We start from the raw sequence: 247,772 nt of genomic DNA, 5'->3' as shown, positions 1-247,772 counted from the left end.
TGTTATTGTCATATTTTGACTTTTTACTTGAGGGAAATATTGGAACAGTTCTCTTTCCTTCCCCTTTGTCCAGCGGTGCTGCGAACCCAAACAGAGGACTGTGGGGCTTGGTGGGGAGGGTGTGAGTGTGCTCCCCGTGGAGGGGCGGGTGGGAGGTGAGGGGGGCACCACTCACCTCTTCAGTACCCCACCGCCCTGAACGACATATTAAACCTCAGTGTAAACACAAGGGCATTTCTCAAAATGAGTTCATTTCCAAAGCTCACCTTGTCGTGACTATGGTGCCTAAGCACAGTGTGCCCGAAGGGCTGGTGCAGCCCATGGAGTAGCTGTTTGTGACGGAGGGTGAAGCAGCCGGAAGCCGGTCCGGAGTCTGCAATGGCGCTCCCAGGTCCCTGTGTGCGCACGCGCATCAAGGCTAGCCATGCCTTGCAGTAGTCACGTGGTGTGCCGGGTTCTTTGGAACCTGTTTTAAAGTTTAAGCACAATGTTGACCCTTCTGTAATTTCCTAAAATTAGATTCTGTTTTCCTAAGACAGTTCAACTTTAGAGAAACACTGCTGTACAATAAATGTGGTTTTCTTTTGTACTAGAACAAACTGCTGTTGAGTTTTTGTATCGAGTGTTTACTGTGTGCTAGGAGAGAAGCTGTCTGTGCCCTTTGCCCATTTACACTCTATAAAACCTGATGAGACGCAGCTAAATATTCACATGTCCCTGCTTGCCACGTGTGTTCATTGCCAGAACTCTTTGGGAAAACTCTTGTGTTGACTCCATCAGGTTTATATGAAATAAAAATTGTATCACCCCAGAAATAATCTTTATTTCACACCAAGTTAGGCCCTTTCTCCCATTCATGAGTGCTGTATAAGACAGCTATATAAGACGGGGAGGATGAGGGAGGCTGCTTCCCCGTGAGACCTCAGGCTGACTCCATCACTAAGGCCCAGGTCAAGGTTCAGTGTGGCAAGCCCAGGAACTCCATTTGATTTTGCCTGCCAGCTTCTGGGTTTACTCCGTGGGACAGCCTCCCCGGGGACAGTAAACACACCATCGGTAGTGCGTTCACCGAGTTCCTGGTGCCGCCTCACTTCCTCTGTGGTCTTCATGGCACCCAGTGTCACAAATGAGGGCAGCTCAGAAAGTGTTACAGTGGCACCATTCATTAGTCAGGTTGGGACCCGAACCCAGAACCTTGGACCAGAAGTCCACTCTCACGGCCTTTTGTCTGTGTTACTCCATTGCTGTCTGTAACGGAGTGAGTGCTGCCTGAGTGGCTCACCACCCAGTGACCCAGACGGAGCTGGAGCGAGGCTGTGGTCCAGCCTCCCCTTTCTGCGTACTGATTGCCAGCTAGTGCACGTGTGTACGCGTGCCCTGTCACCTATAAGCTCAGCATTCAGACTGGTCCATCACGTCTGCCGTTTCAGTCACGTCCTGGCCTGCACGCCAGGCTGGCTCTCCTTCCAAAAGCGCCAGCTTGCCTTCTTAGGGGATTCCTGCTGACAGTGAGTCTCATCTGCATGTGTGGTTCGCTGATTTAACTTTGCATAATTGTGCTGTAACATTCTGGAAGGCATCTTCTTGTTTGTAGTCTTACAAGTGCTGACTGCCTACACTTCTGCAGTACACCAGGCTAGCCTCTTGTCCTCAGTACAACCTGGGAACTGTTCATGCTTTTAGCTCTCGGTGTCCAGCTCAGGGCCTGTCTCTTGGCACTTGGGTTTGAGGAGAGAGGGTCAGGTGGAGATTCTTTGAGCCAGGGAGACATGATGGAAGTGAATGAACAGGTGGGCGGGTGAGATGGCTCAGCGGTCAAGAGCACTGGTTGCTCTTCCAGAGGACCCAGGTTCAATTCCCAGTGCCCATATGGCAGCTTCTAACTGCCTGTAACTCCAGTCTCAGGAGATTCAACACCTTCACACAGACATACGTGCACACAAAACATGAATGCACATGAAATAAATATATAGATATATAAAGGAACAGGTAAAGATGCTGAGATACTCAGGCAGTTTTTGTTACTTTTTGGAGTTTTCTAAAATGAACCTGTATTTCCATGGCTGAAAATGGAAGTCCTATTGAGCAAAGGGTCCTCATTTCCTGGGATCGGTGGTGGAAGTGGGGTGTCCAGGCAGTGGCCACATTACTGTGTGTCTGTTGAGAGACCAGGGCATTTGCTGGGAGCCTGGAGCCAGCTGGAGTCCGCTGAAGAATAAGCCCATCCCAGGAGCTCCAAACATGGCTGGTGCTTGTGGGCACAGGGGCGTTTTCCTGTGTTCCCAGTCGGAGACTGCCTGTGAAATCTGGAGATGACGGATTAGAAAGCTTGGGTCTTGGGGAATGTCTGAGTCTCGTGGCATCTAGCCTGTCACCCGGTGTAAATCTCCAGACGATCTCTCCCAGCGCAGAGATCTGGTTCTCTGCAAGATGACGGCAAACGCTAGCACTGTAGACTCGTGGAGCACTGCAGGTTGTAGGCACATGAGGCTCACAAGCACCCCTCCCTCCACAGCAGCTTCTTCACTGTCCTTGAAAACTGTGTGTGTGCATGTGCGTGTGCCCGTGTGTTGGCTGAAGCAGTCAAGACTTAAGTCAGATGTGGAGTTCACACTGCAGGGAAATACTAGGGGCAGCCCCCACTGCTCTCCAGCCAGCAAACACCAACCATACAGCTTCCTATTCCTCGCCCAAGCCCAGCCCCTGACTGCTGTGGCCACACACCTGGGCTGCCCAAGAGACCAGCATGTGGGGTATATTGCAGGGAGCATGCTCAGCCTAACCTCACCCCTCCAGTCCCAGCTGTGCCCAGCCCTAACCAGCAGCTTTAAAGTGGGCCCTGCCAGGGTCAGCTACTCCCTGGCTGTGATGGGGGATGGGAGACTAATGACCGAGCCTTGCTCTTAGAGGTGAACTCAGGAAAGAAGTTTGGGGGTAGATGGTGTGTGAACTATTCCCATCAGTCCATGCGTCTGAAGCTGTAACTTCACGTAGACATTCAGAAAGTCACTAAGCATCCCTAGCTTACCCCTTGGCATTGTGAAATCATCCCCAAGGTCATAACCAATAAAAATAAATGCATATATGTTCACAAAAGTCAGGTGCAAGGATGGTAAGAGGCTAGCGCCTATAGCCACAGAGGCCGCCTTGCAATGGAATGAGTCCGTTTAGACACGATGGAATGTTGTTCAGGAGTCAGTGTTTGATTGGCAGAGCGGCACGCATGCACACACATAAATGAACACACACATACACACATGCACACATGCACACGCACGAGAACATGTGTGTAACAGCACTGAACATGTTCTTAGGAATCAGGATATTGATTGGCCTGGGGGTGGACAATCTGCCATGGAGGTCATCTCTATGTGGTTGACCTGATACACTCACGTTATACACGGCGTTTGTGAACGTTTCTGTCCACGCCTGGGAAAAATGGCGACTTTAGGAGACAGTAGTGACACTTGTTTGAAGCCAAGCATGGCACATGCTTGGCACTCAGAATCTGACTGTGCAAACAGAACGAAGAACACATACCCTCCTACCGCCCTGAGCAGAGGTAGAGGCAGGAAAGATTAGCAGGGCTCATGAGCAGTATTACGGGGCGTGCTCCCTGGAGCACAGACAAGGTGAGAGCCAAATGCTGCTTTCTGCTGTGTGTGTGTGTGTGTCTGAGAAGGGCTTCAAAAAGTATGTGCAGAGAAGCCTGGAGCCAAAAGAGGGAGCTGGGTGCCCTGGGGCGGAGGGGACATGCACTTCCATGCTGGGGCACTCCCAGGAGCTCATCTGTGCTCTGGCCTTCCCTGGAGTGGCACTGACCTACCCAGAAGGCCACACTGCAGGAGGTCTTGCTTGTACTCTGGGCACAGCTGCAGCTTTGGGAACCATTTTCCTGCAGACAGTGCTGAGTGGAAACACGGCTCTAAAAGGATCCCCATCACTCTGAATTATTTATCCGCTAAAGCATTCATCAAGGATGAGCTGGCTCTCCTCCTGCAGCGCTCCCTCCCCTCCCGGCAGCCATACTGGGTCACGCCTTTATAAAACATTTTCTCATACATTCCCGAGAGCTTTCTATGGCTGGAGTTCTCCAGAGGTCCCAACTGCCTTCCTTAGCTCTGGGTGTCTTTGGGGGGGGGGGGCAGCATGGGGCAGAGCCTGGAGCCCAGCTCCTGGCTGGCAGCCCATCGCGGTCCCTAATGGGGACATTTGCAGCAGCACTTCCTCTGGTTCTCTGCCCTCAAGGCTGGAGCCTCACAGTTGTCAGAAAATTCTGTAGAGGGGGCTCACCCGACCCAACGAAAGCTGTGTCCAACACTGGTGCTTCACGCCCTTGCCACCCCAGGTCCAGTGTGGCTGAAGTACAGACCAGGGCCTGCCCGTCTCAAGTGTTGGCTTTAGGGTCTCATGGCTAAAGGACAGCAATGGGACCTGGGTGTGTGGTTGGGAGGGGATAGGGAGGTAGTTCTGCGTTAATACTGCTTGCTAGTCAATCCCCAGAACCTACATAAAAGCTAGTCAGGGCTGCATATGCCTGGAACCCCACCATAGAGGGGCAGGGACAGATCATCCTGAGAGCTCTCTGGTCAGTGAGCATGTCCAGGCTCTTCTCTCCTTGACCACCCTGATCTGACCACAGGGGCACCTGGGTGTTGAGGCCCAAGTGGAGCCTATGACAGAGCTGCTTGTTTGAACAGTGTTAGGGTCCCTGACTTGACAGACTGACATCTGGGGACTGGCAGGCATGCAGAACCAGGACTTAAACACTGAGACATTTATTGTTTTGAAGCTTATGTCTCCTGCTCACATGGGTTTAATACAAACACCAACAGGCATGGCTGGTTCCCGACCGCTGCTCTTTCCAGGCCGAGCTTTGCTTTCCACAGTGATGTGCCCCTCCCTCCCCAGCTCCCATGTGATTCATACGGAATGCCACTGGGTAAAGGTTACTGTCCACAGCGCTGGGCAGCACTCCGAGCAAAATGGAACCGGCCTGTCTGCTGGACCGATGCTACAACAGGGAGACTGCACTGAGATGGGAGGGTGGCAGGGCGGGCACAAGGGTCTCCTCGGGGCCTCTGTGCAGGAGTTTGGAAGGCAGAGGCTGAGCTGGTCCAGGAGGCCCCTCCTGCCTCCTGCAGTGCTGGGGTCTTCCAGGGAGGCCTCAGTCTTCAGCCACAGGGGGAGGCGCGAGCTGCAGCTGGAAGTTCTCATTCTGGAAGATGCTGTTGAAAGCAGGGCCACTCTGGGAGCCCGCGAATGGCCTACAGCTGTCACCGCTGCGGTTCTGGGAGAGTTCCGTAAGGAGAGCCAGCTGCGAGGAAGAGGGCACACGTGAGGTGAGGGAGGGCACAGCCTGTGGGGGTCCTGCTCTCTGCCTACAAGGAGTGAAAAACACTCGGTTTGGATCACAAGGTGGTGTCTCCTGCAAGGGACGTCCCCCCATGAGCTCAAGAAGATGCTGCTCGGGTGGGAGTGCTCCAGACTCAGTTGCCTTCCTGTGCACAGCCTCCCTTAGACTCTCTCCTCCGCATCTCTCCCATGGGCTTCCTGTGCACAGCCTCCCTTAGACTCTCTACTCCGCATCTCTCCCATAGGCTTCCTGTGCACAGCCTCCCTTAGACTCTCTCCTCCACATCTCTCCCATAGGCTTCTTGTGGTCCAGAATTATCATCACTGGCTTTCGCCTCTCTTTATGGTAACCTATTTGGTTTGGCCACCAAGTGACGCTCATGGATCCCACCTCTCCACCAACACCCCCCCCCCCCTTGCATCTGTTTGTAGTCACCAGTGGCCTTGGTACTGCCCCTCATCTGCAAGTGGTTCAGTTCTGGAACACCTACCAGGAGAAACCCTTCCTGCCAGCCCCCTGGAAAGCCAGGCTATACACCTGGCTGCCTCCTCTCGCCTAGCTGGCTTTCTGCAAGTGAGAGTCTGGCAGCCTGGTGCTCAGATGTCCTTGCCGGTCAGAGGAAATGAGTCGGTAACCAGGAGCTGGGACTCCTGCCTGCTAAGCATCAGCACCTGGCTCTCCCACAGAGCTAACCTGAAGACTCACTCAAGGTCAGGACTTAAACCCGGAACCATGACTGGGCCTGGAGATGGAGCACGGTCCCCAAGGCTGCTCTCAGGAGCACTGCTGAGGCCTCACTGGAGGGCAATGGATGCCTTTCTGTAGGGACCGCCCCCAGGGGAGCAAGTAGCAAGTGAGCCTTCAAACGCCCCAGTGCGACTGTATGCATCTGTCTCCTGGCATCAGTCCTCTGGCATCTCTGCAAGCCACAGGACCAGACAGGCTGGGTGCTTTTCATGGGTGATGCTTCTAATCCTCCACAAAACCCCGAGGAGGGACTCTGAGCCACCCAGCTGTGAGTGACAGGGTAGGATTCAAACTCAGACGCGTGTGGCCATTTCTGCTCAGCCAAGCTGCCTGTGGTCTTGCCTTCTGGAGGTTACATTCCCGTCACGCGTGCCCTGCGTGCCCGCCCTGACTTCCGGTTGTTCTGTACATCTCTCACGGCACTTCCAACTCTGTAATCCAGACCTTGTGAAGGGTCTGTGAGGAGATTATGCCCCAGGTTTCCAAAAGAACAGCTATGGACACCGTGCTCAAGGGGTGTCTGCATTCTGACACCACGACAGAGACCAACCACGGACCAGGTTCCTGTTTCTTCAGAGTCTCACACTAGCTTCTCCTGTCTCAGTCACTAGGACATCACTGGCCCAGTGGAGCAGAATGGTCAGAGCTCGGTGGTAGGCAGGAAGGGCCGGACTGACACCAGCCAGTTCAGTCAAACTGCAGGGTCTCATTCGGGAGACCCTGGAGGTTTCCAGAAACACGAACCGCTGTCCAGACTAACAACTCAAGAGGGAATGCCACTTTATCCCCAGTCTCTGCTCAAGAATGGTGTAAGAGCAGGGCTACATGCTCAGAGGTAGCCGGCACTAGACAAGCTCAGAAAACCCCCGGACTGGGTGGGATGTGGGTGTGACCTGGAGTGGAGGAGTTGACCTGGTCCTCTTCCCTCTTTCCAGTGGCCGGGAGCCAGCCTGGGCTATGCAGAAGGGAAGGGACAAGAGGTTCTCACCAGTTGGATTTGCATGGCCCCGGGCTAACAGGAACCTTACCCAGAGCACAGAAGTCTGGAGGAAAATGTCTAAGAGTACAGAAAAGATGTCTCCAGGTTTCCTGGGGCAGGCTGAGCTCAGGGTGCTGCCAGGCCTGTGCTCTCGATGCCTGGATGGGACGTAGGCCATTCCTGAAGGAAGGCAGGCTGAGAGCCCAGGGACACACTTCCGCCTGCCATGGACACCTCTGCAGGACTGACTTCTCTCCTCCCACAGTTGTAAGAGACCAAGAGTTCAGCCATGTCCAGTTCCCCAGTCTTCACTGCAGCTAGCTAGGTGGTCACAAACCTACCTTGTAGACAAGGGAAGGAGTATGTACAACTTCTAGCTACTGTTCCTGAAGAGAGGGCTAGCCTCATCTTCCTTTTACTCTGCTTGCTAGCTGGTACGCAGAAGCAGTGGGCAGGGCTGGACTGACCACGCTGAACTAAGTGAGCAGAAGCCTCAAGCTGGGGGAGACCTGGAGGTTCAGGGTCCCGGCTTCCCGCATTTACGCTTCCACCAGGTGCAAGCCACTGTTGCCCGTGGCCCAGATACAACTAAAGCAGATGCTGAGGAGGGCATGGCTGTAGGGCAGGTTTGGCAGTCTCAGATATGAACTTCCTGAAGGAGGACACAGGCTTCTAGCTTGCTCTCTATGGAGACAGGCCATGCACAGCCCGCCTGTGTCCTCACAGCCCCCGTGAGGTAAGTAACAGATACCTATCTATTGCCTTTGCCTTTGCTGCAAATTCTGAGTGCCCTGGGGGCCAGGACTGGTGGGCCATGTGGTCAGAACAGGTATAACGGGCACCTTCCAAGCTAGAGCTGGAAGCAGGACTCGGAACAGTAAGTTACAAATCAGAAACAGAAACATCAACCATAACCATTACCCGAGAACTTCCTCGGTAGAGCCGGCAGAGCTGCTCGAAGGCTTGGATTTGCTGTGGATCCAGAGCAGGCTCTGAGTTTGCCTAGGGAATAAAGAATGGTCAGATCAGTCGTGACATGTCTATCCCTGGACAGCCTCTGGCCTTCCTCACATGGACGAAGCAAGACACAGTAGTTCCCTCATGTGTCTGAAGAAAATTAGTCCTGGCAGCTGGAAGGTTTGTTTGAGTATCCTTCTGAAGGCCGCTCTGATGCTCCTCCCAGCCGCATCCTCTATCTGTGAACCTAGCATCCTTCTGAAGGCCACTCTGATGCTCCTCCCAGCTGCATCCTCTATCTGTGAACCTAGCATCCTTCTGAAGTCCTCTCTGATGCTCTCCAGCTGCATCCTTTATGTGTGGACACTTTCCCCACCATGACCTCTGAATTCGCCCCACTCATGGCCTCCCTGAGGGCTTCTGAGCAGGTGCCTTTGGTCCATCCACTCTTGTGCACCCATAGCCATCACCTAATATGGCTCCCCCAGACAGTCTTTCTTTGCCATTTCCTTGTTCATTATAACTTCGGCTGCAAGACCAGTCTGCTGCATCTTGAAGAAGGGATGCTGGAGCACCTCTGTCATCTGTCTGTCTATTGTCCCCTGGCCCCAGGAGTCTGCCAGTGCTGCAGCAGACTTTGTCTGACTCCTACCTGGTGAGGGAAGAGGGATTCCCAGGAAGGAGCCCTGGAGGTCAGCAGCATTTCTGAACACTAGTGCTCATCCCACATGACCTCGGAGAGTCATTTCAATCCTCTGGCCCTGGAGGTGGCCCTTGGGAGGTCACTGACAGCCTGCCTCCCAACAGGCAAGGGCTCAGTCGTGCTAGATGTTATAACTACCTCAGAGGCACCCTTGGTTAGAAGTACATCTCTGAAGTGTTTGTATTTGTGCATTGGGCTAGTGAAAACTGTCTGTTGTTCCCTTCACTATGAACCTTTTAGGCAGAAAGGAAAAGGGTTTCTCAGACCCCCCCCACACGGGCGGGGCTTCAGAGATGAAGCATGCGGGGGTTGACTTAAGCGAGAGGGTAAGCACCGAGGCCTGGTGCAGACACAGCCATGAGGAACATCGCTGAGCGCATGCGGAGCCCTGGCTGCTGCGTGCCACCAGGGGCCATCCCACCAGGGTCTCAAAAGCGCTCTGAGAAAAGTCCTGGCAGATCTGTTTTCCCAGCAGGGAGGGTATTCACTTTAATTAATTAAGTTAGTAATCTAGGGCATGTATGCATGCCATGCTTCCTGAGTGGAGGCCACAGAACAACTTACAGAAGCCAGCCTTGTCCTGCTACTATGTGAGTCCTAGGGATGGACCCAGCTTTGTCAGGTTTGGTGGCAGCAGCCTTTACACTGAGGTGTCTCACTGAGCCAGATGTGAACTTAAGATAATATGAGATCTAGAAACTTTAAGGCATATGTAAATTGACTTTGTTCCCTTAACATTTGCACGCCCCGCCTCCCGGAGACAGCTGCCTAGGGCTTCCTGCCTTGCTGGCCCGGCCTGCAGGTACCACAGCTGTCTTCCCGCAGGAGGAAAGGAAATCAGAAGCTCCAGAAAGCAGCAGCTGAAGAGAAGAGTGCTCACATCTACCCAAACATAATGTCACAGCTGGTCTAGCACGTGGCTGCCTCCTTCTTGATGCGTGTGATAATATGGCCGGCTGAGGAGGTGCAGAGCACATGAGAATGAGGCTTGCTCATTTGGCCACACTCATTCCGGTGGATCACACAGACAGACGAAGGAGCCCCAACAACCTGAGAGTGCTGGAGCTGCCTTGACACTTGTTAAGACCCAGGTGGCCTCAGCACCATTTGGTAGAAAAAATTATACTGGAGAGAGTACGTATCACACGGCCGACAGATTTTATAAGATGTCCAAGGAGGTTCTAAGACCTGCAGGGCAGATAAATACACCAAGCGTGGCTCAAACCGAAGCCCAGCAGGGAATGCCACCACCGCTAAGGCACAACCACTGGTGAGCACAGCTCAGCACCTCTTTCAGACCCCTTAGCAGCAGTGCCCAGGCTGGGGCAGGGCACGTGCTCTGTACTGGCCGCTCTACACCACTGCCTCATCTCATATAAGGGGCCCTCCCTGGTTATCGTGCGGCCTGGTGCTCTAGCTTTCTTTCTTATTGTGGCAAAGAGCAGCTTTGGGAAGGGGCGTTATTAGGTTTACAGTCCAGGTTTCTGTTCATTATTTCAGTGACGTCAAGGCAGGGAACTAAAGCCTTGCGTCCACAGTCGGGGCAGATGGCACAAACATCGTCCTTGCCCCCTAGCAGCTTTCTCCTCTCTACATGGCTCAGGAGCCCCTTTGGGAGTGGGCGGATGGGTGGGGGTGGTAGAAGGGGATGTGGGTGGGGTGGGTATGAGTGAGGGGCGGGAGTGGAAGGGGTGCGTTGGGAAGCCCTGCTGGTCAGATGCTGCAGTCTACCATACTTCAGCAGCTCTCCCAGGGCTCGGCACAATATGGAGGGCTCCTTCTCTTGTCCTGGGAGAGAGGGCGCTTCCTGCTCTCTTCCTAACCTTATCTGGAAAATGTCTCTAGGCCTAGATGTCTGACACAGTTCCCTGCAAATGTTCTTCCCCTGCTGCCCACATGGTGATTAAGCAGCATATTCTAGCTATTTCCACAGGGCCATGTTGCCACTAACCCAGCTTATGATAGGAGCAGACCACTAATGCAAACTAGGGTTTGCCTCAGCTACCACTCCAACCCTATACTCCCTATACTCTGGAATAAAGCTGAACGGTCTCACTCAAGTCATATCCCAGAGGCTAGCTCCGCCATGTCCACAGGCGGGGTGCAAAGCTTTCTGTTGCCGCTTCTGCCCCTTTGTCCTTGTGGACTGGTAGCCAGTGAACTGCTAGAAGAAGGGGGACCCCACGGGTGTGTGGGTGACAGGTGTGGTGGGTGTGGGGGAGTGGTACGGTCCACAGTGGATTGGGCTCTTCTCCACCAAGTAACAATCAAGACAGTCCCCCACAGACACCCCCACAGGCTGACCTGGATTGAGATTAATTCTTCATTTACACTCAAGGTTACCAAGCTGAAACCAACTGGCACAGGAGGGTTTAATAAGAAGGGTCCAGCAAGAAGCAAACAGAGCAGGGTCCTGTGGAATATTAGCTTAAGATGTGTTACACTCTTTTATGTCGTGTTTGTTTAACTCTGTGAAGCTGTGCTACTTCGCCTGTCTGAAATACCCGATTGGTCTAGTAAGGCACTAAATGGCCAATAGCAAGGCAGGAGAGGGATAGGCTGGGCTGGCAAACAGAGAATAGACAAAAAAGAAGCAAGAGAACAAGAAGGGGAGGATACTAGGGGCCAGCCACCCAGCCACCCAGCCGCACAGCCGCACAGCTACACAGCCGCACAGCCACCCAGCCACCCAGCCGCACAGCCGCACAGCCACCCAGCCACCCAGCCGCACAGCCACCCAGCCGCACAGCCACACAGCCACCCAGCCGCACAGCCACCCAGCCGCACAGCCGCACAGCCACCCAGCCGCACAGCCACACAGCCGCACAGCCACCCAGCCGCACAGCCGCACAGTCACCCAGCCGCACAGCCACCCAGCCGCACAGCCACACAGCCACCCAGCCGCACAGCCGCACAGCCACCCAGCCGCACAGCCACACAGCCGCACAGCCACCCAGCCGCACAGCCGCACAGCCACACAGCCGCACAGCCACACAGCCACCCAGCCGCACAGCCGCACAGCCACACAGCCACCCAGCCGCACAGCCACCCAGCCGCACAGCCACCCAGCCGCACAGCCACCCAGCCGCACAGTCACCCAGCCACACAGCCGCACAGCCACCCAGCCGCACAGCCACCCAGTTGCACAACCACCCAGTCGCACAGCTGCACAACCACCCAGTCGCACAGCCACCCAGCTGCACAGCTAGTCACAGAGTAAAAGTGAGAGTAACACACAGAAGAAAAGGAAAAAGCCCAGAGGCAAAAGGTAGTGGGATAATTTAAGGAATGTTGGTTAGAAATAAGCCAACCAAGGCCAAGTAATAATAAGCCTCTGTGTGTGATTTATTTGGGAGCTGGGTGGCGGGCCCCCAAAAGGGTCAAACAGCAAAAACAACCAACACAGGAAAACACTAGGGAAGGGAGGCCATTTGAAAAAGACGCTGCAAAAGCCAAGTGACCACATGGCAGAGCAGCGACAGCAAGGAAAGGAGCCACCTTATGGAGATACTGTCTTTGGCCTGAAGAAATACTGGATCATGTATCAAATGTCATTAAACTACACTTCACATAGAATCACATCATGATGGAGAATGCAGAGGCCCTGCCACTTCTGAAGAGCTACGGAAAGTTCCATCAGACCCTGTAAAAGAAAACTTGTTTTGGACACTGTGATCTCTTAAGCTTTTGTTATTGTGTTTGTTTTCTCCCTCCCTCCCTCCCTCCCTCCCTCCCTCCCTCCCTCCCTCCTTCCCCCCTCCCTCCTTCCCCTCAATCAGGTCTCCCTGTGCCTCAAACACATATTAGGCCTCTCTCTGCCTCCTTAGCCGCTGGGCCCAGTACATGCCACCTTGTTTAGATCAAATGGTCTGCTGCCAGAGAAGCCATGACTGATGAGAGCTTGGTGGAAACTATTTCTGGGGGCTAGGATAAATACTGGTTTTATGATATCTCTCACAGGCATGCAGTTCTACAGCATCTAGACTGTTCTTACTCACTTTATTCCAGCAGATAACTTTGGACGCAATTACAATCTTCTTAGGACAGTGAAGGTCATGTCACAGGGTAGCAGAGTGTGACACTAAAAACAGAGCCATGCCATCAAGCCCCTGGGAGATACCGGATAGCTGTGGGGTCTATTCTGGGCATGAGATACACTAGTGCCTACCCTTGGGAGTTTGCTGGTTGAGTGGGAAATGGCTCAGGTAAGGTTCACTCCGCAGTGTCTGACCCAGTGTGTCTCAGACTTTAGTGTGGAGAAGTTCTCAGTGTGTTGTTAAATGCTGGCTCTGGACGGCAGTGTCCAGTGAAGACCCCACAATGTGGGAGACTGAGGCAGGAGGACAGTTTGTTCTAAACCAGCCTGGGGTACACGGTGAGATTCTCTTAAATGTCTGTGTAATAAAAGATTTGGGCTAGCAGGCATGGGGTGGGGGTCTGAAGATATGCACGTTAAGGGGTTGGTATCTGCACTGTTCTTACAGTGTCCTGATACTGACAGGCTATGTTTAGGTTATGGGTGTTTTAACTCCTGGTTCAGCTGTATCCAGCTAATTAATTAGCACCGCCCCCCCCCAGGTGACTCAATTATGTACGCTGCTTTCAACATTTGTTGGATTTACATGCACCCTGGCAATCCTTGCTAAGACTGCTTAATTAGACCATAGTGTCCTTGCTAAACAGTTTGTTCAAATCTTACTGGATTGAACTCTTTACATTTTTACCATGTACACAGGGTTATGCAAACTGAAGATAGCTGGGAGGTTTGCCCAATAAAACATGTAAAATACACATGCCCATGGGAGATATTTTTCAAGTTACATAGCATACTGGGTGAGCTCTGGCCTTGCCAAGGTGCCATTTCTCTATTAGGCCTTTAAATTTCTTGGAGCTGCCAGGTGAAGGGGGTTTTAATAATGTATCTGTGGTGGTCTGACAGAGAACGGCCCCCAAAGGCTCATGTATTTAATAACGTATCTGTGGTGGTCTGATTGAGAACGGCCCCCAAAGGCTCATGTATTTAATAACGTATCTGTGGTGGTCTGACTGAGAACGGCCCCCAAAGGCTCATGTATTTGAATGCTTGGACCCCAGTTAGTGGAACTGTTTGGGAAGGATTAGGAGGTGTGGCCTTGTTGGAGAAGGTGTACCACTGGGATGGGCTTGGAGGTTTCAGAAGCTCATACCAAGTCCATCCCCCTCTCCCTCTCTTTGCATGCATCTTTCGGATCAGATGTGAGCTCTCGGCTATGCTCCAGCACCATGCATACCTGCCACCACCATGCATCTGCCATGGACTAACCCTCTGCAACTACAAGCAACCTCCCAACTAAACACTTTATCTGTAAGTTGCCTTGGTCATGGCGTCTTCTCACAGCATTCAAAGGGTGACTAAGGTAACATCCTAGAACAGTGAAGAATGTATCACTGAAAGTGACAGGATCTTTCTTGTGACAAGAGCCTGTCACCCTAAGTACCAAGAAATTGCCTTCTAGGAGTTATTATGGGAGCCTTGAGACCATCCAAGAAGTAGAGCATGACTGTGCTAACCCATGAGCGGCCAGAGCCGCACACAGTAAGCGTCTGCAGACAAGTGACTCAAGGGGCAATGAAACAGCTGTCTGTTGAAGCGCTTAGGACCTCATAGGTGCTCGCTATCATCAAGCCCTTCCTGAGCTGAGAGCCAGGAGTTTTAGGCGGCAGCAACAGGTAGTACACATAACAGTTGAGGTGACGACCCGAACCCCATACCTCTAATGGGAGGACAGCAGGGGTGAACAAAACTCCTGCAAACAGATGTGTCCAGAAGGCTGGGCATTTGGCTGTGGCCATGAGTCTTCCGAGGTGCTGACTGGCTCCTGTTTACTCTCTCCAGGTTCACGAACTGGGATTCAGTTTTGTGACTCAACAGGGATTTCTAGTGATGCTAGTGTCAGTCCCTGGGTACAAGGATGGACAATGCCTTCTTCTGCAAGTTTCCTTGGTCATGGAATATCTTCACAGCAACAGAACAGTAACTAAGACATCTGTCAATAGCTCCCTGGGCACAAGTTTTCATTCTTAAACAATTCAGATCATTCTCTTCCAGTCACCCCCCTTGTCTCCCTCCCATCCCTACCACACTCTTCCCATCATTAGCAGTTCTTTGATGACTTTTGCTTTGGTTGGGTTTAGCCAGGGCCATCTGTGTACCCACTGGGTTAGAGGTGGAGCCTAGATGGGTCATTGATGGGTCCACCCCTGAAGGCAATGATTTCCTCTCCCCTGATCTATCAGTAACACACAGATGTGAGAGGGAGGGCCTGTCAGGGTCAACACTAGATCTTATTCGTTCTATCCTCAGCACTCTGTACCCCAAAACCTGTTCAGCAAACATTGCTAAAACCCACATCATGCCTCATCCCAAGCCAGCAGTTCTACAGCTGGGCTTTGTAAAGGTTCCTGTGATCTCTGGTATGTTTGTCCTACATGTCAGCCAAACCATTAATTTCATCTATTTAATCTGGTTTGGGAAAGGTATTTTTAAATGTCAGGAGAAAATGAACAAACAAGGCCTGTGCCACCACAGATGTTGGGGCTGGAGGTTTGCACTGTGCCTCTGTGCCTGAGCTGATGCTCCTTCAACAATCCCTACTGCACAATCTTAGGTGAGGCCCCTGTTCTCTATGAGCAGGGTGCTGTTGTTGACTTTTGGTAACCCAGGGATACTGATCAGAGCTTCCAATATGAAATGGCTAAGCAGCTGGAGAGAAAGCCATGTACGGGACTCGAAGAGTTCTCTCAGGGGTGGCACTCAGAAGACACAGAATAACCTGCAGGCCCTGCATACACAGCCAGTCTCTATCAGGGGCCCATGTGGGACATCATCCTAATAGACCAGAGACCCAGAAACAGAGCACTGAAGCACAGTGCAGAGGCCACAGTGATGGGGCCAGGAGACAAGAAGGGGCGTGCTGCAGGAGAGAGTAGGGGCAAAAGAGAATGGCATCCTGGAAACGGAAGCTATCCGAGGGCAGGACCACACACGGCAGCCTGATCGTTAGTACCAAGCTCAGGCTGAAGCAGCTCTGGAATGAAGATCTGCCCATCAGATGGCCAGAGACAGCATTCTCGCTTCTTCCTTACTCAACAGGAGAACCGCCTCCTCCTGGATTCTAGCTGAGTGGCTCTAGTCTGTTTTGTTGTCTACGAAGCTCAACCTTGCAAAGCTATCACGAGACTTACAGACTGTATGGACCTGGTGCCCATGTGATGTTTAATGACGGTAGCCGTAACTGTGAATGAGTGTCTTGTGTTGGAAGTGCCTGGGAGAAAGCACAGTGGGCTGGGGCGGACACCTGAGCTCTCACCTGCTCACGGTTTCCCGTGAGCACCACTGGGCCCAAGCTCAGTGTAATTCAGAGCATTGCTACTATGCACCAAAGTCTACCATCCAGGGGATGTGTATTTATGGCAGGGGAGCTTCAAGGCACACAGTGGTATTTACTGAAGCCAATCATGGCTTATAGTGCGAATCAAAAGCAAACTAGGGCAGCCAACTAGAGGCCCTGCCACACAACAGCCCTGCAGGGAAATGAGAGTCAGTGAAAAGATGCTGTACAGGGAAACTCGTCTGCCAAGTCAGTGTCATGCACAAGGGAAAGTGGGAGCCACAAGCATTCCACCCGAAACTTCTGGAAATGAGCAACACTTTCAGCGGAGCCAGGACACACAGCCAAGTTAAACGACAGCCTTCCTGCATGCCAATCACAAGCAATCTAAGGAAGAGATCGCGGGCGCCCTTCCATTCACAATAGCCTCAAAAATTAAAATATCTAGGAATGAGCATAACCAAGTAGGTAAAAACCTTGACAATTTTTGAAAATTTAAAAATTCTGATGAAAGAGTCTGAGAACACTAGAGGATGGATTAGCAGCATTAATACTGTGAAGATGACCTTCCTACCAAAGTCAAGGCAACCCCAACTAAAATCCCTACAGAAAAACAATAAAAAGACATTCTAAAATTCTGTACAACACAAAGGTGTGGGAAAAGTCTTCCTAAACAGGACTCCATTTGCTGAGGAATTGAGGCCAACAGCTGACAAATGAGACTCCAGAAAACTAAAATGCTCCTGCACAGCGAAGGAAACAAGCAGTGAAGAGGACGCCCACAGAGCAGGCGGGAACCTTTGTCATCTACACTGATAGAGGATTAATGTATAGACTACAAAGAACTCAAAAAACAGTAAGACAAACAAGCAAAATGACTCAAAACAAGCAAGCAAACAAACAAACAAACCAGGCTATAGATCTGAACAAAGAGGTCTCAAAAGACGAAATAAAACTGGTTAAGAAATACCCTCAAAAGTGTTCAGCTCAAGGCATGGTGGCATATGCCTTTAATCTCAGAAGGCAGAAGCAGGTGGATGTCTGTGAGTTAGAGCAGTTAGGGCTACATTGTGAGACCTTGTAGACACTGTTCCCACTCTGCCAAAATGCTTAACATCCTTAGCAATCAAGCAAATGCAAATTAGAGTCAGGGTACCCCTCACCCTCCCTAGAGTTCCATCTGCATGGTTTCTTTCTACTCTGCTGGCTTTTGTGGTCACTTTATGATATATACTCAGTTCTAAAGATTCAGGGCTAGGATCCATGTATGAGAGAGACTATACGGCATTCGTATTCACTCAGCACAATACTTTCCAGTTCTATAGATTTACCTGCAAAGTTTTATTTTTCTTGATAGCCGAATAGTATTCCATAGTGTGTGTGTGTGTGTGTGTGTGTGTGTATGTGTGTGTCTCACACTTCCATCATCTCAGTAGAAGGGACCATCTCCTGCTCTTGTGAACAGAGTGGAGATGAACATGGATGAGCAGCACCTGTGTAGCAGGGTGTCGAGTCCTTTGTATGCTGGGTCAAACTTACTTTTAGTTTATTTATTTATTGAAAGAATGTACCGCACTGACTTCCTCAGTGGCTACAGCAGTTTGTGACAGCATCAGTACTGAAGAAAGGCTGTCTTTCCCCTACAGTCTCACCAATATTTGTTTTTTTTTTTAAATTTATTTATTTATTAAGGATTTCTGCCTCCTCCCCGCAACCGCTTCCCATTTCCCTCCCCCTCCCCCGATCAAGTCCCCCTCCCTCATCTGCTCGAAGAGCAATCAGGGTTCCCTGACCTGTGGGAAGCCCAAGGACCGCCCACCTCTATCCAGGTCTCCTAAGGTGAGCATCCAAACTGCCTAGGCTCCCCCAAAGCCAGTACGTGCAGTAGGATCAAAAACCCATTGCCATTGTTCTTGAGTTCTCGGTAGTCCTCATTGTCCACTATGTTCAGCTAGTCCGGATTTATCCCATGCTTTTTCAGACCTAGGCCAGCTGGCCTTTCACCAATATTTGTTATCTGTTGTTCACTGACTGACTAACCATTCTGACTGTGTTATCAACAACTGTCCACCTGAACTTAAGGCCTACTTAAAGAGGGAGTTCACACCTGGTACCATAAGCCTAGCCAGCTACAACAACTGGAGAGGTCCTAGGCCTAGACCCTCTTATTGCCATTTTCCTAAACCAGTATAACTTCTAACTGTATTTTTCTGCAATAGCACCTAGTTGGACATCTACAATGCTACCTAAACAACTAAGGCTATTGGGAAAATTACAGAGAAGGGGGTGGAGACACTGTAAGATCCAAAGAATCATGATAATGTCTTGTAGAAATATCAAGATAGTATCTTCTAGACATTTTAGGGATGCTGTCCCCATGAAATCACAACAGTGTGGTCACCTAAACAAGACCTGTATAACGACAATACCAGTTGACGTGACAATGTGGATGGGGACAGTTCTAAAAGGCTCCACCCCAAGACGAAGAGCTACAGGCAATCAATGGCTGCTGAGGAAGGAAGAATCAGCTTTCTCCAGGGACAAGTCCCTCGATAGGCTTTCCAATCCTACAATCAACCCTAAATACGTATGCATACAAATGACACTAAATGGATTCAATAGGTTGTATGCATGTATGCATGTGTGTGTGTGTATATATATGCATGTTTTATATATATATATATATATATATATATATAACAACAATAATTAAAGAAGGTCATGGATTTGAGAGGGATTAGGAGCACAGGAGGAGTTAGAGAGAGAAAAAGATAGAAATAGTCACATATAGCCGGGCGGTGGTGGCGCACGCCTTTAATCCCAGCACTCGGGAGGCAGAGGCAGGCGGATCTCTGTGAGTTCGAGGCCAGCCTGGTCTACAAGAGCTAGTTCCAGGACAGGAACCAAAAGCTACGGAGAAACCCTGTCTCGAAAAATAAAAAAAAAATAAAAAAAAAAAGAAATAGTCACATATTTGCAAAAAAAATTCTTAAAAAATTACAGTTTAGATTAAAAAGAAAATGGGAGGAAAAAAAAAACCCAAATAAAACCCTGAGCAGTGTGGCAAGCCACAGCACAGAGCCCTTCCCCACGTCCCAAACCATCCCAGAGGAGAAGCGACTGGTGCTAACTCACAGCAAGTTTCTTTCCAGGTGATGAAGTCCACTGCTGAGGGCTGGAAGTTAAATTGGAGCTGAACATTTTAGGGGAAGAAACAGTGCCGCCCTGGAAATGACCTGCAATGCTCAGCATTAAAGTAAATCCGCTCGAAAATGAGGTCTTGGTGATCTGCAAGAGCCCTGGGGAGAGGCAAGTGAGGTGAGCACAGCATGCCGACGGGCGGGCTGCAAAGCGGGTGACTCACAGAGGTGCTGTGAGTGAGCTGTAATTACATCCGCCAGAGAAAACGAACCAGGGCATTCCGGACCCATAGCCCTCTGAGCCACAGAACCTGCTTCACTGCAGAAGCATCTGAGCCAGCTCCACCCTGTGCTCCCAGGAGGGATGTGAGGCTAGGGATTGCTGCACGCGATCCTTCCAAGCACACACAAGAGCACAAATGGGCACAGAAAGCTGCACTCTGCTTGTTCGTTTCTTGCTCATAATCCACATGGGAAAATTTCATTTCCTAATCGTCTTCCCACCTAACATGCTTCGGAGAGCCTCGGGCACTTGGTGTACTGAGCCAGCACAGCCTGTGTCTTCCATGGGCAGAACCATAATCTGTTGGGGTTCGAGTGCAACAAAAACTGCAATTCTGCTGTTCTCCTGCCTGACCTCAACTTCACTTTGAAACCTGTTAGCATCATAATCGGCTGCAGCCTTCAGCCGGACTTTTGCTACTGTCCGAGCTGTTCCAACCGAGAGCCCTAACCATTTAAAGCTCTCTGGCCTCAAAGGTAAGAGCAAACGGCAGCTCCTGCTCTGCAAACAGAAAGAGCCCTTCCTGAAGGTCCAACACCGCATGCTCTCACACCACGTACCCGACCCTCCAGGCCCTCCTATGTCCCAGTGACTCAACACTCCACAGGTCACAGCTAATAATGAGTTAGATAATGAGATAACACTCGGACTATTAAGCTGCCTGAGAAAGTGACGAACAGGGCGGGAAGGTTGAAGAGGCAGTCGGGGCTCTAGGGACGGACACACAAATGCTGGCAGTACTGGCTGAAGCTTCTGTGTCGGGCAAGGAGCAGCCAGCAGGACTGCCGCAGCCCAGTGTGGCTGCTGGGCGCCGGCCATCTCTGCAGCACTCTATGCACTGTCTCTTCAGGCCCCACTGCACCCTACAAGGGACTTCTGTTGCTGTCACTTAGCGATGTGCCAAAGGTCACACCTGTGGAGGAACACGGACCTGAATGGAGGCAATCAAGTTCCAGGGACTTCTTTACCTGTCATGGTCTCAGTATCAGTCTGACAAAAACAGTCACAAGGGACGCAAAGAACGGAAACAGGTCTGCCTGGTCACACAGTGGCCTCTGGCCTTCTAGGGAGTCTGTGATTCTGCTCTGCGATGACAAAGTTCATCTCGTCAGGCCTTCACGAGACAATGAGAGGGAAAGCTAGCTGGGCGGTAAGCGGGCCATGTGAAGAACCAAGCCTGCTGCCGGGAGGAGCCTCAAGCCTCACATAAACCAGCTGTGCCGTCCTGGCGCTAACCATGCCTTCTGCAGCCCCAGTGCAGACTCCGAGCCTGACTCTGCACATTAGCAACACGAATCAGTTGTGCTGCTGCCCTTGATAGTCACCACCTCATCTGTGAAGCAGGAGGAGGAGGGCAAGTGGGAGACGCAGGCTTCCTGCTGCCTGGAGGGCTCTTGGTGTCCTGTCAGATGCCTGTGTTGAAGCACACAGCAGCAACCCAAGGAGGACGGATTTACTGTCTGTACCCAGCAGGGCACTGAGGTTCTAATGTGCTAATGTACTGTTTGTACATGACAAGGTGAGCCATCAAACCACATCTGCGGCAGACAGAAGGTGACAAGAAGTTACAAGGCATTATGGGTGTCCCACAGGCAGATTCAGCTGCTTAATTTGCTAGGGTGCTGAGTCTGCACCTGCCAAGTGTCTTCCAGGTCACCCAAGAGGCAAGTATCACTAAATGTTGTTTCATTACCCAAAGAAGCACAAGTGTTTCTGTGTGAAATGGTGTGTGGCGGCCTGATGATCATGTGGGGTCGTCTGTCAGTCTCTTGTCTCTCTTTTTCCTTCCCCTTGGATATGGAGCCTCTTACTATACCTGGAGCTCATTAACTGGCTACACAGCCAGCTTCGGGGATCCAGCTGCCTCTGCCTCCCCAGACCAGGGCCCACAGATCTGCTCTGCTTCTCAAACTGAGTGGGTTTTCTGTGCTTTGATCTACCCATTCTGAGCTCTCTCTTTCACCACAGAATGTCCCTGAATTAGTAGGATTTTTCTGAAAGCCATATGCTACCCCTGCACACGCTTGGCTACCCGCTGTCTAGCCTGATGTGAGAGACAACACCTGGGGAACAGACGCTGATGATCCTGTCACACCAGAGTGGATTTTGAGAGCTGGTTTGACAACCTCAGAATGTACTTGGAAGCTTTAGACATGTAATGTAATGTTTTGGCCAAATTCATCAAAGCCTGCCTGCCTGCCATGCTGACATCAGGGAGGGCTGGTCACAACTGCCTCCTAGGTGGGGCTGTCACCTCACCATAATGTAGGCAGTACTCAGTCACCATTACCCAGAGGGCTCAGACTGGATCCACTGTAACAAAACCTGGTGAGGCTGGGGCCCCCAGTGCATGCTCCTATGCAGACTAGAAGTTCTACCACAAGGTATGTTATGACCTTCCCATCACTGCTTTCTGTTCTATTCAGAAAGGGAACAATTTAAAAGCCTATTAAGATGTCTTCTTATGGGAGCAGAGTTTCAAAGAAGGCATCCTAGATGGTGGCCTTGCTCCACTAGCAAAGAACCCTTCTCTTTTCATCACTGGCAAATGTTTGGTCTTACTTAAAAAAAAAATGACTGAAAACAGGGAAAGACTTCGCTTTCATATAAATAAAATCAAGGTCTGCTATCCTCTGGTCCCCACTGATTGTTTCTACTCAGGAAAAAGTTAATAATTATCTTCATGGGCTGCTCAGAGCAGTAATTCTCGCAGGCTCCTCTGAGGGGCTGAAGCCATCATGATTGTTCTATCAGAGTCCTGAGTTCTGGATTGCATTTGCTCAAACATTTCCGCCCATCAGAACCAAATATACCTGGAAATGATGGCCAGATAGCAAGAGGTACAGAGAAGAAACCAGAATCATGGGTTTACCTCTAAAATTAGTGTGCTTGTTTGACTAAGTATGGCCCCACTAGGCTCATCTATTTGAATGCTTAGTCATCAGGGAGTGGCATTACTTGAGAAGGATTAGGAGGTATGGTCTTGTTGGAGGAAGTATGGGGCTTTGAGGTTTCAAAAGGCCATGTCAGGCCCAGCCCTCCACCCACTTTGCCTATGGATTAGGTTGTAACTCTCAACTACTTCTCCAGCATCATGCCTACCATGCTGGCTACCATGGTTCTGCCCTGATGAAACTATAAGCAAGCTCCCAATTCTTTGTTTTCTCTTATAAGAGTTGTTGTGGTCATGGTATCTCTTCACACAGAACAGTGACTAAGACAGAAGTTGGTACCAGGGAATGGTGCAAGGCTGTGACAAGCCTGACCATGTTGCTTGCTGGAAGAATTTAGAAGACTTTGGGACTTTGAGAAAAGTAGTTGGATGCTTTGGGGTGGGTGGTGGTCAAGGGGCCATTCTAGCAGAAGCATGGAAGACAGTGTGAAGGCAAGTTGAACAGTGGGGGCCCAGCTCAAGATGTTTCAGAGAGGAGGAATATTATTAAGTAGTGTAGAGACCATTCTTGTGATATTTTGGCAAAGAATATGGCTGCTTTTTGCCCTTGTCTTAAAAATCTACCTGAGGCTAAATTGAAGACTTTTGAATTAATGGCCTAGGCAGAGGAGATTTCAAGACAGCCCAGTATTGACTCTGTCATGTGGTTATTAGTGACAACTCTTAAGCAGATCTATAATGAGAAAGATGCTGGACAAGGAGAAATACAAAGTGTTTACTTTGAGGAGAAAAGGAGCACCAGGAAGTGTAATGGGGATAAAAAGTTTAAAGAAAAGCCTGAGGCTGAATGGAATAAAGGGAATGGTGACCTCAGGGCAGGACCCCACCCTGCTAAGATTCCAACTTGTGAATTAAAGAAATGATTAACCAGTAAAGAAAACCACAGAAAACAAAAAGCTGATACAAATGTTACTGAAGATGAGGCCAAGTTCCAGCAACACAAAGCAGCAGAGGTTGGCAGCTTTGGCCATATAGTTCTAGCCTTGCAGTCAAGGATATAAGAAGCGGGTTATGGAATCTCCCTCTGTGGTTAAGGAATGTTTCCAAGGCCAGGCACATGTCAGGGATGTCCCTGCATGGAGCCCCAGAGAGGTCACTGTATGTAGCTGTGAGGGTGAAGCCTGGATTGTGTTGGAGACCCCAAGATTTTGAAGATGCCAAAGTTATGGGACACATACCAAGGAAAGCTGCTAACAGGGAGTGGAAGTAGCCCAGGAGAGAAACAAGTGTGTTGCAGGCAACAAAGCTGAAAGGAGTTGGAGATCTGAAGAGCGCCTTGACATCTGACGTGGAGTTTGCCCATTTGGGTTTTGGTCTTGTTTTGTTTGTTTGTTCAATATTTCCTAAGTTCTCTTCCCTCCCTTTTAGAACCATATAATGCATATTCTGTGCTATTACATGTTAGAAGTATGTAATTTGAATTTTTTTTTAATTTATTTATTTATTAAAGATTTCTGTCTCTTCCCCACCACCGCCTCCCATTTCCCTCCCCCTCTCCCAATTAAGTTCCCCCCCCCCCTCAGCCAGAAAAGCAATCAGGGTTCCCTGTCCTGTGGGAAGTCCAAGGAACCCCCACCTCCATCCAGGTCTAGTAAGTTGTAATCTGAATTTTTATTTTGATTTCACAAGGGGGTTTCAGGTTAAGAGATTGCCTAGAGTGTCAGAAGAGACTTTAAACTTTTAAGCAATCTTGAGGCTGTGAAAGACTAAGGGGACTTTTGAAGTTAGACTGGATGCACTTTTGCATTAGATATAGCTTCAAACCTATGGAGGCCAGGAAGTGAAATGTGGTGGTTTAAATAGGTCATTCTCTGAATGAATAAGTTTGAATACTTAGTCATCAAGGAGCGGCACTATTTGAAAAGATTAGAAAGTGTGGCCTTGTTGGAGGAGCTGTGCCACTGGGGTGGGCTTTAAGGTTTCAAAAGCCCATGCTAGGTCCTGGCACTCTCTCTGCCTGAAGATCAAAATGTAGCTCTCAACCACTTCTCTAGGACCAAGCCTGCCGCCATGCCTCCTGCCCTGATGATCATGGACTAAGCCTCTGAAACTGCAAACCAGCCTCCAATTAGATGTTTCTCTCATAAGAGTTGCTGAGGTCATGGTGTCTCTACACACCAATAGAACAGTGACTAAGATGATCAGCAAAACCAAGTTAACAATCTACAGGGCTGTGCTATAGTTACTCTCAACAAAAATTTGCTGCCTGAAAGAGACAAACATGTCTGAACTCTTGCAGAGAAGTAAAATTTAAAAAAAATTAAAAATGAATCAGGAGTTTCACACCAGCAGTGGGTAAAATTTGAAGAGGAGGAGCTGAGCTGAGCTCCAGAAGTCCATATAGGGCTTAATACATTACTCACTTGTGCAGGTTCAACTCCAGAGGCCTGGTGGAAAATGCTGTTTGGAACTCTGAAAGGCACATGGAAATCCCAGGCTTTGCAAAATAGCAGAAGACAAGAGAATACTAATGATCCAGACTGGAAAGAGTGTGGCTAAAGACTGAGGTGTCAGAGAAGCCCAGCCCCAAGCCAGGCATAGGATCTGGGATACTTCAAACCTATTCCTAAAATAGCCAAGAACGAATTCTCTGAAAAATTTATCAGCAACTGACAGCCAAACTCGCATGTCACTAAAAGACAGGAAAATGCAGATGCTCAACAACACTGCTGTGAATGCACAGCATCTAATCTGCAACTCCTCGACAGGAGCAGCAGGAAATGTGACCCACAGCAAAGGGAACAGCAGCAGCAATGCTTAGATGCTTGAACACACAAGAACTGGAAAAATAATTACGTGTGTGTGTGACGTGCATGTGTGTGTGTGTGTGCGTACATGTATAAGTGAACAGCCTCAGTATGGAAGTCAGCTGAGCCAACAACTATAATGTCGGATACATTCCAAGATGACAGACATGACGGTATAGTTTTGATAAGTACTCTTTCGTTGGAAGAGAGGGAACAAAGATGACCCAGAGAACTAGACTGGCACCCAAACGGTCTACAGACAGCCCCACACCAACAGCCCCTGAACCTAGCAGGAACAACAGTGAAATGCCCTGGGAAGCAGAAGAGTGGCATGGGGCTCTGCTCATGGCCTAGAGCTGCACTGCGGCTCCAGTGTTGATAAAGGTGGGAGCGGCCTGTGTGGATGGGTCATAATGACGCCACACAGTACCAACACAGGCCTGCCCTGGGCTCTGCGAGGCAGGAGTGTGCACATCGAATGCTGGTGTGAACGGAATCAGCAGCGTGATTGTGCCATGTTCACTTCAGAACAAGCACGCAAAATGGGTACTGAAAGGGACAATGTGCTTTTGGTTCCAAAAGAAAGCCTAAGATAATGACAGAGTACTGGGCTGGAGAGATGGCTCAGCGGTTAGGAGCACCGCCTGCTCTTCCAAAGGTCCTGAGTTCCATTCCCAGCAACCACATGGTGGCTCACAACCATATGTAATGGGATCTGGTGCCCTCTTGAGGAAGAGACCTGGTCAGCCGTCCTCAGCAACTCAGACCATGAAACCCAATATGGACAAGTTCATGAGAACCGCCATACATGGGCTACGCATGCATGCTTCAGCATTGCCAGGGCAAAATTTCATTTTTTCATTTATTGTTCATCAATGTTCTCACCTTTGTAGCATGTCAAAGGACAGAACAGAGTGTGTTCTCCAGAGAAGACCAGAGCTGGGGCAAACAGACTGCAAGCTGCCCAGAGAAAGGGGTTGAGTAGCCCTTGTGGCTTCCAGAGAGTAACAGCAGCAACGGGTTGGTGGTGTTATCCCACTGAGAGCAGGTTAAGCCCCATTCTAGGTTACTCTGTAGTGTACAAACCAGGAATTTTCAGGCTGAATGCCCTAGGAGACTCCATTTACAATCAGTTTTGACTTCACTTTGAGGGAGAAGGATGACATTGGACCCTAGGTGGGCCTAAAATTCTACCATCCTGTAGCCACCTCCTATCGAGAAGAGATGGACTAGAAAAAGGACCACCCTATAAATGCACTGGGGAGAACTGAAACAGTGGGGACACACGGTCATATAAAAATTCTCTTGAGGAGACTAGGTCCAAGAATTTATTGGAAATACTTAAAATGTGGTAGTATAGCCCCAACACAACGGATCATCTGAAACCAGGTGTGTATTAAGGACCGAGGGCCCCTGAACTCAGACTAGTCCCCCATTGTTAATGCGCCTACTCCACACTGCCTGCCCACCTATGTGCCCATCGGGTGTACCCTTTTCTCTTTGCAGTCACGTTCTGCAGCTTTGCTCTCAAGCCCGACTACAGCAACTCCCTCTGCGCTGGTCTAGTTTGTATCTGTTGCAGCCTCTTTATTTTGTATTCATTCTGTAATACACGCACATGCACAGACACACACACACATTCATACATACAGTGTGTGTGCTATGTGATTTGAGAATTAATATTAGTAATTATCAGTAATTAAGACTGACCAGTGTTATGTTTCAAACCCCAAACCTGGGACAAAAGGCTGAGGTGTCTATTTATATCAAAGTCGGACCTGGCCTCCAGGTTCTCCCAGCATCCCTCAGTCCCTACCTGTTACAGAGTATGGCTCACAAACCCCTCCTTCTACCCTGAACTCTCCAGCCCAGAGCTGGGCTGCCTTTCCCCCAGCTGCCCTTCCCTTATAATCTGACATTTTGGTTACCCACTCTTTTCTGGATCTTTTAACTCCTGGCTGCTGCCCCGACTACCCTCACCCCCCCCCCACACATGGCCCAGCTCAGCCTGATCATGCCCCCTCTGGACTCTCCCAGATGTCCCTGCGTCTGGCTATGCTCTCCTACATATCTGCAATAAACCTTCACCACCATCCTAGGAGCAATCATGACCTTTCTTCTCCCTTTTCTTTTTTTCATTTAACCAGGCTACCACGGTGGATGGATTTAATGACAAAAGCAGTCATTGAACCACAAAACCTTGTGAATTTGACTGTACTCAATAAATTCTGATACCGTGGAAAGACATGGCGTATTTGCATGTTTCTTGTATGGCCTGTTCAGGAGATGCCCACTATTGGGAAGACAGCTCTTAGTCAGGCTTCCCAAGGTGGAACAGGAGAGGCAAGAAGCTCACCCCCGGAATGGCCCAAGGGGCTCCACACATTCTGACCCTAACTGTGACTGGTGAAAAACACTAAAACCAAACCAAAAAACTGTGTGAAGATTCTAGAAGTAGTCCTGGTGAAAAATGGCAAATGAAAAACTGAAGAAAATCTGAAGAAAGAAGTAAGTCTATGACTCAGTGAGAATAGTGTCTGTGTCTGAACAAAGCCTCTTCCCCCAACATCCAGCTCAGCCAGGGGGACTCCAAGCCGACACTGCACCCAGGGGAGGCGTCAGTACTCCCGGCCTGCCTTCCATGATGCGTGTCTGGGCTAAGTCCTTGATGGATGCCCCTGTTGGTGGGGTTCTCTTTGGGAGGCTGTGTGTACCCTCCCACCCTTCCCCGGCTAGTGAGGTTGCTTCACAAGCCGAAAGCAAAAGAACTCAAAAGATGATCCTTCCGGTCAGACCCTCTAAAGCTTTCATTTATGACAAGGAATCCAAATCTTTTCATTTTTCTCCCACCCTGTCAAACCTTTAGGCAAATGTCTTAATCTCCCATATGTAACTATTGTGTACAAAAAGGCCCTTCGGCATTCTTGGAACTTCAGTGACATGAGTGACCAACCCCTTCCCCAATTTCTTTTCTTTTGGGTCAATTGCAGGGCTACAGCAATGGCTCAGCAGTAAGGAGCATGACCATTCTTGGAGGGCATTAGGATAGTTTTATAATTGCTGCTTTATGCCACGTGGTTGTATTAACATGGTGGCATCATATGACATGTACCCTTTAATCTTAGTATAGATGGCTGCCAGCCATGTGAAAACATCCATTTTGATTAGGTCATCAGTCAAGATGGAGGACAGCCATAGGGTTGCTGTTTAAAAACATCTATCTAAATAAGAGTCAAATCTAAGTTACATATACAGTACATTCTAGACAAGAGATGAATCACATATATACCCATGTAGATTTTTAATTGTAAACCTTTTGTTAGATGTTTAAAGCCAAATTTTGTTACAGATTTTATAGATTTTAAACCAACCCAATGAATTTATGCAGGGGACCTGGGTCTAGTTTCCAGCCACCACATGGTGGCTCACAATTGTCCAACTCCAGTTCCAGAGGACTCAATGCCCTCTTTTATCCTCTGAGGCCAGAGGCGTGCATGTGATACACAGACATACATGCAGACGAAACACCCATACACACAAATATCTCTATCTCTCTGAAACTAACCATCTGTTAAAGGCTGTGCAGTTGGACCCCAGCCAATGGGGAAAGGGCACAGTCACCACCTGTCTTAGAATGAAAACCTGTCTGGTTGAGCATGTCCTTCTGTCTCTGTGAACATGGTAACCTGCCTCATGGAGACACTTTAATTGGGGTGACGGGCTCTTATTTGTGACCCTCAGCTTATTTTTAACTGCTGGACCACAGCCGGCACCATTCTAATGGGGCGATACAGAACATTTCCACTGTCCCTGTCCAGAGCCCTAGATGCAGAAGGGAAGATTCTCCCCACAGGCTCATACACTGACAGCTCCTGCCCGCTCTCTTCTGAAAAGAACTGGTTTTATCAAAATCAGGCTCAGAGATGTTTAAACCCAGTTCTCAAGGACACGGGAGTTGTGAAAGGTAACGGAGCAAGATTTTCAGATGTGAAGCAGATACGGCCTAGACTATAGGGTGACTCTAGAGGAGAACTGAGGAAAACAATTGGGAGGAGCCCTTGGGCAGCAGGAAGATACAGACTTCAGGAATGACTACTTAGAAAGAATCAGAGTTGACACCCTGGGCTTGTACAACTATTTCTGTCCTGGTTCACTGTTGAAAACAAAACAGCTGGGTGTGTCCAAAGAGTAAAGCTAGAGCCTGCCAACACCACAACCCAGGGCTATCCCAGGGGGACGGCAGCATTCACGTAGGGAGCAGTATCAGAAGCTTAATTGTGGAGACCAGGCCGTGACTGCTGTTACTCCACAGTGTGCTCGGCTGTGCCTGACTTTGGGGAACTCCACAGTGTGTACAACAGTGTGCTCGGCTGTGCCTGGCTTTGGGGTACTCCACAGTGTGTACAACAGTGTGCTCGGCTGTGCCTGACTTTGGGGAACTCCACAGTGTGTACAACAGTGTGCTCGGCTGTGCCTGGCTTTGGGGTACTCCACAGTGTGTACAACAGTGTGCTCGGCTGTGCCTGGCTTTGGGGTACTCCACAGTGTGTACAACAGTGTGCTCGGCTGTGCCTGGCTTTGGGGAACTCCATTTTATAAAGAAGCATTTAGCTCCACAGAGGCAAGTGATTTAATCTCCTCCTTCCGCCCTTACAGTACCAACTCTCCAACACAGTCCAGGTGGTATGGCCTGATAAGAGCTTATTCCTAAAGTAAAAAAGCACTACCTAATAGCTTACCCAAGTATGCAGGGATATCTGGGCACATAGGCCTATGAAGAACATATCAAAAAGCCAGGACCAATAATGTACCGAACACACCAGGCTAACAAAGGGCATAGCATCTTCACCTGCACCCAATAGGTCCAAAGCAGGCCCTCTAAATGGCAATGCTCCTGTCCTAAATGACAGCATGGGCTCAGTTCAGGCTGAACACTTGACCAGGTAAACAGTATTGCTAGCTGTCTTAGTTAGAATTTCTATTGCTGTGGAGAAACACCATGACCAAGGCAACTCTTATAAAGGAAAACATTTAATCTGGGTTGGTTTACGGTTTCAGAGGTTTAGTCCAGTGGTGGGACATGGCAGTGTGTCATGGTACTGGAGGAGGAGTTGAGAGTTCTACATCTTGATCCTCAGGCAGCAGGAAGAAACAGTAAAATACTAGGATCGGCTTAAGCTTCTGAAACCTCAAAGCCCCACCTCCAGTGACACACTTCCTCCAACAAGGCCACACCTCCTAATAGTGCCACCCCCTATGACATTATGGGGCCAATCACACTCAAACCACCACAGCTTGGGAAAATTGCAGAGATGGGTCAGAGGGTGAAAGTGCTTGCCCTGCAAGCCTGACCACCTGGTTTGATCCCTGGAACCCAGGATGGAAGGAAAGAAGTGATTCCTGCAAGTTGTCCTCTGACCTCCACATGGTACTGAGGCATTCACATCCATGTCTATCTGACAGGAGCCACTATGAGGGTTCTTCAGAATGAAAATAATTCCAGCTATTTCAAATGCACATGGATAAACAAGGAGAACCAGAAAATGTTAACTGTGTAATCATAAAACACTATATAAATTTCGTTTTCACAGTTTCTCACAACTGATTTTTAAAAAGTAATTGTATAATATGCATGCAATGGAAACAAAGCCTGTAACAAATCAGACCTATACAATCGGAACTGGTTTAAAACAGAAACAGAACCACAAAGTAAAACTGTGCGGCTCCTCTAAGAAGGCTTCCTAGTTCGCCAGGACAAACAGCTTTGATTCTTTTGGGAGGTCTGGCTATGGAGCATTTAAATAGGGTCTGTGAGCAGAGTGCTACAGCTTGCTTCATGGCAACATAGACCCGCTGTGTGCCTAAAATTGGGACAATGTACATGGCTCTCAGAGGCAGCAAACATGCCTCCACCACAGAATGATGCGCCAATGTGGTTGACTACATCCACATAAAAAAGCCTGAGAGATCTCAAAAAGAAATTCTAACAAAACAGAGTTTAGGCAGCTTTTTGGTAGCAGCATTTTCTTGGGTGAGCTCTGTTTGATAGAAGGGAGCAGAGGCATGATTCCTTTAAGAGAGGTCTTCCTGATTCAGCAATAGCAACCCCCCAAAACAAACAAACAAACAAATGCATGGTTTCAAAATGCAGCTTCCTAGACCATGCTGCCAGCATGAACTGTCTCTTTCAGGAGGCAGAGCACTTGAATGGGGTTTGTAGGTAGCATGCTGCAAGTTACTTGATGGCAGCATGGGCCAACTGGTTACCAGAGTTGAGGTGGTGAGTCAAGCTCCCACCCGGCGGTCTCAGAGGCAATGAACAGATCTCCACCATGTTGGACTGGGTGTGGCCAAAGGGCAAAGCAGACTTAACCTAGTCAAGCTGCTTAGCATTTTAAGAAGCAGTCCTGGACAGAGAAGGATTCCAGATACACAATAGGACAGATTCAGACATAAAAGACCTCTAAATGAGACACAGTGTGTTTAAAAATGTATGTAGGGAGAGAGAAGAAAAAGAGTAAAGAGACAGCAAATGTAATATAAAAGAATACAGACAGTCATAGATTAAAGGAGTAAAGATAATAAAATAAATATTAAACTTGTAGAAAAAGTAATAGAGTAAGAAAAATAAGACATGAAAAGATGGACTATACACAGGCTGGATTATATATATATTATTATGTTTTCTTTGAAAATTTTGACTGTGAAGGGGCTAAGTACAGAGAGACATTTCATTGTATGGGCTATTAAGCTAAACCAACATATTTATTTTAAAGGTGTTTTGACTTCAAAATTTGGGTCTAAGGATATATCATTTTGGAAAAGAGGTTTTTCTTTTGTTTCCACAGAGGATGAGAACCTGTGGAATCCTTCCAGACTAATGTGGTTTGATGGACAAAGAACCCCCCTAAAAGGTTGCTGTGAACACCCCCAAAAATTACTGTGCCCAACAAAAAGCAGGAAGCAGTTTGGAGAGAACTACACCCAAATTCCCTAAATTATTGTTTATAATTGTTTGTTTACAATGAACATGAGGTTACACTGGACTGCTCAGCCACTTGAGAACAAAGCTCCATCTTGGTGCTGGCACAGCATCCTGCACTCTTTACTTGGCATTGTCACGTGGCATGGCAACTGTGAGATCAACTGTCTAATGCTGAGATTCATGAGACCAGAGACAGCACTTTCACCTCTAGTCCAATGCTTACCTCTGTAGCATTAAGAAATACTTGATGATTGGATGATAATATGTAAGTGACACGATTAACTGAAAAGGCACATGGGAGTCAGAAGGCCCATGTTAAACAGCAGTGTTCACCATGGTATTTGCCATGCATCAAACATAAGTGTTTCATTTAGTTTTTAGCACATGTCTAAGATCATCACTATCTTACCCAGGAAGAAAATTGATATGAGATGTCCTTGCATATGCTATTAATATTGGTTGATGAATAAAGCTGCTTTGGCCTATGGCAGGGCAGAATATAGCTAGGCGGGCAATCTAAGCAGAGATACAGGAAGAAGGAAGGGTCAAGAGAAGCACTAGCAGCTGTCAGAGGAGAAAGATGTCAGAGCATCACTGGTAAGCCATGGGCCATATGGTCATATGCAGATTAATAGAAATGGGCTAATAAAAAATAACAGCTGGCTAGTAATAAGTCTGAGCCATTGGTCAAAAAATTATGGTTAATATTAATTCTCTGAATAATTATTTTTTATAAGCAGCTGTAGGACTGGACAGGATTCAGAAAAGCCTCCAGCTACAGAAAATAAAAGCCGCCTTTTCAGAGCCTTTGAGTTTAGATGAAGCCTATGCTTTAAATTATCATGTTGGAAGTGTTCTACATGGATGGTGTTCAAGTGCTTCTACAAACCAACTTCCCTGTCTTCTAATTCATTCCTTTTTACTGAGTGAGACTAACGAGTCTCTACTGTGACTGGCTGCTGACTGTACCCAGAGGTTCATGAAGGTCTTCACAGCAGTTGCTATGGACATTTGGGAAGGGGCCTAATAGGAGACCTTGAGTCTTTGGGAACTGTGGGATGCTGGCTTCATCCTCTCTCTGCTGTCTGGCTCATAATATGAGCACCTGTTTCAAATGTGCTCCTTCCACAATGTATTACTGGCTCTTAAAGCCCACACCCACAAGGCTGCCAGGACACGAATCCAAACCCACACGGGAAACGATCTCCTCTTCTGTGTAACTGCATTTCACAGAAGTGACAGAAAACTGCCTGGCTGCTCAAGTGACAACGAGGTGGCTCTGAGAAGTCACACTCTCCCCTCAGTCTTGCCTGCCCGTGATGCCTTGAAAGAGCAGAGATATTCCTGTGAAACACGTTTCAGGACTTTGCAGACGTTGTGTCTAGCTTTTATCCTTTTCTGTTTGGAAACGTCAGGGCTCACAGGCAGAGAAGAGGGACGGGTGTGTGTCACACCGCTTTGAAGCTAAAACCAGCTGTGAGTAAACAGAGCCACAAGTTGCCGTTTTTGTTCCACAAATACTTTGCTGACATCACTGCTAGCTAAAATTTAAAAACAGGCTGGGAAGGGTACAAAATCAAAATAAAACACCAAAAACCAGCACTTCAACTATCAGAAAAAAATTGGTAAACAAAGGAGGCAGAAAGCCTGGCTACTGATATCCTTCAGCGCCAATGGTTCTCAGCCTTCCTAACACTGCAGCACTTTAATACCCCAACCATAAAATTATTTTGCTGTTACTTCATAACTGTAATTTTGCCACTGTTATGAATTGTAACGTAAACATCTGCTATTAAGGATATTTGATATGTGACCTCTGTGAAAGGGCTGTGACCACGGGCAGAGAAGAGCAGGATATAAAAAAAAGGCTGCAGTGGCTCTCTCAATGCCGTCTGAGCACTGCCCAGGTCAGAGACTCACAACCCATCAGGGCCTCAGAGTTTATCGGAAGGAACAGTGGCAGAAGATGCCTAGTCTAGCATCTACTGATGACCCTTTGTGCGGTGTGTGCTGAAAAGCAGTTTCTCTAGACAGTTTATTTGGGGCACAGCTCTCTGGAAGGAAAACGTGTCACTGAGAAAGCTAGACAGCTTTCCCCTCAGAATATTCTTCATCTGCCACTGCCTTGGACATGAGGATGCCAGCCCTGGCAGGCTGTGGGTGCTAACCCACGATGCATCAGTTCTTAGTTGCCAGGAGACTGATTGCTGGGCCCGAAATCCCACAGGGCTGGTCTAGAAGAAGTAGGGAATCCTAGCAACATACGGAAGCACCCAATCAGAAGCAGCCTGAGAACACTAATGTGAGTAAGGGGCATTGCTCCTTACAGAGGACTGACCACAGAGCAGAAGGTGCAGTGGTGGGGGAGGCGGTTCTCTGGGCAGCTTGCCTTTGAGACTCACCTTTCTGACAGAAGGGTCCCCTTTGGTCTGATGATACAATGGCGGCGCTTTTGCCTGGAAAAAAGGGAAACATTTCAGTAACTTTTTAGATCTGATTAGACTTTATTTGACCCACACTGCCAAAAATTCAACTAAAATGGGTATAGGCAAACTTAAAACAACAAAACAGAACCTGAAACTCAAGCTATTTTCAGAGGAACAATGAATTGAAGTTTATGGGAAAAAAATTCTGGAAGTCACAAAATCAATAACCAGGCAACACAGAAGTATGAAAAGGGTACCACAACTGAATGATGGTGTGTGTTCTTATGTGGACGTGTATGGAGGCCAAAGGGCATCAGGTGTCCTCAGCCACACCTCTACCCCATTTTAGGAGACAGGGTCTTTTCCTGCATCTGGACTGGCTAGACTGGCTGACCAGTGAATTCCATGGATCCACTTGTTCCTGCCTCCCCAGAGCTGGGTTACAGGTGGTGACCAGGCACTTGGCTTGCTATGTGACTGTTGGGAATCTGGAGAGGGCCCTATGCTTACACTAAGCACTTCACCAAGTGAGTCATATGGCACCTTTACCTTCAGATTGATCAAGTAGTGAGAAACTAAGCTGCCGTGGAGCCTCCCCGGGAATGTTGGTCAGTGGAGCACAGACAACGCTCGGCACTGCAGAGGCCAGGAGAGAAAGAACTCTTGCTACACTTGCTACAATGCGAGTGAACTGCAATCTGCGCTGCATAGAAGTCAGAGGAAAAGCACATAGAGCGTACAGTTCTATTTATCTAAAATTTGAGATAATGCAAACAAACTTGGTGTGTCAAAGAACTAGTGTGTGGCTGCCAGTGGCAAGAATAAGTTCCTGGTGGCACTGGGTGGAGGCAGAACATGATCGTGAGTGCGGGCGATAGTCACTTCAATTGTACATATCTCAAATTCATGCACATTATCTGGAGTCTATATCGATGAGCAAGTTAAAAACATTTAGGTAATTTATAGACTACAGCTACATCATTGTCTTAGAAACTTATAGCTTTATGTGCTGTGTTAGAAAATAAGAGAGGCTTAAGAGCAAGAATCTGCACTTCAAATTTGAGAAACTAAAAGAGGATTAAAATAAAATCAAACTAAGCAGAAGAAAGAAAAGCAGAGACACCAAGACAATCCAGGCCACTGCCACTCTGATCCCCACTAGAACCTACTGGCAAGAGCATCCTCTTGAACACCACATATACTGGTCACAGGAGAGATGAAGTTGGTCCTGACCAAGAAGCTCCTCCTGCTTCACAGTACCAAGTTATGCTATGTAGACCACTGGCATTGGGGAGAGTCATCAGCCGTCTTTCCAGTTGTGAGCCTTGTGAGCTATAATAATGACAGGACTGGCAAGACCTGTCACAGTGGCGCATGAGTGCTATAGGAGTAACCAACTGCTTTGTGACTGGATTTAAGGCCTGCTCTACAGGAGGAAACACATGTTTGATACTATACTCTAAGAACTTGTGGCCTGGGAGCTCACAGGTCCTAGGGAAGAATCTGCTATGATTATTTTTCTAGGTGGACACAGAATCAAACTGCCCTTGAAATTCCCATCTCCATACCCACACATTAGTGCGGCTCTCAGGCTTCATCACAGAAGTCTCCATGTGCAGTAGATGGCAGTTGGCACAGGAACTCACCACAGCCAATGAGACAGTTACATCATCACCCACCCAAGGCTCGGGGACCATGACAGAAGAGGAGACAGAAAAATTAAAAAGGCAGAGAACCAGAGCAAAACAGCGTCTTCTGGACACAACAGGACCATTGCACTCATGAGCTCAGAGCAGCTGTGGTTGCCCGCACAAGGTCAACCCAGCAGACATTCCAACATGGACTGGGAGAGACTCATGAGCCCAGCCCTTAACTGAGATGCCACCAACAGGCGGCAGCTTCTGGACGAGGAAGAGTCAGTTTTCTTTAAGGATGTGGCCTCTGGTAGGGAGACCACATTCCAGTGGGTGGCCCCATAACCAGGGGTATAGGGTAGCACAAACTGGACCTGGTGGCTTATTTAAAAGAGGAGATAAAGATGGGAGGGAGAGGAGAAGGGGGTGGTAAGAATTAGGGGTGAGGGATGAATATGACAAAAATTCATCATATGCATATATGAATTTCTCAAAAGAATAAAGATATTAAATATGTTCAAGAACCAGCAGAGCCGCGGCCAGCAAGACACTATCAAAGCACACATGAACAGCATCAGTCTGAACACAGCCGGCAGCAGATAAACAAAGGCTGCCGTTAGTGAGCTAAGTTAGGTTGAATGAGGAAACGGATTCAAACTTTACCCAAAATGAGCTAGAAATGGTCAAATAACATAAAGAAATAAGATACAAATCATAAATATGAAATAAGACACGATAAAGAACCAGATGAAGTGCGTAAGTTGTCGGAAGCGTGTGACTACAATGTCTCCCACAGGACTGTGACTACCAGCTTGCACTGCAATTTAATATTTGAAGTTAGGCTCCTAAAGCAATGAAACGCTAGCACACACAAGTTTTACATTATAACTTCTGAGATGTGGAGGAGTGAAACCATGATTCAGAATCTCATGTTTAAGATGTGCAAGCATAACCTCATTTTCCACAAAATACAGAATGAGGTGGCCGTATCTAAGCAACTTAGTTTCCCAGTGAGCATAAGCACCCGTCTTAGCGTTCTATTGCTGTGAAGAGTCACCATGACCACAGCAACTCTTATAAAGGAAAACATTTAAGGGGGTGGCTTACAGTTCAGAGATTTAGTCCATTAGTATCATGGTGGGAAACAAGGCAGCATGCAGGCAGACATGGTGTAGGAGCTGAGTCCTTACATGTTGATCCAAAGGCAACAGAAAGTATTCTGAGACACTGGCTGTGGCTTGAGCATATATGAGACCTCAAAGCCCACCCCCAGTGACACACTTCCTCCAACAAGGCCAACACCACTACTTTTGCGGTCATTTTCTTTCAAACCACCCTGGCCCCAAAGCCTTGTAGCCCATCATAATGCAAAAATGCATTAAGTCCAATTTCAAAAGTCCCCATAGTATATACCTTATTTAAAAGTTTAAAGTTCAAAGTCTCTTCTGAGATTCATGCAATCTCTTAACTATAATCCCCTATAAAATTAAAATAAAAAAGCAAAAAGTGCATACTTCCAACATATAATGGCACATGATATACATTACCATTCCAAAATGCAGGGAAAGAAAGCATAGTGAGGAAATACTGGACCAAAGCAAGACTGAAAATCAGTTGGGCAAACTTCAAACTCTGCATCTCTATTTCTGATGTCAAAATGTTCTTCAGATCTCCAAATCCTTTCAGCTTTGTTGACTGAAACATCTTTCTTTTGGGCTGGTTCTACTCCCTGTTATCAGCTTTCCTCAGTAGGTATCCCATGGCTCTGGCATCTTAAACATCTTGGGGTCTCCTAGGTAATCCAAGCCTAACCTTCCCAGCTTTACATAATGGCCTCCCTAGGCTTCCATTCAGGGACACCCCCGACACATGCCTGGCCTCAGTGGCTTTTCTTAGTCATGAAAGCAAGTTCCATAGCCCCCTTTTTCTATCCTCAACTCTAGAAACACATGACCAAAGTTGCCAAGTTCTGATGCTTACCAGGGCTGGAAAATGGCCCCTTCATTCAATTACATCTTCACTAACTTTCTGTTTTCAGTGGTTTCCTTCACTGCCTAAGCTTGGGTGTCCTGAAACCAGGATCTGTAGACCAGGCTGGCCTTGAACTCAAAGATCCACTAGCCTCTACCTTCCCAGTACTGGGTTAAAGGTGTATACCACCACACCTGGCTCTAAGCTTTCCTTTAATTCCTTTTCACTCCTTGGAAATTTACTGGGATGGGATCTTACCCTGAGGTCACTACTCCCTTTATTCCCTTTCCTAATCTGTTTCTCTCCTTGACTATAGGACTTAGCTCCACTCCACTTCTGCTTCTTTTCTCCTCAAATATTTTTCCATGTTCAACCTGCTCCTTTTCATTATGCATCTTCATTAGAGCTACCACTAATGACCACACTACAGAGTCTACACTAGGATGTTTAGTGATTTCCTCTGCTAAGGGAATTAATCCGAAACTCTTTACTTTAGCCTCAGCAAACTTTTAGAGCAAGGGCAAAAACCAGCCACAATCTTCACCAAAATATCACAAGAATGATTTCTAGGCAACATACTAAAATGCTTCTCCTCTGAAACCTCTTAAGCTATCCCCCCACAGTTCAAATCCCTCTTGGCGGCACTGTCTTCCATGCTCCTACTGGTATGGCCCATTAAGAGCAGCACTGAAAACATCCCACTGCTTTCCTAAATGCAAACTCCCAAAGTCCAAATTCCTTTAAATAAAAGCATAGTTGGGCCTTTCACACCAATACCCCAGTGTGGTGATTTGAAAAAAATTGGCCTCCAAAGGGAGTGGCACTTTTAGGATGTATGGCCTTGTTGGAGTAGGTGTGGTTTTGTTTGAAGAAGTGTGTCACTGTGGAGGTGGGCTTTGGGGTCTCATATATGCTAAGGCCATGCCAAGTGAGGCAGACCATTTCCTGTTGCCTGCCTATTAGGATGGAGTACTTTCAGCTCCAGCACCGTAACTGCCTGCACTCCGCTATGTCCCACTATGATAATAATGGACTAAACCTTTGAGCTGTACGCAAGTCAGCACAATTAAATGTTTTCCTTTGTAAGAGTTGCCATGGTCATGTATCTCTTCACAGTAATAAAAACTCAAAGACACCCAGTCCCTAGTACCAACCTCTGCCTTAGTTAGGGTTTCTAATGCTGTGAAGACACCATGATCATGGCAACTTATAAAGGAAAACTTTTAATTATGGTGGCTTGCTTACAGTTCAGAGGTTTAGACCATTGCCGTCATGGTGGAAAGCAAGGCATCATGCAGGCAGACGTGGTGCTGCAGCAGGGAGTCCTTATGTCTTGATCCAAAGGCAACAGGAAATGAACTGAGACATTGGGTGTGGGTTGAGCATATGTGAGACCTCAAAGTCCACCCCCACGGTGGCACATTTCCTCCAACAAGGCCATACCTACCCCTACAAAGCCACAGCTCCTGATAGTGCCATTCTCTTTGGGGGTCATTTTCCTTCCAACCACCACAGCATCCTTACGGATTCTAGAAGGTGAACACTAGTTTCAGAGCCTGCATTAAGAATAGTTACAGCACTGACTATTCAGCAAGTACCTGTAAGGAAGATGGGTTCTCTATCTGAGCATTTAGGAATTTTAAAGAAATGTAAGCTTTACTAGACATGTGGAAATGTATCTACAATTATGTCTTAATACTTACATATTCGTGCTAGTTGGGTGGTTTTTTTTTTTTTTTCGTCAAACACAAACTGAGACATATCTGGGAATCTCAATAGAGAAAATGCCTCCTAAGACTGGCCTGTAGACAAGTCTGTCAGGCATTTCCTCGATCAATGGTAGATGTGGGAAGGCCCAGATCGTGGTGGGTGGTGTCCCCCTTATCAGGTGATCCTGGGTTGTATAAGAAAGCCGGCTTGAGCGCGGCATAAGGAGAAAACCAGTAAGCAGCAGTACTCCTTCATTGCTGGGTTCCTGCCCGAGTTCCCGCCCCCACGCTGGACTGTGACCTCAGAGTTGTGAAAGGCGATGAACCCTGTCCCCCCCCCCCAAGCTGCTTTTGGTCATGGTGTTTGCCACAGCAACAGAAACCTAAGACAGTGTCTTACTACCCATATGGAGATGATTAAAAGAGAAATAATATAGTATATATTTTGAGATTTTATGTGCTCAGTACCACAGGAGGCTCATTGTGGGCACAATTTTATTTATTCTACACTACCTCTTCTAATGTGGCGTCTGCTACACATTTTAGGGCTAAGAAAACTAAGTATAGTGTTGGAAGAAGACCATGTGCTCTCAAGTGTTGTCTAAGAAAATTCAAGTTGCCTGTTTCTAGGATTTAGGCTTCTAACTGCTACATTATCTAACGTCTTGGCAGACAGAAAAGCACGAAGGCTCCCACAAAAATGAACTTCTTAAAGCATGTTGTTAAGTTTCTAGGAAGGAACAGGAAAAAGTCAGCACAAAAGAGCCCCTTCTGTTCTGCTTCGCTGACACCATGCGCCTGCCATCACAGGTACAACATCTGCCCTTTGAATCATATGGAGACGATTCTTCCACTAGTTTCTGTGCGGCCAAAGCTGTGAATACAGGCTCATGCCTACTAAGAATTATGAAGACACTATAATTTCTAGTACTGTTAGCTGCTTAGCAATCACAACCCTGCTGGTTTTATTCACGTTGTAATGTTGACCGATGCTCAGGATCACTTCCCAGCTGTGTCTGAGCGACGACCAAGAGACGCAGCGGTCTATCGTGTTTGCCGATACCAAAAGGGCCACAGTGGAGCAGCTTATGCCAGACAAAAGCACAAAATAAACAGTTCTGTCAGTTTCTTCGTGATTTTCATGAAAGCCCTCCCTCTGCATTTCTGGGGTTTCTTTATAATTCAACAAGGAAAACTTGAAAAAGACAATCAAACAATGCATACTGCCTTTGCTGGATTTGTGTTTTGTTTTCTTCTACCGTTCTTGTTTTCCCTGACAATTTCATACATGTATTTAATGTATTTTGATAATACATTTCTCCCCTTATAGATCTGACATACACAAAATCACTTCAAACCCTTAAAAGATAAAATATTCTTTAGGTCTGGACTGTTAAAATATTCAAAGTATAGTTGGTCTTTGCTGCTATATAGAAATAGTTATTTTTAATAATATTGGCTTTATATCCTAGAAGTCTGCCAACAATTATTTATAGATTTTTGTGATGAACTTTGAAAAACTCCAAAAAACAACATCAACAAAATTGATACAAATTCCAAAAAGGAAACATCAACAAAACTGATAATAAAGTAAAACTAAAGAGCATAGTTCTTTAAATACAGAACTTACAAGTACAGACCCAAGCACAATGAAACAGAAAATATGAACAGTTGTAGCTATTAAAGAAATTCAATTTCTTTAATATTTTATTTTGTCTGTATGTGTGTCTGTGCACAACAGAAGAGGGCGCCATATCCCATTACATATGGTTGTGAGCCACCATGTGGTTGCTGGGAATTGAACTCATGACCTTTGGAAGAGCAGGCAGTGCTCTTAACGTCTGAGCCATCTCTCTAGTCCCAAGAAACTCAATTTCTTATAGAACAAAATTCTAAATCTAGTAGTGAATTCCAGCACATATTAGTGTCCTACTTGTGAAGTCAAACATACATTTATCGATTATAAATAAAACATAACCATTACTGTAGGGTGGCTGATTGGTCCCAGGCTCTGCATCCAAATGATGTAGAAGAGGTCGAAACCAGTGCACCGAGCTCCAAGGCCCAGTGCAGTTCCTCCTGTCTCAGCAGAGGAGCCCGCAGCACACTCTAGCACAGTGACTGTGCGAGGAGAATACTGAGTGCTTGTGAGGACTCAAAGAAAGAGTCTAGAGACCTCAGTTTCTTTAAAACATGGAATTGTTCTTGGAATTTGCTTTGTGCTCCTCCCGGGTGTATCAGAGAGGAGTGAGTTTACTTCAGATTATTGATTATTGTTTACTATTGCTATTCAATTAAATGCTTAAATTATGCCTTATATGCCTCTGTGGAAAAACATGGTTTTGCCATGTGCAGCTTGTCCCTGTGACTGTACACAGCTTGAGAACATGAGAACTTTACTCATGTGACCTCTCTTAACCCTCAGGGTATAAACTGTCTGAGTCTCTGGGTAAAGTTGGTTATTGCAGAAGACTTTAGTCTCCTTCATTGATCAGCTCCATCCTCCCAGGTCCCACCACCTCTAGAGCAGTGACACCGTGTGACTTTCAGAAACTTCAGAAAGCATAACTCAGATTAAGGGTGAAACCTGGGGGCTGTCCAGACTGCCCTTTCCAAAGTCTGCAAGAGCAGGACTTGGCAGACCTTGGTGTGACATAGCCCGACATCAATCCTGTGGAAGTCACAGCAGATCGCTTGCAAAAAGCGATCCATTTTTAACTTCTGCTATGATCTTTTTGAAAAGGGAGAAAGGGAATTTCAAAGAAAAGTAGATATTTAAGCTTAAAAAATGACCTCATGAAAGGCTCTGCAGACATTTTAAAGCAGGCCTGGAACTGGACATGGTGGTGGTGACTCACCAGAGAAAGACTGTTCTCTTGAGGTTAAGTCTGGGAGCCTCTGGTGTGCAGCAGCAGAGATTCAGCAGCCCCCTAATCTTTTGTTTAAAAAGATTCCTCTGGAAATGCCTCAAGCAACTCGGCTATAAATCCAGGTGTGCAGATAGCAGATCTGGGATCATGGGTGACTCGCTGAGTGATGGCCTCACCAGTGATGCAGTCAAGCCTTTGTGAGCTTTGCTAACACAAAATGATTCCTGACCCAGGAAAGTTAAAGTGAAAGAGTAATATCACCATTATTTTCTCCTGAAAGTCTTATTTTTTCTGACTTTATTAGAAGGAATATATACACACTGACGGAAATCTAGAGCCCATGGCATACACTGCAAACAGAAGGCGGAGTCAGGTCCCACAGCAGGACACTGAGCACCGGCAGCCACACTCCTGCAATGTCTCCATACTGGACATTAAACAGCAGTTCACTGCATTAACATTTCCCTACAGTGTGGTATCTGTCATGGCTACAAAGCTCATTCACTGTACAGAAGTACCATAAATTAACCAACTGTGAGTATACGGCTATTTTTGTTCCTTTCAGTTTTTGAAGTATTAAAGACATTGCCATGAGCATCCAAATCTGTAACACTCGGCACTCAGGCTTGACTACCTACCTGTTGGAGTTCTGCAATGCCATAGCAAAAATCATTGGCAGATTGTCTCCAAGATGGGCCCATAAACTTTTTCTCTAAAACCCACAAGGCTCTGACACCAAAAGGATTGCTACCCAAATAATATGGTGCAGAAGAAAATAGCAAGGTTTGGTATCAAACCTCAACTGAGAGCAAAATTCGACCTGAGCCACAGCAAGCTTTAAATAGTTTTTATTTACCTGCACGTGGCATTTGGTTAGGGGAGGCAGCTGAGTTCACCTGGGACGACTGTGCAGCACACAGTCCATGGGCTAATGTCCTCATACTATCAATAGCATGCCAGCCTCTCTCCTCCCTGTTGCTATGCAATGCTGGTCACGAATCATCTCTCTGCAAATGTCCACTCAGCCAGAACCTCATCTTCGGTCTAGACACTGCCGTTCTCATCTCCAGATGCTCTGACATTTTCTTTCCTAGCTCTTGTCAATATAGTCAATCTTCCCTGTGGTTTCTCGAGCATATGGAATAAACTATGCCCTATCAGTTCTAACACCTGTACCATTTCTGGGTCAAAAACTGCAAATTTTGACATATTTTCCTGCCTATTTGCTCACCAGGGAGTGGGAATTCTACCTTGTTAGGTGTTATTTATGTTCTAAATTCTTAGTAGACTCTTGAGCTTTGTTCTAAATAGCTGTCTTTTTAGGCTTCCTTTTAAGCTTTGTTGGTGGGATCAAAACGGCCCTGCGCCCTAATCCTCTCATCTCCCATCACAGTGAGACTGTCTTTGGTCATCTAAATGCACTGTTGGCGATAAAGCTTTGCGCCGGATGCGCTGGGGAACGGACCAGCTCTACATCCGCCTGGTTCTCTTGATGTTTGGTTTTCCTCTTAAACTTCAAGTCGCTTTCTCACCTCTCTTGGAGCTGCGCCTGTCCTGATTCCTGCAAACCCTTGCCACCTCTGGGTTCCAGGGCTCTCTTCTTTGTTGAGACTGGGCTTCTGTCTCAGTTTCTCTTCTCAAACTGATGACTTAGCAAGTTTCGTCAAGTAGTTTATGGACAGTCCTATCTTTTATGTCCTTTGGCACTGTGATAGTTTGAATGCAATTGGCTCCCATAAGCTCATAGGGAGTGGCACTATTAGGAGGTGTGGCTTTGTTGGAGTGGGCATGGCCTTGTTAGAGGAAGTGCATCTGTTCGGGGATGGGCTTTAGGGTTTCCTATAGCCAGGGTACCGCCTAGAGTCTCAGTAGACTTCTTGTTGTCTGCAGGACGGAGGGCACTGAGCTGCTCCTCCAGCACCACCCCAGCATACATCGCTCTCCATGCAGCCATGCCCCCACCATGACTGATGGTAACGGAACGAACCTCTGAAACTGTGAGCAAGCCACACCTTAAATGTCTGTGCGAGCTGCAGTGGTCATGCTGTCTTTCCCAGCAATAGAAATTATTTTTTTAGGGATCATTGTATTCAACTGTCTGATATCCAATGTCCTCTGAACGATTATTTAATATATTTTACTTATTACCTCCCCACAAGAAACCCCAAAGATATTTTATACATAAGTGGAAATCTGTGATTTACCTAGGGAAAATATAAAAAAAAAATTGAAACACATTTGGCTAAAAGAATTTCCGTCAAGGATTCTGAACTACACACACACATGTGCACATTAACGAGGCATTACTGTATCTACTGCTTCACATCCTATTGTCCAATCCACCTTTGGCCACTATGACAAGCTTGCACAGGCTGTGTAGACTATAACAATAGAAGTTTGTTTGCATTGTGTTTCTGGAGGTTGGGAACAGTAAGAGTGAGAGATGCATTGATGAGAGCCTTCCTGCTACGCCAAACATGTCAGAAGTGAAAACTTGCCAGCTTGGGACCCTTTCTTTTCTTGGAAAGTTTTCTTAATGGCAACTGTGAGACTCCAATCTCGTGACCTTATATAACTCTAACCCCAGCATATGAACCTGGTCAAGCTTCCAATACACAACCTTTGAAAGACATACTCAAATCCTACCACTTACAATTATGAATACATACATAGTCTGGAAAGATGACTCAATAGGAAAAGTGCTTGCCATGCAAGCGTGAGGATGGGAGTTCAGATCCCCAGCTGGGCAGGCATGGAGGCTTGCCTGTAATCTCAGCAGTCAGGTGGCAGAGATGGGGTCCCAGGGCTGGCTAGCTAGAACAGCTAAACTCTGAGCTCTAGCTCAGGACATGATGCTGCCTTACTGAAAAACAGCAGACGAGAGACAGGACACCAACCTCTGACCTCCACACACAGATGCACTCACATCCTACAAACTCAGCCCACACACATGCAAACACACATACACACATGCAAACACAGATATACATATACAGACATTTATACATATATGCAAACACAGACACATTTTTGCAAACACACATACACATGCAAACCCATACATACATACATACATACATGTAAACCCATATATACATACATGAAAACATACATACATACATGCAAATAGAGATACACACATAGGAACAAAAAAGGGCATTTTTAAATGTGTGCCAGTTTAATAAGTCTTTCTAAGAGCCTGCTAGTTTAGTACGTTAAAGCAATGGTATACTACTACTTCAATGCACATTACTTCGAACATTGGTAAGATGAGTGTTTCCGCACTGTTGGGGAATAAAAATTTTAAGCCCTTACTTTATATTTCAATAAAAAATTTAATTATGTACAATGGCTGAAAATTCTTGCATTGTTATTCTCAGGCGTCTTGGACACAAGCCTTTGCTGATTGGTAGGAATGTTAGGCCATTCATTACAACAGATCTAGAAAAGAGGTGAAGACCAGGCCAGTGACAGCTATGGCTGTCTACACACAGCCCAGTCCCCAGCAAGTGACAGCTATGGCTGTCTACACACAGCCCAGTCCCCAGCAAGTGACAGTTATGGCTGTCTACACACAGCCCAGTCCCCAGCAAGTGACAGCTATGGCTGTCTACACACAGCCCAGTCCCAGGCCAGTGACAGTTATGGCTGTCTACACACAGCCCAGTCCCCAGCAAGTGACAGTTATGGCTGTCTACACACAGCCCAGTCCCTGGCAAGTGATAACTATGGTCGTCTACGTACAGCCCAGACCCCAGCAAGTGATAGCTATGGCCGTCTACACACAGCCCAGGCCCTGGCAAGTGACAGCTATGGCTGTATACACACAGCCCAGGCCCTGGGCCATTATTACCCACTTTGCTTTAAAACCACCAGTGTCTCCTAACAGCAAACATGTTGTCACTGCTCCTTCCTTACCAGTTTCCACATTTACACCACCCCACCATCTCACAGTGCTGCTCAGGTTGGTCTCAGCTTTCCCAGTAGCTGGGCCTACAAGCATGTGGCTGGCACTGTACCTGGTTCCCCCACTCCCCTCCTCAGACCCTTTCGGCATGCTCTTCTGTGGCTTCAAATGTTTTGCCAACATGGCTGCTATCTTTGGAGCCTTCCGAGAAGAGCTTAAGGGCTCTATGTGTAGGTATGTATATTCCCTGCTGCTCACACTGAGTTTCTCACCTTCTAACGTTCTATTCGCCTCTCACACCAACCCGGTGCCGAAGACAATTGAAAACACAGTGTCTGCTACACACTTCACGGGAGTGTCTTCCAGACTTCCTGCTGCCTAAGCTAAGCTGCTAGTGACAGCTATGGTCTCGCTGTTTGCCAGTATGAGTTACAGGTGAGTGCAGCGGCTCACCACACATGCATGAAGCTTTGGGTTTGTTCCCCAGCACCATATAGAACCTGTCGCGGTGGGTGACACGCGCCTGTAATCCCGGCACTTGGAAGGTAGGGGTGGGAACAAGGTTCAGGTCAATCTGGGCCAGATGAGACTTTGTCACAAGCAATAAAAACAAAATGAAACAAAGCTATAAACCAATGTATGCTATTGTGCTGGTTTAGAAGAAAAAGGCCCCCAAAGGAAGCAGCACTATTAGGAGGTATGGCCTTGGAGGAAGAAAGTCACTGTCGGGGTGGGCTTTGAGGTCTCTTTTGCTCAAGTTTCCCTCAGTGTAACTGTCAGTCAGCTTCCTGTTACCTGCAAGATGTAGCACTCTCAACTCCAGCACCACATCTGCCTGCCTGCTGCCATGCTCCTCATCATGATGATAATGGACTGGAATCTTTGAAACGGTAAGCAAGCCACCCCAATTAAATGCTTTCTTTATAAGAGCTGCCGAGGTCATGGTGTCTTTTCACAGCAATAGAAAACCTTAACTAAGACAGTTATAGTACCAAGAAAGACAACTGGCCCAAGGTAGGTGTATGTTAAATATTGGCTGGAGTAGTGGTTACTTAGTACCATCCATCCATCCATCCATCCATCATCCATCCACGCATGCATGCGCGCGCACACACACACACACACCCACACACACACACCCCACACACACCCATGCGATCATTGGAAAACGGACAACTCTGTTAACAAAGTTGCATTTATGTTAGAATCACTGATCATCTCTCTGTTTTCCAAGTCATATAAATGCTCATCTGATTTATACGTTTCATTTAGAAGACATTCTTGAGAAATGCCATTATTACTAAACACTGAGATCTCATTTTTAGTATACATACCTTCGATTTAATTTTTTTATAGTAGAGTTAATACTCTTTAAAAATGGACTTCTGACTTTAAAAAACGAGCTTCTGATTTTATTAAACAGCAAGGTGATTTATAGTTCCACAGTATTGTGGGAATTCAAAATACACAGCAATGTGCAAAGTACAGAGAACACAAATATCATTTACTGAATAATTATTTGGAGGTAACAAATTCTGCCCACTAACACTGCTTGTGAATTCATTCTCCAAGATAAGATGTGTTCTCAGATGTGTGCAGTGCTGAGGAACTGAGGCCACACTCAATTCCAAGGGGAAGCTCGTGTGTTCTCCCCTGTGGTGTACACAGTCATCTTCCTATCAGTAAATGGGAAACTTTTATTTAGATGCCTGCTGTCTCTACAGCGGAGGCTGATTTTGAACAACATATTATAAAACTCTTAAAGAATATCCAATTTTTTGAAATTTTAAAAGAATCAACAACTTGAATGTGTCTGGTATGTGACAACCTGCTGCTAATTTATTATCTGCTCAGGAGAACATCAAACCTGGGCTGTGGAGACAGTTCTGTGGGTATAAAAAGAAGAGTATGCCGCACAAGGACCTGAGTCTGAATCCCCTGAACCCACACAAAACTAGACACGAAGCATAAATGTCTGTAATCCTGGCAACCCTATGATGAGGGGGACGGCAGAGACAGGTGGATCCCTGCGAGTTAAGCAGCCAGCTGGCCTGTGTACACAGGGAATAAAGCACAGGAGCCAGCGCCCCAGAGGAAAAGGTGTAGGCCAATGCCCAGGTTGTTCTCAGCTTCCTGTGTGCACCATACTGACATAGACAAGTGGAACACACACGCCACAAATACGTTAGGAAAAACAGAGAAACACTGTGGGCCCTGGGAGAACAGGCGATGAAGAAATATGAGTGATGGAGGAGCTGAGGGTGCATGCGCTGTCAGAAGAGGTGGAGCTGGAGACGTGAACAGGCGATGAAGAAATATGAGTGATGGAGGAGCTGAGGGTGCATGCGCTGTCAGAAGAGGTGGAGCTGGAGACGTGACAGCAGTGGCAGGCATGAGAGGCAGACTGTGTACTCTTGCCCAGCAAGGTCAGTGGAGCATCCGGGAGCTTAAGCACCTGCAGATTCAGACACCAAACAAGCTGCCCAACCACAGGATCACTCGAGTTCAGGGAAACAATGGAGGCCTGAGGTGAAGAATGGTCTGCTTTTTGAGCTGGATCTCCTTGAAGGACCACCATGTTCCGTAATGCTGCTGGGGGCCGTGTGTGGGTCAACGGCTCTGGTGTGGCTAGGTTTGGATTGATGCCTAAGGACCGTGTTATTACCTAATGACATGCAGATGTTCACGGCCTGTCCCTTGGTGGTGTCTAGGTCTGGGCTGCCATCGAGGGCCATGTCTGGGTCCGAGGTCCTGCCACAACCAGGTTCTGAGTTGATGTCCATGGCCCACCGAACATTGAGCAGAGGTCCCTGGCCTGCACTGCTGCCTGAAGTCATGTTGATGCTGGTGGGCCATGCTGTCACAGGAGGCCATACTGATGTGAGTGTGGCCTGAGCTGCTAAGGTGATGTCAGGTCCGTGCTGCTACAGAGGGCCATGTCTGGGTCTGTGGTCTTACTGTGGCCTGAATCCACGCAGATCTCTACGGGTCCTGCTACATCAGAGTCTGGTCTGGGTCCATGGCTCCACTGTAACTGGGAGCACTGTTTGTGATCTGTGCTCACGCCAGAAACCATGCCCCCTCAGACAGTAAAGAGCAAAGAAGCTACTTGGCAGTGATACTGGTGATTGCAATTGCGCAGCTGAGCACGAGGAGCATGGAAGACTTCTGTGACAACCCCACCTCCACTCCAGCCCCTCCCCCAAATAGTAACAGCCTAAACAAGAAGCCATCGATGAGAATTCTTAAAAAACGGTGACAGGATGCTCAAGTGTCATTCTCCACCAAAGAGGCTTCCAGCAGGGATGGGGAGGGGAAGCACGCGGTTCTATTTTAAGGGGCAGGCCACTCAAGAGTATACAGATAACATGAATTGGACTTTTTCTTTTTGCTAGGAGGAGGTCAGTCACAAGGGTGGCGAGGGGGGGAATGGACAGGGATGGACTAGGAAGCGAATGTGACAGGGGTGTGATGTGAAATCCCTAAAGAATCAATAAAAATATTATTTTGGGGGGGGGAAGAAAGAAAAGCAGAAAAGAAATAAAAATTACAAAGAGACAAAAGATAAACAGAACTCTGAACTTCATTAATAATGTTTGAGAGCTAGCAAATCTTTTTTCTTTGAACTTATACTTAAAAATGAAGATAAATTCAAGAATCATTTTTTAAAATTTAAGAGTGAGTTCACCTCATCGAATGCTAAACCATGCCAATGGAAGTATTATTTGTTACTTTGACTCTAATAAATGAATAAATTAAGATGATACTAAAATTATTTGATATTAATATAGATGAATAAACGTAATGAGATGCTGAGTTCTTCAACTGAAATGTTTCTCTTGTGCATTCTATTTGTGCATGGAGAGAACAGGAGTGAGATAGGCCAGCTAGGACGACCTGGGCCCTGAGGTCTCCTGAGTGCCCACACACCCCTGAGACTAAGGGAAGAAACTCATTTGGATACTTCTCTTGGTTATACAGGATCAAATCCTTATTCCAGGAGAAAGGAGGCATCCTGTAGAAATAACTCCTGCCATGGTCATGTTAATTTGTTAGAAGACAACAAGTATGTAAACTGGATTGGCTGTATATGTTGGCTGATGTGAAGTTAGGTAAGATTGGCAGGAAACAACACTTGACCAGCTAGGACCACAGGTGTGGGGGGTAAGCGTTGTATGAAGCTGAGCTGGAGTTAGAAGCTGAAGAGTTAAATATCAGTTATCATGTTTCCTAAAATGATAAAACAAAAAGCTATTTGAAAGGATGGTGTTCCAAGGGCAATGGGATATTCCAAACTCTGTGTACAGAGAGAAGCCGGTGAAAGCCGAGTGGCCCCAGCATGCTCTCTAGACAGACTTAAGCAGGATGGACAGACCTTCAGAGGAAACCAAAGCATCAAAGTAAACCTCTCAAGCCGGGCGGTGGTGGCGCACGCCTTTAATCCCAGCACTTGGGAGGCAGAGGCAGGTGGATCTCTGTGAATTCAAGACCAGCCTGGTCTACAAGAGCTAGTTCCAGGACAGGCTCCAAAACCAAGGAGAAACACTGTCTCGAAAAACCAAAAAAAAAAAAAAAACCAAAAAACAAAAAACAAAGTAAACCTCTCAGAGAGTGAACTTTAATGAAAACCACCACACTATGGGATTGATAGTTATTACTTACAGATTCTTATGATTAAAAATGTGAGTCATACGATGTGGAGGACTAGCAATGTGTGTGCATCTGTTTTATCGACAAAATTACCAAGCAGTTTCCTGGCAGGATGGAGGGAGGTGGGTGTTCCTAAAAACACGAGTTCAAGCACTAGCTCTCCCCTCTGAGTTGCATCTAGTTCCTTCAGTTTTAAAATTACAGCTACCTTACCTCATGCAGCTGTGTGAAGCTAAACAATACAAGTATCTGTCAGAGTGCATATCAACCCTTTTCCGTGCGGACCACAGATTATTAGAAGGGCCCTCTCTGCCACACAGAACAGAACAGCCACAGGGAGAAATGCTGCCGACACGGATGTCTAGATTTGAAAGTAGATGCCTCTCTGACGTGCACTGAGGAGGTGAAGGCAAACCGAGTGTTTTTTCTCCCAATGTCTGAGGCATGGAGATGGAGACGTGGGTAATGAATGTATTGCAAATGGTTTCAGAACTATAAGATTTTTTTTCCTATAGAAAGTAATAAGCTGACTTTAAAATTTATAATGAGACTTTCAATGAAAATGAGGGGACAGGGAGGAAGAGTTTCATTTTTTCACTATTAAACTACAGAACGTGTTTCTATTGTGACTTTGAGTTTGGGGTCATGTAGCCAACCCAGGCCAACACAATTACAGGACAAGTCCATCACAACCTTCAGGACACTTCTTGCAGGTAACTGAGAGACATAATCAGGGTCCCCCAATTGTAAGCAGATAACTGAGAGACATAAGCAGGGTCCCCCAATTGTAAGCATGTAATTTTAAGATGTTTGCTTTGTTCCTTTTTAGTTTTGTAAGATTTGAAACTGGGATGCTGATGTAGACAGAGTAGCTGTTTTCACAGTATACACCACGTGATGCCCTGGAACGCCAGTTTCCCATGCAAGCAGCAAAATCCGGCACATTCTCCATCCTAAGCTCAAGAGCTACATCTGCCTCTGCAGCTCTTTACAAAGAGTGCTGAGAATCTGAACTTATACCAGATGGACCGGCGGTAACAAGGGCTTTTACTGTTCTTTTCAGTGGAATCTTTTTGGTCAAACTGTCATTAGCTAGTACTGTATTTACATACAGGGTCTCTTTTCCTGACAGATGTATTTTTCTACTCATAGACAACCAGTAAATTCATTACCAGTTTCAAAAAACTGCAGTGAGCCAAGTGGTGGTGGTGCACGCCTTTAATCTAACCCTTGGGAGATGGAGGCAGAGGCAGGAGGATCTCTATGAGCTTGTGGTCAGCCTGGTCTACAGAGAGAGTTCCACGCATCCAGGGCTACATAGAGAAATCCTGTCTTGAAAAACCAAACTAAAACCAGCGCATGTACACACACACACACACACACACACACACACACACACACTGAAAGGCAACAGTCAAATGTTAGAAATAAAAGCAAATCTGAAGGACTCACATAACTTTGCAGTCAAATTTCCTACAAAATGACAAAACTAGGAAACTGTTTAGAGTGTGAGCTAATCAACTTTTTACTAAGGTACAAAGACGATTCAATGACTAGGAACATGCAAAAGAGTAAGTCCCACTCCTGGTTCATGGCCTGTATGTAAAGCCAGTCAAAAATGCATCAGGGGCTTCTGGAGGTGGTGAGGAGAGGCTGGGTTCCAAGAGAGATGGCGACCTGTGAGGGAGGTGGCACTCATGAGGGAGCTCTTCACCTCTGGATACAGCCATGCTCATGTCCAATGCACGTCCTCTTCTGTTGAGAGCAGAGGTTTGTTCTCCACCGCGTCTGCCCCATTCTTCCTCTTATTTACCTTTGCATCCAAACTTGCCTATCTTATTCCCCTCCCCATTTCCCCTTGCAGGGGCAGCTAACATCATCTCCCATGATTCTTTACATCTGATTCAGGTACACTCATTTTCTGTTCTTCCAGCATGGTTCATCTGAAAGTGTCTGTCAAGCAGTAAGAATATAAACAATCGGCCTTTGTCCCTGGATCCTGGCAAAGAGCTCTTTAAAATCTGGAACTGGGGCTCCACAGTTAAGAGGACCCAGGTTCAATTCCCAGCACCCACAGGATGGTTCAAAACCTTCTGTAATTCCATTTGCAAGAAATCCAATGCCCTCTTTCTGGCCCCCTTGGACCCTGCATGTATGTGGCACACAGACATACAGATAGGCAAAACACACAAATACACAAAATAAAAGTTAATAAATCCAAACAACAAACAAAAAACCCAATCCTACTTTTAAAGAAGAGCGCTTTTTTGTTTTCTCTTTTCTTTTTGGTTTTTCGAGGCAGGGTTTCTCTGTGTAACAGTCCTGGCTCCTGGCTGTCCTGGAACTCACTCTGTAAATCAGGCTGGCCTGGAACTCATAGAGATCCGCCTGCCTCTGCCTCCCAAGTGCTAGGATAAAGGGGTGTGCTACCACCACCCAGCCAAGAAGATCACCTTTTGTACGCCAATGAGATGACTGGAGCTGGGGACCCCTGTATAGTCTGGGGATGAGGGCTTGTGGTCAGGAAGATTAAGTTACAGGTCGAGGTTTCAAACTTTCAGCTCTATCCCTCCACCTCCAGGGGCAGCGAGAAGTTTCTGAAACGAACACGATGCACAGAGCATACAAGCAGCACCTCGTCCATCACCAGCTCTGAGAGAGTAGTGATGCCACACTCCTGCCAGCACGCGCTCGTCAGTATTGACACATGTTCGCCTGACCTCGCTGACTTGCTGCTCTGTCAAAGGTCCCCGACAGGGCAGAAGACATTTCATCAGCTTGTCAGGGCAGAGCAGACAGGCTCTCCAAACACTCAACGCGACTGAACAGGAGACGTCACGCATTCCATTTCTATCAGGTAAACCGGAGATGTATGGGACCTGGCAATGTAGGCCAGGCCCAGCAGACTGACAAGAAAAGCAAAGGCCACGTGAGCAGTGAACCAGTCCTACCTGTGAGGTTACCCGGCCTTTCTTGTCTTCTGAAGAGTTTTCACTGAGCTTGCCCGCTTTACTGCTCGAGCTGCATTTGTAACAGATCCATCTCGTTTGGCCCTCAATTTCCAGGGTGCACTCCTTGCTTTGTAGACAGAATGAATGATACAAATGGCCGCAGCTACAAAAGGAAGACAAACAACTTGTTCTTTTCCTTAGCATAAAACCCATAAACACGAACAGTGACAGGGTTGGCGGTGCACTTGTATATGGTAAAGAAAAATCCCAAAGGAGCTAGTGGCTGGCTGCACAGGGACGAGAATCAGGACATGAATTCTTGAGCTGTGAGTGGGCACACCTCCACAGTTCTCTGCCTGCAGAAGCTGAGCTCAGTAGATGCTCAGTCCCAAACCGGAGCTTCCTAATAATTGTTTCCAGGTAGCTTTTAAAAAAGTAATTGGGGAAAAACATCACAATTACTTGAGTGGCTTGGTAAAAACATAAGTGCCCTCATCATGTTCAAGGCAGATTTGAAACAACGACACAAATGCCACGCTCTGAAGCTTTAACACTGCTCCTAAGAAGGCACCCGAGGCTGGCTGCTGACGATGCCTCTCCGTGCTCATTCCTGGATCCTTTTTCTAGCCAGAAACACAGGCTGAGTGTGGATCATCTACTTTCTCTTCTTGATGCTGTTTCTTTCCATACAGAACCTGCTTCTCATACACTTGCCTTTCCTTACCTAGCCCTGCTCCTTTAGTTAGCATCTCTGGTTCCAAACCTTTAAAACACCATGGGCTCATGACTCCCAGGTGTCACCAGACAGCTCCTTTAGCCCTATGCTCCTGTCTCCTTGAGACTCTACCCTGGGTGTCTGAGAGGGGTCTTAAGCCCCTAACTTCGATCAACTCCTCCTTACTGTTTTTGCCTTGCACACATGAGCGCATCTATCAGTAAACCCTGTTGTTCTGCCCCACATGACACCCCGAGTTCTCACTTCTTAGTTCTTTGCTACCTACTGCACTGGGCCATCTCTCAAGCAGGCTACTGAAGTTGCCTTACTGGTCATTTTCTGTTCTTCCTTGGCCCTCCTGAGTCTATTCTCAAAACAGCAACCACTGACACCTGATATATCACTCCATCCTCAAAACTACCCCGTCTGTGCCTTCTCAGAAAAAATATGTCCAACTTTGTACAAGAACCTAGTTCCTGTCCAGTTGGTCTCTGTTGTCCCTTGGGCATTCTCTCTTGTCAATTTCCTCTTCACTCTGTCCAGACCTCTGGTGCCACCCACTCACTGCCCCCGAGGCCTGACAGGAAGGGTGCTGCCCGACGGCCTCCCCATCCCTAACCCCTGGCTGAACACACGCCCCACAAACTAGATAGCCACTTCCTAATGCTTTAAAATCACTTAAACATAAATAGGGAGGCAGTCCCCTTCTGCTCTTTATAAATTTAGTAGCTACCAACATCCTTTTTCCTCTATGCTGTTTTATTTTATTAATATGATAAGCAGCTACATTTTAATTAGCTTTCAAAGCTGTCTGTTAACAAGTCATTTCGACAGTGAGGTCTTTCTAACCATGCTACACAAAACACCCAGTCCCCCAAACCTCTGCAAACCTCTCTGCATGTTTCATTCTTGTATTTCATAGTTATCACTGCTTCATATTCCACTCGTGTGCTCACGCTGATCCTCATCCTGATGAATAGATCTGGCACACAGCACTGTCTTTGTAGGGTTTCCACTGCTGTGCTAAAACACCATGACTGCGATGGTCTGAATGGAAATGACCCTCACAGGCTCATATAAACGGATGCTTGGTCCCCAGGTGGTAGAACTATTTGGAAAGGATTAGGAGGTGTGGCCTTGGAGGAGGCCTGCCACTGGGAGCAGGTTTTGAGGTTTCAAAAGCTCATAACATTCCCAGTTAGTTCTCTCTGCCTTGTGCTTATGGATGAAAATGTGGGCCTTCAGCTACTGCTCCAGAACCATGCCTGCCTTCCTGCTCCTGCCCTCCCAGGAGTCACCCTCTGAAACAATAAGCCCCCAATAAATTCTTCCTTCTATAAGGTGCCTTGGTTGTAGTGTCCTATCATAGCAATAAAAAAAAATAACTAGACAAAGACCAAAAGCAGCCTGGGGAGGAAGGGTTTATTTCAGCTCACAACTCTCAGGTCACATCTGTCTCTCAGGTGAGAAAAGGCAGGAACCCGAAGGCAAGAACTGAAGCAGACACCATGGAAAAATGCTACTGACTGGCTTGCTTCTCAAGGCTTGCTCATTTTTTAATGTGTATGGGTATTCTGCGTGGATGCCTGGTATTCATGGAGGCCAGAAGAGGATATCAGATCCCCAGAATTGGAGTTACTGATGGTTGTGAGCTGCCATGTGGCACAGAGAACTGAACCACTGAGCCATCTCTCCAGCCCAAGCCTGTTTCCTTACAGAACTCAGTTCACCTGCTCAAGGGTGGCACCAACTACACCAGTCTGGGCCCTCACAGCGATAATCATCAATTAAGGCCTGGAGGCCAGCCTTATGGAGGCATTTTCTCAACTGGATTCCTTCTAATTAGTTTGTGTTAAACTGACAAGACAGAACTAACGAACCAATCAGGATAACCGACTTTTGAAGGACTGGGTTCTTGGTCTCTGAGAACACTGTCTTCTCTCATCTCAGACCTGCCAGCTTTCCTGCACAGCTGGCACTGACAAAAACACTCATGCCAGGCACTCGGTGACTGATTACAAAACCTCAAGATGTAGTTACTGCTACTATCTCAATCTACAAATAAGGAAGCGAAGATATAAAAGGATAAAATCAACTTGTCCAAAGTCTGAACTAGCACATGGCAGGACTACATTTGAAATCAGCATGCTTGACTGGAATCTCCACGAGTATTTGGACTCTCTTTGGTCCTGAGACTAACCTCGCCATGTATCACTTGTGTATGAGTATCTCCTCTCCTGGTATTGCTGTGTTGCTGACCCCTAAGCATCTATTTCCAGAGTCAATGTGGCTCTAGATCTCTGATGGAAGTATGACTATTAGATAACCCTGCCCAGAATCCTGCAGCTACCCAAGCTTAAGGTCTGCAGACAACGTTATTGCTTTCCCAGATCCTCTTCAACAAGGGCACATGCTCATCCAGCTTCTCAAGTCAAAGGCCTAGTTTCCACTTCCACATCCAATGCACCAGCAAGCTGGCCACACCTTGCAGAGCCCACTCGGAATCCTAATGGCTTTCCACATATCCACCTGTCTCTCATTCTGCTCAAGGTCATCCCTGAGAGCTGCAGCCCCTTATCGTGCTTTCTTGATGTAGTACTGTTCTCTGGTACACACTTCATCCTCCCATTCTTCTGCCTTGTGTTTATTTTCCATCTTAACTCTGATTATACAGGATGTATATAATGTCTGGGACCCTTAATTACCCCCCCCCCCCCACACACACACTCCCATACAGACTGTAAGGGCCATGGGGCAGGAACTCTTGCCTATTTTCCCTGCTGCTTGAATGGCTGACTGAGTGGTCACGTGTACTGCTTCTTGGCTGCTTCTACCACACACGTACACAGGTCTAGGCTGTTACCTAAAGACGATGATGTCATCGGCCATTTCTTGGCGTCTTTTGTACTGCTGTAAACATATAGAACAGTAGTCCTGTTTGGGATTGAGTCCTCTGGAGACCGAAGCCCTCAGGTTACACAGTGACCAGTGGAGGTCTTGGTTCAGAAGGCTGGTCGTTGTTTCCAGCAAGGTCTACAGAAGGTCAAACCACAGAAAAGGTTAAAACGAAAAGCAGGGATTAATGAACAGCACAGCTGAAGCTGGAACACTCTATAGAGAAGATGAGATGACCCAAGATCTCAAGTGGGAATCGCTCATGCACAGTGATGATAAATGTACACATTAAAATGCTCAAATCTGTCACTAGCTCCTAAGAAAGGTGTGCCCTGCCCTTCTGTGGCTCAATTCAGCCCTGATGGCTTCCAGATGATTCGATATGCCCAAATCTATTTTGTGCGTTTTCAACTTCTCTCTGGACGGCCGCACAATGGCGATAAGAACAGCCCTGATCCCTGGCCTCTGCCGGAAACTGCTGCACAGCAGTGTTTCGAGTAACAATTCACTGAGAAGCTGATGGCCATTATTCAGTGCTCATTTCCCCTGAGCAGAGATCTCATTTTCTGATCGGCACTTAAAAGTCACTTGAAGCTGCTCAAGTTCCTGCCATCTGTCATTAAGACATTTTCACAGCTAACATGTCAGGTCCCTTTCAGGTTGCCTATGCTTGTGAGGTGCTTTCACCATATTAATCCTCAGCCCTCACACAGGTCACTGAGACACGCAGCCAGCTTCTTCCGTCAGGCCAAAGGGAAAGACAGACAGATCTGGGCACAGCCCACCTCCGTGCTATCCAGTTCGGCTCTTCAACTTCACCTGTTAGTGCCCACCTTGTGCTTCTCTGTCCTGGAGACATGCTAATCAGCCTCAGCCTCCTCTCCTCCTCTGGGATTCCCCCCGCTGTGCCCGGATCTGGGGGGCAATGAGCCTCCCCATACATCTGTGGCCAACATTTCAGAAGAACTCTGCCTCTCAGTTCTTCTTTGCTTCTCCTAAACTCTGAACAAAAAGCAGGCAGTGTATTTAACACACTAGCTGGCACTTCAGCCTGTTCATAAGGAGATGCGTGCAGTGGCTAACACACTAGCTGGCGCTTCATATTGTTGCTAAGGAGAGACGTATGCGCGGCTAACACACTAGCTGGCACTTCATATTGTTGCTAAGGAGAACGTGTGCATGGTTAACACACTAGCTGGCGCTTCATATTGTTGCTAAGGAGAGACGTGTGCGTAGCTAACACACTAGCTGGCACTTCATATTGTTGCTAAGGAGAGACGTGTGCGCGGCTAACACTAGCTGGCACTTCACACTGTTGCTAAGGAGAGACGTGTGCGCGGCTAACACACTAGCTGGCACTTCACACTGTTGCTAAGGAGAGACGTGTGCGCGGCTAACACACTAGCTGGCGCTTCATATTGTTGCTAAGGAGAGACATGTGCGCGGCTAACACACTAGCTGGCACTTCATATTGTTGCTAAGGAGAACGTGTGCATGGTTAACACACTAGCTGGCGCTTCATATTGTTGCTAAGGAGAGACGTGTGCGTAGCTAACACACTAGCTGGCACTTCATATTGTTGCTAAGGAGAGACGTGTGCGCGGCTAACACTAGCTGGCACTTCACACTGTTGCTAAGGAGAGACGTGTGCGCGGCTAACACACTAGCTGGCACTTCACACTGTTGCTAAGGAGAGACGTGTGCGCGGCTAACACACTAGCTGGCGCTTCATATTGTTGCTAAGGAGAGACGTGTGCGCGGCTAACACACTAGCTGGCACTTCATATTGTTGCTAAGGAGAACGTGTGCATGGTTAACACACTAGCTGGCGCTTCATATTGTTGCTAAGGAGAGACGTGTGCGTAGCTAACACACTAGCTGGCACTTCATATTGTTGCTAAGGAGAGACGTGTGCGCGGCTAACACTAGCTGGCACTTCACACTGTTGCTAAGGAGAGACGTGTGCGCGGCTAACACACTAGCTGGCACTTCACACTGTTGCTAAGGAGAGACGTGTGCGCGGCTAACACACTAGCTGGCGCTTCATATTGTTGCTAAGGAGAGACGTGTGCGCGGCTAACACACTAGCTGGCACTTCATACTGTTGCTAAGGAGAGACGTGTGCGCGGCTAACACACTAGCTGGCACTTCACACTGTTGCTAAGGAGAGACGTGTGCACGGCTAACACTAGCTGGCACTTCACACTGTTGCTAAGGAGAGACGTGTGCACGGCTAACACTAGCTGGCACTTCACACTGTTGCTAAGGAGAGACGTGTGTGCGGCTAACACACTAGCTGGCACTTCACACTGTTGCTAAGGAGAACGTGTGCATGGTTAACACACTAGCTGGCACTTCACACTGTTGCTAAGGAGAGACGTGTGCGCGGCTAACACACTAGCTGGCGCTTCATATTGTTGCTAAGGAGAGACGTGTGCGCGGCTAACACACTAGCTGGCACTTCACACTGTTGCTAAGGAGAGACGTGTGCGCGGCTAACACACTAGCTGGCGCTTCATATTGTTGCTAAGGAGAGACGTGTGCGCGGCTAACACACTAGCTGGCACTTCATACTGTTGCTAAGGAGAGACGTGTGTGCGGCTAACACACTAGCTGGCACTTCATACTGTTGCTAAGAGTTGCGCAGCACCAGGCCAGCTCTGCGTCTTAACAGCCACAGGCAATCTTGAGGTAAGAGAAGAATAATGGTGATCTCTAGCGAGCAGCACAATGTTTCAGAATACTTAAATGAACATTCAGTTAGTTTTACCTTGCTATTTTCTATATTTCTCTGACTCCTTTTATGAACTAAAGATTTTTTTAATTAATCATTTTCCCAGAGAGTTTATCATATAATAAAATACTGGTCTGATTGCCAATGAATCATAAAATAAGCTGCATTTCAATATTCCGTGTGTACAGAGGCACACACACAAGTGTATAAGTTAGTTTACAGGAAGCTTAAAAGTAGGGAAAGGAACATATGCATCTCAATATACGTTATTTTTACTAAGTTGCAATTTTCAAAGACAAAAATATTCGAGCAGAAGGAAAGAAAAGAATAGAAAAGAAAAGCATAAGTTTTTCCTATCTTTAGACAAACGGACGCAAGCAGCTCACTCACTTGCTCATAGTTAAAGGTGTCCAACATCCCCAGAATAAGGCCCTGGATTTCTCCAAGTTTTCCTTTTCCATAAATTGGGTCCTAATCGGAAAAAAAAATGTAATTGTTATGATTCTTGGGATTTTAACATCACATTAAGGGCTTGTTATGGCTGGTTGTTGTCATCCCCTGCAAAAGCATCTCACTCTGTAGCTCAGGCTTGGAGGAAGCCCAGGCTGGCACCACACTAGCAAGCCTCCCAAGTGCCAGACTTACAGGAACGGGCTGCCATGGCCAACCAAGGCACTAGCAGTCATGACATACTCCAGTCTTCCAGGAACCCTCCCCAGAAGGTGCTTCATGTGTTTCTCTTTGGACCTCTCAAATATTTTGGAAAATAAAATGGAGGTGACCCAAGTCCCTTCTATAAACAACTTTTTGCAAGTCCAAACATTTTATCACTACTTCTTCTCTCAGAAGCTTCTGGGTATCAAACACCAATGCTCCCTCTCTGAGTTATGTATCCACTGCATGAAGATCAGTGTTGTTTAAGAATACCAGAATAGGTACAACAATTTCTCGGTGTTCACAACTGCGGCCTCTTCGTTAAAACTAGCTAAATTCAGTTTTAGAGACAGACAACTACTTAGAAACCCATGTTCTCTCTATTTTCATAGTAGGTATGCCAAGCCACTTAGTGTAGGTGGACCAAAACCACTTCAAAACCTCCAAACTGCAATCCTCCTGGCCTGAGACTGCTGACTCTGGCAGCCACTCCTCCAGCCTTGCTTCTGGAGAGGATGAAAGAGGATGTATTTCTCGGCATATACAATTGGTCACTTCACATTTACTTTTTACTTAATGTCATACTGTGAATGCGCTCCAACATTATCAAATATTTCCGGAGACTACAGAATAGGAATCGTGTTAAAATACCATTGTTTACCTAATCATTCTAAGCCATTATGTCCAGAGTCTCCTCTTCCCCAGCCCCATTAACTAGTTAGTACCACGGCTGATGACTCTAATCTTGGTCTCAATCTTCGATTCCTTCTTAGGAGAACATCTCCAGAAAGGGAATTACAGACTGGAGGACAGTGTTATGGCTGCAGGTATATGCTATGTTGACAAACTGCTCTATCGAAAACATATCACGTGATTTTCATCTTCAGCATATTCTGTGCCCCTTTAATCTTTGTCTAGATTGATAATTACAATTTTAGGAATTGCTCACAAATGAGGTGTGTCAAGCCTATCACTCTGCTCTAATATGAGCAATATGTGCAACACAAATGACTTTTGTCAAATAGAGAAATCCGGGCACACAACCATGATCCAAGTAGATAGTACTTGTCAAATGGGTAGAATATGATAAAGGCAGGCTGAAAACCCTTTAGACTGTCTGCCCCACTACCATGACCAGGCGCTTGCATGTGATTCGACAGTGCACACAGACTGTGTCTGTGTATATCCAGACCTTCTGCATTGTACATGTTTCCTAGACAACATGGTTTTACCACAACTATCTACGTATCATATGCACTGCACTGGGTATGGTAAGGGAGAGCCAGGCATGGTGATGCGTGTGTGATCATAGTTCTGGGGAGGCAGAGGCAGGAAGACAATGAGTTTGAGGCCAGTTAGGGCTACAGAGCCACAAAAATCAAACATGTGAAAAGTGAGTGGCCAGGCTTCACACAAACTCATTCTTATATAGGGTACGACCATGAGACATCTAGATCTTTATATAGTGGTATGACCACGAGACGTCTAGATCTTTATATAGTGGTACGACCCACAAGACATCTGTATCTTTTATATAGGGTGTGACCATGAGACGGCTGGATCTTTTATATAGGGGTGTGACCATGAGACAGCTGGATCTTTGGGAGGAGTTCTCAGAACCTGACAGGTGCTCCTGTGTCACTGAATACACGTCACTGGTGGCCTTCAACACCTTCAGTGAAGGAAGCTACGAGGATGGGAGAGCAAACTCTGCTAAAAGCTGTTAGGCCAAAAGATCACAATTTGCATCTAGAAACTTTAGAGAGCAAGTTTTTATGGTCTTCCATATTTATGCTGCTCTCCCAAGTACAGACACGTAAACACATAAATTTTGCTGGAAAATATATGTAACTAAACAGATAACCTAGCAACAGTCAGAAATGTCTCTGGCAACTTTGTGGTAAGTCTGTAAGACCTGGTGAAGATCTGAGAGAACTTGGAGAACTGGACTCCAGGGTTTGTCCATTTTCAACCACAGCTTCCGATGCTGGCTCTGCAGGGCTGGGCAGCGAGCGCTGCTTCAAGCAGAGACGAGCAGCAAGCTTGGGCTTTTCTAGAGCTTCCAGCTGTGAGACTGTGGTGAGGCCATGGAAACGACAAAACAGCTCGGTATTTCTGTACTAATTACAATACATTAGGGCTTGAGCAGGCCCTGTCAGCTCAAGAGTCTCGGTCTCACTGAAGGGCCCATTACTGAGCTAAAGATCCCCGTAACGGTGGCAGTCACTAACAAGTCCAGCTTCTATCTCAGACTTGTGCTCTGGAAAGACAACTTATACCACACATCCACCAGACAACTTCATCTTTTCATTTTCCTTCCTTAGAACTTGATCTATTTAATGTCTTTTGTCCTTATTTAATTATTTTGCCCTATTAATTATGTTTTAATTATATTTTATTATATTTATATTTAATTATATATTAATTATTTATTTTTTTGTCCTCATTAATTATGCTCTAGTAAAGTTCCAACTAGATACACTAATTTCTTAGCGACAGTGTCTATCGATAGCACAATACTATAAACATCTGATTTCTGTTCTAATCTGCCCATCGACATGCTAAGGAGTTTGAAGAGAGACTGAAGGATAAAGAGGGTCTTTTTCCTCCTCCTCCTCCTCCTCCTCCTCCTCCTCCTCCTCCTCCTCCTCCCCCTGCTCCTCCTGCTCCTCCTCCTCCTCCTCCTCGACAGGGTTTCTCTGTATAGCTCTGGCAGTCCTGGAATTCACTCTGTAGACCAGGCTGCCTTGAACCCACAGAGATCCACCCACCTCTGCCTCCCAAGTGCTGGGATTAAAGGCGTGCGCCACCATCGCCCAGCAGATAAAGATGTCTTAAAAGGTTAAGTTCATAGAAAAAGGAGACATCTTTATAGGTCATTTCTATATTTACTTCAACATACATAATTTAAAGGGAAGCCAGGAAACTATCCATGCTGGGGCAGCACATGAATTATAGAATTCGAGGTGAGCACAGGCTTCAAGGACAGTGCACAGCAGCCACCAGATCGCATAATTATTCTGTAACATCCAGCCAGTTCTCATAAGATAGCTCCTGATGGTTCTCTGTAAGCTGCCGTTAACTGTGCAGGAAGACACACTTGGTACCACATACAATTTAGTGTATCGTGTGTGTGTGTGTGTGTGTGTGTGTGTGTGTCTGTAAGAGAGAGAAGTGGGGGCACATGTGCAGAGGCCAGGAACAACTTTACGGAGCTGACTTTAATCCCTGTACATTTATACAGGTTCTAGAATTGTTGAGCTGGTTAAGTTTCTTTCCCCTTGCCCCACCCAGGATGTCTCTAACTTAAGAGTTCAAATAAGGGTTTCTTAAAAGCTTCCTTACTTATCAACCATTAGGTTCCTAGAGATGCTGTATAATTCAGGCCCCGAGAATCACTTTGAATAAATAAATATGCACCAGTCAAGACAATCTGAGATTTATCGGCATATGACCATCTCTTCTGAAAAAAAGTAACTTAGTTCAATTATATGTGGGCAATTATGTGCCTAAATAACTGTCCCTCCCAACTTTCTCCCTGGGGGTTGCTAGATTAATATGAACATCATATTATCAACTCATGCTAGATGGAGTAGGAAGCCGGAGATGTGAAGCTGGAAGACACAGGAGCAGTAACTGGGGCAAGCTCAGAAGGGGACCTTCCTCTCAGACACTGAGGCTGTGGATTTCTGCTGTTCAAGGATGGAGAAGACAAGGCAAGCTGTAGGCAGTGGGTGTGGTTTATCATCACAGGTCCATGTGCTGGACACTCAGTTAAGTCCTCAGTGTGGCAACACTAGGAGATGGGGGTATTCTGGGGGTGTAACACTCCCTCTTGCACAAGCCCTTGCCATATGATTACATACACCATGAGGTCTTCACCAGAGTGGACCTGACACAAGGCCTTAGCCTTGGTATCTAGACCTGGGAGCTACATAACAGCATTCTTTTATAAAGGTGTCTAAGAGGTCAAAAAAGAAAAATCACTGGAACCGATGAGGGATTACACAAAAGCTCCAATGTGATCCAATGTGATCATATGGACTTCAGCTTCTTTCTAATATGCCATCAGCACACAGTTCACAGTAGCACCTAGAAGAGAACTGTCTAGTTACATACCATCTACACATACATATATGGTGGATATGAGAAAATAGCCCCAGAGCACACACCTGATCAAGGACTCTATCAGGGACTAAATATAGAAAAACACTTCAAACCCACAGATAAGAGGGCAGATACCTCAAAAAGTGGGCAAAAGTTCTGGAACAGACATGTCACTAATAAAGACAAACAGCCCAAGGAATATACTTAATATGTTATGGGAAACTGCTAATTTAAAATGAAGACCTCCCTGTTCCAGGTCCAGGCCAGCCTGCACATCTTAAAATGGGGCCCAGCCTGGTGAGTCTCACCCGGCCCAACCCTCAGATCTACCAGGTCTCACAATCAGTGCCCAGCCTAATCTGGTGAGCCTTGCCTGCATCACCACAACCTCTGGGCTTGGATCAGGACGCACTTTTTGTTGCCAGTTCAGCCTCCCTGTGACCACCTGACCTCATCCAGCCTCCAGACCCGTCTGCCCTACGCCTGTGCTGCCACTCTCCTGCTCTTCTGTGTGGACTGAGGCTAAGCAGTGGAGACATGCTAGCTGCTCAGGACAGCGGCCAGCAGACAGCCCTTAAAATGGACCGTGTTTCCTGCATGAAACACCATGCAGAGAGGAACCCAAAGTCTGTCTCTCACGAAAGTTCTTGTGGTGATGGAGGAAGGTCATTGGTTAATTAAATAAAGAAACTGCTTGCCCTGATAGGTTAGAACATAGGTGGGTGGAGTAAACAGAACAGAATGCTGGGAGGAAGAGGAAGTGAGCTCAGAGATGCCATGCTCCCCTCTCCCGGGCAGACGCACGCGATGAAGCAAGCCGCCAGGTCAGACATGCTGAATCTTTCCCGGTAAGACCGGTGCTACACAGTTTATTAGAGATGGGTTGATCGGGATATCAGAATTAGCCACTAAGGGCTAGAGCTAATGGGCCAAGCAGTGTTTAAATGAATACAATTTGTGTGTTGTTATTTTGGGGCATAAGCTAGCCAGGCAGCCAAAGTGCTGGAGACACAGCCCTGCCGCTCCTATTACAACACTTGTGGGCAAACTCTCATGTCATTTACACCAGCAATCAGTTGAACAGGGTAAAACAGAACTAATACACAATAGCTGATTAGTTCCTCAAAAACACAAACTTAAACAGAGGAAAATTTAAATGACGTAATCGAAAAAGTGCATCAGGAAACAAGAAGTAGTTCATGTCTGTCACCCAGGACGGGGTGTGCATTTAACTTCTCTATCCTTTAGTTTTTCTCCTATGTCGGCAGACTTAGTACTTTTACTTTTTTGAGACAGGGTCTGATGTAACCCAGGTTGGTCTTGAACTTGCTATGTAGCCAAGGATTAATCAGAATTTCTCCTAATCCTCTTCCTCACCTCCAGGGTGACAGTTCTTCATACACACACCTGCACACAGGGTGACAGCTCTGCATACATGCATCTATACCCAGGGTGACAACTCTGCATGCATGCATCTATACCCAGGGTGACAGCTCTGCATGCATGCATCTATACCCAGGGTGACAGCTCTGCATGCATGCACCTGTATCCAGGGTGACGGCTCTGCATGAATTCAACTGTACCCAGGGTAACAACTCTGCATGCACGTATCTGCACCCAGGGTGATGACTCTGCATGCATGCACCTGTATCCAGGATGAGGGCTCTGCATGCATGCACCTGTATCCAGGGTGATGGCTCTGCATGCACATATCTGGACCCAGGATGATGGCTATACATGCACGCACCTGTACCCATGGGGATGGTTCTGCATGCATGCACCTGTATCCAGGGTGACGGCTCTGCATAAATGCAACTGTACCCAGGGTAACAGCTCTGCATGCATGCACCTGTATCCAGGGTGATGACTCTGCACACAGGGTTCTGATGTGGTGCTAGGTATTGGAACCAGGGTTTCCTGCATGCAAGGCAAACATGCTATCAACTGAGCTACACACCTGTTAGTCACAATCTATATAACTGCCTTCCCCACACTAAAAGATTATTATGAATAAAAGTACTTTTTAAAAAATCCTTGTTCATATACAGGGGCAAAATTATAGTAGACAAAAAAAAATAAAGAAGTAAATTTAAGAACAGAAAACCCTCCTGATTAGTGAGAAGTTACTTAATGCTAAAAGCAGCACAATTATAAGAATCCCAGTGTAAGTCAAAGCCAAGATTTTCAAATATTAAAGGTTTCAAAGAGGTCAGTTTTGAAATATGAAACGTTTCTAAGTTACACAATGCTTTGCAAAAGGAAAGGCAGACTTTTGTTATAATTTATACGGCTAAAGCTCACCATAAAGCACAATGTGCAGACAGGACAGAACCCACTGTGGGATCATTTCTTCTAGTCCTATACAGGTGCTTCTACATGTTTTCAAACTTTGGGATTAATATATTTACAACACATGGAAATAGTCTACCTTGAATTTCTCAGTCTCTGATAGTTACCAAGGACTGAATGTGGAAATGCACACCTGAGGGCTGGGTGTGGTGCACACCTTTAACCCCAGGACTGGGAGGCAGAGGTAGGAAGAGATCTGTGAGTTCAAGGCCAGCCTGGGCTACACAGCTAGACCTACAAATCACATATACAATACTCATGTTTTTTTTTCCTTCAGTACTGGGGATGAACCAGGACCTCACACTAGACAAAGCAAGGGCTCCAACACGAGCAACACCCTGGGTCCTAAGTTCCTGCGGACAAAGCACTCTGTGGTGAGGGAGACCACTGCAGGCAGCACCCTGAGTCAGATCGCTTGCCCAGAGGCCTCAGGAAGGAGCACTTGAGGAATCTTAGAAGGAGCTGTGGGGACATTCCAAAGGATAAGAGTCGAGACCAGTGGAGTCCTATCCCTCTTTGACTCCGTGTGTGTGTGCGTGTGTGTGTGTGTGTGTGTGTGTGTGTGTGTGTGCTGGCGCACGCGTGCACACGCGAGCATGTGTCACTACCACACATAAAGCGAGAGAAGAAAGACTGATCGGTCTAATTCCTGCTGTCTCCCCAAGCATGTTCACAGGTTTTTCTAAAAATACAGCTTAGGGTATTTTTAGTGTTCTCTTTCTTATGAAGCTGGGAAGTTTCAAGTCTTATTGCCAAAGAAAACAGGAGAAAATGTTTCTTACAATAACTCTGGACAAAAGGCTAGCTAGAATTTACAGCTGGGCTGAGTTTTCAACTTAGAAGTATTTTTAGAATGAGCTAGAAAACTGAAATAACAACCATTACTTAGAATGCCTACATTCACTTCATTTTTAGAGAACTTTCCTTTTTTAAAGTCTTAAAGTATGATAAGCTAGAAATAAGTGTCCATTGTCTCCCAGGGGCTATAAACAATAGGAAATGTGTACGCGAGCCCCAAAGAAGCAAGCAAGGCCTATATACCCATGGGGTGACACCATGCAAGACTGACTCAAGGTTAGTTAGCAGTTTAGGTAATGCCCAAATATAGGTGATATAAGCCTCAGCCTCATTTACTGGTAAAATAACTGGACTCCATCAATATTCAGCCTCCCCCGCCCCTCTGAGCTCACCTGCAAGATTCTTTGTAAGATGGATGGGAGGGCAATGAACGCTGCCATACTGTTTAGAACCTGCATAGTCAAAGATTTCAGTGCTGTTGAAACAAAATATTAAGATTAGCTTTGCTTTTCTTTTTATTTAGGGGAAAGCAGTCACCTTACCTAGAAACTTAGTTAGCTTGGGCCAGTTTGGTATCTTAAAATTGACACTATACGTTTTCTGGATAAATTCTACACGGGTCCCCAGAAAAAATGCACAAGGTGGAGTGGAGACTGCAGCAATGGCGTCACTGGGAAGACAACAACAGAAAGCTACCGGGGAAGGAGACTGCCACAGCAGGCTCTGCAGACAGAAGTGGGCTGGAGAGTGCCCATCAGGTTGATTCTGATGGGTTTACCTTCACAGTGCCGATGAGGAGCAGCTGAGCTGGACAGCTTCTGTGGTGCCATCATTGCCTCCAACAATGGAAACCATAGCGCCTGTGGCATCAGAGGAAACCAAACCATTAGCATAGTGTTGACGGTTGAAATGTATGCGTACTGGCAAAAACCAGACAAAGAGGAAATTTGAATGTGATTGAGAAAAGACAGTGGAAACCAGAGATCTCAGACAGAAGAGGGCACCTTCATCAGCTGTGGGAAGCACACGGAGGATGCGGGATTATAATTCTGTTTCTATCCGGAGAGTTTGTATGCAAACCAGCAATGAGCACATCCTACTAGGCTCTAACTAGTCACCAAAAAGGGATTACGGCCCCGCCCTGTGGCTCCTCGCCTCCACTCCGGTTCTTCGGTTATCGGAAGACTTTCCTATATCAAGCCTTAGGCTCTTTTCTAAATGCACACATCTGGAGTGGAGCTTAAGATGAACTCATTAACACTGCCAGCCTCGCCAAGAGATAATCAGATTCACCAGTTACTTATTTACTTCTACTAAGGACTGACTCCATTTAAAACCTTACACATATTTGTTTGTTCTCATAAACCTTATGTCATGGGCATCTTCACTTGGTTTAAAGAAATTAAGTAATTTGCTGAAGGTAACACAATAATAACACTGACTCCAAGTATAGTTCTTCCCATCTTCGCCACAAAAACCAAGCCAATCCATTTCAACAACTCAGTTAGGCAATCGTTAATAAGCGCCTCACAGTACCTTGACAGGAAGCCCCGAGGAAGGGTCAGTGGAACAGGGCAGGAGTGTGATGTCTTACAGGACACCACTGTCTACTGCCGATGAACACACACGAACAGGTGTAATGGGCTTTCAGGACCGCTAGCCCGCAAATAACAACACTTATTCATTATGGAAGTTTGGCCTTTAGCTTAGGTATGTCCCCAGTCAGCTCTCATAACTTAAACTATTTATATTAATCTATGTTCTATCACGTGGTGTTACCTCCCTTCCATCTTGTACCTCCTGTTTCCTCTCCCTGTCTCCTGGTTTCTCCTGCACTCCTAGACCCTCCTCCTCTTCCGGCGCTGCGCTGCGGTTCTCTGAACCGGATTCAGTCTTAGCGCTTTACTCTCTCTCAGGCACTCCGCCTGCAGTTCCCTAGCTCGCTTTCCCACCCAGCCACAGCATGTCTTTGTTTATTTTAGGGAAGTCTTATTTTACATGCTATACCTAACTTTTACTTTTAGTTTATCTATTTATTATGCTTAGAAATTTGATTTATAAAATTATTTAATCAAGATGGTTTTTAAAGACTTATCTTAAAAAGTTTTATTCTTGCTTTCCAAATGGTAGATGATATAAGTGAAGAGACAAAAGCCATGGGATCTATTCATATCTTAAATAGGAGAATTATTCTTCTACTAAATTTCTACATCAACCTTAAACATGGTAAACAAGCTTTGAAAGGGCTCTGGCAGGCCTTGTCCAACCCTTGGGATAGGATTTTCCTTGCTGAAAATCGTTAGATTACATTCCTAAAGCTAGTCACCAAGGTCTAGTCCCTTAGTTGGTCACTTCCTTCTTCTGAGGTGGACTACAAGGTCCAGCGATCTAAGAATTAAAGTACAGCAATCAAAAGTTCCCTTTGGCCACCCTAATTAACATGTTCAATCAAAATTAAACACCTCATCCTAACACAGGGCTTCCCCTTTTACCTTTATAAACTGCCATTTGCCTATAGGCCATGCCTGTCCCTTCTCTGTCCAGAGGCAGTCCTTTGTCCCTCTGGGGAAAATGCCCACCCTCCTTTGTTCCTTTTTCCTTCTCATTTGCCCTTTATTTCCTGTCTTTGTCTCTTATTCCCTGCTCTTTGTTCCCCTGGGGCAAATAAATCTCCTTCGTTTTGAGAACTTGAGTGTTTGGGTGTCCAAACCAGTTCTTTCAACCTTTACTTTTTATCTCTCTTATTCTACTATACTAATTTCTAAGATTTTTAGTTGGGTAAGTCTAAGAACCCACGTTAAAATAATGGCCCATAGTGTGATAATCCCATCACCTGAGAAGATACAACTTGAATTGCTGCCTTGAGATACACAGGAAATCAGCTAGGTTTTTAGGGACATGCATGATGCCATTATCCTTGTGAAGAGCAATCACAGGGCATGGGACAACAGCATACTAAACAGATATTCAGAGGTGGGGGTGTTCACACATAGGAGCAGATATGCAGAAGTGGGGACTGTTGCAGAATATTTGTTTACACTGTGTAAGAAAGTGTTACTATGATTTGCTTAATAAAGAGCTGAATGGCCAATAGCTAAGTAGAAGGTATAGGTGGGGATTTCCTGGGAGAGAGAGAACTCTGGGAAGAAGAGAGGCAGAGAGACATCAACAAGACATGGAACAAGTTGAACATATGGTACAGAGGAGAAGTAACTGAGCTACATGGCAAAACACAGATTAATGGAAGCAGGTTAATTTAAGTTATAAGAGCCAGCTGGGGACAAGATTAAACTAAAGGCCAAGCTTGCATAATTAGTAAGAAGTATGTTGGTGGCCCAAAAGAAAGTTTGCTACATTTAGCACCCAACATAGGGCACAACTATAGGGACAGAGAAGTTGCCATCTGGGTCTCTCTATGAACACTCAAAGCAGTTAGCTGACTGCTGCATACAGGACTCCAAAACTGGGCTCAGCAACTTCCCAGAGCTGGGGAGGTAAACACTATTCCCACTGGTAGGTGCCCACTGGCATGAGGCTAGGCTCTCAGAGAATGGGGTGGGGGTGGGGGGCGCAGAGCCAGCCACCAGGGCCACTCTGCAGCAGTAGCTTAGCAGCTTAAGTGGTCAGAGAACACTGCAAGTGTGTAGCTGCAGGCAATGCAAAAAGTCAGGTCCAGACCAAGAAAACCTCTGAACAGATATAATATACTTAAAAGGTGTTTAGGTGCTGAAGAAAAAGAAAGGGGAACAGATAATCATGAAAAATTACGTTAAAAATAATAGAAAAGTCTTTAAGAGAGAGTAAAGTAATATAAAAAAGAATAATCCACGTAAAGAAGGAAAATATACAAGATGTCTGGATCCTGTATGGTGGTACTTTGCTGACTTTGAACTTTTTAAACGTTAATGAACAAAAACCAATTGCTGCTGAGAAACATTGGATCATGGGAACTACTAAATTAAAACAACTTATATATATTTAAAATGTCTTAACCTCAGAATGGAAGTCAGAAAATATGTTATTGGGGGAAAGGTTATTTCTTTTTTCCCACAGGACAAAATCTATTAATTTCTTCAAAAATTAATAAAGCCCAGATTTGACTGGGGGAAACCTCCTGAAAATCTTGGCAGTAGACATAAAGAAAAACAAAAAACCTACAAGACAGGTGATGTATATTCAGATCCCTCGTCATTGGAACAACCCTGAAGACTGGATGAGACATGATAAATCTTGTTGGTTACAGAGTCCTCATGACTTATTATTGCATGCCATCCTTTCATGTCACGGATAAAGGTTTCATTATATAGTATAAACAGATTTAAAGTTAACAGATGCCTTTTACATTTTCAAAGAGAAAACAAAATCATCTTTAGCTGATTTGTGCATGTTGCATATTCCAGACAGATATGTATGTTACCTTTAAAAGTTTGTATGTTTCAGGGAAAAAAGAACCAGACACCAAGGAAGACAAGTAGCCCAGGTGACCCAGCTTCTCAGAATATTTGTTAACAATATCCTCAAAATTCTACATCCAAAACAACTCCAAAGCTGCTAGCTGAGATGGTTCAGCCTCAATGACTACTTCCAGGACTTTGGATAAGCCCTGCACTTTCCCATTACACAGAGAGTAAACAAAAATAATAAGACAGCTCTCACAGGACTTGACCATTGTCTCAATTTTCTCAGTCTCCCTCCCTCCCTCCCTCCCTCCCTCCCTCCCTCCCTGCTACCCTGGATCAGAAAGTTGCTCTCAACCACCTCTCCAGCACAACGCCTGCCTGGGTGCCACCAGGCTCCCTGACATGATGATAACGGACTAAGCCGTCCCCAAATTAAAAGCTTTGCTTTATAAGAGTGACTGTGGTCATGGTTTCTCCTCACAGCACTAAGGCAGAGGGAGAAACACTTTTCTCTAAGGACGTAGTCACTAGTCTTCTGACCACTCTCCAGTGAAAACCACACATCAAGGATATTTAAGCAGCAAAACTGGTCTGAGGGATTAAAAAAAAAAATGAGACACCAAGTTGGGTGGGAGAAAGAGGTAGATATGACAAGAGGGGGTGAGTATGACCAGCACACGTGCTATGAACTCTCAAAGAACTAATTTTAGGAACTGTAAGACACAGGATGGATTCACAACAAATCAATGACAGAGAGGAAAATTCAAGTATGTCCAAATAAAAGAGAAGGACCTTCATGTAAGAAGTAAAATCCAATGGTTCATTTTCAATTGGTATAAGGGCCAGAAGCTCTTTTTGTAACCTCCACTTGCTTTAAAAATAACACATGAAGGAGCCAATACAAACAGAATAACGGAGGGTGGGGCTCAGAACTCTGTGGTCTTAAAATTGCAAAACTAAAATATGAACAAACAAGATGGGGAAATCTAAGTAATGGGAGTGGTACTGGGTGGGCCAGGATGTTCGAGCACCTTGAGTGCTAAGCCAGAGGAAAAGAACGCTCGAGCACCAGGACTACAGAGTGACTACTCTGAGCTCTGTGTCAGGTCCACCGGTCCGCCTTGGCTGGAGCCCAACCTTCAGGTTCAAAATGAAAATTGCTTTGAGTTCAAAACCATGCCTCAAAACAACCAACCAACCAAAGGATGAAGAAAAAACAAACGGACTCAGGAATAGAAAAATTCTGGCATACATTTCTGTGGATTCTGCAATGGCACGCCATCATGGTGTAATAACACTGAACGTCAAGAATAAGCATAAAATCCTAACCTATTGCAGCTACTCAGACTTTATGTTATTGAAGGTTTATTAAGAGCTAATAAGTCAAAGAAACATTTATATGCAGTTTAGAGAGTCCATGGAGGAGATCAAACACAGTATTTTTTAGAGAAAGTATCCTCTGGTTAATGTTTTCCCAAAAGCGTATCAGCCTTGGCAGACAAAAACCACACAGGGGTATTCCCAAATGGCTATTTCTGAGTTACCATGTGACTGTACTGCAAGACTTTAAAATCCTTCTGTGCACTTTCTACAGTGTATGACTTTTTCTTATTTTCATGTATATGTGTGCACATGGAGACCTTCAGTCAAACCTGAAGCATGTAGAAGGCTAGTCCTCCAGACACCACATCCACCTGGACTTTACGTGGACTTTGAGGTCTGAACAGCCATTGCCCATGTCAAGTACTTTAACTGCTGCGACATGCCCCAGTCCCCACCACTGCATGATTTCTTTAAGGTATCTGTATTATTTCACCAAAAAAGTTTTAATAAGGAAAAGATAACATCTATATGTGAATATGCTTCATATGCGTACTTTTTACAATCTCTGACAAAACCTAAGAGAAATTATAAAATTATGAAGACAGAAAACATGCCAAGACATATTCTTTTTACTTTAATAACTATAGTACATACATATGAAAAATTAAGCTTAGCTCCCCATTTCAGAAACCCGGTACAATGCCAGATCAGGAGCCCTGAGCGGCAAGCACAGAAAGTGCGGCTGTGTGCTGTGCTGCAGCTGACACTATCAGCTGTCCCTGGGGACGGAGCCCAGGCCTCACACAGGTTAGGCCAGTGCCTGTCACTGAATTACCACCCCAATACCAAAACCAAAACCACTTTACTTCTAAAAGCACCAGAGGACTCGGCTCTCCATCCCACGCTGCCTGCAGTGTCTATTTCACTGTGCCAGATGCCCATCCACACCCCCTGGGTTTTACTTTGACTTCCTTCAGCCTGCTCAGTCAACAGCAGAGCTTCCTAAGCTTGGCTGCTCACTGGAGTCATGTACACTGCATTAGGACGCACTGACGACTGGGTCTTAGCTGCGGAGAACGTCAGTTAATTATACGGCACAACTAATGAAAAAGTTCAAAGCCCCCGGGCCACCCCCATGTGTGGCCAAGGCTGAGAATCACGGTGTTACAGCCTCCCTTTCCCCTCTGCTGCACTTTAGGTCCCCTTGAGGGCTCTGTCTTCTTCCTGCTCACTCGTACCCACTGTGAGCAGATGAGATGACAACCGACTACAAGTTCCACCACCTGGCACAAACATTAATTCCACTCCACAGGCCCCGCAGGGACCCAGCATTCCCACACCAGCACTTTGCAGCAGAATCCACGGGTGTGAGGCCTTTGCGCACGAGAGGAGCTGGATCCTCCAGATCCTCCCGATGATAACGTCAAGAGCCTTATGCTCCTGGGAACACTAAGAAGTGATTAAAGCCCAAACAAATTAAATTCAGGTTGCCAAGAGGGCAGTAGAAATAGAATTAACTGCGAGTTTCCACACAGAACACGTTTTTTCAACGCCTACGCAGGTATCAGCCTACCTCTCGTTGCTGCTGATTCAAATTCTGCGAATTTCTCTGGCAGAGAGCAATTGTCTCTACCATGGTATCTTCAACAGCCTTCAGTGGAAAAGCCTCTGTTGTATCTAGATTTGGAAAGAGGATGAATGTCACTTAAAAGATATCCTACTATGACCTCAGAGTTTCTGTGAATCATGCACTTTTCCCCCATCTCTGTGTGTAGCTTTAGTTGGTTAATCTTTATTGTCAACTCAACTGAATTCAGAATCACCATGGAAACATACCCCTATGTGTGCTGGGTGGGTGGGGGGGGGAAGGATCCAACGAGTTTTAACTGATAAGCTGGGGAGCCACATAAGTGTCACTCTCCTGAGGGCTAGAGTCCTGGGAGACCCCTGAACACGGGTGTGACGTCACTCTCCCGAGGGCTAGAGTCCTGGGAGACCCCTGAACATGGGTGTCACTACCCTGAGGACTAGAGTCCTGGGAGACCCCTGAACATGGGTGTCACTATCCCAAGGGCTAGAGCCCAGACTCAATAAAGCAAAACAAGCAGAATGCCTGTGCTTCTCTCTTCCTGACCCAAAGTCACATGACCAGCTGCCTCAGGCTCCTGCTGCCAGAGCCTGAGCCAGAGCCAGCTCTTGCCTCACACTCTCCCTGCTGTGAAGGACTGTACCCTCACCTCCTTCCTCAGTCACTCTGATCAAGGACCCTGTCCCAGCACTGAGAAAGGTAACTAATACAGAGCCAAGCCCAACCTACCTTACTCACCTCCGATCTGCTTCTCCCCGTCATTTATAGAGGAGTTAGAGCCATCATCTCCAAGTTCCCTGATCTGAGTCGTTCTCATCTTTGAGGCTTCCTTCTCTGTACCCCTTGTTCTACCTGTAAGCCTGCTGTGCCCTCCCAGTCTCCAGACGGAGCACTGGCTCTTCACTGCATTTCTGACCTAAGCCTTTCTTTCTGTTCTCTTTCATACAAGACCAATCAGATCACCTCTCTGTACAGAAGCCACCAAAGATCCCCAGTCCTTAAAAGCAGACTCTGCCTAAGGCTACTGGCTAGCCACATCCACACACTCCCGACCCAAGCCTCAAAGCCCCCTTCCATGCTCTGTATAGTACATCTCTGCACAACACAGACTGAGTCACAACTAGTCCCTGAACTCTCTCAACTCCTCTGCCATTCCCATGGCATCTCTGGCACACTCTGTTCCACTTATATTACAAGCTTTATCTCCCCGTGTCTCCTTCACAAAGGAGGGCGGGCTACCTATGGGAACTAAACACAAGGTCATGCACTCAGCAGATATCTGGATCTCTTAGCACACTGTCAACAGCAGATCTTAAGACAGAAGGCTGTTACTACATGGGTTATGAGACCATGAACTTTGGAAAACTGGCTTCCAGACAAGCAGCCTACAAATTACCAGAGCGATCAGGAAATGCCCTTTCTAGTTTCCGTTGACTATTCATAAATCTGTAAAATTAGTCTTTTAACACTAGATTTAAGAAAAATATCACACAATGCACCAAATATAACATAATCGAATTGATTGAGCATGTACTGACAGTTCAAAAGTAATAATGAGATTCTAGTTTGATCACCAATATGAAAATTTTCATAGGTTCCAAAAAGCTATAGTGTAATACAAGATGGCCAGGATTCAACACAAACTCTGTTACCTAGGACCTCAGCATCAAAAAGTATGGGTGAATTATCTACAGAGTTGCTGGATGAAAGAGAACTAGAAGAATGTATGGAAGAAGGGTTCAAGAAGAGGTGAGACAACCTACAACTCACCCATGAAGGATTCCCTCACCTTTTGCAAGAGAAGTTAGACTGTCAGCAAACAGCTGACTAAAAATGGATGGAAGAGCAGAACAGATATTTTTCCAGGGGAAAAACTGTGAGTGGTCAAAACAAGCACATGAGAAGATGCTCGGCCAATCAAAACATCTGATGCCACAGATGGAAATAAGGGATGAAGGGAGAGAGGAGTGGAGTGGAAGACAGCCCCCCGACACCCATCATGACTGAGGAGAGAGAAGGGGCAAGGATGAACGCGTCAGTGAGAATGCAGTGCGACTGATCTCACACACTGCAGAAGTTGTGAGCCATGGCCTGGCTATGGAGAACCCTAAAAACAGAGTGAAAGCACCCGTCTGGCAGGCATGAATGATGCTGTGGATCCAACTCCCAGCACAAAGGAACTTTTAAAGTTACTGCTTTATTCAGTGATCCCACTTTGGCTTTATACCCAAAAGAAATGAAAGTGAGAACCCCAAAATACCTGCATACCAAGGATGTTCATAGCAACTATCTAGCAGACCAAAGGTGGGCCAGCCCAAGTGTCTGCTAATGGGTAAATACACATGGTAGACACCCACACAGCGGGACACTGTGCAGCTTTAGAGGACCATTCTGGCATGTTTTCCAACATTTATGAACCTTAAAGACCTTACACCAAAGGAAATGAGCCAATCATAAACTCAAATGCACTAGGATTCCACTCTCATGAGTCAGGCAAATCAGAAAGCGAATGTTGGAACTGGAGAGCAGAACAGAAGACAGAATGGTGTTGGGGGAACTGCTGCCCATGGGAACAGAGGCTCTGCTGGGGTGATAGAAAACATTCAGCCAGATAGTGGGGATGTATGTACTGCAGTATGATAATATTTATTGTTGCTAAGTCTTTTGGTAGTTTTTTTCTTGTTTTATGATAATTTTTAAAAATTAAAAGAAATGTCAATGAACACAACAAAGCTTATATATCTGTGTCAGTCACTCCAGATTTACTGCTTGGGGGTATAGTAGACAAGAAGCTCTGATCTGCTGCTGTTTGGCATAGACACCAAGTTTAAGCCGTTAGTCATGGACCTACATGTAGTCAGACACCACAGTGAGCACCTTGGGGACCAGTGGCATGGCAAGATGCCATGTCGCCTCCGCTGGGGACAGATGAGCTGGGATTTTGCTGGCGATACACAGATTAATCGAAATGGGTTAAATTAATATGTAAGAATTAGCCAATAAGAAGCTAGAGATAATAGACCAAGCAGTGATCTAATTAATACAGTTTCTGTGTGGTTATTTCGAGTCTCAGCAGCCGGGAACGAATGAGCAGCCTCTCCCAACACCTACACACAGCCAAGGCACATGTATAGAGTGCAATGGGGGATGACCACAAGACAGTGAGAGGGGCCACAGTCCCTGCACAGCTAACCTCATCACGCCACAGTAGTGCATGACTCTCGGTCAAGTATCCTTGAAAACGACTAAAACTTCCATCTACTATGAAAATAAAGGGTATCTATGAAAATGGCTATGTGTAGTTATTACTAAATTAAGGCAGTATATTATATAAAAATTTTTACAACATATGGTTAGTGGAGGAAAAGCATTTACATCCAAGAACTTACTTCCACCCTGCCGAGTTATCTCTTGCAGTCTGCTCTGCAGTCTCTAGAAGGTAAAAACACAGAGGTGACCAAACAGTTCATATTTCTACCCTCTACATACTTGCAGAACAAATTCTAGAGGTGAACCCCAAAGAAACAGGTGATGAGATGGCTCAGGATCTGCCACCAAGCCTTAAAAGACCCGAGTTCCATCCCTGGGACCCACATGGTGGAAGACGAGAAATGACCTCCACATGAACACTGTGGCTTGTGTGTGCCCACAGAAATACAGGTGTAAGTAAGTAAACAGACACAATGTTCTTCTGCTGTCATTCAGCACTGACTTATCCACATAGTTTGCAGCGTAGGAATGGCCGCAAAAGATCAAGTGTCACCAGTCTGCCCATGTGCGCCCCTCTGTACCACTGAGCAGTCACACTGGTGTTCCTTAGAGCAGCACTGAGGGTAGCAACTTATTATGTTTTGGATGCAAGTACGAAATTCTTATCAGGTCATGAAACACATGGGTGAGTTGCATGAGGTGAGGACATGACAAATCCATGCTCACAGCACACGTCCCAGTCCTGCGTCTGACTTTCCCTAACATCCACAGTTGTACATATAACATTTGATAAAGTTTATTTTGACAAATGTACATATTTGTGCACGGTCTGCAAAGAAAATAGTGATCATCGCTACCTTTGCATTATACTAAGAGAAAACCACTCATGTACTTTCTCAATGTCCAATGTTTTCTTTTGTATAATTCTTTTATGTCACCATGATGCTTTTGAGATTTCTCTCCTATTACCTTTATAAGTGATGTTGTGCTGTGTAATATTTAGTTAAGAGCAAACTGTCATTGCGTCTCCCTCCAGTCTCTTGACACCTGGCATACTTCTAGATTTGGGATCTTCAGGAATGAGATTGTTTTATCACTCTTGCTCTGGTAATTTGTAGGTGGGTTGGCTATACCATTTTACACTGTAGATACTTTTCATGAATATAAATTATGACTTTAAAATGGTGCCATACATAAATATGGGGCTGTTCTCAATGAACTCCAAGATAAAACATATTTCTGTCTGTAGCTTACCTCGAAACACAAGAGACAAGGATAGACTGAGGCAATTCAGAGAGACAGAGTGTGACAATGAACACAGTCAAATGCTACCTCCAGCAGCAGGAGGAAGGCGCCGTGAACATCCCCTTTCTTCTCCAACAGATACGCAGTGACTTCGTGGAGCTGATACTTCTGTGTAATCTAGGAAAGAAAGAAAGAAAAAAAGCACGCACTTCTGTAAATCTTGTTTACAGAGTACAAAGAGTACAGCACACAAAACACATGTGACAGTCATCAACAAACCCGTGCCTTCGCAGTACGCTACTGCACAGTACAGAATGTGGAGCCTGTCCTATAGTGAACCATCTGGCAGCTCTACTTTGAGCAAACTCATTCCTTTGTCTATTTTCCAAATTTGTCACACATCTGAATGAGGTACATCCCCTGGAGAAAAGCCAACACACATAAACAAACAATATGCCATAAAGGAGACAGTGTCAGCTGTAACTCTACATAAGCATTCAGAACAAAACGACTGAAAAGGGGTAGATACTGGCGGACTTACGGGGTTTAGTAAAAGTTACTAAACTAGGAATATCTAAATCAGTGAAAGAAAACTAAGTGTGTTGAGAGACAAAAGGGGAAAGAAAGCACAGAGAACGGAAGCAAGCGAGTACTAGAGAAGGCTACGGTGGCACAGGGAAGGGCAGGTGCCCAGATCGTCCCGGCTTCTCCACTGCTGTGTGTGAGGATATACCCAGCGGACGACTTAAGGGAGAAGGGTCACTCTAGCTCACAGTTCAAAGCCACCGTCCCCCATGACGAAGAAGTTAAAACAGCAGCAGGTTGGTAGCGGCTGCTCATACCTCGTTCACAGTCAGGGAGCAGAGCAGTGTGAGGAACGGCTGCTGGAGCGCAGCTCACTCTCTACCTCAGATAGTTCTCTCCGTGCCAACCAGCCTACTCAAGATGGCCCCTCATTGGTACCCAGAGGCTAGAGCACCTCACTGGTCAACCTTTCATAGGTGTCCAGAGGCTTAGAGCACCCCTGTGGTGTCAACCCCTCCTAGGTGCCCAGAGGCTGGAGCACCCCTGTGGTCAACCCCTCCTAGCTGCCCAGAGGCTGGAACACCCCTGTGGTCAACCCCTCCTAGCTGCCCAGAGGCTGGAGCACCCCTGTGGTCAACCCCTCCTAGGTGTCCAGAGGCTGGAGCACCCCTGTGGTCAACCCCTCCTAGCTGCCCAGAGGCTGGAGCACCCCTGTGGTCAACCCCTCCTGGCTGCCCAGAGGCTGGAGCACCCCTGTGGTCAACCCCTCCTAGCTGCCCAGAGGCTGGAGCACCCCTGTGGTCAACCCCTCCTGGCTGCCCAGAGGCTGGAGCACCCCTGTGGTCAACCCCTCCTAGCTGCCCAGAGGCTGGAGCACCCCTGTGGTCAACCCCTCCTAGCTGCCCAGAGGCTGGAGCACCCCTGTGGTCAACCCCTCCTAGCTGCCCAGAGGCTGGAGCACTCACTTGTGCACCTAGTGGCTTCTTTCTCAGGTGACTTGATAACTGATCAAGCTGACAATTAACATTTTTGCACCATCACACAGATCAAAGGAGAAACATCTCAAGAAATGTAGAAAAATCATTTGGTAAAACATAACAGGCTTTCATAGCCACACAACCAACCTGAACAGAAATTTAAGAGATGCTATCTCTGATTATCCTCTAATAAATACCATAATCACTGCAAAGTATCTGCCAAGTTCCCTTTAAATCAGAAACAGGATGGAAGGCACACTGGTTCTATTCAGTTGTGCCCTAGGGTACACAGACACGTGAGAACAAGGCTGGGCTGTAGAACCCCAAACTATTACTATTCTTAGAAAGTGTCATTAAATACATACAAACAACTTGTATTGATCCCCTGCATTTAAATGCCACCGCAACAAACAATGAAAATGCCCTTGAGAGACAGGGCAGAGTGGCACAAACCTTTATAATGACAGCACTCTGGAGGCAGAGGCAGGATCCGAGTCCAAGGCCAGCCTGCTCTACATACTGAGTTCTAGGTTAGCCAGGAATACACAGTAAGACTCTGTCTTAAAAAATTAAAAAAGGTCATAAAACGTTACCAAAGACACAGAGGCATTTTAGAAAGGCAAATATTTCTGAACGTGAAGCACCAGGACCACAGAGCTGACGATGCCCTCTGCACCGGTGCAAATTGCACTTCACAGTCGAAGCTCCAGGTCTCTAAGGAAATCTGGTTTTGTGGTTCCTGAGTGATGCAGGCTGGGAAGAGGGAGGGAACTGCTGGAGTACTGTCAAGACAGGGAGGGAGCATGGCTGTCCCTGGACAGTAAGCCTTCCTGTAAGCTGCAGTGACTAACATGTGATGTAGGGAAAGACATCCGAGGGACAGAGGAGAACCACACATAGATCCCTACATGTGTAGAGTTTAATCTAATCAGTAAGGAGGTCCCCCAGTAGTCAGATTGATGACTGTCTTAAATGACATCATAGAGCCTTCATCCAGCATCTGATGGAAGCAGGTATCTACAGAGGAGCACTGGGCTGAGCTCCCAAAGCTGAAGAGAGGAAGGAGCGAGAATATAAGCAAAGGGTTCAAGACCATGATGAGGATACCCACTTAAACAGCTTACCTGAGCTAATGGGAGACACTGACTTCGGCCTGACAGCAGGGATACCAGCATAGGACCAAACTAGGCCCTCTAAATGTGGGTGACAGTTGTATGGCTGAGGCAGGCTGTGGGGCCACTATCGTGACCAGGATTTACCTCTACTGCTTGTACTGACTTTCTGGAACTCATTCTCTTTGGAGAATACCTTGCTCAGCCTAGATATAGTGGGGAGGGCCTTGGTCCTGCCTCAAAGCAACATACTAGACTTTGGTGACTTCCCATGGGAAACCTTACCCTCTCTGAGGAATGGATGGGGCTGGGGTGGGGGGAAGTTTAGGAAGCAGGAAGAGGGAAAGAAGTGGGAACTGGGACTGGAATGTAAAATAAGAAAAGATAGGTTTTTTAAATAAATAAATAAATCAGTAAGGAGGGTGTGTTGAGTAGTTTTATGTCAACTTGACACAGCTGGAGTCATCTGAGAGGAGGGAGCCTCCACTGAAGACTGGGTTATAGTCAAGCCTGTGGGGCATTTTCTTAATGAGTGACTGATATGGGAGGGCCCAGCCCTTTGTGGGTGGTGCCATTCCTGAGCTGGTGGTCCTGGGTTCTATAAGAAAGCAGGCTGAGCGAGCCATGAGGAGCAAGCCAATAAACAGCTCCCCTCCATGGTCTCTGCATCAGCTCCTGCTTCCATGTTCTTGCCCTGTTTGTGTTCCTGTCCTGACTTCCTTCAGTGATGAGGAAGGATAAGCCGAATCAACTCTTATCTCCCCAAGTTTCTTTGGTCATAGTGTCTCATCACAGCAGTAACCCTGACTCAGACAGAGGGCCAGCAAAATGGTTCAGTGGGGAACGGGGCTGCCTGATGATGTGGGAGTGTCATATATCAATCTGTTGATTTCATTGGTTAAGCAATAAAGAAACTGCTTGGCCCTCATAGGTTAAAACATAGGTGGGAGGAGTAAACAGAACAGAAGGCTGGGAGAAAGAAGCTGAGTCAGGAGTTGCCATGATTCTCCCACTCCAGACAGACACAGGTTAAGATCATTCCTGGTAAGCCAGCTCGTGGGCTACACAGATTATAAGAAATGGGCTAGTCCAGGTGCGAGAGCTAGCCGAGAAGAAGCTAGATAGAAATGGGCCAAGCAGTGTTTAAAAGAATACAGTTTCCGTGTAATTATTTCGGGTAAAGCTAGAGCTAGCCATGTGGGCAGCCGGTTGCTGGGGACGCAGCCCCGCCACTCCTTTACTACAGCCTGAAAACTGATGGCCTCAGTTCAGTCCCCAGATGCCATGGGGGAAGGACTCTTGAAAGTTGTCCGCACATGCACGTGTCTGTGTGTGCGTATCTCCATGTATATGTGTGTATATTATCATTGTATGTGCATATATATGCATACAACACACACATACAATGATAATAAATAATTTTTTAAAAAATTCAGTGAGGAAAGCTCATAAAATATAAGTAAGGTCATTTAGCATCATGTAAGGAAGAAGATATAACCCTTTCTCTTGATCAGCCTATAGATGGATTAAAGTCTAAAACCTAAGATGTTAAATTACAGAAATCAGAAGGGAAACCTTTTGTGTCAAGAGCGCACAAGCTTAACCCTTAGAAGAGTGAGCTGAAGCAGAAGTAGAAGCCATGCTAACGATGCACCAGACAGGATGAAGATACACTTCTTACGCACAGCTGGTGGAGAACAAGGGATGCAGAAATCAGACCAACTTCTACAAGTGAATGAGAAGGGCAAACACCTAGCAGGAAAAGGGAACCGATGTGAATGCCTACTAGGGACACCATCACACTGTCAAAATGAAACATACTAAATACATTAAGTGGAAATGTTTCCCAACTGGTTAAAAAATTAAGACTCATCAAGGCTGTGGGGAAATGACACACATCAAAAATACTGGTGAGAACAGAAACTGCTGGGAATACTGGAAATATCAGCACTCGGCTACCATAGCAGGCACAGCCCACCTGAGGTGCACAGGCCACCTATGAATGCATCCTCGCACATGTTTAGAAGTCACATGATGTCAAAGGATAGGTCACATCTGGGTCAAGTCCATTTCCAGTGGGAAGCCATGCAGGCACATGAATTTATGCACAAGAATACAGACTTGCAGCTCTGATAATAATAGCAAAGAACCCACAGGGTTGAAGGGTAAACACCACACCACGCATTTGGTTGATGGTAACCTCAGAGGAAAAGGGATGGGAGAAAGACAAAAAGGTGCTTTATCTGTAAAATAAGTAAGGCAAGGTTGGAACTGAAATTTACTTGGTTGGTCCTTGGAGTTGATACTGTGCACATCCTGCAATACCTGAGATATTTCATAACTCAATATTTTTAAAGTATGAAGACAGCAGGGAGTGGATGCAGAAAATACAGGTCGCTATTGGTTAGGAGAAAAAGGAAAGCAGACATAATGTTCTATCTAAATGTTAAATGGGGAACATATTAGTCTCATAATACACCCCCCCCCACACACACACACACGGTCTCTGTCTGTCTGCTTCTCTCTCTCACTCACTGAGAAGCAGAAGAAAGTAACTAAGAAGATTCAAGGTGCACGCCTTTAATTCCAGCACTCAGGAGGCAGAGATAGGCAGATTTCTATGAGTTTGAGACCAGCCTGGTCTACAGAGTGAGTTCCAGGACAACCAGGGCTACACAGAGAGACCTGGTCTCAAAAAGGAAAAAAGGAAATCGAGGCAAGGAAGGAGAGTGCTGAAGCTGCTGGGCTGTTTAGCCTGCTGCACTTCCTGGCTCGCCAGGACTGTTTAACCTTCACTGTCTGCAGACAGGTCCCTTTTCCAGGCTCACTTTGCTAGTTCGAATTTAAATAAAACCTGACTCATTGCAGGGACGGCTGAGTGTTGTCTCAAAGCAGCTGACTATTGCAGTGACGATGCCACCTTGGGTGCCAGCACTTAATACTTTCCAGCTTCTGCAAGAACCATACCCCTGAGTCTCTGTGCGCACCGGGGAAGGGGAGACCCTGCGGGGAACCTCGCACTTGTCGTGTGCACGCACGCGGCAGGCCTCACCTGAATGGTTTCCTCCAGACGGTAGCACTCGAGGACTTGCAGCGTCTCTATGACTTGGTCTGGACTGAACTGACACAGCAGCTCGATGAACTGCTCTGGAACAGAAGGCGGTATCTGCAGCAACTCCTGGTTGATGTGAACGCCCTCCCTGAAGGCAGAAGGCAAGAGGGCACATCTATAATCAAAAGGAGCAGCTTACCTCATTAAAGCAAGGCCACCCTCTATGAGCTAAAACTATGAACTCAATCTGCCTATTGGGTTGGACTACTCTGCTGCACTCTACCATACATAACAACAGCAGAGGTGTGGAATAGGTCTTGGCTCACATGGAACAATTAACAAAAGTCATACTTTGTCCCAAAAGAAATAAGACCCAATTCAGCTTAAACAATGAGAACTATGAGTTGCTGTACTTACCAAATAACCCCAGTCTGAGCTGCTGTTCCCACTGTACATCCCCTCCCAGCCACAATGACAGCACTGTGCTGGCTAGTTTCTGTAACTTGACACAGACTACAGTCCTCTGGGAAGTCCACTGAGAAAACGCCCCCACCAGACTGAGCCCACCCCATGGGGGCAGTGTCACCCTGGTGGTGGTCCTGGGTCATTGTAAGAAAGCAAGCTGACACTCCGCTCGAACAGATTGGCACCTACTACATTCTACATCTCATTCTTCGGAAAACAAAGTGCGGCTTCCACCCCCACCAAAGAAGCATCTCTTCACTGCGAATGAAGGCTTTGGGGCAAGGTTTCACAACCCCCCTCAGTACTTTAACAAACTGGGGTCACTAAGCTAAGCAAGTCTGTCTGCTTGAAAACTCTTTGTCCTTAGATGTGGTAGTAAACCACCGAGCACTTTTGATGCTTAGACTGAGAACTCAACTATACACCCCAATGCAGACTTTGACACGCAACCGTTAACTTGTTTTCTCCATTGCTTTCACTCGGGTCAACTTGCTTCACAAGACCTAAAGGCTGAAGTTTCAGCTTTTCACAAACATTCCATGTCAGAAAGGCCACAGTTAGTCCAGGCCATCAAAGCACGCAACCGTGTCAGACTGCCTGAACAAAGGCCTCGCCGCCAGATATTACCGGTAGCAAAGACCTATAAAATCAATGTGGAACTGTGAAATAATAAATACTACACTGTATAAAACTCCACGAGCAACTGGCTTAGGCAGTGTGATAATCAACACTGTCGGCTTGACAAGATCAAGAGCCACCTGGGGGACAAGTCTCTGGGAACCTGTGTGGAGGTCTCGATAAGGAGCTGTGGTGTGAAGACTCATCCAGATTGTGGGCGCACCATTCTGTGGGCTCAGGTCCTAAACTGAGCAGAAAGAAGAAAACAGCTGGGACACAGCATTCATCTGTCCATGCTTCCAGACTGAAGGTGCACTGTGATCCCACGGGATACCTTGTGCCCCACCTTCGCTGCCAGGGCTCACAGTCAACTGTGAGGCAGATAAGCCCTACCTGCTTTAATCTGCTTTTTAACAGCAACTGGAAGAGGAACTGATACAGATGGAGCCCTGTTCCCTGGCAAGGAGGAATCAGTGGCATTGATTCCTCCCCTGCTGTCCGTAATGACTCTTCACCTTGTGACTAGCTGTCTGGAGTCCCTCAGATAGGAACAGCTGCAATGCCGTGAGTTTTGTTTGTTTGTTTGGATGTGGCAGAGGCCAAAGAAAACAGGCATTTCATTCTGCGTGACAGCCCACCCTCTGCTACATCATACTGATGGAGCCGTGGACCTGGAATTTGGTCACTTTCTGCTTCCTTAGTTTAACTAATAAGTGTCAGATTTTCTAATTTCTTCTGCTTGTGTTATGTGTTGCATGCGTGCATGCATGCTTGTGTGTGAGCATGTGTGCGCGTGTGCATGTGCATAGAGGTCTGAAGTTGACATCAGATGTCTTCCACAATTCCACTCCACTCTGTGTATTGAGGCAAGGTCTCTCAGTGAATCTTGAACTCAACAATACCAACTATTCTTGTTAGCCAACTTGTCCTGCGGATTGCCCTGCCTCTGCCGCCTGAGTGCTGGGGTCACAGGTGGCCTTAATGCCTTGTTCAGCTTTTATAAGATCCTAAGATTCAAACTGTGGTCCTTACACTTCTGTGACAAGTGCCCTATTCCCTGTGCCATCTTGCCAACCCTCCAAGTCTTATTAAAAATTTGGATACTGTTATGATAGTCATGAAAAAGAATGTTTCATTCCTCTTGCTCTCCCACATGGACAGAGAGACAGCCTTTATAAGTCACCAGGAGAGACAGAAAGGATCAGCTCAAACGACATCAGGTACAGACACTATTTAGGCCAGCCCAATGCTGTACAGACTAGATTAAAAACTCATGGGAAAGGGAGGGCCAAATACACAAAATACCCATAGATAACTAAAACTATTCCAAAGTACTATTAATTACGATACAAGCTCTGCAACCATCCTCATCACGTATACAAGCGTCCTTATGCCCATCACTAGAATCGGTTAGCTGTCCCTAGCAAGGGCTGTCTGACCCAGTCTGAAGTCTGGAAAGAGGCATCTCAGCAGTCTCCACAGGCACACTTCCAGGTTCAGGTGAGGCAGACCAGAGGCAGTTCTGTGACACCACCACACAGACACTCTTTAAACATCTCCCAGCAAAGGTTCGGGAACTGATGTTGGGGCAGCTCCTAGGCAGTCGCCATGAGCACATGAACCAGCACAAGCAAACACCTGCTGACTTGCTCTTTAAGAAGACTGAAAACCACCTATGTCCCCAAATGAAGGTGAACAATCATTCATTTCATCCAAGACTTAAGGCAATGCCAGCAGCAGAGACAGGTGGGAACAATCACTAGAGCCGAAGCAGAGCAGACACTAGGCTTCTGGGTTCCTGCAGGAGACCCATTGGTCCCACTGTGAAGGGCACTGAAAACTCCCCTCCTGTCCACCAGGAAGAAGAGAGAAACAGACACCTCAAAATACACAGAGCAGTTCATTCTTCTCAACAGGCCCACCATGATGGACGGGACTACATCACGCTCAGTTGATTAATGACTTGTGAGTCCAAATACCTTAGCTGTGGCATTTGAAAACACAGTCTTTGCAGACACACTGAGTTGAATAAGGTCACAGGGGAGGTCACTGCACCTCTGACTGGACAAATTTCCTGTGATGGAGACATGCACAGGGAGAGTACTGGGTGAAAATGGAGTTCCTAAGCCTAGGAAAGCCAGACTGCCATGACCCACCAGAGATGGTGGAGGGGAGAAGGGCTCTCCCTTGTGGCCTTTGGAGGGAGCAACCCTGCCAGTCCAGCCTCCAGAGCTGTGAGGCAGCGAGCTTCTGCAGACCTGCTCCTGAGGAGCCCACAAACTGGGGTTCACAGCACTTAACTGACCTGGAGAAGACAAAGGCCCAACTCCAGCCTTTCTGCCTCAGAGAAAAGGTGACATTCTGTGAACACAAGGGACAGGGCCTCGATGGCTAAAATCCAGCTGAAGAACACTGGTGGAAACCAGTGTTCCAGACTTTCCTCAAGAAGCAACTTCTATGGGAACCCAAGGGAAGAAAGAAAAAGGGGGGGAGAGCAATTCCAGCCTGAGATATTACAGCTACAGCAAGCAATAAATACAGACTCGTAGGCAAATGAACATTAGAACTCCAAATCTGAGGGTCCATTTACTCCGGTTTCTTTTACATAGAGATGTCTAACTTTCACCCCCAAATTACAAGACATACGAGGAGACAAAACAATATGGCTTGAAAAGATGCAGCAAGCAACAGAAGCAGACTGAGCGGCGGTGCTGGGATGTGAAATAACGCCCTAAGAGTTTTGAAAGGAAAAGCAGGCAAGCAAGAAGAGAATACCATAAGCACACAGACGCACACAGACTCGAAGACAGGATGAAAACCTAGAAGAAAAAACAACACAGAAGTAAAGAGCGCCTCTGGCATATTCGCCGTGTTGCAGGAACAGCATTTAAAGTGCCGAGGGGAAAAGCAGCCAGGGACTGAAACAGCTGAAGGCAGAGTCTGGGAGCTTCTCTGGGTGTCCACAGACATGTCCAAAACTGGAAAGCAACAAAGAAAAGCAGAACAGAATATCCACGAACTACAGTAAGACCAGGAAAAATAAATACACAGTGGAACTGTGAGAGAGAAAAAGAAAGTGGGGAAGAAATAAACAGTAGCCAAATTTAAACCATAGGTCTGAGAAGAGTAAAGAACATCAAAAACTAAATGCTTAAAAAACAAAACAGAACAAGCAAACAAAACAAAGCATCCCACAGAGGAGCATCAGACTCCGATGGGTGGAGGGGAGCCAGAGGGAAGACCTTAAAGACGCAGGTGGAGAGAACAGGCGGGGAGTTCAACAGACCTCAGACACCATGAGAGCAGAGCAGGAACTGTGTTTAAGTGCTGAAGGGAAATGCAAAACAGCAACTTAAAATTCTGTAATTCAGCAAAATTAGCTCTGAAAAGCTGAAAGAGAAATACTTTCTCAGACAAAGAAAAATTGAGAGACTACGTTGTAACACATCTGCTTTACAAGGAATGCTGAAAGTAGCTCTTCGGGAAGTGGGAAGCGCAAGGGAGACACATGCTAGCAGATATCACCCGGCTCAGCAGAGCCACGGCACAGGCGGCACAGCTCACTGAGCACAGCACAGCCTGAAAGGAGCGGTGGACTGCTGATGCCCACAGCTCTCGGACTCGATTACTGTCAACAGATCTGGCCAAATACAGGGAAGCTGCTGGAAAGGAAGGGTTTTTCTCTTTCAAATAATTTTAAATATTTATTTACTTATTCCTCTGTTTTGTGTGTGTGTGCGCGTGCATACGCGCGTGTATTTGGGGATAAGGTGCACATACGGTGGCCAGAGGACAACCTGTGGGAATTGCTCCTTCTACCATGTTATTTCTAGGGACTGAACTTCAGTTGTCAGTCTTGGGTGCAAGTGCCTTATGAAACCATCACACACCCCTAGTATTTTGTTTGTTTGTTTTTGTTTGTTTTTTAATGAATGCACATAAATTGTCCAATTACAATCAGGGAAGGTGGAAAATAAGTGATAGACAGGCAGAAGAGGAACAGGTGAAGAAGAGCAATCTCTACTCAATTTTAATGACCCTTTTTGATTACAAAGTGGAGAAATGTGAGTATTTTTGCAAAGAGGGTTAAAAATAGCAAAATTTATGGAACTTCTGTTGTGGCACCAACATGCCAGCTGTCATTGTGTCAGAGGTGTGCACTGCAAAGGGCGAAACCTCCAAGGGCACCAAGCAAGCTTCTGCTTTTAACTTAACTGGCCAGGGCAAACAGCAGGTGGCTAGCCACGCCCACACTTCCCTCTGACCAGTGTGCACTGCTAATACCCATCCTTCTCGTCTCTGGTGTTCCTCATTCATGTTCTCATGCTTGCTGATTTAGATCCAGTTAGATTCCCAAGTGTTTAATTGGCCTTCTTCCCTATTTCCTTCTTAGAATAGCCTTTTCTATTATGAATGCTAAGATGGTAACTTTCCTATTAATCATTCTTTAAGTATTTTCTAAAACAGAATCAAATCAAGGCACATGTACGGCTTTACAGCCATGACCTACATGCAGGTGAGCTGTACTCAAGAAAGCAGTGTGGAAGAATGAGGACACAGACACACAAAGGGAGGGATGGGCAGACTCCAAGCTGCCCAGCTGTTGTGGAGTAATTCTTTTGTATGCTGTGAAGATGTATCACTCTGATTGGTTTAATAGAAAGCTAAATGGCCAATAGCTAGGCAGGATTTCCAGAGGATGCTGGGAAGAAGGAGGGCAGAGATGCCAGAAGATGCAGAGAAAGCAGCATGGGCAATACAGAGCAAAGGTAACCAAATCGCATAAAAGAACATAGATTAAAAGATATGGGCTAACTTAAGTTATAAGAGCTAGTTAGAAAGAAGCCTAAGCTATCAGCCGAGCTTTTGTAGTTAATGACAAGTCTCTGTGTCATTATTGGGGAGCCAATGGTCCCAATGAAAAGTCCAACTACACCCAGTACTATTAGGGGTGAAGAGACAGGAGGAACAAGAGGAAAAAAGCCCATGAAGCCAGGCAGATGGGCCAGGCCAGGTCAAGAAAAGCTGGGATTTTTGCTGTGGGTGACAGGAGCAGAAAGAAGTTTAAGGACAGGAAGGTGACAACTGCACGCTTTGCTCACTGAGGGTAGAGACAGCTGGATGGGAGAGATGAGGGTGTGGACATCAGAGAGTCTAATACTCAAGAGACATGGGAGACCGGAGTTTTAGATTTCAACTGCTTGTTTTGATATGTTCTCTTACCAGGTTTCCCAGGCTGGTCTCAAGTGAGCCTCCTGCCCTGGCCCCCAGAGTAGCCCACACTACACATAGGAACCATCGTGGCTGGTTTGTAGATCCTAAGGGCTGTCTGACTGTGTGCTATACCTAAGAAGATGGAACGGCAGTGGGTCAGAAAGTAAACCACACCATCTTTGAGGATTCTACCAGAGCACACGAGAACTGCCCCACATCAGCCTGTGCCTTCTATCGGGAGGAAGTGAGTTCTTTGACAGCAGACGCTGCTGCCATCTCCATTTGGTCTCCCACGCCAGTCACCATGTTCAGCAGGCTTCAGCTGAAACTATTCAATGATTTAATTAAGTCGATAAAGCCATTTGCTAAGAAATAAAGTGAAGGGAGAGGTTTGAGTTAGAAAAAGAGTAACTGTAGCAACCTCCCTGTAAGGGTTGAATAAAGGAATAAATGTGTATAGGCTGCACACACGGTGCAGGAAGAATGTGGAGAGAGAGGCAAGGAGGTGGTACTACAATTGAAAATATTGAATCTGGGCTTCTGGTAATATACTAGTCAAGGGAGACAAGGTTGACCACGCTGACAAACGTATTTCCCACTGGCACTCACTGAAGAGGGCTGTATTTCTGTACGGAAAAGTTCAAGAGCATCTATTATGTTCTAATTTTTAATTTTGAGGCGACCTATTTCAACATTGAGATTGGGTATCTTAAGATGTCCCTTCAAAGATATTCACAAAAATACTGACAAATCCAGAGACAACCCAGAACCATTTCCATAATCTGTATTTTGCTTCTTGGCAAAGTCACTCATGCTCAGTTTTTACTTTATCTTGACTGAAGACTTGAAATACAACACGCCATTTGATGTGAGAGTTTTAGAACAGCCCGATTATATACTTCAGAGCCCTCCAAGATATTGGGTTTTTTTTTTGTTTGTTTTTGTTTTTGTTTTTCGAGACAGGGTTTCTCTGTGGTTTTGGAGCCTGTCCTGGAACTAGCTCTTGTAGACCAGGCTAGTCTCGAACTCACAGAGATCCGCCTGCCTCTGCCTCCCAAGTGCTGGGATTAAAGGCGTCCTCCAAGATATTGTTAACAAAAGCCCCCACACTGGGGAAGAGCTTTGAGTATAAATTCACTTGCACATTCTCTAGAGTCTACACAGTTCATGTCCTAACAAAGGCCACAGTGTCCTTCGTGGTGTCCATCAAGCATGCCCTCTGCACAGATGCCAGTCTGTCAGGAGTCCTGCAGGGACTGGTGGTCAACAGGAGTCAGGCACAGGAGGTGGGGCAGGCCCTGGGTAGCAGCTGCCAGGGGAGAGAGATGGAAGAGGATGGAGGATCCCTTCTCTCCCAAGTGGATCTACCATGTTTCTGGAGGATTAACCCCCCTCCAACTATCGACTCTTTCTTCCAAGTACAGATACCATGTGACTCTATTATCTTTGTAGGTCATTTAAGTCTAGACAAAATTATCATATAATAAAGAAAACTTAAAAAATTTGGGTAAAGAAAGATCTAAAAATTCAGCTAGATAATGTGTTCCTTTAAAAAATGCTGTTGACGGCTGGGTGGTGGTGGCACACACCTTTAATCCCAGCACTTGGGAGGCAGAGGCAGGAAGATCTCTGTGAGTTCGAGGCCAGCCTGGTCTACAAGAGCTAGATCCAGGACAGCCAGGGCTGCACGGAGAAATTTGCCCCCTCAAAAACAAGCAGCTGTTTACAGACTGTGCCAATTAAAACAGCTCAAGGTAGTGGTCAGATATGTATAAGTTGTGTGTGTGTGTGTGTGTGTGTGTGTGTGTGTTTATCCCAGGGACCCTTCAGACAGCAGAGGGGAAAGTGCCTCCATACCAATACGAGGCATCTGAAAAGAATAACATAGAGTTGTAGACTCGTCACTGAAAATGATGAAACCATCCAAACTGTTGACTTCTCACTTTGAGGTCAAGAGGCAACTTGGAGAAATATCTGGAAACGCTATCAGTCTGCTGACTACTGCTACCACACACGTTGGTTACAGCGAGAAATCAAGCTGGTGCTGATCTGGAAGCTTCCCTGCTGGCTAGTTTTCCAAGTACAGAAGGTGCTATGCAGACCACTGGGAAATGAAGGCATCAGTGGTCTTACACAGAAGTGAGTTCTTTGAGCTACAATAAAATGCCTCTTGGTGCAATAGAGTGGTTACAGGGTGACCATCTGCTTTTTACAGTGGATTTAAGGCCTACTGCACAGAAGGGAACTCATGCCTGGCCAAATGCCTGTAGCTGAAGTCACAGATCCTCCTGGAGAAACTACTGCCTTCTAAATACTTAAGCTTATGCCCACAGATTAGTGCAGATCTTGGCCCTCAGCAGAGAAACATCTCTATTTGGATGGTAGTTAATAGAGACTCACAGCTGATCAAAGAGCGGAAAATGAATGGCTACTGAATGCATAGCCATAAACATCTACACTACACCCAAAGGCTCAGGGAAACTTACAGAAGAGCAGCAGAAAGATTGCAAAGCCAGAGGTCTTGGGGGACTGTTGCAAGACAATGTCTTCTGGACATGATAGAAAACCAGAGCAGCTCTGATTGCCTGAGCAAGATCTACACAAGATCAAGCCAAACCACATGTCAGCATGGATGGAGAAGGGCTTTTGAGGCCCCACCCCTAGCAAGGAGCTATTGGTAGTTGGTGGTTGATGGCAGAAGGAGAATCAGTTCTCGCCAACCATGTGCTCCAGTAGATGGCTAGCCTGACACTCATGTGTGTGGAGGCAGTATTAAATGGGACTACATATTTACAAAAGAAAAATTAAAAAGAAAAACAGGAAGGAGCATGAGGCAGGAAGGGGTGGAGAATGTCTGGGAGGATGTGAAGGGGGATAAATATGACAAAGACACATTGTATGTGTGTATGAAATTATCGAAGAATAATTTTAAAAAGAATGTATTACTTCTAAGGAAGTTCATAACAAGAGAGACCTCATATAACTTAATGATGTTCCTTAAAGCCTTATGTATTGTAAGTTGGGGGAAACACAAAGAATCAATGAAACAAAGAGTTGGTTACTAATATACCTTCTATCTTCCTGAACTGGCAGAACTAATGTTATAAAAATGGCTATATTATCAAAAGGACTGCAGATTTTCTGTAATTCCATCAAAACTTCACTGACCTCCTCCAGAACTAGAGGAAATCCTAAAATTCATATGGAAGCAGAAAAGACTAATGATACCCAAAGCAATCTTACACAGAAAGAGCACTGACTGCCTTGAACTGTGTTGCAGAGCTACAATGACGTGCCAAACAGACAAACAGACCAACAGAACATATTAGAGGACCCAGAAACAAACCTGCACAGGTATGCCCACTTCATTTTTGACAAAGGTGTCAAAAACCATATACTTGGGGGAAAAAAAGCCTTCCTATTTAACAAATGGTGCAAGCAAAAATGGATTTCCACCTGCAGAAAAATAAAATGGGATCCATATCTCTCACCCTGAAAACAATCAATTCAGAGTAGATCAAAGAACTTCATTTAAAAACCAAAACAACAACACTGCAAGAAGAGAATACAGTGAAAACATCTTGATACATAGTATAGTCAAGAATTTTTTTACATCAAATCAAAAGGGTTCTATGAACAGCAAAGGAAACCATTAGGGGAGTGAAAAAAACAGCCTACAGATGGGCGAAAACCTTTCCCAGCTACACATCAGACAGGAGTCATACTTGGAATGCATACTTTTAAAACTGTAAAAAAAATTAAATGCAAAAAAAAAAACGCTGCCAATCAATAAATGCACCAATGAACTAAATAGTTCTCAAAGAACGATATATGGGTAACAAATATTCTAAAGAGTGTTCAACACTCTTAGCCACCAGGGAAAGGCAGACTAAAACCACTTTGAGACCCACTTCACACAAGTCAGGAAGACAGACTCTGGGGGGAAAGGAACTAAGGTGGCGCTCTCACCATGTCCAGGATCAGAATGAAATCACCACTGCAGCAAAAACAGCATGGTGCTGCTGTAACGGGCAAAGAATAACAGACACACAAAGAAGGCACAGAATGGGGGGGTCTACATATAAACCCACACAGCTACAGCCCCAATTTTTGACAAAAACATCAAGAATACACATTGAAGAAAAGACACATTGTCAACAAATGATGCTGGAAAGCTGGATGCAGAAGGAGGACACAAGATCCCTCTCAGTCACCCTGAGTAAAAATCAACTCAGACGACCTTCATGTCAAACCTGACTCTAAGCCTGGCAGTGGAAGAAAGAAGAAAAACACTTAAGAAATAAGAAAAACAGGGTAAGTCAGGGCTTTCTAACTAGGACTCCAGTCACCTGGAGACAGCACCAACAACAGACACACAAACAAACCGAGTAGAGAGAGAGCCTCCAGGAAGGGAGATCTCCACTAGCTATACATCGGACAGATGGGTCATATGGAGACTATGCAGAGAATTCAAGATGAAGAATAAATAGCCAAAAGTAGATGGAAACAGAGAAATGCAAATAAAAATTAAATTGAGATTCTGCCTTGTCCTGGTTAGAAGGGCAATCATAGGGACAACGAGAAACAGCAAATGCGGTTAGGGATGCGGATCCAGGAGAAGCCTCATATACTGCTGGGGGAATATAAACTAGTCCTGTACTGTGGGCATTCCTTAACAATCAGCACTAAAAATACCCTGGGTGCTGGATAGCTTTATGTCAACCTGACACTAGCTAAAGTCATCTGAGAGGAGGGAACCTCAATTAAGAAAATGCTCTCATAAGATCAGGCAGTGGACAAGTCTGGGGGGCATTTTCCTAGTTAGCACTGATGGAGAAGAGCCCAGCTTACTGTGAGCAGTACCATCCCCGGGCAGGCAGTCCTGGGTCCCATAAGAAAGCAGGCTCAAAGTAAAATTTAAGGAAAAGAAAAGAAAAGGGCAGGCTCAGCAAGCCAAGAGGAGCAAACCAATAAACAGTGCCCCCCTGTGGCCATCAACTTCTGCCTCCAGGCTCCTGCCCTGCTTGAGTTCCAATCTTGACTTCCTTCAATGATAAACAGTGAGATGAAGTGTTCAGTCAAACGGACCCCTTTCTCTCCAACTTGCTTTTTGGTCAAAGTGTTTCGTCATACCAGTAGAACCATGTGACCCAGCTGGGTGTTTACGAAAAACACCGGAAATCAACACATCACAGAGACACTTCACACCAATGTTCACTGTAGGTATTCACAACCGCTATGTGATGAACCAATCCAGGTGTCCATCAACAGAAGAATCGACAAGAAAGCATTTTCAGCACAAAGAACAAGTCACGTCATTTGCAGGAAAATGGATGCAACCGGAGAGCATCATATTAAGCAAATTAAGTCTCAAAGAAAAGCACTGCACGTTTTCCTCTTTTCCTGGGTGCTAGACCAAGACAAACGCATAAGATCATGTACGTACAGACGAAAAGAGAGTAGAAGCAGAACTGTCCTGGGGCCAGAGGAGCTGATGAGAAGGGAAGGAAGCAAGGCATGGGGGCATGCTCACAGTACTTTATGTACTTGTAAATCCTTGATGTGATCCAGCACACAACTCAAGACAGCTGTTTAGGGGATGTTACCCGTCACTATGCTCGGCTCCTAACGTTAGCATTCCACCCGGTCACAGTCGAACTTCAGGGTCTCACATGTGGACCTGATTTGCTCACATATCCATTACTAATTCCATCATCTCCTGGGGTTTGCTTCACTGAGATTTGGTTATTTTTAGAGCAGTAAGTAAAAATTACATGTGAACTGCCTTTCCTACATTACTAGGAAGTTACACAAGCGAAACTGATTGGGTGAGGGTGAATAAATTGACAGATGGGCTGGGAACTAGCTGTTCACCCCATCCACACCGCAGAGTAAGACCTAGGCTGGGGGGACGGAGGGTAGAAAGGGTCCTTCCTGAATGGACAGCCTGCATGTAGAGCTTCGCTAGTAATTCAAGACAGTGGGAACTCATCGTGAATGCTTATGTTTGAAGTACGACTTCTCATCTTCTTTTAGAGCATAGATGATTTATCTGTGTATAATCACTCCTTGTTATATTAAAAATAAAGAGCTAATTTACTGTTTGAATGGCAAGAGCCAGTATCTTAACTCCACTTCTTTCTTCTCATCCTTCTACGTGTGTATTAGGAAAGCCAAAGTTTATTGACATACCTTGGGTCAAGAAGACTCCTCAAAAACTTGAAAAGCAAGACCTGGTTCTGAATAGAAAATAATAAAAGTACAATTAAATACAGAAGTTCCAAAATCGTGAGATGCTAAAGCACTCTAGACAGCTGCTTCAAAGTGCAGAGGCTGCACCATGGAGCCTGCTCCTACCATGGCGCTACAGACTCTCAGTGGCTCCAGTGACTGCCACTAGCATGTGGGAGGACACACAGAGCTTCCCCAGCACGAGGGGCTCTAGCGACCAGTGCTCGGGCCTTGCTGCTGACAGTGGACCTGGGCTGGAGAGACAGCCTCAGCCTGGCTCACCCGTCCTCTGCCTCTCACGGGGGCTGCTGCGAGACAGTTAACAGTGGGGGGTGACACTTGGGGGAAATTTAAGGTCCAAATTAACAATGACTCCAAGTCCCACTCATCTCTGCAACAGAATCAACTCAACTGTGAAGTGAGCTATCAGTACACCATAAAATCTGGGTCCTGGTTCCAGAATTCACTGGCAACATGACTGTGTGACTCAGTGTTCAGCTTCTTTACATGAAAATAAAACCAAACCGCTCCATGGCTACCATCACCTCCAAACCCCAGCTTATCTTCCTGCCTTTGTCACAGAGGAGCCACAGTTAAATGAAGTAAAACTCTTATGTCACATATATAGTTGCCAAGTTCTTAAGAAGCCTAAGCAAAAAGGAGAGTTTTTTTTTCTGTGTATTCAAATTTCTTCTGTAACAAGCAGGGAATATCTAAAGTAAAAATAATAATAAAAAGTAAAAATAATAGTATTATTTTAAATATGATTTTGAAATATATTTACAGTTAGGGATGTAGCTCAGAGATAGAATCTGTGCCTAGCATGCACAGAACCTAAGGCTTAATCTCATACTGGAAAAGGGCACGGGTGCATGTTCACATGAGTGTACACACCCACACATTTATTCGTGCGTATATACAAGTATAGGGATACACACTCGTTTTTTTTTTTACACACTCGTTTTTAAAAAAGACTCAGATATAGTCATCAGTCTTCATATCCTGTCTTCTCTATATTGGTTTATTCTATTTTATATTACTTCCTTTGGGTTATAACTTAATATTCTGGCTAATTTTTCATTCCAAGTATTCTGGGAACTATTCTTCAGAAGCAAATTGCACTAAAAATAAAGGAACTACCTAAGATCTGTATGCAGTTTATATGATCACTAAAACTTGGCAGTAAAATACAATTTCTTTAAAAGAACAGCGTAGGACTCAACAAACAAACCACAATCAAACAGTTGCCTTTTTCTTACACCCAGCTTTTACCAACTTGACTGACAAATGATATTCACATTTATTTATTATATATACAGTGTTCTGCCTGCAAGTATGCCCACATGCCAAAAGAGGGCACCAGATCTCATTACAGATGGTTGTGAGCCACCATATGGTTACTGGGAATTGAACTCAGGACCTCTGGAAGTGCAGCCAGGGCTTTTAACCTTTGAGCCATCTCTCCAGCCCTTGAGCTACTTTCTGAGAGGACAAATTCATCTGGAACCCATCTCCTCCACTGCCACTGACTTTGTTCAGGTCACCACCACTTTGCCTGGCCCTTTTGTTTTTCAAGACCTTACTGCTCCATTTGTGCTCTTTTCCAAAGTTAATTTTCTGTAAAGAAGGTCTAATGAGACCATCCTTTGCTTAAACCACTGGTCATTCTCCAACACAGAAATATAAGTTTCTTAATATTACAATAGGCTCAAGCCGCATCCATACTTTCTGGGCTCTATCATCATAACTCACCCCTTATAAAACACTGCTTCTCACTGCACTGAAGCCGATTCCCCCAGCACGCCTCATGTTTCCTACAGACTTGCCCAGCCTCTGAACACAAGAGCTGCAGCTTTACTTCCTTCCATACCAGAGCCCTATTAACCAAGAAAGCCTTTCCCAACTCTGTTTGCAAATCAGACGCCTGTCCTAGTCCTGGCAGCTCTGGGGCTGTCTTCTCGGCCCTCACCCACCCATCACTCTCCTTTGCCTTGTTTCCATGCCCCATTAGTGCATTTGTAGCACAGCTCGACAGCATCATGCTACAGTGACATCAGTGTTTCTGTGCTCCTCGGAGCCTAGCACTGAGTCCTGTGGTGCAGTGCAGCCACACAGGTTTAAGTGAATGAGTCCCACTTTCGTCTCCCGTTACTCCCTACTTACTCAACTTTTCGTTTTGCCATTATTCCCGACCACTGCTGCTGCATCGGAGGGCTGTGGATTGTACTTCAAGTCTCTCCTACTGTCCTATTACCTAGCTCTCTCTTCTGATCCTCAGAAGCCAGCTCTATACTGGTGCTGTCGTCGTAAACACTGAGCAACAGCAGGCACTCATCCAGTACATCTCGCAAGCTCCTCAGTGCTCACCATGCATGCAGCCACATCTAGAGAACCTGTCCTCTGAAAAAACTCTAAACGTTACCACTGGTTCAAGCTGATATGTGCATAAGCCACGTGAACCACCAATAGAATAGGATTGTGGGTCCTATAGCCAGAGAAAATGGGAGCATCTTCTATGGGCTAAGATTTCCAGACTAGTGTAGGTTAGAGCTTCAAAGATACTTCTTTAATATCAGCATGTGATATCCAAAATGAACTCAGAGGTTAATACACAGCTGCTCCCACCCCCACAACACATACACAAGACACACACGACATACTACACATACCACACACAGTACAGACACCACATACACAGGGCACGTGCATACACCACCACCTCCATAAACCTACTATTATCTGGCAACTATGAATTTAGGCAATAACAACCATTAAGCACCCTCAAACAAAGACGTCCCCTTTCATCATATGCTCACAGTCCCCACCTGTAGCTGTCCAATGACCACTTCAATCTGTCCAGAAAAGTGAGTAGCAACCAGCTCTGCAGCTTTACAGGGCTTCAGGGACACAAGTTCCTGCAGACAACAGAAAAGACAAGGGGGGTTTTAATGGTACACTTAATGGGCTACACATAGACAGGAGGGTTGGTATTGTCATGAGCTTCTGTAGTGTCCTTTAAGACAACCTGCTATGGCCTTAATTTAGGGGTCACATTACCAATTAGCAAAGTTAGAAAATCCCATATTGATCAACTTACCCCTGGACCCCGCAATACCACTCTTGGGAATATACCCAAGAGAGGCCTTATCATACAACAAAAGTATATGCTCTACTATGTTCATAGCAGCATTGTTTGTCATAGCCAGAACCTGGAAACAACCTAGATGCCCTTCAATGGAAGAATGGATGAAGAAAGTATGGAATATATACATATTAGAGTATTATTCAGCAGTAAGAAACAAGGACTTCTTGAATTTTGCATACAAATGGATGGAAATAGAAAACACTATCCTGAGTGAGGTAAGCCAGACCCAAAAAGAGGAACATGGGATGTACTCACTCATATTTGGTTTCTAGCCATAAACCAAGGACATTGAGCCTATAATTAGTGATCCTAGAGAAGCTAAATAAGGAGAACCCAAAGAAAAACATATAGGCATCCTCCTGAATATTAACCTTCAGCAAGCGATGAAAGGAGACAGAGACAGAGACCCACATTGGAGCACAGGACTGAATTCTCAAGGTCCAAATCAGGAGCAGAAGGAGAGAGAGCACGAGCAAGGAACTCAGGACCATGAGGGGTGCACCCACACACTGAGACAATGGGGATGTTCTACTGGGAACTCACCAAGACCAGCTGGCCTGGGTCTGGAAAAGCCTGGGATAAAACCGGACTCTCTGAACATAACGGACAATGAGGACTACTGAGAACTCAAGAACAATGGCACTGGGTTTCTGATCCTACTGCACGTACTGGCTTTGTGGGAGCCTAGGCAGTTTGGATGCTCAACTTACTAGACCTGGATGGAGGTGGGGGGTTCCTTGGACTTCCCACAGGACAGGGAACCCTGATTGCTTTTCGGGCTGGGGGGGGGGGACTTAATTAGGGGAGGGGGAGGGAAATGGGAGGCGGTGGCTGGGAAGAGACAGAAATCTTTAATAAATAAATAAATTTAAAAAAAAAAGAAAATCCCATATTGTAAATCAGAATTAGGGTTTTTGGTTTTATTTTATTGTTTTTTTTTTTTTGTTTGTTTGTTTTTTGCTACTCTAGGATTTCTGGAGAGTGACAGCTTTATGAAATTCTGGATTCTGGCCATGGGAGCTATGGGTAGACAGAAGAGAGAAAGATCCCCAAGCTCCCTGCAGAGCTTCACATTTTCTTTAGCTAAAATTCTAGCTCCGCCTCTGGTACAGGCTGCATCTCAAGCTGGAAGTCGAACTCAGCAATGTCAAAGAATCTTTCGCGTGGTGCTAGTTTTAAGGCATGAAGGGGTCATGGAGAGCAGCTGAGGTGTGGCACTATAAGAGGTGGGGAGATGTTGCTCGTAAAGGGCAGTCTCAGTTGCAAGAAAATGGTCCAGGACTGAAGGGGTCATGGAGAGCAGCAGAGGTTTGGTGCCACGTGGCAAGGTTAGTTCCTGAAGGGGAGGCCAGGAGGCCATTGCTGAAGGTGCAGCTTCAGCTGCAATGGAGACCCCCACGGACTGGAGATGCCTGGGCCATGAGATAACCATCAAGAGCAGTGGTAGTTGTGGAGTGGAGTTGGCCTGAGTCGAGGAGACAAACTGTGTGTACTGTGGATGGCAGAATTGGAGAAGTGGGGCGGGGCTACCCAAGCCCATTGGAGTTCAGAAGACCTCAAGTGAATCTCTCTCAGAGGTATCAGACATGAAGCATTTTACATTGTTGGATCTGAGTTTTGCTTTGCTCAGATTGTATTTGTGCCCTGGATCTTCCTTCTTGGATTAAGAAGTATATAACTTATTTTGAATTTTCCAGGTACCCACAGTTAGTAGATTTTGGATATTTTCAAAGAGAATTTAGACTTTTCAAACTGATAGGGTTGTGTTTTATATTATGATATCAATAATGATACCATGAGATCTCGAATATAAACCAAAAAAGGCAAGTTATTATTTAACCATGATATGTTTGTATGTCAAGTTGACAGGGAGTGAGTGGGCTCATGACAGCTAATCTTGCTTGTCAACTTGAGACGCCCAGGAAGAGAGGACTTGGCACTGTTCATGAGACGGTTCTCTGGGCATGTCTGTGAGGCATCTTCCTAATTGCTACCTGATGCAGAAGGGCCAAAACACTGTGTGTGGGGCTGGGGAGGCAGGCCTGTGCAGCAGAGGAAGAGAGTCAATAAGCAGCATTTCTCCATGTTTTCTGTTTGGGTCCCCGGTTCAGGCACCTGCCCAAGCTTCCCCCAGTGATGTACCTATCCTGAGAGCCAAATGAAACCTTTCCTTCCCAAGCTACTTCAGGTCAGTGTTCTATCAGAGCAATGGAGACCTAACCAGAACAAAGGACAAGGAAAAACTACCCATGCTAGATATAAACCAAATGAATTCATGACAACCAAGGTCACTACAGAAGATACTTGAAGGAATCCTTTATATTGAAGAGAAAAAGAAGAATCAATGAAGTCATTAAGAATAAAGTGCACTTAGAAAAGTGGGCAAGCAAAAAGTGTAGGAAAGTCCCAAACTACAAAAACAACAAAATAAAAGGAATTTGAAATAACTGTTAAACATTAATGACCTCAACTCTCCAATGAAAAGATGCAGACTACCATATTAGATTAAAACAGGATCCATCTATTTGTATTTCTTGTATTCTGTCTGATCACAAGGGACTAAAACAAGAACTCAATACCAAAGTGAACTCTAGGAAAAACAAAAACAAACAAACAAAACCATCATAGAGACTGAACAACACACCAATGAATAATGAATGGTTCATAGAGGTGATCAGAAATTTAAAATTCCTAGGATCGAATGATAATGAAAATACAACATACCAAATGTAACTGGATACAATGAAAGCAGTTCTAAAAGGAATGCCTACAGTCACAAATACCTATATTTAAACACCAGAGATCTCTCAAATAATGATGCATTTCAATGTACTAGAAAATAAGAATAAAACAAATCCCAAACCAGTAAGATTAGGACAGGGGAGCTGAAGAGATGGTTCAGTGGTTAGGACCACTTACTTCTCAATCATGAAGACCAGAGTTCGGATGCAAATGGGGCAGTTCATTTGTCTATACCTCCAGCTCCAAGGGATATGATGCCCTCTTTGGGTCTCTGTCCACACATGTGCACATACTATCACATACGTACATTAATAAAACAAAATTAAAATATTTTTTAAAACAATAGGGTGGAAGTCAATGGAATGGAAACAAGGAGAACAGATGAAGAATCAATGAAACACAATGTTGCTTCTTTACAAGATTAGCAAACCCAGAGTTAAAACTAACTGAAAGAAAAAGACTCAGATCAATAAAATTAAAGATGAAAATTGAGGGATTACAACACATCAATAAAATGAGGAAGATTGTAAGGGCATGTTCTGAAAACATATTTCAATAAACTGGGACGCTAGAAGAAATAGATAGATGTCTATACATCTAACCTATCAAATTAAACCACAAAGACAGAAACAAATAAAATAAATCTATTACCAACATGCAATCGAAGCAAAAATAAGTCTTCCAACTAAAAAAGTATAGGCCCGGAAGGGGTGGCTGGGAGGTTCTGCAATTCCTTCAAGGACTAACACCAATGCTCTCAAACTACCCCACAAAATAGGAGGAGGAAGGACACTGTTGCCCTTGTAGTGAAAGTCAATTCTACCCCAATGTTAGAACCAGATAAAGACACGATACAAACTAGTACTGTCATCAATATCCCAGATGAACATGAATGCAAAATTTCTCAAATAGTGGGAAATTAATTTCAACACCTGTCAACTTGATCTTAGGTGTGCTAGGGTGGTTCACAATGTGCAAATTCAGGAATGCAACGCGCATGAGTCGACTCAAGGAGAGAAAACACAGATCATGTAGATACATGCAGAAAGGCTCTACAAAATGCAACAGCATCTCTTCCCTTCATGATAAAAACCTTGGGGCAAGAAAGAATAGTAGGAACACATACCTCAGCATAATAAAGGCTTGCTGCAGCCACATTATACTAAACACGAGAAAAACTGGAAGCCATTTCCATTAAAACACGGAATGACACCAAAGTCGACTCACTCCTATTTGTGGACAGTATGACCTCATATGTAAAAGACTATAAGACTCTGCCAGAAAATTCTTAGAACTGATATTTTCCATAAACTAGCAGAATGCAAAATCAACGTGAGAAAAAAAATCAGTAGCTGTCCCTATATACAGCAATGAACAGGCCGAGAGAAATCAGGAATGCAACCCTATTCACTATAGCTAAAAACAAAACAAACATGAAAACTCTTGAAATAAATCCAAGGAAGTGAAAGACGTCCACAGTGAAAGATTTAGAGCACTGAAGAAATTGAAAAAGACGCTGGAAGAGGGACAGACGTTCCATCTTCAGATGACTATTATGGATATAAACATGAAAAAGTTTATATTACCAAATATTATTGTTGTGGCTAGTTTTATGTCAACTCAACACAAGCTAGATTCATCTGGGAAAAAAGAATCTTACTTGAGAAAATGCCTCCATCAGACTGGCCAGTAGACAGGTCTGTGGGGCATTCTCTTGATTGACAGCTCACTGTGTGTGGTGCCATCCCTGCCAGATGGTCTGGGTGCTCTAAGAAAGCAGGCTGAGCCCAGCTGCACAACATAGCAGAGCAGGTCCTGCACCCTGCCATGCTGGTATCTGAGAGCCATGCTGCCATGGGCATCAAGCCAATCTAATGGCCTGCGCTGCCACCTGGGGCCATGGTGACATCCAAGCACAGACTGCTACTGAGAACCATGTCTGGATCCATGGTCCTACCACAGCTGGGTTCTGTGTTGACATGCATGGCCCATATACTATCAAAGGCCATACACAGGATCCAGGGTCTGGGGGTGCGGCCTGTGGCCATACTGGTGTCTGAGGGCTTTGCTACCACCATGGCCATGACACTCTGGGTGGCCTGTACTGCCACACAGGGCCAAGGGGTCGGCCAGGCCCAGACTGCTATAGTGGGACACGTCTGGGTCTGTGGTCCAGCAACAGCCAGGGTCTGGGTTATGTCTGTGACTCCACTGGGGAGTGAGCAGATGTCCTGGATCTGGACAGCCACCTGAGACCAAGCTGGTGTTCAAGGGCCTTGCTGCCACCAGGGCCATACTGATCTATAGTGCTATTTTGTCTGTGTTTTAAAAAAATAAAACTTGCCTGAAGATTAGAGTGCAGAGTTAAGCCACTAAAGACCAGGGAGTGGTGGCACACACCTTTAATCCCAGGACTTGGGAGACAGAGGCAGAGGGATCTGTTAGTTCAAGGCCACGCTGGGCCACAGGAGATCTTGTACAAAGGAGATCCCAGTACTTGGAATCACTCGCCTTTAATCCCAGCACTAGGGAGGTGAAGACAGTAGTGATGTGGCTGGGCAGAAAGAGGAATGTAAGGCGGGAGGAGACAGGAGCTCAGTGCAGTCTGAGGACAGGATCGCCCTTTTGGTCTGAGCACTGGTAGAGAACTCTCCAGTGGTTAGCTACTCTGCTTCTCTGATCTCTCAGTTTTCACCACTTAATATCTGACTCTGAGTTTTTATTATTAAGACCAACTAGAATTCGTGCTACATTGATCTTGGGGACTTGTGCTGCCACTGGGGCCATGGTGACATCAGGGCCCGAGTTGCTGCCAAGTTGGAGCCATATATCCACTCCAGTGTCAGCCTGGACCACTTGCTCCAGCATAGCTGACTGCTGATTGGGAAAGCATGACTTTGCATCCCTCCTGCTAGTTTTCCCTTTCTATTTTCTCTGTGGGATGCCTATTGGTACAGGTGATGGTACAGGATCCATGTTCCTGCTGCAGCTGGCATCTCTGACGGTGTCCATGGCCTGTGTTAAAATCCAAGGGTCATGCTGAGCTGGCCCCGCCCCTCACTAGACACTGCAGCAGAAGAGCTGCCCCCACTCCCACACTTGGGAGAGATGGTCCCACCACTCACCACAGGTATGGGAAAGCTGGCCCTGATGGCATGAGCCCTTAGAGAATGGGTTCTGCCCCTCTCCTTAGAGTGGAAGGGGGGCAGTCACAGTGGCCCAGACCAACCAGCTCGGCTACCACCCACATCCCGGGCCTTGGGTCTGCCTCCCCTAGGATTTACTCCATCTATGACCTGCTGGAGTGCATGAAGGGATTGGTCCTGCAGAATGGTAACTGTGGGATATCTGAGAGGAGTTCCGGTGAGGGTCTGGTGATGACGGTGTGCGAGAGGCCTTGAGCCAGACCAGTGACTCATGGCAATGAACATTTTGTGGGTGGGGCCGACTGGACAAAGGGTATATATACTACATGACACACCACAGCTCCAGATGCCACTAGAATGAAGAGGAGTCGGAAAGATGGAAGAGCGAGGTTGTTTGTTTTGTTTTTACATTAATGCTGGGAGGACACATGCTGCAAGGGTAAGGGGCAGATATGGAGGGACTGGAAGGTGAGAGGGATTGGGGTGCATGATATGAAATTCCCAAAGAATCAATAAAGAATTATGTAAAAAAGAAAAACAGTTACAGTTACTGAGGAAAACTCCGTCATATCTGCCACTACTTAGCTAGCAAAAGTTAACTTGAAAAACACCCATTCAAATGGTACAATTTAGTAGATTTGGCAGCCCCAGCTCTGGTCACCATTTGAGGTAAGGCCCAGCTCCATCTGGTCAGTGGAGGTTAGTGTTGTGCCCAGCCCTAATGAGTAAATCTTTCAGTAGCAGACGGAGGTTAACACAGAAACCCATAACTGGCTACAGTGCCAAGAACACGTGGTGGAGGCGTGCTCGGTCCTGCATGCTCAGGCCTGCATGGGATGGCTACATTGCCCCCTCCACGGCTCAGGGAATATCTAAGAAGCAGGGGTGGGAAGAATTAAGAGCCGGAGGAAGGGGAGATATGCAGTAAAAAGACATCTTTTGGACATGACACAACGGATGCACTCATGAACTTTCTGCAGCTATGGTCATCTGTACAACAGAGCCCATCACCATTTCATCCTGGAGGAGGGCCCATGAGGACCCATCCCACCCTTAGAGAATATGGGCAATTAGTGGTAGTTGGGGGAGATGGATGTTGTTTTCTTTAGCAGCATAAACATTGCTCCAGCAAATAACCTCTCACCCACACCTGGGCACTCAGTGAGTCGCACACAAAAAGATGTGAAAACTGTGGTGGTTTGAAAGAAAAAGGCCCCCAAAGGCAATGCACTATTAGGAGGTGTGGCTTTATTGGAGTAGGTGTGCCTGTGTTAGTGTCACTGTGGAGTTGGGTTTTGAGGTCTCACATACGCTCAAGCTCGATGTGGGATTTCCCTCTGTGATTACCATTAATGAATAAAGAAACTGCTTTGGACCTATAGCAGGGCAGAACTTAGCTAGGCAGGGAAAACTAAACTGAATGCTGGGAGAAAGAAGGGTGGTGTCAGAGAGAAGCCATGTAGCTATGCTGGAGACAGACACTGGAACTTTAGTCGGTAAGCCACATGGCAATACACAGGTTAATAGAAATGGGTTAAATTAATATGTAAGAGTTAGCCAATAAGAAGCTAGAGCTAATGGGCCAAGCAGTGATTTAATTAATATAGTTTCTGTGTGATTATTTCAAGGCTAAGCGGCTGGGAACCAACAAGCGGCCTGTTGTCTCTTCACAACAACAGAAACCCTAACTAAAAGTATGAAGGAGACTTGAGAAGAAGGGTTTTAGTGAGAGGAGGAGGGGAATAAGGAGAAAGAGGCATGAAAATGCTAAAATTCATTATATAAACATGAAACTGTCAAAAAACAGTCCTTAAGGATTTGGAGTGGGTACCTCCATGTGATCCATTGCTTTCTGCCACACAGACCGCTTCTCCTCAGCACTGTGGCCAGGAATAGACAAGATGTTGTGGATATAATTGAAGACTTCTTCCTGTGAGCACAAAACAATGCATTCAGCCCTTCACTCAAGCAGAACTCAAAGACTGTTGCTATCGACAGCAGCCTCCACAAACATCTATTATTAGATGAAAAACCATTTGGGTGTGGAGATAGTTTATAGAAACTGGCATTAAAGAGGAAGAGTGAGTGCAAAAGCCATAGGGTAGCCTCTCTGAAGTTCTAGGTCTATTCCACCTACATCAGGTCTCAATTTGTTAACCTCACTGACAAACTGAACAGTACACTTTTGCTTTTGGTAATGCCCTTGTCAACTGCTCCATCTGTACTGGTTCCCATTTCACCCACTGATCTCCAGTCTCTGAAGATGTCCTTTTCACCCTGCTTTGGGACCTTCATGTCCACTCCTCCTTGAGCACTCCTCCCTATGCACTCCTCCCTATGCACTCCTCCCCGTGCACTCCTCCCCATGCACTCCTCCTTGAACACCCCTCCCTATGCACTCCTCCTTGAACACTCCTCCCCGTGCACTCCTCCCTATGCACTCCTCCTTGAACACTCCTCCCCGTGCACTCCTCCCTATGCACTCCTCCTTGAGCACTCCTCCCTGTGCACTCCTCCCTGTGCACTCCTCCCTGTGCACTCCTCCTTGAACACTCCTCCCTGTGCACTCCTCCTTAAACACTCCTCCCTGTGCACTCCTCCTTGAACACTCCTCCCTGTGCACTCCTCCTTGAACACCCCTCCCTGTACATTCCTCCTTGAACACTCCTCCCTGTGCACTCCTCCCTGTGCACTCCTCCTTGAACACTCCTCCCTGTGCACTCCTCCTTGAACACTCCTCCCTGTGCACTCCTCCTTGAACACTCCTCCCTGTGCACTCCTCCTTGAACACTCCTCCCTGTGCACTCCTCCTTGAACACTCCTCCCTGTGCACTCCTCCCTGAGCACTCCTCCCTGTGCACTCCTCCCTGTGCACTCCTCCTTGAACACTCCTCCTTGAACACTCCTCCCTGTGCACTCCTCCCTGTGCACTCCTCCCTGAGCACTCCTCCCTGTGCACTCCTCCCTGAGCACTCCTCCCTGTGCACTCCTCCCTGTGCACTCCTCCTTGAACACTCCTCCCTGTGCACTCCTCCTTGAACACTCCTCCCTGTGCACTCCTCCCTGAGCACTCCTCCCTGTGCACTCCTCCCTGAGCACTCCTCCCTGTGCACTCCTCCTTGAACACTCCTCCCTGTGCACTCCTCCCTGAGCACTCCTCCCTGTGCACTCCTCCCTGTGCACTCCTCCTTGAACACTCCTCCCTGTGCACTCCTCCTTGAACACTCCTCCCTGTGCACTCCTCCCTGAGCACTCCTCCCTGTGCACTCCTCCCTGAGCACTCCTCCCTGTGCACTCCTCCCTGTGCACTCCTCCTTGAACACTCCTCCCTGTGCACTCCTCCTTGAACACTCCTCCCTGTGCACTCCTCCCTGAGCACTCTTCCCTGTGCACTCCTCCCTGAGCACTCCTCCCTGAGCACTCCTCCCTGTGCACTCCTCCCTGAGCACTCCCCTGTACATTCCTCCCTATCTCAGAGCTCATCTTTGAGTGGCTTCTGTAATGCTAAAAGTCAGTTTACATGCTACTTTTCTAAGACTTCTCTGCACGCTAGGTGTAAGACAGTCCCCTGTTACCCTCCAGAACCACACACTACCCTCTTCCCTAGCACAATATTTAATTTTACAATTGCTTATGACCATCACAGAGTTATATACTCAAACTTCAGAAACTGCATATTTTAATTATAGCAGAAACTCAACAAAAACCAAGTGACTATGGCTAGGGGAGCAAGAATGTGGGGGAGGCTCAGACACAGGTGAAGCCGTCCTTAAACTCACCTCCCTCAACGGGTCATGCAGGTAGCAGTCAATGATTTTGTCATACTGGTGTGCTCGCTCATACATGAATTCACAGATCTGATAGCTGGAAGGAGAAAGGACAAACTTCAGTTGCCAAACAGGCAGGTGGCGATGTGCCTCTGACATTCAGAACTTTACTCAAGCGTGTGTGAAAGGGAATGATGTCATTTTCAGTGCCAAATAAAGGTCTAAGGATGTTAAATACAAGGGCGTCTCAGACTTGGAATTCACATCAGGGACACAATAAATCACATGAACATGTGAACACTGCAAACCTCTGGAATCTGGTCCTAAATATTTCAGACAAAGGTACGTGATGGGTATCAGGTATCTAAGAAAGAGGAGTGCCTGCCTCTCTCCTGCCTCCTGACTGAAGATGCTGCTGAACGCTGTTTACAAAGGCCTTAAAGAGACAGTGTGCCGTCTATTTTCTAAAGAAATAGCTGGTGCTAGGTATCAATAATTTGCAATATTGTTTCTTTGTTCAAAACTAAATACAATAAACTAGGTGAGTGTCAACACACTGCATCTTATTTATTATGCTAAACTGTACGTCATTTCTATTGCATATAACTGTCATAATCCAACAAATACCACAGGTATATTACTTTAAAAAAATCTAGAGCTGGGCATGTGTATGGTGCCAGCACTTGGGAGGCAGAGACAAGCAACAAGACAAACACACGTTATACGGTGCACATTCCAGGACAGCCTGGGGCTGCACAGTGAGAACCTGCCTCAAAATACCAGACATAAATAAATCGAGTATAAATAAGGTGAAACAGGGAGACTGCTTGTTCACCTTCACGTTAAAGAGAATACACATTTCTAATTCAGACTATACATTTCTCAAATTTTGCTAACTTTTAGAATTCATGTGAAAGGCAAAAAACAAACAAAAAAACCTCATGTTTATGTTTTTGTTACTGAGGCTGTTATTCCTACACCCTTTCTTAATAAAAATAAGCAGAAATGTAAAATAAACTAGGTTTCACATTAGAGAATTAATAGTACTATGGAAAATTAATATACAACTTCAAAACAGCTCACAATTCAGCCTTTTCTGCCATGCGGATGAGCCGGCCCTCTTCAAATTGAACTATGCCTCCAGCCTGCAGCAATTCTAAGAGGACCTGAAGATTTGAAACAAATGAGGAAACACTGTGAGGTTTATTTACTGTTCTCTGAGAGTCCATTCACCCATGCAAGCCCATGACCGTCTTTCCTTGTGTTTTATTACTGTGTTCACTACCACGTGCTGATTCTACTTTTCAAACATGGAAGGAATACCACAGCACCTTCAGGTACAGCCCGCACACTCACACTAACCTCTAAAAACCTGTATATACCATTCTAAGAAGTTTGGTTTTTATTTGTTTGTATTTTATATGTATGCGTGTTTTGCTGCATGTATGTGCACCATGTCTGCATGCTTGGAACCTGAGGATGCCAGAAGAGGGTGCTGCATCCCCACGGATGCTGGGAATCAAACATGGTTCCTTCTGTGGGGATCTAGCAGAGTCACTCTAGGGTAAACATTAAAACACACTATTTGTTTTCTAGAAGTACTCTGACTTTGAAGAACTCTTGGGAAAGCAGTGACTGTTTTCTGTGATTTACAGAGTTGTTTTTCTGAAGCAGTTTTATAGCCCACAATCCTCATACACAAAAAGATCAGGAATTCAAGGTCAGCTCAGCCACATAGTGAATTCAAGGCCAGCCTGGGCCACATGAAAGTTGCCTCAAAAAAAGGGGGGACATTTTAATCCAAGTGTCACAACACACACATATAATCCCAACACTCAGAATGCTGAGGAAGGAGGATCATAAATTCTAGACCAGCCTGGGCTTTACAACAAGACCTCATTTCGAAAACAAAGACAAAAAACAAAAACAATAAAAGCCAAAATACTGGCGCTCACATCACTTTCCCATAGTAGCCGGAGATAGAGTATGAGCAGAACAATGGTATGGTTAGGATTTTAGGCCTGCATGTCAGCTCAGGATACAGACACACATGACCCTTGCCAGGGTGGGTACGGTTAGGATTTTAGACCTGCACGCCAGCTCAGAATGTAGACGAACATGACCCTTGCCAGGGTGCCAGGAAACCTTCACCAAGAACTTTTTATTATTTTGATGTTAAACAAAACTGATCTGAATTTTATATTCAAGACCCAAATTTAATCTGTTTGGAGCACTGGAATGTAATGTCATACGCAATAAAAAAGGAAAGAAACCTATTCACTGTGTCAGTTTGGAATAAAATAATGCAATGAGTTGAAGACAATCTCACCAACTCATTAGAGTATCATCACAGATTTTGTGAGCAAGTTATTCAGTATTATTAAAAATTAAACTAATTTATAACTATGTATGTTAAAAAACAAAGGTAATGAAAATCAGAACTCATCGTTTCCCATTATTTCATCAAATTTTGCTGCTCCATCTGTTCTTGAGGCTGTTTATTCCCATGCAGCTGCATCTGAATGGGGCAGCAGCACACAGGTGTGCATGAATGGGGGTTCTGACACACAGGCGTGCATGAATGGGGGTGCTGACACACAGGTGTGCATGAATGGGGGTGCTGACACACAGGTGTGCATGAACGGGGGTTCTGACACACAGGCGTGCATGAATGGGGGTTCTGACACACAGGCGTGCATGAATGGGGTTTCTGACACACAGGCGTGCATGAATGGGGGTTCTGACACACAGGTGTGCATGAATGGGGGTTCTGACACACAGGTGTGCATGAATGGGGGTTCTAACACACAGGTGTGCATGAATGGGGGTTCTGACACACAGGCGTGCATGAATGGGGTTTCTGACACACAGGCGTGCATGAATGGGGGTTCTGACACACAGGCGTGCATGAATGGGGGTTCTGACACACAGGTGTGCATGAATGGGGGTGCTGACACACAGGCGTGCATGAATGGGGGTTCTGACACACAGGTGTGCATGAATGGGGGTACTGACACACAGGCGTGCATGAATGGGGGTACTGACACACAGGCGTGCATGAATGGGGTACTGACACACAGGTGTGCATGAATGGGGGTTCTGACACACAGGCGTGCATGAATGGGGGTTCTGACACACAGGCGTGCATGAATGGGGGTGCTGACACACAGGCGTGCATGAATGGGGGTACTGACACACAGGTGTGCATGAATGGGGGTGCTGACACACAGGCGTGCATGAATGTTGTACTGACACACAGGTGTGCATGAACGGGGGTTCTGACACACAGGTGTGCATGAATGGGGTTTCTGACACACAGGTGTGCATGAATGGGGGTTCTGACACACAGGTGTGCATGAATGGGGGTTCTGACACACAGGCGTGCATGGATGGGGGTGCTGACACACAGGCGTGCATGAATGGGGGTACTGACACACAGGCGTGCATGAATGGGGGTACTGACACACAGGTGTGCATGAATGGGGGTACTGACACACAGGTGTGCATGAATGGGGGTGCTGACACACAGGCGTGCATGAACGGGGGTACTGACACACAGGTGTGCATGAACGGGGGTTCTGACACACAGGTGTCATGAATGGGGTTTCTGACACACAGGTGTGCATGAATGGGGTTTCTGACACACAGGTGTGCATGAATGGGGGTTCTGACACACAGGTGTGCATGAATGGGGGTTCTGACACACAGGTGTGCATGAATGGGGGTGCTGACACACAGGCGTGCATGAATGGGGGTACTGACACACAGGCGTGCATGAATGGGGGTACTGACACACAGGCATGCATGAATGGGGGTACTGACACACAGGCGTGCATGAATGGGGGTTCTGACACACAGGTGTGCAGTTAGGCATCTTCCGGTTCCATAACTGTAACAACACACTGGAAGACTATATAAGCCATAGTGACATGCCTATAAATCATCAAAATGTTGTTTAAAAAAAATCTTACTTTTGAAGGGTTGTGAAAACAAGCAAGCAAACAAAAGAAGGCAGACCCATTGTGGTCAACACAAGCTAAAATGTTTATTCATTGGTTCCTTGACATAGATAGTTTGTCAGTCCCTGGTAAAGAACGTGAAAAAAATATTAGTTAAGCAGTTAAGCTAAAAAGTGTGACTGTCTGGCTGGCAGTAGGTGAAGGGGCTTGCCCCCTGGCCTGACAACTTGATCCACTCAATCCCAGGCCTCCATGGAGGAAGGAGAGACTTAATCCTCAAAGCTGCCTTGGACACATACACTGCGGCTCATGCTCGCACACACAAAGTAAATAAATGTAATTTTTTGAAGTATGTCTGTCTGTAGGCATTACATTGTAAAGGGGAAAAGGGCATTACTTATTTTTTATTCAAAACTGTTCCCTGTGAGGAGTAACAAGAGAGTAACGGGCAGGGTTGTGCAGGTGCCGGTGTGAGTGTGCAGGACTGCACGGAGAAGGAGGCAATGTCCAGGGGAAGCCCTCATCTTGACTGCTCACTGAACAAAGGTGATTTTAACAACAAATGCTGATTGGGCAGAGCCGTCATGTTCTGCTCTCACCTTATTCATTTACATAAATTTACATAAATGGCAACAATCATATCAGAACTACTTGGGGAGCTAATTATCGACTCTGGGCACACCGCTGGAAAACACTGAGACTACTGCATGAACCAAATCTGATGCGTGACAACCGGTGGGAGGAGTCCTGGGTTAGCAGGAAGGAAGTCGCCACGTCCTAATCTGAATTTTATCAATTTTCAGTATTTCAGAGACTGAGCGGGGAGAGCCACGTGAATGGGGCACCTCTAATTAGTGTGGCTAAGGCTGTTTCTCAAGGTTTGGCTTTAATGTTCAGACTTGACGCATAAGCACTAACGGCAAAGCTGAAAAGGAAACACACTGCATTAATTCACCTTCTGTCAACGAGGCCTGTTATTCTCAGCAGTTATATGCTCACACCAAGCACACCGCGATCCGCCCTCATGGTATAGACAAACAGGTATATACAAAATAAAAGTTCCCTCGCTGCTATTTGTACTCAGTGTAGTTAACAGGAAATCAAACACTGGCCTTGTTCTCAGGCAGTCTGCACGGGTGGCCGGGAAAGGCAGAGCGGCTAGAGTTCACGGCTGCCAGCCTACTTCGTGGAGTCCCCATGTCCGGGCTGTGCACTACACCCAGGAAAGCCACTCAACAGCCACGACTCTAAATCCCTGTGACTTATACTTACTATTTCAAGTGGGCTGGCTTAGCACCCACCGTTTCAGTGCACAGGCTATGAAGGACCTCTCGCGAAAGTGGCGTGAGAAGAAATGGTAGCCAGTACTGTCCCAGTGATTAACTGGGGTGTGTGTGAGTAGGGAAGTGGATTCTAGTCCCCAAATGGCCGTGCGGCAGCACCTTAGTGTACCCCCAGAACTGAACTCGCCAACACTCAGGGTCCTGTAGTTTGTGGTTCAGAACCTTAGGAAGAGTGGCAGAACAAACACTGACTGCGGCTACATAATGCGGACACGCTGGATGCAGGACGCTCTGTGGGGCTGGAGCTGCCTGGCCAAATCTGTACGTGTCTTCCTATCCACACTGACTGCCACCACCTGTGAGCTCGAGTCTGTCCGAACCATCTCCCTGTTGTGTAGCGGAGCTACTACAGCAGAGCCCTTTCTGGCTCTCTGTGAGAGTGCTGACTGACCTGAGACCATCCAGGAAGGCTCCAGGCGCACCTGGGGGTGTGTATCTTGACTAGGTTCGCCCTGGCCATGCTGTGATGGATTGTCTTAATGATGTTTGTGGAGTGGAAAGAGGAAAGAGTCACCCTACAGGGGACAGCACCATTCTCTGTGCTTGGGTCCTGAACTGCAGGAAAAGGGAACCGCTGGCTCAGTGCCAGCTTTTGTCCATCTCTGCTTCCAGAGTGTGCGTTAACATAGTCAGCTGCCTCAAGGCCCTACAGAGAAAACTGCTCAGCCACGATGAACTAAAAGAAATTCTGTCTCCCTTAAGAGCTTTGGTTAGAGCATTTTATCAATCAAGAGCAAAGGTAACTAAAACACACTTTTCCTCCCAGTCTCTAGCAAAGGGTACTAGCTAGCGCTCATACCTGCTGCCTTTCAGAGTGGCGGGAGTCATCGTCAGGGCTGCAGAGGAACTCGAGGACCTGGCCAAAGGTAACAGCAAAAATTATCCTTCCGTGTTGGCAATTCTCGCTCAGCTGTGACAAGCACCGCCCTGTGCAGTGCTGTCCCAGCTGATGGCGACTGTGCAGCGCAGCTTCAAGGAGGCCTACAATTTAGCATGTGTACCATACGCGGTTTTGTCTTTCATTAATTAATTTGTTTTTCAAGACAGGGTTTCTCTGTGTAGCCCTGGCTGTCCTGGAACTAACTTTGTAGACCAGGCTGGCCTCAAACTGAAGAGATAAAAACTGCCTTTGCCTGCCCATGCTGGGATTAAAGGTGTGTGCCACCACTGCCTGGCTGCGTACACACATTTCGTTACTGTTGAGGAGTATAATTGGAAGCACTGCACTTTGAGGAAGCATAGACTTCAGTCAGGGTGCTTGAATCTGAATCCTATCCTAACATATATAATAAGATTTCTGCTAGAAAAAAATAATAATCTGAGTCTGGCTTTAGACGAGTTGTTTAACCTTTCTGAGATTTCTCTGAAAAATGAGAATTTTTAGACTGATTTTAGACCATCTGGCAGACTTGGTAACACACAGCGCTCTCCTGGCTCTGAGAAGTGCTCCCCACAGCACAGTTATCACCGACTTCTGCAGACAACGGTAGTCTTCGTGCTCCCTGTGGACATGCGGGGAGGGATATTCACACTGTGACCGAGGAATGCCTGGAGACTCAAAGTCACGTAGAAAGAGACTAGGATTTTCCAAAGTAATCTCTTCTCCAAACCATCAATATGGTCTTACCATCAGTCAAAGTTAGCAAATTCAGAACAAGAAATTCTAGGCAACTTAAACAAATAACTGTTAAAAATAGAATACGGATAAGCCACCCTTCCATAATACTAGGCACCTGGCAGAATCATATTGCCCAGAACACAGCATTAAAACACACACCCCAAATTCAGACCCTGCACTTGAACACAGTCCCGAGAACAGAAGAAACCAGCCCCAGGTCTCACTGTAGACACTTACTTGGTCGAAGAGAGTTCTGTTCACAAACAAGGTGTTGTCAGGCTTTGCAAGCTGCCGAGCGAGGAACGTGAAGAGACACCCCACTTGTGATGGAGTAAAGTCTGAATTCTCCACCATAACCTGGTGAGCAAAACAAACCATTTAGGCAATACTCCATCTAGTTTGAATCAAAAGCATGTGCACACACAGGCACACACACTCACTGGTACACACACAGGCACACATGCATGCACACAAGCATACGCACACACACAGGAGCCTCATGAGTGAAGACTCACAAGAATATTCTTTTTTGTTTTGTTTTGTTTTTTGTTTTTTGAGACAGGGTTTTTCTGAAGCTTTGGGGCCTGTCCTGGAACTAGCTCTTGTAGTTGGTCTCAAATTCACAGAGATTCACCTGCCTCTGCCTCCCAAGTACTGGGATTAAAGGTGTGTAAGATCAACGCCAGCTAAGAATATTCTTTTATGAGTGGTACAGGAGCCGGGCTCAGTACCGTCTTGAGAAAGAACAGAGCTCCGTGCACATTCTCAGGGAAACACCAGGGTGGTCTTGTCATGTTTCTAGTGAACGAGAGCTGCATTCCTGAAGAATTCAAAGAAACAATGATCGCTTCTCTCTGGGATCCTTGGCGACGCCTACTAAAATAATTCTAATTTCATTTTGCTAACCTTACTACAGATCTGCCTATCAACAAGGTAGAAGAATGCTGCTTTGGGGGTTAAAAGTAAGATTACCTGCCACTATGAAACCCCAGAAGGAAGGCAGTTACTGCTGCCTTTGTGGGGTGACTGCTGTCTGCCGTGTCTGCAGACAGCCCTGAGGGGGCAGCTTGTGTTATCAATTGCAGTCATTCCTTTGGTTTAACTTTGCTCTCGTGTCCTATGTCCCCCAGTACACATGGCGCTATGACAGCGGCCTTTGACAGGGTGATGGGAAGCACAGATTGCCAGCTTGACAGAATCTGGAATCACCTGGGCCACAGACCTCCAGGCATCCTGTGTGTGTGTATGAGGGTTATCTTGATTGTGTTAAGTGAGGTGGGGGACCTGCCCACTGTGGGTACCACCACTCCCTGGCTGGGATCCTATCTTAAATGGAGAAGGGGACTGAGAAGCAGCATTTGCAGTTATGAACAAAAAAGAAAGATGAGTCAGATACACATCCTAACATGTATAGTCAGATTACATCATTATAAACATATAGTCAGATTACATCCTTATAAATGTATAGTCAGATTGCATCATTATAAATGTATAGTCAGATTACATCATTATAAATGTATAGTCAGATTACATCATTATACACGTATAGTCAGATTACATCATTATAAATGTATAGTCAGATTACATCACTATAAATGTATAGTCAGATTACATCATTATACACGTATAGTCAGATTACATCATTATAAATGTATAGTCAGATTACATCACTATAAACGTATAGTCAGATTACATCATTATAAACGTATAGTCAGATTACATCATTACAAATGTATAGTCAGATTACATCATTATAAACGTATGGTCAGATTACATCCTTATAAATGTATAGTCAGATTACATCATTGTAAATGCAAAAAAGAAAATGTGGAAGCCTAATGTTTAAAAAAAAAAAACCACAACACAACAGTACATTGGATTCACGGTTACAGAAGGAATCTCTGAGAAAATGAGACAGAAACAGCTCCTAAGCAAAGCTCTGAAATTTTAAGTAGAACCTTTGGAAATAACAACGGAGAGAGGCGAGAACAATGGTGTGGGTACTGGGGGCAGCTGTCTGCCAGGGAAACCCCATGTTCTTCTGGGACGCAGAAGCAGAGAGAGAGGAGAAATCAGATGACAGCCTCGCTAATCTGGAAGACATGACACAAACCATGGGACGAAGGGGTGGACTGAGATCAGGACTGTGCTGGGAACTGGTCCTATGTACAGAGGGGACACAATGTCAGGAGGCCAGTGTGTGAGGGCTGCATGGGCCCACGGGAGGAAGGGGTGGACTGAGATCAGGACTGGGCTGGGAACTGGTCCTATGTACAGAGGGGACACAATGTCAGGAGGCCAGTGTGTGAGGGCTGCATGGGCCCACGGGAGGAAGGGGTGGACTGAGATCAGGACTGTGCTGGGAATTGGTCCTGTGTACAGAGGGACACAATGTCAGGAGGCCAGTGTGTGAGGGCTGCACGGGCCCACGGGAGGAAGGGGTGGACTGAGATCAGGACTGTGCTGGGAACTGGTCCTATGTACAGAGGGACACAGTATCAGGAGGCCAGTGTGTGAGAGCTGCACGGGCCCATGGGAGGAAGGTCCCACACTGCAGCAGCAGTGATGGAACAGATGCTCAGTGCAGAGAGCAGCCAGGACAAGTGTTCCTGCATATGGAAAACATAAGAGCGACACACTTTGAGCATGATCAGTGGGCAGATAATCCTGCCATTAGCAAAGAAAGAATGCAGACATTTGTCACTGAAGATCCTGGATGTTGAGGGCTGTCAAGTTGGATTAACTGGGGTAAATTTACCACAAGTGAAGGTGTAGAACCCAGTATATCCACTGTAAGACTTCCAAGTTCCTTCTGCTACCCTCCACTCAGACAAAGAGACGTGAGATCTCGCTGCTCTGAAATGCTCCCCCAGGGCCTAGGTCTGACTTACCTTCTTACTTGGTGGAAAACACGCCCCTTCCTTTGCCCTCCTGCTTTAAGATGGCAGTCGACCTTGTTCAAGTATACTATCATCGCCAAGTAACAGTACCAAGACACACAGCCCTGAGCTACACCTCCAGTTATACACTCCCAGTACATCTATGGTGCCAGTCAGCTACGTCACCACATAACACAAGTTCCAGGCCACGATCTTTAGAGAGCCTTCCCAGGCTCAGACATCACCCTGCTTGGTGTCCAAGGCCCTTGTCTAGGACTCCAATCTCAGAGCCCAACTGGTGCTCCTCTCTGCCGTTAGCCCTTCTTCTGCTCTGTAAGGCTCCAAACTGCCTGACTTTACACAAACATTTTAAGAAAGCAGTTCAAACTCATAACAGATTCCTTTGCCAACTCAGTAAGTATCTAACTGATTCCATCTTATAATTTCATTTTTCCTCCAAAATACTTCAAAGGCCTTAAAAACCTTCCTAGGCATCCCTTGGTCTCTTGAGTTCTTTCCCTCTCTGCAACCACACAGCCCAAACCTCGGCTACCTGCACCCTGCCATTCATTTGTTCGTGTCCTCTCAAAACCTCCCTCAAAGCACACTTCAGCACACGTACAACACTGTCACCAGAATCCAGTGGCCTCTATGGTCATGCCATATTGATTCGAGGTGAATTGTATGAGGACAGCATGGAAGCACAGCCACCTGCTGGCCGTCACGGGGAGTTTCGGAGCCCCAGTCTGCATCAGGAACATCCTTCCAGACTACTGTAACTTCAAATTCAAATTCCAACTTGACCGACGTATAAATGTTTCCTAGACAGGTACCAGATTTCAGGCACTGGAGAGCACATGCTCTGGGCATCCTACAATGAGCTTCGGTGAATATAGTAAATACAGCACAACATAATAATACAATTAATATAACAAGTGCCACTACTAATAATCCTCAGTGCCTATCTTCAGGAAGCTCAAATCGAGACAGGAAAATCTGTAAACAATTCCAATGCAGTGAGCAAGTGCAGCACAAGATCTCCTGAGAACATGGAGGGGCCTAACCCACAGAGAAGGGTGTGCGAAGACGCAGAAGGCAGTCCAGAATCTAACAGAGAAAGGGCTGAACGGCGTTGAGTAGCTGAAAGAACATAAGCCGTGATGCTGACAGGGAAGCATGGGTGAAGAGCATGTAAAAGAGCGTGTGTGTGGAGGTGGAGGACAGAGAAGGAAAGGAACCAGCTAGAGAGTAGTCAGGGACTATAAAATATAGAGGATCTTGGGTGTCATAGTAAACCACTTGGATGGATATAGCAATTGCTATATACTAGGCAATAGTTTAAATAGAGTTTGTTCCCCAAGGCATACGAGCTGGAAGCTTGGTCTCACTTGTAAAAAACGTGAAATCTTTGATAGGCAGGGCCTAGTAGGCAGAACCTAGGTATGGCAGACATTGCTCTGGGACAAGATTAATGCTGAGCTGTCACAAAAGGAGTTCACCTGATCCCTACAATCTCTCTCTGACTGCTTGACTTCCTCTCACATTCCCTGGTACTTGATGCCATTCACCATGTTGTAACAAAGTCGAGGAGACCTTTACTAGAAGCCGGACAGGCAAGGCTACCCAATTTTATGCTTTTAGCTTCCAACACTGAGCTAAATAAACCCTTTTCTCAATAAAATCTCGAGTCTGTCTGATGGTAAAAGTGCACTACCACATTCTCTAGTATCTGTTCTTCCCTCCTAACCGATAAACACAAGTTCTCATCTTTAGCTGAGCATATGGTAACCCAGAATGCTTTGGTCTCTCTTAGTAGCTCTCAAAGATCTGGATAACGTGCTATAAGCAGATTTATAGTACGCAACTTCAAAGGTGTTTCCTTAAGGACACAGTTCCTTCTGGGTCTTGATGACATGAACTTGTTAGCTGCAGGGAACAGCTGGCCCGGAACAGCTACACTGAACCAGACAGAACCCATGTGCTAAGTGTAATAGAAACAGAGCGAACTCAATCCCTGGGGGTTCTGAAGCCACTCTATTGGATCAGATTGCCTATCTCTAGCTTAAAAAAGAATACAGCTCTGTAATAGACTACTGTCACTTTGAGTTATCTCTCAGGTACAATTTAACAGCAAATGATCTAACAGAGAGCCACAGAAAAATACCAGATAGACGAAAGGCAGGTCTACAAATAGGCAGACTATCTGGGAATGTAGACGAAAGTCTTTATATTAACCACCTGGATTTCACTGTAAATTCTGTTCTCATAGTCACCATTGCCTGTCTTACAAGGCTAATAGAAAGCTGAGGGCTGAGCTGATGTGTACACTGTGCGTATGCTCTGTATATCACCAAGAATACGACAGCTGCAGCGTGTTTATGCTACATATAACTAGAGGACATTTTAATTATGGCCTCTTGACCAAAGTAATCTAAAAGGAATAAACCTCTACTTTATGGGCAGATGAAGAGTGTTAACGCTAAGCTTTTAATGGACACTTTCCGAAGAGCTGAGCCAACACAGGACAAGAACCCGTCTGTCTCTGCACGCACGCATAGCAACAGCACGGAGCCTAAAATAGGTCTTTGCCGACTCTGAAGCTGGATTGAGATAATCCTCAAATCATTTTTAAGTGTCACCCATCATCTTAATGCCACAGCAGAACATGGTAATACCATAGTAACCAAAGCAGGCTGGAAAGAGACAGAGATTCTTGGCATTAATTATTTCTTAAAGCTGTCTCTATTATTACATACAATCATACTAATAAAGTGATTACCACAATAAGCATTTCTAGAGGCTCATACATTGTACCCCAGCATCCAGTCTAACAGTGTGACACAGTAAGCTTTTTCAATTAATCACTAATATTTCATTCACATCTTGAAGACTAAACACCATAATCTAATACTAGCACTGCAACAAATGGCTCCACTGAACAAACTGTTTCAAATCTTGCTATAAAAAGTTCAATTCGCTTAATACAGTGTCAATCAATAGAAAGACATGCAATCTTTGAATACTTGCTTTCAGTAAAATATCCACAATGCGTTGCTGGTATTCCACGGCTTGTTTGTCATTTTTGAAATCTTCAAAGGTCTAAAAGAAAGACAAAATTGAAAATAAGTGCTTTTTGCTAATTTTGGAAGGAAACAAATTGTTAAATCCCCCCTTTATTAAGAAACAAGAGAATTTATTTTCTTTTATAAAATGCCTTGATGATTATTAGAGCATTTGAGAAATAAAATGAGGATAATCTTTGTATTCTAATTTTAAGGAATATTATCCAATAATATCCAGTAATTTCTTTAATTCAGATACATTTTGTGGAGAAAATATGCATTCAGAATGTTATCCACCCCAGCATGGTCAAAAGTAACTGGAGTCTCGTATGGCGAGTCCAAATATTTCAAATACAAAGAATGGCCACTCATAGGTGATGCTTCTTATATTACAGCAGCCAAGCTAGGAACATGGACAGAGCAGCTGTCCTTCCACAGAAATGACATAGTGTAAAGCCCACACAAATTCACAAATACGGTTTGTTTTTGCTAAGTGGTAGTGGCACATATCTTTAATCCCAGCATTGATGAGGCAAAGATAGGTGAGTCTCTGAGTTCAAGGCCAGCCTGGTCCAGGATAGCCAGGGCTACACAGAGAAACACTGACTTGAAAAAAAAAAGATTTATTTTTAAATATTTGCTTTTACTATTTTTAATTACATGATTATATAACTTGCATAATTAATTACATGTAATTATATATACACGTGTATATATAAGTATATACACGGGGGAGATAGTGGAAGTTCTCTACAAGAGTACAGGTGCCTGCAGAGGCCAGAGGTGCTAGATGCCCCTGGAGCTACAGGTGGCTGTGAGCCACTGACAACGGTTCTGGGAATTGAACTCAGGTCCTCTAGAACAGCAATACATGCTCTTAACCACTGAGCTCTCTCCAGCCACTCTTTAAGATTCATTTTTATTTCCTGTGTATGAGTGCTTTGCCTACATGTATGTGCATCTACCACTTGCCTACCTAGGTCAGAAAAGGACATCAGATCTCCTGTAACTGGAGTTACAGACGGCTGTGAGGTACCACATGGGGGCTAGGAATCAAACCCAAGTCCTCCGCAAAAGCAGCAAGTGCTCTTAACCACTGAGCCCACTCCAGTCCCAGTTATGTCTTATATTTATGATAATGTATTTCTATTAAATTAAGCAGAAAACTACAGCATTTATTAATATGTCGTGACATTCTAAGGTCTTAAAATGAATATGATATATATAGTGTTGTTATACAACCGAAGTGATTGAGGAAGAAAGCAAGGCAGTGCTACAAAAGAGCAGTCACAGATAAACACCAGGGGAACCTGGGATGCTAAACACACAGGGTTGTCTGTTACGGGGAGAATGCCATGTTATCTGCCCAAAAAGCTGGGGGCAGACATGCTTTCTAGCCTGGTGACCACACCAGATCCTTCCCCAGACCATTATCTATCATAGACTTGTTTTTCTCAATCTATAGAACATGTCTTTATGGAAAAATGTTAAGTAATTGTTATTTGCTACTTTCAGAAGGAAACAAATTACTAAATTCTCCCTCATCTCAGTACTCTATGTACAGAACCTTTCTTTATAGAAGGCGACCCATGGAATCTCAATGCAGTCATGTCCGATCTTTATTTAACTTACTTTGTTCCTCAAGGAGATTTACGTCTGATTTGTTGTACACATGAGACTGAGTTAATTATCACCAGGAAAATTTTCACTGAGTTGTTCTGCACTTAAATATGCCTATGATAAACCACTTGGGGTCAGATTTTTAAAGTCTGAACCAACACCAGCTACTGAGCTGTGTAGAACTGAACCTTCTTGGCCTCCCTTTGACCATCACTCTGCAGGCCTGTGGAGGTCACAGAAACGCCTGCAAAACTGGGCACCCTGGAACCAAGTCCTTAGGACAGAAGGGTGCAAAGCCGCAGGCTTAGTCACTACTCAGATTAGTACTTGGAAATAACTGAAATGCCATTTACTGCCATGAAAAATTATTTTCATGATTTCTACAATTAAGAAAAAGGGTTTTCAGGGATAGGCACTTTAAAATAATCATGGTTTACAGCTGTGCAATTCACAATAGCCAGGAAATGGAGCCAGCTTTGGTGCCCATCAACAGATGAATGGATAGAGAAAATGTGGACCATACACATAACACAATTTTACACAACCATAAAGAAAAATGAAATTAGGAAATCTGCAGGAAAATGAATGTAATTGGAAATCATTATGTGAAGGAAATAAGCCAGACTCACAAAGATAAACATTACATGCTTTCTTCACATGCAGAACCTAGTTTACAGTGTCTGTGGATCTGCGTGTGTGTGTGTGTGTGAATTTACAAACCCATGTTGTGGGACGTGATCTAGAAAGAGGGTCATGGGAGATAGAAGAGACCAGAAGAGACCACCAAGGAAGGTGACAGGATACATGTGAGGGGACTTACTGGAGAAAGGAAAAGAATTGACTGGGAGGAGGACCACGGGGAGAGGAGCGGAAGAAAACAAAGTATAATGAATGCATGTATGAAGATGCCATGAGGAAACCAAGGACTTAATATGATAACCTAAAAATTTTTTAATGTATTTTAATAATAAGAAATGTAAAAAATAAAGAAAAATAATTATGGCACGGCTTCTGAAAGGCCAACATTTTTAAGCCTAATTACCAGAATGAGTTACCATATCCTCCAAACAGTGCCAAGCACAGCACTTAAAAACACTGGATTCTGGGTGGCAACAAGAAAGCAGTATGTTACAAAAGCACTAAGTCCATACAGGACTACACACAAAGGGATAGAACTGAGTTACATGGGGCACACTGAGCAGGAGGAGAAAAGACCCCAGAGCATCTTCTGCTGGTTTTCACTTAGCAGGCCTGGTTCTGAGGAATGCTAAATAACATAGAAACGATGGTTGCTATGTTCCTGACGAAGGAAACAGACTGCATATTGTCCTCGTGGACGGTTTAAAAGGATCCGCACAGCCATGGGCTTTCAAGACTCTTATCAGTTTTATTCAAGAACCTGCTAGCCTTTAAATGGACCACGGATTTTCTCTAACTTCTCTTTCCTCAGATTGGCATGCCTTCCCTTTCTATTTCTGCCTGGCACATGGCAGGCTTTAAAAACAACTACTGAGAACAAAACAGCTTTTCATCTACTCTCCTTTGGGCCTCCTGGCTGCTGCACCTGGTCCCCTTCCCCCTCCCCTCAGGGGAGAGTCCACTCTGGCCTCTCTCAGATGTCCCTGCCTCTGACTACATCTCCCTCTCATCAGTAATAAATTTTCTCCTCCACTACCAAAAAAAAGGAAGGAAGGGAGGGAGGGAGGGAGAGAAGGAGGGAGGGAGGGAGGGAGGGAGGGAGGGAGGGCAGAAGGACAGCCATTGAAGTATCTAGTTAATTATTCACACAGAAAAATAAAATATGAGGTCACAGGAACATTTATTAATCTGGAAAGTTCAACCAGAGATATTTCTTTACTTAAATATGTGAAGTATATCGTAAATATGACCCTGTCTGAGGACAAGAGAATGGGTAAGAAAATATCTCGGTTCCATCTTCTGACATTAAGCGCACACACACGTGCACACACACACACACACGAACAAACACACGAACATATTCTCCCTCTTCCTCCCCGCTTCCTCCCTCCCTCATCCCAGGCTGCTACAGCCAGATGTCACTCAAGATGCAGAGAGTCCCATTTGCTATGAAGTATTATTCAACTGCTAATCAAAGGCATGGAGATTTAGCAGGTGTTGTAACAGTCGTGAGAGAACCTCCACAGCACGTTCCTCTTGGCCGTCTCCAGCCACGACCCTGACTAAATGAAGGCGCCTTTCAGCCGGGACTCTACTCAACTGCAGCTAACTCTGCCACACTCATTACGTCTCCCTCAGAGCTCATCCATACTGTGGACACCAGTAACATAACATATGGAATCAAGGTCGTACCACCTAGCCAAAAGCTTTTTAAAAAACAAAAACGTGGCGCTGGAGAGATGGCTCAGCAGTTAAGAGCACTGACTGCTCTTCCACAGGACCCAGGTTCAATTCCCAGTACCCACATAGTAGCACACAGCTGTCTGTGACTCCAGGATCTGACACCCTCACACAGACACGCATGCAGGCAAAACACCAATGCACATAAAATAAAAGTAAATAAATTATGGGAAACAGTACTCTGATTTTTATAGCATTTTATAAATATAAAGAAACCCAACAAAAATGCAAGGAAGGAAAGAGCTGCATTTCAACTCCTTACTCGCCTGCTGGAGCATTACTACTAGTGGGTCTTCTCCTAATCCACACATCATTCACACACACACTACTAGTGGGTCTTCTCCTAATCCACACATCATTCACACACACTACTAGTGGGTCTTCTCCTAATCCACACATCATTCACACACACACTACTAGTGGGTCTTCTCCTAATCCACACATCATTCACACACACTACTAGATAGGGTCTTCTCCTAATCCACACATGCATTCACACACACACTACTAGTGGGTCTTCTCCTAATCCACACATCATTCACATACACTACTAGTGGGTCTTCTCCTAATCCACACATCATTCACACACACTACTAGTGGGTCTTCTCCTAATCCACACATCATTCACACACACACACGCATCTTTGGACCATCTGGAAATACTTTAAGAATCGCAGTGTCCCTTACCAGTGCCAACACGTTCAGAAACTCTCTTGTGTCGAAGTGTAGCAAAGTCCGAACATATGGATAGACTTCTTCCTCAGAGGACGCTTCTACGGAGTGCAGCCGAATCAGGAACTCAAACACCTGCGGGTCGGAAGCAACTGTCGGTTATCTCCTGGCAGCTGCCATCTCACCAGAGCAAGGGTCCATGTGAAGGGAACACAGGCGGGCTGAGCGTCACTTGAAACTGCCACCGCGTCCCACAGTGTTTCTTTTAAATCCTCTCTTAACCACTGCAGATTCTTGTCCTTAGAGTGGAATTCCTGAGTTATGTTTAATGTCTAATTGTAGTGTGGCTGCAGCCATTACACTGGCTAGCTTTATGTCAACTTGACATAAGCTAGAGCCAATTGAGAAAAATGCCTCTGTAAGATCAGGCTGTCGGTAAGCCTACAGGACGTTTTCTTAATTACTGATTGAAATAGCAGGTTCAGTTCATTGTAGTCTGCTTGGGCTGGTAGTTCTGGGTTCTAAGAGAAAGCAGGCTGAGCAAGCCAGTAAGCAGCTCCCCTCCATGGCCTCTGCTTCAGCTTCTGCCTCCAGGTCCCTGTCCTGTTTGAGTTCCTGTCTAGACTTCCCTCAGAGAGGGAGTGTGTTATGTAAGTTGAAACAAACCCTTTCCTCTCCAAGTTGGTTTTATTGATGGTGTTTAACACAAGAAAAGCCCTAACTGAGACAGTCATCTTACGAGGCTCAGACAGTAAAAACACTGTATAATAATACTCACCTGGTTTTTAACCAAAGGAACAAGATCTTCAGGGATGTCACCGAGCGGGTAGGCACGACCTGCCAGACAACAGCTGGAAAACAAGAAGAAGAGGTCTGATGGCCCATGAGGGGATAACGTCACGTGAGTAACAGCTTCAACCCTGAGAGGCTGCTTCCGTCTTGACGCAGACTCAGGTCAGGTCAGGGTCACAGCCAGGTCCCTGCTGCTCTGCAGAGCTGAGACCAGATAAGGGCAACATGTACTTCCAGAGGCCAGAAGAAAGTGTCAAAAGAGAAGAAGGCTGCAGTGATTGGTCCAGAAAGGAAGCTGACATATAAACTGCCCTCACAAGTCAGGCTTATTGTAATTAAAGTTCCTCAAGGCCATGATGGGGCCTCAAGGTGGGAAGAAAACATTAGACAGAAACAATAAAATATGGAAATCTGAACATGATGGGGCCTTAAAGGGAAGGAGAGACTTCCCTTTAAATTCTGGAGATGCCTTGCATTAAGAGAATGAGAGATGGGGCAGAAGGAGAGGGGGGAAGAGGAGGGGAGAGGGAGAGGAGGAGGGAGAGGGGGTGGGGGAGAAGGGAGAGAAAGAATAAAAATGAAAGAGCTGCCATGAGCAGGATGAGGAGGGGAGGCCAGAGGAACCGCTACAGCCAGCCAGCTTCATCTCTGGCTGTCTTCATCACTGGTCCCGAGGACTTTGGACCAATCCCCCAAACAACAGCAACGTCAGACTTGTCTTTTAGAGTGGGAGAAGCTTGTCACTTGAGTCAGCACCGCATGGGGGACCTGGCAGGGAGCACGGTAGAGCCAGGCGCCATAACCTGAGAGCTGTCAATCACAGTGCAGCCTCCTAACTCTCAATTCCAGGGAGCAATGGAGGGAGTCTGGCTTGACTCGGACTGTGGAGTCAGGTCTGAAGGTGCAGGCCCATGTTCTACAAAGGCTTCTGAACTGTTTCACAAGAAAGCTTCCAGAGAGAACCATACTAACACTTAAACACCACATGGTAGCACATAAATATGCGTAATTTTTATGTTTTCAAGTGCTAGTTCAAGGAAAAATATAAAGATGATACTCAGTTCAGAAAACATGGGTGATGGGGGGCAGCAATTTGTATCCTGTGTCTGAGCAGGGGCCTCCATTCCTGTACCTCACTCAAGGGCAGTAGCAATAGGAACCCTCCATCAAAGACTTGATATCGAGAAAGAACCTAATGGTACCATTCAACTACAGTTTGCCTGTTAGAGGCCTGATAGCCTCCAAGACTTTAAGACTAGAGGTTTCATGGTGGTGGGTAAAACGCAGAATGAGCTGTGGGGATGAGCTGGGGTAACCACTGCATTTTCAGGGGCATTTGCATCTGAGAAAGAACTTGCCCTGGAGCTTCACCTCTGAATCAGAATTTCTTTAAAAAAATTAATGATCTTAATTATTTATGGAGATCAGCATAAGTCTCTTAATTAACTCTTTTGGGGAGGGGTAGGGACAAACTTTACACCTCTAAGATTCCATCATCATTTTTAATAACAGAAACAACTTGGTACCATATATTCTAGAGTTTAGAATATGATAATAAATTGCCGGGTAACTGTTGCTGTGTCCTTACTAGTGAACCAATCTAAGAGGTGTGAAACTGGCCAACGTCTACTCCAATGCCACAGGAACTAAAATGATGCTGAGGGGATCGGCCGTCTCCCGCCTTCCTGCCAAGCAGTCGCATGGCCAGTTCCACCAGGACCGAGCCTTTATACTCTACTGGAATGAATCCTCTTCTACAGGTAGGGACATAAACAGTACAGTTTCACCTCTGTTACTAATGTCTCTGTGACTTAAGCAAACCTCTTGTCCTTATTTGTAAAACGGGGTAACATCACCCAGACCTTCTGGAGGAAAAAGGAGAATACATTAAGTGGCAGGTCTCTCGCCACCAACAGAGAATTCTTCCTGGGGACTAGCAGGCACTGTCAGGAGTTAGTGTCTATCAGGAATAACACAAAAAGCTTCGGATACTGCCAGACATGGAACCTGCTCTACGTAAAATAGCTTTGAAAGATTGGAAAACACTACACAGACAGGATATTGTCATACCACCTCAGACACGGGGAGTCGGGGGACAGTCGGACACATCAGAACTCTCACCTGATGTACACCAGGAGCTTGTTGCCCATAACAACTTGCTCATCTGAAACAGAAAGAAAAGCACTGAGCATGTCTCTCTCTTACCTTTTCAGAGCTTGATGTCTATGTGGGGGAAAACTCTCAAAGTTGGCCTTAGCAGGAAGTAAATATGTTTCCAAATAACATAAACGTGAGATGACGATTACTGTCACGCATTAAATATTCCATTAGACTGTATCTACAGACACAGGCAGAGTTAAGTAGACGCTTATGTATTACTGTCGACAGCCTGGGGACAGGGAAGGGGAGAAAAGCTGGCGATATGTAGACCATGGCCAGTTACCACTGAGATGCAGTCATGGTGTGTTCTAATTGGTCACATGAACACCTACCACCCACAGTGCACAGGGCGCAGGAGGCCATGTTTCCAAATGCTTAGAGAATAAGCCTTGACTAAAGAGCCTATTCTAAACTATGTTTAAGAGATTCTGTGATTTGGTGAGACTTTTAGAACACAAAAAATAATTCGATGAGTTTCTAGCCTAAGGGGTAAAGGATGCACGCGATGAACCACCATCAATAAGGTGAGGTGCCTGGGACACTATGGAGGGAAGGGTATAGGCAGCTGTTATTGGTAATGAAGAGCCGGAACTTCTGGTTCTGTAACACGAATCCTAGATATCATTTAAGGAAGAAAATCTCTTTATCAGTATCTTCAAAAATACGAAAACTCTGTGATGTTCCTACAAATAAAATTGAACTTCTCAAAACCAGATGAATAGTTATGTTTTGCTTTAATTGAAGGTGTTATTTGATCCACCCCAACTCATATGACACACGACAGCAATCACCTCATGATGCACCAAGTTCAGCTTCATTGACTGATTCAGCGCATGTGTGCATGCGTAAGTGCATGCCAGTAGGTTTGAAGAGAACTCTGGGAGCTGGAGTCAGTTCTCTCCTTCCACTGTGTGGGTCTAGGGTTTGAATTCAGCCTTGGCAGCAAGAGCCTTTACTCACTGAGTCATCTTGCTGGCACAAGATTTTGTAAATACTTTAGTTGTTTAGTTGTTAGAAATCTCAGGAAGAGTATATCTAGCTTGTAGTATATTCCTAGCGAGCTGAATCTATGAATTAGCATGCCCCTCTCTGCCATCCCCTTCCCAGGAGCTCCTCTGGAGAGGGAAGTCTGTGATCTGGCCTCTAAGCAGCCAGCATAGTGCCTGACACGCAAACAGGTGGTCAGTGGATGTGCAGAGACAGTAAACAAAATCTAATTCGCTCTCCACTGCTCAAGGCTTCCCAGTGTGCTCTAGAGTTTTGTCATAAAAACTCAATAACTCCATCTACATTCTTCAGTGCAATATTCCACATCCATTTATGGTAGATTTATGTGTAAAAGCCAACTTTCAAGCCTGTTTCAGTAATATAAGGTTTGGGCTATAATTAAATATAACAGATTAAGACTGAACGAAATGACTCCTGCCCCCATCATTGTAAACAAAAATCCCTGCAAGCTGGCACTTACTACACAAAGTAACTATGTGGATTTACAGAAGAGCAAGAAGATGCTAGCAACCTGAGGACACCCAGAGTTCTCTTCTCTTGAGGCCTTTCCCTTAGGATTAAGTACACTGTGACACCTGAGACAACACTCAGGAAGACTTCTAGTTTCTCTAGCTTAAGTGACAGACAGAAATCCCAAGAATGTGAGCCTAGTCTGCATGAGGCCCTAGGGTCAAGCACACCACCAACCTGGCAGCTCCCCTACAGCTGCCCGACAAAATGAACTAGGACCTACTCAGTGGGGAAACAGCAGAATCCAGAGTCTCCACACGACTGTTTTCACCCAGACCCAGCACCCCTCGAAAGGAGAGCACTGCTCTTAGGGCATTGTGAGAACAACCACTGCAGCTGCCTGAGGCACTGCTATCACTGAGGACTAAGAAGGATGAATCTGCCAAGGGTTTAAAAACCCAACGTACTCCTGGGATCCCAGTTGCACAGCACACTTGAGAGCTGCACGCCCCCAGGGAAGACCAGAGGCCGATGCTGAAGCTCTGCCCATGAAGGCCAAAGGAAAACTCTAACCTGTCAGGGAACTGAAAACCCCTAAACAAAAGAATCAAGTAGGTCTCCCTGACCACTATTAGGGGAGGAGCGTGGTCTGATATTCTTGGGTGCAGTCAGTCTCAGGGCCATGACCTTCTGCCATTGTAGACAGTTACCGTGAAGTGAGGTCCTCACAAGTCCCAGCAGAGTCAGCACCACACTATTGGATGTCCAGATCTGAAGACTCAGGAAGAACCAAGACAACTACTGAACCAATGCAGGAAGGCAGAAAGCAATCACCTTAAAATGCACTGTCTGCCATGACTGGGTCTGGACTCTGTGTCCCTGGTGAGAAAGTGGCAAGCGGATTGTAGGTGGCATTTTCAGAAGGAAAGGTGATGGGGACAATATGGTGAGGAGCTGACGGTGGCTGAGAAAAGAGACCATCAGACACCATCATCCTAGTCTGGGGACTGCCTCAGATGAACTCAGAAGAGGGCCATGCACCACAGGACCGTGTCGATGCCTAGGCTACAATGATCACTTTATCAGAGGTGTAAAATCCTGAGCTTGTCACCCATGATCGTACCAGCTTGTTAACTAGAAAAAACAACAGACAAACAAATGTCGCGTGAGACTCCTGGTCAAAGACTTAGGAGACAAGGATCCAGATAAAGATCAACAGGTTCTGATGGTCTTAGGGTTTCTATTGCTGTGAGGAGACACCATGACCACAGCAACTCTTAGAAAGGAAAACATTTCAATGAGGTGGCAGCTTACAGTTCAGAGGTTTAGTCCCTTATTAACATTGTGGGACATGGTGGTGTGCAGGCAGACATGGTGCTGGAGAGGGAGCTGAGAGCTCTACATCTTGTGTAATCAACGGGAAGTGGTCTAAGCCACAGCGCATGGCTTGAGCATGAGACCACAAAGCCCACCTCCACAGTGACACACTTCCTCCAACAAGGTCACACCTACTCTGCCAAAGCCGCACCTCCTAATAGTGCCACTCCCTTTGGGGGCCATCCTCTTTCAAATCACCACACTGACACTGTCAATCCCTGGAACTGTACCACTGGCTAGAGAGTGTAGATCCTGCACAGACTTAATGAGAGCAGCCACCAGAGGGCTGAAAGGGTGGGTAGGAGTGAAAGGGAAAGATTAGTATCTGTGTGGTTACTGATGGCAAGAGACAGAAAAGACCCACAGAGCAGCAAAGGAGCCCTAGCGGGAGATGTACTGACACTTCTCTCTGATTGCATGAAGACCACAGTTTAAAAACTGTGGAGAATGGGGCTTTTTGTGCACAGTTTGGTGGCCGCAGCTTATCTCTGGGTGGACTAAGCAGAAGCTGGTGTGCCTGCTCCTGATGGAGCAAGTGGCCTCTGAGTAAGCAAAGTCCTTCTCAGGTTTGTCTTCCGAGTTTCCCAGGTACAAATGCTTCTTCCTAATGCTTGCACTGTGTGACTTAGCAATTTTCATAAACAGCAACTTCCACATGGAGTCAAAACCTTCAATGCAGCTCACAAACTTTTGAAAAGCAATAAAAAATTAATTTATACTGTTGCTTCAGTTCAGCTAAATGGCAATTAGGAGAGTCTGGTGGGGATCTACTTTCCCACTTGAACTAAAGTAATTTTGATATATAATGCTACCAGGTTATTTACCATGAACAAAAGACATTCTGGTAACAGTTACCAAGTCTTTAAGAATTACTTCACAAAAGGAGTTAGGCTATATTAAATTTGAAACATAAAATATCATCACAGATATAAGCAATTTGAAGATGTCCCATGAAACTGCCATTCATCCAAATGATAAACATTTTCTGAATATTAGCTATAAAAACTGGAAGAACTGAGGCATGAGACAGAACAATGAAATAACAATAAAGATCTCTATACTTGTTTTCAATAAAGCAATTACAGAAGACAGGCAAGACCTGGAAGACTTGCACAAAACCATAAGCCAATACCAGAAAATCCCACCAAACAGAATACTTTCAACACGTTCCTGGGTGTAATTGAAACACCTCTAAAACAGACCAGACACTCAGCCATAAAACAAATCTCACTACAGTTCAAAAGGCAGACACATATTGATGCACCTTTCCTAATGAAATAGGAAATCCATATCAGAATAAAATGTAGGAGGGGCTGGCAGCATGGTTCAGAAGTGAAGCGCTCGCCGTGCAAGCATGAGAGCCTAAGCCTGGATCCCCAGCAACCATAGAAAAGCATACTGTAGCTTCAGCACTGCCAGGCACACCCCAGAACTGGCTCGCCAGCATTACCCAAGCAGACAACTCCGGGTTCAGACAGAAACCCTGTCTCTAGAAGAAAGGTGGGGGAGGGCCAGGGAGACAGCTGGGGGTGAAAACGCATGTTGTCTGAGCCTCATGGCCTGAGTCTGACCTGAAACCCAGGTGAATGTGGAAGGGGAGAAGCAGAGGACTCTGCAGTGCTGCCCACTGACCTCCGCATGTGCACTGTGGAGCATGTGTGCCCCCATCAAAAATGTCAGTCACAATGTAACAAAGAAAGTCATACCTGTAAGAGTTTTTCCTGCATTCAGAGGAGGGGCAATGACTTTGAACAGTTTCTAAATTCAAACAGAAAAATCATCATCATTTTAAAGCACAATATTTTAAAAAATAATCAATAACATTAAAGTTATCAATCCTTTCTTTTATGGAGTTATTTGCTGTTGTGCTTAGTACAAAACGCTATGAACAGAGCTATTCAGAAGAATCACCAGGGAAATGCTAAAGCCACACTCTAATTTAATAAACCCCAGCTACATGAAGGTCTTTGTGGAGATTGTGGTTTTTCATATAAAAAGCATCCCAGGTTCAGAAAGAGCTTTAGTGTTCAAAAGAATAGTAATCAGATGAAGGACACCATCCCAGTGAGTGGTAAAGACACTGCCCATGGGGGACATCTCAACAGCTGCAGCCCAACATTACCTACGCAACCTCAACCCACAGACCCAAAGAGATCATGGCCAGGGTCTTCCAAAGGAATTCTTGTCTGGTTTTGGAGATAAGGTCTTACTCTGCAGCTCAGGACGGCCTATAATTCATAGCAATCCTCCTGCCTCAGCTTTAAGTACAGGGATTCTAGGCGTAAGTCACCATGCCCAACATTCCTGACTAGAGAGAAACTGCCTTCTTAACAACGACATTTATGAATATTTATTATCTGAGATACACAGAGTCAGCCCCTCGAAGTGGTTTATCTTGCTCCCTTCGTCACACTAGGGTAACGACTAAGTTACAGAATCACCCTGGTGGCTCTGGACATTCAACTGCTTCAAGCCCCTTGCTGCACTTGTCATTGTAACCAAACACAAGAACTGCTTACCACGATTAAGGCAGGTTCACAAGTTTTATACACAACTTATTTTCATCCACCTTACTTTGTTTTTTAATTGAAAATAAAAACTTTTAATACAATATATTCTGATCACAATTTCCCTTCCCCAAACTCCTCTGAGAGCCTTCACACTCCATACCTTCTTTCTCTCTCTTTAGAAACAAAGAGAAAAGGCCCGGTAGTGGCACATGCCTTTAATCCCAGCACTAGGGAGGCAGAGGCAGGCGGATCTCTGTGAGTTCAAGGTCAGCCTGGTCTACAAGAGCTAGTTCCAAGACAGGCTTCAAAGATACATAGAAACCCTGTCTCCAAAACAAACAAACAAAACGGAAACAAAAAGGAAAATAAAAACAAATCAGATTTTTTAAAAAGTAGAAGAAAAAGCATTCTCCCCCCCGCCCCACTCACACACACACAGCCATTGAGAAACCATAATATACAAGCAAATTACCAGTAAGGTTGAAAAATACCCAAACAAAGCCATATGAAATAATAAATCTCAAAAGCTGCCACTGAGTTTGTTTAGTGTTGGCCATCCACTGATGGGCATGGGGTTTGTGTACCCAGTGAGACTCCACTGTACTGATTGTTAGCACCAAGAAGTACACATTCACCTGTCCATTAGCATCAAGAAGCACAAAAAACTGGAGCAGACACCTACAATCCCAGCTAATTCCACTACTCAGGTGGTAGAGACAGGAAAATCCCAGGATGAGAAGCTAGCCAATGTAGAGAGACTCACATGGTTTAAAGGGAAACAAAGCAAAAAGCTCTCCTCTGGAAGCCCTAACTCTGCCCCTTTCCCTTCCGGTTAAGGCCTTGATGTACCAGCCTTTACTCTGCCTACTCGTAGAACTAACCATTAGTGAGTGGTCAGCTCTAAGAACGAACCACTAGCTGATGCTGACACACACTGGATGGTCATGCTTTCTCCACTCTGCATACTGCAGTCCCTTCCCCACTGCCCCTTCACTCCCCTCCACATTTGATCTTAAATTAGTAGAGGAGAGGGCTTTCCTCCCGACACGAGGCACTGGGGAGATTTCAGTCTTTCATCCTGGAAAACCTAGCAATTTTCAAAAGATGCAAACTGTCTTTTAATGTAGACCTCTTCCGAACTAAGACAGCTAAGCCTTACACACTGAAAAAAGGAACCACGCCATGAACCCACTGCCTACTGCCCACGTCTCCAAACCACTCAGTAGCAAATACCAGGCTGCCCCGCCGAGACCCATTCAAGGCAGAAACTACTCTGAACAAGAGAGGCAAGCTCAAAGCCGTGTTCCACCTGACACGGCACGGCAAGCTAGAACCATAAACCAGACTGGAAATGAACAAAAGCAGATTAAATGAAACTGTCAAAAGCAACATAAAAATCCAGCAACCAGCGGGGCGGTGGTGGCGCATGCCTTTAATCCCAGCACTCGGGAGGCAGAGGCAGGTGGATCCCTGTGAGTTCGAGGCCAGCCTGGTCTACAAGAGCTGGTTCCAGGACAGGAACCAAAAGCTACGGAGAAACCCTGTCTCAAAAAAAAAAAAAAATCCAGCAATCAGTTCAATTTTTTTAATTAACGTATTTTCTAAGTGTGTAGGGGGGCGGGGGTGGGGGTGAACGGCAGCATGTCTGTGCGGGTCAAAAGAGAACCTGGGAAAACTGGATCTCTCCTTCTACCATGTAGGTTCCAGGGATCAAGGTCAGGTTGCCAAGAGCCTTTACCCACTGAGCCATCTTACCAACCCTACCTCAACAACCATTTTTTTATCAAAGTGGAATGAATGCCTCAAATTAGAACTTGCTTTAAGGAATTATTTTGAGAAAAACTGGACACCACATTGGTTCTTCCTAATGGCGGTCCTGAGGTGGCGTGAGAACATTCTGATGTGAGGAAGGGTGAGCCTTACTGAGGGGACAGTCAACACGATTAAAGCAAAGATCAGAGTCTCAGTATCACCGACAGTCGGGGTTAGAAACCGACCACGGGAAAACCACCGGCGTGACCAAAATCGAAGGTGGTGTACAAATGGTAACTGAACAATTGCTGGCCAAACAATGCTAAAGGGAGCGTCTGGCTCCTGGGGTACCTTTGCCGCTACGGCAATGAGCAGGGACTGAGAAAGCCACATGTATCTACGGTCACACCATCCAGAGACTAAAGCCTCTGTGCTCCTAGATCCTCCCAGGGAGGCAGGTGTCCTGGGAGACAGCAGCAGCACCAGGAAAGCCTCGGCATTCTGTAATCACAAAGTCACAGATAGCAGCTCACAGACTCTTGACGACTCTCAGGACCTCACAGACCACACTCAAGACAGCAGTGCCCACCAGCACTTCATTCCTTACCACAAGTACACGAATTTCTTAGACCTTTTGGGAAAGTTACATAAAACAGAACAGAACTTAAAGTTAACAGTAGGCACTGTTTCTGTTTACTGTTCCCTAATATTTAAATATTCACATATGCAACTAAAGACTCCTAAGGCTAAAGGTGTAGCTCTGTGGTAGAGAACACACAGCACACAGAGGTCCTGAGTTCAACCATCAGCAACAAGAAATTAAAAAAGCAAATACCACCTAAAAGTCCCAAGCTGAGGGCCAGTGAGAGAGATGGCTCAGTGCAGAAGGAGCCCTGGCAACCCGAGTTTAATCCCTAGGACCCATGTGGCAGAAGAATGAGAATCAACCGTCCCCGACACACACGCATGCCTAACCACACCACACATAAACACACAGGCGTGCATGCACACAAAAAAATAAATAAATGTAATTTTAAAAAATTAATTCTTCGGAGTGGGGCATGGAGGCACATGCCTTTAATCCTGGCGCTTGGGAGGCAGAGGCAGGAAGATTTCAGTGAGCTGAGATCAACCTGACCTACAAAGCAAGTTCCAGAACAGCTAGGGCTATTATACAGAGAAACCTTGTCTTGGAAAACAAAACAAAAAAAAATAATTTTTTAAAGTAATGAATTTAGTATTAAATTGTAAAATGATCAGATGAAACAACTATTCCAAGTTTACGGAAAGCAGGGGGCACAAGACAAGGTCAAATGCATTGCGTTAGAAAGCATCTTACCTCCATCGGGCTAATGAACTCGTTCATGCCTCTGTTGTAGACATAGATCATGGCGTCATACAGACGATTTTCCCAACACATGAGAACTACCTGTAAAAGAAGAGGCCCCTGAGCCATGTGACGCCACCACACCAACCATTTTCCTTCAGACTCTGAGAATGAAGATCTTTCTCTTCCCTAAGCTTTCTTACTCGTTCTTCTCTGGTGGAAACTGGAATTTAAACCCTCAAACCCAATGGAAGGATGTTACTGCAGGTTCAATAGTGGTTCAAACAGCACAACGGCTACTTTAATAGCCCTCACCTCTAACTTTGTTTCTTTGTAGCCTTCCCTTTTCAACATTCAATTTACTTTTAATAATTAAAACAGATCTTCAAAAATTTACAAACCATCTCTTCAGCACTAGAATAAAGTGACAGACAATTCCAGCCGGGAGCTCTACCTTCCTAGAGCACACACTCAGCTTGGACAATGAAATGGTGTGAGGTAAGACTCATGAAGAGGGATATATGAGAGGGTTTGGAGGGAAGAAAGGGAAGGGGAAAATGATAAAATTATAATCTCAAAAATAAAACAAATAATAAAAAGACTTGTGGAAGATATTCAGCTAAAGACACATACACACACACACACCATTGTTTACAATTACAATAAACATTCTAAAGGAACTTGGCTCAGTCTTCAGCATTCAAAGTCATTTGGAACAGCATACAAGCTAGGACCTCAAGGACACCTGGCACGTGAGCCATACAACAAAATGAACAGGACAGGTTGCATGGGCATTAGACGGTGAGGATGGGAAACTACATGGAAAAGGATGTGGTGTGGATGAACAGAGAGGAGAGAGAACGTTTAGGAAAAGGGCAGGTGGCTAGCAGAATGAGGTCCTTGTCTTCTCTTTGCTTGAGGGCTGTGTCGTAACCACTGACCAAAGGACTGGAGGAGAACAGCTTGGCAGAGGCAGAAGTAGAAAAACAAGAGGTATTGCTAGGATTTCCACCCTGTCTCCTGAGTTACAGTCTCCTTGCCATAACTGACACGTCTTCTACCCTAGCCCCCTCTGCTCCCACCCAGCTGCCTAGTATCTTCACAAGATGTCTAGAAGCTATCACAAGACAAACGGCAAACAAGACTCCTAACCCTGCCTCTCAGACTTGGGCCGTTTGTCCTCCAGCCACCTCCAGGTGACCACTGCTCACCCTGTCCATAACACAACATCGTCACAGACTCCCATTCCCTCAGTCACACATCCTCACGCCAACTTATGGTCTTACAAACATCAGAGCAAGCTGCTATCCTCCAGCACACTGCCATCCCTGACAGCACAGTGGTTCTGCTGAAACAGCCTCATGACTTCTGTACAGCACTCAGAACACGATGGGCAACTTTCCCTTGTGCTGCGAGCTCTGCTTCTTTTCACCAGGCTCCAGGCCTGCTTGCCTCTTCCCCTGTCATTTTAACACTCAAGGCAGAACCTCTTCTCCCTTTACAATGGTTTTTACCTAAAACGATCTTCTCCTCCAAAATGCATGTGTTATTGATTTCTTCTGTCTCTGTCTGAATGCCTTTTTTCTCTCTCTCTTTGAAAGAGAGTCTTACATATCCCAGACTGGCTATGGTCTTACTCTGTAGCCCATAACTTGAACCTCTATCCTCCTGGCTTTGCCTCCACAACCCCAAATCCTGGGATAACAGATATGCACCACCATCTCAGTTTTCCGATACCTTCCATCAGTCAGAAAGATTTTCTATAGTTAGCCAACCTCAGGCAGCCTATCTCTACTATACTGTCCTGTTTGATTTGTAATGTAGCATTTGTTTTCAAATAATCTCTGGTTTGTTTACTTATCTTTCTGCTCACTGCCAAACTTCTCTCCTTAAATTTAAGCTTTATGAAGAGACACTTGACAACCAGGATGCCTGAACTCTAGATAACACCCTCAGCCACAGCTGCCTGAACCCCACATACATCCTCAGCCACGGATGCCTGAACCCCACACATACCCTCAGCCACAGCTGCCTGAACCCCACATACATCCTCAGCCACAGCTGCCTGAACCCCCCCACACCCTCAGCCACAGCTGCCTGAACCCCCCCACACCCTCAGCCACAGCTGCCTGAACCCCACACATACCCTCAGCCACAGCTGCATGAACCCACATACACCCTCAGCCACAGTTGCCTGAACCCCACATACATCCTCAGCCACAGCTGCATGAACCCCACACATACCCTCAGCCACAGCTGCCTGAACCCCACACATACCCTTAGCCACAGCTGCCTGAACCCCACACATACCCTCAGCCACAGCTGCCTGAACCCCACACATACCCTCAGCCACAGCTGCCTGAACCCCACACATACCCTCAGCCACAGCTGCATGAACCCCACATACACCCTCAGCCACAGCTGCCTGAACCCCACACATACCCTCAGCCACAGCTGCCTGAACCCCACATACATCCTCAGCCACAGCTGCATGAACCCCACACATACCCTCAGCCACAGCTGCCTGAACCCCACATACATCCTCAGCCACAGCTGCCTGAACCCCACATACATCCTCAGCCACAGCTGCCTGAACCCCACACACCCTCAGCCACAGCTGCATGAACCCCACATACACCCTCAGCCACAGCTGTCTGAACCCCACACATACCCTCAGCTACAGCTGCCTGAACCCCACATACATCCTCAGCCACAGCTGCCTGAACCCCACATAACTGGGGTCTGTGGAAGGCAGATCGAGGCCTACTGATCAGGTAAACATGATCAATGAAGGAACAGTGCTTACTCAAGTGGGCAGACTGTCAACTCACCTGCTGAATGTCTAGGCTGGTGATGTCCATGTGTACAATGAGGGCTTCCACACTATCCATTAGTTTTTTGTCTTGGAAATGAACAATCAAGTCTTTCATGACCTGAGGTGTAATTCCCACCAATTTATCACTTAAAATATATGGCTCAAGGCACTCCAAAAACACTCCTTTTGCCACTGAGTTTTCACTTAATTTGTCGTACATTTGGCTAAATAAAAGATCCCTATAACAGAAAGAAAAAAATAGTAGTTTTAGGAACATTCCAAATTTTATTTATCTATTTATTCCAAATTTATTTGTTAAATTTAGTCTAAGTATGTCACATCTTTTCCAAACTTCAATTTACATCAGTTTAATAGAAACATTAACAATGTTTGCATCGAACTTTACATTGCAATACTGCACAAAGCAACCCTTCCCAACAATTCTTTTAGAAAAAAAAAATGTTGCCAAACACAGTGATGCATTCCAGTAATCCTAACACACAGAGAGCTGAGGCCAGGTGGTTATCAGTTCAAGGCCATCTTGGACTAAACACAAAACTGGCTCAAAACAAAGAGGGCCAGCAAGATGAGTCAGTGAGTAAGGGGGCTTGCCACCAAGACTGACAACCTGATCTCAGGCCCCATGGGGTAGAAGGAGAGAAATAATTCTGCAAGTTTTCCTCTCACCTACACACTCACACTGCAGCATGTTCTCCCCATAAATAAGTATAAAACAAATGAAGCTGACCAAGTTCAGCTGCCTGCTGAAGAACACGCTGGAGATACCAGTGAGGATCCGAGCCCGGCTCTCTGGCCTACAGCCTGTGTTCAATGGTGGGGCAACTGCTTCGGACAGCAGTAACACTGACAGTGGGTGGTTAAGCAGGAAGACTCGATGGAGGAAGAAAAGTGTCAAAGGACCATGTGTCCTGCTCCCGTTTCCGGCACCTAAACATTCCCAGGGAGGTACAGATGAGCTTCATCTCCACCTCTGATCCTTCACTTCCCCAGGAAAACCACAAGTTAAGCAAACAGCAGAGACACCTCTGTGTGAAGGCAGGGACAATGTTGACAAGACTGAGGCTAGGCCACCTGGGCTAGGACCAGAGGGCAAGAAAGACCAGGCTCAGGAACGCCTATCCACATCCCTACCTCAAATAAAAAGGAAACAGAATTCTACAACATGAAAATCTGTTCAGCATCGGGAAGGAGATGAAAGGCACACACAGTTTCTCATCAGGGAGGAGATGAGAGGAAGGTACACACAGTTTCTCATCAGGGAAGAGATGAGAGGAAGGTACACACAGTTTCTCATCAGGGAGGAGATGAGAGGAAGGTACACACAGTTTCTCATCGGGGAGGAGATGAGAGGAAGGTACACACAGTTTCTCATCGGGGAGGAGATGAGAGGAAGGTACACACAGTTTCTCATCGGGGAGGAGATGAGAGGAAGGTACACACAGTTTCTCATCGGGGAGGAGATGAGAGGAAGGTACACACAGTTTCTCATCAGGGAGGAGATGAGAGGAAGGTACACACAGTTTCTCATCAGGGAGGAGATGAGAGGAAGGTACACACAGTTTCTCATCAGGGAGGAGATGAGAGGAAGGTACACACAGTTTCTCATCAGGGAGGAGATGAGAGGAAGGTACACACAGTTTCTCATCAGGGAGGAGATGAGAGGAAGGTACACACAGTTTCTCATCAGGGAGGAGATGAGAGGAAGGTACACACAGTTTCTCATCAGGGAGGAGATGAGAGGAAGGTACACACAGTTTCTCATCGGGGAGGAGATGAGAGGAAGGTACACACAGTTTCTCATCGGGGAGGAGATGAGAGGAAGGTACACACAGTTTCTCATCGGGGAGGAGATGAGAGGAAGGTACACACAGTTTCTCATCGGGGAGGAGATGAGAGGAAGGTACACACAGTTTCTCATCGGGGAGGAGATGAGAGGAAGGTACACACAGTTTCTCATCAGGGAGGAGATGAGAGGAAGGTACACACAGTTTCTCATCAGGGAGGAGATGAGAGGAAGGTACACACAGTTTCTCATCAGGGAGGAGATGAGAGGAAGGTACAGTTTCTCATCAGGTGGGAGATGAGAGGAAGGTACACACAGTTTCTCATCAGGGAGGAGATGAGAGGAAGGTACACACAGTTTCTCATCAGGAAGGAGATGAGAGGAAGGTACACACAGTTTCTCATCAGGTGGGAGATGAGAGGAAGGTACACACAGTTTCTCATTAGGAAGGAGATGAGAGGAAGGTACACACAGTCTCTACACTTCGTCTTTATTCTCTGGGGTGCTGACGTATTTCCAACAGGGCTAACGTCAGCCTGCTGTGTGCTATTTTCAGCTTCACCTCCTACAACAGAGTCCATTATGAATAACAGATAAGGTTCTAGTGGCTTCACTTTTACTAACACTCACATTAACGGATATGCTTTAGAGAGCTTTTTTTCTTTTGCTGCAAACGAAAAAAATAGTTAAACTCATCTTACACATTACCAGTTTTATAACTTTTTTTTTTAACGTGAAGAACTTATTTGATAATACCTGCAAATTCTGAGAGGAAAGAGAAGTGGGCATCGTCAAAGAAACAGACTTGCCGATTATCCACACTAAGTACACCGAGCCAGAGCCGATATCCAAGGACTACTGTGTGTCCACTGGGCTTCCTGAAGCACTGCCGGCTCAGCTCCCATACGATCGAGTCATTGAGCTTAATCCCTTTGGATCCTACCCACAGTGATGAAAGCCTAGTGTGCCCAGCTTCATTACACTCTACTGAAATATAATCTAATACTGCACCCATCTTTACATGATTTTTACAATTATGATTACTTCACATGGGCGATAAAACTGACATTAAGTCTAATAAAATGATACTTGCATTGTACACAATTTGCTCCTAGGGGGAATCTCAATGGCATGAGTCCTTCTCAGAGAATACCAGTTTACCGAGATGGGAAGTGACACACTCTCCCTCTGCTCTAGCAAGCCTAAACTACCTACCACTGTGACTGATTATCTGTGGCATCTCTAAAATGTTACAAAACCTCCAGCATTTAGCACAGATTTAACACTACATAGTCACCTCTAATGCTAATACCTCTAATACTTGAGTATCTGTGGCATCTCCTCCAGCATGTAGTACAGATTGAACACTACATTGTCACCTCTAACGCTCTAATTACCATGTCTGAAATGGAAGGAACCTTCCAGATAGATGGCTTAGGAATAAAGAATCAATGCTGATCAAACAGCTTATTCTATCCTTCCCCTAAGCCCGGGACTAGACAGGATCGTAGTCCAACTGAAAAGAAAGCCAGATGGGAAGAAGCTAAATCTAGAACAGCTCAGCCTCAGGCCTTTGAGCCACAGTGGTGATGCTGCCCTGGCCCTCCTGCGGTTGCTGGACCTTAAAAAGCAGGCCAGGACCAGACCAGGAAAGAAAGGAAACAAAGACACGTGGGACCCTCACCCAGCAAAAGCTAGATGGAGAGAGTCTAGTTTTGAGACTCGGGAAACTAGCATTTCTATCAGACCAGACAACGAGGACCTGTGCACGTGAGCCAAGGAGGACGGAGGGAGGGCTGCGAAAGGACCAGACATTCCTCTGTATACCAGATTATACCATGACTTGGGTATTCCTCTGTGAGACTCCCAGTGACAAACACTGTATTTACCCTGGCACAGCCCAGAGGAAAACATGCTGAGGTATCAGAAAGAAAGCTGCTGGAGAGGGGTTGGTGGGAACCAGGGGTAATAATGGGATTCTAACGTGAGAAGGGGAATGGCTTTTCTTAACATGTTCTGGTTTAATGGGAAATCCCTGATCTCAGGCTAGCTGACAGATTGGAGAATATTTTCTTTTCAAATCATACATATAAGAAATGTTTATCTACAAAACACTTTTGGGAGTAACACGAAATGTTTCTGGCAAACTTTTTACCCCATCTTGTCCTTCATTTTACATCTGTTGGGGTCATTTTAACTTCGTGTCTCTATGAGAGCACTCAGAATTCCAGACAGTGAGCACAAGTCACCTCTGTCATTCAATCGTCAAGTATTAAAGAGCCACTGTGCACTAGGCCATGCTTATTTATATGAGATGCATGTCCTTCTATGATCAGAACACTCTCAATGTGAAGAGTCAGGCCGACCGCAGTATCTAACACCATTAGGAAGCCTCTTTACCTACGCTTCCTGCTCCGGAAATGAGGCTAGCATTGCCTCTCTGAAGTATGAGAGTTAAAGGAATCAAAATATATAAACCTAAAACTACTAAGGTTGTTTAAAAATTAGAAACATAACTAGCAAGAAACTGAGTGTGAAAATGGGGTAAAAATAACACTAAGTCAGGAAAGGAGGACGTAGAGGGCCCAAAGAGCGTCATGGCACTGAGACTCCTCAGGTCTTCACACCTGAAGAAACTTCTCACTCAACACTGACTCATAAGGAGGAAAATGTACAATACAACACTGTCAACAATATCTCTGCTGCGGGCACAGTATGTGTCACTGACGACAGCTAAAACACTGGGGTCAATTTAAGCCATGAGGGCACAGGAGCTAGGGTTTTCTACAACTCAGTCAAAATCAGACACAGCAAACAACTGTCTCAAAATAGCCTTCACTTCCACTTCCACAGGAATCTGGTTCCCAACAGATGTGTATATTCATAAGTCACATGAATGCTGGTAGGGTTATAGCTGTGCATGAATTATATACTCACACATGACCTTTAGCCTTAGCAAGTGGTCTTAGCTACCAGCTAAGACAAAGAGCACAGGAGCTAGACTCCTGCGCTGAGAACCCCATCTTTGCCCCAACAGTGCCTGTGTGAAGCGGACAAGTCTCTTAGTCACTTGCTACCGTGGAACAACGTCTATAAAATAGAAGAGATAAGCTCAGCCCATTGCCGTACACCTTCACAAGGTGCTACAGTTAGAGACACTGATGCGAAGGACCTAGGAGCGTGGCCATTACAATGAGTGTTGAAGACTATGAACTGGCTCATGGTGGAAATTAATAAAGTTAATTCTTAAACCTAAAAAAAAAAATCTAATCCAGAGTTTTACTCTGACTTTGTTGTTAAATAAAAAGGCTCTGAAAAAAAAAGTAAATTAGCAAAATGAACCTAGCCTCTTTTGAAAGACATGAAATACTGCGGTGAGTGACAGACAGCCCTTAAGGATTGTATCACCCTGCAGAGATCCACAGCTAAGCGCTGGGCTGAGCTTCCAGTCCAAGAGAGGGAGGAGTGATAATATGAGCAAAGGGGGAAAGACCATGATGGTGATACCCACCGAGACAGCTGACCCTGGACAGATAGCAGGAGAACCTGCATAGGACCAAACTAGGCCCACTGGATGTGGGCATCAGTTGGACGGCTTGGGCAGTCTATAGGGGCACTGGCAATGGGGCCAGGATCTATCCCTAGAGTTTGAGCTGGCATCTAGGAGCCCATTCTCTTTGGAGGGATTCCTTGCTCAGCCTAGATAAGGGGGGAGGGCCTCGATTCTGCCTCAAAGTGATTCTGCCTCAAAGACTTTGTTGACTCCCCTTGGGAAGCCTTACCCTCTCTGAAAAGTGGATGGGGGGCTGGGGTGGGGGCAAAGTGGGGGGAGTGGAGTGGGAATGGGAACCTAATTAGCTATGTAAAATGAGAAAAAGATTGTTTTAAAAAAATTAAATAAGTTGCATCACCCCATGTGATGCCTTCCCTTCTGTTTCGGCCGCACACGAGCACAGATGATAAACCACAAGCTTCTGCTTGGGAAAAGTTCATCGTATGAAGGGTCTGAAAATGAGAGAATGAAGTTGTGCAAATTAAGAAAAATTCTAGTTAAATCTATAGAATTCCTAAGCAAGACACTACCTGGGTCGGGAAAGACTCAAGCTGATGGGCAATGGGTACTCACTTTCGTTGAAGCAGAAGGCAGTAGTCCACTATGACGGGCACTGTGTCCTGGAAGATAACATAAAACGGCATCAGCTCCCCGACCCACAGCCACTGGAGAAGCAAAGGTCGGTGTTAGGTGCTGGGAGACTCCTGGGATGATACAACTTTGGACCGGAAGTCCACAAGCAAACCTGCACCCAAAATTCGAGGGTAGGAGGTTTTGTTTCTTTTTTTAAAGACTTTATTTTTGTTTTATATTCATGGAAGTTTTGCCTGTGTGCCTATCTGTTCACAACAGGCATGCAGCCCACAGAGGCCAGAAGAAAGCATCGGATCCACTGAAGTTACAGACGCGTGTGAACGGCCATGTGGGTTTGGGGAATCAAAACCAGGTCCTCTGGAAGAGCAGCCAGTGCCCTTTAACTACTGAGTCATCTCCAGCCCCCTGGCCAAAAAATGTTTAAATCCATTTTGGGGTATTTACTGTAGCTATGTAACAGAAGGAGAGGGCAGCAGTGGGCAAGAGGGGAAAGCAGCAAGAAGTTGAATTAAATTTGATATAAACATGAGAAAATAGTAAAAGTTTCTATTTATAGCATTATTAAGTACAAGCTTATAGTTTACAATGACATTAAAATAAATAACAGACATCAAATTGAAAATATATTTAGTATTGATGGTGCTTCAAGTGACTTAAATTTACCTATGTTTTTGCTTATATTCTAAACTAACTTTATAGTTGATTTAACTTCTCAGTTTTATATTTCAGAGTTCATCATGTATGGCCTCATATAAAGTGGGTGGCGACTCATAATTGTGGCATTTTTCAAATAGCAGCTCATTACGGCTGGAAACTAACAGTCTGGGCTTGCTGTCGTCTCTCATCCTCAGTACAGGACACCTACATCCAAGAGACCTAGAACCAGGCAGAAAAGCAGTCCCATCAGAGCTAGCAGACCGCACAGAACACAGTACACACTGGACACAGGTCACAGCGGGGGTGGGAGGGAGCCTTCTTGCCAGAGGGAAGATTTGAAAAGAGCCTGCAATCCTGATGTGATCACAGGGCTGTCCTTGGCCTATCCCCATTCCTTGTCAATATCCCTCAGGACCAGATTTATAACTTTATTTAGACTCTTCACAAATAGGACCTGTGGGCTGGTCAGATGGCTCGTCAGTAAAAGCACTTGTCACCCAGCCTACCGTCCTGGCTCAAACCCACATACATGGTGGAATGAGGGGCCTGACTCCTTCAGGTTGTCGTCTGATGTCCAGACTTGTGCCACAGTACCTAAATGCCCACACATACACCTATGTGAGGTTTAAAACCAGGAATTAAACTCCCAGAATCACTAAGCATTAGAGCTACATAGGATCTCAATGTTCTGGAAGAGAATACTGCAGGCTAGATAACTGGGTGGGACTACTTAGGAATGCTGGGGGTGGGGAGGTATTTTAAATATACTGATAAGGAGGCTGGTGAGATGGCTCAGTGGTTAAGAGCACTGACTGCTCCTCCAGAGGACCAGGGTTCAATTCCCAGCACCCACATGGCAGCTGGCAGCTGTCTGTAACTCCAGTTTAAGAGAATCTGACATCGTTATACCAATGTGCATGAAATAAAGTTGTTGGGTTTAAAAAAAAAATACCCTTCTAAGGGTTAGAAATCTCTCAGCAGTTAAGGACCCAAGTTGGGCCCTAGTACACACATTAGCTGGCCTGAAAACTTCCTGTAATAGTTCCAAAGGATCCAACACTTCCACTTCCATGTGCACCTACACTCACTCACAGACACACACACACACACACACACACACACACACACACATCCATGTATTTGTGTCTGGGTGTGTGTAATACATAAGTCATAATACATCTTTTAAAATTACATAAATAAGTAAAATACATAGCCGGGCTCTCACAAAAGAAAAAACAAATGGGTCTGAAGTGGACGGATGTGGGAGCCCACGAGGGTTATACAGTCAATGTGCAGCTGACAGATGTACTGGACTAATCCGCAGGAAGTAAAGACACACACTCCACCTGGAGAACCCTTTTGTGCAGCGCTGCGGACGCACCTGCCCTTTGGATAAGTCACTGTCCATTCTGTAGAAATCCTGTGAAATCATGGCATTTCTCCCTTCTATAGTGTCCCAACCTGACTTTTCCTGTAGGACAACTGGATACCTCCCCCACACCATGAAGCCATGGTATAAAAAGGATTCAGTCAAGTCCTTGCTCTCGTAGCCAAAATCTACACACACACTTTCTTTATTGACAGTAGTCACTGATAAGAAAGAAGCCTTGTACAGAGGTAATAAGGTGTAATCTACTGGTCTTCTGCTCTGACTTAACAGGTACTAATATTCTGTCTTTACCCTTTATCTTGGTTTTAACTAACATAGGATCATAACCCAGGAAATTAACTGTTTATACAGGAAAAAGCTAGCTTCATAGAGAAAAATTCTCACCTGGGCACCCTGCTGGAGCAAGGTCCCCAGAAGAGATTCCTTTTAACTCAACCAGCTGGATGCTAATGCAAGTCAAGCCCACAGGTAAGTGTAGCTACCACTGTAGCTGTGTTCCCGCCACAGGGGAACTTCACAGCCACGCCTGCTCTGAACTGTAAAGCACCTCCTTGCCAGGTCTGTGAAAATGCACACTTGATACTACTGTTGCCGCCTATGGGATTGTTAGCTTGTCTGTGTGCCTATGTAACCCGAAAGCTTTGTGGAGACAGATTACCTCCTTCTTTTTACCCTTGTGCTTCATGCTTTGCCCTAATCCCTTTTTTACCCCGATGCCCTATGCCTGAAGCCTTTACCCTTATGCTCTGCCCTTATGTCTAAGGCCTTATGCCCTATGCCCTATGCCCTTGTGCCCTATGCCCTATACCCTTATGCCTTATACCCTATGCCCTTATGTCCTATGCCCTTGTGCCCTATGCCCTTGTGCCCTATGCCCTATGACCTTATTCCCTATGCCCTTATGCCCTATGCCCTTATGCTCATCTCCCCCAAGGAATACAGAAGCATGTAGGTAAACATGCCTGAGTCGGTCAGCTAGTTCTACCCCTCAGATCCCGTTCCCAAGCCAGTCTTCACTGGTGGTAGAAGTCCTGTTCTGAACCCTGAGGGAGTGCTGAGACTGGCACTTAGTAGCTTTCGACAGAGGACTGAGAAGCAAAGCGAGGCACCAGAAGTCAACCAGGTGGCACTGTAGGTCTGCTGGTCACAGAGGAGCCTGTGTTCCAATGCCATGAAGAAGCTTAGAGTGAGCAGAGGAACCTAAAACTGGGATTCTTAACTACCCTGCATCCTCAATAGAAGGAAATTTGAAGGTGAAAACCTAGCTCCTGGCCCAGGGAGATGAGCAGGGAGGTGTGCCTCAAGGTTGAAATGATGAAATCTATGCCCTGGCAATGCTGCAGCAGGCATGGCAGCCCATGTATGGCGGTTCTGTTGAACTTGTCCAGTTGGGTTTCACGGTCTAAGTTGATGAGCACGACTGACCAGGTCTCTTCCTCAAGAGGGCACCAGATCTCATCACAGATGGCTGTGAGCCACCATGTGGCTGCTGGGAATTAAACTCAGGATCTTTGGAAGAGCAGGCAGCGCTCTTAGCCACTGAGTTATCGCCAGGTGGGATAAACTGTACTCTGAGACTGTCACTAAGACCCTGGTAACAGACTGTCACTCCCTCCTTAGAATGGGAATGCCCAGGCTGAGAAATTAGCGTAGTGGTTTTGGGAAAAGGTGCGTGTAGGCCACGTGAAAGAACTGGGCTCCCAAGCTCCCCCAGGAAAGAGTAAGCATTGCCCATAAAGCCCCCTTAAAGATGTACTGAAAATAAAACATCTGAACACCTCATGAGATAATATGCCAAGAATGAGTGCCACTGGGGGCTGCCAATGCCTGCAGTGAAACCCTAAAACTTTCCAGTTTCTGGAATCTATTTTAAAAACTATTAGAGGCAAAGAAGAAAAGGAGAACTCCATTTAAAGTGTTCTTAGAAAGTAACATTGGTGCATTTTCCTTCCCTCCTCAGTTCTACTCCACCAATACAGATTTAAAAACAAAAGGGGGGCACACACTTCTGTTTATCAGCACTGGGAATTACTAAGACACCCCATGCATGATTCCACGGCTGGGAAGTCGCTGGTGTGTCTACTGAGGACTTTGTCTTCCTAGTGTCAGAGAGAGCCAGCTGCAGTGTTTGGGACAGAGGACATAAAAGAGGCAGGAAGAGGGGGAAAAGAGCAAGAGGAAGCAGAAAGTAAAAAGAAGGAGTACCAGTATGTGCGTGACCGGAATCCCAAATAAGAAAGAAAGCAAAAGTGCTGGGATGCAGCCAGTAGCTCAACAGGGAATTCAATAATGTTTCCTGAAATAAAAACACTTGCATCTCCATCCTGAAAGAGCACACCACACACAAGAGGGAAATGGCCCGAAATGACACTTGGAGATGCAGTGGTTCTAAAAATAAAAGGCCAGGAAGTAAACCTGCCATCTGGGAGAGCACAAACTCCTCAGGCTAACCCTGATTTACCCAGTGACAGCCAATGCCAGAGGTAACAATGTTTGCTACATCCTTAATGAAATGACCTCTCAATATAAAACCCAGAGATCAGCAATTTGAAGACACAGCTCTAGAATGCTGATCTCACAGACCTTCTTGAAAATGCTCCTAAGTACAGTGTTCTCTAACGTCCTTCTCATCACACTTTCCCATTCCTTCCTTACACTATTACATGAACACTGGTACCTTCGTCCTAAAAGAACTGCATTCTCCCCAACCAGTACCCTAATGCTGCTGTCTTGAACTTCATAGGGTACACAAGTGACAAGTGTGTTCTCCTGCGATAACACTGCAACCGAGCCAGGGCGTGTGTTATTGCACCTGGATTTTCCCCGAACAAAAATCCAAGAGGACAATTCACCAGGATGACTTATGTTAAAAAAAAAAAAAAGACAGTAGGAAAAGAGAGAAATTATAAATCAGAAGATACATACATCCAACAGATACTCAAAAAAGAACACACACAAAAATAAAAAATAGACAAACAAACAAATAAATGGGGCACATCCATAGGCTGACAATTTCGCAGAACTAAAAGATAATGAGATGACTGAAAAGCTAAAAATAGGAGGCTACTAAGCAGACGAATAAAACAGTATCAATTCATACTAAGAAAGTAAGTTATAAAATTAATTTAGAATCAAGACAAGAATGATACCAATATAAATAAAAGCATGGGTAACGAGACTGGAGAGATGGCTTTGCAGCTGAGAGCACTGGCTGCTCTTGCAGAGGACCTGGGTCCAATTCTAAGCACCCACATGGTGGCTCAAAATCATCTGTAACCCCAGCTCTAAGGGATCTGACACCCTCTTTTGGCTTCTTTGGGTACTTCGTGCACGTGGTACACAGACATCCATGCAGGCAAAACACCCATGCACATAAAATATTAAAAAAAAAAAAAAAGGAAGAAACTTTGAAGAAAAAATTTGAAACAATGAAATTTCATCAGGAAAAGTGAGATGCTTAAAAAGAACCAAAGAGAAATTTGGGAAATCAAAGAATAAAACACACAGAAGAACCTGCATTAAAAACTTTATATACAAATTGGAACATTTCTGTATGGATGGGGAGGACTATTAGGTCCCACCCTTATCTCAGGCCCTGTTGGCAGCTTATGGCTGTGGGCTGTAGTACATCCCCACAATCCAGTAAATGCCCTACACCCAGGCCTGTGCAAACAGCCCTGATTAAACTCAGTGGGCTATTCAAAATCAAACAAGCAAGGGTATAGTAGGAAGAAACGGGGTTGCAGAAGGAGACAGGAGAGGGATGGGGTAAGTATCATCAAAATAAATTATATGTATAAAACAGTAAAAAATTGGGGCTGGAGAGATGGCTCAGTGGTTAAGAGCATTGCCTGCTCTTCCAAAGGTCCTGAGTTCAATTCCCAGCAACCACATGGTGGCTCACAACCATCTGTAATGAGATCTGGTGCCCTCTTCTGGTCTGTAGGCATACAGACAGAACATTGGATACTAAATAAATAAATATTAAAAAAAACAGTAAAAAATTAAAATTTACTGTTAAAAAACTCAAGGTGGTGGTACACACCTTTAACCCTAGCACTCAGGAGGCAGAGGCAGATGGAACTCTATGAATTCAAGCCATCCTGGTTCATAGAGCAAGTTTCAGGACAGCCAGAACTACATAGTGAGATCATGTCTCAAAACCAACAAAACCAAACTCAACTAAACAGCAGAAAATATTACCAGAGACATGATCAAGCAGAAAATGAATTCCAGGTATGGGGGCAACGTCAAGAAAACAACACATAGAGATGTATAAAAAGAAAAGGCAATTAATAATCACAACCCAGGCTTCCAAGAACTCTGCAAAATGTTCAAGACCCACTGAGGCAGAAGGTGATGAGATGAAGTCTTAAGGCATATACAAACACAACGTGAAAAAGTAGTAAAGACTTCCCAGACCTAGGGGAAAACATCCAAACCCAAAGACATTTAGATGTGACCACAGAAGAACCTAGTCACGGCATGTCATAGCAACATGTCAAAAATGCAAAGCTGAGAAATAATACTAAAAGTTATAAACGAAAAACTTCCAACCACACACAAAGGCAGCAACACTATCAGATCTGTCACCGACACCAAAAGCCAGGAAAACATGGATCCTGTCGATTCTAAGCACTGAAAAGTAACTGCCAACCAAGTTCATTCCATAAAGCCAAGCTCTCTCTTAAAACCGATGGAGAAATGAGTGTTTCCAGAACAAACTGAGGCAGTTCATGACAACAGAGCCAACAACGTAGAAAATTCTTAAGGGATACTCTATGCAGAAGAAGATTATTCTGCCCACAAGGACCCAGGAGAGAGTGTATTTCCCAAGAAAACAGGTAACAGAACACGACAAGGCTGGAGTCAATTCACCAGCAAACCAGTGAGATCTGCCATTGGTTCACCCAAACAGAACCACCAACAAAACCTTAGGACATCGCAAAATCTACATCAACAATTGTAGGCGGAGACTGCTCATTCATTTCCTGGCTGCCCAGACCCGAAATAATCACATAGAAACTATATTAATTGCAATACTGTTTGGTCGATAGCTTAAGCATATTTCTAGCTAGCTCTTACATCTTAAATTAATCCAATTCTATTATTTTATATTTTATCACGAGGTTCGTGGTTTACCAGTACTGCCTCGCAAGCATCTTTCTCCTCAGGCAGCTACATGGGGTCTCCCTGACTCCGCCCACTCTCTCCTCCTCTATCTACTTGGAATTCCCACCTTGCCCTATTCTGTGCTGCAATAGGCCCAAAGTAGCTTCTTTATTAACCAATGGTATTCTAAGAAAAACATCATCCTAAGAAGCAGGTATTTCCAATAGCAAAACAAGACAAGAACATACAGGTCATACACACAAACACAACAAAACACAATAGACAATCTCCCTGATGAACACACATGTGAAAGGGAAAAGTCAGACTGTCCTTGTTTGGATGTACCTGAAGGATCTCATGAACTCCACCAGAAAAACTGCTAGATCAGATGATATTTTCAACAAAGTTTCAGGAGACAAAATCAAAGCACAAGACCAGTTTTTACTCATACCAATAACAAATTTGCTGAGAAAGATAATAAAATAATAAAATTGCTTCATCTACCATTGAAGAAGAGAGGAAGAAACACAGCCACAGAGGTAAGCGCATGCACAATGTAACTGAACGAGACACCAGGCACTGAAGAAGTCTGCCATGATCCAGAGCTGGCAGGATTAATATTATGGAGATGGCTATATTACAATACTAAAAGTGTCTGCAGGTTCAATAGAACCCCTTCAAAATTCCAATGGCAGGCAGAGGAAGGTAGAAACCTGAACATTGTATACTGACTCTGAAAGAAAAGTGAGGTTGCTGACAGCAGGCATGAAGCGCCACCTGCTGGCAGAACGCAATTAGCACTACTGACATTTTAACTCGTTGGGTTAGTTTTTCTGTTTTCAATAATAGCTTTATCTTTAAAATTTGTTTTTCTTGAGGCAAGGTCTCACTCAGTAACGCAGGCTGGTCTTACACCTATGATTTTTCTGCCTCGTATTGCTAAGCAGTGGGATTAAAGACTAAAGTATAGCAAACCTAGACTAGACACTAACTCAAATGATCACCCAGCAAAGGAAGTCTTTTTTAAAAGACTAAGTCCCGTGAACAGAGGGAGAAAGCCAGTCTCAGAACATAAAGCTATCATATAAAAATCCCAGGGGTCTGGAGAGATGGCTAAACTGGCAAAATGTTTGCCATGCAAGCATGAGAACTGAGTCCAATGCCCAGCACCCACGTAAAAGCTGGGCAGGGCAACATATGTGTAACCCAGCACACCAGAGAGATGACATGAGAAACCCCGGGGACTGCTACCCAGTCGGTCTCCTCTGGGCTCAGCGAGAGGCCCTGTCTCCTCTCCACTAAGGTGGAGAACAACTGAGGAGGACCCCCAGTATCCGTCTCTAGCTTCCACATGCACACACTCACACATGTGCACACGCACAAGACAAAGCAGAAGCAGACATAGACGACACAGTCACAGACAGGAAGCAAGGAAGGAAGGAATGAAGAATCTCAATGCTAGGGGCAAGCTTCCTCTTATGGGTCATTGGCCAGAATGGCCTGGTGGGTCCCCCAAAACAACAGAGACTATGGCTACTGCTGTCGATTGCCCTTGGGAACTAGAAGGAAGACCTTACTGTACAAAACTCCCAGGTGCTTTGGTCCAGGACAACACAACAAACAAAGCTGAAACTGAGCTGGAAGCTCCCTCCTTGTTGGCATTTCATGGTGCTAGAACGTGCTATGGCAGGCTGCTGGGGAGAACTGTCATCAATGGTCTCACTAGGTCATCAATGGTTATCAATGGTCATCAATGGTTACACTAGGGCCAGCCAGTCACGGTGTGCCCACTGGTGCGATTACGGGGAAAAGCAGCTTTTTTCTAGTGGAGTTGAGGCCTGCTCTAGAAGAGGGAATTCATATCTGGCAGGAGTCTGCTCCTAGTGAGGAAGTCACTTCTGCTGTTCGGCTAACTGGGCATGGTGTGCCCACCTGTCAACTTCCTTCTACATAGTCACACTGATGCCAAAGCTCCTGCTGCTCTTGGGCCTGGTAAGAGATAGGTGGTGGTTACTGCAGATACTCTTAGTTTACCTAAGTGATGTCACTCAGTCCTGAATGGAGTATCTACACCACCTGCTCCCAAGCTCATCACAGAAGAGGCTCAGGAAGAATGTGAGGGCCAGAGGAAAGCGGGGGTGTCATGGGCCATTATCTTCTAAGCATGGCATGGCCACTGTTCTCGTGAGCTCTCCACGGCTGCTACTACCTACACAAGACCTACACAAGATTGGCCCATCGACATTCTGTCCAAGCATAGGAGAGGGTCTTCCTCTTCCTGCAGGTTTATGGGCAGTTTACTCTCTGATGCGGGGAGGGGTTTACAGGCTCTACTCCTCTTCGAAGATCTAAAGTTAAAGAAAGAAAAGACAAGAGACAGGGCATGCAAGTAGAAGGGGATGGGGAGAAAGAAGGGATGAGCAGAAGAAAGAGGAAACAAGATATGGCAGTAGGGTGAACAGAATGAAAACATAATACATACAGGTACATGTATGAAAATGTAATATGAAATAAAAATTAAAAAGACAATGTCCCTCCTAGTCAGAAGTCATCCTCCCTTTATTTGAATACATCTAACAATCGAAAGGCATTCATCCAAGACCTATTTCACCAGCAGGGCTTCATCTCACACTAAAATGTGCGAGCTCCTACTTTTCCCCCTCTCATCTTCTAGACACCAGACTGGCCTCAAAAATCACGAAGCAATAAGAGATAGCCTTGAACTGAATATCCTTGGGGCTCAGTCAGGCTCTTGCAACTCAAGAGTTACATGAAATCTTTCACCACATTCCACACCTTCTCCTGATCTCGCCCCACTCAGTCCTCTAGGACGCTGTGTGCTGCAGACAAGTCCACAAGGCCACATGTGACAGCCCTATAGGACACTGTGTATACAGACAAGTCCAAAGGTCATCCATACATGCACAGTGGTCCTCTTACACGTGCTGCTCTCACCTCAGCCGTGGCAGAGAAGCTTGCCCATGCAGCAGACCGTAGTTAACACAGAGACTCCTAACTGACCAATGCTGAGAGCAAGTGAGTACCCAGCCCAAGGTGAGGCATCTCCATCATCACCTTCGAGGCTCAGTGGGCACCATGAAGAAGAGACAGGAAGAACTTGGGAGCCAGAAGACAGAAAAGGGTGTTTTGGTCTTATCGGTGTGCACCCTGTGTGCTGTGACTGGAAGGGATTACCCAGTTGCTTTCTCATTAGATGCCAGGCTTGCTCAGAGGAGGAAAGTCACTTCCGATGCTGTAAACCTGGTCAGGAGCCCACGGCTCAGGAGGTCATGGGCCCTACCGGGGACTGAACAGACTGAACCCTTCTGAACTTCTTCACAGACAAGGACACACACATTGCTGAGGGCTATCAGCAGTTTATGTTGCTAAGAGAGGGGGAGGCATTCCCTCCAGTAACTGACCCCCCACCTATGCAGATGAGAGCAACCCTTACTCTGTGGGTCACATGAAAACAGAGTGAGAACTGGCTAGGAGAAGAAACTCAACAGGAGGGGCAGGGTAGTTAGGAGGGTACTGGGGTGAATATATATTAATTTTAAAAAAATAGTTTTAAATGCCTATCTAGCTAGATCTTCGGAATCTAGGTCGCTTTCAGTATTGATTCTTGGTGCCATCTCTGACAGGCTCATCACTAAATCTTTACCTACAACTACTAATAAACACGGGGTATGAAGTATGTACACACGTGTACACTACATACACTTATACATACATGTGGAGATTATTTACGGGAGTGACAACAAACTGGTAGAAAAGGAGCATAGGATCTACACAAAGCTGTCTGGTGTCTGGTTTTGGACTCTGAAGTCTGTAGCTGGGCAACTGAGGATCAATGCTCTTTCAGAGGAAACGAGGAGATCAGATGCTGGATACCAAATGCTGTGGTAAGATATTCACTGAAAACTCCCAGTTTCACCCGGGCAATAAAATGATGGTACAGAAAAAAAAAAAAACTTATATACAAAGGACAGAATTAATAGCAGGTCAAACTATCTCCTTTGTGTACGGGTGTTTAAGCCTCCACACTGATCCAAAGCTACTCACAGATGATTAATCGTGACTCCAGAGTGTTCCTGTGAGCTAGAATACCTGGGGTTCTAATACTGGGTCTTAAGATGTGAGCAATTACATTGTAGTTGTACATGTCACACATGCTGGGCTCCCGGTGGTATACCTGTCACAAGCGCTGGGCTCCAGGTCTAGCTTCTCTAACACATGACATCTGGACTTTTCCAATTACGTTCTGTGCTCATGAGAACTGTCTTGTTCCACTGTGCAATGAAGCGCTCCAGATGTAAATCCCGAAGTCCAAATGTTTACACTCGAGTGCTGACTTCACTGTTTCCTAGCTCTGGGATCTGAATGGCTCACCTCGCCTCTCTGTGCCCCAACGCCGGCTACAGGGGTGAGCAGCAACGGCACCTGCCCTGGACAGTTCTGCCCAGAATCTCATGGCTCATGTGCATTAACGATGCACTGCTTTAATGCGGTCTGCAAAGTGCTTGCTCAAGCCTGGACCCTGGTGGAGGCCTGCTGAACGATGGTCGAACCGTTAGGAGATACAGCCTGGTGCGAGCTTAATTAGGTCTCTAAGAGAAAGAATTTTTTTCCTCACAGGAGCCCACGAGAGCAAATTGCTTAAATGAATCCAGAATCTTTGGAGCACTGTTCTAAGAGCACAGCTCAGCAATCAATCACACACACTCTACTGCTTACAACGCCATTTACCACAAAGCCCTCCCTGAAGTCAATCAGATACCAGTGCTATGTGCTCAAACTGCAAAAGAAAAAAAAAAGTAACTAGCTTTAGATTTTTTTCATAACACTAAATAGATTAAGACAAAGGCTTTGTGATGTGATAAGAGTCTGTCATACGATGTCCATTAGCTGTTTAAAAACCAGAAGATTAGATGTCTACTAGAATTATTTTGTGCTGGTTTGAAAGAAAATGGCCCCCAAAGGAAGTGACACTATTAGAAGGCATGGTCTTGTTGCCGTGGGGGTGGGCTCTGAGGTCTCCCTTGCTCAAGCTTCCCCGGTGTGACTTTCAGTCACCTTCCTGCTGCCTACAAGATGTAGCACTCACAGCTCCAGCACCACATCTGCCTACACACTGCCATGCTCCGTCATGATGACAATGGACTGAACCTCTGAAACTGTAAGCGAGCCCCTCAATTAAATGTTTTCTTTGTAAGAGTTGCTGTGGTCATGGTCTCTTTTCACAGCAATAAAAACCCAAACTAAGTTATATTTTTATTTTAAATTTTGAGATGGCCCCATGGAGCCTGTTGCACTGAACTTGCTACACAGCCAAAGATGATCTTGAATTTCTGATTCATCATTGCCTCCCCCTCCTGTGTGCTGTGTTTATAGGTGTGGGCTACCTCACCCAGTTTATGTAACACTACGGCTCAAACCCAGGACCTGGTACTTGCTAGACCAGCACTCTACTGGGCATAAAGCCAGCCATACTTAATTCATTCCTGCTCCTTGTGTTTTCTTTTATTTGCTCTGAACACTGCACTACAATGGCTGCTAAGTACCGGGCTCTGAAGTCAGGGACTGATACAGACCTGAGTTCAGGCTCTACCTCAGTGGCAGTACTGTGTCGGGAAGTAACTTAACCTCTAAGCTTCCTTGGATAAAAAGAGGACAAAAATGATACCTATACTTCATGGAATTGTGAGACCTCAATGAAATCAGAGTCATACACTTTGCATGCTGTCTGGCTCATGCAGTATTTGCTCAGTGGATCTTTGTCGATGATCACTGTTTTGTTTGTTTGGATGGCTGGATGGCTGGTTAAACTCTTTAGTACTTTTAGAAGACAAAATCTGATCTGTATTGCTCTTCTCTGAAGTCTTGGCAGTCTTCTAGCATCTAATTTTGGGTAAATACCTCTCTCCATGTCTGTAGATACTGTCATTTACAAACTATTATAGTTTGAATACAAAATGTCACCCACCGGTTCATGTGTTGAACACTTGGTCCCCAGCACTGTGTTATGTGTGAATACATATGTCTGTCTCTGCCCACTTCTCAATTAATTTCTTCCATATTTCCCTAACGGATGATTCTTTTTAACAAAACACACTTTCAGTGAATATCATCTCACTACCTCTTGGTGAAATATGCTCTTATAAAAACATTAAAACTGCCAGGCGGTGGTGGCGCACACCTTTAATCCCAGCACTTGGGAGGCAGAGGCAGGCGGATCTCTGTGAGTTTGAGACCAGCCTGGTCTACAAGAGCTAGTTCCAGGACAGGCTCCAAAACCACAGAGAAACCCTGTCTCGAAAAAAAAAAAAAAAAAAAAAACATTAAAACTGTCTTTTCAATCTACACCCCATGGCATATTTTTTATTACTGTGTGTGTACATATGTATACAAGATATAGGGGGCACAGCATGTGCCATGGCTTACAAGTGGATGTCAGATGAGAACTTTTTGGAGTCGGAACCCGTGGGATCTAGAGACCAAACTCAGGTTGTCAGGCTTCCACTCAAGTGCTTGTACTCACCGAGCCACCTCGACTGCCCATAAAACACCAGTGAATACAAGCTCTTCTTGCTAAGCCATTCTCTCTCTTTTTTTGCTATGTGGTTTCCTCATCACAGTTATTTCAATAAGACGACTGACAGAAACCACTTGTGACTTAAAATGCCAAAAATTTACCACCTAGGTCTTTTTAGGAAAATCTGCTATTCCTGATACTCAAATATTTACTTAAGGAAGACTTGAGATTGGATAGGGAATGTGATTCAGTGCTAAAGGATTTGCCCTGTGGGGCTGGAGAGGTGGCTCAGTGATTAAGACCGCTGGTTGTTCTCGCAGAGGACCTGAGTTCAATTCCCTGAACACACATGGTGGCTGGCAACCACTTGTAACTCTGGTTCCCTCTTGAGTCAACACCTTCTTCTGACTTCCATGGGCTCATTGTACACATACATACATGCAGGCAAAACATTCATACTCATAAATAAATCATTAAAAAATAACGAAGTATTTGCCCATAGGTGAAAGGCCCTAGATTTGATACACACACACACACACACACACACACACACACACACACCACAAAATACAGAGAGCTGCCACTATAGGGGTTTGTTGTAAACAGACTTAGAACAAATATAACTGAGATCACTGGAAACAGGAAAACCAACATAATGCATATGCAAGTCTTTAAGCTGTTCCTCAGCTTGCATTTTCATTAAGTTCTAAGATAATCTAAACATCTTTCATTAGCATATTTTATAGACTAGAATATACATGGATATTTTTATTTTATATGTATATCTTGAGTCACAGGTGTTTGGGAACTAAATTTAAACCTTAGCAGCCCACTCCCTCCGTAACAACCCTAGTTAATATAAATAGGAGCCGTCAGCAATGGCAGCCACAGTAAGGTGTCAAGTCACAGGTGTGTCCCTTCACACAGCAGCGAGCAGCAGTTCACTTGTCTCTTCCCATCTACCAGACACTTCTTCAAAATTTAGTCTTGTACGATTTCCCTGCAAACGCTGAAACTAGGCTCTCATCTCTAAAGGATGCTTAAGGGCCAAACCTGGAAGCCAGGTCTGCTAGGCAGAGGGGATGCGTGAGAGCAGCTGCAGCTGGCCGGCGGGCATACCTGAAAGTGCTGCTCCATCACCTGGATTTTCCCCTGGTCTGGGCATTTTTTCAGAGCCCGATCTGCATAATGGAACAGGATCTCTACCATCTGTAGGAAAAATAGCTTTGTGTCAGAATCAAAGAGTACGGCTACATTTGTTCAATATTTAACATGCATGGTTAAGACTGAATTATGCTTTATCATTGTATTAGAAACACAGTTGGGATTTCGGTGGCTTTATTCCCTAATGCTCTCAGATGAAGGGCTAGCATTAATTTGCTAATCTTTCCTAAGAAATGTATGTTCCAGACCTCGGTGGTATTATATTGCTCAGGAAATGAAAACCTGGAGTTGGGCGCCTCGGTAATCCTCCCTGCAGAGAACGAACAAACCATTTGTGAGTCTGGATTCCCCCAGTGTGCCTTCTCCTTGCTGCTCTCCCGACTGCTGTGCTGATTTACCAGCTTGGGGGAGGGCAGCGTATTCCTTCTCCTTGGTGCTCTCCCGACCGTTGTGCTGATTTACCAGCTTGGGGAGGGCAGTGGTAAGACCTGACACAGCACTGCAGATCACACGTGGAACTGAGAGCCTGGCCCACTTCTCTCCTCGAGTACAGCCATTTGCTTGATCATCCCCAAAGATATATGCAAATATGAAAAGCAAATCTGCACTGCGCCCTGTTGAAGACAGCGCTGAGATGCTTACCCGATCTGCGACGACAGCCTTCCTCTTACTGACATCCCCTGAGAGTCCTTCAGAGAAACAAAGTACAACAGGAAACAAAAATTAGGGCTCAGCTCCAGAAGGGAACCCGGGTTCTGGTCTTCCCTCCAGAAACCACACTAACAACACATTCAATTACACAGCCTTAATACCAAAGATAATGGAACTATCTGAGATCCACTAGACTAATACCGTATCAGTGGGCTCCCCGTTTGTCTCGTAGTAAGACTCTTTACAATGACACTTCAAGCCCACAGCATTTATTTACTTACTTACCCACGACTGCTTTTGCCTTTCCTTCATGAAAAGACCACGCAAGAGCCAAGGCTTCTGTAAGACAATCCTGCTTCAGGAGATGATCCATTCTCTAAAATGAGTAAAGGAGACAAGCCGGACCCTTTTAGTGGACCGACGGCCCATTGGAATTCCAGTGCTACCCTAACAGAACGGCTGCTTGAGAATGAACAGGACTTTAGCATAGCATTCCACACGTCAGCGAAAGACTCTGGCGAAGCAAAGCTCTTCGTAAAGCACTGGGCACTGTGCGGGTTTGCATGACGGATGACAGGAGAGCCACACAGAAATGGAACAATGGGACTACCTCGGAGAGACGGCTGGTTGCTTAGCACAGTAGGCACCTGTCCCCTACTTAATAACAAGCTCTGAGTTCACTAGAGACAGCAATACACCTGAACGTAATTTCTAAGATTCCCTTGTATATTTTGGGGGCAATGCAACTAAACTTTGGTCAACAAGTGGAAGTGTTGTCTGGTGTTTCTAAATGGATATTATCTTTAAAAGATGTGGCTGGCCTTTATTTTCTCTGTCCTCCTTCACGGACCTTAGACATAATAGTTGGAGCCTCTAGAGACTATCGTGGATGATAAAGTGAGCTTGAGACCAGAGTTCCAATGCAAGGATGCTTTCGTGGGACAGCATTTTCTGACAAAGGAGCTCCCATTTTTGCCACAGCCTGCCTGTCTCTAGACTATTTCAAATGGGAGTAAACTCTTGATGAAGACACTGTTATCTTGGATAAACTCAAATTCAATTATTTTTTTACACTTCTTCATTTTTAACAACTTAAGACAACAGATTATCGCTTGTAAATGAGGACTCACTACACAGACAGAGCTATGCCCGTCTAGCTCAGCGGTGAATAAAGCATTCTTCCGAGTGCTGGGTTCTGACCGCAGAGCAGTCACAGCTGTGAAGAACCCAATTCTGACAGCATCAGTTTTAGCATATCAATGCCTAACAGTAAAAACAGCTTCTATGTATTCATCTGATATTAAAAGGTCCAAATTATCATCTACAAAGTCAACAGGATCAGGAACATGAAGCTGCCGCACAGAGACCCCTGTGAACTCACCTCCCTCCAGCTCCTCAGCATCATCACGTACACAGACTAGAAACAGGAAATGAAGACGACCGTTAGCAGATTCGCTCGCAGACACATCTGGTGCAGCCGCACATCTCATTTCCCATCTCAGATGGAAACACACCCTGGAATTTACTAGTGGGTCCTCGAGTACCCGCACTGCAGAGTTAAGAAACAAACACTCGAGGGAAACACAAACCATCTAGGCTTACTTCTTGCACCAACTTGGCTATATTCTGCTTGAATTTTAACAATGAAGAAACTGTCCATTTTATGTTGAAAAATAAACTGCCCTAACATCAATTATTCTAAGTCAAACACCTCAATGCACTTCAATGTATCTTAAATTGATGTACGTTAAGGACCATTTTAATTATCAACAAATAACATAATTAGGTCCCGCCTGCCCGTGGTATCTAGTATCAACAGTCACCATGAGAGATGGTCCTCTAAACAGGCCGATAAGAGATTCTCTTGATTACATTAACTGATGTGGGAAGGCCCATCCTAACTGCATGTGGGATCCTTGCCCAGGGGATCCTGGACTATATAAAAGAGAAAAGGAACTGAGCCACAGTGTGCAGTCACTGCCCACTCCCTCTGATTGTGAACACAGCATGGCCAGTTGCTGCAAGCTCCAGCTGCCCTGACCCCACGCCATGATAAGTACCATGAACTGTGAGCCAAATCAGCCCTTTCTCCCTTACACTGCTCTTGTCCTCACAGCAACAGGAAAAGGAACTAGATACCACTACCTTAAGTTGACTAAGTAAGATGAACTTAAGATCCCCATCCCCCACACAAATGATAACCAAACAAGGTGATGAATATGAATTCTCTTATTATGATAATCGCTTTGCAATGAATATATTGATCAATGTAAGACATAAAAATTCTATTTAAAAAAAAAAAAGAAACTAGATATGGACACTAAAACAAACGTTAAGGAAGTCTATAAAAGCATATCCCCAAAGCAAGAAAATAAGTGTTCTCTTAGCACCTACACAAAAGTACAACTAGATCTGAAATCAAAAGGAAAATGTTAAATAACTAAGTCTTTGGCGATATAACTATCATAGGATTTGGACTGACGCTGGTCAGAATTCACTTTGCAATGCACTGTCCTTCCGAGCCACCTCCTTCCTCAGCTATCCTGATGACACACAGAGCAGCATAAGAAGATCTTACCTTTGTCCCCAGATAGAAGATCTGACCACCATAGCTGCTGATGGATTGATAGCAAGCCTTCTCCCCAACCAAAGCCTGTCAAACACAGAAACAAGGTCAAATTACATACCGGAAATTTCACTGAGAACGTCACTCACAGGGCCTGTGAGAGGCCCAGCAGGGTAACACGCCTGCACAGGCCTGATGGCATGGGTTCCAGCCCCAGCACCCATGAAGGGGAGGAAGATGCAGCCTGACTCCACAGAGCTGCCCTCCGATCTCCACACACACTGTGGTGCATACACACAAATAATACATTTTAAAAAATGTTCAACCATGCTGAATGCAGAGACACTTTAGGTCAATACAGTTTTAACCTATAATAAGAAAAAAACTGCTGCTTGATTGCAAGTGGAAGTTACTGAGGATACGGAGTTCGCGAAGTCATTCCCCACGTCTGTAAAGAGCCTTTTCCTTTCTCAGAAGATGTGTGAAAGGAAGGAAACAAGCTAACTTGTAACTGCACCACAAACTATTGCGACCTGCTACTTCCCGGTGACAGCTACACCTCTATGGGCATCAGGACAGGTGGAACGTGGCGTAGGAAGTGGCAGTGGCAGGCTCTCCTCTGTGATGTGTGCTTCACGAGCCACAGGTGGAGATTACATTTTCAGTACCAGGAATGATTCCCTTTTGCTGAATGGGTCTTGGGTCAGACAGCTGTTGGTTGTCACCCAGATGAGGGCCACAGCTGTATTCTTAGGGGTATCTTGTCCTGCTGGCCACTGTTGTATTCAGGGGTCACAGCGGGGAGGGTCACTTTCTTCCTTTAGCAGTTTGGATGGCACCTTCCGGTACTATGGAAGCCAGTCCTCGGGGAGAGTGACGGACAGCGGACTTCTGAAACGGGGACAGTTCCTAGCTCCCTCATGCATACTATGTTCCATGGGGAGCAGGAGGGCAGCTGCTCATGGCGTTGATGTCCAGTGATCTGCATGACTGGCCTGCTCTGGCCAAAGCCAGCACCGTGTCCTCACTGTTCTGCGTGCCCTAGTCCTGGCCTCAGGTTTCTCCAGCTCTCCCTTGGTTTCTCTCACCACATCAGGGTCGTCGTCTTTCACTCTACAGTCCCGACCCTGTCATCAATCTCCTCCAGCAGCTCCACCTTCATCTCCAGCACTGGAGTGCTCACCACTGGGAATCTGATTCGCACTTTTTTTAAAGTGTCTTGTCTTCACTCAACTTTATGAAGACATGAATTATGACTATACTAATACATACACAACACTGAGACCTGCACATCCATGCTTGCTGTCACAATGCTGACAAGAGGCAGGAACGCAACCCACCTAGGTGTCCTCCAAAAGACGGGTGGGGAAAGCACGGTTCAGACACGAGATTTTATGTTGTGATAAAGGAAAATGAAACCGTGGCATCTGCAGAAAACGGGTGCAAATGAAAATCATACATTAAGTCAGCTAAGCCAGACTCAATGGGATCAGAACTGTGTGGTTTCTCTCATACGCAGAACCTAAATTTAAAATGTGTGCGTGTGTGTGTGTTCGTGCTCCTAAGTCACAAAACTAAAAAGGAGATTCTGAGAGGACAGGTGGAGAACAGAGGACAACATATAACATGAAAGCAAGGAAAACAGCTGGAGACGGGGGAGGAGGTGGAAACTGAGAGGAATGAGGACAGGGTATAATGGCATCTATGTACGGGACACCATGATGAAACCATTATTGCCATGTTAACTTTAAAAATTAATACAATAGAAAAGGACAAAAATGGTTGCACCCTTGTCTGCTCACCCTCAGCTGGGTCAGAGCTGGGCCGGTCTTGACTGGTTCCCCCTTCCCAGTCTGTGCTTTTTTCGCTCTTTGGATACAGAGTGATCTCTAATCAAGGGGCACACACTGTGAGCTTTACTTTGGTGCTCAGGAATTTCCATATTGATATTCTTGTGTTTTGTTTGTTCTGCTCCCTGGCCTCTGGGTACTGGGCCCAGGGCCTCAGAGGTGCTGGGGAAACGCCCTGCCACTGAGTTGTTGCTCCCACCCCGTCTGATCCCACCTCATGGGCTTTTAGCATTTGTTAGTGTTTACTAGTCCAGCAAGTTCTCTGCTTCGAGGGCAACTACTGAGGTGCAATGGCCCTGAGGACCCTGGCCAGTGCCCATTCCAGCTGGTTTAAATCAGCAGAAGTACAATCTGTGGGTGCCCTGCATATAATTCCCTCTCAGCCTCTCTAGGGCTCCTCCCCTATCCTCTGGCAGTTTCCATACACATGCTGAACAGCTGTCCATTGGAGCACTCCAGGCGGAGCACTCCAGGCGAGTCCCAGCACCGTCCACAGACACGAACCACCTTGTTTTTCCTGTACCCTCAGCTCTGTTTCCTCAGTGAGTGTCCACCAAGTCTACTATGTTCCTCTCCCGTAAGCCACAAGCCAGAAAGTCAGAGGACTAACAAGCTCATGTCATTTGTTTCCTGCTAGGTCTAGGATTTGCCAGCCATCATTACTGCTGCCCTGAGTCCAGAGAACTGTCTGTTTTGTTCCTAATTAGTAGTAGTGGCAGGTTTTGTTTGAGGTATTTTAAGTTGGAAAGTAAGTCTAATTCCCCATTCTCTATCCTGGCTAACAGTGCAAGTTTAAAATCTAATAGTATCCTTAGATCCATTTACTTTTGTGTGTGCGAACATCTTGCCTGCATGAAATTAAGTGCACTGTTGTGCATGCCTATTGCCCAAGGAGGCCAGATGAGCACACTGGATCCTCTGGAACTGGAGTTGTGTTGTGTTTGGGGGCCACCATGTGGGTCCTGGGACTCAAACCCCAGGTGCCCTATAAGATCATCCAGTGCTCTTAGCCACTGAGCCATCTCTCCAGCCCCTAACTGCCACCCTACCCCAAGCAATGCCTACGTTTGAGACACTGGCTGCTGCTGTCTTAGTGCACTCGCTGCATGACCTGTTTTGTACGTTGTGTGGCTGGAACACCCTTCACGCATAGTGCATGCTCTGAAGTCACAAAGCAGGAGAAAGACTGGAGCAAACCTACAGACTGTCTGCCGACACCACTGAAGATGACCACTACTACCCTTTGTATAAGACGTTTCCCACAGCAGTCCTTGTTCCTGGCTTAAAGATGAATGGCTTAGGATGAATGGCTTAGGAAATCATATGATCACAGTTTACAGTGCTTAACTACACACTGCCAACATGAGTAGCTTAAGGCGTTACCATAGCTGCCTTCCTACAGTAACGCTAATACCAATATGAGCCGGGTCCTCCTCCTCTATGCTCCTGCTCGGCTCCTAAAGTGTCTTCTTCCTTCCTCTCCAAGCCATCTCTGTCTCCTAATGTCCCAAGCTACCACACCTGGACAACCTGTTGGCATATCTCCCAAATACTTCTGCGGTATTTGACTAGGAATGACCCCCAGTGACTCATGTGTTTGAATGCTTGGCTGGTGTAAGGAGGTCCTTCTGTCTATGTGTTGCTTTCATTGGTTAATAAAGCAATTGGGCCTATAGCAGAGCTATAGGGGAACAGAGCTAGGCAGGGAAAACTAAACAGAATGCTGGGAGGAAGAGGCAGAGAGAGAGACACCATGGAGCTGCCAGAGTCAGACATGCTGAATCTTTGCCAGTAAGCCACTGCCACATGGTGATACACAGATTACTAGAAATGGGTTAAATTAATGTAAGAGTAAGCCAACAAGATGCTAGAGCTAATGGGCCAATCAGTGATTTAATGAATAAAGTTTCTGTGTGGTTATTTCAGGGCTAAGCTAGCAGGGTGGCTGGGAACTGGGCAGCAGGACGAACAAGCGGGCCTTCCTCCTACACTTGGCCCAAAGAGAGTGGCACTATTAGGAGGCGGGCCTTGTAGGAGGAAGTGTGTCACTGTGGAAGAGGGCTTTGAGATCTTATATGCCCATGTTATACCCAGCACACAGTCTCCTTCTGCTGCCTCTGGGTCAAGATATAGAACTCTCAGTTCCTTCTCCAGCACCATAGCTGCCTGCACACTGCCACGCTTCCTGCCACAACAATACTGGATTAAACCTCTGAAACTGTAAGCCACCCTAATGAAAAGTTTTCCTTTATAAAAATTTATTGCCATGGTCATGGAGTCTCTTCACAGCAACAGAAACCCTGAGACAGCTACCAAAGCCCTGCAGGCTACCTGTCTCCAGTTATTTTCCCCTTCAATCTCCTAGACTTATTGTCACCAGCTCAATTCCTAAACACTTTGACTTTACAAATTCTGTCTCAAAAGAATTTTTTTCCCTGAAGTATAAAAGCTAAAACTCCTGGGTTTGTTTTGGGTTTCTTTTTTTCAGATTTATTTTTATCTTATGTGTCATGGGTGTTCAGGCATGTGCATGCAGTACCTGTCGTGGTCAGAAGAGGGCGTCAGATCCCTTTGGAACTGGAGTTACAGACATGCTGTTGGCTGAAAAATGGGAGTTGGGAATTGAACCCAGGTCCCCTGAAAGTGCTCTTAATCCCTGGTCTATCTCTCCAGCCTAACCCTTGATATTAAGTAAGGTATTACTGTTTGGGGTCATAATCCTGAACCCTTACAAACACATCCATACCCACTTCAACATACCAAGGCAGAAAAACCTTAGTACTCCTATTTTCAAACAAAATAGAAGTTTAAAACAACAACAGAGCCACCACAGTGAGCAGAGCAATGCTGGGTAAGAGCGGCACTCACCAGAGCCTGGCTAACATTTCCTCCAGTGGCCAGGGACTTGAAGTGGCTGCTGTTATAGACCAGCTGGACTTCTGAGATCTCCATTGTCTCCAGTTCCTCCTGCGTCTGTCGATCGATCACGTGCAACTTCTCCACGCTGTCTAAAAGCACAACTGTGCGTGAGTTTATCCACTGCAATTCAAGCACATAACAAAGCGAAAGTAAGGACCGGGCTAGACCTTTCATGACAAGAAGGGGGCTTGGCCACTCAGAACATGACGTCGAGGACCTTGTGCATGTAACTTTAACAGCAACGGAGTTGGCGCAGGAGCAGCTCTGGTGGCCCAGAGAGAACAGCACTAGGTCACCATGTCGGATGACGCCCTGCTGGTATAGGGAGGGCTGACTGGGAAATGTATTGCAGAATGTTGTAATTTTTTTGAAAGGCATATTGGCACAAATGACCTTAGTACAATAACAATTTTATTTCAAATTTTCTTACTAGTGAAGCAAAACAGCAACCTAAGTCTCACAAACCTAGATGATCAGAGGACAATTCTTGGCACAGAAATAATGCACATTTTTTTAAAAGGAGAAGCTAAGACATCAGCATCGTGGACTAAACAGGTCCTGGACTCTTGGGCTCTCTGCTGGTAGACACCATTATTGGACTAGCTGGACCATGGCCTGTATACCGTTCTAATAAATCCCCTTTATTACTCTATCATATTCATTCTATCCGTTCTGTTCCTCAAGAGCAGTGGCTCTCAACCTTCCTGTTACTGTGACCCCTTAATCTAGTTCTTCGTGATGTGGTGACCCCAACTATAAAATTATTTCACTGTTGCTTCATAACTGTGATTTTGCTACTGTCAGGAATCATAATGTAAATATCTACTGTGAAGAATATCCGATATGCAACCCCCAAAGGAGTCGTGAACATCGAGTTGAGACTCGAGCTCTAGGGAGCCCTGACTTACTCACATGGCATGACTGTATTTCAATTACAACCCCATGATGCCAAGTGTGGAGTTCCCATGTTGATCCTCAGAGCTTTAGATCTGGAGGGCTTAGGCATTTTTATTTCCGGGTTAGGGATGTGTGGCGGTGAGAAAAAGAATAGTCCCATAGGTTCATAGGTTTGAATGCTTGGTCCCCAATTGGTGGGACTGTTTGGGAAAGATTAGGAGGTGTGGCCTTGCAGGAGGAGGTGTGTCACTGGGGGTGGGCTTTGAGGTTTCAAAATTCCACACCATTCCCAGTTAGCTCTCTCTCTGCCTCGATTATAGATCAGATGTAAGTCTGCAGTGACTGCGCCAGCACCCTTCCTGCCTGCCTGCTGCTCCCCCCATGGTGGCCAGGACTCTGAAACTGGAAGCTTTCTTCTGGAAGTCGCCCTGCTAGTGGTGCTTTGTTGCAGTAGTAGGAAGATAACTGCAGCAGCATGTTCAACCTGTATTTCTAGAGGAAGAGTGAGCTTACAGAAGCAGTGTGGGCCAGGCACGGCAGGACGCTCTTAAAGCCCTAGCCTGTGTGACGTTGAAGCAGGACGGATATTTCAGCCCAAAAGATCGAGGCCAAATGAAGCAACGTAGGAAGACTTGGCTGAAAAATGCAACTGAGTTTGTGCATCAATCTTAAGATCTGACTTTCTAACTATATTCTTAAAAAAGTATAGTGTTGTAACAGGAGCGGCGGGGCTGCATCCCCAGCACCCCGGCTGCCCGCACAGCTAGCTTTACCCGAAATAATGACACGGACACTGTATTCTTTTAAACACTGCTTGGCCCTTTAGCTCTAGCCCTTACTGGCTAATTCTGATACCCCAATCAACCCATTTCTAATAATCTGTGAGCACCGGTCTTACCGGGAAGATTCTAGCCTACGTCCACCTGGGTCAGAGCTTCATCGCGTGTGTCTGCGTGTGTCTGCCCGGGAACGGGGCATGGCGTCTCTCTCAGGAGAGCTGTCAAGTCTGAGCTCAATTCCTCTTCCTCCCAGCATTCTGTTCTGTTTACTCCACCCACCTGTGTTCTAACCTATGAGGGCCAGCCAAGCAGTTTCTTTATTTTTTTAACCAATGACCTTCCTCCATCAGTATAGGTTAATGAATCAAAAGGAAAATTTCCTCAGTCTTTTTTACTGGATAAATGAGCCATTGCATTATAATTAAAGCCAGCTATATTCATGATAAAATACCATGTTTCACCAGACATCGGCTATTAGATGCTAAAACGAGTAACGGTAAATGCTGAAACATAAAACACACTATTTTCAAAATTAACCCACTACTGAAAAAGAAAACATAAAATCTGACACAGAAAAAAGTCGCATTTTTTAAACCAATGCACCCTGATGACTGAGAAGTAAAGTTAAAATTTGGCAAAGTTTTAAGACACAGGAAAAGAACGGGTAACACAAGCGAAGTCCTTTAAGAGAAGCTCACAGGTGCAAATGTATCCACACACAAAGCATTGTAACCACAACTCTGCAGAGACCTGGGCTCTTCTGAACCCAGATCCCCTCTGAGGTATTAAAGCACTGGAGAAAATGCTACCTTCCCCTGCCAATGCTCAGCAGGACTTAGAGCAAAAGGCAACAAGGACCTGGCATCGCACCAAAGTAAACTTCATGCACATCACAGCACTTCATACTGGGTGTGTGTTAGCATGTGCCTGCTGGGCCTGGCCAACGGCAGAAACCCTGCAAGCTTTATTGCTCCTGGGATGGAACAACAGCACGAAATAAACGGGACGTGGTTTAAATAATACTCACGGTAAAGTTGATCAGATCGTAGTACAGGTGAAGGTGCTTCTGCTTGGTGACGTGGATTGCACCTGACTCGTCTCTCTTAACCTGAGGAGAGCGAAGACAGTCTAGATGTCAAGTATTACGTGAAAGAATTTTCTTTAAATTTATACTCCATCGAGAGTATGATTTCCATTCAGTACAGAGATTCCAAAAATACTGAGAATTTTTATAAAAATGAAGACACCTCAGTCGGTGCATGGTCTCCACCTGAAGAGAATGTTGGCATCCAGGCCCGCCTGGCACCTGAGTACTAGCTACCCTCCCCCCCCCCCCCCCCCCCCGCGGTTTCCCCGCGCATCCACGGTAGTGAGACAGACGTCTTTCTTCCAGTCTCCCTTCCTCCCCTCCAGTCCCACCTCTTGACATGCTGACCTCAAGTGTGTCACCCGCCGGTGAGAGCATGAGCTCTGGCCACATGTCACTCACTCCCATTTCACACCTGCAGCACCACACAGCTATGTGCCACAGGTACCAAGTGTCCAGAACTGGGAAGATCCGTCCCACACCGCCTACCGCCTACTCCGGAGGGCTCTCTCCAGCCCTCCCCACAGAACTCTACCCCGCTCCCACCCCACCCGCTTAGCGCCTTCCTCCCTTTCTAGCAGACTCAGTTGCTCTTCTTACAGATCTGCTTCCCTCTTTTGCGCCCCTATTTCCCCCGACTTACTTCTCATAGACGTCACTTAACCACACTATTCCCCGCATGGCCGAGCACTGTGGTGGCGCGACTTGGCTCTCCTAGAAACTCACTTCCTCACCAAATTCTGCCATGGAGGTCCCACCCCGTCCCACTACCAATCAGACGTCTAACAAGGACCCAGCAAACCACTGTGTCCTGAGCTCATCTCTCCAGCCTGCCTTCCCTGGTCATTCTCTAGCACTGTCTTACCTCAGAACTGACACTGCCGCAGAGGCTTTGTCCCTCCTGTCTGATGTCCCTGGGCTCTCCTCCCCTTCTACATGTCTTTACAAGAAACGCCTTTCCTTTTGCCTTCCCTTTCTCCTTTGCCTTTCATGAGCATCCAGCAAAATCACACGCTGTGGTTTAACTACTTCTCCACCAATGGTCCCTGTGCTAAGGACTTGGTTACTGGCCTGTGACACCACTGGGGGGGCGGGGGGGGGGGAGGAGGTAGCGTCTTCCATACACAGTGCTTTCTGGATGAAAGTCAGGTGGCTATAGATGTGCCCTTTCTCTCTTTCTCTCTCTCTCTCTCTCTCTCCACCATGAACTGGGCACCTTTGCCCTACTGTGTGCACCACTATAACAGAGCACCTTCCCCATGTTAGGGTCCTGGAGGAGTCCCACACCACCATCCACACATACAATCAGCAAGAGCGTTTATTATTCCAGCATGCTGGGGACGACCACCCCACACAAAGGCAAGATGTAGAAGACCCTGAGAGGGACGTGTGGACTGAAGACTCCTCAGAATGGGAGTTCCTAGGGCAGTTAGCTCATCTTACCTACAACTGGCTTAAGCAAGTGGCAATCATACTAGTATGTTTTATTTGGGCAGGGATGACTGAGGCGGATCAGAGTTACAGTTTTCCATTTTTGGGCAGGCCTGGACAAGCCCCAGGCTTTGTCCTTATTGGATTATCATCTTGAGCTGTTTATGGCTTAGGACCCCAGACCTCCTCATTCTTGCTGGTGGGGGGTTGGAGATTGATTGTCCTTTGTTCGTGGCTCTTCCCCAGAAACAGCTTGTTTAGTCTCAGGGAGCTGAGATTGAGGCCTGATCTCTGAGAGATAGAGCAGGCTTATGGCATCTGCTTGGTCAACAGACCCAAGGACCAAAGCCTCTGAATGTGAGCCCAGACAAACTCTTCCCCTTGCACTGGGAATCACAGGTATTGGGCTGCACAGGCACGGCAGCTGACACACAAGTGCCCCTTTGGTTTTTATCCTCTGCCTTCTCTGTCCTGAAATGCTCATCTGCTCCTCGCCCCGCTGTCTGCTCACTGGGCACCCAGGGTATCGCCCGGGTCCCTGTCACTCCCAACTCAGTGTGCTGAGATCTGAAGCCACACAGAGTTTGCCTGACTATTCCCTGACTCTACCACGTAGAGATGTAAGGCCTCCAATGCAAGACTCTCGGTTCCTTTCTTTTAAAATGTATTTGCTTACGCACAACACACCAGCTTCAGTGCAAGCTCACGACCTCCTACCTTTGAGAATCTATTATTTGTGCTACTTCCAGACTGATCCTACAGCTGCATTTCAACTACATCTTTACCATCTTATTGACCCAGAATCTATAACAGCTCCCCATTACCACCCCAAGCCAATCCTACTAGATCAGGGGTGCCCCATCAACGACTGTCAAACTTTTCTGTGAAGGGGTGGACGGTAAATACTTTAACATTTGTAGACTGGATAGTCTGTCAGACCTACTTAACTCTAGCACTGCAGTGAGAAGGCAGTAAGAGACAACGTGTGAGCTGGGTATGGTGGTGCATGGCAATAACCCCAGCACTTGAGAAGGCAGGAGAATCAGGAGTCTGAGGTCAACCTTAGCTATAGCGTGAGTTTGAGACCAGCCTGGGCTACATGAGAGTTTGTCTCAAAAAAACAAAGAAATGAAATGAATAAATAAATCAATATGAATATGACTATGTTCCACTAAAAATTTACTTACCCAAACAGGTAACTAGTCATATTTGGTACATAAGTTTCCCCTACTCTGGTCTAAACCCACCCCATATATTGAATTTCACGCCTGCCCTCACGTTGGTTCTACAAGCATTTACCAGCCATCCTTCACACACAGGTGCCATCCCAATGCCAGCTGAACAGGAAAGCCAGCTTCTCAACTCGGCTGTCAGCTTAGTGAGAGAGAAAGCTAGGCAAGGGTTTGCGTGTGCTCACTGTTGTGACAGGGAAGGTCTGGAGTGCAGAGCAGGGTCGGGGAGGCAGAGAAGGCAGCACTGATCGTGAGCTAGGGCAAGCGGCAGATAGCAGAGCTTTACTGACAGAGGTGTCGGCGTGAGTGAGGAGACCAGCTGGGAAGTCCCGCCCTGCAGAGTTTAGGACAAACACGCGTGTGGTTTACACTGGGAAGTGATCAGCCATGACGGGGTCAAAAGGAAGAAAAGTCAAGACAATAGAGAGAGAGTCAACAGGACACTGTGACAGAGCACACCGAAGGGGGCAGGGACCTGAAAGGTTTCTGGCCCGAGAAATGAAGTGCACAGTGGTGCACCTGTCTCACTGAGGAAGACGACCAGTGTCTGACTGCAGGCACATGCTTAGCTCTGGGACTGAAGTCCACACTCACAGGCCACCACAGGCATCCTATGTGCTCTGATCAACAACTTGAACTCTCATAAACAGCTCAGCACTTCACCTGCCCTCTGGTAAGCTGTGGGAAAGAGTGTTCTATGCTTCCTTTGTCAGCTTCCTGTGTAAACGGCACTTGCTCTCTAACAAATAAACACACAGACTTCATTTCTACAGACATGCTCGCAGTCAAACATGTGCGATTCACACATACAGACAGACCATTAATCACTTGTTAGCTGAAAGAGAAGGAATCAAGGAATAAACTATAAAGATTAAGGAACCAAGAGAGTTTTTCCATTTTTAACATGAAAGCCTAAATACAAACCAAACAGGCTTCACACACTCTCTCTCCAAAGACTTATGACAGTGGCATAGTTTTGTTTTGTTTTGTTTTTGACACAACTTTAAATTGCCAGAAAATCTGGGAACAGCAGACACCATCACACTGCAGCTTACCAAGAGAAAATGAACCACATCTCCTCTGCAGAAGGCAAGCATGGGGTTCACACAGTTATTCACAGCCACAAAGTGCCAGGCCAGCAGCGGAACACTGGACGGATCCATCTAAGTCAAAAGAGAGACAGGAAATATTCATCACAGTGGACAAAGTAAGAAATCTGTTTGAGAAACAGCATCTGAATAATTGCTTTGCTAAAGCCCTCCCCAGTTTCCCACAAGGCTTCCAGAGAGCAGGGGCTGGGTGGGAAGTGTCACAGGAAGCCTCTGGTTGATAGTCACATTGGTTGCCTTCATCAGGAAACTTCAACAAATGTACACTCGAGATTTGTATATTTATTGGATATGAATTCACACTAGCAAAACCTAAACAAATACGAAATGCTAGCTAATTATATACATGCTGAATACCTAAAGCAGAAAATGTTGGTTTCCATATTTTACTCTGAAACCTATATAAAAAAACTAAAATATCTCGGTGGGTAGAAAGATGGATAAATGAACATATATGTAATACAACCATACAGTAAGACAGTAAGATAGTAAAAGTAGAATTTAGATGAAAAGAGTACTGATATTTCATTAAAATTCCTTAAACATCTTTTTGAAAATGTTCATAAATGAAAACATCAATAAAACATTCAAAAAGATGCAAACATTGTGACAAAAACCTCCACAAGTCAATAAAGCTAACCTAAGAAATGTTAGTGATGTTCTCCACCAGCTTGCCATCTGGAAGGACAACAGGACACCCACAAGGAAACAGGAGCCGTCTCCGCCATGTCTGCACTGCTGCTGTCTAGCCATGCTCTGTATCCTCCCTCTCCATGGCTGTGGTGTTTAGATGAGAACTGCACCCCACCCAGGCTCACATACTCAAATGCTTGGACTCTATCTGGTGGAACTGTTTGGGAAGGATCGGGAGGTGTGGCCTTGTTGAGGAAGGTGTGCTGCTAGACAGGGCTTAGAAAGCCCACACCAGACCTTGTGTCTCTCTCTCTCCCCCTCTCCCTCCATTCCTCCCTCTCTCCCTCTTCCTCTGCTTCTCTCTTGGGGATCAGATGCAAAGCTTTCAGCTATAGCTTCAGCACTATGCCTGCCTATCTGCCACACTCCCCCATGACAGTCACTCTCTAAAACTGTAAGCAAGGCCCCAATTAAATGCTTTCTTTTATAAGTTTTCTTGGTATTGGTGTCTCTTCACAGCAACAGAACAGTGATTAATACAACAGCATCTCATCAATGTCCTTCCAAAGAAGACCCCAAATCTCTTACAAACAATAGCAAAACAAAAGGAAAGGGAAAAGGGATATCTACATGGAATTTACTCTAGGTTACCCCATGTTTACATATAACCTATGAACATTCTCCCCTCTCTAGACCACTTTACAAGTCAACACAAACGCTATGTAAACGGGCTACACTGCATCATTTAGAAAATAACGACAAGGAAGCATGTCTGTCTGTGCTCAGTATGGACCTGAACTTTTCTGATAATGATGTGTGGCTACTTAAACCCACATATGCAAAACCCATAAAATCATCTATACTTCCTGAAAAATAACAACTTCTAAAGTAACACATATCAGAGATGGAATCCATGGAAAGCATGCGTCCTGCTAATTCATACTGGCTTTGCAGGGGGGTACACTCACTCACCGTGTCAGAGACGCAGACAGGGAGCATAATCCTGCCTCAGCACGGCTGTCACTCGGCATGGCTGTCACACAGCACAGCTGTCACACAGCACAGCTGTCACTCGGCACAGTCACACAGCACAGCTGTCACACAGTCACACAGCACAGCTGTCACACAGTCACACAGCACAGCTGTCACACAGTCACACAGCACAGCTGTCACACAGTCACACAGCACAGTCACTCAGGACAGTCACACAGCACAGCTGTCACACAGTCACACAGCACAGCTGTCACACAGTCACACAGCACAGCTGTCACACAGTCACACAGCACAGTCACTCAGCACAGTCACACAGCACAGCTGTCACAGTCACACAGCACAGTCACACAGTCACACAGCACAGCTGTCACACAGTCACACAGCACAGCTGTCACACAGCACAGTCACTCAGCACAGCTGTCACACAGCACAGCTGTCACAGACAGTCACACAGCACAGCTGTCACACAGTCACACAGCACAGCTGTCACACAGTCACACAGCACAGTCACTCAGCACAGCTGTCACAGACAGTCACACAGCACAGCTGTCACAGACAGTCACACAGCACAGCTGTCACACAGTCACACAGCACAGCTGTCACACAGTCACACAGCACAGTCACTCAGCACAGTCACACAGCACAGCTGTCACACAGTCACACAGCACAGTCACACAGCACAGTCACTCAGCACAGTCACACAGCACAGCTGTCACACAATCACTCAGCACAGTCACTCAGCACAGTCACACAGCACAGCTGTCACACAGCACAGCTGTCACACAGTCACACAGCACAGCTGTCACACAGTCACACAGCACAGCTGTCACACAGTCACACAGCACAGCTGTCACACAGTCACACAGCACAGCTGTCACACAGTCACAAAGCACAGTCACTCAGCACAGTCACACAGCACAGCTGTCACACAGTCACACAGCACAGTCACTCAGCACAGTCACACAGCACAGCTGTCACACAGTCACACAGCACAGCTGTCACACAGCACAGTCACACAGCACAGCTGTCACACAGTCACACAGCACAGTCACACAGTCACACAGCACAGTCACACAGTCACACAGCACAGTCACTCAGCACAGTCACACAGCACAGTCACTCAGCACAGTCACACAGCACAGCTGTCACACAGTCACACAGCACAGTCACACAGCACAGTCACTCAGCACAGTTACACAGCACAGCTGTCACACAGTCACACAGCACAGTCACACAGCACAGCTGTCACACAGTCACACAGCACAGCTGTCACACAGTCACACAGCACAGCTGTCACACAGTCACACAGCACAGCTGTCACACAGTCACACAGCACAGCTGTCACACAGTCACACAGCACAGCTGTCACACAGTCACACAGCACCGCTGTCACACAGTCACACAGCACCGCTGTCACACAGTCACACAGCACAGCTGTCACACAGCACAGCTGTCACACAGCACAGCTGTCACACAATCACACAGCACAGCTGTCACACAGACAGTCACACAGCACAGCTGTCACACAGACAGTCACACAGCACAGCTGTCACACAGACAGTCACACAGCACAGCTGTCACTCAGCATGGCCGTCACTCGGCACAGCTGTCACTCGGCATAGCTATCACACAGTCACACAGCACAGCCGTCACACAGTGTTCTTGGGCACTGAGGCAAGGCATTCAATATACCACCTTCCCCATCAGTATCACATCCAGTGCCCGTCTTACTGACTCAAAAGAGCAGTGAATGAAACTAAGAAACCCATGCATGAGAGCAGGCATAACTACAAAGAACAAGGACAGCAATATACAGAGACTGTTGGACAAGGTTAGAAACAAGCTGATACGTTGCTCATGAAAGAAAAGCATAAAAATTAAAGACACAAAGTATAACCTAGCACGACTCCTAAATGCCACCTTACCCTGCTTGGTTTTCTTAAGCTGTTGCCCTTGGGAGCTCACTTCCCTTCTACAGCTGGATTTTTGGATAACTGCACAGAATTCCCCCTGTATATCGCTCCCTCCATCCTCCTGACTCGCCCTTCCTTTCGCCAACAGAACAGAGCCGTGCTTACCCGTCCATACGGAAAAGTCATCCATACTTTCAGGGATGGTTTCAACCCAATGACCAATATCTACAGGAGAAAATATATATGTTATTTTCAATGTTTACCTTGCAATTCTCAAACTGTGCTCAGCATCTCTAAAAGCTAGAGTTCTGTCTTCTAACTGCACCTACCTTTGTTAAAGATGCCATGGCCAATAGTGAAAACTGTGTGATGGGGTGATCCTTCAACTCGGGCTTAGAATGCAGGGGCTCGATGCAGCAAACTTCACCCTTGGAGCCGCTGAACAGACACCTTGATTCACATGTCCTCACTCCCATCACTCTCCTGAAAACGTTAAGACATCACAACCTCCAGCCTGACCAGCAGCCACTCCTAGCTCCCGTCCTCACAACAGCATCTCCTCACTGCACAGGTCAGATCTGCCACTCTCTCCCCACGTCTCAACCCTCTCAGAACTGGCTCTTGCCTCCATTCCTCTCCTGCTCCCGTCGTCCCTGGCAGGCATACTCCAGCCACGCTGGCTCCTCTGCACCCCCATGTGTGCCTTGTGTTGGGAGGTCTATCCACTTCCACTGATTTTCATTTGCTGACTCTGATCACTCAGCTCTTTCTTACCATGTGTCACCTTCTACCCAAGACTCCCTACGTTACAGCAGGTGCAAGCCAGCGCAATGGTCTATCTCCTCACGCCATTCAAATCTACCCAAGTTAGAGCATTTATTTTGTGACTGTACCTGTCTCCCCATGCTCACCAACTATTCTGTAAAGAGTCGGGACTCTGACTGGTTCTGAACTAACTCTGGTGTCTAGACGAATGTCTGTATACAGGAGATGCTCAATAAACACTAGCTGGACAAATGACTCATACTGTTTCAGCAATTACTTTGTGCCTAGTATCTAAGATGCTACGAAAAACCTAAGAAACAGACATCAACCTTGAGAATTTATGGAAACAAAATATACATGATATGTTGTATTTGGCACTTCTTAAACCTCAGCCTCACAAGTATTCTTCCAGATAGATAGACAATTTTTACTCCTATTTAACAAGTAAAACAGGACAATTCTAAGGCAAGAAGGCCTTTTTGTACCTGGCTACTACAGGTATGAATAACCCAATGGGCTTGGAGCCCAAACTAAAATGAGTGGACTACACTAACCTGGGAGCATGGAGAAGTCTCCCGAGAAGTCTGAGTCTAGAATCCCAATTCACACCTGAGATAGAATCACGGAGACCAGGCCTAGCCTCCCACATGTCTTGTAAGGTCCCCAGGTAACTATAGCACAGCCAGAACCTTTCTGCAAACACCTGGACTTTCCAGGCCTCTCCATGTTCACTCTCAAACCACTAAACAGCTAATCTTTCCATTTCCCAACCAAGGTCCATTAGTCTCTTACTTAAATGTTAGCTCAAAAACAGAGCCTCCACTGTCATTGCAGATCGCAAGAGTTGGGTCGTCTGTAAACTAAACAGAGAAGGAGTTTAGCTGAGTTTATTTTCTTGTAAAGAACCAGACAAGTGTTAAGAAGATCATGGGGACAAAATTTTTAAAACAAAATACATACTTAGTATATGAAATAACCCTGGCTTGGTTCATCTCTTTAAAAGTACAAAATTTGTTCTTATTTCCAATAATACTAGCTCAGTACTTTTAAGACAACTGAATCTTTCAAAAAGCAAAGCAGGTTGCTGAGTGTCTCAGAGGTCACCAAGTCCGACCTCTCATGTATTCTATCCCTGGAACTCACAGCAGAGACCTGACTCCTACAAGACATCCTCAGAGTTCCACACGCTCAGAATCCCATATGCCCCTCCCACAACAAACACACACAATAAATAATGTTTTTAAAAAAGAAAAAAAAACTAACTTCAGTCGATAAAAACCTGATTTCCTGGCTTGGTGATTACACTGAGGTTTTATAACTTGGTATTAAGTAAGCAGGACCATGCGGATACACTGACGTTGCCGGCTTTTTATAAAGACATATACAATAAGATCCTTAAGATCGTTGGGAAATAAACTTGTTTGAGTAAGAGACTCTTCCTGATTTTTTGTTGTTGTTTGAGACAGGCTGGGATTAAAGGCATGCACTACCACTGCCCTACACTCCCCGACCATTTTGAAAGGCGGAGTAGAGTGACTGTAACCTAACTTGGCAGACTCAGAGCAATGCCTTTCACAGTGATGCAGTCCTGAGTTCAGGTGTGTTATGGCAAATGCTACTGGGTGCAAAGGGAATAGTGCATTTATAACATTTCCAGGGACTTGCCTCACAAAGCCTGATGGTTAGTGAATCATTCTGCAAGAGCCGCTTTTGTTGAGAGAGAGTTGCGCTACAAGAGGCAATTACTGTACAATACTCCCTCAAACCTCCCCTCACACAACAGAAGTCCCCACCCTTTCTCTCCAAGCCTAGGTGAGCAGCTGCCATGGGGGAGAACATGAGATGTCCATTCCCACGCAGGAGAAGAGCACTCATGTTTCTGTTTCATCGTTCCTTTTTGTGTATGGACTTTTTAAAACTGGTCCAGAACATTTGGAGAATTATATACATGCACTAGTACACAGGATCCGAGCCTGGACGCCTGCTGATGACATCAGAGATCGATGAGTTAGATACTCAAAGACCAATAGATGTTAGTCCACGACCCCAGTTACACTGAAGCCTGCACCTCCTTTCTCTCATGCCCGTGACTGCAAACCCCAAATCATCCCCAAACAACACAGCTCCTGGAGCTGCGTCTTAATCTCATCTGTGTTCTTCTTTTTCCTCTGCCTTTAATTCCTCTGTTTCTTATTGTCTCACCCAATAACTTCTTCTTTTTCCCCACTATTACTACTTCAAGCAAACATTTACTGAGCAGTTACTATGGGCAGAACACAAAAATAAATGACAGATAGATTCTGCTTTCAAAGATCTTAATCTATCAAGAGAAATAAAACATGCACAGACATTAGCAGTTGGCACACGCTCTAGAAAAAGAGGTTGAGATAAATCAGCTTTGTGCTCTGAGAGAGGAAGGACTAACTCATCTTGGCTGTTTTCATCGTCCCTAAATGCTTCAATGCCGTTCTGCCACAGAAGGCTTTCCGTAACTAGCCTAGATGCAGATATATAAACTCCAGATGCTACGGGCTTTAAAAAGCATGTGTGTGGATGGGAGAGCTGCAGAGCTAAGCAACCAAGTATGCACATGATTAAATCTAGAAGAGCCGAGTTTAGAATCCCCTTGCTATAGTCCTTTACCTTTTATGCTTCTGAGCATGGGCTTGCCAGCATGAAAAGGCAGGCTTCACATGAACTATAAATGAAGCCTGTTACCTAAGTCAGTTTTATGCTTTTCAAGCCTGAGAGTAAAAAAAAAAAAAAAAAAAAACCAACACAGCGACCTTAATGCTTTTTTCCTTTAGAGACTTGAAAGAAAATAAACCAAACGATTCACTTCTAAATATAATCCAAGCCCTGGCTCTTCCACAGTTGGTGCCTGGAGTCTCAGGCACTCCCAACAATGGGCAGCCATACACCCCTCAGCAATAAAGTCTTGGCCAACTGAACAGGGTGAAGAGAGTGTCTAAAATCTCCAAATGAGTTTTTAGAAGCGTGTTGCTTCTCGGCTGCCAAACACCTATGATGGGATCAGATCAGGTCGGTCCTTTTGCTGCTTGACTTCAGTACAACCTGAAGCCAGTTATCTTCACTCTAGCCCATCTTTGGCTTTGAACTTGAGAAAGTATCATTGGGTTCATCAAATCATATTCAGCTTTGTGTTAAATCAATTTAGGGATGTCTGGTTATGAAAAAGTTTAATGTGGCTACAGAGGCATGGCAACGAAGATGGTTAGCACAAGGAGGAGAAGCCGTCGTCACCTTGATGTGCAAGATGGCTGTCCCTGGAGGGTGAGCATCTGATATTGACCTGAGAAGTTTCCCGCTGGCCAAATCCCACATGGTGATCTGTAAGACAGGCAAGGGCTTTAAAAACAAACGGATTGCTTTTCTGCTCTTACATATCCTGCCTTTTGGCTGAAATGACCTATTCCTTGTCTATAAACATTGCAGGGAAAAAGCCATCAAGTTCAAACACAGCTACTAGCTGAGACTCCATTAGAGCCCTCCATGTCAGCTTCACGGGCCCTCCCTCTGCCTGGTTCATTTAACACTTCGATTTTACCATTTCTGGTAAGTCAATCTGTTGAGAACTGACTAAACACTCATATAAACGGTGTCATAGCAAGCCAGCTGTGATACAGAGATCAGGGAAGGAGAAAAACCATGACTTGTCACCACAAAGAAGGACCTGACAGAACCACTGCCCAAGAGCACAGGGATGGGAAGAGTGGTTTTAAAAGTAGCCACAAGGGGTGAGGAGATGGCCAGTTGGCAAAATTCTTGCTTTGTAAGCATAAGATCCTGAGTTCAATCCCTAGAACTATAAAAACGCCAAGGGCTTCAGGGAGCAAGAGAGCAGGCTCAGCCATAAAAATCACTGCTTCTCTTGCCGAGGATCTGAGTCCACTTCCTGGCACCCACATAGAAAGCTCACAACGGCTCAAGGAGATCCAACGCCTCCAATCTCAGTGGGCGCCTGTGCGTGTGTGCACATACCCACACAGAAAACACACACACATAGTTTAAAATAAAATAAATCACTCCATGTTGGTGGCACACACCTTTAATCCCAGCACTCAGGAGGCAGAGGCAAGTGGATCTCTGTGTGTTCAAGGCTATCCTGGTCCACAGAGCAAGTTCCAGGACAACTAAGGCTATACAGAGAAACTCTGTCTTGAAAAAGAAAACAAAAGATAGATAGATAGATAGATAAAAATAAATCTTTAAGAAAAACAAAGCAGCCAGGTAGTGGTGGTGCATGCCTTTAATGCCAGTACTCAGAAGGCAGAGGCTGGCAGATCTCTGTGAACTTCTAGTCCATTCTAGTCTATAAGAGCTATTTCCAGGACGGGCTCCAAAGCAACAGAGAAACCAAACCCTGTTTTGGATAACCAAAAAAAGAAAAAAGAAAGAAAAAAAAGAAAAGAAAGGAAATGAAAAGAAAAGAGGAGCTAGGTGTTGTGCGATTCCAGCTCTGGCGATGGAGACAAGAAGATTCTGGGGCTCACTAGTCCAGTATAACTAAGGATGACTGAACTTTACACATGTGCACACACTACGGGTGTTTTCTCTCTCTCTCTCTCTCTCTCTCTCTCTCTCTCTCTCTCTCTCATCAAAAACAAATAAAAGCAACCACAATTACGTACTACTACCAGAAGAGGATATATTTTATAAAAGCCATCTACCAAGATAAGCACCATTAGAATATGAAAGCTACAAAGTCTAGTTCAGTCTGTAACAATTATTTTAAAAATCTAAATAAGCCAAAGGTCAGACTAACAGAGCCCAGGCTGGCACTAACAGGCATGTCGCCTCTAGATACATCACTTCATAACACACAACATGCATTTTGTTCTTCAAAATATTTACCTAAAACTATTTAGATTCCACTTTAACGTCACCTTGAGGGTCAATGAAGCCGTCACCTTACCTGTCCTTTAGCAAAGCCACAGAGAAGTCTGGAGCAGTCGTTGTTGATGCTGAGGGCGGAGATGGCTCCATACTGCCCTCCCACACTCGTGCTGCCCAGGCAGAGGCGCAGGGCTTGATTCTGATCTAGAGGCAAGCGCATCGGACCCTGAGATAAAATACTACTGCCCACAAGAAGACACGATCCAAACCCGAGGGTGACACAACAGGAACCCCCAAGAAAATACATTTTCTTAAACAGACCAACAATCTCGAAGCTGCCTCATCCTATAATTAACCTTTTCTATTTCTAAGATGTTAGGATACAGGGAACACCACCTTCTTTGTGTGCAGGGGGGGAGAGGGCCTTGGTGTGTCTGTGTGCATGTATGGGGTTTGTAGGGTGTGTGTGTGCTTGTGTGTGTGTGTGCTTGTGTGTGTGTGTGCATGTGTGGGGTCTGTAGGATGTGTGTGTGCTTGTGTGTGTCTGTGTCTGTGTCTATGGTGTTTGTAGGGTGTGTGTGTGTGTCTGTGTCTATGGGGTCTGTAGGGTGTTGTGTGCTTTGTGTGTGTCTGTGTCTATGGGGTCTGTAGGGTGTGTGTGTGCTTGTGTGTGTGTGTGTGTGTCTGTGTCTATGGCCACAGATGCCCGTACATTCGTATGCCACGGGAGGATCTTAGGCATCTTCAATATTGCTCTTCCCCATATTTTGAGACGGGGCTCTCACTGAACCTGAAGTTACTGTTCAGCTACGCTGATTGTCCACAAAGTTCCTGTGATCCGCCTGTCCCACCTTCCAACCCTGAGTTAGAGGCAGGCTTGGCCACACAGCTTCTACATGGGAGCTAGGGACTTGAGCTCACACCCACTTACTCACACAGTGGGTGTGCTCTGACCCTCTGAGCCATTCCCAGCCCCACGGAGGGCACTGGTGACCCCCAACCATAAAATTATTTTTGCTGCTACTTCATAACTATAATTTCGCTATTGTTATGAATCGTAAAGTAAATTTCTATGCTTTCCGATGGTCTTAGGCGACCCCTGTGAAAAGGTGGTTCAGTCCCGAAAGGAATCATGACACATGGGTTGAGAACTTTAGGACAAAGCCATGATCACTGTTAATTGATAAAGGAAAAGCTAATTCTAGAAGCAAGGGAAATAAAACACACGCTATCACACCCTGCTATGCAAATCACTTATACCCTTGATCTCCTGCAGTGATTAAACTTCAAAATTCAAAATGTACTAATTTAAAATTGGCTCAGTGGTTAAGGGCACCAGTTGCTCTTCCACAGGGCCCAGGTTCAGTTCCCAGCACCCACATGGCAGCTCATGAGAGTCTGTAACTCCAGTCCCGGGGATCTTACCCCTTCTTCTGACCTCAAGCACCGCACACATGTAGTGCACAAACACCCATATGAAGAAAATAACATGTTTTGTTATTAAAAATAGACTTAAAGGGCCGGGCGGTGATGGCACACGCCTTTAATCCCAGCACTCGGGAGGCAGAGGCAGGCGGATCTCTGTGAGTTCGAGCCCAGCCTGGTCTATAGAGCTAGTTCCAGGACAGGCTCCAAAGCTACAGAGAAACCCTTAAAAAAAAAAAAGAATTTGTTTAAATTTACATTTATGCTATCTATGTAGAAAAGGTTAACCAAGCGAATGAACTGAATAGTGAAAGCAAAATTTTAGAGTAGAGAGGCAGGCGCATCTCTGTGAGTTCCAGACCAGCCTGGTCTACAAGAGCTAGTTCCAGGACAGGCTCCAAAGCTACAGAGAAACCCTGTCTCGAAAAAAACAACAACAACAAAAAAAAATTTTAGAGTAGATGTTTAAATTACCTTAAAAATTGTTTTTTTAAGTTTTCGTAGAAAGTATTCATTAAATGTTATTACCTAACAATTAAATACAATTATCCTAGGTCCTCTCCTAGACAAAGCTCATTTTGTAGAGAGTTCGTGATTATCCCTACATGAAAACAACAAGATAAAAAAAATGTAATGAGGGCCGGGGGATGGCTCAGGGGCTGAGAGCACTTGCTGCTCTTGCAGAGGAACCAGGATTGTTTCACAGCACCCACAGGGTGGCTGTCCAGTCCCAGGGGTCTGCTGCTCTCTTCCAGCCTCCACAGGCACTCAGACCATAAATAGACCCTTAATAATCTTTGAATATAAGAAAGTGCATCTAGAAAAGTCAACTGCTTCAAGGAACCAAAAGCAAACAAAGTGCAGAGCCCGGAGCTGCCCCTGCCCTGCTGGGCTTCCATCACTCCTGGGAAGTCCACGCGTGCTTTCCTCCTCTGTCAGGCATGACTCTCTGAGGGCCAAGACTGAGTGACTTAGCACTCCGGAACACCCGATGGTCATCCCCGTGGCTCTCACTAGTATAGCCCTAACTGTAAGAGCTGCCTGTCACCAAGGAGCCTGGAGGATGCTCTCAGGCATAGCTGCAGTACCGGGTAGGTGTCATTCCCATCGAATATGAACCCTGTAGGAAAAACTCTGGGTTCATAAACTAACTGCAGCGGGCACACAGAAAATACTCAACGGCTTTTAAGTTTTTGCAGATTTCAAACTCCCAAGGAAAATATTTGAAAAGAATAAACCCATAAATATACAAGGTCTCGTATGTTTTAAAAGTTCTACCTTTATCTCACATCCAGAATCATAATTACAATTTTCACACACATTCAAGCTAGCCTCCCCCTAATTTTTATCTTTAATTTAACCCTTATTATTAAAACCTTTTATTCTAGAATTTCTTGCATCTAATTAGGATATTATGCTTCTTTTGTCTTCTGAAACTCCCTCAGCTGGGTTTTCCCTATCTACTCGTACATTTAGAGGACTATCCACACCCTGGATGGCAAACCAACCATGACTGGACAATGGTATTCTGTGTGTACTACCAATCTAAGTCACACAGAGAGCAAAGAACTGATAATGAAATTTCACACCAACTCTCAAGTCCCCAAGTCCGGACTTCCTACCTTCCAGGCACAGAGTGGTGGCCAATGGCACTGAGACTTTCTGTTTTGGGATCCATGTCTTACAGGTCCTGATGCTCTAATATACTTGCAATTGCTTTGCACACACAAACCCCAATTTAAGTTTTGGGTTGTTTTGGCTTTTGGTTTTTTGAGACAGGGTTTCTCTGTGAAGCCCTGGCTGTCCTGGAATTCACTCTAAAGACCAGGCTGGCCTAGAACTTAGAGATCTGCCTGTCTCAGCTTCCCAAGTGCTGAGATTAAAGGCATGAGTCACCACTGCCTGGTTTAAGTACTCTTATGTGGCAGAGAAAGCAGGAAAACAGGGAAATCTGATCAAACAGATAGTATATGACTTAAGACAAGGGAAAGATCTATCTAAAAATGTTGTGGGAGCTCATTCCACTCCTTCAGCCAATAGCTGCTGAGATACCAGCCCACTGGGGCGTGGTCTCTCTCCCTTTAAAAAAGCGGCCACTTCCCTCTGCTCGTGCTCTGGCCTCCAACTCACAGAGATTCACCTGCCTCTGCCTCCCAAGTGCTCAGATTAAAGGTGTGCGCCACCATCGCCCAGTGGTCTGTTATCTCAGCGGCTATTGGCTGAAGGAGCAGAAGGAGCTCCCGTAACATAAAAACCTATGCACACCCAGGTGTAATGGTGTCTGCCTATGACCCCAATACTTGGAAGCAGAGGGAAGAGGATCAGGAGTTCAGACAGTCTTCAGCTATATAACAAGTACAGGGCCAATCTAGGTTATATGAGGCCCTGTCCAAAGAAAAGCCAGAAATGCCTAAGCTTCCCTGCCTACAGTTCCCACATAATAAAAATGAGCCAAGAGAGGAAAGAAAAAGAAACTCAATTACTAACCGTGGTCACTCCTGCAATATATGCTAACTTTATATTGTACAGTTCATGTCAGTGAAAAGATTCTCAATTGTTCCCTTGGTTTTTACCATGTTTTTATCTTGTTTTTATAGTGTCTGTGATAAGGTATCATGCCTGTGAAGTCTTGCTTTCAATTTCCCCTCTACTAAAGAGTTACAGGCACTGCAACTATACATAGAGGCAGCTTTAGGGCTGTTTCCTTCTTTCACTTAACCCCCCATCCTCATCTATGCAATGTGGAGAACAGCCCATCGCCTCACTGCTTCAATGAGAGGATAGAGTACTAAAGTAAAATGATAAATACAAAGGACAAATTCAGTGTACCTAGAATATGACCAAGTCTCCACCGAAAACTAACTTACGGTTATATTTATGCACAGCATTTTTCAAGTAGCAAAGATGGTGGCAGGAGACTACATATGAAACATAATCTACTCTGACTCCACGAAGTTATCCTTCAGCTTTTACTCTGCGTTTACACACCCCATTGTTATGGTATGCCAAGCCTGATGTGAGCAGCCTGTCTAGAGGTAGCAGAGGCTATGCCATGGGAAGAAGAGTGGCTGGCTTTCTGTGCCACCGGAGCTAACCATGTGCCACCGGAGCTAACCATCCCGTAGTCCCTATGGAGCTGCACAGCTGGAGAGTGCTGGGATGAAATAGCACAACGTCTTCTAAATACTGACAGCTTGCAGTTACAGGGACAGGGAAAAGCACACACACAGCAGAAAGACAAGCAAGGGTGAGAACTCTGCCCAGGCTCCTGTTGAATTGTTAACTTTAAAAGAAAGCTAGCTCTATTCCTCCACTGTCTAGCAGTGGGAAAAAAATGTATTAGATTCATAGTAAATTAATCTACTTTCAAATACAAAGCAGCATAAAATTATGTCTGGTTACCACTGTTGACTTAATATTTTAAAAGTGTTGATGTCATAAAGGAGGTGACCCAGTCAAGAAATATAAAATGAGACCATCACTTTTCCCGCACGCTTCACAGAATTTAAAATCTGAGCAACAAAATGTCTATGAACAATCTGAGCATTATCAAGTGACACAAATGCAAGAAATTAGTGTTAGCAGCAGCAATATAGTTTAGATATTAATTAAGAGGACTCTAGGTCCAGAATCACGAAACACAGAAGCTGGGCGAGGTGACCTATAACCTCAACACCCAACACCGAAAGCACAGGCAGTTGTCACAAATTCAAGACAAATTTGGTCTACTGGAGTGAGTCCCAAGGCAACCAAAAATACAAAATGATACTTGGTCTTAGAAAAAACAAAACAAAACAAAAAAAGGCTATTTGCCATAGTACTGGGTAAGCATCCCCAATCCAAACAAAATCAAAAGTATTGTGAATCCAATTCTTCCTGAGCTTGATCAAACTGACATTGCAACACTTCAGGTTTTTGGAGCATTCTAAATTTTAGATTTTTAGATCAGAGATTTCAACCTGCAAAGTCTATGCAAATATTCCAAATCACAAAGACTCAAAATCTGAAGCACTCCAGACACCAAGCATTTGGATAAGGAAGGCTCAAACCACTTTGCTTAGGGCAGAGCTCATGCTGGGCTGGACAGTAATGTGAAAATAGCAACAAAAAGTCACAAATCATAGCTTAAAATCTAAAGTTGAACACATTTCAGAATTCCACAAGGAATCAGACTGACTTGTAGGCAGATGAGTCTAACCTTAACCTCTCAGCAGTCACCACTCTCAAGCGCTACACTTTTTCTTGGTTTCTCTGTTTAGCCCGGGCTATCCTGGAACTCACAGATGCAGCTGCCAGCATGCCAGGCTAAGTGCTACTTTCTCACCCGCTGTTTACTCGCACTGTAACAAGCTCTAGGGCCAGGGGAAATAAAAAGGAGACCTCATTGTAAAGCATTTGTCAAGTTTGATACAAAATAGTGGTGCGCTTTTACCTGAGCACTCATACAGCCAAACCTTCCTCCTGCAATGCTTCCTAACCAAGGCACCCTGAATCCCACGCTGACTGGCTACCTTCTAGAACGCTGCTGCTACGGAAGAGCCAGTGTGCATTCCCAGACACCCATGCCACTGTGATGTTAGTGTGCTTGAACTGACGGTCCAGAGCACAGAGCTGTGGTAGCTGTGAGCACAAGGCAGAGGCTTCAGAAAAGCCTGAGAAGGGGAGTAACTACAAAAGTATCCAGAAACTAGGTATCAACACTAATGTTACAATAAAACACTGAAACAATGTCTCCTTAGAATCTGGAATTCTGTACTCATGGTTAGCTGATAGGTGCTGAAATTCTATGTGACTCATCATTGGTAAAGTTTATGACACAAAATGTCACCTCCACTAACAGACCCAGACTTCAAGACAAAGCGCCAGCTGTATTAAAAGACTGGAGGAAACAGAACATCCTGAAAACTGCCTAAAAGAATTCCATTTTTTCAGCTAAAATTAAGCATTGAAAATATGCATATATTTTTAATTTTCCACAGTGCCTGTTTTAACCAATTTTTAGGTAGCTATTTACTTTTCTTTTGTAAGATGACATTAAGTGTAATTGAAAATACTCTCTTTAAATGTTAAAAAGCTCAAAAGAAAAAGAACTATTCATGCATACCAAATTTACTATACCTTTTCCTTTTGAATCCATGGAGAAAAGATCAAAAGAGAGGGAGAAAAAAGAAATCAGTTCAAAAGTTCAGAGAGAAATGTAGGCCAACTCTGAAGGGTATAAATGATGAGCTTCATCTATCTATGGGAGTGACAGATGCTGAAGTGGGTAAGTGATGTCCTAGCATTTGTGGTTACAATCAGGTAAGTGTTGGTTCTGGGAAAAGCAAAAACATAGAACATTCGAATTATAGCACAGGCAGAAAATCCATGTTCAGTTAAACAGAAGCAAAACCATTTCAAAGAGACACATCACCAGAGCACACTGAGGGCAAAGGGAAATGGAGGTGTAAGGGAGAGAGACCTGTACTGAGACCCTGTGTGAGGTGAGAACCCAGACACGCTCGGTGTTGCACGCTGGACTGCACCAGTCTTCCAGAAGTGCGGGGTTTATGTTTTAATGACTCAGACTTGATTCCCAGAGAACATATCAGTGCTCAAACGAAGTCAGTCTTCCTGCTAGGTTTCTGGGATAAACAAATATATTTTTTAAAGACCAGATCTAACCCAGACAGCTAGTCTAGACACTTCACGGGGTCTGCCATTTGTTTCTAGGCTTTTTAACAAATTTTAATGTATTTGTTCAAAAGCACTGTCCAAACATCCATCGCCTATAAGCAAGTAAAATTTAGCTGTACTATTAAAACTCAATGCAAAGCCAGACACTATGGTTCTTCCTCAGAATGTCCACTCTGTCACACTTTCTTTCCCATGAAGCTGTAAGAAAAGATCACTGTTCCATCACTTCTACAGGAAAACTGCTGAGGGCTTTGGAAAGCCGGCAACAGGTCCAAGGAAATGAAGGAGACAGCACCAAGAGTGAATGCACTCCTCCCTCCGTGTTAACACAACACTTCCTGCACAACTATAAACACTCTCACACTCTTCCAACCTCTTGGTGAGGAACAGAGAGAGTTTGCACAGAGCTGGAGAAAATGGACCCTGCTACACAGGAAGGAAAAACTGACACACACTCTCCTGGCAGACAAACGTGATTGTCCTAAGTCGCCTTTACTTCTTGCGGTTCTGCCTCATTTTCACTCAGGGAAAAGAACTGCTTAAAACAGGAGCCAGCACTGTTTAATTCTGAACCTGACCGTGCGTGTAGATCACTTCAGACACTTAAAACTAGAGCAGTGGGACACAAGACTCTGAGACCCTCCCCCCAAATCTAATCATCTAATAGCGATTATCCCCTCAAAGGAAAACAAGACCCTCCCCACCTGCTATGTTCGTGTTCCAGCCCAAACAATTCCACTTGTAGGAATTTGTTCTAAAAATGATCATATGCAAAAAAAATATAGAAATAAAGCTGCATGTGACTCTAGTGTTTAGAAACAGCTGAAGAGGCTTCCTTGAGCAAAAGGCTAATTAAATTTTCATGGATCCATTTGAAAGAGCATTGCATGTCCATTAAAATGATGTTCCATGCCTGTACTCTCAACATTGGGAGGCTGGGGCAAGATGACTGCCATGAGTCTGTGGCCAATCCAGGCCATATGAGCAAGTTCTGCCCAAGCCTACGCTGCACAGTGAACACAGTGAGACATCTCAAAGGAACAAAGATGCTGCGTTCAAACACAAAAATGCATGGGGAGGGGCCCACAAGAATGAAGAGCGGCTCTGAATTATCACATTCCTCCTTAGGAATATGCATACAGCTATCCACATATGTGGGGAAAGGGATGCGTGGCTACACAGAAAAGCTGAAGATTAGTCCTAGATATTATAACTTGTTATTTTATATTCTCCAGCTTGCACAATCTATGTTTTCTACATTTCCTACTATGGATACATATCAATTATACAGGAAAAAAAAGATACCATTTTAAGATTCAATTCTAAAGTTCTCTTAGGGAAATGACACTTTTGTTTCTCTCCTTCTGCTCTTCAAGAAATAAAACTATTATTTAAATCAACCACATCTGAAAAGACCAGATAATATAATTATATGTCAAATAAAGCTTTTGGAATAATGGAAAATTTATAAATGGAAAGTCAAATTGTTCAGTAACAATGGGAAAGAACTAGTTATTTGCATGGATGGTAAAAACTATAAGACTCACAGAAATCAAACTATGGTTCTGCTAATAAAACACCCTCAAGTAACCCTTACCGGGCAGCCCTTGCTAGTTCCCATCTAAGATTCGCAGGCTCTGAGCCCCAGAGCGAATACCCGCACACACAAAGAGCTGAGAATACTACCTGACGGGCTTCACATTTTTAAAAAGATCAAAATAGCCTGCTTGATACTGAATTCAAAAGCAAAAGATTAATGAAACTGATTAGTCTCAGAGAAAAAAATGAAAAAATGCAACTAATTTCTACCATATAATCAAACTATTCATGCTCTCTTAACTCAGAAAACAAGGTAATTACAGGCTAACTTATTTTCAGTTTAGAAAGATTTATAATGGTGATGACTCAAAAACCTAGGGATCTGTTTCCCTGGAGACCTTTCTGAATACCTGTCCCCACCCAACCAGAGGGAGACACGCTGACAAGCAGGTTCTCCGGCCCGGGTGTGCAGCACAGCGGATATGCAGCAGCTACACCTTCCCCATGCAGACGGAAGGAAGGAAACGTGCAGAGAGTAGGAAGCACAGCAGCCGTGAGCCCATCACTTTCAACTTCACGACACCCACTGCTACTTCTTCATGGCTTCCTTGCTGTGTCCTTGAAAGAGCAAGTCTATCATATAAAACATAACTAAAGGGCATTATAAAACCTAAAAGAAATCTCGATATTTAAAAGAAGAAAATTCTTAGAAGATTACCAAATATTAAAGCCAATCCATGAGATGTGCCCACGGCTATGAGACTGGACACCGCCTGGGAACAGAAGGGAAGACGATCAGTGCTGGAGTTGCTGACCCGCTTTCCTCTGCACCCGCTAGCACGCTGACCACAGAAATGAGGAATTTCATCCAGAAAGCAAAACGAGAAATCAAGCCCAGGGTTTCTTTATGTCTAAGAATTCCTCTAAATTTAAGAGAAATGTTATCAAAATATCACATATTCGGTACGATATATGAACTATATCTCATTTGGCTTCCTTTAAAGCCGTGGTTCTTGGGTCGCAACTGCTTTGACAAACTTCTATCTCCAAGACTATTTATATTACAATCCATAACAGTCGCAAAATTACAATTATGAAGTAGCAACGAAAATTATTCTATGGTTGGGGTCACCACAACATGAAGAACTGCATTAAAGGGTTGCAATATAGGGAAGATTGAGAACCACTGACTTAAAGCAACTTAAAATTAAACACCAACCCGCTCTCTAGCCAGCTGAAGCGGTACTTATATGGCTCACGCAGGGCCTTCTAGCAATGTGGAGGATGAGAATACTTTCTCCAGTTTATCACCAGCAGGCGAGAGCCACCAGAATGGGCCACTTGAGCCCACTTCCTCACCAGTGACTAGTGAGACAGCCATAGAGCGGCTGAGGAAAACCAGAAGGCAGGTCCTTAATGCACTTTCCAGCCTCTCTAGCTTGCCACAGCCACTCCAGACACTATCCGCGGGCTTGGCCCTGCGGTCCGTAGCTGTGGAATGTGTATTACCAGAGTGAGCTCACTCACTACTATTCCAGTCCTGATAGACTAGGGGACACAGCTCACAGGGGAACTAATGCTGGAAAGGTCTATTTCTCCATTCCCTGCTCTCGAGCAAGAGCCAGGGAGTTAAACAATAAAGCAGAAAAATCAAAATCCAGCAAGAGCAAGTTTTAAACTTGATTACTAAAAGGAAAGTGAGTTGAGAATTTATCATACCAGCACTCAATATTTTAATAGTAAATCTGAGAACTCAGTGAAATTAAACCCCTTCCCTTGAGGGATTAAAGGTATACTTACAATTGCTGTGGGTAAGCCAGCATCTACTTTGTCCTAAAAGAGATTTTAAAAGGGAAGAATTGGAAAAGATACTGGTATTGAAGGTAAGCGTGCAGCCTCTTTTTTTTTTATTAAAGATTTCTGTCTCTTCCCCGCCACCACCTCCCATTTCCCTCCCCCTCCCCCAATCAAGTCCCCCTCCCTCGTGCAGCCTCTTTTTACGTGCCCTTGGGCCTGAACAGCTGAGGAGGAAGGGCAGGCACCCTTCGCCCACCCCACCCCCCCAGTAAGAATGACAAACCTGCAGCCCTCAATGCAGATTAGCCCAAGAGAAGACTGCTTTGTTTTACTAATGGGAACAGACACTTCTGTGCAGGTTCGAAATGGAAATTTAAAGAAGGAAAGGAGTTTGTTTCTCATAGTGTAAACAGACTAGAAGTCCCACAGGCTCAAAATGGTGGAATCAAAGATTCAAGGCAAGGGGACTCGCTGCAGGCATCGCACCTCTGAGTAGGAAGCTCCTCTCCAGTGGACTAACTCCAGTGACTAAACGAAGCTGGTCAGGGAAGAGCCAGTCCGGTCACAAAGAAGCCAAACATCAAGTACAGTTCAGCTCCTTGCCAGTAACTGTGACACATTAAGTCACCTGACTGTTCTGACAATGATCTCTACGTGCTCGGAAAAACCAGCAAGTACTGCTCTATTTATCCTAACACACCGTCCTGCGGACACAATGAAACGCAAAGAACGGTATAAGATGTCTCTCCAGGCTGTTTAAGCTTTAATTATAACAGCTTGTGGGAATGCAGCGCTGGGACACCATCCTGCATCCTGTCTGTCAAGGGGGAGCAGGGGAACACAGGGCCTGATATAAATATTTGATGTGCAACTTGTGCTCTGTTCTGCACAGAGAAAGCAAGGATGAGGGCACAGATGAAAACCATAAACTACATTCAAATGAGTGTAGAAGCCGTCTGACTTCAAAAGGAATAAATGACAGATGCGGGAAAGAAACTGGAATTTTCCTGGTGGTGGAGCAGGGAAATGAGGGAGAAGAGTGTAGGGGGGTGGGTCAACCGAAAGCAAGCATTATGAAAATGCCATAAGGAAGCCTGCGATTTGGGATGCTAATTGAAAAGCGAAAGCACTCTTGAAGTGGAGATGAATGGGAAGCACACAGGGAAAAGAAAAGAAAAGTGGCACAGCTAAGCAAAGAGCTAAAGCAAAGGGGGGAGGGGGGGAGGGGGGTATGAGGGAAAGAACCGATGGAGGAAGGAGAGAAATGATGGAGGGACGGAGGAGGAAGTTATGGAACTGGTGATGCCGCAGCTCTTGAGAGCCACTCTGTGACCGTCCCTGGGATGCTAATAGAACACAGATCCCTATGCTGCTCCACTAATGACTTGGCTGAGGTGTGGGTGAGCCCCCAAGAGAGTCCGGCACAGGGGACATGTTTTTAAACAATAATAAAACATGTGCTGAGGCATCTATAATATCTTAAAGTTCATCCTTAAGATGATAAATTCCTTTAAAAACCTAATTTGAATTAATTTTAAATTTAGTCATATGTCACATTACTTTGAGAAGGATCCCAAAATTAAGCAATAAGACTCAAAAGTTTCATGTTTCCTAAGTGTTTTTCATGCATGGACTCCAAGTCAGGATGATCAAGGTCCAAGCAGGTATGATAACACCCCTGTCCACAAGGCTGAAGGCACACGTGAGCAGCTGTTCAGGAATAACACTCCAAACAGAACCAGCTTTACATGTTAACATACCAACTGTCACGGGAAAGCATGCAACTTAAATCGAGCTGGTGATCCAGGGTTAGGAAAGCACCGCATCGTGCCTGGTGCAGGAAGAGCAGCGTTATCTGAACATGCCAAAGCAGCTCAGCCGGAAGAATGCCGAGAGAGCAGAGTGCACACACTCTGGGATGCATTAGAGTTGCCCCCTCATCCTCAAGAGGGAGGAAGCCCCTTTAAGGAGCAGGTTTATCTAATCAGTGCTCAGTGTCTGAGCGCTAGCTCAGTCTCCATTATCCAAAATATTTTTTAAACTGCACAGGTGGGTCAAATGACTGCTCTGGTCCGTCGTGATTTCGAAAGGAATGAATTTCATCACCTACATAAGGGTTAGATTCAGAAACTGTCATGGAAACGTGATCCTCAACAGGTGGTTTCCATTCTGGCAAATGTGAGTTTCTCTCCGCCGAAAGCCGGAAGGGCACTGCCCACGCTCCACTGCATGGCCACCTCTGCAGCTAACATCCTGTCTGATGTGCGCATCAGCTGCGTCAGGACATGCCTGCTGCCCGGGATGCGCATCACCTCCTGGCTGCAAAAGAGCTTTCTCTAACACACTGGATGTCACGACTCTTACTGTCTTACCCTCTCGTTCTCTTGAAAAATAACTTTCAAATTAAATATGTAAAATGTTAAACACCATGAAAAGAACATAAAGCGATACTGAGGTCCTGCTGCCATCATCAGTATATTGTCATCCCTGTCATCTACAGAAAAGACTTGACGGGCTAAACGAGTATGGGCTGTGGGGTCACAGGGAGAGTATCTGAGAGACCACGGTCTTCAATACTACTAAATATTACTTTTTCACCTAACCCAGTGTTCTAAGACAATTTCCAAAAAAAAAAAAAAAAGGTCACAAATTCCATTGCAGCCACTGTATGCACAGCGGCCCTATTCGTCAGGGCTGCCTCCCTTCACAGGGGCGCCTCTCCCCTCTCTCAGCTTCCTTTGAGTCACCAAGTCAGGGCATGGCTTTACCTTCTTTCACAAGGGCACACGAAAAAGACTTGCCCATTATTTTAAATCAATTGGTCATAATCCTGACCAATCATCTGTCTATATAAAGTGGCTAAAACTAAGCACTGCACCTCAGCCAAACTCACAAGATGGCAGCCACCCTGGAAAGGAACGCAAGGAGACGGCAGACAGTGCTTCTCTTTGCTGGCTGCCACACTTCATTCCGCATACCGCAATGCTCACAGACCTTTACTCTCACGGTCGCAAGGACTCCTATGTCAAGATGTGCAGCCATGCCTCGCAAGTCAAAAATAATGGGAAAACCACAAGGAGAGCCGGGCTTTGCTCGCGTCACTGGCTGGGGAAGGACAGACACTCACAGCGGCAGACGCGATCTGCGCAGATATTCCCTTCAGGAGTGAATGTCGCATAACCGAGCCATGTAGTGAGAAGGCATCAGGCAACTTCTTCTTCCTGAGAGAGAGGAGGAGGAGGAAATACTTAGCAGAAGGATGGAAAGGTAGGACGCCACAGCTCTGAGAGAACAATATACATCTTAAAAGTAGGAACTAACACTGCTGTTATTAATTATCAGTAATTATATAATTATTATTAAAAGACCAACCTTCAGATGTGCTCTAACTTGAGGCTCAGAGAGTCTCAAGCAAGAAAACAAGCTAACATTCTTCTTCCCTTGCTCCAAATGTTCCCTGTCCACCTGACACAGGATTTGCTCCTCCTGCTCTCCCGAAGGACATCTGTGCAGACCATGGCTCCTGCTACCACCACTCCTGCCCCTGCCTCTGCACCACCCCACTTGCCTGACGACCTCTGCCCCCTCCCTTCCCCAGTCTGTCGTCATTCGTCACTCGCTCTGCTGCTCCTTACACTCCTCAGCACCAGTAATGAGGACACCTTAAACTTTTATCAAACATTAATCAGGGTACGCCTGTTCTGAATAAAAATGTGCTCTGCTGATCCCAAAATGAGAAAGTCACAGGTCCTACTACGAGGATCCCACATCCTAACTTCTAAATACAAAAGCACAGACCAGAAATAGGAATGTCTGATGTGGGATTCCCCTCTGTATGCTGTGAATACCACTGGTTAATAAAGAAACTGTCTTGGGCCTGTGATAGGGTAGATTAGAGCTAGGTGGGAGGGGGGGACAGACACTAAACTGAATGCTGGGAGGAAGAAGGCGGAGTCAGAGAGAAGCCATGGAGACAGATGCACTGAAACTTTGCTGGTAGGCCATGACCTTGTGGTGATGCACAGATTAATGGGGGTGGGTTAAATCAATATGTAAGAGTTGGCCAATAATGAGTTAGAGCTAATAGGTCAAGCGGTGATTTAATTAACACAGTTTCTGTGTGGTTGTGTCAGGAGTCTGGGTGGCCAGGAAATGAACAAGCAGCCTCCTTACAACAAATGTGCAAATGGAGAATAACGGACCCTGTTTACTGGGGGAGATGAGGCACAGCTACCAGGGAAGAGACGTCTAATCTGCCTAGGCACACTGTGGGGAAGAGTGAGGACAAATGGGCATAAACTGGGTGGGCCAGATCAAAGTGTTCAGAGAGAGGCTCAAACGGGCAGGCAGTGCCCAGCCTGACAGCACACAAAGGACTTCTGACTATCACATATCAGTCCCATCCAACTCCTGCCCCATGAGCCACAGGCAGCCCAGGGGAACTATGAACACAGTTCAGCATAAAATCAGGAACTTGTTAAACAAGAGTGTGTGTGTGTGTGTGTGTGTGTGTGTGTGTGTGATTTTTCCTTTTAACTAAATTACAGGTTCTCAAATGTGAACCTGTGAGAGTTATCAAAAGCTTGGACACACCTGATAGGCAACAAGCGCACACCCTCACTTGTAAACAGGGGATGCAGGTCATCGGAATTATGCGTCTGTTTGGAAGACGCTGTGATAAAGAGCTGAATACACCTTCAGGGATCCCTGTCCCAAGACAGCAATCTGAGGAAGACCTAAGCAGAAGAGCGCTGGTTCCCTGGCCCGCATTCAGGTCGCACAAAGACTCAGTAAAGCATTTTAAAGCACCCTTTCTTCTCGTCTCTCCTCTCCGTATTCTCCCCCAGAGTGTGGAAGGTGAAAGGCAGCTGAGCCTGGGGTTATTGACAGTTCCAACTGTCCTGTCCCCATCCCCCTGAGACTCTCCTCTGAGCCTGCTCCAAGGAAATGAAGAGTTCTGGAGCTGACCTTGCAGAGTGGTGAGGGAACGCAGGGAACACAGGCAGCCAGGAGGGCCAAGCCCCACAGTGTGTCTCCGCTGGGCTATAACCCCTCCTACAGCTAATTACACTGCACTGACTTTAAAGAATCAAACTAGACTATACCAATGAAGTGGACAGATATTGGGGTTCAACCTGAAGGTCAGAAAAGCAAAACAGCCAGCCACTGGGTCTTACCTCTACCTCAGTCCAAAGTAGTGATCCTGCCTCCAGGAATTTCAAAATGAGACTGAGACTGAGGGCTGTCTCCACGGGTTCTGAAATTAAGGGTGTGCACCACTACTGCCGGTTTCTATAGCAAGCTAGTGTGGCTGCTGGGATTAAAGGTGTGTGTCATTGCTGCCTGGTCTGTAAGGCTGGCCAGTGTGGCTGTTTTACTTTTCTGATCCTCAGGCAAGCTTTCTTTATTAAAATGCAAATGAAATGCCACTCCATACCATGAAGACAATGACTTTAAATCATCAAGCTAGACTGTACCATGCATGAAGACACTGATTTTAAATAATCAAATTATACTGTGCCGTAAAGAGAAAGACTTTAAATAATCATCTATTTTGGCCATATACAAGTATAATACACAAGAATATTTACCTCTTTAAGTTGGCCCTGTCGCCGCTGTCTGAGCTCGCCACAGAGGAGGTGTCGTAAGAGTGAGAATCAATGGTGTCGATGTTTAGCAAGGTAGGGTCCTCAAGAACAAAGGACTCATCTTCATCATCGGTCTAGGTGAAAGAAGATACAGTCGTAAGGTCAAGTCGGGTGAGCTGGGCACTGCTGGCTTCACAGCACCCAGCTTCTGCCTCTGCTTCTCCTTCTCTTCCACACGTTCTCAGTCCCCAGAGACAGGTGGTGCAGGACTCCATACAGAGATCAAGCCCTCTCATAGAAGCAGGAACTGCTATGCAGGTCATCGCTGGCTGCAGGGTATTTTGAAAACGCAAGCCTGTATAGATGCTTCACCGGTGAGCTGATGAGCAATGGCTAATTAGCAGAAAACAAATACTGCCATGAAAATATGACAGGTATACAGAAGACAGTCATTCTAGGTGGAAAACGTGCAGAAACCTTGACTTCCTAACTTGGATTGGACTGGGTAAAGGAAGCTGCAATACAGCAGGAGTGTATGAACAGAAACTGAAGCTGGGCTAGAAGATGAGCCAGAGTCCAATCTGTACAAGCACTGTTTTCCATCCGTTTGGTAGCAGAGCCTACATCAGCCTTGTCTGCCACTGTACCTACAGTACCTGGTCAAGGCCTAGTATGTAACAGCACTCACCAATAACTAAAACACTATCTCCAGCAGGCAGGAGGGAGGGTATGGGGACCTCTAAGCAGCAGAGACAAGATGGGAACAGTGTTTTAGGAAGATAAATGGGGACACAGGCCGAAATAAGCGGGGAGGAAGAGGCTGTGGCAGAGGAAGGTTAAGGACCAGTTAGAGGGCTGTCTACCAAGGAAGGAAAACAGAGTTCAGCTGAGGACCACAGAGGCCAAGGGAGGCCATGAGGAAGGAGGCATTACTGAACTAAAATTCAGTCCCTGGTTATCCTTTAAAGGAAGCCAGGCAGTGGTAATGCATGCCTTTAAGCCCAGCACTCAGGAGGCAAGGGAAAGTGGATCTCTGTGAGTTCGAGGCCAGCCTGGTCTACAAGAGCTAGTTCCAGGAAAGGCTCCAAATTTACAGAGAAACCCTGTCTCAAAAAAATGAAAAATAATTAATAATAATAATAGATAAATAAATAAATAAATAAATAAGGTGGAAAGGTAAAAGAAATGTCAAAGAAGATTCTGAGGTGTCCATCTTTTTTTTTTAAAGATTCATTTATTTATTATGTATACAACATTCTGCCTCCATGTATGCCCACACGCCAGAGGATGCTAGATCTCATTACAGATGGTTGTGAACCACCATGTGGTTGCTGGGAATTGAACTCAGGACCTCTGCAAGAGCAGACAGTGCTCTTAACCACTGAGTCATCTCTCCAGCCCCCCTGAGGTGTCCATCTTGACACCCCTTGAGGGACTTGGTAGGGTGAGGCTCCTGCCCTTCAGCCACAAATGGCAGAGGAAAGAGGTGAGGATCTGGCTTGTCCAGCTGCCTCTGAACCAAGAACAATGCCTCCCTGGCAGCTCTCACCTCACGCTCCCAATCACTATTCCAGGGTGCGCCCTATGCTCATTGCCTCCGCCTCCAGTGCTGCTGAAGGTACCAGCCACTACCTACTGCAGTTAGTGCGTTCTCCGTGCCTCGCCTTCCCTACTGACAAACACTCTCTCTCCTTGGTTCCCAACAAAAGTGCCATTTCCTAGCTTCTCCTCAGCTCACCTCAGGAATATCTGGAGCTCTCCTCTGCTCCTCAGACACTCCCTATTTTCATGACCGCAGTTTTAAGTGCCATGTGGTAATGGCTCTGAAATCTGTCTTCAACATCAACATTAGTCTATAATTTCACCACATTCCAGAATTCTCCACCACACATAAGTCTGCTGAGAACGAGCTTGTACTTGGCACAGAGACAGTTACTTGAGAGCTGTGAAGGACTGCAGCAACTGCTGCAGGAAAAGGAAATAATTGGGAAAGAAGAACTGCAGGGCAAAGGTCACAGCAAGAGAGTCAATCAAAGCCTTATTTGATTTTCTTAAGGAGCCTGGACACATAATTAAATAAAACAGAGCACCTGAGAAAAGCCAGGCTTGCGGGACAACTGAAAGAAAAAGAAGGAAATAAGGGAATGGAGGAAGTCAGGAGGAATTTAAAACTGCTCTACACAGTGAAGCTATCAGCTTCCCCCAACTGTGAAAAATCCACTCTTATCAAGTTTAGCAGACTTGTGTGTGCCCCTGAACCCTGCATGTGAAAACTCAAAACTGAGACATCAGTCTCAGCAATGACAACAGAGCTGGGACACCTGCAGCGCTGGGTGTCAAGGCCTACATTTGTTTTGTTTACTGTGTGTGTCCGTCTGTGTGAGTGTTTTGTCTGCACGTCTGTGCAACCTGTACATGCATTCTCTGCAGAGACAAGAAGGCAGCATCAGATCCCCGGGAACTGGAGTTGCAGATGGTTGTGAGCCACCATGTGGGTGCTGGGAATCGAATCTGGGTCCTCTGCAAGTGTCCATAACCACTGAACTAACTCTCCAGCCCCATACTTACTCTGAGGCAGGTTCTCAGGCAGCCTAGCCTTGAGCTCCCTATGCAGCTGAGAAGAACCCTGAACTCCTGATGGCTGCTCCTCTGCTTCAACTTCCCAGGTCCTCATCTTCTCTCCTCCTTCTCTCTCTCTCTCTCTCTCTCTCTCTCTCTCTCTCTCTCTCTCTCTCTCTGTGTGTGTGTGTGTGTGTGTTACTGGTAATGAAACCCAGGGTCTAACATGCTAGGCATGTGTTCTACCACTGAGCTACATTCCCAGACTTAAGATCTAAAGTCTCAATCCACTGAATGTAGATAAATGATATCAGATCATCCTCATATTAATACAAACAAAAAATTACAGATGAATTACAGATTCAAATATGAAAGGAAAAACAAGAAAGATTTTGGAATAAACAGGATAATAAGATCCTGGCCTCAGAATTGGTAACATTTTCTTACGCAGAGGAAGCACAAATAACTAATCACAATGGGAAAGTCTAAGAGCTGAGCTATGTTAATAACTCAGCCATCCGTGGTGTGAAGAGACACAGAATGAAAGAAGAGATTTTAATAAATATATCTCAGATGGGGTGCAGGTTGCATGGCATATATAAAGAACTCCTGGGCTGAAGAGATGGCTCAGCAGTTAAGAGCACTGGCTGCTCTTCTGGAGTCTTGAGTTCAACTCCCAGCACCCACACGGTGGCTCACAATCATCTATTACAAGATCTGATGTCCTCTTCTGGCATGCAGATGTTACAGCACTAATATACATAAATAAATAAATCTTTAAAGGGGGGGGGGGGCTTTTCACAAAGAGATAGCCAAATGGTCAAAATCTACTTGGAGGCATCCAAGGCCATCAATATTCAGAGAAATTCAAATTAAAAACCACTATTTACTTTTCAATAAGTGTAAAAGGCCAAAGAAGGACACAGAAAAACCCAACAGTTAACCGGTGTATACACAACCCGACATCTCACACCCTAACGTCTCAGACATGTCTTCTAAAGAATATATTAAAACAACGCTGTGGGATATTTGTACACAGTATGAAAATGTATTGCTGTGACTGGTGTAGTAAAAAGTTGAATGGTCAGCAGCTAGGCAGAGGGTGTAGGTGGGACTTCTGGTCAGAGAGAGAAAGAACTCTGGGAAGAAGAAGGCAGAGTCATCAGCCAGACTCGGAGGAAGCAGCAGGAACCATATGGAATGAGCCACACAACAGAATGCAGACTAAAATAAATGGGTTAATTTAAGTTATAAGCACTAGTGGGACAAGCCTAAGCTAAGGCCACGCTCTCATAATTAATATTAAGTCTCTGTGTCATTATTTGGGATCTGGGCTGGTGGGACAGAAAAAGACTCATTACAAAACAACCACTGATAGCCCATGGCAGCGTTCACAAAGCTGAGCTGTGCACGCTCACATCACACTTCTAGGAGACATACACAGAAAAATGTGAGACCGGATGAAAACATCCTCAGCTGTCACCACACAGATGTGGAGATGAGACATTCAAAGAAATGCAGGGTAGCGGCGATGAACACAATGTGGCAGAACCTCGGAACAGCGCGCTGGAGGAGACAAGTCAGACACAGCATGTATGCCGTGCATGTGTGCATACACTCCCCTGTGCGTGCAAGGTTCACAGCAGGCAATGCTAGTGAAGTTGGAATCACAGTTACTTGAGGACAGGGCACTGAAGCCCAAGAGGAGTTTCAGGGACAGGCTGTGCATCTCCCTCTGCATCCTGTTGTGCAGGCTGTTCAGCCGGGAGGGGCCTCCTGCTGCACACTTACAATTTGTGCACATTTCTGTGCACACATTGCAAAAAGTTCACACGATATTCCTGGCTTCCCCATAGCAGAACTGAAGTGAACCCAACATTACTCTGAGACTGGGAAACTATGAAAGGTCAAGAGACAAGGTCATAATGAGGTCAAAGAACAAATTTAGTGAAGGAAAGTCACCAGAAGAGAAAGGTTTGGGTTAAAAAATTTCCAATTTAGGGCTGGAGAGATGGCTCAGAGGTTAAGAGCATTGCCTGCTCTTCCTAAAGGTCCTGAGTTCAATTCCCAGCAACCACATGGTGGCTCACAACCATCTGTAATGAGGTCTGGTGCCCTCTTCTGGCCTGCAGGCATACACAGAGACAGAATATTGTATACATAATAAATAAATAAATATTAAAAAAAAAAATTTCCAATTTAGAACCTCCAAGGCAGTCAGGTCTGGAATGCTATTTCATGTCCTAAGTCTCGGGTTCACGAAATCTCAGAAGATTTTATCTTTCCATTTTAAAAACAGCCAAGGTCCATTTTTCTCCCAACCTCCCTTCAGGTTGCTATAACTGAACATTAGAGAATCTACACATACAAATATTCTAGAGGAAGAGTTTAAGCTGCCTTTTGGTGTTTTAATCATTTCCTTTAATAACCTGTGGAAAGCCTTCACAATGAGTTCCCTACACCTGCCGAATTCCAAATTCCATTCATTTCTCTCTCAAGAACAGAGGCTGCCATATGGCACTATTTGATCCCAACATCGACCACAGACCGCTAACACAGTGGGCACCAAATTATACCCACGGCGGTAACAGTATTACCTTCTTGGTGAGCACGCATGTTCCTCGGGGACAAGAACAATGTGCCATGTCTGCTTTCACAATGAACAACAGTCTCTTTCATGGGAACATTTCTTTTAAATTTATTATCGTTCTCGGTTTATTGTTATTTTGTGTATGAGTGTTCTGCCCTCGTACATGTATGCACACCATCTGGGTGCCTGGTGCCCAAGGAGGTCCAAAGAGGGCATCGGACTCCTTGGAACTGGAGTTAAGAGCAGCTGTGAAGCAGTGTGGCTGCTGGGAATTGAACCCGGGTCCTCTGCAGAGCAGCAAGTGCTCCTGCCTGCTGAGTCATCTCTCCAGCCCCACAGGAGCATTGTTTTTGTTGCCGGTGTGTAAAGATGTGCGAGCAAGGCTGTGCACAGAACCCACTAAGGTTATTTCATACCCAGTAAGACAGCTCAATGACAACCTAATTAAACTATGCTAACCAGACCAGCTAAACTTATTTTCCTTACCTCTAAAGAAAAGATTCTCTGTTAGAAATATTTATTAACAAATTAATAAATAAAAATTTCACTGCAAGAGATTCTTTCAGAGTACAATGCTACCAACGTAAAATCTGAAAATGTTTTGTCTCAACACAGATCTTACAAAACACTTTCAAAGTTAAATACAGTCAAAGTAACTATACCATCAAACTGATTTAAAAAAAAAAAAACACAGAGGTCAAGGAGATAGCTCAGAGGTAGGGTGCTCGCCCAGAATGCACAAGACCCTAAGACACTGAAAACCATAAACTAGAAATTCAAGCCAACAAATAGAGCAATCGTGTGCACAGAGAAAGTAGCTGGTAAACCATGCGGCGCTGTCTACAACCCTAAAAGTATAAATGATGCAGATAGAAGCGCGACCCTCAGAGCTAAGAAACATCAGGAGGCATCTCTCCAGCCTCCTGTCTCCAAAACGTTAAACAGCCTTAAAGGACTGAGAATGCAGCATGCAGTGGGCCCTGAGAGGAAGGGAAGAAAAGGAGAGACAGGAGGGGAGAAAATAAAAGGGGGAAGAGGGAGAGAGAGGCAGAGACAGAGGCAGAGACAGAGGCAGGGAGAGAGAGAGGAAAATAAACAAACTTGTAATTCAGAGAGGCTGTCCTGGGAGGTATAAGAAAGGCAGCTGACCATGAACCTGAAGAGCAACTCAGTAAGCAGCATTCTCCGTGGTCTCTGCTACAGTTCCTGTTTTCAGGTCCTGCCTTGGGTTCCTGCCCAGGCTTCCCTCAGTGACAGACTACAACACATAAGCTGAAATAAGCCCTTCCTCCCAAGTGGCTTTCATCATAGTGTCTGAAACATGTGGCTCTGGCAGGCCTTGTTCTTCTCCCCCGAATTCCCTCTGCCTTGCTAAAACCATTACATTACACTCCCAAAGTCTAGTATTCCCTGAGACTGATGACCAAGGTCCAGCTACCAAAGTATTAAAGTCCAGCAATCAAAAGCCCCCTTCAGTTCACCTAATTGGCATGCCCAATTAAAACTGAACACCTCATCCTAACATGGGGTTTCCCCTTCCCCTTTACAAACCTCCATTTTCCTATGGGCCATGTCTGTCTCCTCTCTATCCAGAGACATCCAGTCCTCTGTCCTCCCTCTGGGATAAATACCCTTGCTCCTCTCCCTCAGCCTCCTGTCTTTGTCTCTTACTCCCCACCCTCTGTTCATCTGGGGCAAATAAATCTCTTTTGTGCTGAGAACTTGGTCTTGGGGTCCTGAGGCGATGGTTCCTTTCGGTGTTTATTAAAGCAATAGAAAGATAACTAAGACCCCCCGCCTTGGTCCCCAGGCTAGGTGGAGCAGCAAACCATCTTCATTGCGAGCTCACTAGAAGGTAGGAAGGTGCACTGTGACCCCAGAGCAGTGCCCAGGGTAAGGGGGTGAAATGATGCATGCAAAATGCTTCTAGACTACAGAGAGTTAGATAAGATAGTACCCCCACACACGCCATCGTATCCAACATTTCTCTTTTTATGCGAGCAACTTTATATTATATTGCAATTTTTTATTATTTATTTAGTATCCACTTAACAGCCAGAATCCCAAAACCAACTGGCCCTTGCTCAGAAGAAAAACTAGCGAGCCATTGGAGAGAGACCTCACCTCTAAAAGAAGTTTTATTTATTGGCATAAGAACAGACAGGAGGACCAATGGAACCGAATAGAAGACCCGGATATCAATCCACACATCTTCGAACACCTGATCTTTGATAAAGAAGCAAAAAATATCAAATGGAAAAAAAGAAAGCATATTTAATGAGTGATGCTGGCATAACTGGATATCAACATGAAGAAGAATGAAAATAGACCCATATCTATCACCATACACAAAACTCAAGTCCAAATGGATCAAAGACCTCAACATAAAGCCAGCCACACTGAACCTTATAAAAGAGAAAGTGGGAAGTACACTTGAATGCATTGGCACAGAGAACCACTTCCTAAATATAACCCCAGCAGCACAGACACTGAAAGAAACAATTAATAAATGGGACCTCCTGAAACTGAAAAGCTTCTGTAAAGCAAAGGACATGGACAATAAGACAAAATGACAGCCTACAGAATGGGAAAAGATCTTCACTAACCCTACATCAGACAGAGGTCTGATATCCAAAATACATAAAGAACTCAAGAAATTAGACACCAAAAGATCACATAATCTAATAAAAAAAATGGAGTACAGACCTAAACAAGAACTCTCAACAGAGGAATCTAAAATGGTTGAAAGACACTTAAGGATATGCTCAGCATCCTTCGTCATCAGAGAAACACAAATCAAAACAACTCTGAGATTCCATCTTACACCTGTAAGAACGACCAAGATCAAAAACACTCATGACAACTTATGCTGGAGAGGTTGTGGGGAAGAGGAACACTTCTGCATCACTGGTGGGAATGTAAGCTAGTACAACCCCTATGGATGTCAGTGTGGTGATTTCTCAGAAAATAAGAAAACAATCTTCCTTAAGACCCAGTAATACCACTTTTGGGTATATATCCAAAGGATGCTCAATCGTGCCACAAGGACATGTGCTCAACTATGAACCTAGCAATATTGTTTGTCATAGTCAGAACCTGGAAACAACCTAAATGCCCCTCGACTGAAGAATGGATAAGAAAAATGTGGTGCATTTACACAATGGAGTACTACACAGAAAAAAAAATAATGACATCTTGAAATTTGTGGGCAAATGGATAGATCTAGAAAACATCATATTGAGTGAGGTAACCCAGAAAGACAAATATCATATGTGCTCACTCATAAGTAGCTTTTAGACATAAAGCAAAGAAAAACCAACCTACAATTCACAATCCCAGAGAACCTAGACAACAATGAGGACCCTAAGAGAGACAGACATACATGGATCTAATCTACATGGGAAGTAGAAAAAGACAAGATCTCCTGAGTAAATTGGGAGCATGGGGACCATGGGAGAGGGTAGAAGGAAAGGGGAGAGAAAGGGGGGGAGCAGACAAAAATATATAGCTCAATAAAATCAATTTTTAGAAAAAAGAGAGGGAGGAAAGCATGTAGGAGCCACAGGACTGGAGTGGAGCGCTGCAGTATAGCTCTCGCCTCTGGGGGTAACATGGCCATGGTGTTGCCATCACCAGCAGAGATAACCCTGACTCTAGTTCCAGAGTGGGAAGCGAGGGACAGCGCCAAGTCCCAGTATCTTAGTGACTTGTCTATTGTGCTAAGACACTGCGATCAAGCCAACTTCATAGAGTTTATTGGGGGGGGGGGGGGGAGCTTACATTTTCAGAGGCTCAGAGTCTGTGACCCTAACGCCAGGACAGATAGCAGCTTTTGAAACTTCAAACTCCCAGTGATACCCCTACTCCAACAAGGCCATACCTCCTAGTCCTTCCCAAACAGCTCTATCAACTGAGGACCAAGCACTCAAATATAGGAGCCTACGGGGCTACTTTCATTCAGAGCACGGCAGCTGGACTCCACATACACTGTCAGCCTGCCTCACGGTTGTACACAGTTTGGAAAGTCAACTGTGATGGTTGTTCTCGGTTATCAACTTGACTGTATCTGAAACTAATCAAATTTTCTTAATTGAATCATTTGAAATTAGAAGACCCATATTTAATCCAGATCTTTTGAGATGGGGAAGATCTGAGCCATACCCCCTGGTAGCAATAAACAAAGGAAGCTTGCTCTTTGCCTGCTTTCTCTTGCCCTCCATGACATGTCCATTCCTTCACTGGCATTAGAACCTACTTCTTAAAGATTCTGGCATATACTGAAGATCAGCCGAAACGTCAAGCCTTGTGGACAGAACAACTATTGGATTCTTGAACCTTCCATTGGTAGATAGCCATTGTTGGACTAGTTGGACACAGCCATTACAATAAATCGTGTGTGTGTGTGTGTGTGTGTGTGTGTGTGCGTGCATATTTCGTTCTATAAATTCTATTAATCACTTGAGACCCCTGACTAATAGAGCAACTAAAGTTAGGACTCCTGAAATACAGCTTTTGTGAGGGATGCTGAGATGGGAATTTTTAGTGATATAACTATTTTTGAGTCATGTGTTCTCTTAAACTAAGCCAAATAAAGTCACTGGCTCACCAGGGTAGACTCGTGTAGAACATCTTCCTTGGCCGATCACTGGTACCTTATCTCATGTGAATTACAATTGTTCATAGGCCCCCAGAGAGATAGTAAATCAGCTGGGCACAAAGACAAAAGATGAACAAGATGTAGTTTCTACCCTTGAGAAGTTCAAAATCTAGACCAACGCTGACCAACAGTTTTCTACTGTGTCTATGCTGGCTACTGTGGTAGCCACTAGTCACACACAGCTACTGAGCTCCTGAAATTGGCCTTGCACAATACCTCAAGTATTTTGCAATTAACATAAATTTTAAGTTGACACATGTAACTAGGGACCACCATACTGAACAATAGATATCCAAATACATACAGTGTAACTATGATGGAGGAAGGTCATTGGTTAAATAAAAAGAAATTGCTTGGCCCTCATTGGTTAGAAGATAGGTGGGAAGAGTAAACAGAACAGAACACTGGGAGGAAGAGGAAGTGAGCTCAGACTCCACAGCTCTCCTCTCGGGAGCAGACGCCTCAGAGAGACGCCATGCTCCGCTCTCCCAGGCAGACACATGCGATGAAGCAAGCCGCCAGGTTAGACATGATGAACCTTTCCTGGTAAGACCGGTGCTCACAGATTATTAGAGATGGGTTGATCGGGATGTGAGAATTAGCCTGTAAGGGCTAGAGCTAAAGGGCCAAGCAGTGTTTAAATGAATACAGTTTGTGTGTTGTTATTTCGGAGCATAAGCTAGCCAGGCTACCGGGGTGCTGGGGATGCAGCCCTGCCGCTCATATTACTACTTAACTAACCCAAAAAGTATGGAAAATTCAATGCCACAAAATGATAGTGACAAGCCGGGCGGTGGTGGCACACGCCTTTAATCCCAGCACGTGGGAGGCAGAGGTAGGCGGATCTCTGTGAGTTCGAGACCAGCCTGGTCTACAAGAGCTAGTTCCAGGACAGGCTCCAAAACCACAGAGAAACCCTGTCTCGAAAAACAAAAAAATAAATAAATAAATAAAATTTTTTAAAAAAAGTGATAGTGACAAACACTATTTACCTACCTCGTTAAGTATGCTCTCCAGAGTGGGAGGAGTGTCCACTTGAGGAATATCAAACTCCTTGTCGTCAATCTAAATAAAGAAATCAAGGTTCACAAGGCTTTTCATCTTATAACTGTCCGATATTTTAAATAACCGGAACCACTGTTAAAGAACAAGCTTACTGGATCATCTCTCAACTCAGCAGTTCCCATCCACACATCCAGCGACTTTCAAGGCCAAGAACGCCCTGCCTGTGCTGCTCTGACGGCCCTAGACCTTTCTGGAAAGTTGAAAGACGTTTGTACCTTTCTTAGGATAACAAAAACACGTCTCATGCCAGGCCCTCCCCCTTGCTGAGTTCAGACTTGAGACTGAAATGACATGCCAAAGTATGGCAGAATTTCTTGTTTCTCTCATGGTGAGGGACCACTAGCTTTTCTAAAAGTTGTCATTAATACTCTCAGAGTCACAGAAACATTACTACACAGTCAAGAAGGAAAGCAGATAAAGTGCCAGGTAGAGCTCTAATACCCGCATGAGCTCTATGACGCCGTGTCCATCTGTGACGTGGATTACCAGTGTGAAGCTCACGGGACAACACCAGAGCGCTCCACACACGGTAACAAAGAAGAGTGACGGGACCCCGTACCCGGAACAGACTCCTTCCTGCTCACTAGGCTGCAAATATAGTAGGTTCAGAGCATTTGTCACACAGCACACTCACACAAGTTTTGTTCAAAACCATCACTTGATAGATTTTTTTTTTACCAGATCATTTTTGAACTCCAGCTCCTTATCCAGATCTATGCAAGAGAATTTTGAAAGAGAAGCTTCGAGACTGAAAGACTTGTTCAACTCTTCCTCAGTAGTCCTGACACACAGGTTCTGTTCCAAATTCTCCTGGTCTGGTTCATTTTCCATATTTGCTCCCAGTAACTGTACTCAACCAATCCAAGCGATTATTCTTGCTTTTGGCCTTGGATTACAGTGATCCAGTGATGATCTCTTCGGCAGGAAGGTAGATGTTGTCTAGATATCCTCCTCTCAGCTGGACATTTCAGAGAAATCCCTGCTTGGGCTCCACGTGGCCATCTATAGATCGGAGGGGAGCACGTGGGTGGAGGGTTCCTATGAGAATACAAAGGGGGTAAACTTAGCTCTGACTTGGAGAGTATAGGACTGGAGCCTCCACCCACCCAAGTCGTGAGACAGTAACAATGGCATGAAACGTGGTAGGTCCTAGACAGTATCCAAGCAGATTTATATAGGTACAGCCAGAGGGAAAACTGGTATCAAAAGCTCCTAAATAATCATGCCCTTCTATTCTGGGACCTCAGGGTAGCTCTGCCATCAACTCCGGGCCAGCTGAACATACCTATCCAGGACAGTAATTTAATACCACACTATCAAACCTAAGAGCCGACTGAAAGGGAGCAGCAACAATGACTGTAGAATAAAATAATTACACAAAACCAGTCACAGAAAATGTGGCTGTCTTTAGAGAAGAATAAATACTGAAGAATCTAGAAATGTATACAGATGCACTGTGTGTGTGTGAGTGAGCAGACGCTTGAAGACACATCAAGTGTCTTCCTCGACTACTGACTCTCCATCTATTCCTTTGAGGCAGGGTCTCTCCCTCTCACCCCAGGGTTTTCCCAGATAGGCTGGAAACCAGCAAACCCCGTGGGGCTCCTGTCTCCACTCCCCTCAAAGGAAACATAACTGCTGTGTTACAGTCATGTGCCATAAGCCTGGTGGTTATGTGGGTGCCGAGAGCTGAACTCCCTTCTTCACGATTGCACAGGAAACACTCCTAACTACACTCCTAACTCCTAACATCTCTCCAGCCCTTAGAAACCTCAGCTTTTTTTTTGATTTTTTTTTTTTTTTTGGTTTTTCGAGACAGGGTTTCTCTGTGGTTTTGGAGCCTGTCCTGGAACTAGCTCTTGTAGACCAGGCTGGTATCGAATTCACAGAGATCCGCCTGCCTCTGCCTCCCAAGTGCTGGGATTAAAGGCGTGCGCCAGCACCGCCCGGCTAAAACTCAGCTTTTTTAAATTAACTTAAATGGATTCAGAATACCATCTGCCAGTGGTAAAAATAATTTATCTAGTGTGTCCAAGATCTTTTCTTCTATTTCTAGCGTGTGTGCATACACACACACACACACACACAATAATAAAATACAACACAAGTAAGCTTAGTTATCTTTGAGCAACATGCCCAAACTCACTGACAATTTTTAGCATCTATGATTAGGGTATTAAAATAAAATGAATAGCTAATACATGTAAGACATATGGACTTACGAAAACTGATTTTTTACAACTGAAATTGACTCTTCTAACCCATTTGGAATATTTCCAAACACAGACTAATTTCTTTGAAACAAACTCTAATGTTTTTTTCTTCAAGACACATGCTATGAAAACGTTCCTAGGAACATAGCTGAGGGCATTCTCCCTGGCCACATCTGAACACATCATATCTGGTACTTAACGCACCACTCCTTATCAACACAGGCAGCAGCAACAGTGATGCTCACACACCTGCCTTCAAAGACTCTGGACAAGTTACTTCTTTATAATCTCCTCCCATCATCCTGTGCACCCACTCTGGGATTCGTGACCCCGTGTACACACACACACACACACACACACACACACGCACACGCACACGCACCACTAAGTCATTTAATGTTACTTATATGTACATGTGTTTAGGACACAAAGTATCCATGGCGTCCTTTATCTAGGGTGGGTGGGGCCTTGTGGACTTTCCCCTATCCCCATTGGCATCTCCACTGCTGTGGTCAGTATTTGGGTCCTGTTCAGACAACCACACTGTTACTATTTCAAGAGTTAGCATGCCTACCATATTATAAGGTACAATCTCGCAGCAGGCATCCTGGTCCTCTAGAACTTACAAACCTTTTTTTAAAGATGTATGTATTTGTATTTTATGTGTAGATTTTTAAGATATATGTATTTGTATTTTATGTGTATATTTTGCCTACATGTCTATCTGTGCACCATGCACATGCAGTTCCCTCGCAGGCCAGAAGAGGGCATTTGAACTCCTGGAACTGGAGGTGCAGCAGGTTGTGAGCCACCATATGGATGCTAGGAACACAGCTCAGGTTTTCTCTAAGAGCAGCAAGTACTTTTAACCAAGGAGCCATCTCCAGCCCCTGGTTCTTACCATCCTTATGCCTCTTCTGTAATGTTCCCTGAATATTAGGAAGTTATGTTACAGATGCACCAATTGGAGCTGGGTACTTCTGCAGCCTCTTAAACAGTGGGAAGAACCACATGGAAGGAGGAAAGAGAAAGGCAGACGGAGACAGAGAGACAGTGGGCAGCTAGACGGCAGAACCGTTTCAGCCTGCAAACGCACTTGCCACGTAAGCCTGATGACCTGAGTTCACTTTCCAGAACAACAGCAGAACAGAACGAAAGAACAGACGCCCACAGGCTGTCCTCTGATCCCCAAGCATGTGAGCATGCATGCCCCCAACAATAAATAAATGATACTTAAATTATAAAACCAGATATGGTGGCACACATGTGTAACCTCCAAACTCATACAGTGAGATGAGAAGGGACAGAACCACCTAGCCTGGGAGAACATGGCAGGAGAGACAAGAGGAAGGCAAGACCAACTCCTCGAAGGTGTCCCCACTTCCATCTGGGAAATGATCGTTCTCACTCCCTCTCTCCCTGTCTGTCTCCCTCCCTCCCCTTCTCCCTCTCCCTCTTTCTCCACATAAAATAAAAAGAGAAATACTTTTTAAAAAACAAAGACCCTGAGGAGGACGAGCTGAGGAGGACGAGCTGAGGAGGATGAGCTGAGCAGTTCTCTGGCCGCTGCATGACCATGCACACATGTGCACACACATCAGGTTTCAATATGGACTTTACCAGTTCCTATCTGTGACGTTGGGCAATCTGGTCGCTCTGAACCCCTTTTATTTCTACATCTGTAAGTGGAACCGTGTGAACATCTGTGTTGTTTGTACTGCTTTGCCAGAACAGCACCTCTTGTTCTGGAAGGAGTTCTCCAGCGGTGCTCTCTGTGGAGGCTGCCAAACATCAAGGGGACTGGGGAGAAGAAGCCTGAGTAACCCTCTGTTACACAGAGGGAGTTAAACAACAGAAAGGCCAGGTTTGGAACCTGCCTCTACCGGCAGGACTTTACTCCAGGCCCACACTCCCCAGGGGAATTAAATCAGTCTTTCAAAAAGTATAGATGGGGGGGGGGGGGGATCCAGGTTCTAGTTTTCCAATCAGCTCTGCCCAGAGCTTCGGGCAGTTTGGCTACACAGGCCACCAACAAACTCCTCCTCCACACCTACCCTACCTCTCTCTTCCCCACTTCCTCCATCCCTCTCCTTCTGGGACTCTTAGGAGTCCTGACAGAAGAATGCAGCTCCTCTCTTCCGGGGACACCATGGCAATAAAGGATACACTGATTACGAGGCACTGAGTGATGCCAAGATACAGTCATTTTCAAGAAATAATATATGTTATCATTTACAAGTTCCTCAAGATTTCCAAAACCTTCAAAGTTAAAGACTCTAAATTGAGATTAGTAGTTTTGTAAATATCACACTTATCTTCTGACGTGACAGCAGTTTGGTCACGTGATGAATGTCAACAGCTCTGTGAGACTAGCACGAAGTTATCAGACACCCTCAAGACCTTGAACTATTGCTGAAGATTCTCTTACACTAACCTGTCCTGCTTGGCCCCATATTCCACTTAGCACTGCTGGCTGTTTTCACTGATGAAGGCACATCTCCTCATCTTCACCTCTTTGTATATATACACTTGCTGCATCTTTTCTTTCTCTGTGTTAGCAAATACTCTCACTGGAGTAGACACGTCTGATTTAAAAGTTACCATGCTGATCTTTTAAAGGTCACTAGAGTAACTAGTGTAGAGTTACTCCCCGTTACTCTTGTCTCCATTCAGAGATGGATTAAGAGGCTGGGGTGATGGCTCAGTCAGCAGAGTGCTTGCTTTGAAAATATGAGGACCCAAGTCTGATCCCTAGCACCCACATGAAAAGCTGAGTACAGTGACACATGCCTGTGAGTCCAACCTGTGGGACTTGGGAGAAGGGGGCAGCAGGATCCCTAGGCTTCTAGCTGAACTGACAAGCTCCAGGTTCAGGGAGAGACCTTGTAATTAAGGTAGGGAGTGACTGAGGAAGACACAGGACATTGATCTTTGACCCCCATGCACAGATGAACACATCAGACTACACACACACACACACACACACACACACACGAGCATGCAAAAATACAAACATGCATATGTGCATGCACACACATGGGGGGTACGCCTGAACATACCCGAGGGAGGAAGCACTGGGTGTCTGATGGTGCCTATCTTAATTACAGGAATTTGTAATTATGTAGTTTCTATGGCAAAGGGAACTTTGCTGATGTAAGTAAATAAGGACCTAAGTCAAGTGGTGGTGGTGGCGGTGCACATCTTTAATCCCAGCACTTGGGAGACAGAGGCAATCGGGTCTCTGTGAGTTCAAGACCAGCTTGGTCTACAAAAAGCGAGTTCCAAAACAGCCAGGGTTGTTGCACAGAGAAGCCCTGTCTTGAAAACCAAAAAGAAAAAGGACCTTGAGATGGAGACCTTATTCTGGGTTATCCGAGTATCCCCCAATATAATCATACGGATCTTTAACAGTAGAAGACAGAGGCAGAAAACTGTCACAGTCAAAGGAAGCACTATACAACAGAAACAGGGTCAGGAAGAGGCCAGGATGACACCAGACACACGAAGGAAAAGTGTTAGGAGTCAGAGAACGCAGACTGCCCCTAAACATAACAGATCCTCTCCTACAGACCCTAGGGCAATGGTTCTCAACCATGGGTCACGGCCCCTTTGATGGCCAAATGATCATTGGAAAACACAGATATTTACAATTCACAACAGTAACAAAATTACAATTAAGTAGCAATAAAAATAATCTTATGGTTGGGGGTCAGCACAACATGAGGTCTCAGTGGTAGGAAGGCTAAGAACCACTGTTCTTAGCCTTCCTGATTTTAGTAAGACAAGTTATGAACAACAGAACTAAAATAGTAAGCATACTGTTTTAAGTCACCGAATGTGTCATGGTTTGTACAGCAACAACAGGAAGTAAATATGGTTAGCAAACTTCAATTAGTTTGCTTCTGGCCACACCTCAATGTTCTGAAATAGCAAACTCAGGGAAACCCTGTCTGGGGGGGGGGGGGCAAAAGAGATCAGCCTCTTGGTAATTTTCAAGGTTATTTCCGTTTAAAGTTATTCTCAAAAATTAACAGCCAGGGACCATTTTTTTAAAAAGGGGAAGGCTGGAGAGAGGGCTCAGCAGTTAAGAATACTGGCTGCTCTTCCAGAAGACCCAGGTTCAAGTCCCAGCATCTAAAATACCCAGTAGCCAGGTATCCAATACTTATCAATCCCTGTGACAGAGTCGTTCAAACTCAAAGGGGTTGTGACCCACAGGTTGAGAACCAGTGCTCTACAATGTGGCCAACACTGGACTAGGTTCTGACTGTAGCTAACTGTAGAACTCTAAAATAACTCTGAAACCTCTCAGCCTTAGTGCTCCCCCCCCCCTCACCTGGGAACCAGGAATCTAACAATTATCCTTAGGTGTTGACTCAGTTCCTGATATTTTGACTCAGTCCCTGGGAAGTGGTCAAAGTAACCCACAGATGTTCCCCCTTACCCCGCCTGATCTGGCAACCACTCTCCCGCCCTGGCTCAAACTCATCATTGCCAGTAGCCTTTTGAATAAGCCAATCATAATAGTTGAAGAACAACCCCCAGACTCCCCCCTTGCTTCCATGGCTTTTTACTTTAAAAGTAGCCTGTACCAGCTATTCGGGGTCTTTTTGGCTTTCTGAATGCTGAAAGACCCTGTTGCGACAGAATTAATTAAAATCCTCATGCTTTTACATCAACTGCGGTGTGAGGGTGTTTTCTTGGGGCAACTCCTTCTCAGTGATTGGACTTCAGGGTCCAACACTGACGTTCACACCCATCCTCCAAGTCCCAGGAGCCTGGACCACACAAATGCTCTTCCCCTTCTGAGAGTCCTCGTAAGATGCTCAAGATGCTCGGGGACACCTTGCTTAAGGAATGTTTTCCTAAACACCACCTTGGAACTTTCATTCTTTGGATTCACTAGTTAATGTACCACAGTAAACGTTAACATATTGTAGCAAATACCACACAATCCTGGTAAGGAAACAATGTTAGCCAGCCTTGCTTCTGCTCATCTTAACCTAGTGTTTTCCCTTCTTTGCTTTGTATCTTGTGAGTTAATTTATATTCATGTTCTACTAACTTCCTCTAGTGAAACATCTCATTTTTAGCAGCCTGCACAGGATAATACTCCAGGTGCTGAGCTTGTACACAGGTACTCCCGACCTTCTCCACACCACCATGAGTTCTTGAAACAGAGGCCTGCAATCCCAGGTGGCAGAGGCAAAATGGCTTCCACTCTCCCTCCTCTTCCCACTGTTTTCTTCTATACTAAAGTTCCTTCCTTCTTTGTGTGTGCTGTCCAACTGTGACCTAGGTATCTGCCTCCCCCCCCCCTTTTCCCATGGTCAGGCATTTAGACAAAAGCCCTTCCCTCCAGGGATAGAAGAAAGTTCCTGCTTGAGAGTCATTTTCCTTATCTCAGGCTGGAGGAACCTGTGGCCCTAGGTGCCCATTAATTTCTCAAGGTCAGTGCTAGCCAGTGGGCTCCCTCCATCCCTGCTCACAGATCCCACTCTACCTCAGGAGTTCCCGTTCTTTCTGTCCCCTTTAACCCTGGAAGTCTCTCCCTTGTCACTGCTTCTCCTTGCTTTCCTGGCAGACAGCCTTGACAGTTTGAATTAATTTTTCTCTTTTCACTTAGAGTGGCTATTTTGGTTACTTTACTGCACCCATTTTCTTTCATCCAGAGCCCGAAACCTGCGAGGGGCATAAGTGAGCTCCCCCTCCAAGGGGCTAGGCCTCTCCTAGCTGAACCACATGCCAATTTTGCCCTCCTGGGTGGGGATCACTTGCCCGTGCTGGCTTCTGCCACCCAACATATTTGGTTCCAGATGCTAGAGCCCAGTTGCTCCTCCTGCTCTACACATCTTGGTCTCTCCTCACCTACTTGGTAAATGTCCTCTCTCCTTTCTAGGCCCTTTTGGGGAGCCCACCACCTGGGCATCTCCCTTCTATGCCCTATGGGCAATGCTCCCTACTAAGACACGTGCTCCTCTCTCTCTATTGGACTCCCCCTTTTCCAAAGCCTCTCCCAGTGCACCTCTCTGGCTGTTTTCTCCTCTGCCTGCTCTGACCACTTGTCTCTCCCCTTCTACTGGCTAGAGTCACTACGGAGCCCCTGCTTTGTCTAATTTAATATTTAATATTTATTTATTTATTATGTATACAATATTCTGTCTGTGTGTATGCCTGCAGGCCAGAAGAGGGCACCAGACCTCATTACAGATGGTTGTGAGCCACCATGTAGTTGCTGGGAATTGAACTCAGGACCTTTGGAAGAGCAGGCAATGCTCTTAACCGCTGAGCCATCTCTCCAGCCCCTGTCTACTTGTACTATGAAGGCCACATCGGTGTGCTAGGAAGCATCCTCTCACCCTACTGGACCTCTCTCACATGGAGAGGGACGCCTCTCCTCTGTGATTTGGGACATTTCCCTCTAGTCTGCTTGGGGACACCCCGATCAGAAACTCAGTCACCTCAGCTCCCTCTGTGGAGAGAACTAAGGAGTTGCCCCCCCACCATGTACCTCTGTCACTCTTTGACCATGGGCTCTCCCCACTCAAGACCTAACCCCTCAACTCCACTTTCTGTCTACTCAAGTCTCAACACACCTCTGTCTTGGTGCTGTCATCATTTTTTATTGCAGCACAGCCTGGCCACTATACAAACTAGACAGTTTAAATGGCGTATGTGACTACCAAATCCTCACTGATCCTGACAAACACTGCCAATGCAGGGGCAAACAGACCATGTGCGGGCTTTCTTCACTCTCCGTTCACATCCCTCCCTCTGTAACTCATGCCATGCTCATTGCATTCTCCTGACAAAAGCCAAATCCCCTCCCGAAGCTGACTAGGACCCAGATCTCTCTGTAACCACTCTTTCTGACTTAGATATAAAGGATTCGGCCCCACCCCAGATGCGTCCTCAGCCTAACCCTCTTCCTCAACCTAATTCTCTGGTACCCTCAGCCAACGTCCCCCAACCCTAACTGGACCTCAACTACACTCTCCTCATCACCTCCCACAACACCTGAGCGTGCTGCACTGATGGCCTTTACCCAGCCCGCTCTGGCAAGTGCCGGGTCCTAATGGTCCCCTCCACATACAAGTCCCTTTTTCTATGGCTGACCTCTCTCAGACAGAAGGGCGCCTTGGTTCTTTCTCTGTTGACTCTTCTAAGGTCACCAAAGAGTTCAGGTGCCTTACTCAAGCCTATAACCTCCCCAGGCATGACCTCGATGCCATTCTTTCCTCTGCTCTCACCCCTGAGGAAGAGGGTTTGCTAGGTTGCTCAAGTCCACACAGATGAGGTCTGCCACACAGACAAGTCCTGTCCAGTAGGGGCAGACAGTTTCCCTGCCAGACCCCCACCAGAACTACCAGGTTAAATACTGAGGATCAGTTCCCAAGCAGGGTAGCCAGAGACAAAATAGTTACTGGCCTCCTGGCTAGCCTCCAAAAGGCCTCTCATAAGGTAAATTAATTTTGATAAATTGAGAGAGGTCACCCAGGGGAAAATCCTGCGGAGTTCCTTGCCCTCCTCTAGTACACAAAGCAAGACCCTAATTCTCAAGAGGGCATGCCTGTCCTCAACTCTCACTTCCTCTCTCCCTGACTGGCTGTGGGCCCTCAAACTCCCCACAGATCTGCTGAATATGGCATTTAAGGTGTTAAGGGAAGTGAGGAGCAGGTAGAGATGGAGAAAGCTTCCTGAGACAGAGAGAAGTGCCAGTTCCTGGCAGCTGCTCTAAGATGTTCCCCCAAGAAGATGATGGGGCACAGATGAAATCCACCCGAACTTGCTTCAAATGTGACAAAGTCAGCCACAGCAGGGTCCCTGGAGAGTTGATTACCCAGCTTCCCCTAGACAAGGTAGATGGGTCCCTCAGGTTACTCCTCCACAGGGAAGTCCGTTGGATCTTCTGGGCCTGGAAGCCAAAGACTGATGCTGCCCTGGGACCTCTGCCCACAACGGAACCGAAACCAAGATTGCCATGGAGGAACCTAGGGTGGCTTGTCCAGGTAGCCCAAGTAGCCTCTTAACCAACATTCCAGCCTTCCTAGGCCCTAACAACTTCACCCCAGTTCAGCAGGAGTAGTTACAGAAGAGACATCACCCCTTTATTTATCATCAACAAAAGATTAGAACATCCTGTCCCCCAAGAAAGTCCTTTTCCCAAGGTCAGATATTTAGACAAAAGCCCCATTCCCTCAGGAGCTTGAAGGAAGTTCCTGCTTGCTACGAAAGGGAGTCTTTCTCCTATCTCTGGCAAGAGGAACTTGTGGCCCTTACCTCAACACACACCTGTGGTGTCCATTTATTTGTCAAGGTCAATGCTAGCCTGTGGGCTCCCTCCTTCCCCTACTCAAAAGCCCCCTTTCTCCTAGTCCCATTGAACCCTAAAGATCATTCCCCTGTCACTTCACGGTTTCCAGGGAGACAGCCTTGGCAGTAGAATAAACTTTTTGTCTTCCCACTCATGAAGCGGCTATTTTGGTTTCTTTACTTTGTCCATTTTCATTCATTGGGCATTACCTTTCTTCCTGAATCATCTTCTAAATCTTGTAGGCTGTTCGTTCTCTCTCTCTCCCTCTTTCTCTCTCTCTCTCTCTCTCTCTCTCTCTCTCACACACACACACACACACACACACGCGCGTGTGCGCATGCACACTCTCTTGCCCTTTTGTGCTCTTCTATGTTTGTTCTCTTGAACTTTCTTCCTTGCTCCACTCTATTCTCTACTATAAAGCTCAGACTGACTTCAAATTCATTAGGAGCCCAGGATGGCCTTGAACTCGCGCTCCTCCAAGGCTACACTCTCAAGTGCTAGGATAGGATTATAGGCATGCTCAGTGACACCCTATTTAAGGCATGTTTTCCTTAGCACTGTCTTGGTACCTTCCTTCTTTTGATTCACCAGTCAACTTACCATCTAACTACATCTTTTCTCTCCAACTACGCAAGAAAAAGGAAGCCATTCTTCTAAATCTCTGGGTTTAATAAGCTGTATGTTACATAGATATTTAATGAATATCTGCTGGTTAACAAAAGAACTGGAAGATAGGAATAACATCTGTGCTGTAAACTGAACGTATCAGTGTTGGGGAATATTATTTTAAGGTATGTGACTTTTGTTTATGCTGCATTTGTTTAACTCTGTGAAGCTGTGGTTTTTAAACACCTGGTGGTCTAATAAAGAGCAGAATGGCCAATAGCAAGGCAGGAGCAAGGATAGGCAGGATTAGCAGGTAGAGTATAAATAGAAGGAGAATCAAGGCAAAAGAGGAGCGATGGGAGAACAAGGAGAGGAGGATGCTGGGAGCCAGTCATGGAGTAAGAGTGAAAGTAAGATGTAGAAGAAAAGCCGGGCGGTGGTGGCGCACGCCTTTAATCCCAGCACTCGGGAGGCAGAGGCAGGCGGATCTCTGTGAGTTCGAGGCCAGCCTGGTCTACAGAGCTAGCTAGTTCCAGGACAGGCTCCAAAGCTACAGAGAAACCCTGTCCCGAAAAACCAAAAAAAAAAAAAAAAAAAAAAAAAAAAAAAAAAAAAAAAAAAAAAAAGATACAGAAGAAAAGGAAAAAACCCAGAGGCAAAAGGTAGTTGGGGATGACTAAGAAAAGCTGGCTAGCAATAAGCCAAGCTAAGGCCAGTCATTTTTAATTAATAATAAGTCTCCGTGTGTATTTATTTGGGAGCTGGGTGGTGGGTCCCTCAAAAAGAGTAAAGAAGTAAAACATCAAACAACATTACCAGTGTTATTGTTATGTGTCAAGGACAGCATTTGACTCTGAGCATACAGAGATCTGCACCACAGTAGGACAAATTACAACTGGTTCTACTCCCATGGGCACAGCCCGACTCCTCCAACTCCTGCTACAATGTGAGGTTCCCTGAGTTCTGCTTTTAAGGTTCGGATTCTTGAGCCATTCCGGTTCTCTACTCTCAAGATGTGAGCTCAGCTGTTCCTGTAGCCTTGAATCTACCTGTTGCCACACTTCCATGCCACAATGATGATGGACTCTTAATCCCTCTGGAAATGTAAGCCCAAATAAACCCTACCGTCCCCAAATTGCTTTTGGGCATGGTGTTCATCACACAGCAGAAAGTTACTACAATACTATTCTATTTCCAAAGGCATCCCACTGCATCTAGGAGAGCTTTGTTCATCTAAAAATGATTTCTAATGGCCTTTCAGCTTTTGACACAAACTCCTCCATGATCTCGGAGGTTTTATGATTTTTCACATTTATTCGGCTTATTCACGAAAATAAAGAAACGTATCATGTGTCTCTTTCATTTAAAGGAACCCAGCCATTAACTACAGAAAGGAGAAATAAGAAAAAATATGATTCACACTGCCAGGGTACTCCATCCAACTAGGTTCCACAGGAGCACAGACTGGGAAATGGATACCTGCTGTCCCTTTGGTAACTCTCAGCTCATGCATGCCCCTGGAACGGCAACTGACTTCATCTGTGCCAACAGGAATAAACAGCACTCTGCTCCAATGTGGAGCAAAAGCCGGCTGCACAGTGATTCTTGTTTTTTTGATTTTTGTTTGTTTGTTTGTTTTTGAGACAGGGTTTCTCTGTAGCTTTGGAGCCTGTCCTGGAACTCCCTTTGTAGACCAGGCTGGCCTCGAACTCACAGAGATCCGCCTGCCTCTGCCTCCCGAGTGCTGGGATTAAAGGCGTGCGCCATCACCGTCCTGTGGTTCTTAAGAGCACATGCCAGTCTTCCTGGGATGCCTCAAAGGTACTCAGTTGGGGAAGCCATTCCAATCATGTGACTTTAGTGGTGACACCAACCATGTGCACGTGAACCTAGCCAAAAGAGTGTGCACAGGACGTCTGTCTCCAATCTGGCCTGAATCAAGGTCCTTCCAGGAACACGTAAATGCTGTAGGCAAGAGTTTTCTCTCAACTCAGGTACACCAGCTTGGAGGGGCCGACAGGAGCCTGTTTTTTACAGAACAGAATGAGTTCGGGACAGAGACTTTGGAGGTTCTTTGTGAAGGGGTAGAGGTATACTCATTCAGTGGTGTAATGACACCCTACTGTGTCCCGGGTTCATAAACTAATAAATCTCTTTTGGTTTACGTGAATTTGAATTGATTTCCTGACATAGAAAGAGGCATAACTTTGAAAAATATAATTGTTACCAACGTAAGCCTAAGAAGTCATTAACAGTGAGGGGTCCAGGATAGGGCTACAGCTGCTGACTCAAACCCACAATGTGCTTACGATGCCAGATGCAGTGAAGCAGCCCAAACGATAACTCAGTCCCATCTAAAGGAGAGCAGTCGGGCCTCATAAGTATACACAAGGGTGACTGGGAACTGTGGGTCAAGAAAAGATGCCATCTAAGGTCTTTGAAATCTAGTAAACAATCAAAAGTTAAAGGTAGTTCACACTGGATCGGGAGGACAGTTCAGTCAGTACAATGCCTGCCACGCAAGCGTGATGACCTGAGTTTGGTGATTTGATGACGTCTGTCATTAACCTGTGGCCCACATCTGCAATCCCAGCACTGGGGAGGGGTAACAGGCAGATCCCTGGGGCCCAGTGACCTGTCAGCCCAGCCTACCCGGCAGGCTGGGGTCTCGAAAGCAGGATGGGAGGCCGTCAAGATGCCTCAGTGGGAAAACACTTCTGTGCAAGCCTGGCCGCCTAAATCTCATTCCTGCATTAAGGTGGGAGGAGAGAATCCCACAAAGTTATGGTCTGACCTCCACATGTACGCCCTGGAAGACACACAAAAGAATAACTAAATTTAAACTTTTATTAAAAACAAAAAAAGTAAGTCTGGGAAAATGGCTCAGTAATATGATGCACAGATATGGGGGCCTGAGTTTGATACCCCAAGTCCTATATTTAAAAGCTGCACATGGTGGCAGGAGCCTGCAATGCCAGCGCTGGAGAGATGGAGACACGAGGATCCCTGAGGCTGGCTAGCTCGCACTTCTAACTGAATCAGCAAGCTATGCATTGGGCAAGAGGTCTTGTCTCAAAAAGAAAATAGAGGGTATGAGAGAGATGGCTGCGCGATTTGGATGAAAGCTAGCCAGAGATGGCCCCAAAAGTACACTGGTCTCACAGTAAGAGGTTGGTCCCCGCGCCAACCATGTGGCTCCCAACAGCTTGTAATTCCAGCTCCAGGGTGGTGGAAACCTCTTCTGGGCTCCAACGTCAACCTCTGGCTTCTACATGCACATAGACACACATGAACACTCACACAGTCACAAAAAGGCAGACATGAGAGTGCACACCGTGCGCGCACACACACACGCGCACGCGCGCGCGCACACACACACACACACACACACACACACACACACACACACACAAAGGCCTTACTTCTTCCATCACATGGCTAAAATGTCGACGGAATAGTGGGGTAAAGCTGAGAGTCACCAACAGTCCTCCAAATGCTGCGAGACCGAAAGCACTCACCGGCTGCCAACAGTCCAATTACAAAGGAAACCTCTAAAGAAAATAATCAGCATCTCATTCTGTTCGAGGTCTGTAAAGAATTTTCTCACATAACTCAGTCACTTCAACCATACAAAGCCCAACAGTTCAAACAAAACTCCATTTATCTTTATTGTGTATTCTACAAACCAGGTCAGCTATTGCCAGATGATTCCATACTTTCCTGCTTAAATGTCAACATGAGCAAACCCATGACTTAAACACATGTGGGTCCCCCATCCTCGTCTATATTGGAAGCACTTCAAACACAGAAGTGTAACACAAACCCACACACCACGACGTGTAATTTTCTCCCAAACAGAGACACCTGGAATAGAGTTAGCAGCGCAAGGCAACATCTGTGCTTACATTACTTGGCGCTTTGGGGGGCTGGGTAGGGGATGAGGGGTGCAGTAGAGTGGGCAGTTCAGTCACTAGCAATCCGGGCAAACACAGCCCCGCCTACTTAGAGAAGGCTCGGTATCCACTCCGAATAAGCCAGCACAATCCTACTTTCTTCGAAACACGCCCACTTAGTGCACCCAAAGTCTGGATTCCTGCGTCTTTCTGTCCCCGAGTGCCACACCTGCACAGCTAGCCAAGGTACAAGGGTGCCCCCAACTTCCACCCTGTGGCCCTCGGGCTGGGGCACACAGGCAGGAGGCGAGGAGGAACCGGCCCCACAGGCAGCACATCAGTACTATCAGTACTACGGGGTGAGCGCCTCCATCCCGAGCGGCGTGGGAGGGACGGCATCCACCTCCCAGCCGCGGTGCCGGGTGGGCGCGCCTGTCCCGCAGCCTCGCAGACTCAGTCCCAGGCCAGCCCGCGGTGACCGCAGGGTCTCCGGGAGCCACCAAGGCGCAGGACCGGTCTGCGCACTCCTGCTGCGCCCCGCCCCTCCCCGCTCGGGGACACGCGTTACCTGAGCCTGCGTCCGCCTCGTCGGGACCCCGGCCCACGTGACCCCGCGAGGGCAGCCCACGCACGCGCAGTCTCTGCTGCTCGCCGGCGCGCTTCCGCTCTCTCCGCGACCGACGCCAGGCGCTGGGCGGTGCGAGCCTGTGCGCCACGCCCTCCATAAAGGGAGACTGTCACCGGCGCCGGTGGGGCCTCCGAGCTGGAACACAGGCTAGTCAACAGAGGTCCTCAGAGGGGAGAGGAGCGTCCCTTTCAACCCTGATCAGTGAGTTCACCTGACCTCCCAGAAACTGACCCCAAAACCGGGTACCGTGGCTTATGCCTGCGGTTCTCGCACGCAGGAGCTTGAGGCAGAAGGATCACCGTGAGTTCAAGCTAGCCTAGGATACAAAGTGAGGCCTGTTTCAGATTCTATGGGCTGACGGTCGGACGGACAGATGGACGGATGGATGGTGCATGGGGAGTTGGGAATAGAGTTGGAATTAATTTCACTGGATTTGGTAGTATCTGCTAATTAATTTTCTTATTAATTAATTAATTAAAAGGCAAACTCAGAACCCAGAACTGTCAGTTTTAGTGGATAGTTATTGGGGAAAGAGGAAGCATTGATTTTGCAAATAAGATAAGCATGGATACTAAAAACTGTTATTTTTCAATTTATCTTTTTTTAATCAGTGTTTTGCCTGTATGTGTGTCTGTGTGATGGTGTTGGATCCTGGAGTCACAGACAGCTGTGATCTGCCAGGTGGGTGCTGGGAATTGAACCCAGGTCCAGAAGAGCAGTCAGTTCTCTTAACCACCAAGCCATGACTCCAGCCCCCTCGTTTACCATTTTAAAAAGTTCATCTTACCATCAAACATCCAGGGTGGGTCACATTATCAAACAGAGAAGGCATCTTCATGGTTTTGCTAATTTGCTACTGGAAAAAGATGGAAAACTTTCAGGACAGCTTGGAGTTTTACAGTTGCCCTGTGTCATTAACCCCAGCAGGCAGGCAGTGTGCTTGATGGACCTGTCTGTCATCCAGAAATTAGGAGGAAGAGTGGAGGAAGATGCCTCGGGAGGAGTTACAGAAAACGCCCAGGATGGCTGGCATCACTATACTCCTACACCTGGGTTCGATGCCTGGATCAGATCCAGAAGTGGGAAAGACAAAGAACTGTCCTGTCGGTACTTTGGGGCTGAGAACTTGGCAGGCTGATGACAGTGATATGAAGAAATTATAGGGGTGTTTGGGATCATGATGGAGGAAAATAGTCAACACCTTAGCCAGAAAATGGGACTAATGTAGACAGGAGCCCAAGAGACTGCCTGAGGGGAAGTGGGACCAGTTACAACCCGGGGTGAGTTTAGGGACCAGTGCTGGCCTAATGTCGTCAGGGTACCCACAGTTACTCTCAAACATCGTACATTGTCACCCACAGAAACACATTTCAGCCGTGACTAAGCATGTGCCCTGTGACAGGAGCCTGTCTAAAGCAGGGTAGAGAGAGTAGTGACACCAGAGCCCTGAGTGAGCATGGAGTTATGGGAGATGAAAACAGGGAAGGTAATGTTAGTGAGCCTTTTCAAAAAAACATTTCCAAGTTACATATGATCTGTCATATGGGTGCTGGGAATTGAACCCAGGACCTCTGGAAGAGAAGTCAGTTCTCTTAACCACTGAGCCATCTCTCCAGCCCCCTAGTTTACTGTTTTAAAAAGTTCATCATGACAGTAATGCAGCTGTTCTGGATAACTCCAGAAAGCAAGCCTACGACTTTGGGTGGATCTACCTCTGAAACTCCTTCAGTGTAACAACCTTTCCTGTGCCCTTGTTCACAGTGTGGACCAGTTGGAACAGTGTCACATGCTTGTCTGTCCAGTGCTACCTAGCTAAAAATAAAAATAGTGGATGCTTATTATAGAAAGCTTGGAAAATCCAGGAAATGTTTAAAAATAAAAACTACCCATATTTCTCTCTGGGGCCTACTTTTATTAAGTCTTTGTCTTTGGATAATTATTTTTGAATCATTTTTTATTTTGGTTTAGAGGAGAATTAGCAGTAAAATTTTTATTTTTATTTTTCACTTTTATTTGTTCTTTGACATATGTAGAATACATTCTAACTGTTCCCAGCCAACCTCCCCACCAGTCCCTTTCCCAGACTCATGACTTCTTAAAGACTTTTTTAATTTTTATTTTATGCATATGAATGTTTGCCTGTGTGTATGTGTGTGCACCACGTGCATGTCAGATGCCTTTGGCCACGCAGATGGTTGTGAACCACCATGTAGATGCTGGGTACAGAACCTGGGCCCTCTGCAAGAGCAACACATGCTCTTAACCACAGATGCCACATCCCTCCAACCCAAGTTTTTTTTTTTAAAAATATTTATTTATTTATTTATTATGTATACAATATTCTGTCTGTGTGTATCTCTGCAGGCCAGAAGAGGGCACCAGACCTCTTTACAGATGGTTGTGAGCCACCATGTGGTTGCCGGGAATTGAACTCAGGACCTTTGGAAGAGCAGGCAATGCTCTTAACCACTGAGCCATCTTTCCAGCCCCCAGCCCAAGTTTTTTTGTTTTGTTATGAGACAGGGTCTCACTCTAACTCAGGCTGGCCTTGAGCTCACAGTAGTCCTCCTGACCTACCTCCCAACTACTGGGATTAGCTGTTAATCCCCTATGCCGGGAAAGTCTTAACATTTAAGAAATCTTGAACTTGGAAGATTGCTCAATGGGTAAAAGCACTTGCCACCAAACCTGGCAACCTGAGCTTGTTCCTGGGACCCACACAGTAGAAAGAATTGTCCTCAAACTTCCACGTGTGCACCGCAGTGTGGCATCTTGCACGTATGCATCACATATACACAAATAATAAATGTAACTTTAAAAACCTGTATAAGCCGGGCGTTGGTGGCGCACGCCTTTAATCCCAGCACTCGGGAGGCAGAGGCAGGCAGATCTCTGTGAGTTCAAGGCCAGCCTGGTCCACAAGAGCTAGTTCCAGGACAGGAACCAAAAGCTACAGAGAAACCCTGTCTTGAAAAATCCAAAAAAAAAAAAAACCTGTATAAATAGTAAAAAATAAATTATGTGGAGTTGAGGGTGTTGGGTGTTGCATGGTGTTTGCCTAATTTGGGGTTTAATCCCCAACACTGAAAAACAAGGCCATACATTTTTGTTTGTTTGTTTGTTTGTGTGATAATGACTGTGTAATGGCCCTAGCTGTCCTGGGTATTCATTTAGTGGGTTATGGAGGTGAAAGAGGAGAAGGGAGAAGAGCAGAGAGAGGCAGAAGCTGCCTCTTCGGGAGAGAGACACAGAAAGGAAGGAACTCAGGCTGGAAGTGCAAGGAAGATCTGCTAGCCTCAGTAGACGGGGAGGGAGTAGGTGGGGCTTGTCTCTTGAAGGGACAGGACAGACCACTACAGTTACCCTTATTGCTAGCATTTCTTAGCAATAAAGCATTCCTAATTGAGGCTGTGTATGTTGTCTTTTTATAATGCAATCCAATACTGACTATACTACAGAGCAGTGTAAATGTAACTTTTATACCCACTGAAAAACCAGAAAGTTGGTGTGGCTCACTATTGCAATGTTTGCTTAGATGCAGTCTGGAACCAGAACACAGCATCTCCAAAGTATGCCTGTACTTTACTTCCTTTAGTCCACTACTTGGACATTTGGGGGCTTCTATTTTTCACTGCTTTCATATTTCCATAAATATCTTCATACAGAAATCTTTTGCCAGTATCTATTTCCCTAGGATAGAAAACTATACTGATTCAAAGGTTTTAAAATCTCTTAAGTCCACCAGATTGCTTCCCACAAAGGTCAGGAAGATTTTGTTTCCGCAGTATGTGTTCAAGAGTACCCACCAGCCCACCAGCATTTACCTTTCTTTTTTTTTTTTTTAATATTTATTTATTTATTATGGATACAGTATTCTGTTTGCATATATGCCTGCTAGAAGAGGACACTGGACCTCATTACAGATGGTTGTGAGCCACCATGTGGTTGCTGGGAATCGAACTCGGGTCCTTTAGAAGAGCACGCAATGCTCTTAACCGCTGAGCCATCTCTCCAGCCCAGCATTTACCTTTCTTTAAAAAGCTTTGCCAATTTGACAGATGAAATGGAATCTCATTTTAATTTGCACTGGATTGATCGTGAGGTAGGAAATCTTTCCAAACGTCTGAACCCTTTGTAGTTCTTCTAGGACTGAAATTCCACTGCCTATGTTTGGACATGTGGTGGGCAAAGAACAGCGAGTGAATTGCTACAGGCTTGAGGACAGATAAGCAACAGAACCGCTTAATATAAAGGGTGTGGTCACACCAAGCCACCGTCAAATTGGTTTGTTTTTTTTTTTTTTTTTTAGAGACTGGGTTTCTCTGTGTACCTCTGGCTGTCCTTGAACTCACTCTGTAGACCAGGCTGCCCTTGAACTCACAGAGATCTGCCCACCTCTGCCTCTCAAGTGCTGGGATTAACAACACCTAGCCAGTGCTGTGCTGTGCCCTGTTAACAGCGAGTGGGGGAGAACTGAGCCATCATCTAGCAGGGCACTAGAGTGGACCATACTGTTGCCGTTGACAGTGCTGAGGTTTGGCGGGTGACTTGGTTACAGCCGTACGTCATTCCTGCTGTTAAATCAATGTGACCGATTTTGTTTTTCAGGGCTCTTTGCAAGGGTAGCTGGGTCGAATCTGCACAGAGGCAGCACCGGTCGTCACCGCAGTTCCATCTTTTCCACGATGTTGCCCTTAGCCAAAAACGCACTAAGCCGTCTCCAAGTTCGAAGTATTCAGCAAGTGGTGGCAAGATACAGCCATCAGAAGCAGACACCTAATTTCCACGACAAATATGGAAATGCTATATTAGCAGCTGGAGGCCTCTTCTGTATTTCTGCATGGACATATACAGCAACACAAATTGGAATAGAATGGAACCTGTCACCTGTTGGCAGAGTCACCCCCAAGGAATGGAGAGATCAGTAGTCATGCCAGCTGGTGCAATAATGAAGGAATTATTTCAAAACCAATCAATAAGGGATGCCAAGTCAAAGAATCATGTATTCCCTATAATATGGCATATTGAAGAAAAAATAAAGTACATTTGAAACCTTCAAAAAAAATTAATGTGCCAGATTGGAATTTCTCTTCATTTGCTAGTTTTATTTGTATTTAATTAACAAATTCGTTTTAGCTTTCACAGATGCATAATCTATAAATCTGAGTCCATTCCTTAGTTTTGTGTTTGTATATCCGTGCATGTGTGTGTGTGCAATTTTATGAAGGATATCTTAAGCCAACTCAAAGTACTTGTGAGAGTGCTTTTCCTTTATGAGAGATTCAAGCAACATTCAGTTTGAAAAACATTGTTATAGGAAGCTTGTCTCTTTTATGTTTCTGTAAACATAGGCATCAAGGGTTTAAAAGAAAGGGGAGTGTAATGTCCACTTAAGTATTAAAGTTTTCTACACATAATAATATTATTATTTTGTAGCCTATGGAAACTATAGCAGAAAGAACTATACTCTCTTTAGAATTCAGAGGATGTTTTGAGTTAGAACACACTATTTGTCAAAGTCAGCCTCCTATGGGTTGGTGAGATATAGAAGAATGTCTGCATTTATCCAGCTTGACCCTTCAGGACACAGGTAGTAAGTAGATAGTCACTGAGTAGACATTGTATGAAGGGCTGATCAAAGCCACCATGAGCTGTGGAAACCAGCAAGAGCTGACCACCTTGACACCCAGCAGTCAGGAAGGATGGAGACCTTGATACTGGTAGGCTGTTAGCTATCTCCAGCAAACTGCCTGGCCTCTGAAGGCAGAGGATGCCTCAAATCGGGAGTCCTGCAGGTCCAGTCCTGGCTGGAGCACAGAGGGCATGACATCACTCTATATGGGCTAAGATGGCGAGATGTCAGTATACATTTGTAATATGTATAGGACGTATTGCAGACAGCAAGGGTGAGCCCTTTGTAAGCTATAAACTTGTGATACGATATTCAGCTGTCGTAACAAGCGTGCTGCTCTTGAAAGGGGGAGGCTGGATATATGGGACACAGGCAGGAAATATACAGCCTGTCTATGAACCTTCCTCACAATCTCACTGTGAACCTAAAACTGCTTTGTAAAAACTTCTATTTAAAAGCCAGGCAGTGGTAGCACACACCTTTAATCCCATCAATTGGAGGCAGAGGCAGATGGATCTCTTTTGAGGCCAGCCTGGTCTACAGAACAAGTTCCAGGGCTACACAAAGAAATCCTGTGTCAAAAAAAAGAAAAAAGAAATTCTATTGAAATAAAAAGAATAAATAAAGCCAAGTACACAGGTTCTTAGTTGATTCAAACATCCAAGTGGGCCCGACAAGTGAAACTGTTGATAAAGTAGCCAAGCCAGTACACACAACATTGGAGTGTTCTCTCTGCCTGGGTCATTCTCCAAAGTAACCATATGGCTCACTTCCTCTCCTGCTCAGGGCTTTGTTCAGGTGTCTTTGAGATTGTCTAAGCAGTCAATACAAAAAAGATGGGAACAGTCATCCTCCTCCATCCAGGTCTCTGGGACTCAAACCATTCCACCTGGTGGCAGTCTCAGAACACAGGGCCTCAGAGTTCTCCACAGAGGAAGAAGAAAGCCCACACTAGCTGCGAATTGCTTTGGACTGTAAGAGGGATGTGTTCATTCTGCTTAGCCTCTAGGCTAACACCAGCCACCTGACCCTACTGCAGAGGAAGCCAGGGAACACGAACAGAATAGAGCCGAGACTCGACTCATTGTGCCACTGCCAGCATCGAGGACAGCCCAGTACGTGACAGGAATTCCAGAAGTGGTTTTTGGGGGGGTTGTTTGTTTGTTTGTTTTTCGAGACAAGGTTTCTTAGTAGCTATGGAATTCAAACTATAGACTAGGTTGTCCTTGAACTCACAGAGGTCCGCCTGCTGGGATTAAACACGAGCACCACCGCCACCCAGCATAAATGGGTCAGGGCTGGAGTGATGATGCTTCAGCACTGGATAAACCTCTCCAACCAGAGTAATAATCCGAGTCAGACCGAATCAAACCGAATTAGAAAAGGCCCAGGTTTAATGGAGCCCAATGCCAAATGGCTTTCCAGCCCCTCAGAGAGGAGATGGGAAAGAAAGACCAGAAAACCAGGCGTTAGTTCTCTGGAAGGCAGTTTAAATACCCTGTGGGAGTGGTATCTCTGGGGATGGGTCATCATTTGGCAGCTTTCTCGGGGGCAGAATCTGGACAAGGCAACTCCCAGGGGAGGGGACTTGGGATGGAACTTCCACCCGAACATTCCAGACTCTTTGTATCTATGGATGCCAGTGGCTGGGGTGACGCTTCCACCCAAACAGTTCAACAGTTAAGAGTAATTACTGCTCTTGCAGAGGACCTGGGTTTGATTTCCAGCACTCATATGGCAACTCCAGTTCCTCACAACTGCCTGCTACTCCAGTTCCATTGGATCTGATGCGCTCTCTCTCTCTCTCTCTCTCTCTCTCTCTCTCTCTCTCTCTCTGTGTGTGTGTGTGTGTGTGTGTGTGTGTGTGTGTGTGTTTGTTTTGTTTTTGAAGACAGAATTTCTCTGTACACCTCTGGCTATCCTGGAACTGGCTCTGTAGACCAGGCTGGCCTTGAACTCACAGAGATCCTGCTGCCTCTGCCTCCCAAATACTGGGATTAAAGGTGTGCGCCACCACTGCCCGACTGGAATTCCAGGAATGTTTATGAAGCCAATTAACAAATTCTGCAGTAGCAGTCTGTATTCGTGGGGGGGGGGGGGAGAGGAAGTATGACTTCCTGAAGTAGGATTAAGATAATGAAGACTCTTCCTGACAACATACCCAACAGTTTATTGAATGCTTATTATGTACAAGACACCGTGCTTGATGGCAGGAACACATAGGAATGAGAATTAATTCCTGATACCTAGTCAGGAATACAACACTAACATATGCAATATTTACCAAACCCATAGTAGAAATAAGCTATGGGAGCCCCAAAGGCCAAATTCTCCTGCGTTTTTAGTAAGAATGAGATTTTATATCTGAACACTGTTGGCATGACAGGCGTAAGGCTCTTGGTTAGGAATGGCTTCCTGCAGTCCCGGAAGGGGGGGTCTAGATCCCAGTGTCAAGCTGCCTTCGTGTTTCTCGTTCTCCCATTGATTCTAGCACGTCCCTCACTCCCCTTCCACTCAGCACAGAGTAGGCTGCAGCCCTGGACTCTTACCCGAAACTAAGGTTGCTCGAGTATTTTAAGAATTTTCCCTTCTAGTAAATTTCAAAAATCTGCTGGTTTTTCCCCCTGCCCCACCCATACTCCCCTACTCCTTTGAACTCTGCCAGAACTCGGTGACAGAAAGAGGCAGGAATAGGGAGCTCTGGGCCATTGAAGCTCAAAGGCAGGGGTGGTAGAGGATTGGGAATTAGACAAGGAAAATGCCAAGGTAAAGGTGGACCATAATATGGACACGAAAGGTAAACCTGACCAGACTCACCACTCTGCTTGGAGATGGCTTCGTGTGCATAAAAACCACATTACCTCTTTAACACAAAAACATGAAAAGTTACAGTCAGCTAAGAAAAAGTCCAAAATGATAGCAATGTTCCCTCGGGTTGGGAACAAACTCCTCAAGCTCACCATCCTTCCATGTAGGGCCTTTGTGAAATCAATTCCATAGCTCAAGAAGTCTATTCCAACCATTTGTCTATCTTCTAGTTGGCAAGAAAGAGCAAAGTTCTCGTGTGGCGGGTCAAACCTAGAGGCTGGCATTGCCCTGCAGCTCCTTCTGGTCAGGGATCCAGGCGCCGCGGCGTGACTGGGCCCCCTGACTCAGGCTTTCTCACAAGCCAGCAACCGAGGTGTCAGCCCAGCTGCTCAAGGTGGGAAGCCTCTGTTCCCAGGACGCCCAGTTTCTAGCGACACCCTGCTTGCTGCAAGCTGGTGGACAGAGACGCACTCTGATCCTCACGGCACGGGTGTCTTCATAAACCAACTCATTACATGGCAGCTTCATCCGAGCAGGCAGAAAGAACCAGCAAGGCCGTGAGTGAGACAAGCCAGAGCCTCATGAAAGCTGGTCTCGGAAGTGACTCCCCCCATTGTTTCCTGCTACATCTGTTCATTCAAAACACTAGCTCGGCCCACACTCAAAGGGCAATCACACAGGACTGCTGTCCAGAAAGCAGAGTCTCTGCAGTCTTATTTGGGTTTGTTTATTTATTTGGTATGTGTTTGTGGAAGCCTATGTGAATGCAGGTGCCCAGATGTTGTGGCTGTCGGAGAGCTGGTCTTCTGCCATCTCATGGGTACAGGCTGCTGGTCTGCACACATAAACACCTCTACCCCCTGAGCCATCCATCTTACCAGCCCCCCGAGAAACCATTCCAGAAGCTGTTAGCAGCAGAAGGTCTGCCTGCTCCTTTCTAAGACTCTTCCTAAAATTTTACACACCAAGCCTGCTGGCTTGCTATTGGCCCACATTTAGCTTCAAGGTAGGCTGGGAAATGGAGTATTCTGATGGCCAGTGGGCCCATCTAAAATTGAAAGCTTGAGTCATGGAGATGGCTCCGTCAGCAAAGTGCCTGTCTTTCAGGCATGCGAGCTTGAATTCAATCCCAGAACCCAGTTTTTTTAAAGCTGCACACATGGTGATATGTGCCTGCAATTCCAGTTTGAGGCTCTCTGGCCAGCCAGCCTGTCCTACTTGGTGAGTTCAAGGCTAGTGAGAGAGCCTGTCTCAAAAATAAGGTAGACATTGTTTCTGAAGAATGATATCCACTGACCTCTGTGGTACATCTTGAATGCAGTAGGGCCTCACCTGGAGAAATGGCTGTCAAAGGCCCGGAGAGATTACTCAGTAGATAAGACACTTGCCTGAGTTTGGATCTCTGTCGCCCATGTAAAAACTGGGTGTTGGTAAAATCCCTAAGGAGGCCAAGTCGGGGGATCTTCAGGCCTAAACTAACTGAAATGGCCAGGTAGGAGAAACCCTACCTCAGGCACAGATATCAATCTTGGGCCTCCACATGCATGCACAGACACATACATGCAACACACACACACACACACACTCCGGCAAGTCTGTGACCCCAGGCTGTGACAACCAATGAGCTTGCTGTGTCCCTCCATGCCACTCTCCTAACCTCTCTGAAAACTGACTTCCTGTTCGCTTGTTCTACTTATCTTGTTGGGTTGCTAAAAGGATGGCGTGTGTGAAAGTTTCACGGATACTTTTTTTTAATATGTAGGCAAACTTTGGGGCACTAATGGCCACCGGGTGGCAGTGGGGAGCAACAGGCTTGGGTTATGGCCCATGGCCACCAGATGGTGCTGGCATTCAGAAGATGGCACCTGGCTCTTGGAGACTGTTCAAGGAGCCCTGGGAAGGTAATTGAAGGTAGCCAAACCTCAACCCACAAAAGAGAGGAATGATCCGGATTGTGAGGGGTAGGAGTCCCCACAGCAGTGCTGGCTGTGCCTTGGCGCCCTGAAGCCCAGGCTAGCGGCTTCTACCCATACACTGTAAGGACGCTTTCACGTTCTCTCTAAATTTGTACTGGAGCCCAACTGAGTCTACTGTCTTCTTCATAGAGTTCTACTATTTTAAAAGCCTGAGAAATGCCCACAAATAGCATCTGTCAGGCTGAATAGAATAAAGGCATGGCTTTAGAGTCAAGGAAGACCTCCATTTCTACCTGTAATATAGGCTGCAAAGTTGGCATAAGAAATCGCCTCACAGGATTGGTAGAGATTAAATGGGACTAGTTAGTTATGTGATAACTAATCAAAAGCACTTACAAAGTACTCCACACACCTGAGAAGTAAGTACAGACATGTAGTTAATTCTCTCACCACCTCGTCTGTCTCTGTTATTCTTATTAAGTCCGTTCTGCAGAGGAAGGAACAGACATGCAGAGATGCTAACTTACCCCACTTGTAAGCGGAAGAGGCAGGATTTGAACTGTCTTCAGAACTGGTATCTTTAGAGCATAACCATACTCTCAGCTAAGTGGAAATGCCCAATAAGGGACAGATACGGGTCCACAGAGCAAGTTGGGGACCTCAGCTTTTGGGCCAGGCTGCAGAATGAGAAAGTGAGCCCCACGACCCTCCTCTTCCACAGCAGTGAGGGGAACGCACGTGAAGGAAAACGCTAAGCACTCAGGTGAACTAGGATGGACACAGAAAGCAGCCGCAGCAAAACCACATGCAGACAGACTTTCGGACCAGAGACCAGTGCTTGAGTTCACCGCTGCGGTTGCTGGCTCCGGGGCGTTGGCAGGTTTGTTTAACACCGTGGAGTATCGTCTTCCTCCTCTGAAAGTGGAAGCCAGGCATCTGCCTTGCAGTTACTGTGCGGGCTGTAGACCAATGTGATTAAAAGGCCTTTGTACCAAGGGACAGAAGCGTAATTTTTACTGTTTCTATTATTCTACAAATCCACATACAGAATATATTGCTTCTCAGTGGAGCTATAGCCAGAGAAACTGCCCTTTCATCTATGTGCAAACTGGCAAACACACAGACCACAGTGGCCGCCAGGGACTCACCAGAGTATTCAAAGCTCATCATGGACAGAAACTGATCAACCATTGGTTGAAAGGGATTGGGATTCAAAGACATCATGCTAGTGTGCTTTCCTTCAAGACACTTACACAGCAGGTGATGATGCAAGGACGTTTAACATGTGACGGGAGAGACGGAGTCTACAGTACTCATTAGAAGGCAGAAGTTTTCCTGTTGGTACAAAATGGCAAAACAGGTAGATACAATACTTTAAAAAAAAAAACTTTTTTTTATTTAACTTTATTATGTTCGTTGGTGTGAAGGTGTCAGATCTCGTGGAACTACATTTTCAGACATTTGTGAGCTGCCATGTGGGTGCTGGGAATTGAACCCAGGTCCTCTGGAAGAGCAGTCAGTGCTCTTAACCGCTGAGCCATCTCTCCAGCCCCTGATACAATACTTTAAAATTAGGCTTGAAGGATAGATAGGAGTTCATTCAGGAGAACATTTCAGAAATTATCAAAGGCAAGGGGACCAGGAAGAAAGGGGCTCATTTGGAGAATAACAAGCAGTCCAGTTTGGCAATGTTTAACAGGCCTGAGAGTGTGGAGGCAAGAAGTGAATTGTAAGTGGGGCGTGGTGGGCGCTCCTTTAATCCCAGCACTCAGGCAGAGGCAAGGGGGCTGGAGAGGTGGCTCAGAGGTTAAGAGCACTGACTGAATTCCCAGCAACCCCATGGTGGCTCACAACCATTTATAGTGAGATTTGGAGCCCTCTTCTGACCTGCAGGCATACATGCAGGAGAAACACTGTATACATAATAAACAAATAAATCTTTTAAAAAATGCAAAAAAAAAAAAGGTGAATTGCTGGCTGAGCTCGGCAGGTTACACATGCACTTGGCTGTGCCCCTAAAATGATAAGGTAGTAAAACACCAATTCACAAGGACTGTAAACACAAGAAGAGACGGCGGCTAATGGAAAAGCCAAACAATTTTGGGGAAAAGGACAGTAGCTGGATGAATATTAACTGATCTTGAAGAGAAGAAAGAGCTACCTGCCAGGCAGATGGGGTTCAAAGAGGCTTTCAAACAGGAGTTGATCTGTTATGAAAAGCAAAACCAAAATAATAATAACCACGAAATTGAGAAATGGACATACTGACGCCTCTGTTGCTCATGGGATGGGGTTGGTCGGAGAACACAAAGATGAAATGAAAGTCTGCCCTGCACTCCTGAGCCCAGGCTGATACCCGGGTGGCTTTCTCCATTCCTCTCCGCAAAATAAACACAAGGGACTAGAGAGACTGAAAGTGAGCTGCTGTGCACTTGAGGAAGACTCCAAGGACAGCAGACAGATTGAGGTATCCTACTGAGAGCAGGTAGATGTCCATCCTTCCTAAGGGGAAAGGGCCAGGGAAAGCCTTGCTGTATCGTTGTTCTAAAACAAAGACCTATTGGTACCACCATAGGTGAGAAGTCCCTAGTAAAACACTGGCTTCCCACGTGATAGCCCTGAGCTGTGGCCTACCACTCAGACAGCTCCTCACGCGTGCGGGCGTGCGCGCACGCGCGCACACACACACACATGCAAACACACCACTCACACAGATCTACACACACATCACTCACACAGATCTACACACACACACACACATGCATACACACCATTCACACAGATCTACACACACACCACTCACACAGATCTACACACACACACACATGCATACACACCATTCACACAGATCTACACACACACACATGCATACACACCATTCACACAGATCTACACACACACCACTCACACAGATCTACACACACACACACACATGCATACACACCATTCACACAGATCTACACACACACCACTCACACAGATCTACATACACACATATACACCACCACTCACACAGATCTACACACACCACACAAACATGCACACACCACTCACACAGATCTACACACACACACACACACATGCATACACACCATTCACACAGATCTACACACACACACACATGCATACACACCATTCACACAGATCTACACACACACCACTCACACAGATCTACATACACACATATACACCACCACTCACACAGATCTACATACACCACACAAACATGCACACACCACTCACACAGATCTACACACACCACACAAACATGCACACACCACTCACACAGATCTACACACACCACACAAACATGCACACACCACTCACACAGATCTACACACACACCACTCACACAGATCTACACACACCACTCACACAGATCTACACACACCACTCACACAGATCTACACACACCACTCACACAGATCTACACACACCACTCACATATCTCTGCACACACCACTCACACAGATCTACACACACCACTCACATATCTCTGCACACACCATACACACACCCCTCACACATCTACACACACACACTGTCCCACAGATACACAGAGAAAGAGAATACTTTCAGTGAGCACCTTAGGTCTCACTAAAGAATTATCTGAAATGATAGTGAGAAAAGGAAGAAAGTCTAGAACACAAAGACCCAGGAGAAGAGAGAAAGTGGGATGGAGGAAGGGAGAGAGGAAGCAAGGAAGTAGAAACAATTCAGAAAAATCCAAAAACTGAACAGCATAATTAATACCCTAGAAATCTAGGGAGCCATTGTACCCATGAACCAAGATGGGGGGGGGCAAAAAAAAAAACCAAAGTCAGAGAATTAGAAAGGCTTTTAGGATGGCTAAAATGTGAATATGTATATGTTTAGAAGACAAATGAAGACATCTTCTAAAAGTAAAACCATCAAAATTATGCATACACAGACCTTGCTTGAGGAAAAAAAGAATAACTATTATTCCAGAGAGTTCATTAATGTCATCATAACAGCATTCCAGAAGCAAGAGGTGGGGTGTTGGAGGAATTCTTGCAGAGACAGAATTTAACTTTTTTCTAGGACAATAAAAGAAAAACATATCACATTAACTTACACTATTGTAATATTTCACACATCAGGCAAAAAAAAAAAAAAGCTCAGACCTTTTAGGGAGAAAAGCTGGGTCACTTACGAAGGATTAGGGTTCAGAAAACATAAGAAAAATGTTGGAATGGGCATATGGGATCTAACTGGGTGGTAAAAATGTTCTAAAAACTGGTTTGTGGTGATTATTGGATAACATGGTAAACTTAGTAAAAATCATTAATTTAAACTAGTGAATTTTAGAAATCCAGAAATATACCTCAGTAACAGAATTCATAAAATAAAAATCTTGGGACCTAAATACATAAAGATTTTAAATGTGGAATTTATATTTTCATATTCAAAATAGTAAAATAATGCATGTATAAATAGTAAATATCATTAAAATAAATTACCATATAAAGTAAAGCACGCTAGTTGTCTTGGAGCACACCCACCTGTAGGTAGGTGTGCAACAAGTTCAAGGTGAGTTTGAGGTCACAGTGAATTCCAGGACAGCCCAGGTACACAGAGAAACCTGCCTCAAAAAGGACCCCTCCCAAAAGTAAACCAAAACAGAAGGAATTCTGGTTCTGGTGGAATGGTTCAGTAGGTAAAGGTGCTTGCTGACAAGCTGGGCAACCTGAGTTTGATGTTAGGACTCACCTGGTAGGAGAAGATTGCCAACTCTCACAGTTCCTCTGACTTCTACACACACACACACACACACACACACACACACACACACACACTCGCTCACAGGCAAACACGTGTGAAATAAATATGAAAAGGAATGCTAAGAGATAGCACCGCATTTTCTTCTAAATTCTGAAAGATATTATTTTGTATCTGGGATTCTCCAGTTATCAGAGTCTCTACACTGCCCATAAAACAAGAACAATGTTTTCAAATATGCCAGATTTCAAAAACTTTGTCTGATATACCCGTGCTTATAACGATATGAAGAAATAAGCAAAATGAAAACATGAGACCTAGGAAAAAGAAAAACAATACAGGCCAGAGACCAATGAAATTTCCGAATGGGGGGCCTCAGCCTAGCAGCTGCGGTGATGAACCAGGAAAGCATCCGGTCCTGCTGGAGAAGGAAGACCTCAGACTTACTTCAGTGCTGTTTCTAAGGAAGTATAGACAGTGTAGACAACATGACTCACTTTGCAATACTATCATCTCCAGGGGGGAAATGCTTTTTATAAAGAAATGTAGGTATTTACGGTAATGCATGCTTATAATCCCATCTACTTGGGAGGAGGAACAGTTGAGTACAGGAGTTTGAGATCAACCTGAACAAGAGAGCAACACCCTCTCTTGAAAATAAATAAAGTTGAAATGTAAGAACTTTATTATCTTGTTTAACTAAGAGTAATATTAACAAAGTTGTAATCGTGCAAATTCTGAGTATTGATTCAGCTAAAAGTGTACTCCTGTGATGTGGAGAGAATGTGGTGTTATATGAAAGCGTGTTTGTAAAACTTAGTCTTCCCAGGAGCAGCCCCTGAGACAAGGATCTGTCCCATAATTTACCCTGGAAGTGCAGGGGACACTTCGAAAACTGAGGAAGCATTGGAGGGAAAGAAAGGTAGGTGACTGAAGCACCTACATCGTTGGGGGCAGCCGTGAAAGGAGGGACAAAGCACACATCTCAGGGGTGAGATATTGATGGGCCAACTCCTGAGAATGCAGGGTATGAGATGACATCAGCTTTCGGGTCCTCGTCTATCTCCCCACCCGTGTAAGAAGACAGAACCCCAAAGCCCAAACTTTGGCCATTGGAAGTGAGGACTAACACTGCATGAAATGTCTGAAGACCTCAGGTGAATCATCCTGAGAGGACATAGGCCGTGTCTGTAACAGGACAATCTAACAATGCAGTCATGGGGTCAATACCTGAAGAGAGGGATGGATGGACGGACGGACAGACAGACAAAGACAGATATATACATGTTTTATAGAACACACACAATATACGCGTATGGTGTATGTTAGCCCCTGAGAGGGCTCAGCAGGTCAAGGTGCTTGCCTTCATGCCTGAGAACCTGAGTTCAGCCCCGGGACCCACATGGCTGAAGGACAGACCTGACTCCCAATCCTGGGCTTTGCAGCAGGCAGTCATCCATCTAGGAACTTAAGAATGGTACCTCTCTACTAAGGCCATGAAGGAGCAGCTTTGGGAGGAGGTGAGATTGCTTTGGGGCACAGCACAGAGAGGCAGCAGGCCAGACATCTGGAGAAAGTCAAAGGCCTCAGGAGCGGCTGGAAGCCATTCCCAGTTGGGGAACAGGAGACAATGTGGGAATCCTAGCAGGGAGGACATGGATGAAAAAGTCAAAGCGGAGGACTTAGAGAAAGGATCTGGACACATTTGGGAATTGAGACAGGAGATACCGAGCAGATAAGAGACCCAGAGACAGAAGTGTGAAAAAGACGTGTGGTCAGTGTTTCCAGTTCTGTGGAGAGAGCAGAGCTATAGGCACAGCCCTTGCCTTGCTCAAGGAGTTCAGACCTTGACGTCCTATTCTCTTCTCATTCCTCATTCTGGACAGATTTCTAATCTGTCCTGACCTCAGTCCCCACATCAGCACAACTGAACTGATTATCAGTCTGCTGCGAGCTTCATACAGTTAATGCTTCAGAAGCAGAAATGCGTCCAGACCACTCAGTAAATAGCCAACCCCTGTCTTCAGCTGTCCTAGTGTCCCTGACCCCTCCCCAACAGCCCTGCCCCCCAACAGCCCTGCCCCCCAACAGCCCTGCCCCCACCCGACCTTCCTGCAGTAATGGAGGGAGGAGGCTTCTGGGGCCTCTCTAGGGTCTGTATCTATTCCAGTTGGTTGAACTTGCAATACAAGGGCTGTTCAATATTTTGACTATCACTCCTGCTAATAATACCGTCTCGGCCTACGTGACAGCAACCTGGTTAGGATCAAATAAAACAGCAGACGTAAATGGCCCCTGCAAAGGCTCCAAGTGCTGCCATGTAGTGGGCAAAATATTGTTTTAACTTCAAAATGCAAAGGTATTGCCGGAGAAAGATGTGGTCACAAAGGGCATGAACACAGAGCTGTGATGAATTGCAGGCTGGGAACAGCCAGGGGAGGGGACAGGAGGGAGCAGGGGGCAGACAAGAGAGGGGGAGGCTGAAACCAGGCCTGTGAGGCCTCCATTCTAGGTCAGCGTGGTGCTGTGTGCAGGAAGAAGGGATTGTGTTCCCTGTGT

At 45.7% G+C, this 247,772-nt stretch overlaps 2 protein-coding genes across 8 annotated transcripts; one reads left to right on the top strand and one right to left on the bottom strand.

Annotated features, from left to right (window-relative positions):
- Positions 1 to 4,775: 4,775 nt before the first annotated feature.
- Positions 4,776 to 230,117, bottom strand: Vps8 (VPS8 subunit of CORVET complex). Of its 4 annotated transcripts, none has more exons than XM_041678171.1 (48): positions 230,058 to 230,117; positions 215,139 to 215,498; positions 214,392 to 214,460; positions 203,593 to 203,723; positions 201,129 to 201,222; positions 198,005 to 198,037; positions 196,923 to 196,977; positions 194,108 to 194,113; positions 187,644 to 187,768; positions 185,972 to 186,058; positions 183,500 to 183,567; positions 182,272 to 182,425; positions 182,108 to 182,167; positions 178,350 to 178,457; positions 174,572 to 174,652; positions 171,818 to 171,988; positions 167,112 to 167,186; positions 165,915 to 165,950; positions 164,819 to 164,909; positions 164,525 to 164,571; positions 163,838 to 163,927; positions 149,004 to 149,050; positions 143,090 to 143,312; positions 140,271 to 140,360; positions 136,376 to 136,427; positions 131,796 to 131,838; positions 129,661 to 129,733; positions 128,898 to 129,017; positions 124,177 to 124,248; positions 118,508 to 118,627; positions 117,452 to 117,508; positions 112,434 to 112,516; positions 111,363 to 111,447; positions 109,415 to 109,513; positions 101,376 to 101,465; positions 98,512 to 98,558; positions 86,023 to 86,197; positions 80,444 to 80,533; positions 79,291 to 79,333; positions 75,887 to 75,990; positions 69,369 to 69,450; positions 68,983 to 69,065; positions 61,073 to 61,153; positions 57,917 to 58,086; positions 54,339 to 54,501; positions 34,623 to 34,676; positions 8,004 to 8,084; positions 4,776 to 5,317 (listed from the first exon to the last, which is right to left on the bottom strand). In XM_041678171.1, the coding sequence occupies exons 2-48, from the start codon at positions 215,289 to 215,291 to the stop codon at positions 5,168 to 5,170; spliced, it is 4,311 nt and encodes a 1,436-aa protein (XP_041534105.1). In that variant the 5' UTR covers positions 215,292 to 215,498; positions 230,058 to 230,117; the 3' UTR covers positions 4,776 to 5,167. The 4 variants fall into 4 exon arrangements, with proteins under 4 accessions (XP_041534105.1, XP_041534107.1, XP_041534106.1 ...); XM_041678173.1 differs by having other exon boundaries at positions 86,023 to 86,170; XM_041678172.1 differs by lacking the exon at positions 194,108 to 194,113.
- A 56-nt stretch (positions 230,118 to 230,173) lies between these two features.
- Positions 230,174 to 235,182, top strand: LOC121465057 (cytochrome c oxidase subunit 7B, mitochondrial-like). Of its 4 annotated transcripts, none has more exons than XM_041678225.1 (2): positions 230,174 to 230,318; positions 234,726 to 235,182. In XM_041678225.1, exon 2 carries the CDS (start codon positions 234,803 to 234,805, stop codon positions 235,043 to 235,045), a length of 243 nt encoding a protein of 80 aa, XP_041534159.1. In that variant the 5' UTR covers positions 230,174 to 230,318; positions 234,726 to 234,802; the 3' UTR covers positions 235,046 to 235,182. The 4 variants fall into 4 exon arrangements, with proteins under 4 accessions (XP_041534159.1, XP_041534162.1, XP_041534161.1 ...); XM_041678228.1 differs by having other exon boundaries at positions 230,195 to 230,318; positions 234,712 to 235,182; XM_041678227.1 differs by having other exon boundaries at positions 230,214 to 230,445; positions 234,712 to 235,182.
- The last annotated feature ends 12,590 nt before the right edge of the window (positions 235,183 to 247,772 follow it).

Source organism: Microtus oregoni, unplaced genomic scaffold, assembly GCF_018167655.1.
Source record: "Microtus oregoni isolate MIOR12 unplaced genomic scaffold, Mior012 000029F_ref0000214, whole genome shotgun sequence".
In the NCBI taxonomy this organism is placed as follows: Eukaryota; Metazoa; Chordata; class Mammalia; order Rodentia; family Cricetidae; genus Microtus; species Microtus oregoni.
Note: the sequence above shows the minus strand (reverse complement) of the source record. Positions and strands in the feature narration are given on the sequence as shown.

Coding starts and splice junctions, on each gene's coding strand:
- Vps8 (XM_041678171.1), bottom strand. CDS start 215,291: ATGGAAAATGAACCAGACCAGGAGAATTTGGAACAGAACCTGTGTGTC. Junction 111,448..112,433: donor ATGGCAGAAAAGGCTGAATT/GTGAGCTGTTTT, acceptor TTCTCCTTCCAG/CTATCAGATCTGTGAATTCA. Junction 34,677..54,338: donor AAGGCCGGGTAACCTCACAG/GTAGGACTGGTT, acceptor CCTTTTTTCCAG/GCAAAAGCGCCGCCATTGTA.
- LOC121465057 (XM_041678225.1), top strand. CDS start 234,803: ATGTTGCCCTTAGCCAAAAACGCACTAAGCCGTCTCCAAGTTCGAAGT.